Below are 288358 nucleotides of genomic sequence, written 5' to 3' on the forward strand. Positions count from 1 at the left end.
TAAAAGGCAGTGTCCTAGTTTACTAAGTATTTGCCACTTTCTGCCAGGCACAGTGGTGGCACATGCCTGTAATTCCAGAAATTCCAGAGGCTCAGGCAGGAGGTTTGCAAGTTCCAGACCAGCCTCTGTCAGCAAGACTCTGTCTTGAAATAAAAATAAAAATAAAAAAGGTCTGGAGATGAAGCCCAGGGGTAGAGCACCCTACTGCGTCCAATCCCTAATTGGGGGTTATGGGGGCAAACATAAGAGAAAGATTTAAAAATATACACAGAAATCTCTTAAAATTAGTTGCCTTTTACAGGGCACCCTTGCGAGAAAACTTACTCTACCACCACCCCCAGCTTTGATACAGGGATTAAACTCAGGAGCACTTTATCACTGAGCTACATCCCCAGCCCTGCCCACCCCGCTTTTCTTTTAAAATATTTTATTTTGAGACAGGGTCTTACTAAGTTACTTAGGGCCTTACCAAATTGCTGAGGCTGGTTTTGAACTTGCAATCTTCCTGGCTTCAACCTCTCAAGTCACTGGGATTATAGGCATGCACCACCATGCCACAACTTCCTAACTGATCTCTCTGCTTTAACCCTAATTTTCTCTCCACAGAAGAGAGTTTTAAAATTGTAATCGCACACCTGATGCTGATGACACAATTCCCTGCTTAAAACCTTCCAATGATTCTCCTTTTTTTTTTTTTCCTAATTTTGAGATAGGGTCTCAATAAATTGCCCAGGCTGTTCTCAAATTTTCCATCTTCCTGTCTCAGCCTCCTAAATTGTTGGGATTACAGGTGTGTACCACCATACCCAGCTCCTAATACTTAAAGCACAGTCTTGACTTCATGATATTAAATAATGTGGAGTTGGCAAAGCCTACTACTCCCTGTGGGCAGCGCAGATGGTCTTCAATTTATGATGGTTTGACCTATAAATCTTTCACTTTACTATGGTGCAAAACCATACCCATACACTCATTCTACTTTTCACTTTTATTAGAGCATTGGATAAGTTACATGAGATAGTCAACACTTTATTATAAAGTAGGCTTCGGGAAAATAAAATAGGCTTCAGTGTTAAATAATATTACCCAACTGTAGGTTAATGTATTCTGAGCATGCTTAGGGTAGGCTAGATTTAGCTATGATGTTGGTAGGTTATGTATTACGTGCATTTTCCACTTGTAATGTTTTCAATTTATGATGATTTATTGGGACATAAACCTACTACAAGTCAGGAAGCATCTTTATTCTTCAGCCAAACTCAGGAAGTTCTTTCCTATTGAACCCCGCCCCCGCGCCCCCCCTCCCCAGTTTGAGATGAAACTCAATTATCTGCTTCCAATGGCAGGTGGGATCTGTGTAAACTGCAGGCTTCTGCCACTGAGAAAGCCTATTTAGGAGCTAATCACAGCAGGGGATGCCTGCTACAGTCCCCTCTGAGTGTCCCAGCTAGCAAAGCCATATTCTTTTTTTTTTTTAATCAGTATTTCTTTTTAATACTTTTTAGTTGTCAGTGAACCTTTATTTTATTTATTTATATGCGGTGCTGAGAATCAAATCTAGTGCCTCACACATGCTAGGCAAGTGCTCCACCACTAAGCCACAATCCCAGCCCAAAGCCATTCTTTTCTACTACTAAGGAGCAGTGAAAGGCATGCGGCAGCTTTATTTATTTATTTTTTTTAAGTACCAAGGATTGAACCCAGGGGCACTGAACCACTGAGCCATATCTCCTGCCCTTTTTATATTTTATTTAGAGACAGGGTCTTCATGAGTTGCTTAGGGCCTTACTGACTTGCTGAGACTGGCTTTGAACTTGTGATCCTCTTGTCTCAGCCTCCTGAGCCACTGGGATTATAAGCATGTGCCATATGCCCAGTCATGCGCAGCTCTTGCCCTCTAGTATCACTGCAGACCCCAGAAGCTCACCACCAATTTCTTTTCCAGGTCTTATCTCATGAATTTGAAGAATTAAATTAACTGGGATCTTCTAGTTGGCTATGCCCTTAGTAAGACCCTGTCTCAAAATAAAATACATTGAAAGAAAAAGTTTAGGAACTTTCCAGTAACCTCCATTCAGGTCCACCCCAATTCCATCCCCCCACTCCCCCCCCCCCCTTCCACACACACACACACACACATGAAAGCTTGGCTAGAATGTTTGGAATGTTTGATTATTTTCCTGGAGTGGTCTTTACACTTGAAAAAAACCCAAAAAACAACAACAACAAAAAAACTTTAATCCGGGCCTATTTACTATCCTAACTTATTCTGCTTTTACTATCTGGTGTGGACACAATGTGGCTAGACCCTACTTATACAGTATCCAGTGCTCAGAGATGCCTTCCCAACTTAGAAAAGCAAGTTTTTCCAGACATTGTGGAACCTGTTTGTAATCCCAGGGACTCAGAAGGCTGAGGCAGGAAGATCAAAACTTTGAGGTCAGCCTCAGCAATTTAGGGAGGTAGCTAAGCAGCTTAGCAAGACCCTATCTCAAAATAAAAATAAAAAGGGCTAAAGATGTGACTTAGTGATTAAGCATCCCTGGGTTAAATCTCCAGTACAATAAAATAACAATTAAGGGGAGTTTTATTTTTCTTGGCCTTCTGATTTATTTATTTATTTACTCTACAGTGCTGAGAATCTAATTTAGGCCTGGAGCATGCTAGGCAAGTACTCTACCTGGAGCTATACTCCCAGATCTGCTTTCTATTTTAATTACTAATACATACTTGCACTGCCAGTTTACCTACCATTTGCAAAGAAAGTACAAGTAAATAAGAGAAATGAAACCTGTTTCTTTTTTTTCCCCTCTAAATTCAAGCAAAATGACGTGCTGCTTTTCTAAAGCCATACATAATTATCTATTGCTTTAAGCAACTGGAAATTATATATGCAAATTAAATTTCCAAAGAACCAAAATTTCGTATGACCTAGATTTTCCAGAATGATCTGAATATCATGAATTTTATTCTCCTTAATGCCAGATAATTGTTTAAAATAAATTTATGAGGGATTCTCATTCTCTACTGTAAAAATGTATGTGTGTGTGTGTGTGTATATATATATATATATATATATATATATATATATATATATATAATTTCACAAATTAGGGGGTAAAATTCCTCACAACAGATTTATAGTTTAGGGCCCAATTACTGGAGAAAACTGGTTTCATTTTTTAAAATTCCTTATTGGCTGAGCATACTAATGCTGGCCCTTTATGTCAGCAAAATACAGATAACTATGTGCCAACCTATGAAACTGGTTATATATCAGCAACTATAAAGAATGAAGTATTCGATATGTAATGGGATATTCTTCTAAACCATAATTTTATATTGTTATGAAATATTTTAAAAATATAGAAAAGTAAAGTGATGTTCTTCTAAACCATAATTTTATATTGTTATGAAATATTTTAAAAATATAGAAAAGTAAAGTGATGTAGTATCTATATTTGCCAAGCATATCCCCCTCCTGCCCCTCTTGGTATTAGGGACTAAATCCAGGGGTACTTAACCACTAAGCCACATTCCCAGCACTTCTTATTTTTTATTTTGACATAGGGTTTTGCTAAATTGCTTAGGGATTCACTAAATTATTGAGGCTGGCCTCAAATTCCTGCCTCAGTCTGCTAAATTGCTGGAATTACAGGTGTGCACCACCATGCTTGGCTAAATATTGTATATTCTTCAATTATTTTTTAAAGTAGCATTTCTCTTAAGCTCAAGCAAGAGGAGCCCCAACTCCGGGCGGGACACATAGTTTAGGGAGTTCCTCATGTCATAAACATTCAAAAATAGGTCGGTGTGGGGGTGGCTGTCACTTAGTATGAGTACCAGACAGGGCAACCCTGTAAACCTAGACAGTCACCCTTCTGCTTAGCAGTCTGAAAGCCCCAGGGAGACACACTTCCTCACATCTTTTGTCCTAGATCTACAAAACAAAAGGCACCCACGATGGAATGCTGGATTTTTCTAGGAGAGAGGCTGGGCTTTGGAGTGCAGAAAGGGTTTGAGTGGCAGAAGTGCTTAGGTAAGAGAAAAGACAAATTAATTAACTTGTCAAATCCTCCTTCTTAGCATGAATGCAAAGGATTCTTGCATAACAAAGTATTGTTTCCCAGAGTGCCAAGCAGCCATTTCTTGCTTCTCTTTGTGTTCCAATTCATGGTTCTGAAGATCCTCATAAATTAGCAGTGTTCAGTAATTTTTCAGAGTGTCTGAGGAACATTTTGTAATATGAATTCATTTTACCCTTAAATTTGTATGTATAGAGATCTAAACATTATACATGGATAGCACAACATGGATTCTTTCATTGGCAAATTTGGTAAAACTATTTAAGAAGACCCTTACATTCTCTAAAAAGCTAATAAGATGTTCAGTCGTTGTTTTGGGGTGTTTTTTTTTTTCTTTCTTTTTTTTTTTTTTTTTTTTTTTTTTTTTTGTACCAGGGATTGAACTCAGGGGCACTCAACCACTGAGCCACATTCCCAGCCCTATTTTATACTTTATTTAGAGACAGGGTCTCACTGAGTTGCTTAGTACCTTGCTTTTGCTGAGGCTGGCTTTGAACTCACAAACCTCCTGCCTCAGCCTCCTGAACTGCTGGGATTACAGGCTGAGGCAGGAGAATAAATTGAACCCAGGAGTTTGAGATGAGCCTGGGCAACATATTGAGACACCATCTCAATAGCAACAAAATAAAAAATAAAAAAAATAGGGCTGGGGTTGTGGCTCAAGCGGTAGCGCGCTCGCCTGGCATGCGTGCGGCCCAGGTTCGATCCTCAGCACCACATACAAACAAAGATGTTGTGTCCGCCGAGAACTAAGAATAAATATTAAAAAAAAAAATTCTCTCTCTCTCTCTCTCTCTCTCTCTCTCTCTCTCTCTCTCTCTCCCCTCTCTCACTCTCTCTTTAAAAAAAAAAAGAAAAAAGCAGAAAAAAAATAATTTTGAAAAAAAGAAAATCCTAAAAAAATCAAAATGAATAAAAAATAAATAATAGAAGTACTGGGATCGATGTGTGGCCATGGTGGGTATTCTGTAAATATTAAGGGTCCTCTTCTCCTTCCCCCAATGTTCTGTTTTAATTTGACATCAGATTAAATTCTATTTCCCCTCCTTCATTCCCCACCTTCCACCTTCCACATGCAAAACATACATGTCCTATTAGGGATGTGGTTGCTTTATGAAAACAGGTCTAAAATATGGAAGATATGAAAGCCAGCAAAGCTGAACGGAGATATTAATAGGTAAAGCCAGGTGTGGTGGTACACACCTGTTATTCCAGTTGTTTGGAAGCATGAGGCAGGAGGATTTAAGTTTGAGGCCAGCCTGGGCAGTGAAGTAAGACTGTTTCAAAATGAAATTTAAAAGGGCCGGGGATGTAGCTCAGTGCTTGTCTAGTTGTGAGAGACCTGCATTCTATCCCCAATACTGCAAAACAACAGCAACAACAACAAAACAAAAACAAATGAAAGCTTCAGGATTGTTAGCACTACGGGCTAACATTTATACATCTTCAAATACACCTGGCATATTTTCATAGCTGGAATCCATTTTCTGAGGTGCTTTGTGAGAAACTAAACTTTGCTATAGCACCCACCAATAAGAAAATAAAGGGGGTGGGAGAGGGAGCGCACACCTGTAATCCCAGCTGCTCAGAGGCCGAGACAGGAGGATTGAGAGTTCAAAGCCAGCAATTTATTGAGGCACTAAGCAACTCAGTGAGACCCTGTCTTTAAATAAAATACAAAATAGGGCTGAGGATGTGGCTCAGTGGTTGAGTGCTCCTGAGTTCAATTCCCAGTACAAGGAAGGAAGGAAGGAAGGAAGGAAGGAAGGAAGGAAGGAAGGAAGGAAGGAAGGAGAAAGAAAGATACAGGGCTGGGGTTGTGGCTCAGTGGTAGAGCACTTGCCTAGTATGTGTTAGGCACTGGGTTCGATTCTCAGCACTGCATATAAATAAATGAATAAAATAAAGGTCTATCAACAACTAAAGACATATTAAAAAAAGAAAGAAAGAAAAGAAAACAGAAAATACAAAGAGCTAACAGGCCAAATATGGTGGGACAGGACTGTGTTCCTGGCGACTTTGGAAGCAGGAGGATCATAAGTTTAAGGCCAATCTGGGCTATTTAATGAGACTCTGACTCAAAAAAAAAAAAAAAAGTACTAACAGTTTGTGTGCTACTTTTTTGCAAAATGAGGTATCAGTCTTTACCAGGACGGAAAAAAAAAAAAACTATTATTTTTATTTTAGAGATAAGTATGTTACAGTTCAGAGAAATAAGGAGCTTACACCATCTCTGCTGCTTTCAACACTTTAATTTTAGCCAATAACAATTGTGGTTATCATTTATTGAGAGCCAGGGTCTGAACATGGGTTGCAAATATTTTTATCTTCATAACAACCCTAGTTGGGAGCATTTAGGAACTCCATTTACAGATAAAGAAACTTTAGATCAGCACCTATAATTATATACATGTAAATAGAGAAAATAATAGTAATGGATGCAGTGTTTCTATTGCCCCTCCCGATATTTTGTGGGTTTTTTTTTTTTTTTTTTTTTTTTTTGCTATACTGGAGCTTGAACCCAGGGGCACTTTAACCACTGAGCTGCATTCCCAGCCCTTTTTACTTTTTACTTTGAGACAGGGTCATGATAAATTGTCCAGGCTGATCTTGAACTTGCAATCCTCCTGTCTCAGCTTCCACAATCACTGGGATTACAGGTGTGTACCCTCAGCTTTTAAAAATGTATTTTAATTTAATTTGTTTGTTTATTAATTGTGGTACTGGGGCTTGAAACCAGAAAGCCTCTACTACTGAGTCACATCCCTAGCTAGCTCTTTTTATTTTATTTTTTTATTCATCTGTTCATTTATTTTAGTATTGAGGATTGAATTTAAGGGCACTTTACCACTGAGCTACATCCCTAGCCCTGTATTTTTAATTTTGAGACAAGTCTCACTAAGTTGCTGAGGGTCTTGCTAAATTGCTGAGGCTGGCCTGAAACTTGTGATCCTCTTGCCTCAGCCTCTCAAATCACTGGGATTACAGGAGTGCACCACCACCCATGGAAAACTAAATATTTAAGTGCTCAAACGCATTTTAATTTACTTTTTAAAAAATCTATTTTACAAATATTTATGGAAATTTTACTGCAGGGCAGGCATATCTGTCTTAAGTCTCTGCATTGCCTCAGATTAAAATGGCAAGCGAGGCAAGCAGGAAAAACCGACATCAGTTCAATAATCACACAAATACACCATGAAAGACTCAAACAAAGACAGAGTCTCGGGAGTTATGGGAGCATTTGACAAAGGGTAGAGGATTTGCATTAGGAATCAGGAAAACTCATTTCTGTTGATGCCAAAGCTCAGTTCATGAGAAACGAAGAATGAGCTAGAATTTCCCGGTGCCAGCAGAGGGCAAAGCCTTTGAGGTGGAGGGATAGCATGGGCAGTCCTGAGCTGGGCAGAGTGTGCCCAAATTTGAGGAACTTTCCAGAAGGGGACAGTGGAGAGAGCTGAAGCTCAAGGATCAGGCTTTGACCAGGCCCTACAGGTCCTGGATGATCAATATCAAGACCTTTGTCCTGTACCTAAAAGCAGTGGATAGATCTTGAAAGGTTTTCTAAAGAATGACCTGATTGGAAAATAAACTCAAAAACAAAACAAAACAGAGAAACTTGGCCTTTTACAAGGGCCTCATTGTTCCCTGTTCCTTCCTTCCTTCCTTCCTCCCTCACCAGGCAGGCAGGTGACTCTCTCACACACAGAGCTGCAGCTGGCCTCAGAGACAGTCCCTCAGAACAGACTAGGAGTGCTTGGTCCTAGGCCCAGGGATGAATGGAGCTAAACTGTGTTCTCTGCTGTAATACTCTTGTGTGTTCTCTCTGTGTGTTTCTGCCATTAAGTAAATACTGGGGTATTTATAAGAACTGTCAGAAAACCACCCACACCCTTTTCTCTGCCATGGGCCCAGAAGCTCTCAAACAGTAACATTCTGTACTAGAGTCTTGGTGATGTCCAAAGAGACAAGCTCCTGAAGTAATACTAAATATAACTCTCTTCCACATAGGCTGGTGCCTGCAGCCTCAGCTTTTATAATCATACTTGTGGAACATCTAGGAAATTTGAATTTAACAGGTGGTTTCAAGCAGAACAAGGACAGCTTACTGAGGAGGTTGGTGTTCAACACTGGGGAGGTTGGTGTTCAATATTTTTTAGTCTGGCCACCATTTTTTTTTTTTTTAATATTTATTTATTTATTTATTATTTTTAGTTTTCGGCGGACACAACATCTTTGTTTTGTATGTGGTGCTGAGGATCGAACCCGGGCCACACGCGTGCCAGGCAAGCGCGCTACCACTTGAGCCACATCCCCAGCCCCCACCTTTTTTATATATATATATATACATACACACACACACACACACACACACACACACACACATATATGTATGGGTTTTTTTTTTTTTTTTTTGTGTGTGTGTGTGTGTTACTGGGGATACCCAGGGCCTTGTGCATGCAAGGCAAGCACTCTACTGACTGAACTATATCCCCAGCCTTTTAAAAATAAAAATAAAAATAAAAAATAGGGGGCAGGGGATGTGGCTCAAGCGGTAGCGCGCTCGCCTGGCATGCGTGAGACCCGGGTTCGATCCTCAGCACCACATACAAAGATGTTGTGTCCGCCAAAAACTAAAAAAATAAATATTAAAGATTCTCTCTCTCTCTCCTCTCTCACTGTCTAAAATAAATAAATAAATAAATAAATAAAATTATAAAAAAAATGGAGAGGCAGATACGGGAACGGCAAACATTAAGCCAAAACATTAAAAAAATAAAAAATAAAAAATATATATTTTTATAATAAATGTATATATATATATAAAATTTATAAAATATATAAAATTTATATATATATATAAATTGTAGTTGGACATAATACCTTTATTTTATTTATTTTTATGTGGTGCTGAGGATCAAACCCAGGGCTTCACATGTGCTAGGTGAGCATTCTGCCTCTGAGCCACAACCCCAGCCCCATCCCCAGCCCTTCTTATTTTTTTATTTTGAGACAGAATCTGACTAAGTTGCTAAAGTTGGCCTAAAACTTGCAATCCTTCTGCTTCAGCCCCCTGATCCACAGTTCTGTTACACTAAAAAATCAGCCACAGATTATACATATATGAATGGGTGTGATTGTTGTTCCAACAATTTTTTTTTTTTTTTTTTTTTAGTACCTGGGATTGAACTCAGGGACACTAGACCACTGAGCCACATCCCCAGCCCTACATTGTATTTTATTTAGAGACAGGGTCTCACGGGAGTTGCTTAGCACCTCCCTTTGCTGAGGTCGGCTTTGAACTCACAATCCTCCATCTCAGCCTCCCGAGCTGCTGGGATTACAAGTGTGTGCCAGCATGCCTGGGTCAAATAAATTTTTTTCCAATAAAATTTTATAACCAGGGGACTGGGGTTGTGGCTCAGTGGTAGAGCTCTTGCCTGGCATGTGCGAGGCCCTGGGTTTGATCCTTAGCACCACATAAAATAAATAAATAAAATAAAGATATTGTGTTCAACCACAACTAAAAATAAATTTTAAAAAATTTATAACCAGTCCTATCATAGGCTATCATAATTCTGATTTGTTCCCACTATTTAAAAATCTACAAATTGCTGGGCATGGCAGCACATGCTTTTAACCCCAGGTTCTTGGGTGATGGAGGCAGGAGGATCACAAGTTCAAGACTCACCTGGGCAACTTTTTTTTTTTTTAAAGAGAGAGTGAGAGAGGAGAGAGAGAGAGAGAGAGAGAGAGAGAGAGAGAATGAGAATTTTTAATATTTATTTTTTAGTTCTCGGCGGACACAACATCTTTGTTGGTATGTGGTGCCAAGGATCGAACCCGGGCCGCACGCATGCCAGGCGAGCGCGCTACCGCTTGAGCCACATCCCCAGCCCTCACCTGGGCAACTTAATGTTTCAAAATAAAAACAGCTGGGAATATTGTCAGTGGTAGCATACACCAGGGTTTAATCAGGAGTACTGCAAAATAAATAAATAAAAATTAAAATCTAAGAGTTATTCTTAGCTTGCAGGCTGTATAAAAATAAATGGTAGAAAATAAAAGCAAAAGAAAATAGGTAGTGGAATCCAGTGTGGTGGTGCAAAACTGTGATCCCAGCTACTTAGGAGGCTAAGGCAGGAGGATCCCAAGTTTGAGGGCAGCCCAGGACACTTAATAAGACTCCATCTCACAGTAAAATAAAAAATAAAACAAGGGATGGGACATACTGGCCCAGGGGCCATAATTTGCAGATCTTTGAGATAGGAGCATCTTCAATTTACAAGATGGGGCAATGTTTATGTTGTTTTCTGGTGGGACTGTACTAATTTCTTTTACCCCATCAGTAATGTGCTGCATAAGAATTCTCATGGCTTTCACATCTTCACCTACATTTGAATGGTTAGACTCAAGGTGCATTGTGCCAATGTGGTAGATGTGAAACAATATTTCATTATGACTTAAATCTGCATCTCCTGATTCTTATTGAGATAGAGTAATTTGTCATGTTTATTGATTAATCATTTACTCTTGTGAGGTTTCAAGTCTTCTGCCCTTTGGGAAGAAGGGAATTTTATTATTATTATTATTAATTTGTACAAAGTATTTATGACTTTACATATTCTGGATTCAAAAGCTTTGTTAATGATATGAATTGAAAACATCTTCTTGTGGATGACTTTCTTTTTTTTTCCTTTGGTGCTGCTAGGGATTGAACCCATGGCCTTGTGCATGTAAGGCAAGCAGTCTACCTACTGAGCTATATCCCTAGCTCCCTCCTTGTAAATGATTTTCTTTGGCCTCTTTTATGGTAACATTTATCCTTATTAAATCCAAGAACAGATGAATGTTTTTAAATCTTCTTGGTAGAGTTTTGTATTTTTTACATGCATTATTTTTTTCAAACTTTTTGTATATTTGTTTGTTTGTGGTGCTGGGGCTCAAATTCAGGGTTTTGCACATGCTAGGCAAGCACTTTACCACTGTGATATATCCCCAGCCCTTTAAATTATTTTCTATTGAGACAAGGTCTTACTAAATTGCTCAGGCTGGCCTCGAATTTGGATCCTCCTGCCTTAGCCTCCCCAGTAACTGGGATTATAGGCCTATGGAACCAGATCTGTCAGGTGTTTTGTTTGTTTGTTTTTAATGGTAATGGGGATTGAAACCAGAGCCTTGTGAATCCTAGGCAAGCACTCTACCAACTGAGCTATATCCCCAACCCCTCGTCAGGTGTTTTGATTGTCTGTTTGTTTTGAGAGAAGGATCTCCTATGGCTAGGTGGTCCTCCTGCCTCAGCCTCCCCAGTTGCTGGGATTACAGGTGTGCCCCAACAAGCCCGGCTTACTTTTTTTTTTTTAATTTGTTCTAATTATATACATGACAGCAGAATGCACTTTGATTCATTGTATACAAATGGAGCACCATTTTTCACTTTTCTAGTTGCACACCCTGTGTGCAATCATACATGTACCTAGGGTAATGACGTCTGTCTCGTTCCACCATCTTTCCTACTCCCATGCCCCTCCCCCCCCAATCCAAAATTCCTCCATTCATTCCATGCCCCACCTCCGGGCTTAATTTTCTTTCTTTTTTTTTTTTTTTTTAAAGTTTCTTTTTTTTTTTTAATATTTATTTTTCAGTTTTCGGCGGACACAACATCTTTGTTTGTATGTGGTGCTGAGTATCGAACCTGGGCCGCACGCATGCCAGGTGAGCGCGCTACCGCTTGAGCCACATCCCCAGCCCGGGCTTAATTTTCAATAAAATGAATAACACAAATAAAATAATCACTTAGTGGGTAGACAAAATTTACACGCAATAAATACAATTCTGAAAGAAAATAAGCTGTTGGGATTTCACATAGAGATAACCTACCCTGGTTCTTGGGAAGTATTTCAGGACTACTTGTTCTCTATTTTTGTCTTTGCAGGGAGAATTCATCATTGAGTGATAAGTTAACTTCTATAAGAGATTCTCATTCTACTCCAATCACCATCTGGCCGGGGAGCTGCATGTGGAGGTGAGATATGAGGACTGCAACTGGCCTTTGAGTCACCTGACCCACCCTAGGAGCTAAAGCCTTCATGTCTCAGCACCAGCATGAAGGAGAGGTCTCAAGTCCTTCCCATGCATACTGTGGCCTCGGGATGAAGCAGTTGCTAGAAATAAATATGCAGAAACTGAATATCTGGGGGACTCAAACCTCAGTGAATAAGAAGAGGTTTTTTTTTTGTTTTTTTTTTTGTTTTTTTTTTTTTTTAAGAGAGAGTGAGAGAGGAGAGAGAGAGAGAGAGAATTTTTTTAATATTTATTTTTTAGTTCTCGGCGGACACAACATCTTTGTTGGTATGTGGTGCTGAGGATCGAACCCGGGCCGCACGCATGCCAGGCGAGCTCGCTACCGCTTGAGCCACATCCCCAGCCCTAAGAAGAGTTTAAAACAGCCCAATGCCATATCCTATCAAACTGACCAAGATTTGTCTAATGACTACACATGGGCATGGATGGAGGGAACATTGAAGCCAAAAAGCTGGAGGACCTAGCAGAAGCCGAAAGAGGCAGAGCTTTGTCAAACATCACTTTTATACAAAAAGAAGAGGCCAGTAATGGGCCTTAGGGGATCACTTCCCATTGCTCTAAAGAGGGGAACCAGACTGGAGGTGGGCAGAGAAGTGGAAGGCAGCGTAGCAATCTGAGAAGGCTATTTCAGTGCCTGGGATGATGAGAATGGATGAGTAGAGGGATGTTACAGAGAGAGGTCTGACAGGTTTGGTGACTGTGTATATCCTGAGAGGAAGAATTGGGGGGGGGGCAGGGTGGGGGTGGTACCTGTATCAGCTAGGATTCCATCCGCACAGCAGAACTCTAGGGGTCATGGAATAAAGGATTTATTTTTAAAATCAGACCATATATGTTTGGTGGGGAAAACTGGGCTATTGAATATCTGGAAAGAATGCTTGGAGGATCAGAGAACTCCTTAATCCAGTCAGGCTGAAAAGCCAGGGGTGTCTAGCTTCTGCTAGGACCAGGAAGGAGTGGCTAACGGTGAAATCTAGAGGAAGAGTTTGCCTCTGTGGGTCCACAGGCAGTTGCTGGCTGATAGGCCTGGGGTGCTGTTGATTAGCAACGTCTGCAGTTTGGAGGAAAAGCCAGAGGCAGGGTAATGGGGAGCAGAGGACAAGCTGAAACCTTCCAGACACTACTGTATCTATGAGTAAACGCATAAGACGATGACAGCATTCAGATATGATGTCCCCAAAATCTCATATGGATTCTTTCCTTGAAGGATTCTAACCTGGAACCACAGAGAAAGAGGGATTCCTGGGAAACATAATTTCCAGCTAACACAGGTGATGATAGAAGGTTCTGGAGGAAGTGAGAGCATGGTAGCAAGCTCCTTTTTTTTTTAATTTTTTTTTTTATTTTTGTGGAGCTAGCGATTGAACACAGGGCCTTGTGCATGTGAGGTAAGCACTCTACCAACTGAGCTATATCCCTAGTCCTCCTTTTCTTTTTTCTTTCTTTCTTTCTTTCTTTATTTTGGTGTCAGGGATTAAACTCAATATAAACTAACCACTGAGCCACATCCCATCCTTTTTTGTTATATATATATATATATATATATATATATATATATATATATATATATATATATATATTTGATTTTGAGACAGGGTCTTGCTTAGTTGCTTAGAGCCTCACTAAGTTGCTGAGGCTGGCTTCCAGCTGGCAATGTTCCTGCCTCAGCCTCCCAAGTTGCTGGGATACAGTGTGCACCACTATGCCTAGCATGAGACAGTACATTTAATGAACGCTCCTTCCTTTAGAAGTTCCAAAGGCAAGTTTGTAAGTATAATTTGTGATCTATTGCTTCACCGTCCTTCTGAATCACAAAGTGAGCTGTGACTGAGGTTCCAGTGATGCAGTAAACATTCCACACTGGAAGCTCTAACATCAGATCAGGAAAGCCACCTCTATGGACGGTACCACCATCTTCACTACCTCTGCCTCAGGAATCGCCACCAATTTTATCTCCACCACCTCCATCACTATTCAAGTTGAAGAAACAGAGGCTCCACAAAGCGGGGAAAAATAAGGGCAAAGAGAGAACAATTCCACAGGCAAATAGAAATAAAAATGGATCTGGATATGGAAATTAATAGTGTGTTAAGGTATTTAATTTTTTTGTTGTTGGATAACAAATGTAGTTAATGAATAATTACATGCACAGTATTTTTTTTTCTTTCTTCTTCTTCTTTTTTTTTTTTTTTGGTACCAGGGATTGAACCTTGGGGCCCTTAACCACTGAGCCACATCCCCAGCCCTTTTGACTTTTTTTTTATTTTGAGACAGGGTCTTGTCAAATTGCCAAGCCTAGTCTCAAACTTGCAATCCTCCTGCCTCAGCCTCCTGAGTTACTAGGATTATAGATATGTGTTATTACACATAGCTCTACTCTGTGCTCTTAATCGGTCACCTTTTTATTTTATTTTATTTGTACTAGGGATTTAACCTAGAGGCACTTTGTCACTGACCTATATCCCCAGCCCTTTTTAAGACAGGGTCTCACTAGTCTCACTGAGATGTTTAGGGCCTCAGTGAGTAGCTGAGAGTAACTTCAAACTTGTGACCCTCATATCTGGCTTCCCAGTTGCTAGGATTACAGGTATGTGCCACTGCACCTGCATATTTATTTTAATATTTAAAAATATTCTTATTTTATTATTATTTTGAGAGAGAGAGAGAGAGAGAGAATTTTAATATTTATTTTTTAGTTTTTTCGGCGGACACAACATCTTTGTTTGTATGTGGTGCTGAGGATCGAACCGGGCTGAACGCATGCCAGGCGAGCGCGCTACCGCTTGAGCCACATCCCCAGCCCAAAATATTCTTATTTTAATTGACCAGCTATATTTATAATTAATTTATTACAGGTTGTGTATCCCTAAATCCAAAACTCTGAAATCTGAAATATTCCAAAATCCAAAGCTTTCTGAGCACCATGATGATACAGAAAATTCAACACCATGAAACTGTTTCATGCACAAAATTATTGTATATAAAATTACCTTTGGGCTACATGTATAAGGTGTGTATGAAACACAAATGAGTTTTTAATTTAGATTTGGGTCTCATCTCCAGGATATTTCATTATGTACAGAAAAACATACAAAATCTGAAAAAATTCAAAACCCAGAACATCCTCTGGTCTCAAATATTTCAGATAAGGGCCACTCAACCTGTGTCTTGAATGTCTGAGTGAATGAATGGACATGGAGTGACAAATTAGGTTCTATGAATGGCTTCACGTTTGTGAGGGCCATATCAAAGTTGTCCCCTACATATAGAAAAAGGAAGTTGGAGCCAAGTGTAGTGGCACACGCCTATAATCCCAGTGGCTCATGAGGCTGAGGCAGGAGGATGGCAAGTTCAAAGCCAGCCTCAGCAAAAAGGAGGCCCTTAGCAACTCAGTGAGACCCTGTCTCTAAATAAAATACAAAATAGGGCTGGGGATGTGACTCAGTGGTGGAGTGCCCCTGAGTTCAATCCCTGGTATCTTCCACCCGCCCCCACACCCAAAAAAAAAGTAAAGAAAAAGGAAGTTCTGACATCCAAGAGTAATTACCAAGCAAATCAATATTATGGTGCTTTGTGCATTGTCCCAAATGTCATTTATACCTTGTAAAAATGTCATTCTTTCCAGGAATTACCAAGAAATAGCAATCACAAAGCTGATATACATTTTGGTCAAAAAAGCTTAAAAGAAAGTGATAGAACTGTCCTCCCTACTTCTCTGTGTGCCTGCCCATTTCTTTTCCGGGTCTTCTTTCTCCTTTTGTCCGATAACTAGTAATTCCTTTAGATTTGCCTTGAACTCCTTGCTGATATCTCTTTCTTTCTTACTTTTTGGTACTGGGGATTGAACTGAGGGATGCTTCACCACTGAGATATAGCCCCAGCCTTTTTTTTTTTTTTGAGAGAGAATTTTTTAATATTTATTTTTTTTAGTTTTCGGAGGACACAACATCTTTATTTTATTTTTATGTGTACTGAGTATCGAACCCAGCGCCCCGCGCATGTCAGGTAAGCACGCTACTGTGTGAGCCACAGCCCCAGCCCCCCAGCCTTTTTTTATTTTGAGACTGGGTCTTCCTAATTGTTGAGACTGACCTCCTGCTTGGGTCTGGGAAGCTGCTGGGATCACAGTAGTTGCAACACCAAAGGGTGTCTCTCTCTCTTTCTCTCTCTCTTTTTTGAAAAGTCCTAAGTGCATCCTCAGTTTTTCTTAACTTTATAATCATATCTAGATTTGTAGGCCATTTTATTTCTTCAGCTAATTTTGAGAAAACAAAACGAAATACTCTGTAGTACTAATGCAATCTATAATCTAGCTGACTTCAAGTGTAATAAATATAGCTACCTTTAACACTTGGAAATTGAAATTGAGCATATGCACAAAATGACTGTGAGTACATTCTTTTTTCCTTCCTTTTTTTTTTTTTTTTTTTTAAGTGCCAAGATTGAACCCAGGGTTGCTTAACCACTGAGCTGTATTCTCCAGCCTCCCTTTTTTTAAAATATCTTTATTTATTTATTTTTATGTAGTGCTAAAGTGAGCGCTTTACCACAAAGCCACAATCCCAGCCCCTCATAGCTCTTTTTAAGACAGGGTCAGCCAGCATGGTGGCACATGCCTGGAATCCTAGCAGCTCTGGAGGCTGAGGCAGGAGGATGGCAAGTTCAAAGCCAGCCTCAGCAAAAAGAAAGGTGATAAGCAACTCAGTGAGACCCTGTTTCTAAATAAAATACAAAAAAAAAAAAAAAAAAAGGGCTGCAGATGTGACTCAGTTGTCAAGTGCTCTGAGTTCAATCCCCAGTACCCCCCCCAAAAAAAAAAAAAAAAAAAGACAGGGTCTCACTAAGTTGCTGGGGCTGACTTTGAACTCTCAATCTTTTTGCCTCAGCTTCCTGGAATTACTGGCATATGCCACTGCACTCAGTTTAACTGAATTATTTTAGGTCACTTTTTCAGGGTTTATAATGCTATTCCCAGGTAGAAGAGTCCGTGGTTGGGAGCAAAAATAGGGCTCTGACCTCCACTGCATATGACTTGTTTAAGACTCTTATTAATGACCTGGATTAGCACATGGAAGCACTGTGATCTTTTCCCCTAGTCTCAAAGGAAGGACGAACGCCTTATTCATTTGGGAATCTTAGCACCTTCCATAGTAGCTGATTGAAGTAATTGGATGCTAATCAAATTTGTTGATGAGACTGAAGTATGGATGACATTAGCTCAGCAAGGTTGCTCACACCTGTAATCCCAGCAGCTCAGGAGGCTGAGGCTGGAGGATTGCAAATCCAAAGCAACTTAGTGAGTCTCAAAATCAAAAATATAACAGTTTCTGGGGATGTGACTCAAAGCTTAAGTGTCCCTAGATTCGATTCCTAGTTAAAAAAAAAAAAAAACTATATATATAATATAGTATATGGATATATATATATGGCATTGATTTAAAAATTAATATGTAATATGATATGAACATTGGCTTTAAAATAGGGTGTGGGTGGTGGTATAGTGGTTAAGCGCCCCTGGGTTCAATCCCAGGTACACACACACCAAAAAAAATTCTGGGTATGTAGCTCAGAGACCAAATGTTCCTAGGATTAATTCCTCATATCACTAGATAAATAAGTAAAGTGGATGGTGACACAGATAAAACAAGAATAAAAAATTGTTGATAACAGTTAAAGCAGGTGATGGTCATAGAGGGATTTATTTTATTCTTCTCTCTACTCTTGGAGTTATTTATTTATTTATTTATTTGTACTGGAAATTGAACTAGGGATACTCTTATCAGTGAGCTGCATCCATAGCATTTATTTTGAGACAGAATCTCATTAAGTTGCCCAGGTTGGTTTCCAATTTGGGATCCTCTGCCTCAGACTCTGTAGTACCTATGATTATAGGCATGGGGACCACAATCAGCTACTTTTTGGGTAGTTGAAAAACATTTTCTCCAGGTTCAGTGGCACATGCAATTTAGCCAGACCCTATCTCAACAGGAATAAAAAGGACTGGAAATATAGCTCAGTGTTAACCTAGTGTCCCTAGGTTCAATCCCTAGTACCACAAAACAAAAATAAAAACTTCATTTCATTGAAATTCCCCAAAATTTGTTGTTGAAGCAAAGCTAAGAAGTCTTGCTAATTTGGAAGCATTGTAGAGACATTTATTTATTTATTCATTCTTTTGTTTTTGGTCTGATTCTGTGGATAAAACCCAAGACATGGTAGGCACGGAGCTTCATCCCCAACCCTTTTTTAATAATACCATTTTGAGAAAAGTTCTTGCTAAATTGCTTAGACTGGTCTCGAATCCTCCTTCCTTAGCCTTCTGAGTAGCTGGGATTATAGGTGTGCATCACCATACCTGGTTTACCTGGATGTTCTTAGAGGATCTAGGTATTAGTGTGGTAGACACCCCCAAATCCCATATAGAACACAAATGTTAAATATACCTGTAGCAAAGACACTTTACATATTAATTGAAGATGAACTAGTTTTCAAAAGTCACATTTCATAAACATTTAAAATCGTTGTTTATTTTTTTCAGAGTTTAAATTATTTCATAACCTAAACCTTTGTTATTGTTTTCAGGTTTTTTATTTTTTTATTTTCCACAGGTACTTGGAAAGATCTGAGGCCCTAGAAGTTGTCTATAAAATGAATAAAAATGGCCCATGTGCTGAGCACTGTTTTAGATATTCTGATAGGAAGGAGTATAAGGTGTTGCCGGTCATGGTGGTGCACACCTATAATCCCAGCAGCTCCGGAGGTTGAGGCAGGGAGATCATAGGTTCGAACCCAGCCTCAGCCATTTAGCGAGCCTGTAAGCAACCATCTGAGACCCTGTAAAAAATAAAAATGGTGGGAGATGTGGCTTAGCGGTTAAGCAACTTCTGGGTTCAGTCCTGAGTATATGTATGATCCAGCAGATCCACCTCTTTCCCTTTTTGGTACTAGAGAGGTGCTTTACTGCTGAACTATGTCCCCAGAACTTTTAATTTTTTTTTTCTTTGAGACAAGTTCTCACTAATTTGCTGAGAGTCTCACTCCTTTGCTGAAGCTGACTTCAAACTTGTGATCCTTTGCCTAAATTTTCCAAATCACCTGTTTTCTCTCCTGCTCTCAACTCATACCTCTTCACTGTAGTTTTTTTTTAAAAAAATCCATTTTTACTATCATTCCTTTTATTAGTCTACTTGATTTTGGTTAGGTTTTTGTTTTTGTTTTAGTTTTTCAGTACTGAGGATAGAACTCAGGAACTCTACATTCTTTTATTTCTCCTTTTTTTTTTTTTTTGTAAGAGAGTCTTACTACACTGTCCATACTGACCTGCATATTTCCATCTTCCTGCCTCAGCCTCCCCAGTAGCGGGGAGGACAGGCATGCTCCACTACAACTGGCTTGAAGAGTTTCAAGAATTTCATTGCATTTTCCTAGATTGTATATATGTTTCTTCTTGTTTGCAGAGTGTTTTGGAAAACAAGAAAATGGAATGAAAAAACATCGACATTTGAATCGGATAATGTTTCCATCCCACGCAGAAAAAAGCAATTTAAGAAGGCCAAACTTTTGAAATCTAAAAAACAGAGCGAAGAGCTTCAGGAAGCTAAACAAGAGATCACATTCCCCTGTTCCTTATGCAAGCAGGAAATTGTCACGACTGGCATTTTCTTCCACAAGAAGCAACATGCAGTTCTGGCTACATTGGATTTCCCATGGATGGGTGGTAGGAAACCCCCATTTTCAGTCCTGGATGCTCAGAGACAATTTATAATTTCCCAACTATTGTCATCTTTTGAGTTCAATGAAAAAATCCTACAGAACATTAATAATGCTTTTGAACTACTTGAGAAAAGAAAAATCCCATTATACTATAATATTATTGATTACATTGATGGGAGTTCCATGTCTTCTCAACATATACCTCACCTATTAATTAAAGGTGTAGCCATCTGCGGAGACAGAAATGCTGCATGGAAAGTAGACATGAATGATAAATTCACTGTCATGAATAATTTTGGCAATAAACCCAATGTGTGTTTTTTTGGTTTGTTTGACGGACACCACGGTGCCGCAGCAGCAGACTTGGCATCAGCAGAGCTCCCGATTTTACTTCTCCATCAACTTTCCAAATTTGATCCTTCCTACCAAATGACGACTGAACAGCAAGAAATCATCAATTCCTTCCACACTGTGTTTAGAGAAGAATACACGGCAATAGAAGACCTCTTCTCCTCCATATACAAAAAGCCAAGAGCATTGAAGTATGAGTACGAGGACACACACAAAGCATTTGCAAAAGCGTTTTGGAGAATGGATAGGCTTTTACGTCTTGGAAGGAATGAAGTTTCCAGGGTCCGATGGAGTGGCTGTTCTGCAGTTACTTGTATATTGGAAGGCAGCATTAAAAATCCTCATGTTAATAAGAATTGGAAAGGAACCAATAACTGGGATGGATTATCAAAGAACAACCCTTCCCAGATGATGCCACAAATAATTTCAGGAGTATTACACATTGCAAATGCTGGTATGTATATCTTATAGCAATAGATAAAACCTTAACATTTTTGATTCCCGGCAGTAAAATTCATGCTCCCAGAATATTAATATTATTATTTAGTTACTTATTATGCCTAGAATCACACTGATCATTTTAAGAAATAATAACCAAGCTGGGTGTGGTGGTAAATGCCTATAATCCTAGTGACTTGGAAGTCTGAGGGAGGAGGATCCCAACTTTGAGGCCAGCCTCAGAAACTTAGTGTAGCCCTAAGCAACCTGGTTAGATCCCATCTCAAATTTTTTAAATTGATTTTGTTATTTTTTTTTAAATACACGACAACAGTGGAATGCATTACAATCCCTATTACACATATAAAGCACAATTTTTCATATCTTTCTATATAAAGTATGTTCATATCAATTTATGCCATTATGCATGTACTTTTTTTGCATTACAATTCTTAATACACATATATACCACAATTTTTCATATCTCTGTTTGTATATAAGGTGTATTGACACCCAATTCAAGTCTTCATACATGTACTTTGTATAATGATGACCATCACATTCCACCATCCTTCCTAATCCCCTTCCCCCTTCCTTTCCCTCCCACCCCTCTTCCCTATCTAGAATTAATCTAATCCTCCCATGCTCTCCCTCCCTACCCCACTATGAGTCACCCCCCTTATATCAGAGAAAACATTTGGCATTTTTTTGGGGGGGGGAATTGGCTGACTTCACTTAGCATTATCTTCTCCAATGCCATCCATTTACCTGCAAATGCCATGATTTCCCATCTCAAATTCAAAAAATAAAAATAAAAAGTGCTAGGGATTCTGGGCACGGTGGTGCACACCTGTAATCCCAGCAGTCTGGGAGGCTGAGACAAGAGGATCTCGAGTTCAAAGCTAGCCTCAGCAACTTTGAGGTGTTAAGCAACTCAGTGAGACCCCTCTCTCTAAATAAAATACAAAATAGGGCTGGGGATATGGCTCAGAGGTTGAGTGCCCCTGAGTTCAATTCTCCATATCCAAAAAGAAAAAGTGCTGGAGATGTACTCAGTGGTAAAACACCCCTGTTCAATCCCCAATTAAAAATAAAAAATAAAAAAAATAAAAAAAGAATAACCCCAGAAAACTAGTTGTAAATATTTTTCCAAGAAAAAGCCCTCATAATCCAATAATTTCACTTCTAAACCTTGTTGTTGTTTTTTTTAAAGGTTCTAAACATTGTTGCATTGCCTGTGAGCTTCTGGGGGAAACTTCCAGATCCAAACCATAACAACTTAGATCCAAACAAACAAAAAAACACTGTACACATTTACTTTGTTCATAACAATAGAAAGTTGTTTAATTATTCTTAGTGTGGTTGCTCAAAATGGTCAATTATTCTGATAATTAATACAAAAATTAATAGACCCTCCTCATGCTCAGGGGCCAGGGAACACTAGTTTAATCTCAGAAAGATTAACAGTTCATACTGCAATTCTATATGTGTGCATGTGTGCATTCTCTCTCTCTCTTTTCCGATACTGGGGATTAAACTCAGCGGTGCTTTACTACTGAGATACATTTCCAAACCTTTTATGGTTTTTTTTTTTTTTTTTTTTTTTTTTGAGACAGAGTCTCCCTAAATTACTGAAGTTCTCAATAAGTTGCTGACTCTGGCCTTGAACTTGTCATGCTCCTGTCTTAGAAGTCCCAGGTGACTGGGATTATAGGCATGTACCTATATGTATCCAGCTTGCATTCTTTGATATTTATGTTTAGGAAGTAATTCTTCTGACCTTTAAAGTTTTTATTTATTTATTTATCGGTACTGGGGATTTGAACCCAGAGGAGTTTTGACGCTTTTTATCTTGAGACAGAATCTTTACTAAATGAGACTGACCTTGAATTGTGATCCTCCTGCTTTTAGCCTTCCATTACTGTTGAGATCACAGGTGTGTTCCCCTGTGCCCCTCTGACCTTTAGTTCTTAAAATCTTAGCTTAGGAGTTTGCCAAAATGGAAAATCCAGAGGTAAAGAGTCTTAGAAAAATTAACCTGAGTTTCATGAATTGCTTTGATAATAGTGTTCCATGGCCCTTTCCGTACAAAAAATTATAATTTGTGTTAGTGTCTGCTTACTGAATACTGGATACAGAGCAATTTTTTTTCTCATTTAGTCTTACAAAAATACAAATATCTAATTATATCTTGGTGTCACTAACTCAGTATTTCAGATGAGAAATGGAAACTCAGAAAGGTCAGATGATTTGTTCCAGGTTTCAGAGGTAATGAGGACTGGACCTGGAAATCCTTTCATGATGTCATGCTCTACCTCTCAAGGAGTTTGCCTCAGAGATCACTAGGCTGGGCCCCAGTGCATGGTTTTGGGGCAGACACAGCATTTCAAGGGCCACATAGTTACAAAATCCATTGCAAGGCCAAGGCCCGTGACAGTTAGCTATTTCTAATACAGCTCTACTTCACAGCCCCAATTTTGGAGGACTCCAGATTAACCAATATCAAGAAACCAAGTGCAATGCCAAGTGCCTCAGAGTCTTTGTCATTTTTGTGTCTACATTGAGGTTCCAAACAACTTTACAACAGGCCTACTTCAAGGATTGATGTTTTTCAGATTTCAGGCCAACCTAGGAACTGACCCCGTATTTTGTGAATTTTGACATTTATTAGAAAATATCATTTGACACAGGATTCTTATAAATTAAATGAGAAATGATGAAATATTCAATATCCAATAACTAGACATAATTTTAAATGTCTTGTATACCATGATTCATTATTTCTAGACTCTTTTCTATTTGGTCAGGTCAAATATTTGTTTGCATTTAATTTTCAGGTAATTCTGTTAAATTATTTCATTTAGACAGCCTGCTTTTTTTTTTTTTTTTTTTGGTACTAGGGATTAAACCCAGAGGTGCTTTGCCACTAAGCTTACTAAATTACATCCCCAGTCCGTTTTATTTTTTACTTTGAGACAGGGTCTCACTAAGTTGCCAAATCGGGTCTTGAACTTGCGATCCTGCCTCTGCCTCCACAGTGGATGGGAGTAATGGTGTGTGCCACCATGTCTGTTTTTATCTTCACAGAAATTTAGTTTTCAAAATGACTGAAAAGTATCTAGAATGCTTTCTTACAGGAGCACTTTTTGTGGCAAAAATCATGACTGTATTGCGAATGCATTTTTTTTTTTCACATTATGTCTGTCTATTAAAATGTAGCTGGGCATGGTGGTGTATGCCTGTAATCTCAGTGATGTGGGAGGCTGAGGCAAGAGGATCGCAACTTTGAGGCCAGCCCCAGAAACCTAGCAAGGCCCTAAGCAACTTTTTCATTTTTGCAGTGCTGGGGATTGAACCCAGAGCCTTGCACATGCTAGGCAAGTGCTCTACTTCTGAGTTATAAAACTGTGGTTATTCCCCACTGCCACTGGACCCAGAGGGAGGCACTTAACCACTGAGTAACATTCCCAGACATTTAATTTTTTTTTTTTTTTTTTTTTTACTTTGAGACAGGTCTGGCTAATTTGGTGAAGCGGGGGGGGGGGGGGGGGGGGGGGGGGGGGGGGCTCAAATTTGCAATCCTTCTGCTTCATCCGCCTGTGTTACTAGGCTCATAGGCATGTACCACCATATCCAGGTACATTTTGTATTTTGTAAAATAATTAGCCAGATGTAGAGGTGCACATTGTAATTCCAGTGACTCATGAGGCTGAGGTAAGGAAGGATCACAAAATTGAGGCCAGTCTCAGAAATACAGGAAGAACCTCTGTCAAAAAACAAAACAGAACAAAAAAGCCCAAAGAAAGAAACAAGAAACAGATATAATTAGAGCAAGAAAATTTATTCTCTTGTTTGAAATTCATAAAATATAAAATTCCTAAAAAAATTAGGTTTGTGTATAGCTCTAGAATTTAAAAAAATATATTTACCTTATAATAAAACATGAGTGTAGGGCTAGGGTTGTGGCTCAGTGGTAGAGCGCTCGCCTCGCACATGTGGGACCCCGGGTTTGATCCTCAGCACCACGTTAAAAAAAAATAAATAAGTAAAATAAAGGTATTGTGTCCAACCACAACTAAAAAATAAATATTAAAAAAATGTGAGTATAATGATGAAACCGTTGAATAAATGTTGAATTTGTGCATGTGTAAAAAATTCCAAAATAACATTCTTAATTTTTTTCTTATCATTCCCATTTTTATTGTATTTTATAATTTCTCTTGGGGCTGGGGATATGGCTCAAGCGGTAGCGCGCTCGCCTGGCATGCGTGCGGCCCGGGTTCGATCCTCAGCACCACATACCAACAAAGATGTTGTGTCTGCCGAGAACTAAAAAAATAAATATTAAAAATTCTCTCTCTCTCTCTCTCTCTCCTCTCTCACTCTCTCTTTAAAAAAAATAATAATTTCTCTTGATGATTTTTATTTCCTTTTAGTCCTCAAAGGATTAAAACACTAACCTAACTAAATATATATGTATATGTTTTTGTGTATGTATATCACAATTAAACTTTTTCCTAGCATCAAAAACTCCACGAATTTTACATCTCCCCCCATCTCCACCCCCAGTTCTGAGGATTGAGCCAAGTGCTTCACACATGCCAGGCAAGTATTCTAACACTGAACAACCTCCCCAGCCTTTTCAAGTTTTCTTTTAAGGCAGGGTCTGGATAAATTGCCCAGGCTGGCTTTGAATTTGAGATGTTCCAGTCTCAGTCTCCCCAATAACTGGGATTACAGTTGTCTGTCACTCTGATTTTAGATATCTTATTGGGCATAAGGTGACATCTCATTGTAATTTTGATTTCCATTTCCCTGATGATATTGGGTATCAAGTGCTTATTAGCCATTTGAATATCCACAAAAATGCTATTCAAATCTTTTTTTTTTTTTTGATGATGATATGGTGGATTAAACACTCAGGGCACTCTATCAGAACTACATCCTCCCTCCTTTTTCATTTTTTATTTTGAGATAGGATCTCTCTAAATTGTTGAGGCTGGCCTTGAATTTGAGATCTTCTTGTCTCAGCCTCCTGAGTAGCTGGGATGACAGGTGTGGGCCTTCTTGTCTTCATAGAATAAGTCCTGCTTAATCAAGGCCTATAATTTTTTACATATTGTTGGAGTGGTTTGCTACTATTTTGTGAAGGAGTTTTTCATCTATGTATCTAGGTTAAGGATTTTATCCATCCATCTATAGATATATAGATATCTAAATCTATATCTATATATTTTCTGGTTCTGGGGATTAAACCCAGGGCATGGTACACTCTAGGCAAGTGCTCTGTCACCCCAGTCCCTCTTTTTATTGATATTCTCTATTTGGTGGACCATCATGCTTTCCTTTTGTAGCCATACCTTCCTTTAGCTCTTTATCTGATAAAATCCAATGTTTGGGCTTCCTCCATTCTTATTATTTCATTTCCCTGCCTTTGAATGAGCTATACTTTTGTTTCTTTGTCTTATAATTTTTGTTTTTTTAAAATTGGATATTTTAAGAAACAGATTGTTCTCCCCTCCCGGGGTTTGTAGTTGCTGCTGCTCTTAAGTGACTTTCCTGAACTGTCAAATCTCCATGCTTGTGTGTAGCCATAATGGCGGTGCTTGGTCAGCTTAGGAGTCAGCTAATATTTAGGCTGAGATTCCCTTCAATGCCTCCCTTGAACCAATACATCTTGCAGTCATTGTTGGGACTGAGAGGGTCTGTGTTTTGTTGGGTCTATCTTTAATAAAATGGCAGGCACTTTAAGACTTTGTATTAGCTTTCACTTCCTCTTTGGGTGGGTGAAGCCTTAAGGTCAATCAGTCATGAGAATTCAGGTCCTGTGCATGTGTAAAGGCTGAATATGTGCATGTTCTATTTTCTCAGAAATGCACTGCGCTTTATAAAACCATGGCTTGCTCAGTTACTGAGGCTGGTCTTGAGCTTGTGATCCTCCTGACTCAGACTTCTGAGTAACTGGGGTTACAGAGGTGCACCATGAGCCCAGTAGTTCTGGCAATTTTTAAAGTAAGCCTCCTCTTAAGTCTAAATGCTTTCACTGCCAAATGCTTTCAGGCAGCTGTGATTTTAAATAATTGCTGCTGTTTGTTTTTGACAAACACCTTGGGAATAGAGTTGTTTGCACAGAGTAAATGCTGAGTCAGGTCAAATAATGACAAGATCTCACAATGGAGCTTTTTTTTTTTTTTTTTTTTTTTTCAGAGTTTCAAGTCAGTTCAAATAGTGACAATTCTTTGGGGATTTTGATTTAAAGGGAAGTCCAAAGCTATCCTATCTTCTGCAGAGAGCTAGGTTGTTCAGTTTCACAGCAACCATCATTATGAGGTTGCTGCTTTTTAATACCACTGCAGAATGAGGGCCGAGAGCCCTTTGAAGCAGGTCAAGTTTAAAGGCTAAAAATCCCATTGCTCTCACCACCTGTAGTTGTTTCTCTTGGAAAATGTATTTCAGATTTTTGCAAGATGTAGGTTAATTTCTAGAAAGTTGATTTCCACGATCTTTTCCAGCGTTCTTTCTCATTGCTTTTGCTGAAAAGGTTTTTACGTGTTTACCCTGCCTGATCCACTACGTTAATTTTTTTTCAAAAAGATTTGGGTGCCCTTTTCACCTTTTGTCACAGATGCAACCTTGACTCATCATATACCAGTATTGATCATTTTTTAATTTTTTTAAAATTTTGCAGTTCTGGGAATTGAGCCCATGGGTTCTCTCCCATTGAAATACATTCCCAGCTCTTTTCATTTTATTTTTTTTATTTTTTGAGACAGGGTCTTGCTACATTGCCCAGGCTGGCCTCAAACTTGGAAACCTTCTGCTTTAGCTTCCCTAGTTCCTGGAATTGCAGGTGTGCATCACTGTGCTGGCTAATGACCACTTTTACTTTATTTCAAGCCCTATAGTTACCCCAGAACACTTTAATTCTATTCACTCCCTCCTTACCTATATTTTGCTGTATATTTTAATTTCATAAGAAAATCCTTACAGCGTGGTAGAGATAAAGTTCAGTGGTAGAGTTCTTGTGTAGCATGTGCCAGGACCTAGATTTGATCTGATGCCGAGCACCAAAAACAAAACAAAATAAACAAACAAACAAACAAAAAAACACCACAAAAAAAAAAAAAAAAAAACAGCCTGACGCAGTGATGCACACGTGTAATCCCAGCAGCTTGGGAGGCTGAGGTGGGAGGATCAGGAATTCAAAGCCAGCTTCAGCAACTTAGCCAGGCACTAAGCAACTCATTGAGAGCCCGTCTCTAAATAAAACACAAAAAAGGACTGGGGGTGGCTCAGTAGTTAAGTGCCTTTGAGTTCAATCCCTGGTACTAAAGAAAACAACAAAACAAAACACAACAACCACAAGACATTATTATTGGCTTATGCATTTTTAAAATCTAATTATTTTTCCAAATTTTTAGTATTGTTCACAAACTTTCTTTTTTCATCTGTAATGTTTTCTCTTCTGTCTGAAGTATATCCACTAGAATTTCTATTAGGGTTCATTGGTGGCAAATATAGACTTTTGTTGTTGTTTTTCTACTTAGTTATACATGACAGCAGAATGCATTGTAATTCATTGTACACAAATAGAGCAAAACATTTCAATTCTCGGGTTGTACATGATATATAGTCACACCATTTGTGAAATCATATATGTACCTAGAGTAATAATGTCCGTCTCATTTCACCATCTTTCCTGCCCCATGCCCCCTCCCCCAAATACAGACTTTGTGTGATATTCTTTTTTTTTTTTTTAAGGTTTTTGTTATTCTTTTTTAAAAATATTTGTTTATTTATACATAGGCACAATATCTTTATTTTCTTTTTTTATTTTTATGTGGTACTGAGGATCGAACCCAGGGTCTCACACGTGCCAGGTGAACGCTCTACCACTGAGCCATAACCCCAGCCTGTTTCTTTTTCTTGAAAGATATTTTTGTTGAGTAAAAATTCTAGTTTGGCAGGTTGTTTTCTCTTAGCATTTCAAAGAAATTATTCCCCCCTTCTGTTTTCTATTGTTGCTGATAAAAAGCCGTCTGTTGAAGGTAATCTTTTTTTTTTTTTTTCCTGCTTTAAATATATTTTGGTCTTTGATGGGGCCTAATTTCACTAAGATTATTTATAAGTAGATTTTTTTTTTTAAAGAGAGAGTGAGAGAGGAGAGAGAGAGAGAGAGAGAGAGAGAGAGAGAGAGAGAGAATTTTTAATATTTATTTTTTAGTTCTCGGCGGACACAACATCTTTGTTGGTATGTGGTGCTGAGGATCGAACCCGGGCCGCACGCATGCCAGGCGAGCGCGCTACCGCTTGAGCCACATCCCCAGCACCAGATTTTTAAAAAATTGTAAATGTGGGATATTTTGGCTTCTTGTCTTTGTGAATTGACATCTAATGCTGTCTTTTCAAATTTTGCCTCTGTTCCATTTTTTCCATTCTGAAGCTATAATTAAGCTTATATTAGAATGTCTTTCTCTATCACTAATGTCATTTCTGAGACATTACTGAGCTCAACTAATTTTTCTGTTTTTGCGTGGTAGTTTGAACAATTTCTCTCTATTCGTAAATTCAAGCACTTCCATTTTCCTAATATTTTAGTTGATTTTTTTTACTGTTTTTTTTTTTTTTTTGTTTTGTTTTCGGTTCTTTTTTTCTTAAATAACCTTGGTTATTCTTATGATTACTCGTTTCTTTCATATGTATAAATTTTTTATTCTTCTTTCTGAAATAGGATTACTAAGTTGTCTAGACCTGAGCTCAAGTGATCCTTCTGTAGATTCCCAAGTAGCTGAGACTACAGGTGTGCCCCACACGCCCAGCCCCTCTCTCTTCATATATATATGTGTATGTGTGTATACGTATACAAATATACATATATATAAATACTTTTTTTTTTTTTGTAACAGGGATTGAACGCAGGGGCATTTATCCCTGAGCCACATCCTCAGTTCCTTTCAAAAATTATTTTATTTAGAGATAGGTTCTTCTTAAATTACTTAGGGCCTCATCAAGTTGTTGAGGCTGGCTTTTTGAAGTCACAATTCTCCTGGCTCAGCCTCCTGAGTTTCTGGGATTACAGGGTGAGCCACCACACTTCCAAAAAATTTAAAAAAAAAAAAATTAACATTTAATGTTTAGTTGTAGGTGGACACAATACCTTTATTTTTATGTGGTGCCAAGGATCAAACCCAGTGTCTCACGCATTCTAGGCAAGCGCTTTATCTCTGAGCCACAACCCTAACTCCTTCCATATATTTTTAAATTGGTCTTATTCTTAAACACATTCACTTAATATTTTCTGTCTGCTAATTCTAGTGTTCAGTATCTTTGTATCTGTTTCTGCTATGTGATTTCTGCTAGCTTTTTGTTCTGGTGTTTGATTTCACTTTTGTTGTTGTTGTTGGTATTATGGATTTAACCAAGAACTCAGGGGCAATTTACCACTGAGTACATCCCCAGGCTTTTTTATTTTTTGAGATAGGGCCTCTTTTTTAAGTTGATGAGGCTGGCTTTATACTTGATATCTTCCTGCCTCAGCCTCCCCAACTACTGGGATTACAGGTGTGAACCACCTTGCCTGGCCTGTTAGAAAATTCTATTTTCCTAAAAACTCATTTAATTACAATCATAGTCACAGAATATACATTATGATTTACATTTTTAATTTATTGAGACTTGTTTTATGACTCAGAGTATGGTCTATCTTGTTAAATGTTTTGTGTGTACCTCCTATGATTGAGTGATTTTTAAATATCAATTAGGCCAAGTCCTTGGCATTATTTTTCAAGTCCTCAGTGTTCTTACTGATTTTATTTTATGCATTGACTTCACAGTCTATCCGTTATTAAAAGAGTTCAACTGAAACTGACTATAATTGTTGATTTTGCTTTCAGAATTTTGAGGAACTATTAGATATATGTTTAGGAATGCTAATGTTTGCTTGTTCAATAGGTCTTTTTTTTTTTTTTTTTTGGTACTGGGGATTGAACTCAGGGGCACTCGACCACTAAGCCACATCCCCAGCCCTATTTTGTATTTTATTTAGAGACAGGGTCTCACTGAGATGCTTAGCGCCTCACTGTTGCTGAGGCTGTGTCTCTTCCTTTTAATTGGGTGTTTATTCTATTTATATTCAATATGATTGTTAGTATGGTAAAATATGTTCCATCTAGTCTTTAATCCTTTTTTTTTTTTTTTTTGGCTGAACTGGGGATGGAACCCAGGGTTCTGCACGTACTAGGCACAGTGTACCAATAATCTACATCCGCAGTCCTTTTTATCCTGTTCTTGAGACAGAGCTTCCTCAAATTGGCCAGGCTACCTTCTATTTTGCAATTATAGGTATGTGCCTCAGCACTTCGCTTACTGGCTTCTTTAGAATTAGTTTATTATTGTATTAAATCTCGACATATTATTAGCTGTATTTTTTTGTGTGTGTGTGCTGGGGTGCCCCACATCCCCAGTCTGACAGTCCTTCCATCTTGCAGTGGGGATTGGACAGGGTGGCGCCTTACCGCTGAGCTACATCCCAGTCCATTTTGTTTTTTTCTTTTGAGACAGGGTCTCACCTCATTGTCAAATTTGGTATTGAACTTGCGATCCTGTCTCCATCTCCATCTATAACCCACAGTCGATGGGGTTATAGGTGTGTGCCACCATATTCTTTATTTTAAGACAGGGTCTCACTAAATTGCTGAGATTACAGGCATGCGCCACTCTACAGCCAGCTATAACTCTGACACTTAATAGTTTTGCGTTTTATACATCTTCCAATATTGATTTTAACTTTTTTAAAGTTGTACATGGACACAATATCTTCATTTATTTTTATGTGGTGCTGAGGATCAAACCCAGTGCCTCATGTGTGCTAGGCAAGTGCTCTACCACTGAGTTACAACCCAGCCCTTGTATTATACATCTTCAATTTCTCCAATCTACATTTAAGTGATATTATAGCACTTTGTAGATAGAATAAAATTCTTATTATAGTACACTTTTGTTTATTCCCTCCTAGACTTATATATATATATATATATATATATATATGTGTAGTACATATTCTCTATCACTTTTCCTGTTAAACATTCAATTATCTTTTACATATTTTTCAATTAAAATGATACGTATACAAGTAATATGGGTTTTGGGATGATGAGACTTTATTTGTACCTCTGCTTTTAAAAGAAATATTCATTTGGTATATTGTTTTTAACTTTTTAAAAGTTGTACATGGACATAACTCCAGGTTGACAGATTTTTCCTTTCAGTATGTTAAAAATATTACTTCACTGTCTTCTTGCTTGCATTGCTGTCACCACTTTCTGTGTTCCTCTGTACATAATATGGTTTCCCCCTTGTGGCTGGTTTAAAGATTTTCTTTGATTTTAAGCAATTTATGATGTATGCCAATTATTTTCTCCTCATTTCTCTCCCTAAAGCACACAAATTTTGTACTTGAGGCTACTTGAAATTGTCCCTGGATCATTAATGCTCTTTGATTTTGAAACTTTTTTCTCTCTATGCTTTGTTTTGTAGTTTCTATTGCTATATTTTCAATTTCACTAACTTTTTCTTCAGTAACGTCTAATCTGCCATTAATCACATCTTGTGTGTTTTTCATTTTAGACATTGTTGTTTTCATCTCCAGAGCTCACCCTGGAGTATACTAGACTCCTTTTTTCCTTACAAAAGTTGGAGATAACCCAGTGATTTTAGAAAGCAGTTACATTATTGCCTTCTGCATAAGAAACACTCTGAAGCCCCCCATTGTGGCATATGCTTGTTATCCAATTGAGGCAGAGGTAGCAAGATTAAGTCTGGAACGAATATGGGCAAATTAGTAAGACTGTTTTAAAATAAAGAAATAAAAAGGGCTGAGGATATAGTTTAGTGGAAGAGTGCCCCTGGGTTCAATCCCCAGTACTGCCATCACCACTACAAAAACAAACAAACAAAAAAACATTTGACTATACATTTTACCTTAAAAAGACATCATCACAAAGCAGCTCTTTTCAATTTTTTTAGTTGTAGATGGACACAATATCTTGATTTTATTTATTTTTATGTGGTGCTAAGGATCAAAGGCAAGTGCTCCACCACCGAGCCACAACCCCAGCCCACAAAGCAGTTCTTTTTTTTTTTTTTTTGGTGCTGAGGATTGAACCCAGGACCTTGCACATGCAAGGAAAGCACCCTACCAACTGAGCTATATCCCCAGCCTCACAAAGCAGCTCTTTTTAACCCCAAATTATTGTCCCCAAATATGTTGTTGTTTTTCCAGTGATGGTTATATTTTTGTTCTGGCAACATATTCTGAAAAGCACAGTATCTCCAATTCTCAAAAGCTAGAAACTTTACATTAGGAATTTGAACTCTTTAGGTTCAGATTAAATTTTTTTGTGCAATGACTGAGTGAGGTGGCACAAGCCTGTACTCCTAAACTACTTGGGAGAATGTGGTAGGAGTTCAAGGCCACTCTGAGCAATAGTGAGACCTTATCTCAAAGTAAAACAGGTTGGGGATATAACAGTAGAGTGCTTGCCTTTTACGTGTGAGGTCCTGGGTTCAACCCTTACTGTTTCCTTCTCCACAAAAAAAATAGAACTTGTGAAATAGTTTTTAATCACACAGTTCACCACTTGGTTAGGCATTCATATTTTCCCTAAACAGATGGTACAGGAACATTTCTTCCTTTATTTTATTTTTTTTGTAGTAGGGATTGAACCCACAGGTGCTTTACCAATAAGCTGCACCTTCACTTTTTTTTTTTTTAGACAGGGTCTCACTAAATTGCTTAGGGTTTTGCTAAATTGCTGAGGCAGGCAAGCCTCAAACTCCTTCTGCCTCAGCTTCTCAAATCACTGGGATTACAGGCATGAATCACTGAGAGAGCAGACAGTGCATAAGGCTAAAATTTATCAAACTCTCAGAGACAAAACTAAAACCAAATTAGCTGTTTATCAGTTGGGGGTAGTGGCAGAAGGTTCGCCAAACTTGAGACCAGCATTGACAATTCAGTAAGACCCTGTCTCAAAAAATAAAAGGGCTGAGGATGTGGCTTATTGGTAAGTGTCCCTGGGTTCAATCAAAAGTTATTGACCATATTACCATTTTAAGTTCATATTCATACTAAAATTGTGTTGTTTTCATGGTGCTGGGGACTGAACCCAGGGGTGCTCTGCCTCTGAGCTACGTCCCCAATCCTTTTTGTTTCAAGACAGGGTCTTGCTAAATTGCCTAGACTGGTTTAAACTCGAAATTGTTGGCCAGGGAAGATTGCACACGCCTGTAATCCCAGCAGGCTGGGAAGGCTGAGGTAGGAGGATTGTGAGTTCAAAGTCAGCCTCAGCAAAAGCGAGGAGCTAGGCAACTCAGTGAGACCCTGTCTCTAAATAAATTATTTAAAAAAAAAAAATAGGGCTGGGGATGTGGCTCAGTGCCCCTAAGTTTAATCCCTGGTACCAAAAACAACAAAAAAGCTTGCAATCCTCCTGTCTCAGCCTCCTAGGAGCTGGGATTATTTATAGGCATCTGCCACTGCACATGGCTGTACTGAATTCTTTTTTTTTTTTTTTTTTGTTCTAAAAATTCTTTTTTTTTTTTTTAAAAGAGAGAGTGAGAGAGGAGAGAGAGAGAGAGAGAGAGAATTTTATTTTTAACATTTATTTTTTAGTTCTCGTCGGACACAACATCTTTGTTGGTATGTGGTGCTGAGGATCGAACCCGGCCGCACGCATGCCAGGCGAGCGCGCTACCGCTTGAGCCACATCCCCAGCCCTGTACTGAATTCTTTTCAAGTCAAGTCAAATGGCAGGGAAATGTGTTCTTTCTTTTTACTGAGTGAACTTTGGCTTGCCACATGCAAGTGAACACTTAGGAAGTGAATGGTCTTGACTATTTTGAACCAGATTCTGTCCCATTTTCATAGCACTATTCACATTAAACACACATTTTTTTTTCTAACATTAAAGAGGTACTGAATCATACATCCTAATGTTCTATTTAATCAGCCAGTATGTTGAGTACCATTTCCATGATGCTTTGCTGATTAACACTAATAATTTACAACTTACCAAAAGTCAAGAATTATTTTACCAATTTACCTTGTGCAAAACATAACTAGAATGATCAGCATTAAAGACAAATACAAAACGTTAATAACCAAACTATACAGAAATGAGAAGCCTATTTTTAGAACTATCATTTACATACCTCTCATGTTTCCAAAATATATTTCATATATATATATATATAATCATCTTTTTAAAAAATTCTCGGGCCGGGGATGTGGCTCAAGCGGTAGCGCGCTTGCCTGGCATGCGTGCAGCCCCGTTCGATCCTCAGCACCACATACCAACAAAGATGTTGTGTCCGCCGAGAACTAAAAAATAAATATTGAAAATTCTCTCTCTCCCCCCTCTCTCACTCTTTAAAAAAAAAAAAAAAATTCTCATTTTTTTGGTATCAGGGATTGAAACCAGGGGTGCTTAACCACTGAGCCACATCCCCAGCCCTTTGTTGTTTTATTTAGAGACAGAGTCTCACAGTGTTGCTTATGGCCTAGCGCTAAATTGCTGAGACTGGTTTGAAACACAATCTTCCTGCCTCAGCCTCCCAAGCAAGCTGCTGGGATTACAGGTGTGCATGCACAGCTACCTTTTGATCCCAATCCACACACACAGATATCAACATTTCACATTATGTAAATAGGCCAATGTTATTAATGTATACCCTACACTAATACTCCATCAAGTTACGCTTTCTGTCCCATCACTTGCATGAACCAGTTTTTTTCCTTTTTTTTTTTTTTCCTTCAGTACCCATGGCCTCACACATGCTAGGCAAAGCACTCTAACTGCATTTCCAGATCTTCTAAGCCTTAATTCTTTTACCTAAATAAAATGGATGGCTTAAGTCAAGCTCATGGTGCACTACTTTTATCCCAGCTATATAGGAGGCTGAAGCAGGAGGATTGAAAATCCAAGGTCAACCTGGGCAACTTAGTGAGTCCTAGCCTCAAAATAAAAATTTAAGAGGGCTGAATATGTTACTCAGTGCTAAAAAACTTGCCTAGCATGAGTTGAGGCCCTGGGTTTAATCAAGCACCACAGAAGAGTGTTTAGAAATGAACCTCTGTAAGCGACAAAATTCTGATCCTAGGTATAGCATTGTATTTAAAAATCAGAATATTCTATCTAAAGTAAATTTGGCATCCTAATCTAGGAAATTTGAATTCTAAGGATATAATATTCAAATATGACTAACCCCATCTCAGAACAATTTTTTATAAATCATGACTCTGTACCAAGAACAATTACATCCCTAAGAACTCAATATTTTTTTCTAAGAAACAAAACTGACTTTTAAAGAAACTACAGTTTTAGTAATATTATCATCCTTTAATCTGTTTAGAGCATGTTTAGACTTTAAGATTGCAATGAAGCACACACATGAATTCATTTGAAGTATGAACAAACTACCATCAAACTTTTTAACATTTCAGTTTTCAAATGAAGGGTTTAATTTCAATGTTGTGGGTGCCTGTTATCCATTTAATACATTAATGATACATATTTTTTGCACACATTGAAGGAACTTAGTAAGACTGAAATTAATAGTGGTATGAAAAAGTTAGAATGCCACTGTACGTTCAGATTTTAACTTCAACCAGTTACACAACTGTCAGACTCTATTCTTAAAAAAAAAAATCAAAGGTGTTTTTAATTAAAGAAGCATTTATTTAAACATTTAAAAAATAAAACCCGGTTGCATGAAACATATGTTGATTATTAAAAAGTTCAACTCGACTCTAAAATAAATATTTGGAAGCTGTTTCATAAAAAAAACTTTGATTTAGGAATTATTTTTAATTATCGGTGGTTTTAGTTATTTTAATACCAAATCCAGAATTTTAAAAAGTAAAACTTTTAAGTTTCTCAGTTTGAAACCTAACTTATCATAAATCATTCAGTATACATGTTTAAAAAAATATTTTTACATGGCCTGCTTTCTGTTTAGCATTGAAATCACAGAATTAGTAAAGCTAACAGTATACTTTGACACAACTGGTTATTAAATCTGTAGGACAAAATTTTTTGTATTTTTAAATTATCTTTTAGGTAATGTACAAGCAGTCTTATGCAGAAATGGGAAAGGTTTTTGCCTAACCAAAGAACATACTACTCGAAACATCAAAGAAAGAAGAAGAGTACTACAGACTGGAGCAGTAATCAGTTCAAATGAACCGTATGGGCTCCTAGAAGGGCAAATAAAAACCACAAGAGGACTTGGATTTCATGGAAATCTCAAACTGAAAAAATCCATTATCCCAGCACCTCAAACTATTTCTATTCCTATGGATGACTTATGTCAATTCCTTATCTTAGCTACTAATGGACTCTGGGAAGTTTTGGATAAAAAGGAAGTCACTGCAATGGTAATAACAATGTTTCATATGTATAAAGAAACATACACCTCAATCACACAGTTAGAAGCTCTACCATCTACAGGGCCTCCGCTTCTTCCAAACAGTGACAAAAGTAATAATGAATTTGAAAGTGATATCCACATATTGTTTCAGTGTGAATCTGAATCTGAAGAATATGTGCCAACCACAAATTCAAAAAACTCGTCTGACTATAGTTTAGATGACCCGAAAAATGAAGAATTATCTTCACCAACAACAACTAGTCATGAGAATGAAATTGAAAGTGTAGATGATGAGCAAACAAGTATAAAAAAATTAGGCACTAAAAATTTCTATGAAGGTGCAGCTGAGTATATTAGCCATAAACTTGTAAATGCTGCTTTAGAGGCTGGATCTAGAGACAACATTACAGTTATGGTAATATTTCTCAGTGGAAGTGAATATCACTTGCTGCCATAAAATATAAAGTTCTAATTATCCAGAGAACCAAAATATAATGCCACAAAGCAATTCGTTTATGAAGCAGATGTTAGGATGATACATCAATACCATGTAAATAATTTTAAGAAAGTAGTAAATATAAAAGTAGATTTTAGGTTACATAATATAATTTACATATGTTCACCATTTTATGCCAAAAAAGAGAAAAACCAGTACTTGCTTTTTATACCACTTTATTCCAACCTGAGCACCTCAATATAAAACTAAACACTGGTGAACTGTTTTCCTTACTAATTCTGAATTACTGTAAAATGTACAAGTTCTGCTAGCAGTTCAACACTTAAATAGATTAAATCATCTCTGACACATGGTAGATTTCATATAATGAAAAGACCTAAAATAATTAGTGCAATATACTGAACTGATCAAAATAAAATGGACTTTCAAAAACAAGGCTGCAAGATTGTTACTAACAATGCAATATTTATGTTACAAATTACAGGTACATTGTTTATTATGGTTCTAGTTATGAGGAACAACTGAAGCCCCTTCCTTTCAAAGGAGGAAGAAATAATTAGCGGTTTTAGTAACTGTACATTTTGTATACTTTAAGCAATTCTTAAATATTACAGAAAAATAATAAACATATGGAGACAATGCAGTACCCTATTTACAGTACAGATGGAAATCAAATTTAAAGTAATCAAGTTTGAATGTACATAATTGTTAGTGCACTGACTATATTTATGTCCAAAGGGAACAAAAGCCCCTTCCCTATCCCCAAACAAGACCTATATAATGGCCAGCAGTGATTAAATATAAATCACAGACACCTGGTTTGTTTCATTTTTGTTGAAGAGCTCACATGAAGAGAACACTATTTATTAAATTGCATTTATCTGTTTTTATACTCTTAAAACAAAATGGGGCTACATTTGCTTTTTTACCCCATTTAAAAAAATAACGGGACTGGCTATAATTTTGATGCCACTAATTTCCTTTTTCTTCCTAAAGATGTGGGACGGTATTCTTATGGTTAATTTATTATTAAAATGTGGAATGTACACTTTAGATAAAAGAAATTATCATTTGCCTGAATACTGCGGCTAAGCATAAACATCTGGAGAATCCTAAAAATGTTTTTTGAAAGTCCAAATTAATAATTTCTAAATCTTTTCCATAGATGACTACTGCTCCAGTTTGGAGAAACTGGATGGTTAGCTGTGGATCCAGTCATTTATCTTTATCTCTAATGATGACAAATGATTCCCTCGTAACCTTCCAATGAAACAAGTATACACATAGTTCCCGTCTTCCCTTTCTATTGCTGTACCATTAGTTAGAGGGATACATGCATGTTATTAAAAATTAAGTTCAAAACACATAAAATAATTCTGTATTAGAAACTCGACTCTATCGTAAGTCTCTTCTTTTTGGAAGTCATACTGGGCCGGTTAAATGCTCCAATCCCGCTGTTAACATTTAGGAAGCAGAATATTCCAGCTAGTTCAAACTGGAGGTTTAGTTACTACAACATTGACTCCTGGTTGGTTGTGTAGGTTCAGTAAGGTCTACTCCTCTTCCTCTAGTAGAATTTGCTCCTGGATTCTGTGGTTCATTCTTTGGCAACTTTTTAGCTGAGAGACAAATTATTAAAATAAATAAAATTAGAATATTCATATTAAAATTACTTTTATCTGCTTATTTATAATTTCTTTCTAGTTATGGTTATATGATGGTCATTCACTGCAAATATTTATTTGAATGAAATGAGTAACTCAATGCCAAAAAAAAAAAAAAAAACCCATTGATAGTTGTTCTAAGGGAGTATATGTTTGGGAAGGGGTAGATGACAACCAGTTGTAGAAACATAATCAAGACTTAAATTTGACCAGAGCTATATGTAATTCTTTATATATGCTTAATAATACCAACAATGTTTGTCCTCCCCAATGCAACCTAATTATCACCCAGAAATATGAAGATCACATCTCCTTTTTCTTTCTTGGCTTCTACAGTCTTCAACCATCTACCTTTTCTTCCCTTAGAAAACTGCCCTGCCCTTTCCCCAGTGAACAAGAGCCTTCAATATACTAGGCAAGTGCTCTACTACTAAGTTATACTCCCAGGTCCTTTTTTTCCCCTATGTGCTGATAAAGAATCCTCATCTGATTCACCAGTAGTTGTATCTAATTATAACTGATTCTAAAAGGTCTATCTCCAAAAACTAGATCCCAATTCTGCTTTAAGTTAAGATGAGTGTGGCTGATCAAATTTGGACAAAGCCCCTGAACCAACATTTATGGCTTTAATTTTGCTGAGTTGTGCCAGCTAATGGATATTTTCTAGAGTATGAAAAATGTTTAATTACTAAGGTCCTTGAAGTTGCTGGATTCACTTTTTGAGGGGAGAGGTTATTAACATTATATGTCTAGAGTTCTTATTGTAAGGGTGATGGACACTGATATTTATCAATCTTGGAGATGCAACACCATGGGAAGACTAATTTTACCATAGCCTTGATTCAGGTTACTCAGGAAGCTGGATATGTTCTACTTTAAAATCTGATTGCTTAGTTGCATTTTGGATCTTTTACACTTTCTTTAGAATCCTAGATGCTGGTTTGGGAAATGGATCCAGGAGATACAAAGGAGCACTGAAGTTTGGGTTCTAGGTACAGCTCTAGGAATGGCTCTACAAGATGATAGCATAAATGGTAATATAATGTTAAGTTTCTAGTTAAATTTATTTATAAACAATGCCTTGTAGGTGCTGAACACTAATACCCGAGGTAGAATAAGTTAGTATTATAAACTGTACTATAATTAACACCAAGTTAGGTTTTGGAATGAGTAAGCATTTCTCTCTTTAGCTTACTTGTTTCAAGGCTTTCAGAAATTACATCTGAATAAGATTAGGAGGTTGAAGGAAATAAACTGGAATGAGTTTTTAAGTCCTTGAACTGATTAAAATTGTTCAGTGCACTACTGTGTGATTTAAGGTACTAATCTTGTGATGAGAAGAGCACAATTCCATTTATATTTCGAATTTCTTTCAAGCAGTGAAACATTCTGCATTGCGGATGTAATTCAGTGGCAAAGTGCTTGCCTAGTATGCGTGAGGCCCTGGGTTTGATTACCAGAACCAAAAACAAAAAACAAAACAAAAAAACCCTAAAACAACAAACAAACATACATTCTCACTGGGGCGGGAGGGATGGAGGACACTAATCTGTAGGCTACTTTATAATGAAAAGTGACCTTATATAACATATCTGAATAAAAGGTACAAATTACAGCCCACCCTATGATCTTTCTTTTTCTGCAGTACGGGGACTGAACTCAGGGCCTCAGGAATGTTAAGACAACAAGTGCTCTACTACTGAGCTACAACTTCAACCCAGTGAAGTCTTAATACCATGGAAAACTTGAAAATCCAGGCTGATTTGAGCAACCTATTATCTCCTTGTTTCCTGTTATTAACTTTTTAAATGTGATTATGTGCATAACTTGTCCCATTTGTAAGAACAGCATGTTGTCATATATAATCTTTCAAATGGTACTAGTATTGCCTTAGCAAATTGCTTAAGTTTTTCAGGAAAACATCTTACACAACAAACAGGCAAGTTTTTTTCCCCCCTCATTTCAAATAATCCACCATTAAGCTTGATCACCTAGTGCAAATTATGAGTCCTTGGATGCTTTTACCGGGTTTTCTTTAGCCTTTGATGCAGTTATTAATTGGTTAATTTGTTAAGTTCAATATAAGAATGTTTCTTTTGGAGGGTCAGAATTGTGTACACCCTAGTTAAGAATCGCTGGGATGAGAATAATGCCAGGGTCAAGAAAACTGTGGAAGCAGTAAACTCTTGATAACTACCAAACTAGACCCCCTTCAGGCAGACTCTGCATACCTCAAAACCACTGGAAGTAGGTTAACAGAAATATCTTTTGTTTTTGTTATTATTATTATTATTTTTTAAAGGCTTGATACTGGGCTGGGGTTGTGGCTCAGTGGCAGAGCACTTATAAATAAATGATTAAAGGTCCATCAACAGTTAAAAAAAGGCTTGAATACTACTCAAACTTTATTACCTATCATCAAAAACTGAAATAGCAATTACCATGCTAAAAGCAAAGATATTGTTTTGCCTTCCTTCTTTACCCTTGTGCCTTCATGTCTGAAATCTTCTACAATGTTTACATTAAAATAATTTTGGGGGCTGGGAATGTAGTTCAGTGGCAGAATGCTCACCCAGCAAGCATGAGGCCCTGGATTCAATCCCCAGCACTACACCACCAACAACAAAACAAACAAAAACATCACCCCCCACCAAAAACCAAACCAAACCAAACCAAACCACCTAAAATAATCGATTAGTCAATCTTTATACTTATGTATCATGTACTTTTCTGAGTTATATTCATTAATACTTCAAAAAACTTGAAAAACAGAAGTAGTGCTCTATTCAGAGAAAAGGAGAAACCAAATTATTGATCAGCTAAAAAAGAAATATTATATCTAAATATTGCTCTGAGTTTTTGTCTTGTTTTAGGAGTCTATATGTATCTGTGGTTTCAGTTACCACAAATGAGTAAGGTCAGAAAATATTAAATGGAAAATCCCAGAAATAATTGACAAGTTTTAATCTGCATGCTGTTCTGATTCAAAGGATGAAATTTTGTACCATCCTGCTCTGTCCAACCTGGGACATGAATCATCTCTTTGTCTAGTATATCCACATGTATATGCTACTTGCCCATTATCACCCCCCCACTACTCCCCTCCCCCCTTCTACTACTAGCTATATTCCCAACCTTTTTTATTTTTTATTTTGAGACAGGGTCTTGCTAAGTTGCTTAGGGCCTCGATAAGTGGCCGAGGCTGATATTAAACTTGAGATTTTCCTTTCTCAGCTTTCCAAATCACCAGGATTACAGACATGTGCCACTGTACCCTGCTCCCAATACTTCTTAGTAGCCATCTCAGTTATCAGATTTACTGTTTCAGTATTGTAGTATTTTGTTCAAGTAACCCATATTTTGCTTAATAAAGGCTCTGAAATGCAAGATGATAGATGCTGGCAGTCTATAGTTGCCAAATAAAAACCATTAAGTGCTTTTTTCAAGTGAAAAGGTAAAAGTTATGGATTAAAAAAAAATCTGATACTAATGTTGCTAGGATCTGAATAAAAGCAAATACTTGGGGTTGAAGATGGAACTCAAGACTTTTGAGGCCCTAGGTTCAATCCCCAGCATCAATTAAAGAGAAAATAATCTGTGAAATTGTGATGGAAAGAGAAATCTGTGCTAGTTTTGTTGTTTCACCTCAAACTGCAAAAGTTATGCCCACAGTATGTGATACATAGTTAAAAGATGAAAAAAGGTCATTTGTTTCTGAGTCAAGGGGAAAAAAGATTGAAAAGGCATTAAAAATAAGAGTTCAATACTATCCAAGGTTTTAGGCATCTGCTGAAGGTCTTGGAATGTACTTCCCATAGATAAGGAGGAATTATTTGGTATAAAAAGGATACCATAATAGAAAAATATGTATTTACCCAAACTTTTCGGTGAAAGCTTTGGGAAAATCTGTTTAACTATCAATCCACTCCCAAGCATAACTCACCTGGAAGAAATTTGCCTAAATTGAAGCGTTACAACCTAATAGGTAGTGACTTTTCAAGTCTAACAGTATTATTAACAGTGTTGCTTAGCAGAAGGAACCTTGAAAAGTAGTATAATTTTTAAAAAGCAAAGAATGTTTAATTCAGATAAATCAAATACATTCCATACTTGTTTTGTCTATCATTTGAAAAAAAAAGTATTATTAACCTTACCTATTGCCATGAATATTTCATTTACATTCATTGATGTTTTAGCTGATGTCTCCATGAATAATAAACTGTTGTCATCTGCATAGGACTGTGCTTCCTGTTACAGAAAAAGAAATGAGATACATTCCTTGGACATATACTATAAATGCTTTATTTCTGTTGCAGAAAAAATGAGGCTTCTTATCCACACTCCAACTTGGTTATCTATAATCAATAACTATGTAATATGCTATAACAAAGATAGAAGCACTATCTGGGGATAATTTTACCATGTAATATACATATATATTTCACCTTAACTCCTTATACTATCTTCCCTTAATCATCTGGTCTAATATTAAATCTGCTTTTTAATAATGAGTTTGGGGCAGGTGTGGGGGTAGGGGATTATTATCCTATTCTAAATATAAAACTCTCTTTGATTTCAATGGTGATTTTTACTTATGCTTATATTAACTGTAATGAAGACTAAGAGAAATCAAATGTCTAAAACTGACTTCAATCACTGAATGACATCCTCATGTTTAATTTTTAATGACTTCTATAGTAACACAATTTTGAACATCTCATGAATCATTCCTTTCAAAATTACACTGCCGCCTCACATTTTTGTCATACTTTACAGTTTACACATATTATTGCTTTTTATCCTCAGAGCTGTTCTGAGTAACAACCAATTATCTGTCCCATTTGACAAACAACTGAGGTTCCTTTGAACTTTAATATGATAGGGCCACTTTTGACTATAATTTAGTGCTCTCTATATTATTCTATAATGGGGAAGTAACTGTCTAGGAAAGAATAATAGATGTTACTACACCTCACACAGTTGGTACAAGAACTGAATGAAAACTATGCATGTAATATGCTCAGCTTAATACCTAATGGTGCAAGAAATAGTTTGCTTTTGATCAGTGCATGCATTCCATCTATCACCATCGAAAAAGAAAGAAAACAGGGAAGAGAGTGGTTGGAGTGGGATCAGATAACAAATATACAGGGAAGATTAGTGGACTAGAAGGTGGAGAACAAGAGGGAGGGAGGGCAGAGGAGGAAATATTGAATTAATTTAACAAAATCATGATATATGCATATATATAAATACCAAAGGGAATTTCACCTTTATGTAATATGTAGAAAGTACTAATCAGACACAAATAAAGAGGAGCCGGGCATGTGGTGCATATCTGTAATCCCAGTGGTTTGGGAGGCTGAGGCAAGAAGAATCATGAGTTCAAAGCCAGCCTTGGCAAAAAGTGAGGTACTAAGCAACTCAGTAAGACCCTGTTCTCTATAAAATACAAAATAGGGCTGGGGATATGGCTCAGTGGTTGAGTGCCTCTGAGTACAATCCCCGACACCAGAAATAAATAAATAAATAGAAATGCTTGCCTTGCATTCAAAAAGCCCTGGGTTCAATCCCTAATACCACACACACAAAAAAGAATGAAGGAACCCAGGACCTTGTGCATGTGAGGCGAGCACTCCACCAACAGGAAGGAAGGAAGGAAAGGAGGAAGGAAGAGAGGGAGGGGTAAAAGGAATATCAGTAGAGTAGAGGAAAGACAATGGAGGAGGGGGGAATGGGAATTGAAATCAAATTCCTTGCATAAATGATTTGTCAAAAGGAACCAAACCACTATGTATAACTATAATGCTGTAATAAAAAAATGAACATTATTCCATCCCTGATATTTGACCACAACCAGACCTTTCTGGTAGACAAGCTAAGGAGCAAAAAAACCCCAATAATTTTAAAAGGGTTTAATTAGAGGATTTCAAATGATTAACACTTGCTCTGTAAAAAAAATTGTGTATGTGTGTGCGCCCGCATGTGCAATTCTGAGGACAAGATCCAGGGATTACGCACATGCTACGCAAATGCTCTACCACTGAGTTATACCTCCCATCCCCATCTAGAGTTATATATATATATATATATATATTTTTTTTTTTTTGAGAGAGAGAGAGAGAGAAAGAGAGAATTTTTAATATTTATTTTTTAGTTCTCGTCGGACACAACATCTTTGTTGGTATGTGGTGCTGAGGATCAAACCCGGGCTGCACGCATGCCAGGCGAGCGCGCTACTGCTTGAGCCACATCCCTAGCCCTAGAGTTATATTTTAATGAGCATTTTATACATCTGATTCATAAAACAGATTTTATAAATTTGTTATTTTCATGGTTTTAAAATCATTTGCCCCCCCCTTCAAAAAAGTGCCTTCAAGTTAAATTCAACCTACCTGGAAATCTACATAATAAAGCAAAAATTCATTTATAATTTTGAATTAGCTGTCAAAAATAATATACAAACTAGATCTTTTTTTTTTTTTTTAAAGAGAGAGTGATAGAGGTGGAGAGAGAGAGAGAGAGAATTTTTAATATTTATTTTTTAGTTCTCGGCGGATACAACATCTTTGTTTATATGTGGTGCTGAGGATCGAACCCCGGCCACACGCATGCCAGGTGAGCGCGCTACCGCTTGAGCCACATCCCCAGCCCCAAACTAGATCTTAAGTGTTTTTTCTTCTTTGGTACTAGGATTGAACCCAGGGATGCTCTATCACTAGGCTCTATCCCTAGACCTTATTTTTGAGACAGCGTCTCATTAAATTACTCAGATTGGCCTTGAACTTCCAATCCTCCCACCTTGGCCTCCCAAGTAGCTGCGATTACAGGGCTGTATTATTGTATCAGGCAAGCAATCACTTTTGCTTATGTATTTCTGCACTGTTCATGAGCAATTTTTTTTTTGGGGGGGTGGTACTCAAGGATTGAACTCAGGAGCACCCAGCCACTAAGCCACATCCCCAGCCCTGTTTTGTATTTTATTTAGAGACAGGGTCTCACTGAGTTGCTTAGTGCTCACTTTTGCTGAGACTGACACAGAACTTATGATCCTCCTGCCTCAGCCTCCTGAACCACTGGGATTACAGGCCATTGGACACCGTGCCAGGAGAAAAAAAAAACTCTGTGTTATGTGCACATGTGCAATTCTGGGGATAAGATCCAGGGATTATGCACATGTTAGGCAAATGTTCTACCACTAAGCTATATCCTTCAGCCCCATTTAGAGTTACATTTTAACATGCATAGCACATCTGTTTTATAAATCTTTTATTATTTGCATGATTTTAAAATAATTTGCCAAAAAAAAAGTGTCTTCAAGTGAAAGTTAAATTCAACATACCTGGAAATCTACAGCTCTTTTATTTGCTAGATCAGCCTTGTTTCCTGATAAAGCTATTACAATGTTGGGACTTGCTTGCCTCTGAAGTTCTTTAACCCAGTTTTTGGCTCTTGCAAAGGATTCCTGTTAAACAGAGGAACAGCTATTTGGCACAGCTCAAAAAATGGTAAGGAAGCATCTTGATGAGATAAGGCTTTAAAAGGTGACTCTACGGGAAGGAAATTTCTTTGGACTGTTTTATTATTTGAGACATTTTTTCTTTTTTAATCAAAAAGCTTTAGTAGAAAGGTTCTATTTGACTATCAAAGGATTTTCAAAATCTCATCAAAATTCTGAATACCCAAAACAGATATTCAATCTAGTTTCAATGTTTGAAGGCATTTGTACTTACCTCATTTGTGATATCATATACAACTATGGCTGCTTGTGCTCCTCTGTAGTACATTGGTGCTAAGCTGTGGTATCGTTCTTGACCAGCTGTATCCCATATTTCAAACTTTACCGTTGTGTCATCAAGACACACAGTTTGGGTCAGAAAAGCAGCTGAAAAAAAAATATATCACTAAGTTCATCATTTTCTTGCAAATGCCTTCATAATATAAAAAATACTTGGAAAATGTGATCATAGCATACCTGTAGTTAATACAAACTTAAAGTAGTTGCAAACTCTGTACTTCAAAACTAGATTTTATAGATGTCTACATGAGACCTCTGTAGTGAAATTACATACTGAAAAGGTTTAATAAAAATTTTATAAAAATTTTGTTGTGGGGTTGTAGGTGTAGCTCAGTGGGAGATCACCTGCTCAGCACACACCAGGCCTTAGGATTTATCTCCAGAACTGCAAAAATAAACATTTTGTTATAATTTTAAAAAGTTTTAAGAATGTGTTTCTAAATTGCAAAGCAATTTAAGTATATGTAAATTAATATTCTTGACCAACGTGGAGAAAAAACAGCTGTCCTCTGCATCTATGAATTCAACCAAGTGTGGATTGAAAATATTCACAAAAAAGCATCTCTCTGCTGGGTATGGTGGCACATGCCTATAATCCCAGTGGCTTGGGAGGCTGAGGCAGGAGGATCCCAAGTTTGAAGCCAGCTTCAGCAACTCAGTGAGGCCCTAAGCAACTTAGAGAGATCGTGTCTCAAAATAAAAAAAGGGATTGGGGATATGGCTCAGGGATTAAGTGTCCCTGGGTTCAATTCCTAGTACCCAAAACCCCCAAAACCTGAATACATACAGATTTTCTTTCTTGTCATTATTCCCTAAACATTACAGTATAGCAACTATACACACAATATTTACACTGTATTACATATTATAAGTAATCTAGATGATTTGAAGTATATGGGAGAACAGAGATAGGTTATATGTACTTTATAAAGAACCCGAGCAGAGCAGATTTTGGTACCTGTGGGGATGGTTTTGGTATGTATGATCTAGAAACAATGCCCCACAGATACCTACAAAGGACTGTATATTTATAAACAACATCTGCATTGGTAACAATATGCCTTGTTCCATTTTCCTGTTTTTTATTGGCACATTATAACACATCATTACTTCAGTGTAGATTTAATTTGTTACATATATTTAATATTCACTACTACCTCTTTTGTCCTTTGCTCTAAGAATTTTTGGATTTGTACTTTTTTGTCTGTGTTCTTCTGATTCCAACTTTACTAAGAAAGTACCATCATAAAATGATATTTTATTGTTTAATTAGAAGATCCACACATAAGGGCTGGGAATATAGTTAGGTGGCATGTCTGAAACCCATCAATCACCAGCAAAACTCCTCCCCCCATAAAACCACACACACATAGACTACTTCAGCAGCTTGCTGATTAATAGCCGTCATACCTTACAATTCCTCTCCTCCCCTAACTTTGATACTTAGATCCCTACCTCTGCCCGGTCACTCATTATAAATTGCTGTGTTCCTCCCTCCCTTTTAGTTTCAGCTCATCAAATCTCTTCCTAAATTTGAATTACAAAATTTTCTAAAACTGCTATATCATCCAAAAGAATGTGATGCATCTGTATTTTAACAATACATCTATTTTTCATAAGATTGGCTAATTAATATTAAATGTGACAAGTCTAATTAAATGCATTTCTTTAATATTAGATTGACTATTTGTTTCTCATGGTGTTTTTTAGTAGGTCAACTGGTTGCTGGTTTTAGTACCAGCAACTATAATCTTATGAATTTTGCAAACTTAATTACAAATGTCTGGTGAACTAGATTCTAATGCACTGTTTTATGAGTTCTCAAATAGTCTTATACATAAGTCTTTTCTCAAATCCTGTATTTGTTTCAAGGATACACAGACTGCCATGAAAACAACTCTTATAGAATAAAAAATATTTCTTAACAGCTGAAATCAAGAACAGTTTGATGCAAACTCAGCAGATTTTGTTTTCTCTTTTATACATACAATGACCACAAAGCACATTAGTAATAAAAATATTCATTTAAAATTCTGTAAATCAACCCTAGGCTCAGGGAAATAAAACTTTGCTGCTTCAAAGAAAATATAGTCTAATACTCAAACCAGTTAAAACTACCACAAAGATCACCAATCTTCTTTAAAACATGTACAAAAATGCCACATAAAATACAGGCAAAGAAATATACATTAAAAGAACAATGGCCCATGAGCAAACAGAGACCCTTTCAGAAATTCAAAGCTATTATACTAAGACTAAAAGAAAACTTAAAGTGTTTTTATTAAAAAAATTTTTTAAATTATTTAAAATTTTTTAACATTAATAAGGCATCTGTGTTGATATCCAGTCCAAATAACATACATAGGATTCTTCCTCAGAATTTAGCAAATGTCTTATCCTTCAAGCTAAAATCAGATTATATTTAACAGCTAAACTCTTAGGCATTCTCTCTAAATCATAAAACAAGGACACCCAATATCACCATAATTTAATATTATTTCATATATTCTTATAACAAAATAAATTATTAAAAAGATATATTCTTTGAGAGAAGCAGGATTGCCATGAAAACAGATGATTTCTTAAATTTGGCTGGAACAAACTGAAGTCAACACCATTACAATACACTGGCAATAACCAAGTGAAAACGTGAGAAAGGGAAAGGATCTCAGTTTAACAAAGAACATAAACAATCATTCCTTAAATCCACTTAGAAATGATTCTTCATCCCACCTTAGTTATTATCTCCTTTGTGCTCTTAGTTCCTTGCGTAATGACGTTTCACACTTTTTATAATTAGAGTTCCCTGAGAAATAACTATAGCTCCTCTCTAGCATTTAATATAAATCCTCATTCATAGAGTCATTGAAAACTTTGTTCAAAGAATAAAGTTCATGTCGCTGGGGTTGTGGCTCAGGGGTAGAGCGCCTGCCTGGCATGTGTGAGGCACTGGGTTTCAATCCTCAGCACCACATAAAAATAAATAAAATAAAGGTATTGTGTCCATCCACAACATCAAAACAACAACAAAAAGTAGTAGTTCAAAAACTGATATGTGGAACCATTTATGGGCTATTTTAGATAAGATCTAAATTAAAAGTTTCCAACTGAGAATAGATATTTCAAGTTATTATTATAAGGTTGAGTATCTCTAATCCCAAAATCTGAAATATTCCCAAAATTAAAAAACTGAGCACTGACATGATACCACAGTAGAAAATTCCACACTATAGAACTCTGCTTTGTTTAAAAATTATTTAAAATATTCTATCAAATTGTTTTATGCATAAAATTATTTAAAATATTCTATAAGATATGAATCTTGGGCTGCAGTTGTGGCTCAACAGTAGAGCACTCGCCTACTACAAACAAGGGGCTGGGTTCAATCCTCAGCACCACATAAAAATAAATAAAATAAAGGTACTGTGTCCAACTACAAGTGAAAAAAAAAATATATATATGAATGAATCTTATCTTATAGATAAGGTGATATCTATAAGACTACAGAGTCTTCCTATAATTGCCCAGGCTGGTCTCAAACTTTCGGTCCTCCTGACCCAGCCTCCTGAGTAGCAGGAATTACAGGTGTGTGTCACCATTCCTGGCTTGATCTGAAGCATTCTGGATAAGGAACACTTATAACCCATATAACTAAACATGATCTCAAACAAAAAACACCATCAAGATATTTTTAACTTGCTAACACTGTTCATATATGAAAACCATCATAATTTTGGGAAGGAGAAAAAGACTAATTAGAGGTCCAGGTAGTTATTACAATGTATCAAAAATAGTCAAGTGCTATGGCACGAACAGGACAGAAATATTACTGCAGCAGAATAGCCTAGAACACAAACTGTTGTACACACACACACACACACACACACACACACACACCAAGTCCTTAATGACACCCCAGAGTTCTCAAGTATTCAAATACAACTACAGTGTTCAGCTTCTCTAAAATTCAGTGCAGTATAACTAAAATTTAAGTGACATCTTCAAATCCTTATTGCTCCTAAAAAAAAAAGCTTTACTAGTCATTTATAATTATAAAAATAAATTCTGCCACTAGAAATATTGACTACTACATCAATACCGTAACAACATTAACCAACCACAAACTTACCTGAATCTGAAAAACCACTTTAATTTATCCAAAATGATTATTTTCTGGCTAAGAACCATCACTTTCTTAGACCTCTTCATTTTCTCTTGACTTCCATCACCAGCACTAGCAGTTGGTTTTCTTTTCAGGCCCATATTTCACAAAGAAACAGCTTTTATCACTTCGAGAGTTACTGTATACTCGATGACAAGTAGAGAAAAACAAAGCTGCGTTGAGATGCAGGTGCTGGCCTATCTAATAGACTCCCTCTTTGAGCTACATGATGAACTCCTATTAGCAAGTTTGGTAGGCAAGCCAAGTAACATTTCTTCCTCAGCAAAACTACAATTTACTATATCATAGTTGTTGGAGAATAGCTAAAACCATATATATAAATCTGCAAATACCAAAGGCCCATAGTATGTGACACCCTATATAATGAGCAAGGAAGAGACACTAAAATACTCTGGGCAAATTAAAAAATATTTGAATTACTATTGTTAACACAAAGATTGGTGAAACCTAAAGATAAGCTCCCCTACATCTAATATGATCCTATAAAAACTGAAAAACATACCATTCCCACCCCAGGTCACAATTATTATTTACAGTGCCAAGAATCAAACCCACGGCCTTATTCACACCAGGAAAGCACTCTACCACTGACCTACACCCCCAGCCCTCCAAGTTATTATGTATCAACTTTGATAGAAAAGAATTATTTTTTGGAATTGTGAAAAAATGTCAGATATGACAATCAGGTTTGATTATACAAAGATTTGAGACTTCAAGTTTGCAAAGGTGAGTCATACATCCAAAACACAGGGATTTAATATTTTAATATGTAGAAAGCTCTAATGAATCTTAAATGCCTCAACAATAATTGTGTAAAGACAATTCACAAAAAGAATACAGCAGAAAAGTAGTCAACATTACTAGTAATGAACAAAACTATCCATACAGCAAAATCAATTCTTATCTTCTGAACCAGCAACGTGAAACAAAGAGGATATGGCAAAACCCCATGTTTTATATTTGAGACAGGGTCTTGCTAAATTGCCCAGCCTGGCCTCAAACTTGTGATCCTCCTGCCTCAGCTTTCAGAGGAGCTAGGATTAAGGCAAATTCCATAGCACTTGGCTGTTTTTGAAATAATTCTTTTTGGGGAGGTTACTGGGAACTGAATTCAGGGACACTTGACCACTGAACTACATCCCCAGTCCTATTTTGTATTTTTTAGACAGGGTCTGAGTTGCTCAGTACCTTGCTTTTGCTTTGAACTCATGATCCTACTGCCTCAGCATCCTATCCTGAGCCATAGGGATTACAGGAGCCCAGCTTGGAAAGAATTATGCCATAAAATGCTAATATTTGTTAATCTAATAATTTCATGGAATCTATAAAAGATTATATAGGGATAAAAAGTAGAGAAATAAACCTTTATGCAGAAAGAATTTAATATTTAACAAAATCAACATAAATATATAAATGAAAATCACTAGTGATTGGTAAGTATTAAATAGCAATTACATTATGTTAAAACTAGTTTTAAGATGATCTATCTGAGGAAGAAATACACATTACACATGTGTATATATACATATATCTAAATTTCTGGCAGGAATAGGGAGGGTATACTTATAAAAATATGAACAGAAAAGCATTAAAAAAAAAAACTAAAACAGTAGTGTCCCCATAAGGTAGATCACAATGTTTTATCCTCTGTAGAACTTTTAGAAATTATATTTAGGGTTCTGTTAAAACTCTAGGATATATTAACTAAAAAGAGGGAAAGGGGGCTGGGGATGTGGCTCAAGCGGTAGCGCGCTCGCCTGGCATGCGTGCGGCCCGGGTTCGATCCTCAGCACCACATACCAACAAAGATGTTGTGTCCGCCGAGAACTAAAAAATAAATATTAAAAATTCTCTCTCTCTCCTCTCTCTCACTCTCTCTTTAAAAAAAAAAAAAAAAAAAAAAAAAAAAGAGGGAAAGGGCCCTGTTCAAGATCTCAGAAGTAGAAAGGAAGACTGTGATCATAAAATCGAATTTATTTTTTAAATGAAATTGATGTGTAAGGAAAGCAAAGGTTTTTAGAATCAACCAAAGAATTAAATAAATGAGTTCAGTGGATCTGGATCAAACATTTAGATGAACATCCAATAAGCGGGATGAATAATAAGAAGTAAACCAAGTTGCACCAAGACCCAGGTACCAAAATTGTAAAAACAAACTGATTTGCTGGGGAAATGAGTACTAATAGCAATACTTTAACAGAGTTTCTCAGACATAAGCACTTTCTTCAGAAGATTAAAACTATACACAGAGAAGAATACATGGATGGTCTAGAGAAGATTATAAGCAAAATAAAATTGAGATCATTTTTATTTCCTATAAAACTGCATGTGTGTAGAGAAAAGCACCTGGTAGGGGATGACAGGAGAGATGCTCATGTATAGCAGGGAAAAGTCACCTTTCAGCTAATATAGGGAAGAGAAGAAAGGGGTCAAAAATAGAGCAGGGCAGAAATAAAGCATACACACTGACTAAATTCAAACAGAAAATACTGTAGCCTGGCACAGATTACAGTGGTACACACCTGTAATCCCAGCTAATAGGAAGAATAAGGCAGGAGGATTGCCAAGTTTGAGGCCAGCCTCAACAACTTATCAAGACACTGTCTGAAAAGAAAAAGGACTGGGGATGTAGCTTAGTCATAAAGTACCCTGGATTTAATTCCTTGTTCCAAAAAGAAAAAAACAAAACAAAAAACTCCCAAACTTTCAGGGCTGACAGCCTGTGGTTATATCTACAAGAAGCCTTTGTTCACAGGACTGAACAATTTTTCAACAGGAACATAAACATAGTATAAGTTAATATAATATAAACGTATTTAATAGGAATATAAATCTAGACTGGACTATATTCCAAAATATGGAACTGGAAAGTAGAATAAATATATACATTACAAAGAGGAAAGTAAAAAACAAAAAAATTAAGAAGGGGAAAATATTACTACAATTTATTACAAGTATTAGGCAAAGGTTACCAAACAAATAGCACAGAAAAAGTTAATGACGTTAACTTAGTTTTAAAGAATATAGATAGCTATAAATAAAAATGTCTATGAAAGACACTTTATTGATAGAGAATAGACACTTCATCTATAAAGAATAGACACTTCATTAAATAGTTCAACAGTACTTTAAAATCCATTAAAAACTCCTTTAAGGTAGGAAGCCAGCATCCCGATATTTTGCAAAGGAGGATTCTTTCCCTCATTTCCTGGTCATCTTTCATGATGTTTCCTGCCTTCAAAGGAATCTTCCAGAACTTTAAAGACACGACTAGACTTCAAAGTGACTCGTTCATGCTTAGCAATAAATCTACCTGCAAAGTGAATTTAAAAGTTCTGATAGTTGAAAATTTTACAACATAGGAATAGAAAAGGTTCGTGGAGGGAGAGGAGAAAGGGGAAGATTTTAAACCTCAGATTAATAGTTACTGGGGGGTGTGGGGAAGAGAGGGAAACCAAACAGTTACAAGAAACCTGTAATCCCAGAACCTAATTATCTATGACAGGCAACTCTTCAAAGAAATTGGGAGTGCTCTAAGGGAAAAAAGTGATGAATAATGCTCAGTGGTAAAACACCCTTGGGTTCAATCCACAGTACAAAAGTAAGTTTCTGAGTTTTGGGGTCATTTGTTTCTCAATAATGAATAACAGTATTAAAGTAAAAAAAAATAAACTACATATATCTGATGTGTTTCAAAATTTGTAAAACAAGAACAACAATCTATGAGTAATATTAATCTTGAATGATATACTACAAAGTGACATCTCTGGTGAAAATAACTAAATGGGCAAGCAGATGAGGAAGACATCACAGTAAACCTATACAAAAAAAAATTATTTTTTTTTTTGTTATTGGGGATTGAACCCAGAGTAGTGTACATGCTAGGCAAATGCTCTCCTGCTGAGCTATATCCCCCAGTCCTTTATGTGGATGCATTATACGAAAACAGTGATATTAATTTAAGAACATGATAATATCCTAATATTCTTTATCTAAAGTTCTTTACTTTCATATTATTTTCCTTAAGTGACACATAAATAAAAAGGATCCCTGGAAAACAAACACACACACAAAAAGAAAATACACGGGCTGGGGATGTGACTCAAGCGGTAACGCGCTCTCCTGGCATGCGCGGGGCGCTGGGTTCGATCCTCAGCACCACATAAAAATAAAATAACGATGTTGTGTTCACCAAAAACTGAAAAAAATAAATAAATAAAAAAGGAAAATACTCACATATTCTCTCTCTCTCAGAATTACAGAACAATGGTTGCACTGAAGATCCATCTTGAATCTCATTTGTCAGTTGCAAAACATTAGGCAAACTACTTAAACTACTGCCTCAGTTTTCTTATCTATAAAATTAGTATTTACTTATAGCCATGGTAAACTACAGATGATAGTCGTGAAAATATTGTGAGTTTTACAAATGCATCTAGCCATTTTAAGTATACTATTTTATTTCCCGATATTTCTTTAAAGTCACATTTTTCTAAAACTTGCAAATAATTTATGAATGCAAGAGAGCAAGAAAAAGAATTCTATTCATGTTTGAATGGTAACATGAACTCATTCCTACAAAGGGGAACAAATTCTGGCTTTAGTTTTACACAGAGATAAAGACCTATTTTTTGACTGAGAAAAGTTGAAAAGTGTCAGTAATTATGCAGTAACTACAAATGAGATCACCCTCTTGAGTGGAGTTCAGAGAGTATCTGCTATCTTCAACTATCCAAACAGGTTAAAAATTCAAAGTGACTGATTCCTCATCCTGTTTCTTTTCACTTATGTTATCTTAAAAAGAAGGTAAATGCTATTGAGCAACACTTTGAATAATAGCCAGGTGAAGCACATATAATCTCAGCTATTTGGGAGGCTGAGGTAGAAGGATCACAAATTCGAGGCCAACTTAACTGGCAACTTAAACCCAGTCTGAAAAAATAAAGAGGGCTGGGGATATAGTTCAGTGGTAGAGCACACTTGCCTAGCTAATGCAAGGCCCTGATTCCAATCCCTAGGATAGCCACTCCACAAAACACCCAGTGCACATTGGGAGGCTGAGGCAGGAGGACTGCAAGTTCCAAGTCAGTCTTGTCAACCAAGCAAGGCCCTAAGCAACTTTGGCAAGACCCTGTCTCAAAATAAAGAATAAAAAGAGCTTGGGATGTGGCTCAAGGGGTAAATGTCCCTGGGGTTCAATCCCTGCCCTCATAAAAAAGATAAGTCAATGATTTAAAAAACTTACTCTTGATGCTTTTCTTTACCTTAGATACTTATGTTTTCTACAAAGAGGCCTTTTGACAAGGCTCTCAATGATGATCCCAAATGATGAAATTATTCTATTATAAAGTCACTCAGAATGCCTCATAAGTAAGGTACATGCAAAATCAGATTATTATGATACACCACCTAAAAGCGGGAAGATAACGCTTTTCAAAATTTCTCATGGTTTTATCAAGTCAGAATTTTGTCCCCCTTGTGGTGCTGGGGATGGAACCCAAGCCTTCCCATAGGTCAGACAAGTGCTCTCCCACTGAACTACACCTGCAGCCCAGAATTCTTATTTACTCCACTAAAAAGCAAATTTTTAAAAAGCTTCCCTCTCTACAGCATTCACCATTAATCCAAACCAACTGTCTTTTCTGTTTCTCTCACTGCATCTACAAGGTCATTCACCCAGAAACCATAAATACTCAGAACAGAGAACCACAAAGCTAGCAAAATTGGACTGAATATAGCCAGAATAGATAGGCCAAGTTCATGCACTAAAGGTTATGCAAATTTACGTTTCTTCAGAATGTAACTAACTGATAGTACACTTTCTTTTTAAGTATATCCTCTTTTGAATATATATGCACACATACATCTATCATAACATCAGTTGGAGATTTAGGCTTAATATAAAAAGTGATAACAAAATGTCACTTTTATATAGACTTGCTTTAATATATACACACATTCATATATAGTACTAATTAAAACATTTATTCAATAAGTCACTCGTATGAAACTAAAAGGTCATCTTTGATTTCTAATACTCAGTAAATTTGAATAAAATATATTTTAGACAACCTAATATTACTCTCCAGGATACAACAAAATAAAAACAGTAAATTGGTGAATCAATAGAGGCAGTTCACTAAGTTAGAGCTATTTGGTAAAAGCAGTCTACCAAATAGCTTTGAATAATTCAACTGCACTAGAAAGCACCAACAAAATTAACAAAGGGCAAAAACTGATGCTTGTAAATAATTCATGAGGGCTGGGTATGTGGCTCAAGTGGTAGCACGCTCGCATGGCACACTTGAGGCACTGGGTTCGATCCTCAGCACCACATAAAAATAAAATCAAGATATTGTGTCCACCTAAAACTAAAAAAAAATTTTTTTAAATTAAAATAAAAAATATTCCTGATTTCCATGAAATAAATTTTAAGAGGAAAAAAGGTTAAAATATATTGATGGTATTATTTAATATGGAGGAAAAATAACAATTTAGAAGAATATCTGTTCTACCCCTGAGCCACATTTCAAACCTTTTATTTTTGAAACAGTCTGGCCTTGAACTTGTAAGTGGTAGCGCTCTCACCTGGCATGCATGGGGCACTGGGTTCAATCCTCAGCACCACATAAAAAATAAAGTTGTGTCCACCGACAAACTAAAAAATAAATATTAAAAAATTCTCTTTTTAAAAAATTTTAAAAGGGGGCTGGGGATGTGGCTCAAGCAGTAGCGCGCTCGCCTGGCATGCGTGCGGCCCGGGTTCGATCCTCAGCACCACATACCAACAAAGATGTTGTGTCCGCCGAGAACTAAAAAATAAATATTAAAAAATTCTCTCTCTCCTCTCTCTCTCTCTCTTTAAAAAAAAAAAAATTTTTAAAAGGCTATTTTTAGGAGATTAAGTAGTACAAATTGATATGAAATACCAACTCTGCCAATTTCTCTAAGTAACACAATCTATCAAATCCCAGCTATACACTTTCTAGTAGAAAATATCATGCAATCAAGACACTATTCTTTTACTTGAGAACAAATGACTAACTTTCTTAAATTTTAACTCAGTGTATAAGGCACAGTACGTATTTCTAAAAACATTTTTCTCATGATCAAAAACCCATATGATGGCAATTGGTTTATGGGTCTTCTGTCCTTTCTCAAAATGTACCCCCTTTTTTTCCCTCCCTAGATCAAACACAGAACCTCACGATAGCAAGTACTTTACCACTGAGCCATATCCCAATCATTTTTAGTTTTAAGAAAGGGTCTTGCGGGGCTGCAGCTGGGGCTCAGCAGTATCGCACTTGCCTGGCATGTATAAGACCACAGGTTCGATTCTCAGTACCACGTTTGAATAAATAAAATAAAGGTCTATCAACAACTACAAAAATAATTAAAAAAAAAAAAAGGAAAAAGAAAAAGAAAGGGTCTTGTTAAGTTACTGAGGCTGGCTTCAAACTTGTGATCCTCTTGCTTTAGCCTCTCAAGAGCTGGCATTATAGGCGTGCACCACTGTGCCTAGCTTCAAAAATATTTAACAATGTGTAGATGCAAAAAGATACCATATACACATGAAGTCTTTCTGAATACTAACAAGGGAAGGCAACAGAAAGCTTTCTGTTATTGGAAAAAAAATGACTTACTAAAATTTAAATTTCTGGCTGGCTTTTATTTCTGTTTAGAAAGAAACTTTATTTTTCCTCCCAGCTTTATTAAGATATAATTGACAAAAACTATATTTACTTGACATATAATAGGATGTTTTGATATGTGCATATATTATGAAATGCTCAAATCAAGCTAATTACATTGCATTGTGTACCAGTTAAAAATAAATTTAATTAAGTGAATTAACATATTTACTGCCTCATATACTTACCATTTGGTGCTGGGGATTGAACCCAGGGCCTTGTGCATATGAGGCAAGTATTCTATCAACTGAGCTATATCCCCAGCTCAAGACCCCATTTCTTAATAAAATATTTTTAAAAAAGGGCTGGAAGCCGGGCACTGTGGTGCATGCCTGTAATCCTAGTGGCTAAGAAGGCTGAGGAAGAGGGATCTCGAGTTCAAAGCCAGCCTCAGCAAAAGTGAGATGATAAGCAACTCAGTGAGACCTTGTCTCTAAATAAAATATAAAATAGGGCTGGGGATGTGGCTTGGTGGTCGAGTGCCCCTGAGTTCAATCCCTAGTACCCCAACCCTCAAAAAAGAAGAGGACTAGGGCTGTTGATCAGTGGTTAAGCACCCTTGTGTTCAATCTCTGGTATCAATAATAAAAAAGAAAGAAAAATAACTCGGGGAAGTGCAGGAACACATGCTTGAAATCCCAGCTACTCAGAAGGCTAAGGCAGGAAGATGGCTAAATTCAAGGTCAGTCTGGGAACTTAGTAAGAAAGATCCTGTCGCAAAATAAAATAGAAAGGGTTGGGGATGTAGCTCATTGGAGAGTGCTAACCTATTATGCCAATACCTATGCCACAAAACACAAACACAAAACATGTCATGCTGACCTTAGGAAATTAGATGGATATTAAATGTAGAAATTGCAGCACTCTACCAGGGGTTTTAACTGTTGGTAAGTAGCTTAAAAAAGAAGGCACTTAACTCCTTTAATTTTGCATATAATCAGTCACTGAATCCTCATGGCAATAAAGAAAAAGCATCATTGGTACAGATTACTGAAAATAATGCAATTCCCTAAACAGAGCAAAAGAATATCCTGAATGGGACAAAGAATGGATGACTAGTGAAAATAGGTAAGAAGGAAGGAGTTTTCATAGAAAATGATATTGGATAATGGGATGTGAGCAGAATACAATACTTGTAATTTACAAAATAGAGTATTTGCATGAACAGAATTTTTAAAAATCGCAGTTTAACAGAAAGAGGGAAGGCAGAAGGCAGGCAGGAAGGCCAGTCAATTATTCCATTTGTGGAAGAACCAACTTTAGTATAAATGTAAAGCTGATTACTCAGAACACATAAAGCAAAATTTCTCAAACTTTAGCATGCATCACAATCATCTGGAGGACTTGTTAAAACCTGGATTGCTGACCCCCTTCAGTATTTGGGAATTTATACTCAGTAATTTCCTAGGTAATGCTGATGCTTGTGAAATAGGGAACATTAATGTTATTTACTAACCTCTGGGCTAGTTTTAGACAGACAGTAAGGACATATATATCATGCAGATTTTAAACTCTTATGAACTTCCTAAATTGTTATATATAGTACCTACCTACCTACCTAACCTTATCAAAAGTGTTACAAGATCAGGGGAATGTAGGGTATGGTGAGGCAACAAGAATTCAAGTTATTTTTAAGGAGAATCTTAAAATTTACAGAAGGATCTGGAAACCAGAAATTCAAGAGTGCAGCATAGAACACAACAGAGATAAAAATTTGAACACTTGAGAACTAACATTACTAGAGATAAGTAGTCAGTCAAGTAACAAAATAAATATATAAATAAAAACCAGTTAAATTCAAAACAGTTGACCAGGCTCTTTGTTAAGTATTTGTAAGTAATTTCCCCATACATTAGCCCAAACAAAAATATACACTACTTATAAGTCTGGGACCTTTGGGGTTGATTACAAAATAGTTCAAACCTTTGATTACTTAAATGCTTAGGATCTTCCACAATTCCTAAGGACAAAGAGTGTTAACAAAAGCATAAAAACTAGTGTCCATAGCTGTAATCATAGTGATACTATCTCAAATCCTGAAGAAATTAATATGTAATCAGCATACTGAAAAAGAATACAATAACCAATAATAGACATTTGGATGCAAATTCCTTTTGAGGTTGTTTTTAAATACCCAGACTTGATCCATATAGTAGAAAACATTAAGGAAACTTTATACATAGAAATTAAACTTTATGAAAAATTCATTAACAAAATATACACAATCTAATTGGTATTAAATGGAAATTTAATATAGATACATAAGACAATGCATATTAATGATGCACTGATATGGGGTTAAATTTTCCTTTTAAATAGTCTTCTTGAATCTTTCTCTATTAGAAAAAAAAAAAAACTTAGAAGATTATTTGATTAAAACAACAAAAAAACTCACCTTGGGCCCTTCAACTTCCCAGGTATTCAATTATATATTTCGGTATGTACATTAAAGTCTTTATTTTTTCATGTGCACTGTGAAAGGTGGGGAGAATAGTTTATAAAAAGTCCCAACCTTTCTGAAGCCAGGGTGTTTAACCCAGAACACCTATGTATTCTGGGAAACCACTGAACATCAAATGTTTTAGGCTGGGTGGACATGACCCAGTAGTCTTTAAATTTAAAAGTCTTTTATTAGATGGGTCAGGTTCCTCTGGCTATAGTTGTATCTGCTAAACCTTCACAAGAGATAATATTTCATTAAGACAGAGATACTGCAAAGGATATGTAATATATTATGCATCAAAATTCTTTAAAAGCCAAAGTTTTCAAACTCAAGATAAAAGCTTCCTGATAAGAATTACACTGCTGATGCTCAGTAATTATAAAAATAAAACATTACAACAACATATACAGATGCATATCACAGGATATACAGAAGTAAGAGGCTGACAATCACCATTATACTGAATCTCTTAAACCGGATATACAATTTACCTAATATGTTTCCTTTGTGTAATAAAGTTTTCGAGGTAAATTCAATAATTTATCTCACTACAAGGGTCTGATATTATGAATAAAATTCTCAAGTGTATTTGCTCATGAACATCCACTAAAAGTATATAAAGTTCTAAGAATTTACTTCATATCACTGGGCATATGTGTTTTGTGTATTTCTAAAAGACTTTCTTAAATGGGGTTAAACTATATTCACAAACAAGTTTAAAAAATACAGGATGGTAAAACATTTTGAATCTTATGGCCATATGATTTCCTCTGACATCATCCGATTCTAAAGCTTTGTTTCACAGATGAAACAGGTCTAAAAAAGGCTGTTTTATTTCACTGATACACAATTATGGGTTTGATTAACTTCCGTTCTCTATTGGTCTCCTTTTGGTCCTGCATCTTGCCTTTCCCTCATTTCCATCCTACCACAATCACTATGATTATTCTACCTTTTCCTCCTCTCCCATCTTTTTTTCCAGGTCCCATTTCCCTCTCATGTCCCTGTCCATTAATTACTCACCTTCTTCTATTCTCACTTTAAAGAGGATTCTTACATGCATATCCTAGCAGCTTTTAAACTTAATTAATTTTATAAATTAGTGTAAATAAAAAATACTTGTTACATAGAATTCAAGGTTAATTCTTTTACTATTCATTCTAAAAACAATGTAATTGAACATGCATTAGTACTAGTTTGAAAAACCTTCCAATCATTATAACTTGGGATTTGATTCTACTCATTTTCATACCTGTATTTTAGCTACAATACAACCATGTTGGTAATTAACCAGGAACCCAAAATATAAAAAGATGCCATCTTAGCAAAAATCAAGATTGGTTTTAAAGCATTGAGTCTGCTGGAACAGCTCTTTTCTTTCCTGAATAATCTATTTAGGTATTCATAATCACCCATTTGGAACACAAAATACTTTTTGTCAATGCAGGATTAAATTAAATGATGCAAGGAAAAAAGAGGCTCTCACCCCCAATAGTACTCTCTTGAAATTCATGAAACTGGCCTTTCACGAAACGAAGGACTAGACTTGATTTGCCAACAGCAGACTCTCCCAGAAGTACTAGTTTGAACTGGCATATTTTATTTCCAGTGTTTGGCCCATTTGGTCTTGCTGCTCCTCGATTAGCCATGTCCAAATTTGAAAGAAGTTTCTAATTTCAGACTTCCAAATGCACTTCCAGGATGCAAAGTGTCAATTTTTTTTTTCTTTCTGGAGGTCAAGAAACCTGTGAAGAAACAAATATAAATTAAATATATGAATCAGTGAAACAAAGCAAGCCTAGTACTCATGACTTTAATAAGTTTTACCCATAGCACATTGTTATATAATTACAACTTCAACTGGACATTCAATGCCATTTACTTTATTTTACTACTTTTTAAATAAATAATTTAAAGGCATAAGATTAAAGTACCTTGATCACTTTGTAATTTGTAAAATCACTTTGTAATTTTCAGTGCTTTATTTTTTCTAAAGTTAACTTTCCTAGAAGAACATATCCACTGAACAATATAAAGTATAATACCTATAAATGAGGAAACTAAGGTACAGAAAAGTTAAGTAACTTGGCTGAGGTCATACAGTAACTATGACAGAAGTGAGACAGAGCTGAGTTTCAAACCCAGGCAACCTGACAGGTAACTCAAGAGTTCAGTTTTTAAAGCTAGACTACATGGGTTAAAATTATAAATGGAAAACTTCTGCAATACAACTTAGAATTCAGTATTGGAAGGTCTCTGTTAAATATCTTAAGTTGATGATAATTTTAGGGCAACAAATATTTTAAAGCTCCCAAGTTTGTGTGCCTAGTTGATAAAACTAGCCTGAATAACAGATTCTATCTAATAATGCTAATTTTCAATCTCAAAGAAATCAGTGAATATTTGAAGTATTCTCTTTCAGTTTACCCACAAATCAATAGTTCACTCCCACCTTTAATGAAAATCTAAATATAGCCAGGCGTGTGGCACAAGCCCAGCAACTCTCAAGTTATTTGGGAGGCTAAAATAGGAGGATCCCAAGCTCACAGCCAGTCTCAGCACCTTAGCAAGACCCTGTCTCAAAATTAAAAAAAAAGGACTGGGGATTGTGGCTCAGGGATAAGCACCCCTGGGTTCAATCCCCAGTGTGTGTGTGTGTGTGTGTGTGCATAAATATATCTAATTATATTCTTACTAATAAAATACATTAAGTTAATGATTCCCTCCTAAAATCCTTGCTACATTTCATTTAGCCACCTAATAAATTTGCATTCCCCACAAAATATTTTATATAAGAAACACCCTTAATATGAATTCATCATTAAAATATCCATGAGATTTTGGTTCTTAAGACAGCAAAATCACCTTTACTCAAATGCTAGCGCTGAAGAATCCTTATCTTTTACCATACATGCTGACATATTTACAGTTGAAATGATATGATGCTTAAGTTGCTCCCAACCAATAGGATATTAATAAAACTACCAATTCACTTCACCCTCAAAAATATAAGATTTGGGAGTCTAATCTTGGCTATACCAATTTTTACTTCTTTAAATTTCCAAGGCTCTATTTCCATAATACCCAACTTGCAAAGCTGTTATGAGAACTGAAGGAGACAATATATGTAAATAACCTCTAATACACTGCCTACTATATAGCAGTTTATGAAATTGGCAATTAAAAGTAGCCCTTTGATAAAACAATGCCCATACATCAATATTGTCATGCAGAGCAAAAATGTACCCAACTCTCAAGACACACATATTATCAATTTAAACACTTGCAAATTTAATCTACAAAACAGTAAAAAACTTATCAAGGACAACATGCTCCAAATTTCTATGACACTTCCAAAATTCAGGGAAAATAGGAGATTCCCTGAGAAAAATCAAAAAAGATTCTCATTTAGCTTTGCTTTTTAAAATAAAATGCTATCGAATCACGAGTACTCCTAAGGATCTCAAGCAGAAAACAAACTATATTTAATTATATAGTTACTGTAACATTAAGGTTAAAAATTACATTCAAGGGGGCTGGGGATGTGGCTCAAGCGGTAGCGCGCCGGTCTGGCATGCAGCGCGGCCCGGGTTCGATCCTCAGCACCACATACAAACAAGGATGTTGTGTCCGCCGATAACTAAAAAATAAATATTAAAATTCTCTCTCTCCCCCCTCACTCTCTCTTTATATTAAAAAAAATTCTCTCTCTCTCTCTCTCCTCTCTCACTCTCTCTTTAAAAAAAAAAAAAAATTACATTCAAGGGCTGGGGTTGATAACTCCATGGAGTGCCTGCTTAGCACACAAGAGGCCCTGGCTTCAATCCCCAGCACCACACACACAAAATTATGTGCAATCAATCAAATCACTTGTACTCACTACTGAAACTTTTGTTCTTCAAAAGGAGGATTCTGCATAATATGTATTTCAAATTTTTAAAAACCAACGTGTATTCTGTACTTAAAAGTCCTTTTAGGTGTTCTTCAATCCAATACTTTGTGGGCATTTAATTTGTGCAGAGACTGTTCTATGTACTTCTCTTGCAATAATCCTGCCAGTTCAAATTATCTCTATTTTACGTTAAGAATAAAGATTCTGGACGGTCCTGAGTATTCCCAAATACTCGTATTAGGTAAAAGGCAAGCTGATTCCATTTCAGCGAGACAAAAACTAAGTATGTGAACTATGACGTTCAGAGTTTAAAAGGTCTGGAAGTTAGAGCAAGTTTCATGGTTTCTGCCCGTTGAGGGAGTTCAGAGGCCCAATTGTCTTGAATTTCTTTAAAGCCGCGGTTCACCACCTCCCCTAAGATACGAAAAAAGTCTCGCACCAGTTTATTTTGACCAGCCTCCCATCGCTTCCATTACCCGTCTTTGGAAATCGCAGGTAGGCGGAGCTCCCCAAATCCACACCTGCTGTAGGCCCCGGCTCCCGTCCGGAGACCACCTGAGTAGCTGAGAGCCAAGCCCGGCTGGCTGGCGCGAACGACACGCACCAGCCCCTTCGGTGGCCTTTCTATCCTCCCCTGACCTAGCTTTCACTGCGACCCTTCGGACTGCCAAGGCAGGGGCCCGGCGGAACCGCGGCCTCCAGGACTCTTTCCACGGCGCCATCTTGAGAAGGGAAGAGGGTGACACCCGTCGCTCCCTAAGCTAGTCTCCAAATCTCTGTCTTTGGAGCTCCTTGAGGGATGAGTCACCAGAACCGGCAGGACAAGGCGCCGGGTTCAATAGCTCTCTGGTCCAGAGGGATGATGCGCGAGAGGGAGGAGGGGCTGGAGGCTCAGAGCGCGCAGGGCCGCGGACAGGCTGGAGACCGCGGATAACCTGGGGTCCCGGGCCGCTCTGCGCAGGGGGAGGGGCGGCTTGGTTACCTGAGACCGCGCCACGCGGAGCCGCGGGGCCGCAGCTTCCTGGTGTTAAGGCCCAGGCGTGGCCCGAAGGACGAATGAGGCCGTGGCTGCGGCGGCGTCTCCTCCTCGCGCCGCTCCCCTCACACTGGACGGTGAGGAGCTGGAGCCGTGGTGCCGCCCCTGTCGGGCTCCGTCTCCGCCTCTCTCCGCTCCGCCTTCCTCCTTCCTTTCTCCTCCTCCTCCGCCACCGCTGCCGGCGCTCGAGTTCCGACTGATTCTTCCTCCTCCTCCCTCCTCCGCCTCCTCCCCTCAGGCCGGCCGGCGGCTCCTTCGCAAACCAAAACACAAACACTCAGGTCCCGGCGCTGGAGCCACTTCCGCCGCCCAGCACCGACCCCGCCGCCACGTCGCTGCACGCAGCGAGCTACGCCACTTCGTCACTTCCGCCGTCGCTCAGTTTCCCGCACCGCCGCCCTTTCCGATCCCTCTCCGCCAGGGCCTGGGGGCGGGGCAGGGCGGGGCAGGGCGGGGCGACTGTCACGTGAAGCCTCCGAGCCGCCCGGGAGGGATCGGCTGTCTGTTTCCGCCTCCGCCTCCGACACCCCGGCGCGCGTCCCCGCCCTCGCCAGCGCCATTGTTATCTAGGCAGGGATCGCTGGGTTTGGGTCCCGGCGGCAGGACGGAGTATCTCCCACGTTGTTCTGCTTTTGGAGAAGACCCAAAGCCTTTGTGTTTGTTGCGCTCAGCCTCTGTGGGGCGGCGAGATGAGCCCTGAATATTCGCTCACAGACCCCCCCCCCTCACCCCACCTCATAACATCTCTGTCCTGGCAACTCAGCAAAGGGGCTTTTTTGAGGATCTTATCTAGTAGGAGAGGTACCTCCCCTCAATACGTCCCAGGGGATCAGTGGATCTGGAAAGAGCAATGAATTGTGTTAACTATTCTGGGGAGAATAGGATCTCCCCATCCCAATAACTATATGTAGAGATGGTGAAATATGAGAATAATAACGAGCTTTTTTTTGGGGGGGGTATTTATTTTGGTAGAGAGTAGGAAGGGGCAAATCCTAAACCAATAGCTCGCTTTTATTGTTTCCCTTAGAGAGTTACTGTACCAAAAGCTCTACAAAAATTATCCCATTTGATTCTTAACACTGCGATTCTTTCATTCGGAAACCAGCTCCTCGCCTATCTCCCTGCATTTGGATGTTAACCTCAAAAGTCATCCTCACCGCTGTAAATCCATGTTTTTAACACAGTACCTGGCAGCAGGGAAACCTGGGTCATGGTTGTGGAATTAATGAATGAGGCGTGCCTGCTTTACAGGTAAAAGAATTTGAAGTAGAAGAGATTGAGTAACTTGTCCAAGATACCTGCCTATTTGTGATGAAGCTGGATTCCAACCTGGGGGCTAGCTCCAGAATGTGAGCTTAACAGGATTCTAGTGAAAGACAGCCCAAGGTGTTCATTACCTTCAACAGCAGACCTACTTAAGACAGGCTTTTTTGGGTTAATTTTTGCACCGTAGTCAGTCTCTAGTGGGGTGTTTGAAACACAAACAAACAAAAGCAATTTGATAGAAGAATGTTAAATTGATTTTTCCTCAGAATAAAGGTACTTTTCAGTTTGCAGTTCATAATTTGTAGCCCTCTTGTGAGGACATAAATATTATTGAAGTACACCTCGGCTATGGTATTCTGTGGGTGCTCATTCAACATTGTGCAATCAAGATGATTTGAACCTTTCAACAGTCTCAAAAATCAACTCTCCAATCACCAGAAGAACAGAATGCGTCATATGGAAATGGTATCTGTGGCACTCTATCCCCAAGGGGTTATTCCAATGTGATATACTAGTCATGGTAATAGCTTATGCTTAGTCCCAGGAAGAATCAGGAAATAGGTTATGTCACATCAGTTTTGTCATGTCAACAGCATGTCCCAAACCAAACCTATTCTGATTCACACCTGCTTCTGCTTAGTGACTAACATTAACTGCTTCCCAGTCATTCAGACTTGGAATTGCAGCATCATTTTCAACTCCTCCTTGTTACACTCATACATCATCATTCATTCTTATCACTAAAAATTCTCTAATCCCCGAATTTGAGGTCTAATCCCAATGTGTGGGCCATGAGAAGGATTCATATGAACTGAAATTAATGCATACTCCTGCTTCGTCAATCCTTTCTTTACACTTAAGCCTGTCACTTTCCTACTCAGAAATGTTCAATGTCATTTCCTTATTTGATAACTCTTCTATTTCTTTAGCTTCACTCTCCCCAAATTGTGGCATTGTCTTCTGACCACCAGTATGTATCCTGTGTCCCCTGAATATTGCTTATGTGTTCCCATCTTGGCATCTTTGGTCACTTTTTTCTCTACCTGAAACACCATTACTGTCCATAATGGCTAGACTTACTTTGGCCAGAATACCAGTTCCTCTAGACTTACTTTGGCCAGAATACCAGTTCCTCTAAACTCTAGATAGCATTTAAGTCTTCTTGTATTGGATTTAATTACCTTATTTCTGTAGTTTCACACTATGGAAGAGTTTTACTGCTTCCAATGAGTTTTAATGCTTCCAAAATTGGCCTTATTTTATATTTAGCTTTTTATTTCTTTAGGGTTATAAATTTTTAAGGATCAGGACCATCAGCTATTCATCATTTCCTCACGGAACTCTGGTTGATTTATTAGGGTCCTCTAAAGTATTTGTGAACTTAATTACATTTAGAATGATAAATATTGAACTTCAGAAAACCTCACAATGTCAGATACTGAAATTTATGAATTGCTAGAAACTCCCTATCTGAACATGCTAGAATATTGCTTCCGCATTCATTTCTGTCTACAGATTTTGTCTTTTAATTCACTTCTTCATAAATAGATTCCAAACCAGATATAGTGGCACACACCTGTAATTCCAGTGACTCAGGAGGCTAAGGCAAGAGGATCTCAATAGAAGCCAGCCTCAGCAACTCAGCAAGGCCCTAAGCAACTTAGCGAGACCTTTTTTCAAAATAAAAAATAAAAAGGGCTAGGGAAGTGGCTTAGTGGTTAGGCCCCTGGGTTCAATCCCTGGTACCAAAATAAATAAATAAATAAATACATTCTGCATTATTTTACAGTTTAATTATGTTTGGGTGGTGCTGACCCAGTGGCTAGCACCTCTAAAGATCTAGCAATAGTTTTGTTTTATTGATTGGTTGGTTATTCCCAAGCCTACTTACCATGTGCTGTATTTACTGGTAATTTTGGAGAAATTAAAATGCCACATAGTAAGAGGCTTGGTTATTATGGCTACTCACAATATGCCTGTGTATTTCTTTTTCCTAACCTGAGAAGATTGAAGAGGACTGATAATTGTATACATTTAATGTCAAATGTGAGCTCTTATAGATGATAGAATTTGTTAAGCAAGCTACAAAATGGATGGACCTAAATCAAGTCATATAAATTTGAACACTGCCTCTTTTCACCCTCAAATCTCCAAACACTAAATCACAAATTCCCAGTACCTGGCTTTTCTCACACTGCGTAGCACCACATAGCTTCTACCTTCTCTTCAGGAAATCTTTCTTCCCTTGTGTACCTGAAGAACAAATTTTTGTATAAATGGTAATAAATATTTATATTCATATTCCTTTTTTTTCTTTTTTTATTTGTAGTACTAGGGATGGAACTCATGGCTTCCTGCATGCTAGGCAGATGATCTACCACTGAGCTACATCCCCAACTCTTTTTATTTTTTAAGACAGGGTCAAGTTGAGTTTGAGGTCAGGTTGGCCTCAAATTTGCAATCCTCCTGCCTCAGCCTCCAGAGTAGCTGGGATTACAGGTGTGCCACTGAGCCTGGCTTTATATTTACTCTTTTTTTTTTTTTTTTGCAGGGCTGGGGACTGAACCCAGGGCTTCAGGAATGCTAGGCAGTTCCTTTACCACTGAATTACATTTACCCTTTACATTTACTTTTTTTTTTTTTTTTTTTTTTTTGCTACTGGGGATTGAGCTCAGGGTTCCCACTCCCCACACACGCTTTTTAAAATTTTGACATAGTCTCATTAGGCTTATGGCTTTTCTAAGTTGCTGAGACTGGCCTCAAACTTTCAGTCCTCCTGCCTCAGCCTCCCTAGTTCCTGGGATTACATACGTGCACCACTGCACTGGTCCTTTACATTTACATTAATTGAGACTATTTAATTTTTTTTTCTGGGGACAAACCAAATGGTAGTTCTAATATAAGTCATGATGTTAAGACATGGAGAAAAAGGCCATGGAAACCTGAACTGGTCATGTTTAAAATGCTTGTGTATGAGGTTTGAGGTGTAGTTTAGTGGTACAGCATGTGCTTACTTAGCGTGTGGCTCTGGGATCAATCACCAATATCAAAAGAATAAGTAAAAAGTCTGAGCCAGGAGCAGTGGGTCATGCCTCTAATCCCAACAGCTCAGAGGCTGAGGCAGGAGGATTTCGAGTTCAAAGCCAGCCTCAGCAAAATAGCGAGGCACCGAGTAACTCTGTGAGAGCCTGTCTCTAAAAAAATACAAAATAGGGCTGGGGATATGGCTTAGTGATCAACTGCCCCTCAGTTTAATCCTCCACATCCCCCCCCCCCCACCCCACACACACCAAAGAGTCTGATATGGGCTTGGTTTCAAACATTTATAAACTCAACTTGGGAGACTGATGCAGGAAAATCCTAGGTTCAAAGTTTGCCTGGACAACTTAGGAAGACCCTATCTCAAAATGAGAAAGGGGATGAGGATCTAAGTAGTACTTGCCAGGTATTCTTGAGGAACTAGGTTTATTTCCAAGTACTGGAAAAAAAGTCCATGTCTTTGGAGGACATTGTTCAGGCCCCAGCTCAAATTCTGAAGTGCTTTCCTCCATGTCAAAGCATCCTGTTTTCTTCATAACCCCTATCATTATCTGAAATAAAATGATTTTATTTATGCATTCACTTGATGGTTATCCATTTCTATGGCAATATAAATTCTATGAGACAGGGATTGGTTAATATTCCACTTTATTTCCGGTACTGACAAAATTGGGACTCAATACTTATTTGTAGAATGAATGAATTAGATAAGCCCTTGTACAAATATACATTGATTTACACACTATCAATTCATTTAAAGATCTCAGGGGCAGATGAACATTCATAGTAATGATCTAGAAAATGATAGCAGTTAAAAAAATATGAAATAGTATTCCCTATTCACTTTTTTTTTTAAATTTTGGATTTTACAAGTTTTTTATGCAGACTGGAATCCTACAAATTCTGCTCAAATTATATGTTAGGTGTTCTTTGGCCCCATATATGTAGAAAATGACAAATATTCACCAAATACACTTGCATTAAAACCTGACAAAAGGGCTGGGGTTATAGCTCAGTTGGTAGAGTGCTTACCTCGAATGCACAAGACTCTGGGTTCAATCCCCAGCCCCACAAAAACAAACAAAAAAATGTCAAAAATATAACCCCCAATTTAAAGAAAATTCTATATATACTTAAAAACAATGAAATTTGAGCTTGACATAGTATTTTAAAAATACAATCTGCTTTGTTATATAATATCTCAAACTCATTTATTTATTTTTTGGTTCTGGGGATCACACCCAGGGACTTGAACATGTTACTACTGAATTACACTCCCAGCCCCCTATCTCAAATTTTAATATATTCAGTTTAAATATGACTTAAAGCTTAGTTATTAAAGTTTAAGTGTACTTAAAGACCACAAATGTCAAATATAATAACATTCCAGAGTTTGAAATAGTTCCTTAAGTCTGGGGATGTAGCTCAGTGGCAGGGCTCTTGCCTAGCATGCAGTGAGGTCCCTGTGTGGAGGTACTTGGGCAAGGAAGGATCTCAAAAAAGTGGCCATCATTAGAAAGTTGTTTCCAGATCAGTAGGAAAATTAAAGGGTCAATGCCTAGGAAAAAGCCAATGGCTGAAACCATCTTATTAGGACCATGTTGCTTTGAAAACCAAAGGGAAGTTAGTGAACATTTGCTTTGTGCCTAAAGCCACAACACTCAAGTTTTCTTGCCTTCCAAATCGAATAAGGAAAGAAACAGGGCGAGAAAGAGGTGGGAGGGAGACCTGCAGAGGAGAATTGCGCGCTAAGCTCCGCCTAGTGCCGTCTGTTTCCCAGGTAACCGAGTAAACAGACTCCTTCTCTTTCCCCCCTCCCTGTGAACTCTGCTAAGTGTTTAGAACACCCCGAAGTGTTAAGAGGCAGGCAGGAAGCTGTGGGCAGGGAGTGAGGATGTGCTCTTTCGTGAGAGTGGGGTCCCCCAAGGTATTGGAAACTTCCCTCCATCCAGGTACAGCTTTCCCTTCTGAGCTGAGTGCTCCTAGTGGAATGAAGGTGTCTGAGAAGAAATTTCCCCTGAACCCAGAAGTCAGATTCACCCAAGAAAGAAAGCATGATTTACGAGACAGGAGGATGTTTACCGGAACAACACCTTCCATGGAGTTGGGGCTTCGAGTAGGATTAGGAAAAGAAGAGTCCCTGTGGAAGAAGAGCCCCTTGGATAATAAATATAAGGAAATGCTGGCATTCCCAGTGGGCAAGGGGCTTGAGATGGGATTAGGAAGTCGTATCATCTCTAGGACCCCCATGGAGAGAGGTACTTTAGGAGTCAACAGAGTCTCTGCTTCAATGGGAAAACCTGGTCCGTGTATGTTACCAGTAAGAGTGGGATTAGAAAAAGAGTGTTTTCCAGCAAGATGTTCTCATGGAAGGACAATGCAGCCTCCCCTGGGCATGGTGTGTCCAAGTTCACAGCCTGTAGGGAGCCAGAGAGGTCCTGCGGCTAGAGGCTCTGAAGGAATAGAGGCTCTAGTGGGAAAACAGCCCACTTTAGGTATCCAAGCCACACAGGAACAGGATGAAGAGTCTACCTGTGTTGTGATGAAACCCAGCACGGAGATGCAGCCGCCTGTGGAGGTGGACATTGGGTTACCACTAACAAAGGAGCCAGATGAAACTAAGAATATAGTGCCCCAGATGGGTTTGGTGATAGAACCTCACCAGGACCAGTTTATCCAACAACCTGAAGAGAAGAAGGAGACTAGAAACCTCGAACCAGGAGTGGAACCTCCAGATCACATCAGACCTATATATGCTGGGAAATTTTTTGATCGGATGCCTTGCTGGCCAAGTGTAAGTTTTTTTTTTCTTTACTAATACTTTCCCTAGGAACTGTGTATAACCATGCCTTTATTGAGATGCTAAAGTGGTGAGACTTGTTGGGAGTTTTGAAGACAAATCACAAAGATTTCTAATGTCCCATATCCCACTGGACTCCTTTCACATGTTACTTTGTCTAATTTCCTCTGATTATCTGCCTCCCTTCCTAGATGTCAGCTTTTTCTGTACACACTGTTGATCCTTCCTCTTTCCTAATTTGACCTTCATTTCATTCCCCACTCTTTATTTTCTCGACCCTCTCACATTTTGAGACTCATGTTGTGTCCTAATATTCGTATTATGAATGAAAAAAGAATGCTTTTCTTTTTCCACTCATTATTTATTTTCTGAGTTATTTATTCTTTCAGCAAAGAGTTGTAATGGTCATTGTGCTGGATACAAGGCAATATAAAAAGTATGGGCTCTCTGTCCTCTAGGTTTATGCTCACTCCAGTAATGGAGACAGATAACTAAATGAATATATTCGTGTCTAAATAAATAGACAACAATTATGATTCTTCCTCCATAGAAATGTATTCTTAAGCATGGAACTCAATAAGAAAATTTTAAAATTCTGTTTGCAGGAGATCTTAGAATTGAAGAAAGTTACTGTGATTTTTTTTTCTTAAGTGTGGTAGTACAGAGAAGGGAGTAAAGAATGCAGTTTAGAAATCTTTATTTAGTAAAATCAGTAAAGGAGTTTTGGTTACTTAGATTTATTTATTTATTTATTGGTACCAGAGACTGAACTCAGGGGTGCTACACCACTGAGCTACATCCCCAGTCCTTTTTATTTTGTGACACATGGTCTCATCAAGTTGCTGAGACTGGCCTGGGACCAGGGATCCTCCTACCTCAGCCTCTCAGGTGGCTGGGATTATAGGCATGCACTGCCACACCCGGTCACCAGGGGTGCTTAACCACTGAACTACATCTCCAGTCCTTTTTATTTTTTTAATTTTGAGACAGGGTCTCACAAAGTTACTTAGGGCCTAAGTTTCTGAGTTTGGCTTCAAACTTATGATCCCCTTGCCTCAGTCTCTTGAGTTACTAGGATTACAGGTATGCAGCATCCCACCTGGCAGGAAATTTATTTTTTGGTAAGTAAAAGGAGGGCTGGATGATTAAATGGGAGAGATAAAAGAGCAGAGGCAGGTCTGAAAGTATAGTATTGAGGAACATAAAGGAATCGAAGGTATTGAAGTGCCATTAAGAAAGCATCTTTGAGGCACTCTGGGAATGAAAGATTCCCACACTGAAATTTAAAGACTACAACTCGCTAAGGAGGTCATGTGGCTTCTGCAGAATTTTGTCTGGGTCTGCGGACTTTTGTTTCCCTTGGGACTCAGGGTGTTCTTTTGTCTTTGACCCACTTTGCTTTCTGGTTTCCTCACTGAATTTCCCTAGCCACACTGCCTTTTTACTCAACCATGCCTGCTTCCTGTTTCTGGACAGATTCTGTAGTTGGTGGCTTCTGCTCTGATTTTATGGACATACAGACTCCTGCTTCTGGTTTCCAACATGGGCAATTCTAAAAACCTCTGCTTCTTCCCACTTGTCACACCTTCCTTTCTAAATGTGGCAGGACAGGAAAGAGAGTGTCAAAGAGAAAGTGACTAGCAGTGTTAAAACATCTCCCATACAGCAAATAGAATTAAGATTAATTTTGGACATTAAGGAAATCAGCAGCATTATTAGAATGGTGTAATAGAGGGAAAATTCCAATTGCAATATACAGAACAGCAAATTCAGATCTTGGAATTGGAAAAAGAAAGCTATTGTGAGTTTTTTTTTCCTTAAAAAGTGTTATAGTAAAGAGAAGGGTGTAAAGAATGCAGTTTAGAAATCCCTTTTTATTTATTTAGTGAATCAGTAAAGGAGTTTTGAGATAAAGGAGAAAATGGATGGAACCAGATTCTAGATAAGTAGAGGGAATGAAATTAGAATCATAGCCAAGAGGATGCATTACCCTCAATTAGGGAAAAAACTTCTTTTAATAATATTTTTTTTGGGGGGTCCTAGGGATTGAGCCCAGGGCTTTGCACATGCTAACCATGCATTCTACCACTAAGTCACACTCTCAGACCCTAAATGATTTTTTAAATGTTAAAATATTTATTTCCAATATAAAACAAAAACAGGATCTGGGGATATAGATATAGTTCAGTGGAAAAGTAAATGCTTTGAATGTGTGAGGTCCCTCTAGGAAGATAACTGTTGGTATCAAACCAGTTCAGCAGAGAAAAGTTTCCAAGAAATAGTAACCTGAGGAAAGGTTTTTGAATTTTCAAGAACCAGAAAGCTTCTGGTGAAAAGAAGTCTTCTCAGCTAGGTGGGGTGTAGCTCACACCTGTTACCCCAGCTACTCAGGAGGCCATGGCAGGAGGATCAGAAGTTCAAAGTCAGACTGGGCAATTTTATTGAGACAGTATCTCAAAAATAATTTAAAATTATTAATTTAAAAATATAATTTAAAAGGAACTAAGGACGTAACTCATTGATGAAGTGCTTTCCTAGCATGTACAAGGTCCTGGGTTCAATGTCCAATGATAATGAAAACTCAGTTCTTTTCCCTGGTGCCAATCTAATAAAGAGGAAAAAGTTTTGAGAAAAGGAAAAAAAAAGTTGTATTGATTTGCTAGTAAATGAGAAAATTAGTGGACTAAGGTCTCAAAGGCTGCAATTCTAACTACTAGTGGGAACAGAGGGCTTTTAAAAGGGGAATATAAGGGATAGGCTCTGGGTGTGCTATGAGGAGACATAATTCACATCCAGATGGTAGCCTTGGGAGCCATTTCTTAGATATGCTGGTACCAGCTCCCAAGTTTGGATTTCTTCATTTCTGTGTTCAATGATCCAAAGGACACAATAAACCCAGCCTAGGGTAAGAAGAAGGTTAATCTTGCTTCCCCTGTGTTTATGGAGGGGAGAGAGAGAGAGAGAGAGAGAGAGAGAGAGAGAGAGAGAGAGAGAGAGAGAGAGAGAGGGAGAAAGAAGAAGAAGAAGAAGGAGGAGGAGGAGGAGGAGGAGGAGGAGGAGGAGGAGAGAGAAACATGACAGTTTTAAAATGAGCCACCAGTTGTTAAACAGCAAGGTTTATATTTAAAGCACGCAGTGAACCCCTATTATATAAAAGGGATTCTTCTTTCACCAGTTCTGAAAAAGGAAAGAAAAAGAAAAAAAAAAAGAGGAAGCATTTTCTGTTTGGAGCTCAGTAGCCCTTGAAAGGACACTTGGATGTTGGAATGTACTCTAGCAGATATCAAAATCTCTATGATGATAATTTCCCTATGACAGTCCCTTAATATCCAATAGTGCACTGATTATTGCAAACACCCTGAGTTATTAAAACAAAGCAAGTAAACTGTATGAAGTGCATTGACAATCATACTTGCCCTGGAGTAGAAAGAGGAAGAAGGAAATGTCCAAAGGAAGTTTTTTTTTTTTTTTTTTTTTTTTTTTAATGATAGTATTTTGTGAGTGTGGTGGCAAACACCTGTAATATTAGTGACTGAGGAAGAAGGATCTCAAGTTTGAGAGCATATTGTATACAAAGACATGAAAAAATGTGCTTTATATGTGTAATAAGAATTGTAATGCATTTCACTGCATGTATTTAAAAAAATAAAATCATTTAAATTAAAAAAATTATAAAATTTTCAAATGAAAAACAAAAACAAAAACAAAAACACAACCAAGAACCAGAAAGTTTCTGGTGAAAAAGAAGTCTTCTCAGCTAGGTGGGGTGTAGCTCACACCTGTAATCCCAGCTACTCAGGAGGCCATGGCAGGAAGATCACAAGTTCAAAGTCAGACTGGGCAATCTTATTGAGACAGTATCTGAAAAAGTAACTTAGTGAGACCCTGTCTCAAAATAAAAAATAAAAAAGGTCTGGGGATGTAGCTCAGTGGTAAAGTGCCCTGGGTTCAATCCCCAGCACTGCAAAAAAAAATAAAAAAAATCATTGTAATATCTATAATAATTGGACAGTCTTTTATCCAATGGGGCTACATAGATGGAAAATTGTACAGTACCTGCTTTCAAGTAACTTAGAATTTAGAGATTTGAGACCAGTAGGCAAATTATTTAATTTTTTTTCTAAAGAGAGAGAGAGAGAGAGAGAGAGAGAGAGAGAGAGAGAGAATATTTTAATATTTATTTATTTATTTTTAGTTTTTCGGTGGACACAGCATCTTTCTTTGTAAGTGGTGCTGAGGATAGAACCCGGGCCGCATGCATGCCAGGCAAGCACGCTACTGCTTGAGCCACATCCCCAGCCCCAAATTATTTAATTTTTGAAACCTTATTTTTTTTTTTTGCGTGTGTGTGGTTCTAGATATTGAACCCAGGGCCTTGCACATGCCGGGAAAGTGCTCTAATGCTGAGCTATACCCCCAGTCCTTTTTATTTTATTTTGAGACAGGGTCTCACTAACATTGTCTAGGCTGGCCTCAAATTTGCAATTCTCCTGCCTTAGTCTACTGAGTAGCTGGGGTTACAGGTGTGGGCTGCTGTACCTGGTTGAAAAGGCGTCTTTTTCTTCTTCTTCTTTCTTTCTTTCTTTTTTTTTTTTAAACCAGAATCTTTCTTCTTCTTGAAGGATACTCCAAAAATCTCTCCACTATGTGACAAATTATCTTATAATATGATAAATGTCATGCAAAGGGGTGCCTTATTTTTTTTCCCTGTTCTATACTAAGAGAACTTGGTAGCTGTTTTAAGAATGGGTAGAAATAAGTAAATCTAATAAATCAGTGGGAACTTTTTGGTCATGCAAGCCCTGAGTCTGAAGAAAAAGGTGCAAAGATTCTTTGTGTCTGAATTTGCAAATCCATTTTCTGCAGGATTTTGGGAAGTAAGTGGTTTCACTTGCATAATGTATGCTGTATTCTGAGCTGAAAGGAATTGAGATTATCACTCCTAACTCTCCCAGAAATATTCAGAATTGGGAATCCCTGATTAAAAAAGAGATAGGAATAAAAGAAGGAGAAGGGGACCGGTGAGGGGGAGGATGCATGACTTTTTTTTTTTTAAATATTTATTTTTTAGTTTTCGGTGGACACAGCATCTTTGTTTGTATGTGGTGCTGAGGATCGAACCCAGGCCGCACGCATGCCAGACAAGCGCTACCGCTTGAGCCACATCCCCAGCCCGAAGGGGAGGATGGGAGGGAAAAGGGAGTAACATGAATTGAGATCAATTTTCATGCATGTATGAGTTTGTTAGGATAACCCAAACTCTTAGGTATAACCATAAATATCAAAATAAAAAAAAATAAAAAGAGTAAAAACAACAACAACAACAACAAACAAACAAAGCCCCAGAGATTGGACAGTTATTCCTACTGAGTTTGTAGAGTGGAGAGTAGCATAATGATTGTGGGTCTGTTGTCTTCAGTAGCTGAAGGTAAGCTCGTGTCAACCTTTCTGGGTTGACCTGCATCTTGGGAACCAATTGTTTGAGAAATAAAAAGATATTTGGACATTAAAAACTGTAATAACACTGGGGCCTGAGCGAGAAACTTACCAAGCCAGGTAACACGGGATGTGGTTAGAGACTGAGAAAGCAGGTGGTTGGTATGGTTGGGAGTTTTGTTACAGAAAACCTGAGATGATAAGTAATATAGGATAGTAGGTGCAGTGTTTCTCACTGATGGAGAAAAGCATTATAAGCATGGAGAGGAGAAGAAGAGAAGGTATCTTATTTTGTTGGATTGTAATTGTCTATATAGGTAGAAACTCATGATATATCTATATCTGTATCCAAATCAGATATGTGTTTATGGACTCCATCTACTATCGTTTAACTAGATAGAATATTACAGAATTAATATAGATTCAATCATGTGGGAGTATGGGTACATACACACATTTCCTGATTCTATCCTCTTAGAAGACCTAGAAGCAATGTTTCTGTAGTGGCAATGAGTGTATAAAAAAAAATTATTTTTCCCCTACTTGCTTAGAACTTGTACACTAGCACAACCTACCTCAGCCTCCTAGGTAGTTGGGACTACAGGTGTGTGCTATCACACTTAGTCTTATCTTGTTTAAAAAAATTTTTGGAGTTGTAGATGGACAGCATGCCTTTATTTTATTTATTTTCATGTGGTGCTGAGGACCAAACCCAGTGCCTCACACAAGCACTCTGCCACTGAGCTACAGCAGTCCCTAATAAATGGGCAAATGAATGAGACAGACATTTCTCAAAAGAAAAAATACAAATTATCAACAAATATGTGAAAAAAAAATGTTCAACATCATTAGCAAAGGAAACACAAATCAAAACTACTCTGAGATTTTACCTCATAACAATCAGAACAGCAATCATTAAGAATACAAATCATAATAAATACTGGAGAGGATGTGAAGAAAAAGGAACTCTTTTACAGTATTGGTGGGATTGTAAATTAGTACAACCACAATGAAAATAGGCATGGAGGTTCCTCAAAGTACTAGGAATGGAACACTATGTGACCCAGCTATGCCACTCCTCAGTATTTATCCTGAAAAATTAAAGCTGTCATAGTATAGTGATACATGCATACACATGTTCATAGTAGTACAATTCACAGTAGCCAAACTATGGAGCCAGCCTAGGTGTCCATCAAGGGATGAACGGATAAAGAAAATGTCGTATTTATACATAATGTAGTTTTATTCGGCCATAATGAAAAATGAAATTATGTCATTTGCAGGAAAATGGATGGAACTTGAGAACATTATGTTAAGTGAAATCAGCCAGACTCAGAAGGTCAAGGCTCATATATTTTCTCTCATTTGTGGAAGCTAGAGAGGAAAAAGGAAAAGAAAGGTGTGGGTGTGGGGCAGCAGGGATCTCATGAAAATTCATGAGAAATCCTCAGACCAGAGGACAGGGATCAAGGGCAGGGAGAAGGGAAAGGAAAAGGGAAATACTGGGGAAATATTGGCCAAATTATATTATTATGTTATGTGCATGTACAAATGCATAACAATGAATCCCACATAGTGTACAACAATAAAAAATGTGGGGAAAAAATAATCTTCAGTAGAGGGTCCTGGGTGTAGCTCAGTGGTAGAAGACACACTCAGCATGCATAACTTGCTGGGTTCAGCCCCTAGTAAGTCCCCCCCCACACCCCACCTACCCAAAGAATCATCAGTAGATATTAAACCAGTAGGTGAAAGTTTGGTGAGGAACTGGATATTTACCCAGAATAATTGTTAATTATAAAGAAAAAAATAACTTTGTGATGGAGAAATCTAGCAGTCATTGTCTTAATTTAGAGATTAAAATGAACACTAACATTAATGGTACAAATTGAGAGTATATGCTCCCTGATAGAACATAAACTTTCTGTGATATCTCTTCCAAGAACATATAACTTGAATCTAATCATGAGGACATATCAGTCAAACCCAAGTTGAGGGACAGTTAATTTACAAAATAACTGGCCTCTACTCTTCCAAGAATGTCAAGGTCACAAAAGACAAGGAAAAATTTAAAACTTTTAGATTAAAGGGGAAAAAAAAAGCAACACAGGAAAAAATGCTGTGTATGAGGTGATGGTGGAGGTGCCTAGCTCAGATCTCCCTGTCCCAAAGCAAAAAATAAAAAGGGCTGGGGGTGTGGCTCCATGGGAAAGTGCCTCTGAGTTCAATCCTCAGTACAAAACAAAAACAAAAACAAAAAACAAAAAACAAACAAACAAAAACCCAGAAGATAGAAATATAAAAATCAAAGAGAGATCCATGATTTAGGTAGGGGTGGGGAGACTTGTCAAGCATATTAAGACACTGACAAGTGAAAATAGACACAAATGACTTTTTTGTGTCCCCAATCAAAAGGCACAAAAGCATAGAAACCTAATCACAATTTCTGATTTGCAATCAAACGACTTTTCAGGTGGACAACTCTATATTGGCTGATAGAATGCTTGCAATGGTGGAAATGTAGAATAAAAATAATAATAAAGTGTAGATAGAATGCTTGCAATGGTGGATATGTAGAATAATAATAATAGTAAGTGTAGTCAAACACTTCATAGGAAGCAGACCAGGGGTGAATAAAATGATCTATCAGGCCAAGGATTTGTCTATCCACTCATCAATCCAGGCTTTTTCTCTCTCTTATCAGATTATAGCTGTCTGGGTATCTTCATGTTCTTTAGCTTTATGATATTATGTTTTTATTGAACTGTTGGAGAGGAAAAGTTTTCCCTTTACCCTCTATAGTTGATTAACTTGGGGCTTTTGAATTAAACTAGCAAAAGACAGATCATCAGGAAAAAAGGCACACTATTTTTATTTGTATTTGCATGCACCTAGGTTCACAGAAAATAAGTGAATTTGAGTGAAGTGGTTAGGCTTAGGGTGTCTTACATACTCCTTTTACAAAAGAAAGAGAACTTGGGCTTCCTGGGGTGATAAATTGTGGAGAAATGATTAGGAAACACTAGGGTAACTAATAGAAGCTAAGAGCTATTTTAGTAAGATCTGTTTATGCAGAATCATCTTGGTTGACTATCCTTCCCAGGTGAGTGATAAAAGTTGCTTTTCCTAGGTTTTATGTAACTTTGTAGCAAAGACCAACTTCAAAATAATTTCCTTTCTTCAAAATATTCTCTTCCATGCTGACAAATGATCAATTTTTGTCTCCACATCACCCCACTTAGGCAGGGAAAGTTATTCCAATTGGATACAGAGTTGCAACCTCCTTGACTGAAAAACTTCCTAGGGTGAGTACTTTGAATATGTCTTTTTGTGTCTATTTTTACCTTGCAAATGAGTATTAATGTAACAAGGATTTAGAGGTGGCTTATACTTAGAACTTTTCACTTGGGCCTGCATATGTATAAAACCTTGGCATTTCTGCCTCCATCTTACATCTGTCTCCTTTGTTCTGAGTCAGTCATTCTGGATTCCAGGAACAGCAGGTCTGATTGAAAAATATCTGTGATGAGTCAAAGTCAACTCCCAGGTAACAGCAACTTTCTTATCATGGCTGACATGACCCTGCCTGACCATCTGAGATAATGACCAATCAGACCACAGTTTGACCAAGACTGCTTGCCTGTGCATACACATCTGACCCCCCCTTATCTATATAATCTGGGAGCTTTGGTCAGTACACGGAGGATAGTGCTGCAAACACTGGTCCTGCTTGTCTTCCCAGTATAGCTATACTGATTAAAGTTCCTTTCCTGCTTTTAATATTACTTTTCTTTTTTGAATAAATGGCCAGGACTGACTTGCTGGGATCCCCAGAGTTGGGCCTCTGGCCTAGGACTCTGGTAACATTAAAAATTAGACAATTCTCAACATTGCTTATGAAAGTTGTATAAATTTAATGTGGTCAATTTGAAAGTTTTACTATATTTTTGAGGCTTTCCTCTTGATTTTGCCCAATAAAGTAAAAATTGCAAGTTTATATTTTTTAGCTTTATAAAAACCAAAAGGGATTCAATTTATTTCATAGGAATAGTGGTATAATTTCTTATCTGGACAATTTCTGATGGTTTTCTAAACATAACTTTTAAAATATGCTATTTCCATACATAAGTAATAAATTTTAGGGGAAATTTTATTATTTGGACTGTAGTTTCCCATGTACTTATTCATGCAATTTAGAGTGTTTATTGATTGGTATAGATGAATTCAGTTAATATTTTTAAAATTGTGCTTAATAATTCTATTTTCTTGTGTTTTTTAGCCAATTACTCCACCTGAGACAAAAAAGTTTTTCAACTACAGATATCCACCCCCTGGAACAGAAAGAGTCTTTTATGGCAGAGCAAATGATCCCGCAATTGCACCTTATTTGACACATGGAATAAGATCTAAAACTTCAAGAACGGTAACTTTTTTTTTTTCCTTTTACTACCAGAATCAAACATTTGGGCTACCCACTGCTTGAAGTACTTGTATTCAGGAGTAAAGAGTTGATAGAAGAAATCAGGTTCATTCAAGGGTGGACCTGAAGAAAACAGAGGGGATAACTCCTCAAAGCCCTATTTTCCTGGGCTCAGGGGCAAAGGGTGTTTATGGGAAGGGGAGGAGGTAGTGGGTTATAAACTTGGTGGGTTCTTCTTCATTGGTGTGTGTCTTCTCCAAAGAGTCAAAATTGTTTGGCACCTCCTGAGGCCAGTTACTAAGGAAGGCCTTCTGTTTTCAGAAACGTATAGCAGTTAACATCAAGTTTGGGCTTCACTTCAGCCAAAGGATTAAGGAGGGGTGGAAGGGCCAAAGGGACAGGGAGAAGAAGGACAATTTCAAGAAAGACCCTGCTAAGCTTGTACATTATTAATTAGCCAAGATGAAAATGCACAAATGAGGATTTCAGTATTCTTTCTACCTGCATTTTTACGAGCTATTATTCTGTCTTCTAGATGCATTAATCTCAGGCAATGAAAAACATCAAGCAGCAGCCAAGAATGTGAAAAAATTAATGGTTCAGGCCACAATCTATTTATTCTCCCCTTGGATGATAAAAGGCAGATTGTACTCCATTTTCTCCCAGAAAAGAAAAATGCCACCAGGCTTTGTTAGAGAATGGAGAGGACAGCCTTGTTGACTCTTGCCTAGAGATGTTTACAGAGGGTTTATACAGATATTGAGGGGAGATGGTCAGAATGTTATCTGCTATTGATTGAATGGGTAGTCTAATTTCAGAAGACCTCCTCTACATACACCTTGAGAGAACTTGCGGAAATCACATGATTCTTGTGCTTATCTTCCCTATTTTTCTTGAATATATGAGTCAAGTAACTTTCGTGAGCCTTTTAGTACCATTAAAATCTTTTAACTCCTTTGAATCAGATTCATTGACACATCTCTATGTTGTATTATTTCTTTAGGCAAAATCATTGATAAACCCACAGCCTATGACCACATTTCAGCAGAAAATGAAAGATAAAAAAGAGTCTATATATTTTAGCAACCAACGAGCACCATTAGGAAAATCCCATGATCAAACACCAGGATTGCCTGAAGGACTGGATTTGATGAATAGAACATTTGGGACAGCAGTCATCAGAGGTAGTAGAAAATAAGGGGTGAAAGGGGGTGATAAAAAAATCTTGGAAATTGGATTAGCTATAAAACTGGTATTGTGTTGGAAGTAATATAAATGATTACTCAAGAATGGAAGATGATATCGTACTGAGGAAGTTATTCTCTAAACCCAAATCCTTATAGTTTATATGTGTGCCAAGGTGTTAAGAATTCAGGTTTTGGAGTGGAGATGTAGTGAGCATGGTATTTATGATACAATAATAGGAAAAAGGCTCAGAAAAGTTGGCATTCTATAGCACCAGGAAATTGTGTAACTCTATCCTGACTCCTCCACTAGTCCACCTCTAGCTATCGTCCCTCTACAAATGTTCATGTGCCAGATTAACAGGTTGCTGTCTCTCTCAGTAGAGAAGCCCCACGTTCTCTCTCGAATGTGTATTTTCTTGCTTTATCCCAAGAGCTTCTCACTATCAGGATGGCCCATAGTCTCCTTTGAATGCATATTTATTATTTTACCCCCAAAGAAGTTTTTCCCTTGAGATTGCCCACACAGTCCCCCCGCCCCTCCCCTTGAATGTGTACCTGCTTTCCTTAATGAATCTGTATCATGTAAGAAAAAAAAGAAAGAAAGAAAGAAAGGAAGAAAGAAAGAAAGAAAGAAAGAAAATTTAGCTCTGGGACTGCAATCTTCTCCCTGGACATCCATTTGTGTACTTTATTTCCACTAATGCCTTAATGTGTTTATGAATTTTAACAATCTATGAAGCAGTTTCATGAAACAAATAAGTTTGGTGAGTGCTGCATACTGTACTCGATTAGTGCAGATTCATGACTTATACCAGCATGTTAAGCAAACCTAGGGCAGAGTGTGTAGTCAACTTTCACTCTAATTTTGAGAGGAAGTAAAGCATATCTTTCAACAAATAACAATTTCTATTGGAATTGGTCACAGGCACTTCTTTCTAAAGAGCCCTGCTTCGTGCCATTTTATTGGGTGTCTTTTTTCTTAAATACCTTTCTCACATTTCTTTCCTACAATCCTTCTCTAATCTCTTGACTTCTCCTTCCTAATGTTGCTCATTGGTTGCTAAAATATATAGACTCAGGGGCTGGGGATGTGGCTCAAGCGGTAGCGCGCTCGCCTGGCATGTGTGCAGCCCGGGTTCGATCCTCAGCACCACATACCAACAAAGATGTTGTGTCCGCCGAGAACTAAAAAATAATAAATATTAAAAAATTCTCTCTCTCTTAAAAAAATATATATATAGACTCTTTTTTATTTATATATTTTACAACCAACAGGTCTGCCCAGAAAACCTCTTATTCTATCTTTATACTACAGAGAAATTCAGTTTCTCATTGTCTTTCTGTACCCATTTTGGCTCTGCTTCAGCAAACTTATCTTTGTTCACCAAAAGGCCAATTAGAGTATTTTTCTTATTAAGGCAGTGAAATCCACATTACAAATAAATTATGCTTTTGAATGCAATATTTGAAGTTGAAATTTATTGCATCAGATCTAAAGTTAAAAATCTATTAAAGTTTGAAACATGAAAAAAATGTATTTTAGAACAGATAAAATATCTTCTCTTTTTTTTAATAGGATTTAAAAATCCTACTTATATGAACAGTTAGTAGACATGGCATTGCAGTAATTATATAACAATTGCTATCTAAGAGTAGTTCATTTAATGTGGAAAGTTCTCCCTTGATGTACCTCATTTAACTATATAAAACAAGCAATGTTTCAAAAACACTGTGTGTGTATTAACTGGTGTAATGATTCACATATCAAAAAATTTGCTATTTTATAGAATTATTTTGAGTGGGATCACCTTACAGTATCCTTAACTTTATTAGTTATCAGAGCTTAATTTTTGGCAGAAAAGCCAAAAGAAAGGAAACATCTTGATTTATGTTGTTAGGTTGAAAGGGAACAATGAAATAATAAAAATGAAGTTACATTTAAAAATCATCACACAAAATAATGAAAACAGAATAATTCATGTCACACAAAACTGGGAATGACCAGTCATAAGAAAGCAGCTATTAAACATCTTATTTAGATTTGAGACCAGTAGGAAAGGAATTTCTATCTGATGTTAGTGATTTTCCTGACACCTCTGGATACATTGTGGATAGATTCAGACTAGAGCAGACTCAGGCAGGGTGTATGCTTCAGTCTACAGCTGTCAATATATGTGTCACAGCTATGTCACAACAGGTCATGAGGATTTCTAACTTGTAATTCAGATTTGCTGAGATCATTTTAAGAAGCCAGGAACAAACTGAAATCAAAGTTGTCTAGAGCATCTTAGAATCAGGAATTTAACTGAGCTTGGAATATGGCTCAGGACAACCTCAATGGTTAACTGATACAGGGTTCTAATATTCTTCAGAATTCTAGGGAATGAGCCAAGTCAAGTAGGTTCTCTAGCAAAGTGACACCTAGACAATGTTGTATCTTTATTGATCAGTCTTCATTTTATTTTGGCTTTGTAATCTCCTGGGATGTCTAAGTAGCTTATGCAAACAGCATGTACCTCAATTGTCACTTATTATAAATAGATGAAAAGATGCCTTTAAACTGATTTCATTGATTCTTCTTTCAGAATTCTGTGGTAGAGATGTAGTGAATCCACCAAAATCATTTGAAGAAGTATTTAAAGAAGGAGAAAAAGGACATGATTTGTACATTGTGTCTCACAATGATTACTATCCGGGTAAGTCTCCTCCAGTGCAAAATGGCCTGAGGATATGGGACCCTCAAGTTTGTGAAGAGGCATAAAGGAGATAATGTTTATAAAGTTAAATGTATGGCATATAACAGATATTCAATGAATGATACTTTTAAAAAATTGTTTTCTGCCTTGCTCCTGCTTTCTTATATCTTTTTTAAAAAATTTAATTAGTTAAAGATGGACACAAAACCTTAATTTTATTTATTTTTTTATGTGGTGCTGAGGATTGAACTCAGTGGCTCACACATGCTAGGTGAGTGCTTTACCACTGAGCATCAACCCTCGCCCCTTATTTCTTATTTATTTTACTTTCTTTCCTCCACCTCTCCCTAACACTATACTGCTTTACTGTGTTTTCTCTCAAAAGTTTTCTTCATAGCTGCCAGTCTCTTCTTTCATAGCTAATCTCTGTTGGTTCCCTGCATTCCCTGCACTCCTTAATGTGTTCTTAGTCCCAAGATAGTCTCCACCTCCCATTCAAATGGCCATTGTTCCTACCCACTTGGACACCATATTCCTTCTCATGTCCTGACTCCTCTCTATATCTCTACCCCTTCTGCTTCCTTGTCTGCTGGGTTTCTGTTCTCGTGACTAAAAGGCTCAGGGGTCACTCTAGTTAAACTGGGCTAACTGGGCTGCACGAAATAACCACACAAGAGACACAAATACCTTTTTCTTTGGGGTTGCTGTGATGGCTTCTCTGACCTTAGGGGTCCTCAGAGAGAGCAAGTGAGAGCACACGCTGACCCCTTTTATTGAGGAGAAGCTATTCAAATGAGGCAAGGGGTCAGGTTTCAGGGGGCTGAGTCTATCTTCATGATGTCCACTGTCAGCAGGTTGACTGACACCTGGGTAGGCCACACCCAAGGGCACAGTAAGAGGAGGGGACACACACAAGGCACTTCCATGGAAGATTCTATCCTAAACAGGGCAAGGGGTTATATTACAAAGGAACAGGTGAGCATAGCTTCACCCATGGGGCTGTAGCAAGACACACCCATTTCTGTGACTGAGCGCCTCAGCACCCAGCTGGGGAGTGTAACTCAGTGACCCGTAAGGTTGGCCTCCCACACTTGTCCCTCTTTACACCCTTCTTTCCTCCTTCTTTCCCTCCCTCCATCTCTTGTGAAAATGTTTGATTACTGTTTTGAAAAATCTTAGCATCTATTGTACAGTCTAATACAATGTCTTGTTTCAAAAAGAACTGTGTCAGTGAATAAGTGACATTAGTACATACACACATACATACATACACAATCTATAATGAGAAATCTATTTTTTTTTCTTCTTGCAGTATTGGGATTAAACCAAGGAGTGCTCTACCACTGAGCTATACATTCCCAGTTCTTATTTTGTATTATGAGGCAGGGTCTCAATCAATGGTTGAGGCTGTCCTTGAACTTGTATTCCTTCTGCTTCATACTCCTATAATGAGACATCTTATTAGCATTTAACAGTCTGAGGAAAATTACAGTAGGATTTTTATATTTAGAATAGCTCTAATGGACCATAACAGAACTGAAATGGGATAGAATGGACACAGGAGCACTTTGCCACTGAGCTATATTCTCAACCCTTTTTTATTTTGAGATGGTCTCATTTGCAAATTTGTCCAGACTGGCCCTGAACTTGTGATTCTCCTTCCTCAGCCTCCCGAGTTGCTGGTACTACAGGAATATGCTACCACACCTGGCTCAGTTGCTGATTTTTTTATGAAAGTTCTATTAGCCTCTTAAAAGTTAGAGTTTGATTTTTTTAAACACTGTCCTTATTTTTTCTCATATAGAAAGTGCATTTATTTTTATTATACAAATACACAATAATTGTAGAGAATTTAAATATTTAAAAGTGAAGAAAAAACAAATGTAATCTTGAATTCCCATTAGCCAGAGATAAATACAATTGATAATTGAATATTTTGTAACCCCATTCATTGAACGATCTATTTTTAGATATATGGGATAATACTCTGTACTTTTGAGGAATCTGCTATTTGCATTTTAATTTTTTTAACTTAAATTAAGTCAGGGACAGCATCAAATAGCAATATATATATATTGGTAACATCTTTAAAATAACACTTAATTTTAATGATTACGGAAGTGATAGATATTTCTTTTATAAAATACAAGCTATATAGAAATACATGATATATAAAGAACATCTCCCCCAATTTCCAACCTTCCACATGATTCTTTTGTAAATTTTTTTTGTATATTTATATATATGTATATGTCTATATTTTAATCTACAATACATATGCATTTTTCTCCCACACCCACTTTACAATTTGCTGCTTTCTTTTCTTTTCTAGAATGGGTGATTAAACCTAGGGGTGCTCTTCCACTGAGCTACATCCTCAGATCTTTTTTTATTTTTTATTTTGAGATAGTCTTACTATGTTGCCAAGACTGTCCTCAAACTTGCAATTCTCCTGCCTCATCCTCATGATTAGCTGGTGTAACAGATGTGTGTAACCCTATCTGGCTCCTTTGTTTTTCTTATCTATGAAATACTTTGGAATTTCTTTTCATGTTGTTTTCTTTACTATTATATAAATGTATTGTTCATATACCTTAGTGAATATGATATGCTGTTTCCTCAGATCATGTTCCTTGATATCTGGGCTTTTGAAGTTTCACTCTTCAGAGCCAACCATTCATCTTGAGTAACTGCTCAAGTTTGTCCTTACATACATGAGAATTTCCAAGCTGGGTGTGGTGGTGCATTCCTGTAATCCCAGCTGTTTGGGAAGCTGAGGCAGGAGGATTGCAAGTTCAAAGCTAGCCTGAGAAAATTAGCAAAGCCCTAAGCAACTCAGAAAGACTCCTTCTCTAAATAAAAAATAAAAAGGACTGGGGATATGGCTCTGTGGTTAAGGGCCCCAGGTTCAATCCTGAGTATCCCTCAACCCCCTCACCAAAAAAAAAATTTTCACTGCCCCAAAGTTTATTCTTGTTTAACTAGAGACAATTATGATTTCTTCTTACTGTTTTTATTTACATTATTTGGTTCACTAACACGGCGGAATATATTTTCTCTAACATTTCTTACCCTTTTTGTTGTTCTCTACTTCCAGTTCTACTTTCTTATTTACAAATAGAAAACTATCAAGACTTGAAAAGGAAAAAAGTACAGTGATAAATCTTTTTTTAAAAAAATTTATTTCTTATATACATGACAATAATGGAGTGCATTACATTCATAATTATCCATTCACAGCACAATTTTTCATAACTCTGAATATAGAGTATGTTCATGCCATTATACATGAGCTTTCTTATTTTTTTTGCATTACAATTCTTAATACACCTTTATACCACAATTTATCATATCTCTGTTTGTATGTAAGTCATGTTGACACCAAATTCACATCTTCATACATGTATTTTGTATAATGATGACCGTCTCCTTCCACTATCCTTGCTCTTCCCCTTCTCCCTCCCTTTCCCTTTCACCCCTATTCTCTCTCTAGAGGTAATTTTCCACCCATGCTCTCCCTCCCTACCCCACTTTGAGTCACCTCCCTTATATCAGAGAAAACATTCGGGGTGATAAATATTTTAAAAAAATCTTCCTATTGTGTTCTTAGGTTCAACCTATGAATGTTTCTAATGTAAGATAAATGATTACAATGAAATATGAGGGTTGCAGTGTTCTGATAATCTCACCAAATCTCAGTGAGAACAAATACAAAACACCAGCCTCCCAAATCAGCACGGGGAAAGTCTTGCTGATCCCCAAAACATTGTAGTACCTCCCCAGTTCAGGATTTGTGTAACAGTGGTGGGGCCTGTGTGTTTTAATCATTAAAACCTGTCTGTCTCACATCATTTCTCTACTCACTTCCCAAATATTAAGATCTGGTGCCTAATTTATTTTAGTCTTTTTTTAAAATTACATTTTGAAATGGGGTCTCCCTAAGTTGCTCAGGCTGGCCTCCAACTTTCTATCTCCTGCTTTAGCGTCTCAAGTAACTGGGATTATAAAATAAGCCCCCTCATGACCAGCCCCATTGCCTATTTTAAAATTAGGTTATGTTTTCTTGCTGTTGATTTGTATGAGTTATTTATAAATTTTGGATAGTAACTTCTTATATATGTTATTTGCAAATATTTTTCTTTTTTAAAAAAATGTTTATTTATTTCTGATATCAAAGAACAGAATTATGACAGTATAATTTAACAATCCTAATTGGCTTCATTTTTAATTTTAAAATCAGGTAACACTTCATTCCATAAAACAGAATCAGTTTTCCTATGAGCCAAGCACTCATCAAAAAAAAATTTGATGAATTAACATCAGATTATTTATTTTGTTTACACAAAATAAGGACAAGGGAACTTCACTATTTCCAGTTGAGAATGGCTGTTCTCCCTCCAATCCAGATTTCTATTGGAGGACCAGATGTGTCAGCTTGGTTTGATTGACTCCATGTTGTGTCCCCCCTCTCCCCCAATATTGTCTCTGTTGAAAAACTGGCTTCACAAAGAAGGTGGAAGCAGGAAAATTACAGAATCCAAAGCTTAAAAATAAGTCTTGGGCAGTGTGGGGTTATTTTCTGTCTCTGGGAGGGATCATCCAGTGTCTGAGGCCTGGGGACAGAGGCAAAGTCCTCAGCCACCCATCCAGGAGATGTCACTCTCAGTAGCATCTGGTGTCCTGACCTGTGCTTGCCCAGGATGACAATGGGTAAGGAGCAGCAGGTCACAGGGGCCCCATGACCCTCTGGGAGACAGAGCTCTCTCTGGGCAGACTCCAGGGCTGAGGGTCAACAGCCAGGGGAGAATCATGGCAACAACTCCCTGCCTGTGGTCCCTGAGGTCCTGGGGCAGGGATGCAGGAGGCAGCTAGTGTCATAAGATGTCCCCATCCCCAGCCAGGCTGGGCGCTTGGCTAAGTGAGGAGATAACTGTGTCCCTCTTCAGGGCCTGGCCCCTGTGCCTGGTCTCACTTCCTCCCTGGCACTGCCTGGAAGGGGAGAAGTGACACCCAGGGGAAGGCCGGGAAGTGAGGCCACCGTCACATTCAAGTTCAGGGTGCGACAGCTCAGTCTGCCCTCCAACAGGCCCCATATTCAGCTCCCCTTCATGGGCCACGACCCTTCTGAGAGTCACACCCTGCCCTTTATAGGCACAAGGACCCAGAAGTTCCATGAACACATCCATGGTTAGGCCCTCGGATTCGGAAGTGCCTCAAGTGTCCATATTTAGGCCCCCAGATCCGGAAGTTTCTCAGACATCCGTGTTTAGACCCCCGGATCCGGATCCAGAAGTTTCAAAGGTGCACGTCCATGTTTAGGCGCCCGGATCCAAAAGTTCCTCGGGTGCACATCCATGTTTAGGCCATAGCATCCAGAAGTTCCTCAGGTTTCCATGTTTAGGCCCACGGATCCGGAGGTTCTTCAACTCACATCCATGTTTAAGCCCCCGGGTCCGGAAGTCTGTAAATATTTTTCCCAACATGTAGGTTAGCTTTTTATTTTGTTGATTGTTTCCTTTGCTGTGCTTATGTTAGTTTTTTCCCCACCTTTAGTACTGGGGACTGAACCCTGAACCACATCCCCAACTGCCGCAGTCTGGCTGGGCACAAAATCACGAGCCACCACACACCTTGTAGATTCAAACAGCAATTCTTTATTCTCGAACTGTCACCGGCACCCTACAAGCACGTTCTGGGAAAATTCACACTTCCACTGGGCTCTGCATCCCAAAATACTCTCTGAATCCTGCGAGAACTCAACGGGAACTCAAGGAGTGGGCGGGGCGCCTGAGGCAGCAGGATACGCCCTATTCCCAGCAGGGTCCACCTTAAACCTGGAACCTAAACCCTAAACCCTGATCTGCCCTAAACCCGGATCTGCCCTGGTCCTTGAGCAAGGTCACCTTTCATGCAATGTCACTGCAAATGATTTGGGTCATGCCATGCGTCATTCTTACTTAGCTATGGCTCTCAGCACCCAACCCTTTTTTTTTTTTTTATTGGATGTTCACAACATTACAAAGCTCTTGACAAATCATATTTCATACATTAGAATCAAGTGGGTTATGAACTCCCATTTTTACCCCAAATACAGATTGCAGAATCACATCGGTTACACATCACATTTTTACATACTGCCATATTAGTGACTGTTGTATTCTGCTACCTTTCCTATCCTCTACTATCCCCCCTCCCCTCCCCTCCCATCTTCTCTCTCTACCCCATCTACTGTAATTCATTTCCCTCCATGTTTGTTATCCCATTCCCCTCATAACCTCTTATCCCTTTTTATAATTTGTTTGGAGACAGGGTCTCACTGAGTTGCTTAAGACTTCCCTAAGTTGCTGAGACTGGCTTTGAACTCACTATCCTCCTGCCTCAGCCTCCCAAGATGCTGGGATTACAGGCATGTGTTTAATAAGTTTTTAATTTGATGTTGTTCCATTTATTTATTTATTTATTTATTTATGTTTTTGTAGCCTGAATTTTTGATGTGATATCTAAAAAATCAAATACCAAGGCCAATGTAAAGGAGCTTTCACTGTTTGTTTTCTATTAGGAGTTTTATGGTTTCAGGTCTTAAGTTTAAGTCTTTTTTTCAATTTTGAATTGAGTTAATTTTTGGGTATGGTATAGGATAAGGGTTCAATTTAATTTTTTTTTTTTTTTTTTTTTTTTTGCAGTTGGAAATTTGGTTTTCCAGCACCATTTATTGTTGAGACTACCTTTACCCCATTTTATCTTTTTCTGGGTGGTGTTGTTAAAAATTAGTTGATTATATATGTTTGGATTTATTTCTGGATTCTCTATTCTGTGCCACTAGTTTACATGTCTGTTTTTATCCTGGTGCCATCCTTTTTTTTTTCTTTTTTGGTTTATTTTTTAGTTTTAGGTGGACACAATATCTTTATTTTATTTTTATGTGGTGCTGAGGATTGAACCCAGTGCCCCACGCATGCCAGGCGAGCGCACTACCACTCGAGCCACATTCCGAGCCCCATGCCATTCTTTTTTTCTATCACTATAGCTTTGTAATATAATTTTATTTTGTTTTATTTTTATTATTTTTGGGGGGCTGAGGATTGAGCCCAGAAGTTTGTGAGTGCTAAGCATATGCTCTACCATTGATCTATCTCTCCAGCCTTTGTGATACAATTTTAGATAAGAAAGTGTGATTCCCCTAAATTTTCTTTTTCAAGATTGCTTTGGCTGTTTGGGTTCTTTTGTGAATTTTCTATTTCTGTGAAACTTGCTCTTGGAATTTTGAAAGGAATTGAGTTGAATCTGTATATTACCTTGAGTAGTATGGACATTCTATCATTTATTTATTTATATATCTATCTATCTATTTATTTATTTATTTCTTAGGTTTCATTCACTTTATTTTTCTTATATAAAAACACTGCATTGTAGCCACAGCTGAAGCCTGGGTCCTCTGCACAGAGACTGTGGTGTGGGTTTTCACAAGATGGTTGGTGAATTCCTGATAGGGAACCTTGGTGAACACAATGTTTTTCTAGAAATTGAGGGTCAGGTAGCTGTATGTCTTGGAGATGGCATCAAAGGTGGCCTTGATGAAATTGCCCAAGGTGGCAGTGCAGCCCCTGGCAGAGTATAACAGTCATCAATACCAGCCTTCATGGAAGCTTCGTGGGCACTGATATGGTGGGGAACAAGACCATGGCAGTGCCTCTGGGGGCAAGGATGAGGCACACCAGCACAGAATCACAGTGTACTATCACCTTGCAAGGGATAGCGTGGGGCTTGCCAATCTTGTTCCCACTGTAGCCTTTCTGCACAGGCACAATGGAGAGCTTGGCCAGAATGATGGCTCCTCTAATAGCAGTGGCTACCTCCTTGGAGCCTTTAACTCTAAGACCCACCTAAGCATTGTAGTCCCTGATAGTAACAAATGCCTTGAGACAGTCTGCTGGCCAGGACCAACTTGGTCTGAGGTGTTTCTGGGCAGGCATGCTCTTCAAAATTTCATCCTTGAGTGATGCCCCCAGGTGAAAGTCAGTGTTCTCAGACTCCTTGGTGGGCAGGGCGAAGAAAGAGATATACTCCAGAGTCTTGGTTCTCAAGTCCTTGTCCACAGAGCCCAGCTTGGTGTTGGGGATCCATGCTTTGTCCTGAGCTTTGCCTCTGGGAGCCACATGGCCACAGCCCTGGTCCTGACTGTGGCCTCAGAGGCTGCTGTCCAGGCCTCTGTGGAAGCCACCACTGCCTTCCCTTTTGGGGGCCTTCAAGGCTTCCTGCTGTACCTATATCATCCACCATTTGGTTACCCAGAGAAGAAACAGTATGGACATGTTAGCCATATAAATTCTTCCAATCCATGAATATGAAATACCTTTTCATTTAGCTGTGCCCTCTTTCATCAGTGTTTTGTAGTTTTCACTATACAGATTTTTACTTTCTATATTAAATTTATTCCTTAGTGCCAGGCATGGTGGTGTGCACCCAGCAACTCAGAAGACTGAGGTAGGAGGATTGCTTGAGTCTAGCTGTTTGAGACCAGCCTGGTAAACACAGTGAGACCCTGTGTCAAAAACAAAACAATAGGGCTGGGGATGTGGCTCAAGCAGTAGTGCGCTCGCCTGGCATGTGCGAGGCGCTGGGTTCGATCCTCACCACCACATACAAATAAAGATGTTGTGTCCACCAAAAACTAAACAATAAATATTAAAAAATTAAAAAAAAACAATAACAACAAAAGAAACCACTAAAGTTTATTCCTAAGTATTTGATTGACCGATGCAGTTGTTATAAGACTGCTTTCTTGATTTGGCTTTTAGATAAGTAATTTCTTTCTTTTAGGAATTGAACCCAGGGGTGCTTTACTATGGAGCTATATTCTCAGCCCTTTTTTTAAAAAAATTTTTTTAGTTGTCCATGGACCTTTATATATTTATACGTGGTGCCAAGAATCAAACCCAGTGCCTCACCCATGCTGTGCAAGCACTCTACCACTGAGCCACAACCCCAGCTGACCCCAGTCCTTTTTTTAAAACAAAAAGTTTTATTTTGAGATAGGGTCTTGATGGTCTCCATCTTGCCATCCTCTAGCCTTAGCCTCCAAAGATTACAGGTGTGTGTTTAAACAGGTAGTTTATTTTTATTTTTGCAGTGCTGGGTATTAAACTTGGGGCTTTGTTTATTTTAGGCAAGTGATTTGCCACTGAGCTGCATCCCCAGCCTTAGATAATTTTATATAGAAATTCCATGGATTTTTTATGTTGATTTTTGTATCCTGCAACATTTCTGAATTTGTTAATTAGTTCTAACAGTTTTTTGGTGAAATCTTTGGAGTTTTCTACATACAGCTTTCCAAACACAAGAACTCTTGTATATAGCATTTCACCAGTCTCCCAAGTCATGTGGGGGAATGCTTCTATTGTCTATATCAAATCTGCATAATTCCCTGTACTGTTAACAGTTTCATTCTTTGTCCCACTCTCATTTTCAATGTTAATAAGAACATAATGTGCTTCTTGCAAGATAAGGTTATTATTTTTGTTGTTTAAGTCAGAAGTCTTCCTCCCACCCACTCACCCTTGTCCTCCTCCCCTCCAACAGGAGAAGTAAAGAACCGAAAGTATAACCCGAATTTCCATAGGTTTAATTTGTATGGAGTTCCAACACCACATTTTACTGATGGACGAAACATGGCAAAAAGTTTATATTGGCTCCATGAACTACAAATGTAAGTTTGATTGTGTCGTGTTCAGGAACAAATGTTAGATATTTGACATTTAGACTTAATTTTTATTTTTAATATTTTTTAAAAGAGAGAATACATTGACAAAATTCAAGCATAAAATTAGAAAAAATTATGCAGTGAAATAATTTTGGCACCCATTCTGCCCAGTTCATCCAGAGGCAAATATGATACTGTTTGTTGTTCATACCATTCATTTTTTTCCCCCCAGCCTTTGGGTATTAGGGGTTGAACCCAGAGATACTTTATCACTTTGAGTTACATCTCCAGCTTTTTTTTTTTTTTTTTTTTTTTTTTAGTTTTTATTGTGAGACAGGGTCTTGCTAAATTGCTGGCCTTGAACTTATAATCTCCTGCTTCAGCCTCTGGAGTAGCTGGGACTAAAGGTGTGCCTTGTTTGCATCATTCTAAAATTATTTCATGACTTCACAAGCAAATACAAATACATGTATGCATGTTATAAACTTAAAGGGTCAACTATATTTATGATTCTTAAAGATAATGAACTTTTACATCTCTTCCAGGCCAATTATGCCACATAGAGTTGATCTCATATTTATTATTCAACTTTTAAGTTATTTGGTTACCTGAACATCTATCTATCTATTAACTTTTGCAAATTTTGACCTTTTTATGTCTTCATTTATATATGACTACTTTCCTGGAATGCTAAAATACGGTACTTAGTTTTTCATTTCCTGTTGTATATTTTATATATGACCAACACATAAATGTTTTATGTTCTTAAAAATATAGATTTCCTGTTATGATTAAAAAATAATATTGGTATAGTGCGTTGAAGATTGTAAATACAGGTACCCCTCTTCCCAAATAAGATATGCTGTGTCCTAATTCCTAGAACTATGAATGTTACCTTATGTAGAAAAAGGATCTTTGTAGATGTAATTAACTTAAAAATCTGGATATGAAAGAGATTATTCTGTATTATCTGGGTGGGCCCTACCTCTAATGATAAGTATTCTTAGAAGGTCAGAGGGAGAGTTGAGGCAGAAGAGGAAAACAGAGAAGGTGATAGAAGAAAGAGGCAGAAATTGGAGTGATGTGGCTATAAACCAAGAACACCATCAATGCTGACAGCTATCAGATTTTGAGAGAAGTAAAAAATGTATTCTCCCCTTTGGAGGAAATGTGACCTTGATGACACTTTGATTTCAGACTTTGGGCCTCCAGAACTGTGAGAGAACATTACTGTTGTTTTAAGCCCGTTTGTGGTAATTTGTTATAGCAACCGCATAATAAAATGAAATATATCAGCTTTATTAAAAAAAAAAACTAAGGGCTGGGGATGTGGCTCAAGCGGTAGTGCGCTCGCCTGGCATGCGTGTGGCCCGGGTTCGATCCTCAGCACCACATACCAACAAAGATGTTGTGTCCGCCGAGAACTAAAAAATAATAAATATTAAAAAAAAAAACCTAATATAAGGGGTCTAGTTTTGTCAGGAATCCATTCCATTTCTGCCCTCTTTAAAGGAAACATTGGCCCTCTAGGTTTTCATGGGTCATACCTGCAAAGTTTACGTTTCCATAGATCTCAACTTCCTCACTTTTTAAAATCTTTGCCTGCTCTGATAACAACAGCTCTCAACTATAGAGTCAAAATTCTAAACACTTTATATATTTTTAGTTTCATCCTATCAATAACTCTATGTTGTAGGTATACTTTAGATTTATCCTTCCCATTTTATAGATGAATAACCCAAGGAACATAGGGGTCAAATAATTTGCCTAAGATCATGCAGTTAAGGAGTACTGGCAGTAGGATCCATACCTAGGAAGTGTGGGTCCAGTGACTGCCCTTACCACTACACCAGGTTTATAGGCACTTGATACTGTTATCACATGTTTATGATTTATATTCCTTTTTTACTCCTTTCTTATGTGAGTCTCTGATACTTGAATTATGAAAAAACAAGGAATATACCAGACATAAAATATAAATATAATTAAACAAAATATAAATATAAATAATAAAATATAAATTCTTCTAATATTAAACTTGTATTAGATATTTTTTCTTTAGGATATAGAAAAAGCACTCATGTAACATACCTATTACTTTATCATTATTAAAATGATTAAACCATGCAATAAAGGAAAGCATGAAGATATGATTTAGGTATTTAAGAACTTGATCAGGTGTCGTGGTGCATTCCACAATCCTAGCTGCACTGAAGGGTGAGGCAGGAGGATCACAAATTTGAGGCCAGCCTGGGCAGTTTAGCGAGACCCTATCTCAGAATAAAAAAATAAAAAGTAGTGGAGCTGTGTGTAGCTCAGTGTTATAGTGCCCCTATTTTTAATCCCAGGTACCAAGTTGCAGAAGAAGGACATAAGGAGTTATAATAAAATATAATGTAGAAATTGGTACTTGAAGGGAGATGACAAACATGGTTTATCATATACATATGTATATATATATGTGTGTGTGTGTGTATGTGTGTGTGTGTGTATATTTGTGTGTGTGTGTGTGTGTGTGTGTGTGTGTGTGTGTGTGTGTGTGTGATATAGAGCAGCAATAGCAATATGCAGGACATCCATCCTTCCAACTTATCTTCATTCCCAAGGGAACATGTTTTGCAAAACATCGTTTTATTAGATCATACTTTTTGTATTTTGAAACTGAATTGGAATATTATTGCTAAAGCTGTAGAGGAATTCCTAATTCCTTTGGCTTGTCAGATTTCAAGAAAAGCTCACTACTTCATTCTTCAGTGTTATTTAGGTTATAAACTTGAAGTCAAACATACTTGTTTACATTTTAAGGCATCTCATTTTAAATGCACTATTTTAGTGTGAAATTGGTTTACTCTCAACTTCTAAGGGGTATATTTACACTGTAAAATGATCTCTATATTCTTTTTATGACCTCTGTTTGATCATCAGATGGTAGGAGTGTGTGTGTGTGTGTGTGTGTGTGTGTGTGTGTGTGTGTGTAAGTTCACCGGCAGTGCACAAAAACTTTTTCTGAATTCATTAGTGAATACTGTGAGGTTGGGTAGTGATTTTGTAGTTCTTGATATTCTGACATGCCTGGCTACTCACAGACACTTCCTGATTCTCCCAGGAGCGTAATCCAGTCACCTTTAGCCTAGAAAGAGTAGGCTTTGTGCCTCACAATTCTTATTCTTATTGTCCCTGCATGTTCCTAATTAAGCCCCTTGGAACTGATTTTTAGATTGTCCAATCTATTTGTTCAAATTACGGCCCTTAAACTGTCATTGATTTATTCAGACTTTACTCATGTGCTTTCCCCCCCAACAAATGGGAAGGAAATGAAGAAATGAGATGAATTACTTTCCATTTCTTCTTTTGTTTCTCCACAGAGTGTCACTCTTCTCCAGAAATTTATTCAGCTCGGAATTTCAATAGTATAGAAAATATTTTTAAAAGCAAATGGAGTTTAAGAACTTAACATTCATTGTTTTTAGTCTTAGCACAACAATAGAGAATTTATTAATTTTAATGTCATTAAATAGTAGCATTGTAATTCTAGTTTTCAAAAGAAATTTTATTCATTTAATCACAACAGTGAAAGTAACAAAATTATATTACAGAGAATGGCAAAATAAAATCACCCATAATCTTGTCACTTTAATTCAACTATTATTATTTTAATGTGTGTATTTCTTTCTAGTGTGGCTTTTTACATAGATTTTTGCATAGTTTTCACCAGGATGTAATGTTGTTTTATATTCTGATTTTTCATTTAGCATAAAACAATTTTATATTGCTGTGTATGGTTCATAATCAGAGCTTAAAATTCATGCAGAGTGTATTCTTTTTTTTTAATTTTTTTGGTCATAGGTGGACACAATACCTTTTATTTATTTATTTATTTATTTATTTATTTTTATGTGGTGCTGAGGATCAAACCTAGCACTCACATGTGCTAGGTGAAAGCTCTAACCCCAGCCCCAGCCCCAGACTGTATATTTGTTCAATATTCTCTCCCTCCTTTTTTACTAGGTTAAAAAAGGTCATTTGTTATTTTTTATTTCACATTTATTTTATTACAAGAGGATTATAATTTTGCTCTGTTTACTTACTAGATGAGTTATCTGCTGCTTATATTTATTTGATAATTAATTTTCTTTTGGAAATTTAAAAGTTACACTTAGAAATAATTAATACTTTGTTGTAATTTGTTGAAAGTATTTTTAATTTTGCTTGTTTCATTTTTAATCAAGGGTTGGGGATATAGCTCAGTTGGTAGAGTGCTTGCTTCACATGCACAAGACCCTGGTTCAATCCCCAGCACCACAAAAAAAAAAAAAAAAAAAAGGAAAAAAAAGAAAAAAAGATGTTCATTTTTAATCAAAATGTATTTTTTAAATACAGTGTAACTTAATGATAGAAAAGTGAATACTTAAAGCTTCTTTTTAGGATAGAATTTATTTTGAAACTAAATCTGTTCATTGGTACATGGAATTCCTTACTACATATGTATCTGGCAGCCTAGAATCCTTAGGTAATTTCTATTACCTGAAATATCTGACAATATTTGACAAAATATCTGACAATTTTCCAATTTTGTAGGAAAAGAGGAGCTAAGGTTGTATCCAAGAGAGTGGATGATTTCAAAGAAAAGTTTCAACATAAACTTGGGAAAGTGTTAGATCCGTAAGTTAACAGTTAACTTTATATCATTAGTGTCTCTGCCTTAAATTTGAAAAGAACTTTTTGTAAAATGCTGGCTTGTGTTCCATTAGATTCTGTCTATTAAATAAGAAAATCATTACCTTGTTGTTTATCAAGGGAAATGTTAGTGTTTCTCCAAGGTGGAAGGACGGATAATATTTCATAAAGCTTCATTTCTGTGATATGTGATAACAGGAATTTAACATTGTTTGTATTCTTGTCTGTCTTCTCTCTCTCTCTCTCTCTCTCTATATATATATATATATATATATATATATATATATATATGAATAATTTTGCTTTGAATGTGTGTGTGTGTGTGTGTGTTTTAAGTTTGTGCTAGTCAAAGACAGTGAAAGCCTTCAGTCATTGTTAATGCAAATAGATGTTAAAAAAAGATCTTTTGGAGAACTTTTGTTTTATCTTCACAGTTTACCTAGAAGAGAAAATATAGGCTACTATGAACATATGATAAACATATTCAAAATTCCGGGCGTGCTGTATGGTGGGTACTTGAACTAAAGGATGTGTTTTCTTTGGTAGCATTGCAGAAACAATGAACGTTCCCCCAGGCTACACATTTGGAGCTTGTCTCCATCCTGAGGAATATGGTAAGTATACAAACTTTCTCTTTAACAAAAAAATGAAAAAAATATCTCAAAATCCCCATAAAGTTATTCAGCAAAGCTTAATGTCTTCTAAAAGCTTCTAGTTTTAGAGCCAGGTGAGGTGTTGCACACCAGTAATCCCAGTTATTTGGGAAGCTAAAGACGAAGGATGAAGAGTTCAAGTCCAGCCCTGGGAACATACCAAGACCCCATCTCAAAAAAATAAAACAAACAAAAAAAGCTTCTACTTGTAAAGGCTTAAAATTTTGCATTAAAATTAGAGAAAAAAATATGTAATATAAGAAAAAAAATGTTCATACTCTTTGAAATAGGAACAGTTTAAAGCCTTTGAAACAAATACCATAGGTGTAGTTAAGGCTTTGAAAAAAACTTTTTTTTTTTTTTTTTTTTTTTGGTAGTTGTAGATGAACATCTTGCCTTTATTTTATTTATTTTTGTATGCGGTGCTAAGGCCCGAACCCAGTGCCTCACACATGCTAGGCGAGTGCTCTGCACTGAGCCACAACCCTAGCCCCCTGTAGTTTTTTTTATTTCTTTTGGTTTTGTTTTTAGTATCAGGAATTGAACCTGGGGACACTTTACACATGAGCCATGTCCCCAGCCTTTTTATGTTTTAAATTTTGAGACAGGTTCTCACTAAGTTGCTTAGGACCTCATTATGTTGCTGACGCTGGCCTTGAACTTGTGATTCTCCTGCCTCAGCCTCCCCAGTTGCTGGGATTACCAGTTTGTGCCACTATGCCTGGCATTCCCAGGCCTTTTTAAAATTTTGTTTTGAGACAGGGTCTTGCTAAATTTCCTAGGCTGACCTTGAACATGTGATCCTGCTGCCTCAGTCTCCAGTGTCGCTGGGATTACAGGTGTGCCTCACCACAACCAGTTATATGCTTAAACTTAAAAACTGCTATTGAAAATATTTTATCGAAGGTTTGCTCACCGAGAATTAAAACAAGTAATTATTGAGTTTATTTAAAACAGTATTTTGGAGCATCATTAATTATCACATTAAGAAATTGTATTTTGGTTCTTTTTTTAGATGAACTCTTATGTGTTTAATGGATGCCTATCTGTGTTAGCTTTCTGTTGCTGTGGTGGAATACCTGGGATAAATCAACTTAACAGGAGGAAAGGTTTAATTTTGGCTCATTGTTTCAGAGATTTCAGTCTATAGTCACTTTTTCCTGTCACTCTGGGCCTAATGTGGGGCAGAACACAAGAGAGGGGAGCACATGACAGAAGGAGATCTATTCAGCTCATGGTGACCAGGAAGAAAAAAAAGAGAGTAAGGAGTAAGGGTCCCAATATCCCCTTCAAAGGTATGTCCCCAATGGGCTAACTTTCCATTAGGCTCTACCTCCTAAGGGTTCTACCACTTACAACAGTGCCACAGGCTGTCAAGGCAGACTTCACATGACATTTGGGGGACATTTCAGATCTAAACCATAAGACTGTCCATCTCAGAGATTCTTAATGTCTTTTGGAGTGCGTAAGGGAAAATTGAGAAATCCATCAATTAGCCTAAAAACAAGTAAATTTAATCATGGTAAATTCTGCCTATTTGAGAGCAAGTTTCATGTTGTTGGGTGGTTGGTCTTACTATCTGTTAGAACCATAGGGTCCAGACATGGGTACATCTTTGACCAATATTTATAGCATGAATTGATGTATTCAGTACACAGTTTACCATTTTACATCAACAATTTTTTTTTTTAAATTTTGGTGGTGGGGGGTATTGAACCCAGACCTCACTTATTTGTCTCACATATGCGAGACAAATACTCTACCGCTGAGCTACACTCACAGTCCAACAAATTTCTTGATTGATTAATGCTATTGTTACACATTTAATGATAAAATCTTTTAAAATGAAAAATTAATAACTTAAAAATGTGTAAGTATAAATACCAGCCATGGTGTTATATTGTATTACTTTGAAAGAGTACAAAAAATCCTTCTGAATTTTTTTTTTTAACTCACAAATGGATACAGATTACTCTAGCTCCAGCCTTTTGTAACTATTATTGGTGTTATCTAGTAACATCTCTTCTGTGGCAAGCTCCAGGGTTTGCCTGCTACCAGGGACATATTGGGACTGGCTTTACCCTTTATCTTTACTGAGGAAAATAAAGTCAATCTTATTTTAACAAAGAATGCTTCAGTCCCTAGGGTGAAGTTATTCTTCATGTTATTGGAGTTACTGTTTATATTAAGATGACTCTAGGAACCCAGCATGGTGGTGTACTCCTGTAATGTCTGGTACTTGGGAGGTTGAGGCAGGAGGATTGAAGTTTGAGGCCAGCCTGGGCAATTTAGCAAGACCCTGTCATAAAATAAAACAAATAAATAAAAAGGGCTGGGGATGTAGTTCAGTGGTAGAGTGCTTGCCTTGCATTGGAAAAAGAAAAGAAACAAAGCAACAATAACAAAAAACGATGACTTTAGGAAATGTGCAAGGTCTCCCTGGCTCCCAGAATGTACTAGGGCAGAGACAAGATGAAGGAGAATCAAGGCAGGTGGCAGTGGTGCATCATGGGAATTGGTTGTGGGCCAAGTAGTAAAGGAGCCAGTTTAGCTTTTCTGACCACATGGTGTGGTAGATAGGTCATGGGTCTCTCTCTTAGGGTCAGGTCTTGTATTTCTGGTTTCAGTTCTTTGGAAATGATTTGATGTCAGCTTCATAAATGTTATTTCAGGACCAGAACAAAAGAAGGTAATTGTATAGGTCTTACCCACCAGGCAGTTAAATCTAGTGAGTGTGGTGGGGAAACAACTAGAATTGAAAAATAACTATTTAAATTATTATCCTTGGGTGGTAATGGAGGCAAAGGCTTCTGAAGATAAAAAGTACTCAACTTGGAGCCATTTTATAGAAGGAAACCTTCATCACACAAATAGCCACTGAAAGGGTTTATATCTGAGGAAGGGGTGTGAAGGAGAGAAAGGTCAGACTATCTGAAAAATTAATAAGTTACTCTTTTCTTTCTGCTTCTTCTATCCCTTCTCTTCTTCCTCCCACTTATTTATTTATTTATTTTTTGTTTGTTTGTTTTTTGAGATGCTGTGTTGCCTAGACTGATCTCAAACTTTTGAGCTCAAGGGATTCTCCTGCCTCAGTCGCCTGAGTAGCTGGGGCTATAAGTGTGTACCACTGCACCTGGCTTTCCTAGAAGTCTTGAATTTCATTCCAAGAGCATTTCTTGTGTGTGTTTTTTCCCCCACTTTAGGATGATCTGATGGTAGCTGACCTGTGTCAGATGTCCTTGGTCTGAGGCATTTGCCCTTCTTGGAACCAACATTAGTTGTGGGATTTTTTTTTTTTTTTTTTTACCTATACTCAGGGCCTTTCCAGAGGGGGAAAAGTCTTTTAGAGAAGACTTTTACCAGAATGTGCATAATTAATTCCCAATTTGATAATAAATAAGTAATTTACAGGTGTTATGAGTACCTATTAAAAGTGACCCTGACAGAGCCTAGCATTATGACTTACATGGAGTAGGTGTAGATATTAATTACTCGTACGTAACTGCAACGAATGTTGTAATTTTAATTAATTCACTCAGGACATCACAATCAACTGCCAGCATGACTTGCTTCAAAAAAACTGTCTTGGGAGGAGTAGGGAAGATGGCGGCGAAGGGAGTGCATCACCCCCGTGTACCGCATCACTGTGCAGGAGAATGACGAGTTAGAACCGCTAAAAGCTATCTTGTTAGGAATTTCCAGCAAAATCAAGGTGCTCCAAAACCTAGAAGAAGGATTTTCATTGCACGAGGATGAGCTACGGGGGCTCAAACGCGAGTGATTTGTCAGTATGGAGGGTCACGCTGCTTATTCAGCAAATCGCCCTGCAGCTAGAGTCTGTGGTGTGCGCTGGGAAACGATGAGATAGCAATGCAAAGATACAGCGCTGTGGATTCTGTGGGCTCCTGCCAGCTGTGTAATCACTGTACTCAGTGCTGAATTCTGGGTTTGAGACGGGGGAAGGAAGTGGTCCAGTTCGGTTCTCCACACCGGTCAGACCACAGAGGAAGCCAGCGGCCACCATCTTGGAGAGCTGACGTCACCATCCCTGTTTTCGACTGATCGCAGCTCATTCAGCTATAGAACAGGTAATTTCAGGCTGCCATTCGCCTGCGTCTCCCAGACAAATTACTCAGGCTCAGTGCTAAAGAACCGGCGGAAACTGCTTCTTGGAGCCTGCTCCTATCAGAACATACACCGAGCCAGGAGTGGCCGAATTCCGGCTCCCGGAACTGCTCTGGCCTAGGGCTAAAGAACCCGCGGAAACTGCTTCTCGGTCCGGGTCCTGCTGAATACTGTGGAGGCCAGAGGGGCAGAGCAGAGCCGCCGCCTGCACCCGGAACAGGCCCAGTGACCCGCCGGCGTGGTATCACATCACCCCAACTGGAGTAGGGGCCGAGCAGAGCCGCTGCCCACGCCCGGAACAGGCCCAGCAACCCGCCGGCGTGGTAGTCACGACACCCCAATTGGAGTAGGGGCCGAGCAGAGCCACCGCCCGCGCCCAGATCAGGCCCAATGACCCGCTGGCGTGGTAGCCACATCACCCCAACTGGAGTAGGGGCCGAGCAGAGCCGCTGCCCGCGCCCGGAACAGGCCCAGCGGCCTGCCGGCGTGGTAGACACGTCACCCCAATTGGAGTAGGGGCGGAGCAGAGCTGCCGCCCGCGCCTGCAAGGTAGGCAGACCTGTGACCGACCGGCAGAACAGGCCCTGCGGTCCGTGGGCGTGGCAGTCACGTCACCCCATTTGGAGTAGGGGCCGAGCAGAGCCGCCGCCCGCATCTGGAACAGGCCCAACGACCCGCTGGCGTGGTAGCCACGTCACCCCAATTGGAGTAGGGGCAGAGCAGAGCTGCCGCCCGCGCCTGCAAGGTAGGCAGACCTGTGACCAACTGGTGGATTAGGCCCAGCGGCCTGCCGGTGTGGTAGACATGTCACCCCAATTGGAGTAGGGGCCGAGCAGAGCCGCCGCCCGTGCCTGGAACAGGCCCAGTGACCCGCCGGCGTGGTAGTCACGACACCCCAATTGGAATAGGGGCAGAGCAGAGCCGCCACTCGCGCCCGCAAGGTGGGCAGGCCTGCGACCGACCAGCGGATCAGGCCCAGCGGCCTGCTGGCGTGGTAGACACGTCACCCCAATTGGAGTAGGGGCGGAGCAGAGCCTTCGCCCGCGCCCGGAACAGGCCCAGCGGCCTGATGGCGTGGTAGTCACGTCACTCCAACTGGAGTAGGGGCCGAGCAGAGCTGCCGCCCGTGCCCAGATCAGGCCCAGCGACCCGCCGGCGTGACAGTCAAGTCACCCCATTTGGAGTAGGGGCTGAACAGAGCCGCCGCCCGCATCTGGAACAGGCCCAACGACCCGCTGGCGTGGTAGCCACGTCACCCCAATTGGAGTAGGGGCAGAGCAGAGCCACCGCCCGAGCCCGCAAGGTAGGCAGACCTGCGACCGACCGGCGGAACAGGCCCAGCAGCCTGCCGGCGTGGTAGATACGTCACCCCAATTGGAGTAGGGGCAGAGCAGAGCTGCAGCCCGTGCCCGGAACAGGCCCAGCGACCCGCCAGCGTGGTATCACGTCACCCCGACTGGAGTAGGGGCCGAGCAGAGCTGCCGCCCGCGCCCGGAACAGGCCCAGTGACCCACCGGCGTGGCAGTCATGTCACCCCATTTGGAGTAGGGGCCAAGCAGAGACGCTGCCCGCATCCGGAACAGGCCCAACAACCCGCTGGCGTGGTAGTCACGTCACCCCAATTGGAGTAGGGGCAGAGCAGAGCCGCTGCCCGCGCCTGCAAGGTAGGCAGACCTGTGACTGACCGACAGAACAGACCCAGCGGCCCGCCAGCGTGGTAGACAGATCTCCCCAATTGGAGGAGGAGCACAGCCGCCGCCCGCCCCTGCAAGGGAGACTTTTCAACTATACAAGAGCAATATAAATAAATAGGGGGAAAATTTCAAAAACACAACAGTTTCACCAAGCAGAAAGAAACGCGAGCAGTATGAAACGACAAGGAAAGAAAGGACCACAAGCAATGCAGGTCAACTCAACTTTAGAAGAGGTAATAGCTGCAGCAGATGGAATGTCAGATAAAGAATTCAGGATATGCATGCTTTAGATGATCTGGAGTCTCAAGGAAGACATGAGATAGCAAAATCAGACAATGAAAGATCACTTTGACAATGAATTACATAAACAAATCCAAGAAGCAAAAGATCAATTACACAGGGAGATAGAGGTTATAAAAAACAAACAGAAATCCTAGAAATACAGGAAGCAATAAACCAACTTAAAAACTCAATTGAGAATACTACCAACAGAGTAGAACACTTAGAAGATAGAACATCAGACAATGAAGACAAAGTATTTCAACTTGAAAAGAACATAGACAGCTCAGCAAGACTGTTAAGAAACCATGAGCAGAACATCCAAGAAATATGGGATAATATAAATAGACCAAACTTAAGAGTCATTGGGATACAGGAAGGCACAGAGCTCCAAACCAAAGGAATGAGCAATCTATTCAATGAAATAATAGGAGAAAACTTCCCAGACTTGAAGAATGAGACAGAATCCCAAATCCTAGAAGCCTACAGGACACCGAATGTGCAAAATCATAAGAGATCCACACCTAGACACATTATAATGAAGATGCCCAACATACAGAATAAGGAGAGAATTTTAAAAGCTACAAGAGAAAGGAAGCAGATTACATTTAGGGGTAAACCAATCAGGATAACAACTGATCTTTCAACACAGACTCTGAAAGCTAGAAGATCCTGGAATAACATATTTCAAACACTGAAAGAAAATGGGTTCCAACCAAGAATCGTGTATCCAGCGAAATTAAGCTTCAGGATGGAAGATGAAATTAAAACCTTCCACGATAAACAAAAGTTAAAAGAATTTGCAGCTAGAAAACCATCTCTTCAAAACATCCTCGGCAAAACATTACAGGAAGAGGAAATGGAAAATAACAATGAAAACCAACAGTGGGAGGTAGGACAGTAAAGGGGGGGGAAATAATCAAAGAGGAAAACAAACCATGTTTAGTAACATAAATAAACAAATATGGCTGGAAGAACAACCCATATCTCAATAATAACCATAAATGTTAATGGCTTAAACTCACCAATTAAGAGACACAGGCTAGTAGAATGGATCACAAAACAAGACCCAATAATATGCTGCCTACAGGAGACACATTTGATAGGAAAAGACATACATAGACTGAAGGTGAAAGGTTGGGAAAAATCATATCACTCATATGGACTTCGGAAACAAGCAGGAGTGTCCATACTCATATCAAATAAAATAGACTTCAAGCCAAAGTTAATCAAAAGGGATAAAGAAGGACACTACATACTGCTCAAGGGAGCCATACACCAACAAGACATAACAATCATAAATATATATGCCCCAAACAATGGTGCAGCTATGTTCATCAAGCAAACTCTTCTCAAGTTCAAGAGTCTAATAGACCACCATACAATAATCATGGGAGACTTCAACACACCTCTCTCACCACTGGACAGATCTTCCAAACAAAAGTTGAATAAGGAAACTATAGAACTCAATAACACAATTAATAACCTAGACTTAATGGACATATATAGAATATACCACCCAACATCAAGCAGTTACACTTTTTTCTCATCAGCACATGGATCCTTCTCAAAAATAGATCATATATTATGTCACAGGGCAACTCTTAGACAATATAAAGGAGTAGAGATAATACCATGCATCTTATCTGATCATAATGGAATGAAACTGAAAATCAATGATAAAAGAAGGAAGGAAAAATCATGCATCACTTGGAGAATGAACAATAGGTTACTGAATTATCAATGGGTTATAGAAGACATCAAGGAGGAAATTAAAAAATTCTTAGAGATAAATGAAAACACAGACACAACATATCGGACTCTATGGGACACATTGAAAGCAGTTCTAAGAGGAAAATTCATTTCTTGGAGTTCATTCCTTAAAAAAATAAAAAACCAACAAATAAATGATCTCATACTTCATCTCAAAATCTTAGAAAAAGAAGAGCAAAACAACAGCAAAAGAAGTAGAAGGCAAGAAATAATTAAAATCAGAGCTGAAATTAATGAAATCGAAACAAAAGAAACAATTAAAAAAATTGATAAAACTAAAAGTTGGTTCTTTAAAAAAATAAATAAAATCGACAGACCCTTAGCCATGCTAACAAAGAGAAGAAGAGAGAGAACTCAAATTACTAGCATACGGGATGAAAAAGGCAATATCACAACAGATGCTACAGAAATACAGAAGATAATCAGAAATTATTTTGAATCCTTATACTCCAATAAAATAGAAGATAGTGAAGGCATCGATAAATTTCTTAAGTCATATGATCTGCCCAGATTGAGTCAGGAGGATATAGACAACCTAAACAGACCAATATCAATTGAGGAAATAGAAGAAACCATCAAAAGACTACCAACTAAGAAAAGCCCAGGACCGGATGGGTATACAGCAGAGTTTTACAAAACCTTTAAAGAGGAACTAATACCAATACTTTTCAAGCTATTTCAGGAAATAGAAAAAGAGGGAGAACTTCCAAATTCATTCTATGAGGCCAACATCACCCTGATTCCTAAACCAGACAAAGACACTTCAAAGAAAGAAAACTACAGACCAATATCTCAATGAACATAGATGTAAAAATCCTCAATAAAATTCTGGCGAATCGGATTCAAAAACATATCAAAAAAATTGTGCACCATGATCAAGTAGGATTCATCTCTAGGATGCAAGGCTGGTTCAATATATGGAAATCAATAAATGTTATTCACCACATCAATAGACTTAAAGATAAGAACCATATGATCATCTCGATAGATGCGGAAAAAGCATTCGATAAAGTATAGCATCCCTTTATATTCAAAACTCTAGAAGAACTAGGGATAACAGGAACATACCTCAACATTGTAAAAGCAATTTATGCTAAGCCTCAGGCTAGCATCATTCTGAATGGAGAAAAATTGAAGGCATTCCCTCTAAAATCTGGAACAAGACAGGGATGCCCTCTCTCACCACTTCTGTTCAACATAGTCCTCGAAACACTGGCCAGAGCAATTAGACGAAAGAAATTAAAGGCATAAAAATAGGAAAAGAAGAACTTAAATTATCACTATTTGCAGATGACATGATTCTATACCTAGCAGACCCAAAAGGGTCTACAAAGAAACTATTAGAGCTAATAAATGAATTCAGCAAAGTGGCAGGATATAAAATCAACACGCATAAATCAAAGGCATTCCTGTATATCAGCGACAAATCCTCTGAAATGGAAATGAGGACAACCACTCCATTCACAATATCCTCAAAAATAATAAAATACTTGGGAATCAACCTAACAAAAGAGGTAAAAGATTTATACAATGAAAACTACAGAACCCTAAAGAGAGAAGTAGAAGAAGATCTTAGAAGATGGAAAAATATACCCTCTTCATGGATAAGCAGAACTAACATTATCAAAATGGCGATATTACCAAAAGTTCTCTATAGGTTTAATGCAATGCCAATCAAAATCCCAACGGCATTTCTTGTAGAAATAGAGAAAGCAATCATGAAATTCATATGGAAAAATAAAAGACCCAGAATAGCAAAAACAATGCTAAGCAGGAAGTGTGAATCAGGCGGTATAGCGATACCAGACTTCAAACTATACTACAGAGCAATAGTGACAAAAACAGCATGGTACTGGTACCAAAACAGGTGGGTGGACCAATGGTACAGAATAGAGGACATAGAAACCAATCCACAAAACTACAACTATCTTATATTTGATAAAGGGGCTTAAAGGATGCAATGGAGGAAGTATAGCATCTTCAACAAATGGTGCTGGGAAAACTGGAAATCCATATGCAACAAAATGAAACTGAATCCCTTTCTCTCACCATGCACAAAAGTTAACTCAAAATGGATCAAGGAGCTTGATATCAAATCAGAGACATGGTGTTTGATAGAAGAAAAAGTTGGCTTCGATCTACATACTGTGGGGTCGGGCTCCAAATTCCTCAATAGGACACCCATAGCACAAGAGTTAATAACTAGAATCAACAAATGGGACTTAATCAAACTAAAAAGTTTTTTTCTCAGCAAAAGAAACAATAAGATAGGTAAATAGGGAGCCTACATCCGGGGAACAAATTTTTACTCCTCACACTTCAGATAGAGCCCTAATATCCAGAGTATACAAAGAACTCAAAAAATTAGACAATAAGATAACAAATAACTCAATCAACAAATGGGCCAAGGACCTGAACAGACACTTCTCAGAGGAGGATATACAATCAATCAACAAGTACATGAAAAAATGCTCACCATCGCTAGCAGTCAGAGAAATGCAAATCAAAACCACCCTAAGATACCATCTCACTCCAGTAAGATTGGCAGCCATTATGAAGTCCAACAACAACAAGTGCTGGAGAGGATGTGGGGAAAAGGGTACACTTGTTCATTGTTGGTGGGACTGCAAATTGGTGCAGCCAATTTGGAAAGCAGTATGGAGATTTCTTGGAAAGCTGGGAATGGAACCACCATTTGACCCGGCTATTCCCCTTCTCAGTCTATTCCCTAAAGACCTAAAAAGAGCATGCTACAGGGACACTGCTACATTGATGTTCATAGCAGCACAATTCACAATAGCAAGACTGTGGAACCAACCTAGATGCCCTTCAATAGACGAATGGATAAAAAAAATGTGGCATTTATACACAATGGAGTATTACTCTGCATTAAGAAATGACAAAATCATAGAATTTGGAGGGAAATGGATGGCATTAGAGCAGATTATGCTAAGTGAAGCTAGCCAATCCCTAAAAAACAAATGCCAAATGCCTTCTTTGATATAAGGAGAGTAACTAAGAACAGAGTAGGGACGAAGAGCATGAGAAGAAGATTAATGTTAAACAGGGATGAGAGGTGGGAGGGAAACGGAGAGAGAAGGGAAATTGTATGGAAATGGAAGGAGACCCTCAGGGTTATACAAAATTACATACAAGAGGAAGTGAGGGGTAAGGGAAAAATAATACAAGGGGGAGAAATGAATTACAGCAGAGGAGGTAGAGAGAGAAGAGGAGAGGTGAGGGGAGGGGGATAGTAGAGGATAGGAAAGGCAGCAGAATACAACAGACACTAGTGTGGCAATATGTAAATCAATGGAAGTGTAACTGATGTGATTCTGCAATCTGTATACGGGGTAAAAATGGGAGTTCATAACCCACTTGAATCAAAGTGTGAAATATGATATGTCAAGAACTATGTAATGTTTTGAACAACCAACAATAAAAATTAAAAAAAATTATAAATGTAATACATTAAAGTAGTTATTTTACATTTGAAAAAAAAAACTGTCTTAGCAGGAATCAGAGAAACGTATAGGCCAGGCAGAAATTCTTTTCTGGTGACACTTACCAAGGTCAACTCTAGTTGATGTTGTGGGTCAGGATTTTTAGTTAATGGAGCTGTTACCATCTAGGGGTGCTAGGTTCACTGTCTTTTTCAGCAAAGAATTGAAGAACTGGACAGAGATAGTAACCAAGAAGGAGGTTTATTGCAAAAGCAACAGAGATAGACTTCTCCAGAGAGAAGGGGCTCCAAATCTGGGTATCTAGTGGAGGACTTTTGGCCTGTTCTTTTTATGGTCTCTGGGATTTCCTCCTTCTCTTCTGTCCACACTCTCCCCACTATTATTGATTGGTGCCCCCTCTGTCCAAGCGTCTCTTTTAGTTTTTCTATTGGGTCCCCTGCTTAGGAACATGAGTACAGAAGTTTCTGTCTGATTGGGTCCCCTGCTGGTGTCCATGAGGACTTTCCTCAAGCAGGAAGTTGACCTCTCCAGAAGACTGTCTCAATATCCTTTGTTTTGGCACTGCCCCCAACCTCCTCACTTGCCATCTGGCCCTGACTGTCAAAGTCTTTCTACATCTCTCTCAAACAATGGGTGGGGACAGGCCTCTAGTGACACTAGTGGTACAGGGGGAAGCAGAACTGAGAAATGGGAACATGGTATGCAGACCATACAGCACCTGGAAACTAGGAGGGAATAGTGATATTCTCTCTCTCTCTCTCTCTCTCTCTCTCTCTCTCTCTCTCTCTCTCCCTCCCTCCCTCCCTCCCACTGAAGACTTAACCCAGGCCCTTGTGCATAGTAGGCAAATGCTATACTGATAAAGTATATCTCTAGTCATTTAAGTTTTTTTTTTTTTTTTCCGAGGCAGGGACTCACTAAGCTGCCCAGGCTGGCCTTCAACTTGTGATTCTTCTCCCTCAGCCTCTTTAGTAGCTGGGATCATAGGCATGCACCACTGCATTTGGCTGGCAATAGGGAATTTGAGTTTAATTTTCATAAGGGTCCAAACCCAGATACACTAAGTGGCTCCTACTTAAAATCAATCCAAGTTTTCAGATCTTCAACATTGTAGACAAATGTTGCCCAAGAGGTAGTCAAGCAAGGGCTTCAATATCTTAGTGAAGGACTTGATAGCTGAATGGGGCTGATGATGCCCCCACAAACTTCATGTTTTTTTTGATTTTTTTTCTTGAAGAGAGAAGTGACATACAACAGAAATATTTATCAATTTATGTGCTTTTTTTCACACACAAGGATTTTCTGGCATGCTGCATTTAATAGCATCAGTGTTGAATATGAGTTTTTCATTCACAGAGGTTGCTAGATCTCTCTCTGTTTAAATATGAAAATAATATCCACAGGCTTTAAATTCACATAAAAGACATTTTTTTTCTTCAATAGGAGTTGGTGATCTGATCCATAATAGATCTCCAGGCGAATATCTTCGAGGGAAGGACAGAGTGCGAGCCCTGATTGCTGCAGTTCAACATCACTTGAAGAAATTTAATTACCAAAACTTTGACAGTTTGCTGGAAGCCTTCAGGCACTATGACAAGGCTAGTAGTAGAGCAGAGCTTTTGGTACACGCATGGGCGGACAAATCCCAGCGGGTTTGTGTAGATGGGAGTCAGCACACTTCGCCAATTCCACCCCTTGTTTTTGTAAAGAAAGTTTATTTGAAACACAGCTGTGTCTGTGTTATTGTAAGTATCATCAGTGGCTTATTTTGTCTTACATATGCAGAATTGAATACTAACAACAGAGATTAATATTTATTACTTGGCTTTTACAAAAAATGTTGCTGATCCCTGGTGTAATTATTTGGTGGTTAAAATGAGGTTCTTTACCACTATCAGCATTCTTGGGAACTTGTTGGAAATGCACATTCCAAGGCCTACCCCAGATCAACTGAATTAGGAACTCTGGGATGGAGCTCAGCAATGTTAACAAGCATTCCAGGTGATCCTGTTGCACATTCAAGTTTGAGAACCATTTTTTTTTTTTTTTTTTTTTTTTTTTTTTGTAGATAACTAAACTGCAGTGTGTTAGGATCAAGGAGGAGGGTACATCTCCGGATTCCTGGGGAAGATCTGACAGTCTACACCTTAATCTGAACATGTTCACATTGTGCCTTCATCTAGGTCCAACTCATGCTTAGAATGTCTTTCCCTAGAGGAGCAGGGTGTGCTTTCCGTTTTATTTAATTAATTTAATTTATTTATTTTGGATCCAGGAGTGCTCTACAACTGAGCTACACCCTCAGTCCTTTTATTTTTTATTGTGAGACAGGGTCTCACTAAGTTGCCCATGCTGGACTTGAACATGTGATCCTTCTGCCTCAGCCTCCCCAGTAGCTGAGATTACAGGTGTGTGTTGTTGTGCTCAGTAGAGGCCTTGTTTTTGATTCTCAGTACTGTCCTTTTCCCCACAAATTGTACTAATCATGTGGGAATAAACACCTACAAACAAGTACTCACCTATTTCCAAAATACTACTACAAAACTGTGTTCAAAGAAAACACAAGTATACAACTGGTTAGCTTTTTTTTTTTTTTTTAAGAATTTTTAATATTTATTTTTTAGTTCTCGGCGGACACAACATCTTTGTTGGTATGTGGTGCTGAGGATCGAACCCGGGCCGCACGCATGCCAGGCGAGCTCGCTACAGCTTGAGCCACATCCCCAGCCCAACTGGTTAGCTTTTGATAGAAACCAATTACTATTAATAGATAATTTCAAAAAATTTTAAAAAAGTAAGCTAAAATAAGCACCTTTCAACTTCTAATCTGTTATAACTTTCCCCCCTTTCTATGGTGCTGGAGATTAAGCCTAGGGCTCCCACATGTATTCCAAATATTGAGTTGTGGCTCAGCTCCTTTTCACTCAAATGTAGATATCTCATAAATATCATGGTAGAGGAAATTTACCTAGTAGTGACATGAATAAGAGAACCTGCATTCACACCTAGTACTTTGCTTTTAAAAATTCTTCATTTTCAATGCAATTATAGGAAATAACGATCTTCTTAATAGCTGTTGATTATCTGAGTAAACCACCAAGCATATTCCTTGTGATAAAATTAAATTAAGCAGGGAGGAAATTACTGAAAATTATTTAATGCTGGTATACCTTTTAAACAGTTAACTTTTAATATGCACAATATAGTGCTCAGTGTCCTTAAGGAGCTTTTTACTGAGAGGGTAATAAGCTGTTGTTCTGGTACAGCTGTAGGATAATTTTTGATTATTTGAATCTGATATTGTTGGATGCCCAGATTTAATTTAGTAGGAAAAAAAAGTAGAACAGTGCAAATAAACTATGATTTCCTAAGTGAATCTTCTTGGCGTATAAAATTAATTCTATTATTTATTGAACACCCATAATACATCAAGCTTTATTCTTTTTTTTAAAATTTATTTTATTTTTTTATTGGTTGTTCACAACATTACAAAGCTCTTGACATATCATATTTCATACATTAGATTGAAGTGGGTTATGAACCCCCAATTTTACCCCAAATGCAGATTGCAGAATCACGTTGGTTACACATCCACAATTTTACATAATGCCCTATTAGTAATTGTTGTATTCTGCTACCTTTCCTATCCCCTACTATCCCCCCTCCCCTCCCCTCCCATCTTCTCTCTCTACCCCATCTACTGTAATTCATTTCTCTCCTTGTTTATTTTCCCATTCCCCTCACAACCTCTTATATGTAATTTTGTATAGCAATGAGGGTCTCCCTTCATTTCCATGCAATTTCCCTTTTCTCTCCCTTTCCCTCCCATCTCATGTCTCTGTTTAATGTTAATCTTTTCTTCCTACTCTTCCTCCCTGCTCTGTTCATAGTTGCTCTCATTATATCAAAGAAGACATTTGGTATTTGTTTTTTAGGGATTGGCTAGCTTCACTAAGCATAATCTGCTCTAGTGCCATCCATTTCCCTGCAAATTCTATGATTTTGTCATTTTTTATTGCTGCATAGTACTCCATTGTGTATAGATGCCACATTTTTTTTATCCATTCATCTATTGAAGGGCATCTGGGTTGGTTCCACAGTCTAGCTATTGTGAATTGTGCTGCTGTGAACATCGATGTGGCACTATCCCTGTAGCATGCTCTTTTAAGGTCTTCAGGGAATAGTCCGAGAAGGGCAATAGCAGGGTCAAATGGTGGTTTCATTCCCAGCTTTCCCAGGAATCTCCAAACTGCTTTCCAAATTGGCCGCACCAATTTGCAGTCCCACCAGCAATGTACAAGTGTACCCTTTTTTCCACATCCTCGCCAGCACTTGTTGTTGTTTGACTTCATAGTGGCTCCAATCTTACTGGAGTGAGATGGTATCTTAGGGTGGTTTTGATTTGCATTTCTCTGACTGCTAGAGATGGTGAGCATTTTTTCATGTATTTGTTGATTGATTGTATATCCTCCTTTGAGAAGTGTCTGTTCAGGTCCTTGGCCCATTTGTTGATTGGGTTATTTGTTATCTTATTGTCTAATTTTTTGAGTTCTTTGTATACTCTGGATATTAGGGCTCTATCTGAAGTGTGAGGAGTAAAAATTTGTTCCCAGGATGTAGGCTCCCTGTTTACCTCTCTTATTGTTTCTCTTGCTGAGAAAAAACTTTTAAGTTTAATTAAGTCCCATTTGTTGATTCTTGTTATTAACTCTTGTGCTATGGGTGTCCTATTAAGGAATTTGGAGCCCGACCCCACAATCTGTAGATCGGAGCCAACTTTTTCTTCTATCAGATGCAGAGTCTCTGATTTGATATCAAGCTCCTTGATCCATTTTGAGTTAACTTTTGTGCATGGCGAGAGAAAGGGATTCAGTTTCATTTTGTTGCATATGGATTTCCAGTTTTCCCAACACCATTTGTTGAAGATGCTATCCTTCCTCCATTGCATGCTTTTAGCCCCTTTATCAAATATAAGATAGTTGTAACTTTGTGGATTAGTCTCTGTGTCCTCTATTCTATACCATTGGTCCACCCGCCTATTTTGGTACCAGTACCATGCTGTTTTTGTCACTATTGCTCTGTAATATAGTTTGAAAACTGGTATCGCTATACCGCCTGATTCACACTTCCTGCTTAGAATTGCTTTTGCTATTCTGGGTCTTTTATTTTTCCATATGAATTTCATGATTGCTTTATCTATTTCTACAAGAAATGCCGTTGGGATTTTGATTGGCATTGCATTAAACCTATAGAGAACTTTTGGTAATATCGCCATTTTGATAATGTTAGTTCTGCCTATCCATGAAGAGGGTATATTTTTCCATCTTCTAAGATCTTCTTCTACTTCTCTCTTTAGGGTTCTGTAGTTTTCATTGTATAAATCTTTCACCTCTTTTGTTAGGTTGATTCCCAAGTATTTTATTATTTTTGAGGATATTGTGAATGGAGTGTTTTTCCTCATTTCCATTTCAGAAGTTTTGTTGCTGATATACAGAAATGCCTTTGATTTATTCGTGTTGATTTTATAACCTGCCACTTTGCTGAATTCATTTATTAGTTCTAGTAGTTTCTTTGTAGTCTTCTAGGTATAGAATCATGTCATCTGCAAATAGTGATAATTTAAGTTCTTCTTTTCCAATTTTTATGCCTTTAGTCTGTCTAATTGCTCTGGCCAGTGTTTTGAGAACTATATTGAATAGAAGTGGTGATAGAGGGCATCCCTGTCTTGTTCCGGATTTTAGAGGGAATGCCTTTAACTTTTTTCCATTCAGAATGATGCTAGCCTGAGGCTTAGCATAGATAGCTTTTACAATGTCAAGGTAAGTTCCCGTTATCCCTAGTTTTTCTAATGTTTTGAACATAAAGGCATGCTGTACTTTGTTGAATGCTTTTTCTGCATCTATCGAGATAATCATATGGTTCTTATCTTTAAGTCTATTGATGTGGTGAATAACATTTATTGATTTCCGTATGTTGAACCATCCTTGCATCCCAGGGATGAATCCTACTTGATCATGGTGCACAATTTTTTTGATGTGTTTTTGTATTCGATTCGCCAGAATTTTATTGAGGATTTTTGCATCTAGGTTCATTAGAGATATTGGTCTGTAGTTTTCTTTCTTTGAAGTGTCTTTGTCTGGTTTTGGAATTAGGGTGTTGTTTGCCTCATAGAATGAATTTGGCAGAGCTCCCTCTTTTTCTATTTCCTGAAGTAACTTGAAAAGTATTGGTATTAATTCTTCTTTAAAGGTTTTGTAAAACTCTGCTGTATACCCATCCGGTCCTGGGCTTTTCTTGGTTGGTAGTCTTTTGATGGCTTCTTCAATTTCATCCATTGATATTGGTCTGTTCAAATTGTGTGTATCCTCCTGACTCTGTCTGGGCAAATCATATGACTTAAGGAATTTATCGATGTCTTCACTATCTTCTATTTTATTGGAATATAGGTTTTCAAAATAATTTCTAATTGTCTTCTGTATTTCTGTAGCATCTGTTGTGATATTGCCTTTTTCATCCCGTATGTTAGTAATTTGAGTTCTCTCTCTTCTTCTCTTCGTTAGCATTGCTAAAGGTCTGTCGATCTTTTTTATTTTTTCGAAGAACCAACTTTTAGTTTTGTTAATTTTTTCAATAGTTTCTTTTGTTTCAATTTCATTGATTTCCGCTCTGATTTTAATTATTTCTTGCCTTCTGCTACATTTGCTGTTGTTTTGCTCTTCCTTTTCTAGGGCTTTGAGATGAAGTGTGAGCTCATTTATTTGTTGTTTTTTTCTTTTTTTCAGGAATGACCACCAGGCGATGAATTTTCCTCTTAAAACTGCTTTCATTGTGTCCCATAGATTCCGATATGTTGTGTCTGTATTTTCATTTATCTCTAAGAATTTTTTGATTTCCTCCTTTATGTCTTCTGTAACCCATTGATCATTCAGTAACATATTGTTCATTTTCCATGTGATGTAGGATTTTTCCTTCCTTCTTTTATCATTGATTTCCAGTTTCATTCCATTATGATCAGATAAAATGCATGGTATTATGTCCACCCCTTTATATTTACTGAGGGTTGCCCTATGGCATAATATATGGTCTATTTTTGAGAAGGATCCATGTGCTGCTGAGAAAAAGTATATCCATTTGATGATGGTTGATATATTCTATATATGTCAGTTAAGTCTAGGTTATTGATTGTGATATTGAGTTCTATAGTTTCTTTATTCAACTTTTGTTTGGAGGATCTGTCCAATTGTGAGAGAGGTGTGTTGAAGTCACCCATAATTATTGTGTTGTGGTCTATTTGATTCTTGAACTTGAGGAGAATTTGTTTTATGAATGTCGCAGCACCATTATTTGGTGCATAAATATTGATAATTGTTATGTGTTGTTGGTGAATGGTTCCTTTTAACAGTATATAATGTCCTTCCTTATCCCTTTTGATTAACTTAGTCTTGAAGTCGATTTTATTCGATATGAGGATGGCCACTCCTGCTTGCTTATGAGGACCATGTGCGTGGTATATTTTTTCCCATCCTTTCACCTTCAGCCTGTGTATGTCTTTTCCAATCAGATGTGTCTCCTGGAGGCAGCATATTGTTGGATTTGTTTTTTTAATCCATGATACCAGCCTATGTCGCTTTATTGGAGAGTTTATGCCATTAACATTCAGAGTTACTATTGATATATGGTTTGTACTTCCATCCATGTTTGATTGTTTATCCTTTTTTAAAAAAAATTTAGTTTGTTTCTCCATGATTATCTTTCCCCTCACCTTCTGTCTTTACTGAGGCACTTCCCACTGATGGTTTTGGTTATTGTTTTTCATTTCTTCCTCGTGTAGTGTTTTGCTCAAAATGCTTTGCAATGCTGGTTTTCTGGCTGCAAATTCTTTTAACTTTTGTTTATCATGAAAGGTTTTTATTTTATTGTCATACCTGAAGCTTAATTTTGCTGGAAATAGAATTCTTGGTTGGCATCCATTGTCTTTCAGTGTTTGAAATACATTGTTCCATGACCTTCTTGCTTTCAGTGTCTGTGATGAAAAATCCATTGTTAACCTTATTGGTTTACCCCTGAATGTAATCTGTCTCCTTTCTCTTGTAGCTTTTAATATTTTCTCTTTGTTCTGTATATTGGATATCTTCATAACAATGTGTCTTGGCGTTGGTCTACTGTGATTTTGTGTGCTCGGTTTCGTGTATGCATCTTCAATTTGTATATCTGTTTCCTTTTTTATTTCTGGAAAGTTTTCTGTAATTATTTCATTCAGCAGGTTACTCATTCCCTTGGTTTGGATCTCTGTACCTTCTTCTATCCCGATGACTCGTAAGTTTGTTTTTTTTATGTTATCCCATAACTCTTGGATGTTTTTCTTGTGAATTTTTACCAGCCTTTCTGAGTTGGCTAGACTGTTTTCAAGATGATATATTTTGTCTTCATTCTCTGATGTTCTGGCTTCTACTTGCTCCACTCTGTTAGTGATACTCTCAATTGAGTTTTTAATTTGGTTTATCGTTTCCTTCATTTCTAGAATTATTGTTTGATTATTTTTTATAATCTCTATCTCCTGATAAAGATGCTTAACTTCTTCTTTTATCTGTTTATGTAATTCATTCTCAATGTGTTCTTTTGCTGCTTGAATTTGCTGTCTTGTATCCTCTTTAAGGTTCCATTCCATCTCTCTAAGGTGTTCCTTGAGTTCTTTATATGACCATTTTTCTGATGACTCTAGGTCCTCCTGAATATTTAGGCTGTCCTGCATTGTTTGTACTCCTTTTCTTCCTTGCTTTTTGAAGCTGCTCATGTTACTTCTTGTTCTGTTTGACTGCTGAGTTACTGTTTACTCCTATAAATTTATTTGATGCTGTAGCCGCATGTTTCAGTGAAGTTATCTCCTCCACTCAACTACTCAGTCACAAAGGGTAGGTCTCCACTTTTGTTTATAACAAAGCAGATGTGCTGTCTGCAGCCATATTCACCTGCATGAAAAGGCATTGACGCAGAACTGGACTCTGGATGGACCAATCAAGATGCAGGAGGAGCAGGTTTTAGGAAACCAGGATGATGTGTCCTCAGCCACTTGTTAAGGATGACTTCAATGTCCTTATTCTGAGAATAGTCTTGTAGAGCTTGATAAGTTGACGTTAAAATTCACATGAATTCCAGAGACCAGAAAGTCCAAGATAATGTCAAAGACAATTGAGGGTGAGGAATTTTCTCATTAAGTTACTGGGAAATGGATGAACATGCACAGGAGACTTATTCAAGAGCATTTCATCTCATAAAGTCAAAACCAGATAAAAAGATAATTCTAATTCTATGTGTCTTGGCCAGCAGATCAAGCTTTATTCTGGATAATGTATAGACTTTCCACTTAGGGAACTTCACATCTCGAGGAGTTAATCATAAATTAGAGTACCAGTGGAATGCTAGAGCTGGCTTTGAGAGAGCATATTGTTAAATTTTCAGGAAGTTTGCAAGCCATGTGACATCCCAACGGTAGTTAGAAATTAGCCCTGATGAAAGTATTTATACCACGGACAGCAGCAACTGCTACAAATCAAGGCTTCTTTTCACCACAGCCTCCAAACAGCCAGTTGTTAAACAAATAGAGCACAGCACTAGAGTAGAATTGGCGCCAAGCACTATGATAAATTCAAAATTACAAGTAGGGATATTGGCTCTTGGATATTACAGACAATGTAATTCATGATGGAAATCAGTTGACAATTTTTCTCTTCCAATTAATTGTCTAATTAAGCATGTGTAGAACTCAGTAATTTGTGCTTACTTAAGGAATACATTCTTTGCCAATATGTAAATATCATTAACTTAAAACTAAAATAATCTCCTAAAATAAATTTCGCTGGTAGGCCTTAGGGTTCTCAGCTAAATTCAATAATTGCATCCAGTTCTTGTTTCTGGAGGGGCTGCTTGTAGACCGTCTATTCAACTTCCTACTTGTCTGTGCCACCAGCCAATGGTATTTGCTAGTTGATGACATTGATTTACCTTGTGGAATGATGGTTTTCAGTCACTCCATGCAATGAAAGAAAATGGGGTTGAGAAAGATCTCCAAAGGTGTTCCATGAGGGGGGAACAGTCACTAAGGTTATTCTCTGTTGTTTCCAATAGAATTCTCAGTAGTAAGATTGAGGAGAATGGCATTCAAATTATGGATAGAAATTCTTGGCTGTCATTTAAACTTATGGTGCTTCTAACAGTTTGATAGAGCTACTCCACAGCATTTTTCTTCACATGAAGCCTCCCTGGGGTGGTCTGAAAGATTAAATAATGTCTTTCACTCCCCTGAACATTCCAGGTCTAAGGCGTTCTTTCTCTAAGGGCCCGATTGCTATTTTCCTTCCATCACCATGAGGTCCATGCGTCTCATTGCAGCAACTGTAAACTTCACATTTCTCCATTCATTCCCTATTTCCACCTAGACATTTGGTCTGGAAAGGTCAGTTATAAGAAGGATGAGGAGATTTTGGAAAAGTTCCAGACACCCATTTCATTCCCTGTTTTGGCTTCTATAGAAAGACTGGGTGAGCAATGCGCTCAGTCAAGGCATTATTACTCTTTTTGACTAGGACTATGTTAACCCAACAAAGTATCAGGTGGCTGAAATGCTGAGATGAAATTAAGTTTGTATCTCCAGAATATTTTTTGTGTGTGTGAGTGTGTGTATGTGTGTGTGTGTGTGTGGTGCTGAGGATTTAACCCAGACCCTTGTGCTTGCTAAGCATACTCTACCACTGAACTGTGTCTCCAACCATTAGAATCCTTTTTTATGCCTGGTTGCTACAAAGAGGAGGATCGACCAGATTGGCCTGAGGTTGCTAATGGGGGAAAAAAGATGTACAATGAACAGCAATGGTCAAGACAGAACCCTGCACTTTCAAAATAGGCCTTTATAACCCACACCCCTTTTATTGTGGAAGCAGTTGCGATAAGATGATTCCTTTCTGGGAACAGCTAAACTACTTTTTACTAAGGTAAAAGTTACCAAGAGCTGATAAAAAAGGTAAATAATTTTTGAGAATGCCATTCTAATGCTCAATAATACTAGATGGAAGTGGATGGTAAAGAGGAAGAAAGGTTTATTGAATACCTTAACAGCTTCATTGTTGTATTAAAAATGGTCCAGAAAAGCAAAAAAAAAAAAAAAAAAAAGCCTCAGATTAATTTCAATTGCTTCACTATTGTGACTGGAGTCAGCTGATTATACCATAACTTGAAAAAGTGTCAACTTTGGTAGACACACCACTGATATTCTGAGAGGAGGTCAAAGTTCAACATTGTCGGTTGTGAGCATGGGGGCCACATCTGTGTGTGGTGTGTCTTCTCTGACCATGAGACAGATGGGGCATTTTTTGGGCAGGAGTCATTTTTTTTTTTTTTTGCTTGTAGTGGAAGTTTCTGCATTCAAAATATACAGTCCTTTATCTTGTGTTCTATTGTAATAACATGTGTGATGTCAGGACTGGCACAACTATGGGCCCAGGCAGCAATGGTAGCAATCTGAATGGTTCAGGCTTGATTAACAATTTAATTCCAATCATTTCCTCAGAGAATAAATTCTTATTGTGAATATCAACTTGAATTATTCAGATGGTTCAGTTAGTTAGCAACTAAAAGAAGTGTGTCTTGAATCTGGGAGTATGTAGCTTTCAAGTAGCAAACTAAACAGGAGGACCTCTGGCAATGGCCCAACTCAGTAATGATGTAACATATTTTATTATGGCCCAAGCTATGAGAATGGCTTTTAGATCTTACTGCTGAGTTGTGCCTATATCCAGTTTTGGTCCTTTGTATGCTAACTTTGGTTTTGAAAGCCACAGAAGCCCAGTGAAGGCCACCAAGTTTCAGCTTAAGCAAATAATCAGAGAAGCTCAGGCATTCAGAGGAGCCTCTGTGAATTCAAGTCCTCCCCCCATTTTTTTTTTTGAGGGGAGACCAGGGATTGAACTCAGGGACACTCAATTACTGAGCCATATCCCCAGACCTATTTTGTATTTTATTTAGAGACAGGGTCTCACTAAGTTGCTTAGCACTTTGCTTTTGCTGAGGCTGGCTTTGAATTTGTGATCCTCCTGCCTCAGTCTCCCGAGCTGTGGGATTATAGACATGTGCCACTATGTCCAGCTCAGGCCCTTTTGAACCAGTGGCTTTTCTTTAGTGGCAGAATGGCAAATAAAAAATTTCCTAAAGATTACTATCCTTTTTCATATAAAGCTCATGTGTTATTGGGGCAAGGATGTCTGCATTTTTTTTCCTTTTTCTTTCTTTCTTTCTTTCTTTTTTTTTTTTTTTTTTTAGCTGGGCAGGGGATTGAATCAAGGGTCTCAACATGCTTCAGGCAAATGTTGTACCACTGAGTTCCATCCCCAGCTCCTATATCATTCTTGAACATGCCACTTCCACCTGACAAATGAGGCTTGTTGGATCCTTTCCACTTTGTACGTCATTGAGTCCAAGTTGACCCACTTCAAAATGATTACCAGGCTGGAGACTCACAAGGCTGCCAGGGGTCTAGTGTCAGTTCCAACAAGAGCCCAGTAATAGGCTTAGCTGCTTTTCAAAAAGTAGCAGGAGACAATGTGTCTTAAACCTTGAGGTGCACCTCTAAGTGAAGATTGTCTTTACTTTCCAGAGCTTCTAATTGGCAAAATGACCTGTAACAGAGACTTATAGCTTAAAGGGTCAGTAGAGTTATGGGGCTCTAAATGTACTGCAGTTTTCTACATGCAACTTTTCTTAATCAGGGCAATCTCTGGCACTTATGAGACATCACAATCCAGGCATGGAGAACATCAATACCAATTACATATTCATCAATAATAATTCACTGTTGGCTTAATTTGTGAGTGTGCGCGCTGGGGATTGAAAATCAGGGCGAGCACTCTATCACTGAACTACACCCTCAGCCCTGTAGTTGGCTTTTGTTCTTCTCTGTGAACCCTGTCCAATTGTACTAGCTAAATCCAGTATCACTTTCTCCCCACCCTGGAACAAAGTATTGAATTGAATACAGACTTTGGTGCCTACATTCAAAGGCATAAAAATTTGAGTCCTCACTACCCCTTCCCAACTTTGAAGTTCTACAGCATACTTGGACAGATGTGGCCTTTGACCTCTTGGTGACTGGAAGACCTTGGTCCCATTCCTCTAGTCACTTTTCTCCATAAAGGAGCTGTAGTTAGGGTACAGGAAAAGAGGGGATCAAGGCTGCACAGAGATAGACTGTCTCTGAACTAGGAAATAAGAAGTATTTATCTTGAGTTTTGAGTGGTATTGCGGTTGTTCACAGTTCAATGAAACAAAACCATCATTTTTTTTCAGTCTAGACAAATTCCTGTATTAGTCAGCAAAGCTATTATTATTAGCACATCTATTTTATTTTTGTGGACTTCTTGATTTAACAGCACTCCTTCCCCCATTACTTTTCAGTCACAGATATGGGGTTTATATTTTTGGTTAACTTGGGCTTGCAGTAGAAATTTTTATAAAGTAGTCTACATTAATCTAGGACATTTATAACTCCATTGTCAAGATAATGTGTTTTAAGTTCACATTTTGTTTCAACATAAGACTTAGGGATCTTTCCCAGGGCTGCAGGTCTGACTGCAATAATTATCTGGAATTTATTGGGTCTGTCTCATTGAGTCACTTCTTTTTCTTCAGGGGATCACCTCCATCAGCATGGTAAATCCAAGCCTGGGCAGTTTGAACCTGAATACTACTACTCAGTGATTCATTCATGATTTCCCTTGGGAGTTTTTCCCTTTCAGGGAAATCTCTCTGAAGGAGCCAAAACTCTCTTATAGCAGCCAAAATCCACTGCCAAACACACACACACACACCACAAAAATGAAGAGCTCAGATCTTTACCATCATCTCTGAATGGCTTTAAGATCAGCTTGATAGACTGCAGGAGGGGCCAAGTGGTAAGATGCCCTGGTTATTGTCATTCTTCCTTAACAGGCATTATATTCTCTGCTTCTTCTCCCAAGAAATCATCCAAAATTTTTGCTCAGAGCCCTCATAAAGCCCCCTCCCTTCATACTTATGCAAGTACTTTTGTCTTTAACTCTTATCTGAAAGGAAACATTCCTCCCTTTTCCCTGCCAGAATGAAATTGAATGGTCATTGTTACAATAGGGGCTTGATGGATGGGTAGCATCTCCTCTTGCCCATCAGAGTTTTAGCCAAGAAAACCTGGTCTTTGAATCGATCTCCCTGTTCTTTGTCTTGCAACTACCTTTTCAATTTCTCATTAATAAGCAATGCAACGAAGGATTATTTATTGCCCAATTGAAACATGGAAGGTGTTAAAAACCTTGTAAGCAAGGAAAATTGTCTAGATGTTGTACACAACATTGGTCAAATGAAATGTCAAGCATATATCATGGTTATTCCAGCTTAGTCCTAGTGTAAACAGCATGATTTAAAGAACATGATTAAAATAGAATGGGGACTGGGAGTGTATATAGCTTAGTGAAAGAGCATACTCTGAGCACTTGGGAGGCTCTGGCTTCAATCCCCAGCACCTAAAAATTAAACAAATGGAAAAAACCCCCCAAAAACAAAACAACAACAAAACAAACAAACAAACAACAACAACAAAAACACTAAGGTTCTGAGCCATACCCTGCTTGTTCCAACCAAGGTTTGAAGTTACTGTATGTGTATATGACATTGTCTCAATGAGGATCAATTTTGCTTAGTATATACCACCTCTTATGTTAAAATTAAGACTCTTGAATTTATGGAATAGAGCTATTTATTTTTTATTAAGCTAAATAATTGCTATTGTTTAGATACAAGTATCCCCCCAAAGCTCATGTGTGAGACAATGAGAGAAAGTTTGGAGGTGAAATGATGGGGTTATGAGAGCCTTAATGTAATCAGCTCATTAATTCTCTGATATGGATTAAGTGGGGTAACTGTAGGCAGGTAGGGTATGGCTGGAGGACGTGGATTGATGGGGGTGTGCCTTTAGGGTAGATTTTGTCTGTGTTGAGGGGACTTCTGTCTTTCTACTTTCTGGTGGCCATGCCCTGAGCCACTTCCCCGCCCTCCCCCCACTCCTCCACCATAATGTTCTGCTTCACTTTAGACCCAGAGCAACAGAGTCAGCCATCTATGGATTGAGATTTCTGAGAGCCAAATAAACTTTTGAGCCCCCAAATAAACTTTTCCTCCCCTAATTGTTCTTATCAGGTCATTCTGCTCTTGAAGACAGTGCTCATCTTGTTATTATTATTTTTTTCTTTTTGTCTAACAGAAGAGAGATGGGATGATAGATAAAGCAGAGCTTCAGGAAGCTTGTAACCAGGCCAACTTGCATTTAGATGAGAATCTCCTGGACCAACTGTTTGACTACTGTGATGTGGATAATGATGGCCTGATTAACTTCCTAGAATTTGCAAATTTTCTTAACTGGAAAGACACAATGGTTCTCAAAGATTATGAAGAGAGGGTCATCATTAAAGGTATTTAAGTTGTGAAGATTCGCTTAATTTTTAACTGGAATTTTACATTTTCATTTTTTAGGTGCTCAGACCTTACCGACTTGAATATTATATAAAAGGGAAAAAATACATACATATTTTTATTTATTTGCTTATTTACACATAGAATGTCTGTGGAAGAATAGGAAAGAATTTGAAAATATGTATTATTTCCAGGAAGAAGGAACTGGGTGGCTGATGGACAAGATAGCAATGTTATTTTTTTTATGTGATGCTGAGCTTTGAACCTGGACTTCAGTGCATATTATAGCAGTGTTCTACTGCTGAGCCATATATCCAACTTGAGACTCCACCCCCCATACTTTTTTTTTTTTTTGTATGAGGACTTGAACCCAGGGTGTTTTACCATTGAACTACATACTATATATGACTTTTATTTTGAGACAGGGACTTGCTAATTGCTGAGGCCAGCCTCTGAGTTACAATTCTCCTGCCTCAGCAGCTCCAGTTGCTGAAATTGTGCTATCATCTGAGACAAACTTTTAAAAAATGTATGTTTTTGTATGTTTTGAGTTTGGAACCAGGTATTATTCATCAAGAAAAATTAAAAGCAAAAAAAAAAAAAAGCTTTGTAGGAACTCAAAATTTGATAGTTCCTCACAAAGCTGTTTGAAAACCATTGTCTTAAGAGTAATTAGCTCTCCTTACCCAGGAAAACTCAGTAGTGATATAGAATTTCACGTAAGAAGATTAATTTTTAAAATTCTACACAAAAAGGAAAAAACATCATAATTATTACTTTTTGATTCAAATATTTTCAAGTTTACATGTTATCTTCTTATATCACTAACCATATACATAGATATGCATATATATTTTAAACATTTCTGTAATAACAATGAACATACCATTTTTATTTGACTTTTAAAATTTAGCTTTTAAATTTCTGTGTAATGAAGAGATACTTTTATGGTTTCTGCAAGCTCCATTTTCAGTTCCCTCATGCTTATGTGTTATGATTTACTAAACCATTTCTTCACTCTAATCTAAGTTGTTTCCAGATATTTTAAAAGCAATATGGGTAATGCTATGATTATCATCTCTGGAAAAGCTTTCTGTTTCTAATTATATCTAATTTCTTATGAATGTTATTATTGTCTGTCCCAGAAGTAACTTATCTTTATTTTCATTCTGCTTTTCTAAATGATTCTACCAATTTGCAATTTTATCAGCCAAGGCTGTGAGAAGGTTTTACTCCAACCTTCAAACATTATTATAATTTAGTTGGTATATATAATGATACCTCATTTGCTTTAATTTTTGTAACTTGATTATTAGTAGAGAGGACTAACTTTTTAAAAAGGTTGTTTACAATTTTATTTCCCCTTGGAATGTCTGTCTGTTCTCTAAAAAGTGACTATACCAGCATTTGGGGAAAAGAAACAAAAAGAACTAAGGTTCTGAGCCACACCCTGCTCTACCTTTATTCCTGGACCATACCTTTCTGCAAGGCCAAAACCAAATTTTGGTTTCTACTGAGGACATGAGTGAGCCCTTACGCAGTGTGTCTGGTGCAGCCTTTATTTCTATCTATTCAGAAAGCAGCAGAATCTTCTTTACCCAATTAAGTTTTTATTTTGTAGAAAACAACTCTACCCCAATCCTCTCAGAAATAAAGAGGTGGATGACATTTTTTTTTTCCTTCTTGGCACAACTCAGGAAGTAGTGGGGGAGAGCAAAAGCCTATTTTCAAACCAGATGGTTCTTCAAGTTGTTCCTGTTTTTGGATTCCAACTTCATTAGCTATTGTCAATGATGTTCTTGAGGATTTTATCTTCTAAAATTTTAGGGGGGAACCTGCAAGTTAGGGGCCAGTAGGCCCAGAAGGATCCCAGAAATGTTTTGCCAGAAATTTTCATATGTTAAATTCTGTCTTACTGCTGACTTTTCAAGGAAAGGGGTGGGTACCCTAAGGCAGTGTTCTGAGGAACAAATTTCGCACTGTCCAGATTTCTGCTTTTTGTTAGATATAGGAATGGGTTAGAGAATCTGGAACTCTGGACCTGAATGCTTTGGTGGCATGGATTAGGCACACTTTAAGGGGATGTGTTCTTTCTGTTTTTCCCGTTTCCACCTGACTTTGATAATGATGCACCACTCACCTCTGCTACTCTTGTGTGTCCCTGAACCTGTTGAGTCCTTGGGTGATTGAAACACCACAGTACCCTCTAGTGGTATGTGTGTGGAGTAACCGGATCTTTGGAAAGGATATCTCATAAATTTACTCCTTAAATTTGAGAATTGACTTACCAAAGCAAATCTGTAAAAGAGTATATTGTCTTACAACTTCAGTTCTACATCAGATTTGTTTTTTCCTTCGGTGCTGGGGATTTAACTCATGGCATTGCACATGCTAAGCCTACAGGCTATTACTAAATTACACACTCATCCCGGCTTTTCTTTTATACACTGATTTATAGAGGCTAGTTATATAATCAGTTCCTGAGCTCACAGTGGGTTCTCACCACCTCTCTGGATGTTGTAATACGTATTTCCTGATCCTTCAATCAAGTATTGAATATTTAACTCCAAATATGTCTTCTACCTCTCCCTAGGACACAGTTCTAGAAACAACTCCAGTAGACTAGAACAACCCAAGTTAATATGAGAACAAGTGCTTGCTTGTATGTTTTCTCTCTCTCTCATTTTCTTTCCCACCCTCTCTTTCTCTATTTTTTTTTCAGTGGTGGGGATCAAACTTAGGGCCTCTCCCCTCTAGGCAAATGCTCCGACACTGAGCTATGCCCCACTCCTAAGCTCTAATAACAAATAAATAAGAGAAAAATTACTTTTGATCTATCAGATTTGAAAGATTTATTCTAGAATAAAGTAAATGGAGTTGTGAGAGGAAACACTGAGCCATGTTCAGATTATCTGGTGTAGCACATTGGGTGTTGGCATCAGTACTGGGTTCATATCTGCTTACTTTCCATTACCAGGAAGAAACTGAACAAGAAACTCATCTTGTTGCAGAGCAGCAAGAACCAAGTAGTAACATATTCCTGTATTCCTGTACTTTTTCCCCCTTGTTTTTCTTAAAGGTAAAAAACCAGATTGTGCAAATCCTGCTGAGGCTAACTTGAAAGAATCTGAACCAACTCTCCTGATAAAACCTGAGGATATTGTCTTAAAAGAACCAGGGAGCTCAAAAAAGGTTGTTCGGACACTTCTGAGACCAAGTGATAAAGTTTCTAGCTACTATAAGACAACTTCTTCTGAGATCAATGCAGTTGTAGGAGCTGTCCCATCTATCTGTAAGTATGTCACATTATTTGGCAAGTTTCATGAGGATCAGAAGTATTCTTTTGTGTCTTTTCGTTGTCCCCAGACTCCCTCTGTATTAGACTATAAATTTCTTGAAGGCTTGGACCTTACATTTGACTCCATATTCTAAACCCTTAGGAACTCTCACATATAGATGTTGGCTGAATTGCTAATGATGACTCAAGTGAAAAGATTCTTTATATATTAATGAAATTGAAACCCTCGTAGATCAGAACATTGAATGTTATACATTGTAGTAATTCAGGCTTAACCATGTATTTTAACACTTTCAAACCATGTGATTCTTTGCCTTAAAATAGTTAAAAGTTTTTTCAAGACATTTCTCTACATATTAAAACCCTATGTATTAGTTTGCTAGGGCTGCTGTAACAAAACACCACAAACTGGGTGGCTTCAGCAGCAGATTTTTATTTTCTCACAGTTCCAGACGCTAGAAGTCTGAGATCAAGATATTGGCAAGTTTGGCTCCTTCTGCAGGAGAATCTGTCCCATGTCTCTTCTCTAGCTTCTGGTGGTTTGCTGGCAGTCTTAGGCATGTCTTGGCCTTTGCTACATCACCCTGATTTCTGCCTTCCTCTTCACATGGTGTTCTTCCTGTATGTATGTCTCTGTCCAAGCTTTTCCTATTGAATTAGAGACCTGTCATACTCCAGTACTAACTCAACTTAGCTACATCTGAAATGATTTTATTTCCAAATATGGTTATTATATTCTAAGGTTCTGGGGGTTGGAACTTTGACACATGAATTTGGGGAGAGAAAGATTCAAACCATGACACCCATATTTCAATTGAGCATGAATATTGATTTTTTAGAAAGTCTATTGGTCCAGATCACTTTCTTGAATGAAGGACAAGATGAAGGATTTATATATTTTTCTCATTTGTTTTTGTAGATGTGCTGTATATTTTAGTGTACAAAATCATGCCACATCCCTTAGAATAGTGCTTTCCAATAGAAATATAAGTGATACCTGTAATCCTAGTGGCTCTGGAGGCTGAGGCAGGAGGATTGCAAGTTCAAAGTTAGCTTCAGCAACTTGGTGAGACCCCTGTCTCAAAATAAAATTTTAAAAAATGGCTGGGGATGTGGCTCAGTGGTTGAGCACCCTGGGTTCAACCACTGGTACCAAAAAAAAAAAAAAAAAAAAGAAAGAAAAAAAAAGTAATTGGAGTCATGTATGCCTTTAAAATTTTCTAGTACATTAAAAAAAAAAGCCACATTAAGAAAGAAAATAGACAGGGGTGTGGTAGTAGACACTGGTAATCCTAGCTACTCAGGAGGATGAGTAGCAGGTCAAAAAGTTCAAGTCAAGCTTAGGTAGTATAGTGAGACCCTGTCACAGAATAAAATAAAATAAAGGACTGGGGAATGTAGTTCCATCATAGAGTGCTTTCCTAGTATGCATTAGGCTTTGGGTTCAATCTCCAGTACTCCTCCCAAATGAAAACCAACTCCCTAAATTATTAAATTAACCAAACTATTAAATATTTTGCATTTTTTCTTTTCTTTTTTGAGGCAGAGTCTTACTATGTTGCCCAGGCTGGTTTTGAATTCCTGGATTCAAGGTCCCCTTCCACCTCAGCTTCCTCGGTTCTGGGACTATAGGTGTGCACCACCACACCTGGCTGCCTTTTTTCTTTTTGTACTAGAGTGTTTGAATTTTATTTTTATAACACCCTGCAATTCAGAATAGTCACATTTCAAGTGCTCAGTAGCCACATACGGCTGTGCCTAATGCCCGTTTTCCTCCCTCATGGATTACCTAGGTTACCCCATCTTTGGTGTTCCAACTGTTCGATGTGATATTCCTGCCCCTCGAATTCGTCGTGTCAGTGATAGAACTAATTATGGAGAAGAGGGCAATGCTTATTCGTTACTATATCCTACCATCTTTTCCCAGAAAGGAGTGTTTGAGAGAGACTTCTTCAAGACCAGATCAAAAGAAGAGGTACAGCAATCCCTTTGAAAGAAATGACGATTTCATAGATAACAAATATGGAAATGTTTGCTTATCAGTGACTATTATTTTCAAAAGTATAGCTTTTATATCATAAAAGTCTAGAGTATCCCTGATTATAGGATTTTTGATGAATAATGTCCAATTTGGTTTTGACATTCTAGTACAATTCAGATACCGTTCAGTAGTTAAATACTGTTCTTAGTTGGGAAAAGGAAAGATCTGTCTCTTCTTGTGGAAGTATCCTTATGACCTTGGGCTTCTAACACCAAAAAGTAGGCACAAGAAGGGCCACTCTTCCACCCTTCCTGTCTACTGCTATCATATGTCCCAGATGATCTGAGGTAATCACTGATTTAAAATATTCTGTACTATTGCCACACCATATATCAGACCATGTATCTTTTTCCCCCGCCTCAGAAAATGTGGCCCCTGTAGCACCGGTGATCCTTTGCCTAGAGGAGTTATAAAGTGAGATCCACCAGCTGGATCACAATAGCCACTCAGGCACCAATGCCAGGCATGGACAGGGTGGAATCCAGGGAGTAACTGCCTCTTTTCATTATGTTCAGAGCTAGAATTGATAGGAAGAGACAGAGGATGTCTTTTTGAGATTTCAGATGAAGTGTTGACCTCTTAAAAATTTACAAACATACACACACACACACACACACATGCACACGCACATGCACACGCACACACACACACACACCCCTACACACACACACACACACACTTTTTTTCAGTACAAATATCCATAGTCTAAGATATTATAAAAGATTTTAAATACGAAATTTAAAACACATAAATCTTGGTGTGGTCTTAAAATACTTTTTTTTTCTAGATTGCAGAGATATTATGTAACATTGGTGTGAATCTTTCTGAAGAAGAATTTGAAAATGTATGGACTCTTGCATCAAAAAAACATCACAGAGGTGAAGTGTGCGTGGAGAACATCAGAAATGTTCTGGATGAGCTACAGCATGCAGACCGGAGCAAGTGTAAAATAACTCATGATAATTTTGGAGTTTATGAATTTAAACAAAAGAATAGTTAAATCTGAGTTCATCTAAAATGTTTGACTCATGCTGATTTTTGAGAGAATTCAGCAATCACTCTAATAGGACTCATATGCCTTCATGTGTCTTACTAATAAATGAGATTTGGGAATTTAAAATTTGTTGCTTTCTATAAAGCATCAAAGAACTTTACAACTTGACAAGTGCTTAAAGAGTTAACCTTCAGCTTCACCAAAGGCATAGTTCAGAATGATATTAGACATTACATAATATTTAGGAGGCCTAAAAATTCCATACATTAAATAAAGGTTGAAATTTGGTCTGGTTTTTGATACTATGTTCATAAAATTTTGCCTCCAACATTTCATTATTCTCATTAAGATTTATTATGAAAAGAATCTGAGCAGACTTTTAGTCTTATTAGCATCTGAGGAAAACAAACTTGTAAGGAGCAGAATTTAGATAGCACAAACTCAGGTTCCAAACAATTACATAATGGCTATTTGTTCTTGATATCTTTCTGTGAGGAGAGAAACATGTTGTCCTTGATGTATCTAAAGAGGGTATAGCTCACCAACCATTAGATATAGCTTTAGAGGGTTTTAGTAGCAAACTGTGCTGAACCATTCCCTCATGTCTAGGCTTTTGGTCATACAAATTTGATGCCCAAGCCAAGATGGAGTAGAGATGGTGATATTGTGATATCATGTCAAATAGGTACCAGTGTGGGTTGAATCCACAATTGAAGCTTTTTCAGTAATAACTTAATCGATCAACTGGTCAGTAATGTGTGTTCTATCAGTATTTTTTTTCCCAGAAAAACAGGATCTTGACTTTTTAACATTTCTTCTTTTTCATTAAAAAGTTATTTATCATTAAAATTTATTTATATAAAGGAATAAATGAGAATTATAGCTAATGGAACTCTTTTTTCCCCTCATTTTAGAAAATTATCCATTATAGTTGTACATAATGGTGGGATTTATTGTTACATATTTGTACATGCACACAATATAACAATGTAATTTGGCCGATGTCACTCTGCAGTAATTCCCCTTTCCCTTCCCTTCTTCCTCCCCCTGGTCCCTTTCTCTCTTCTACTGACCTCCCTTCAATTTTCATGAGCATCCCTCCCGTCTTTCTTTTCCTCTTAGTGGAGTTCTTTTTATATGTAAGAAAACATTAGGATTGGAGAGTAATCATTCTCTCACAAATGTTTTCCAAATTTATGTTCTCTTGACCCAACTAGGCTTACACAGTCAGTCTATAGCCAAGCAACCATGTGGTCTTGGCCTTTGAGGAAAGGGATAAGCCATCTTTCATGATGGTCCTAACCCACTTAAAAAAAAATCAACTCCCCCAGTCTCAATCTCTGTTCCTTTGTGTTTCCTCCTTGTATCACTGGTAGGCCATCTAGATTTTGTCCCTGGTTTGATGTAAGATGGGTCAGAACTCAACATTTTCAACTTGAAGGTAACTGCTTACAAGCCCGAAAATTGGGACTGGAGGGTGTAGTTTGGTGTTAGCCTGCTTGCCAGCATGTGTGAGGCCTCAAGTTCAATCCCCAGTAGCAGAATAAAAGAAAAACCCAAATAAATGAAAAATAATTAACTTTCTATTCTATTTCTCATCCTAAATTATGCCTATCACATTGTTCAACAGTGTATTAAGGACTCTGCAGTGAGAATAAGTGATAGCTTTAAGGATATTCTAGTAATAAAACATCAATATAGAGGTGCTCAAAATTTGAATAAACTTCTTGATATCAAATTAACAGGGAGATATTAATGCCCACATATTAAATCTTCTCGCCCATTTAGATCTGAAGATTGAACTCAAAGGAATTTGAAAATAAAATAAAATTCAATGCCCAGTGAGCTAGGACATTCAAAGAAACAATCTTCCCCTTTCTGCATCTCAAGTCTCTATCCAGGAGCTTTGAGGACCTGGGGAGAGGTGTGGTTTCTGTAGCAGCTGCATCCTGGCTGACTTCTTACTGGGATGACCTTTGTTCCATCCAACTTCCAAAGTCATATTCCCTTAACTCTAGGCCTCTGATGAACTTCCATTTTAGAAGGCCAAGGTGTAATATGACATAAAAGATTTCTCACCACCCACCATATTTAGGAGATAAGTCAGTCCTCAACTCTGAGAGCAGTTACCCAGTGAAAACTGTTTCTAGAACCCAGTGTATATGTCACCAAAGTCATAGGACAGACCCTTTATCTGAAGGAGGGAGATAGAGAAAATCACTCAGCCTCCCCATGATGCCCATCAGCATGACATATGGATTTAAATGAATGTGGAAAAAATGAGGTTAATCTTGGCATTATGCATTTACTATATATCTGGGCTAAAAATAAGTTTATGTAGACTGATTCCTTTTTGTTTTTTGGAGAATGGCCTTTGAGGCATTATTTCCTTCTTACAGTGTTTAGAAATTTGCAATAGCAATGTGGTCATAACTGTCTATTCTGAAATGCCTGTCTTTCCCACTCAGCCTATTCAATGTCTCTAAATTTTTATTTTCCTTTAAATTTCTGTTGAGTGCCTATCTATATAGAAGCCTGCTGTCAATATTCTCTTACGAGTTGGCACCTTCAATCCTGTGTCCAGGGGCTATTTTCATTGCTTCTTGCTTTGAAATTGCCTAGGATTCAGAAACCTACTTCTTCTGAAGCTTGCTTTCTCCTGTGAATTTCTAAAGTGGTATGAGTGATGGGGGACAATCCTTGAATCACATAAATTAAGCTAAATGACAGTTTGTTCCATGATCAGAATGCAGGATGACTTTGGGGTGACAGACTTCATGGGCAAGCCCTGTTTAAAAGTTTCAGCCTTGCTGTGTGCTCTGTAGCATCAGGTAGTTGAATTGTCATTTCAAAGTTTCACCTTCTAATATCTAGGTTTATGTACATGGAAATACTCTTTTTTCAAGAACTGGATTTTTGCCTCTGATGCTTCTTTTTAGATCTCTGCAACATGCAGTCACTGCCCTCATAGGGCACACCTAGTGTTTTAACAAAAAATTTACAGTTTATTTGCAGCAGGCAGAATCCAGAGGCCTTCTCTTCCTGTGGTAGGCTAGTAGCTAGTGTTAGCTGCCAAATGTCTGGCCCAGAATTTCACAAGGGCTGTCTTAGGACACAGAGGTTTTGCTTACTATCTAGTCAGCTGGAGCCTTTATAGTTTATTTATTTAAAAAAATATTTTTAGTTGTAGATAGACACAATACCTTTATTTATTTACTTATATGTGGTGGTGAGGATTGAACCCAGTGCTTCATACATGTGAGGCAAGTGCTCCACTACTAAACTACAACCCTAGCCCTATCTATAGTTTATTTTTTTAATTAAAAATATTTTTTTAGTACTGAGGATTGAACCCAGAGGTGCTATACCACTGAGCTACACCTTCAACCCTTTTTATTTCTTATTTTGAAGGAAGTTCTCCTAAATTGCCCATGCTGGCCTCAAACTTGCGATCCTCCTGCTTCAGCTTCCAGAGCAGCTGGAATTACAGCTATGCACCCCTTGTGCCCAGCTCTAGTTTACCTTTAGTTAACACCAGCATCTCTGTTGTTTGCTTGATGTCTTTTCTGTGCAATCTTTTCACTGAAGCAGTTTTTAACTTGTAAACCCAACTAGCATGAACTGCAGGCATCTTTGACCAGGTTTTAGCAAAAAACCAATGGCCCTACTATGAAACCAGCCCAATTTTATCTCATGGACTACTGGAATAAAGCAGTCATACATGGCTATACATGATGTTCTGGAGGCTGTAAGGTACCTAAGCTAGGAATTTTCTTTTCACACAGAATATGAACATCTTGTGACACTTTTCTTACCTTTGGCTATATTAATAAAGCATGATGAACTGTAATTTCAATCAAGCTTCATGCCTTCCATGTTTTCTAACTCATCATTTAGTTTTTTCTCTACTATTTGTTACAAAACCACCCCTTTCCCAAATTGTATCGCATCAGAAACCAAATTGCTGATTTCTTGATTTTCATTTGTTGCAAATCATAGTCCCCAGCATGACACCGTCTCCCAGCCTACTGCTCTATGCATCTGAACCACAAAGTGTTATTATACTTAGCAATCTTGGTTTACCAATCAGACTACTCCTGAGCAGCAAACTGGTAGTGATAGGTGTGAATAACAAATCTGTCATTCACTGGATTGATGACCTTGTGAAACATCTAAACTTATAAAGCTGTGGCTTCTTAATTTATAAGATGGAGATCACAATGGCTGCCTTCTCAATTTGTAAGCTAATTGTGTTGGTTATAGAGAGAAAGCCTATGTAAGCACCTAGCACAGTTTTAGCTCAATAAATATTAATCAAAAGGCCTAATTCAGATCTTAGCTCATCTCATTTGTAAGAACCATTGTGTTCTCTGTTTATTAACGTAACCAGTATATTTATATCTTCTAGGTTCTTCATCTCTGTGATTCTTATTTTATTAACTGGATGTCTGCTGTTGACTTGAATAAATTTGACCAGTTCCTACTGGTTTACTGCTCTTGGTAATTCAGAAATACTTATTATCTATTACTTGTTCTATGCTTTAAGCACAGATCCTCATTCCATTTTTTTTTTAAAACATGCATACACTCAATCAGCTTGGATTTTTACTGTGATTGCTTTAAATCTAAAGATACATTTGGGGGAGTTGAAATTTTTTGACTTCTGAACAATAAGTATGGCATAGCCATGTATTTATTTAGCTTTTATTTATCTTAGTAATGGATTTTGTTTTCCACGTTGAGATATTATACATCTTCCATTAATTTTTTTTCAAATATTTCTAGGTATTGTTTTTAGTGTTGTGGAAAATGGTATCAAAAGGATTCTTGAAGTAGCATCTATGTACAGTAAAATGCAGCCTTGTCAGTGTGTCTCTCTGCATGTTGACAAACACATACATTGTGTAACTACCCTTACAAACACAATACTCAACTATTCTGGCCCTCCTCAAAATTATCTTGTGTCTCTTTATAGTAAACGTCTTTCCTGTGCCATTCCTACCCTTCGTAGCCACTCATCTCTTTTCTGTCCCTACACTTTTCCCGTTTTCAAAATATCATATAACTGGAATCATGGAATAGGTAGCTTTTTGAGACTGGCTTCTTTCCCTTAGTACAATGTTTTTGAGATCCATCCATGTTATTGCATGGATGAGTACTACCTTCTTTTTATTGCTCAGTACTATGTTTATCTATTTACCGGGTAAAGACACTTGAGTTGTTTCTAGTTTTTAAAAAAATTCTGAATAAAGCTGCTATAAATGTTCATGTATGGGTTTTGTATGAACATATACTTTCATTTCTGTTGAGAAAATATCTATGGCTAGGATTTCTGGCTGTATATGTTTATGTATATGTATACGTAAATGTAAAGTTCACTTTGTAAGAAACCAAAAGTCTGTTTTCCAAAATGGCTGCATCATTTTACATTGTCACCAGCAATTCAGGAATCTTTGCTGGCATATTGTGTCATCAATTAAAAAAAATTTTGTTTTTAGCCATTCTAACCAGTGTGCAGTAACAGCACAGTGTGGTTATGATCTGCACTTCCGTAATGACTAATTTTGTTGAGCATTTTTACATGGAATGTGCCATGCATGCATGGGTCTTCTTCTGGGTAAATTTCAGTTCCAATATTTTGCCTTCTTTTATTTTTGGCTTATTGGTTTTCCTATTTTTAAGTTTTAAAAAAATACATTCCAGATACAATTCTTTTATTAGACATGTATTTTGCAAATATTTTTCTCCTATCTTTAACTCATCTTTTAATTCAACAGTGTCTTCTAAAAACAGAAGTCTTAAATTTTGATGAAGTCTAACATCAATATTTTCATTTATGGATTGTGCTTTTGGTGTATTTTTTGTGAAAGATTAGCCTAATTCACAGTTTCAAAGATTTTCTATGGATACTGAATTATTTCAGCATTATATTTAAAAAAGCTTATGTTGAAAGTGAATTAATTATTTTGGCACCTCAGCCACACCTCATGGCTTTATTTGAATATTTTTGTATTGGGTCTATCAATAGACTCTCTATTCTATTCTATTGACTTGGGTGTATATCCTTTCACCTGTACCAGACTTTTTAAATTAATGTAGCTTTATACTAAGTCTTAGAATCAGTGTGCATCCTACAACTTTGTTCTTAATTCAGAATTCATTGGACATTTCTAGTTATTTTGCTTTCCCCCCTCCATTTTAGAATCAGTTTATCAATTTCTACAAAAATTCTGCTTGGATTTTGGTTGGGATCGTATCAAATTTATCAGTCGGGCAACTGACATTCTATAATAAGCTTTGCTCTAACCCCAGCCTCAAACCACCAATTCTATGTTCCTTCCTTTATATGGTATATGTTCAACTTCTGGAATATCTAACAATACCTCTTCATTCACTGGCATTCTCCTTATAGGGTTTCAACTGTCCTTTTGATTATTATTCCAGCTTCTAGTCTTTTCTCCTTTTATTCTATTCTATACAACCTTCCATTAGTATACCTAAAGATTTTCATTAGTTTGTTCATTTTGTAGCTAGTGAAGTGTACATTATTAGCTTAGCATTTGAGGCCCTATATATTCTTCAACTACTGTTACTTTTTTTTTTTACCACATTTCATAACACTCCTTTTATTTTATTCTTTGCTTCTGAAAACAACTGAACTACATGAACTACATGGTGTTCCCATGACTGCTACCCACTGTGCTCTTAACTTTGATTTTTTTTTCCTGGAAATCCTCCATCCTCCCTACACCACTGTCTACTTTTATAGATGCTATATATCCCTTCAGGAGTAGTTCAAGATCTAATTCTACCACACCGTTTCCAGAATTATTTTCTAGTTGAAAATAATCTGGAGGCCAGGTGAGATGGCACATGCCCATAATTCCAGCTACTCAGGAGGCCAAGGCAGGAAGATCACAAGTTTGAAGTCAGCCTCAGCAACCTAGTGAGACTTTGTCCTAAAATAAAATAAGAAATAAGGCCAAAGTGACTAAAGAAGGTGAGGTAGAGAACAGGATTATTGAAAAAGAGGAATTCAAGAAGTGAAACATCTGGTGTTAAGAAGATGGATCACCTACACACACACACACAGAAGAAAGGTGTAGATCTCCGTTAATTATTCCTTTGAAATATGATGAAAACAACACACACTATCATTTTAGAAAATGTATATACATATATGCTTTTGATCATGTAGTATTCAACCTTTATTATCACCTCATGGATGGACCTCTAGACCCTTAAAGTAGCATTAGTTACAAAATTTAAATTTTTTTACAGGAAGTTTTGCTCTATATCCTTATCTCCTATCCATGCCTGCAGGCATCAATGTGACTAATCATCACTAATCTGTGTTTTGGTTAAATATCCTTTTTGAAAGAATCTTCTGTGAATGGAGAGACAAAGAAAGGTGTTTCCCCATTTTCAACGGTAGGGGGCACCCTAGCATTTCCAAACTTAATGATGGAACTTGGCTGTGCTGAATAGCTGCAGCCAGCTCAGTAATACTTTTTGATATAAAGAAAATACTAAACTGGAGGAACTGTACTTTGCAAAATCCAGGGCTATCCAGGTAGTTTCTACTTTTCTTACGTAGTGGCAGTAATTAGAAACATTTCAAATAGTAAGATAGAGGGGAAGTTTGGATCATGAAATGGCATCTCTTAGTAAAGCAAGTAAAGCAGTATGAAATAGTCTAGTGAGAGATAAATAAATATCCAAACATCGTCACCTAGATTATGTTTCTACAGTGTTCAGGAGAGCCTCTTAAACCGATAAAACTTTAAAAAATCAGTTTCCTAGCCCAGGCAAATAAATTTAATACATTTTATTCACAACATAGCTAACAAACCAAGAAACTTCTTGGAAATGTTATGTGAGCCAATAAAGGGTAATTTTATTTTATGTAATAACCACTTATGAAGACTCTCTGTGGCTTGACATGAAGAGCTGGGCTAGTTAGAGGTTAACACCCCAATCATAAACTAACAACGAGGATAGACTAGAAGGGCATTTCTTCTATAATGAAACATTTACAATAATAACCTTGTAAAAAATAATGGGATCTATTTAAAGCTCATTTATTGCCCAGCTAAGTGGCAATTTCCCATCATTCAAAATGCTAATACTTCCTCCTGAAACTCTAGGGATAATCCAATTCACGTGTGTTCATTAAAAAAACCTGGTTAAAATAAGCAGGTGATTCTGTTTTAATAATATCTGTCCTGCCAGCAATAAGACAGTCTCAGTTGCAAATAAATATATCAACAAACAGATTTTCTTTAAAGCACACAGGGTCTCATATCATTCCCAAATTAGCCAATTAGCATGATGCTATTGGAAGAGCTAATTAAAAAGTGCATTTAGACTAAGACATGTTTCCTGAGAGTAATCTGGAGCTTATAGCTCTTATTCCACCTGTAATTACTCTGCTTGATTTCCCCCTCCACAGACAGAGGTGAAGGCACTTCCACCTGGGCAGAGGAAAAGACTTTTCATTCTGTCTTGGTGGAACTCAAAGATTGTGTCAATACCTTGAACTCATCAACATACTTTTTTTTTTTTTTAAGGCATTCCCTATACTTATTCTCTAGGTTAGAGGATGTTTTAGATTAAGACCAAGAATGCCATCTTTGTGTAGAGACCTAGCCTACAGTTTTTCCTGTTGGAAATATTTTCATGATTAGAATTTTTGGCTGATGGTAAGCTCATAAGCTCTTGCAGTAAACATGTCTCTCAGAAAAACAGATGGATAGATAGAATTTTGCTGGGAGGAGGTAGGTGTTGGGGGGGGACAGTGATGAACAGGCATTTGATGTTGGATATCCTCCATGCTAGTGTCTTTTACATTTTCATGTTTTTTTTTTTCATCAGCTTTTTCGCTGCTGCAACTAAAAGACCTGACCAGAACAATAAGGGGGATGAAAGGTTTATTTAGGGGCTCACGGTTTTAGAAGTCTCAATCCAGAGACAGCAGGCTCCATTCCTTGGGGCTTAAGGTGAGGCAGGACATCATGGTGGAACAGTGTGGCAAAGGGAAACATCTCACATGGTGATCAGAAAGCAGAGACCGACTTAATTCTCCACATACAAATATATACCCAATAGGCACGCTCCCAATGAATCACTTCTTCCAGCCACACCCCACCTGCCTCCAGTTACCCCCAGTTAATCCCATCAGGGATCAATTCACTGATTAGGTTAAGGTCATGACTCAGCCGTTTCTCCTCCAAAACCTTCTTGCATTGTCTCACACGTAAGATTTTGGGGGACACCACATCTAAACCATGACACAAGTACCTATACATTATCTGTAGGTCTTGTTAACATGCAGATTCTGATCCAGTAGGTACAGTGTGGGGCCTGATTGTGCATTTCAAAAGCTTCCAGATGACATGCTACAGGTTAGCAATCTCACTTTGAACCACAAAGCTTTCTTTGTGCTTCATAAAGATCAGCTCACTGTTGTTCATGCTTCTAACATATATAGATGGTTTACTCATTTTTATTGTTATGCATGCATGTTCTTTAGGTAGTGTTTCTGTTTAAAAATAACCTTTTTAAGGGCCAGGGATGTATCTTAGTGGCAGAGTACTTGTCTAGCATGCACATGACCTAGGGTTTAATCCTGTGTGCCTCAAACAAAACAAAAACAACAACAACAAAAACCTTTTTATTCTAAAATGGTTTCAGATTTACAGAAAAATGATGAAGATAATCCTCTACACCCAGTTTCCCCTAAGTTGAGCTTATATGGTAGTCAGATTCACTGGTTACAATTAGTGAAACAAGGTTGATATATTATTAGCTGAAGTTCATATTTTATTCACATTTTCTTCCTTTTTACCTGGTGTCCTTTTTTCTGTTCCAAGTTCCTATCCATAACATATTTCCTATCCATAACAACAGTTTTGTTGTCCTCTTGGGCTTCTCTCAGATATGACAGACACTCAGGTTTTCCTTGTTTTTGATGACCTTGACAGTTTTGAAGAATACTGGTTAAGCATTTTGTAGAACTGCTCTCAACTGGGATTTGTCTCATGTCTTTCTTATGGTTGGATTTTTTCCCCATTTTATTTTATTTTATTTTTTATTTATTCCTTACCTACATGACAATAGTGGAGTGCATTACATTCATAATTATTCATTCACAGCCCAATTTTTTGTAACCCTGTATATAGAGTATGTTCACACCAAATTATGCCATTATACATGAGCTCTCCTATTTTTTTTGCATAAAATTCTTATACCTTATACCACCATTTATCATATCTATGCTTGTATATAAGGTATGTTGACACCAAATATTTTTTTGTGTGGGAAGACTATGAGATAAATTGCCATTTTCAACACATTCTATTAGAGACATGTTCCCTGACTAATAATGGTTTGCTTAAATCTTTTGACTTTACAATGGTGCCAAAGTGATACACATTCAGTAGAAACTGTGCTTTTGTTTTTGAATTTTGATCTTTCCCAGGCTAGTGATAGGTAGTAAGATATTATCTCATGAGATATTGGTCATTGGTAGCAAGCTGAAACTCTCAGTCAGCCTATGGTATGCTGCATTGCTAAGATATGATGTTCTATGCGTTGGTTGTATTAATTGCATTTTTTTTTTTTTTTGTGCTGGGGATTGAAACCAGGGCTTTGTGCATGCGAGGCAAGCACTCTATCAACTGAGCTATATCCCCAGCCCTTAACTGCATTTTTTAAAAAATATTTTTTTTAGTTGTTGATGGACCTTTATTTTATTCATTTATTTATATTCAGTACTGAGAATTGAACTAGTGCCTCACACATGCTAGGCAAGTGCTCTACCACTGAGCCACAACCCCAGAACCCTTAGCTGCATTTTTGACTTAAGACATTTTCAACGTATTATGGATCCCATTGTAGGTTAAGGAACATCTGTATCATAACCTAACTATTGCTGTTGACCTTGATTACCTGGCTGAGGTAGTGTTTGTCAGTTTTCTCCACTGTACAGCTATTTTTCAGCCTACACTTAAGAAGTAGTGCTATGGTTAAAAAGATTTGTTTTCCCCCATATGCACATGTTGAAATTCTAACCCCAAGGTTAGAATCAGGAGGTGGGGCTACTGGGGAGTTATTAGGTCATTCAGGTAGACCCCTCATGAGTGGGATTAGTGCTCCTATAAAAAAGACCCCAGACCTGCCTTGCCCTTTCATCGTGCAGGAATCAGCAGGAAGGCAGCATCTATGAAGGCCAGAAAACAGGCCTTCCCTAGACATCGGACTCATTGGTATCTTGGTCTTGAACTTCTCAGCTTCCAGAACTATGAGAATTGTTTTTGTTGTTTCTAAGCCACCCAGTTGATTGTATTTTGTTATCAGCCAGAATGGATTAAGGAGGACAAGCAGGAAGTCATGGTCCCTTTCCTTGAGGGTAGAATAACTACACACATTATCTGCAGTTCTTTTGCATAGAAGACTTGACTTTTCTACCCACTTCTCCATTTTAATTATATATCCATAACGGATATTTATTTTATATTTTGGATTATAATTTCATACGACTTAATTTTGTTGCTCAAAATTTTCCAGCTTTGGCCATCGGGTGCTTTTTAAGTTGGTTGTTGTGTGCCTTTCATATATCCAATCGTTGTGTGTCTGCCCCGCCAACTTCCTTTATTTTTGCCTCTATGAGATGCTTCAGACTGGGAAAGGTGGTACACGCCTGGGCAAGGTGGTGTACACTTGGGAAGCTGAGGCAGGAGGATTGTGAGTTCAAAGCCAGCCTCAGCAACTTATCAAGGCCAGAGCAACTCTAAATAAAATATAAAAAGGGCTGGGTTATTATCTGAAGCACATGTCTGAAGACATGAATTGCTGTGAATATACTTTTTATACAACCAGAGATATGAAGAATTGTGCTCTATGTGTGAATAAGAATTGTAATGCATTCCACTGTCATATATGAATAAAAAATTAATTAAAAAAATAAAAATAAAAAGACTTTAAAACAACAACAACAACAACAACAACAACAACAAAAGGGCTGGGGATGTGGCTCAATGGTTAAGTGTCCCTGGGTTCTGTCCCTGGTATATATAATATATACAGCTTCAGGTTCATTTTGCTTACCTCTCCCCATTAGTCATTTCCCCAAGGTAGCCCTTTTATTGGAGAATGATATAAAAAACCATTTTGTAGGCATTAAATTGTGTCAATTGCTCACTGTGATATCATTGGATCTAGGCCCACTCAGCTGACAGAGCAAGGAAATATATGTGTATATTAACTTGTATAAACACATATATCTACAAATTTCTATATGCCAACATACATATCTACATTAAGCAAAGCATGAATTTATATTGATGTCCCTGAATTTAATTTATTACCACATGGATCATTCTGACCTTCTCCCTTTGCTTATCTATAGACTCTTACTGAATAATGTGAATTCTGACTCCTTCTATCTGCCATCTATTTATTTAATTGTTTAATTCCAATATACAAGTATACTGGTATTGAACTGTTAGTGTAATCTCTGTTGAAAATAAATTTATCAACTACAGTGCAATGCTTATATATAGGGTTTTTTTTTTTGCCTTATATATTCCAATCATCTTTAAATTTCTTAGGTAGCACTTTTCCTACCACCCACTTCAATGAGCTTGTTTTATTGATTTGTAATTTGTTCAGATTCTCTATTATAGTTTGCATTTCTCCCTGAGTTACCCTGACATCCAAAAATGTTTTTTCTTTTAAATTTGCCTACATCAAAGTTTACTCTTAGTGTTGCAAAGTTCTATGAATTTTGAAAAAATGCATAGTATAACATATCTACTTCTATAGTATCATTAGAATAGGATTAGCATCCTAAAATTCCCCTGTGTTTCAACCATTTAATCCTTATCCTTCCAACCCCAAGCAACAACTGATATTTTATTGTTTATACTTTTGATTTTTCCATAATGGAATTATACAATGTATAGTTTAGTTATGTATCACTTAACCACTGGGGTATGTTTTGAGAAATGCACTGTGGTACTTTTGCCATTGTGTGAATATTCTAGAACAGACCTGCACAAACATAAGTAGTGTAACCTACTCTATACCTAGGCTATATGCCACAGCCTTTTGCTCCTAGGCCACAGACCTGAACAGCATGTTAATAAACTGATATTGTAGGCAACTGTAACACAGTGGTTAAGTATTTATGTATTTAAATCTGTGTGGAGATAGAAGTGTTACAGTAAAAATATGGTATAAAAGATTAAAAAAAAATGGTGCACCATGAACAGAGCTTGCGCGAGTGAACCAGTGAGTTAGCCGCAGGGGAATGTGGAGGCCTAAGGCACCACCGTACCCTGCTGCTTAGTTTTAAACATTGCACACTTGGATTACACTAAATTTATAAAAATATTTTTCTTTCTCCAATAATGAACTAACCTCATCTTATTGAAACACTTTTACCTTATAAACTTTTAAATTTTTTTTAGCTTTTTGACTTTTTTTTTGTAATAACACTTAGCTTAAAACATAAACACAATGCACAGCTATCCAGAAATATTTTCTTTATATCCTTATTCTATAAACTTTTTTTTTTTGCATTTTTAACACACACACACACACACACACACACACATATTTTAACTTCTAAAACTGTTTTGTTAAAACTCTGGCACAAAACCACATACATTGAAGCTGGACATGGTGACACAGACCCATAATCCAGTGACTTGGGAGGCTGAGGATCACAAGTTTCAGGTCAAGCTGGGCAACTTAGACTCTGCCTCAAAGAGGGGGTGGGGGGGAAGACAGGGAGCAGGGAGATGGGATGGTATTGGCATAAAAATAGAAATGAAGACAATGTAAAAGACTAGAAGATACAAACATATAAATACATTCAATACAGTCATTTGATCCATGACAAAGGTGCCAAAGATATATATTGGAGAAAAGCCAGCCTTTTAAACAAATGGTGCTGGGAAAACTGAATATCTATATGTGAATGAATGAAACTAAATCCCTGCCTCGAAACCTGCACAAAAATCAAGTCATAGTGGATCAAAGACCTAGAAGAAACAGTGAAAATACTAGAAGAAAACAAAGGCCACACTCTAATACATTGGCTCAGATACTGCATTCCTCAATAAGACCCCAACATCTCAGGAAATATAATCAAGAATTAATAAATGGGATGGCATTAAAAGCTGCACAACAAAAGAAACAAAAGCATTAAGAGGGAGCCTCCAGAATGGGAGAAAATCTTTGCCAGCGACTCTTCTGACATCAGAATAACCAGAATATATAAAAACTAAAAACTAAAAAAAACACAAAAAACAAAAACTAGCAGCAAAAGAATGAATAACCCCCTCAATAAATGGGTAAAAGATATAGTTATTTCTCAAAGGAAATACAAATGGCCAACAAAATGTGAAAAAATGTTCAACATTCTTTGCAAAATCGGGGAGTTGCAATCAAAACTACACTGTAATTTTATCTCATTCCAGTTAGATCATCTATCATTAAGAATACAAATAATGATACTTGCTTGTGAGAATGTGGGGAAAAAGAGACACTTATATATTGTTGGTGGGACTGTAAATTTGTACAACCACTTTGGAATCAGTATGGACATTCCTCAAAAGACTATAACACTCTCAGTATTTATCCTTAAGAAATAAATTCATCATGCTGTAGTAATACATGCATACTCATGTTCATAGTAGCACAATACACAATAGCCAAGTTATGGAACCAACCATGGTGCCCATCGATAAATAGATAGATAAAAGGAAATGTGGTACATATACACAATGGAGTTCTATTCAGCCATGATGACGAATAACATTGTCATTTGCTGATAAATGGATGGAACTGGAGAACATCATACTAAGTGAAATAAGCCAGAGTTAGACGATCAAGGTTTGTACAGAAGCTAAAGAGAAAAAGGCAATAAAAAAGATGAATCTGGTGAGAATATAAGGGCTATCAGTAGAATAGTACCAAGGGGGTGGGAGGAGGGGAGGGAAAAGTGAAGTACTAATGAAATACTAAGTGCATTTATGAACATACTGCTATGCATCCCAATTTTATATACAACTATCATGTATCAATTAAAAAAAAACAAATAAAAGGAAGACTAGTAAAGTGCAGCAAGGGGATCTGGAGGAGGAGAGAGAAGCGGGTAAACTGGGGATTGAAATGGAGAACACTATGTTGTATGCATTTATGAACATGTCAGAATGAATCCCACTATCATTTATAATGATAATGTACTAAAAAATAAGAAAAAGGAATGGGGATATAGTTCAGTGGTAAATAGCACCTGGGTTTAATTCCCAGAACTAGAAAACACACACACACACACACACACACACGCACACACACACACGCACACACACACACACACACACACACACTAGCTTAGGCCTACACAATGTCAAGATCATCAATATTGCTGTCCTCTACTTTCTACCATTGTTGTCCCACCAGAAATTTTTCAGGGGCAATAAAACACATGGAGCTGTGGTCTCCTATGATGACAATGTCTTCTGGAATATCTTCTGAAGAAACTGCCTGGGGCTTTTTATAGTTATTTTTTTTTCTGTAAGTAGAGGGAATTATATTCTGAAATAATAACATAATATACACATTAATTGTCATTATCAAGTATTTTGTACTATACATAATTGTTTGTGCTATACTTACATTGGCAGTGTAGTACTTTGTTTGCTACTACAAATAATACATGAGTAATATATTGCACTACAATATTAGGATGTCTATATCACTAGGGGATAGGCATTTTTCAGTTCCATTATAATTTTATGCAACTTTCCATCATTGATCCAAATATCATTATGAAGCCCATGACTGACTATAGTATTCTCAGACTGGCTTCTTCCATAGAATTATATGCATTTAAAATTCATCCATGACTTTTTCTGGCTATCAGCTAATTTCTTTTTATTGATGAATAATATTCCACTGTAGCTGGACATGGTGGCACACACCTGTAATCCCAGCAAGTTGAGAGGCTGAGGCAGGAAGATTGAAATTTCAAAGTCAGCCTCATCAACTTAGCGAAACTCTGTCTCAAAATAAAAAATGAAAAGGGATGGGGATGTGGCCCAGTGTTTGAATGCTCCTGGGTTCAATCTCCAGTACCCACTCCCCCCAAAAAAAAACAATTCCATTGTATGGATATACCACATTTGTTTATCCATTCATCTATTGAAGGCTATCTTAGTTACTTTCCATTTTTAGTGATTGTGAATAAAGCCGTTAAATCATTTATGTGTAGGTTTTTGTGGTTATGTTTTTGAATCAATTGAATAAAAGCCTAGGAATGTGATTACTGGGTTTTATGTTGACTATTTGAATGATGCACAGCTATGGGTCACCTCTGCAAATGTCAAGGCTTTTATGTACCATCATCCAACGGATTAGATAAAAATGTCAAGAGGATGTATCAGGGATGTGTTTTGACCATTTTTTTTTCAGTTTGCTCTTCAAACGACTTGAAAGTATTCCTCAATCAACAGATTTATGCTTCAGTTGTTTGCAATTTCTATGTCTGCCTCTACTTTCCATCTGGATTTGAATTTCTTCCCATTGAAGTACATCCTTTAGTAGTTCTTTCTGTAATGACTTATGATTCTTATGAATAACTCAATCTGTCTGCAGGTGTCTTGCATTTTCATTTTCAATCACATATTTTAGCTGGATATGAAATTTTAGTTGATTATTTTTGTTGCTCAGCAAGTTGATTATATCCATTGTATTTTAGTTTACATTATTATTTTTGAAATAACTGTTCTTGCTAATTTGTAGTTTCTCTGTAGGTCATATTTATTTTCTCTCCACTTGTTTTTAAGAATTTGCTTTTCATGCCCTGTAATTTCACTGCCGCATAGGTGTGAGTCTATTTTGCTCGACTACTGAACTCCTTATCTTCATTCATCTTTGGCAAGAGAACTTGAAATAAAAGCTAAAGTTTCATGTGCTTCATCCTTCCAAATTAAAATGATTTAAATTGTGCTGGAGATTTTACCCAATGGAGCTAAACTTTCAGAGATGAGAAACAGTGGAAATTCCAGCTTTGGACATGTGGAATGGATAATGCGTTTTCTCTTCCCACTACAACACATGGCCCTGATGGATAAAATACAAGAGCAGCAACACGACTAAAGCATATCTTTAAAAAAAAAGAGGTGAAAAAATTTTGGGTGCTTGAGACAAAGAGGACATTTAAAGTCAGAGAACTATGTTTACAGCATGATCTCATGAGAGCCTGGGCCTACGCACGCTGCACATTAGATCTGAATTCCTTCCTTCAGTGAGTCTTGGTTTGGAATACTACCAGATAAGTCTTTGCATTTGGGGGTTTGTCCACTTGGAAAGCTTCTTCCTGGAACCCAGCTACTATGCGGGGTGGAAGTACAGTATGCTCGGGGCAAAGAGAAAGGCCATGTAGAGAGTTTCTAGAGGATAAGGTATGGCTCAGAAAGAAAAGCTACATGGAGGAACTCCAGAGTACTTCAGCTGGGCACAGAGCTGAATAAAGCATGTGAGTGATCCAGCCAACACCAGATGGGCAGAAAAATTGACAAGTGGAGCTCAGTCAACTCACAGAAGCATCAGAAATAGTGAATTAGTTTCCCAAACTAAGTTTTGGGGAAATTTGTTAGGTAGCAAAAGGTAAACAAAATAGCCAAGGGTCAAAACACCCAGTCCAAATAGATCTTCAACAGTTTCCCAAGATTGAGTGTCAGTGATATTCATTGATTTATTCATTTATTCATTCACTGCAGCATTAAATGAATGCTGGTCAATAAAAAAAAAAATTCTCAAGGACCTAGGGGAAAAAGTGGCAGGAAAATGTGTGCTATTTAAATGTGAGCTATTGAAATGAGACTTCACTTTAGAATTGGTTGTTTATTTCTTTCAGAAGATTTAAAATGGTCTTGACTGTGAAGAAAATGACTTTTGACTAATCAAGAATGACAACTACATTTTCCAGCATTTAAATGGAGCTAGAAGTTATGTATGAAGGCTACATCCTTCCAGGGTCTAGCACAATTACCTATACTTAAAGACAAATATGCTATTTCAAAATCTGAATGTATTTTATTTACATTGCAATAAGAAACCAGTTATAATTTTCTGCTTTGAAATCTCTTCCTTCACTGCATGCATCTGACTACCTGAGTTCGAATTTAATATTCATCATGACTTTCAGGGCAATTATTAGCATTCCAGGTTATGATTTCCCCATTTGTTAAAGTGGATAATAGAAGCATCTACATTCTGTAATAAACTCTAAACTAATATCAACAAATGCTAGCCTAGATGGTTCCTGGATCACCAATTCTGCTTTAGAAATTTTTATTTTTTAGTATTTCAAATGAATTAGTGCTTATCTTTACTTCCTCAGAAGCAAAAACTAATCATCCTTCTGTTTTACTTCATGCTTTAGAAAATTAAAGATGTGAGGTTGGGGTTGTAGCTCAGTGGTAGAGCACTTGCTTGGTATGTGTGAGGCACTGGGTTTGATTCTCAGCACTACATAAAAATAAATAAAGGTCAATTGACAACTAAAAAATATTTAAAAAATAAAATTTAAATGTTAGCAATCTAACTTTAAGACACTGTATTATGTATTAAATAAGTTTTATACTTGTATTACCTTATTGCAAGACATCTGAAGGAGGTGGTGAAACATCTGCATGTGCTTAGTTGTACAGAGGAATGGGAAAGCAGCAAGAAAGAAACTGACTTTTGGTTTCCTTTTTGGAAGAATGTTAGAGATGTAGGAATTCATAAAAAGAGAATTTGGCTTTCAAGGGATTCCATTGTGTAGTGAGCTGTGAGATCTAGCCTAGGTGGGAAATTTTGGAGCTTCTAATTTGCATGAAGTAGAAAACTCCAATTAACAAGAACATGGAAATCATGGCTTCAATTTGGGTTTTGATTTTTTCCTCAGATTTGCTGACTCAATTTCCAATCTGGCCACTTCTTACTCTCATGTCTGGGTATCTGGTAGATATGCATTTTCCAGACAGGTCTGGAAAACCTTGGGCATTCAGTTTTTTTCTTCTTTATTGGAGATGGGGTCTTACTATGTTGCTCAGTGTGACCTCAAACTCCTGGCTGGGCTCATGGGATTCTCCTGCTTCAGCCTCCTGATAGCTGGGACTTGAGAAATGTGTCACCACACCCAGCTTACCTTGTGCATTCAAATTACACTCTTGCTCTTTAGAGAAATAATAATTGTGAAACTGCACAAGGTAGGTCAAAGGGAAAGTGGGCTGGAAAAATATTTAGGAGACTTTTAATATCTATGCAATTTTGAAAACTTGACATTGGCCAGGTGTTTAAAGGAGGGCTTAGGAGCTTCAGATCTGGGACCTTATCCTGAGTTCCTCACATATTCTCTGCTTTAAGGTACAGATGAGAGTAAAGCAAAGGAAATTTGTTGACATGATTGTTCTGTGAGCTATCCTATTGATATCCCTATAGCAATTCACGACGTTCTGTCCTCAGCAGAAACTAGACTTTTTGCCTTGGGAATGAGATTTGTGAATCTCATTAAGATGCTTCACCCATAATGCTTCCTGTCTCACTTCTCCTGAGATACGGCATTAAAGGTACTGGGACCTGAACCACTGCTGGGTAGTAGTTGTAACCAAGTGAACTATGGATTGTAAGAAGAGGAGGTGATATAGATGGCAACAATAGATGTCACCTCACCTATAGAGCCTGATAACCATGTAAGGTAGATTGAATCTCAGGGAAAGAGCTGCAGGAGTCTCCTCCTCTGACTCTCTCTTCTTTATCTTCCATATATTTACTTAGCACCTTCTCTGTTTCTGGAACTGCACTTAGGACTGGGGATATAAGGGGGTAGGTGAGGTGCTCTAGTAAGAAAGTTGCATGTTAAAATAAGCAATTCCAATAAAGTGTGATAACAACTATGACAGGGGAGGTAAAGGGATGCATCTCCTTCACGGGATTAGAAGATTTGTGACTTCTGCTGCACTGGCATCTGCCATGTTGTATTGGACACTTCCATCTCCCTCACTGGTTGTGGTTTATAAGAGGGGCCCATTGACCACTGTGTCCCTAGCATCTAGCTCAATACCTTGTGTGTGGAAATAACTTTTATTTCCAATAAGAATTTATTGAATGCTCATAAAAATTTGAACAGACACATTATGCATCTCTATTATCATAATACTGAACATAACACTGGTGCACAGTAAATATTAGTATATGAAATGAATGAAAAGCCATTGAACTGTGAGACACCATTGTCGTGGAGAAAGAAACATTGACTTAGGATGGAAGTGGGTGGTGGGGACCAAGACCTACTTCTGCCACATACTAGATGTAGTTATTGTACCCAAACAGAGACCCCCGGCTCAGGTTGTGATTCCTCATTTGTAAGGTCAATGTAATAGTGCCCATCCCTGTCTTCTTTGCAGATTTGTTGCTGGCCTCCAGTGGCATTGTAGATGGGGTACTCTGTCCAGCTCTCTATCCCTTTGGCAATTCAGCACCTGCTTGGAGAAGAGAGGGAAGGAGCTCTAGGGTGAACCAGGCACTCAGTATTTCTTTTCTTTGAGAAGCTCCTGGAGCTGAGTTATAAATCCTTTATCAGCTCCTGCTTTCCCAAATGTCCAAAGAAACATTGTCATCCTTTTGTTATTTTTTCCTTAACATTTAAAAAAATATCTTTAGTTGTAGATGGACACAATACCTTTATGTATTTAGTTTTATGTGGTGGTGGGGATGAAACCCAGGGCCTCACACATGCTTAGGCAAGTGCTGTACCGCTGAGCTACACCCCCAGCCCGTCCTTAACTTTTTTATTTTATTTTATTTTATTCTTTTTATTGGTTGTTCACAACATTACAAAGCTCTTGACATATCATATTTCATACATTAGATTGAAGTGGATTATGAACTCCCAATTTTACCCCAAATGCAGATTGCAGAATCACGTCGGTTACACATCCACATTTTTACATACTGCCATATTAGTGACTGTTGTATTCTGCTACCTTTCCTATCCCCTACTATCCCCCCTCCCCTTCCCTCACATCTTCTCTCTCTACCCCATCTACTGTAATTCATTTCTCTCCTTGTTAATTTTCCCATTCCCCTCAGAACCTCTTATATGTAATTTTGTATAGCAATGAGGGTCTCCCTTCATTTCCACGCAATTTCCCTTTTCTCTCCCTTTCCCTCCCATCTCATGTCTCTGTTTAAAGTTAATCTTTTCTTCCTGCTCTTCCTCCCTACTCTGTTCATAGTTGCTCTCATTATATCAAAGAAGACATTTGGTATTTGTTTTTTTTAGGGATTGGCTAGCTTCACTAAGCATAATCTGCTCTAGTGCCATCCATTTCTCTGCAAATTCTATGATTTTGTCATTTTTTATTGCTGCGTAGTACTTCATTGTGTATAGATGCCACATTTTTTTATCCATTCATCTATTGAAGGGCATCTGGGTTGGTTCCACAGTCTAGCTATTGTGAATTGTGCTGCTATGAACATCGATGTGGCAGTATCCCTGTAGCATGCTCCCGTCCTTAACTTTTTATATTGAAAAATATTCACCCTACAGTGAATTTTAAAACACATCATAATACACACACTTTATACCTTTTATTGAGATCACCAGTTCACCAGCAAAATTTTTGCCATATTTGTATGTTCTCACCTTTAATTTTACCTGTACGTCTTTCTGTGTTTCTTTCTGTCTCTATTTATATATGTATGTGGATACATGAGGGTAAGTTTCACACAGCATACTTTAGCCTATGTACTTCAGCAACCTACATAACAACAATACAAGGATCACACATGAGAAAGTAATTTATCAGAATTAATTAGATATTATTATTTAATATAGAGTCTATATTAAAATTTCTCCAATAATTACAATGTGCACATTACAACTTTTTTGGGGGGGAGGGGGGAAGATTGAGCCCAGGGCCTCATGCATGCTAATCAAGAGCTTTACCACTGAAATATAATTTCAATCCAATGGGTTTCAAACTTTTCTTTTTTTTCCCCCCAGTTCTTGGCATCAAACTCAGGGCCTCAGGCATGCTAGGAAACACTCTACCTCACAGCTACATCCCCAGCCCTTTTTATTTTGTATTTTGAGACAGTGTCTTGCTAAGTTGCCCAGGCTGGCCTCAAATTTGGGATCTTCCTGCTTCAGCCTCCCTATTTGCTCAGATTACAGGTGTGTGCCACCATACTTGGCACTTTCAAACTTTTTTTTTTTTTTGATACCAGGGATTGAACCCAGGTGCATTTAACCATTAAGCCACATACTTAGTGCTTTTTATTTTTCATTTTGAGACAGGGTCTTACTAAGTTGCTTAGGGCCTCTCTAAGTCGCTGAGACTGGTTTTGAACTCTTGATCCTTCCTCCTCAGCTACTCAAGCAGCTGGGATTACACATGTGTGCCACCTCATTTGGCTCAAAGTGTTTTGATAGCAAAGACCAAGAAAAAACACATTTGACATTGAGAGTCACTATGCATACATTTATCCAAATGAAAAGATTTCATGAAACAATACTCACCCACCTTTAGCATGTGGAACACATGGATATTTTCTACTTCAGTTTATTTTATTCCATTTCTTTTTTCTATTTATGTCAATTACTTCATATAGTCAAGATTCTACTTTGTTCCAGAAGGCTTCTATTAAAATGCAAGGGGGCTATATAGCTAAGTTGGTAGAGTACTTGCCTTGTATGCACAAGGCCCTGGGTTTAATCCCCAGTACCACCACCAAAAAAAAAAAAAAAAAAAAAAAAAAGGAAAATGATTTCAGGGACCATTGGCCGGCTGAATTTTTTTCTAGGGACATTTTAGAGTAGTGATTTTCAAATTCAGGACTGGGAAATTAATATAAGTTGAACAGAAATCTATATGCAAACTTGAATTTATTTAACATATATTTATTTTATGTTCCACATATATATGTGGATTTATATATGTATATACTCACTCATGCACACACACGCATGCACTTTTTTTTTTTTGTGATGCTGGGGATTGAACCCAGGGACTTGTGCATGCAAGACAAGCACTCTACCAACTGAGCTATATCCCCAGCCCCCCCTTTCTTTTTAATGTGAATCTCAGTCAAGAATTGAAAGCCACTAAGACTATAATTATAGAACTTTTCTAGTCATTTAGAAGCAAAAATAATAAAAATGTAGCTCTAAGTTTTCCTCACATCTCCAGCAGGCTGGCATTTTAGCCTGTACCCTCCAACCCTGTCATGACAGGGTTGTCCTTTACTCCTCCAGGTATTTTTTCTCTTTTCAACCACTATTCTCTCCCTCTCTCTTAGAAAGCCTCACCTGTAATACGTGACCCTGTTTCATTGCTGCCGAGGTGGTTGTGACGGTATTCCTCAATAGCTCTTAGATAATGAAAGCCACAGCAACTCTGGGTACCCTTTCCTGTCTAAGGAAAAGGTCTTGGGACCATCTAGGTTTAGGCAATCCTGTGCTTGTAACAGAAGGCAGGCTGAAAAGGGGCGTGTGGGCCATAGGTCTCAAAACCCCTGTTCAGTCCTCACAAAATACCAGTAAACCCAAGTCAACAGCACGTTACAGAGATCCTTCATAAAGCCAGACATGATGGGGCATGCCTGCAATCCCAGCTACTTGGAAGGCTGAGGTGGGAAGATCACAAGTTCAAGACCAGCCTGGGTAACTTAGCAAGAACCTGTCTCAAAATAAAAAGTAAAAGGGCTGTGGATGTAGCTCAGTGGTAGAGGTCTTGCCTAGCAAGTGCAAGGTCCCGAGTTCATTCCCTAGTACCATAAAACAACAAACAAGTAAAATAAACCATAAGCATTCACTATGATTAAGTGGGTTTCATCCCAGGATGCAAGGATGGTTCAGCACGTGGTAATCAATAAATGTGATATACCACATTAGGCATAGAAGGTATATGCCTCAATACAATAAAGACCATATTCAGCAAAGCCATAGCTAACATCATATTGAATGGGGAAATGCTGAAAACTTTTCCTTCTAAGATCCAGAAAGAGAAGAATGACCACTTTTACCACTTCTGTACTTGAATACAATACTGGAATTTCTAGCTAGACCCATCAGAGAAAAGAAAAACTAAATCCAAATTGGAAAGCGGGAAGTAAAATTATCCCTATTTGCAGTTGATATGATCTTACACATAAAAAGTCTAGCAATACTACCAAAATTCTGTTAGAACTAATAAAAGAATTCAGTAAAGTAGCAGGATACAAAATCAACATACAAAAAGATTCTGATAACTTGGTTGGGCAAAAAATAAAGGAATGAAAGAACCACAGGGGTATTTAAAAATATCTATCTAAATGTAAAGTAAATGTAAGCGTATATTTCAGCAGAGAGAAATGAGCCAAATGATGTTTCAGATACAGAGGTCAGTCTGCCAGGAGTAACACATTACAGAGAAGTGTGCTTAAGCCATGAAAGAAACTTCCTTCTGCTATAACTTGAAAGTGTTCCAGCTGCCTACAAGTCCCAAAGGCACCTGCTTCTTCCCTGGATCTATTTCCTAAAGGTAGAGGATGACTTTTTATTTTTTCTTTTTTTTGAGACAGGGTTTTGCTAAGTTTCCCAGGCTGGCCTCAAACTTGCAATTCTCCTGCTTCAGCCTCTGAAGTATCTGGGACTACTGGAAAGTGCCACTGTGCCCAGTTAAGGGATACCATATTCGCTGAAAAGGCTTCATTTGAGAGTGGCTTAATATAGAATAAGAAGACAATAAAGCAAGAATTTTATGACAGTCTTTTGGTACATAGGCCAATCTCTCTAACAGAACACTTTCTACCCAAGTAAAAACAAAAGAGAGAGAAAATTAAGGCTGCAAAGCTTCTTAGGAGAAAATCTGCGCTCATTGCTTTTTTTTTCTCATCATCCATCTTCTTGTAATCATGCTTTTAAGATAATATCATTACTGAAACTATTCTTCTGGAAGTTACTAAAACTTTGCAAATGACTAAATTTAATTTCTTATTTTTTATTATGGAAAACTTTAAATATATACAAAAATAGTGAGAATAGTACTAATAACTCTCCTATATCCATCAACAATTCCTACAATGATCAACATACTGACGGTCTTGTTTCATCCGTCTTCCTCACTCCTGTGAATTTTTTCTTAATTCACCCTCTTTATAATTTCTTTGAAATATTTGATCCAAACATTCCTTCTTTCTTGAAATGCCTTCTTAACTTCTGAATCTTTACAGTCCCAGAAGCTTTTCTTAAATTTTGAATGATTTCTTCTTAAGTGGAAAAAATAGAGAGGGAGAGAGATACTTCCTTTCTTTCATTCTTTGTTTTTTTTTTTAAATTTATTCTAATTTGTTATACATGATGGCAGAATGCAATTCATTTTGTATTACACATATAGAGTACAAGAGATACCTTCTCTTATGGACATGTACATAATTAAGAAGTGTGAGTGACCCATACTTCCCAGGCCAATTTCTGGACATAAAAGTTGGATCCCTCTGACCAGGTACAGCTGTTGGGAAAACAGAGGAGGTAGCATGTTAAGGAAGGAAGATATCAGTATGGATTGTTGGCATCTGGCCTGGAAGGAAAAGCGCCTTTTCCTTCTAAGTAAAGCATACTTTAAATTTTGTGAACTTTCCTAAAGAGTTTATTCCATTGGTCATATGTATTAAAACTAAACAAATGTTATACCACGACCTATTCATTCCAGTTCTATGTAACTATTTAGTCAGCTTTTGCATCACTGTGATTGGAATATCAGACAAGAGCAACTCAAAGGAGGGAAAGTTTATTTGGGGCTCACAGTTTCAGTGGTCTTGTTCAATAGATGGATGGCTCTATTGCTCTGGGCCTGAGGTGAGGCAGCATATCATGGGGCAAGACCCCAGTGGAGGGATGCCACTCAGCTCTTGGTGTGTTCAGGAAGCAGAGAGAAAGAGAAAAGGGAAGAGGACACAGGGAAGATGCACCTTTCCTAGGCATATCCCCAGTGGCCCACCTCTTCCAGCCATGCCCCACCTCCCCACAGTTACCATGCACTCAGTCCATTCAAACTAGGATGACTAATTAGGTGACTGGTCTCCTAATAATCTCACCTCTGAATATTCTTGAATTAACAGGAGCTTTGAGGGGACCTCATATCCAAACCATAAGAATAACAGACAAATTAGCACATATATCTACAAGAAGACATACACAAGAATGGCCATAGAAACTTTATTCAAAATTGCTACAAATGGTATCTGGACCCGGTGGTGCCGGCCTGTATTCCCAGTGGCTCGGGAGGCTGAGGCAGGAGGATCACGAGTTCAAAGCCAGTTTCAGCAAAAGTGAGGTACTAAGCATCTCAGTGAGACCCTGTCTCTAAATAAAATACAAACAGGACTGAGGTTGTGGCTCAGTTGTTGAGTGCCCCCAAGTTTAATCCCAAGTACTGCCTGCCCCCTCCCCCACAAATTGCTATAAATGTAAATATCCTAAATGTCTGTTAACAGGAGAATGTTGAAACAAAATGAAGTGAATTCATATACTGGAATTCTATACAACGTAAGAAATTACTAATATGTGCAACAACGTGGACAAATAATACATACAAAAGTCCATACTATATAATTCCATTTATATGAATTTTAATAATAGGCAAAAGTTATCTACAGTATTAGAATCATCATTACCTCTGGGAGAGACAGTATGAATTGGGAAGGGGAAGAAGATGTTGAGAAATGTTCCTTAACTTGATCTGAGTTATATGAGTGTATGAATTTGGCATATTTTCCCATATCATTTAAATGGAATCAAGCAATGTATATTCTTTGTCCATAGAAGTCAGAACTTGACCTGGTTCATGGTTATACAAATGGATATGTATGTAAAAATTATTAGATTGTACACTTAAAATCAGTACACTTTATATATCTATAATTTTATCTTTTGAAAGATATGTATCTCATAATTTAATTTTTTTGAAAGAGTCCATTGTCGGGGAAGATTTTGGTAGGTGATTAATGTTATAGTCGACTTCTAGGATAAGACCTCATAAAAAATACTGGTCATTGAGTTATAATCACAAAACTGGAAGAAGATGGTTAGTTCTTTTTTTTTTTTGGTGCAGGTAATCAAATCCGGGCCTTGTGCATGTTAGGTACATGCTCTATTACTCAACTAAATCCTTAGTCCCAGGATGAATTCTTAAAACAGAACCGAGTATCATATAATATGATTTTTAGTAATCACTCATTAAATATTAGGGAGTGAAGAGAAGAAACTGTGACCTTTGCAGCAGTTTTCAGTGAGGCTGGAGAGGCTGGGATTCACAGGATGTGTCCCAGGTGAGAAGAGGGCACTGGTGTTACAGAACTAGTTCTTTATTGGAAGTCCTGACATTGCTGTTCATTTGGAAAGTCTTTCTTGATGGCCTCTGTGATGACCTTTTTGAGACATCTCATCTAGACTTTAATCACCACCTTCACAAAAGCCGTAAGTACAGAGGCTCAGACAGAACAGCGCACAGATAGTCATTGCCCACTTAATGGCCTCCCAAAGGCAAACACTCTTTTACCACTGCAGGAAGCCAATTTCAGTGCTTGACCTTCTATCTTTATTCTGCTAATTTCACATTTAGTGGCATTACCATGAGAGGTTTCACTTATTTCCACTTACAAACTGGCATTTGAATGAAATGTACCCATCTCTTTGCACTGCAGAGCCTCATTTTGCCTTAAAGTGGTTGGTTTGTAAGTTGGCATCTTCTCACATACATATGACAAAAAGGCTGTTGCAGAAACATATTGTGAGTACTAGTCTGGGTGTTCTGTTCATCCAGCTTGTTATACTAGGTAAGATTTAAAAAAGCCATGTTTATGTAAGTATGAACTGGAATTCTTCCCTTAGAGGTCATGTTAATAAGCAATTGTCATTCCTTCTTCCTCTGCAGTGGCTCTGCACCTGCCTAGCTGCTTTACACGGAGTCATTAATGTTTATGGAGACATTTTTAATTTCCTTCAAGTTTTACAATTATCAATGTGTTTAAACAGGTGACCAGTAACCAAACCTAAAGAAATGGCGATCTAAGAATTGACAAAGAAGTTTAAATAACTTTTAAAAAGAAACTCAGTGGTTTACAAGTGCACACAGAGAGAAAACTCAATGAAATCAGGACAATAATGCAGGAAGGAATTGAGAAGTAGTGCTGGAGCTACCTCAATACACACCTAGCCCTGGTCACACTATGTGCATCTCCTACAAGGAGCTGGCACCTATCATCAAGAGTGCTCCTGTACACTGGTCTCAGCACTCACTGGTGCCACCATGTATGTTCACACAGGCTCACTGGACACAGGCTCACTGGACCATGGGTCCAGGCACCTGCCGAAGCTGATTATACATACCTAAAGGTTCAAACTCCTGCCACAGTTGGAACTGCTGCCCACTACACTGGACCCTTGTGCTTCTACCATATCATACTGTATACACCTGTAGGCCCCCTAGACCAGGCTCTTGTCATAACTATATTTGTGCTCATGAGCCCACTAGTTCCAACCTCTGTGTAACCCTGGAACTAGTGTTTCCTGACATAGATCAGAACCTGGAGCTGCCATGCACTGCCATGTGGCACCCTTATCCTCACCTACGGGAAGAGGACTTTCCCTTCTTAGGCCAGTCCTTTAAGTTAGGAAGGGGTGGTTCCTTCTTCAAATATGAAGGTAACAATATAAGATGTCTGTTAACAAGAATATGAAACACCAGGGAAATTAATATAATAACATGTGTAAGTGCTGTATTATGAGCTTATGGACCGGCCTAGGAAGAGAAAGGCCTCCTGCAATGGGTGGGGCTGAGAGTGCCATCTGGGTCCCACTAATCGATCATAATAACTTACCAGTAACCAATCCCAAAGAAATTAAGATCTATGAATTGCTAAAAAAAAAAAATAAATAAATAAAGAAAGAAAGAAAGAAAGAAAAAGAAAGAAAGAAAAAGAAAAAAAGCTCAGTAGGTGACAAGAGCACCCAGACAGAAAACTCAATGAAATCAGGACAATGATATATGAACAAAGTGAGAAGTTCAACATAAAGATAGAAATCATAAAAACAATGAAACAAGTTCTGAAGCTGAAGAATGCAAAGATTGAAATAAATAATGCAATGGAGAATTTCAACAGCCAACTTGGTCAAATGGAGGAAATAACAGAGCAAACTTAGAAAGATCATTTAAAATTGCCCAGATAGAAGAGAAAAGTGAAAGAGTGAGGAAAATCTGTGGGATTATGAGGCATTATAAAGTCTTAAAAAGGAAAAATATTCTGTCATTTGTAGCAACATGGCTTGAGAATATTATGCCAAGTAAAATAAGCCAGACACAGAAAAAAAATACTTTGTGATTTTCCTTATATGTAGAATCTAAAAAAGTTGAATTCATACAAGTAGAGAATATAATGGTGGTGACTAGGGCTGAGGGTGGGGTGTTGGGGAAACAGGGAGTTGTTGATGAAAGGGTACAAAGTTTCAGTTATGTAGGATGAAAAAGTTCTAAAGATCTAATGACTTATTGCTAATAATGCTGCATAATATATACTTAAAATTTGTGGAGATAGTACATCTTTAATGTTTCCTCTGCAAACAGTGGTCCCCCAAACAAAGCAACTATCTGAGGTGATGGATATGTTAATTAGTTTAACTGTAAAAAATAATTTCACACTGAATATTATGTGTGAATTGTGTATCAAAACATTATACATTTAAAACATATACACTTTTATTTTAAAAAATAGTTAAGCGAGTTCCTTCTGCCCTTCATCGAAGTTCTTCTAATGTTAACATGCTATATAACCATAGTGTCATGATTTAAATCAGGAAAACAACGTAGATACAAATCTAAGCTAATCTCCAGCCTTACTTGAAATTCCTACCAATGTCCTTTTCCTGGTTCAGGGTCCAGACCAGGATGCCACACTGCATTTGGTTTGTCTCCTTGGTCTCTCCAATCTGTAACAATTCCTCAGCCTCTTTTTGTCTTTTATGGCATTGACACTTTTGGGGATTCCTGGTGAGGTTATTTCACAGAAATGCCCCTCAATTGGTTTATGTCTTATGTTTTCTCATGATTTGATTGAAATTATACATTATTTTTGTATAATTGAATCACAAGTGAATCACAAAAGTGATGTTAAAATTTTTTTAGTATACTATATCAGGGAGTATCCGATATTATTGTTTTATATATATTTTTTTATATTTTATTTTTGTGGGACTGGAGATTAAAACCCAGAGGCACTCTACCACTGAGCTACATTATTAGCCATTTTTATTTTTTCTTTTGAGATGGGGATCTCACTAAGTTGTAGAGACTGGCCTGGAACTTGTGATCTTCCTGCCTCTACTTTTCCCAAGTAGCTGGGATTACAGATGTGTGCCATTGTACCTAGCTTGATGTTTTATTTTTGGGATGTTAACTTTGACCACTTGGTTAAAGTGATGCAAGTTATGTTTTTTTCTTGGGGGTGGAGAGTACTGGAGATTGAACTTAGGGACACTCAACCACTGAGCCACATTCCCAGCCATATTTTGTATTTTATTTAGAGACAGGGTCTCACTGAGTTGTTTAGTACCTCGTTTTTGCTGAGGCTGGCTTTGAACTCACAATCCACATGCCTCAGCCTTCCAAGCTGTTGGGATTACAGGCATGCGCTGCCGTGCATGGTTTGCAAGTTATGTTTCTACATTGAAAATTTGTACTTTTTTCTTTGTACTTAATAAATATCTTGTGAAGAGTCATATTGAGATGATGGGCTCAGTCAGCTCTCATTTTAGAATTATGGCTGCCTTCCAGCTTAAATCAAAATAGTCTTGCATGGTCTGTTGGCTAAGAACAGTCATTTGTTGTCCTTTGTGGATTTTGTCAGATACTTTGTTGGAGGGAAGTAGTTGGCATAAGACAGGATTTGAGTTTTTCTAAATCCCATGGTCTAACACTGTTTTCTTATCACTCCTTTCAATTCCCATGGGACCTTTAAGATTTTATCAAAATAATCAACGATTAGAAAGTCACCTTAATTTTGTGGACTTTATTTGCCCATTGGATAGGTAGAACAAAAACAAAACAAAACAAAAAGAAAAACAAAACCACTAAACTTTTGAATCCCTTTTCTTGACTCTGACTCATTTCTTTTGCCAGTGAGAAAGAATTCAGTGGAAGAATAAATGGAAAAAGCATATACAAGGAGAAATGAAATTCCCAGAAGAGAGGGCAGATGGAAAGGTCCCACTGAGCAATATAAATATGTATTTTAAGTCCATATATAGACATAGCAATTAAAATTAAGAATAGCAAAGATGGTGCAAAAATATTATGTGTCAAACAGTTTTTCTCACTGGGCAATGTGTAGTAAGGACTGTGTGTTCATTCAACAGACTTTTGAGTATTTCCTATGTACCAAGCATTGTGTCAGGTGGTTAGGGATTTAGAAGCCTATGAGAGATGCTTGCTGCAATCACCTTGGGCTTCTTTAGCAATATACCAAAGACAAGAGGAACTTATTTCTCATCGTTCTGGAGGCTAAGAAGTCCAAGATCAAGGTACTGGCAAGGTAGGTTTATTCTCTGGTCTCTTCTCTTGGTTTTTCTGTAGCTGCCATCTTGCTGTGGGTGCACATGCCCTCTTCTTTGTGCATTGGGGAGTGGGGAGAACAAGCTGAGTCTTACAAGGGTACTAAGTCCATGAGAGCATCTCACCCCCCACAACCTCATCTACCACATTGACCTCCCAAAGCCTCCATCTTCAATTATCATCACACTGCAGCTAGAGCTTCAATGCATGAATTATGGAGGGATACAATTTAGTCCATAGTAATGATCCATGTTTTCAAGAAACTGTCTGGGCAGAGCAATAGACATGACAGTGAATGGCTGCATCCACAGGCTAATGAATGGAATAACAGAGTATACACATAGTCAGTTGGGGCTGCAAGAGGAGGCAATCAGCTGGGTCAAGTGTTGTAACCCATTGAAGTGAGAAATCCAGAAGTGAAAAAGTAACATATGAAAAATTGTTTTTCTCTTTTCAGAATACAGTTTTAAAAATTTTCTTTTAAATAAGATGTAAACATGAAAGACTGGTAGTGGGGAAAACAGGTGTGAGGTGTGTTAGCTGAAGTCCGGCTACCGAGGTTAACAAGAGGTTGCTGGAGTGAGGCCCAAAGGACCACGTGATTTCTGGAATACTTTCAATTATAAGCAAGTCACAAAATCACAGACTAGAGAAATATTTCTAAATATCTCTGTATTTCACCTATATCTGCAAGAGAAGAAAAAAAAGAAGCACCAAAGAAAGTATGTAGATTTGAGGGAACATACTTTCTTTTCTTTCTTCCTTTCTTTTTTTCCCCCTTCCTTCTTATACTGGGGATTGAACTAGGTGAGTTAACTACTGAGCCACATTCCCAATCCTTTTCATTTCTCATTTTGAAACAGGGTCTTACTAAGTTCCTTAGGGCCTTGCTAAGTTGCCAAGGCCGGCTTTGAACTTGAGATTCTCCTGCCTCAGCCTCCCAAGTTGCTGGGATTATAGATGTGCACCACCAAGCACATGCTTTCTTCTCCTTCTTCTCCTTCTCCTTTTTTTTCTCCTTCACCTTCTCCTTCTCCTTCTCTTCTTACCAGGGATTGAACTCAGGGGCATTTGACCACTGAGCCACATCCCCAGCCCTGTTTTGCATTTTATTTAGAGACAAGGTCTCACTAAGTTGCTTAGCACCTCATTTTTGCTGAGGCTGGCTTTGAACTTGTGATCCTCCTGCCTCAGCCTCTTGAGCCACTGGGTTTACAGGCATGTGCCACTGCCTGCTCACATTCTTTCTTTTTTTTTTTTTAAGTATGATAAAACATGTATTTATATTAAATTCGGGTGAAAATAAGATACTTTAAATTTTTTAAATCTTATGTTGTTTTTGGTGGGATTCTTTTTTATTTGTTTGGTTTTTGTCTTTTTTGGAACTGGGGGTCGAACCCAGAGATACTTTAATTTTTTTTTAAATTTCAGATTCTTTTTATTTTTTTATTTTTATTGTTGGTTGTTCAAAACATTACATAGTTCTTGACATATCATATTTCACACATTTGATTCAAGTGGGTTATGAACTCCCATTTTTACGCCGTATACAGATTGCAGAATCACATTGGTTACACATCCACTGTTTTACGTATTGCCATACTAGTGTCTGTTGTATTCGGCTGCCTTTCCTATCCTCTACTATCCCCCCTCCCCTCCCCTCCCCTCCCATCTTCTCTCTCTACCCCATCTACTGTAATTCATTTCTCCCCCTCACATTATTTCTTAATAGAGTGGTTTGAGTTGTACTTATATAACCTTTATTTACAAAAGCAACAGGAATTAATTGGTTTGAATTGTTAATAAATGCAGCAAACTCTTTTGTGACTAAAATCTGTAAGGTGATATTTAGATAAAACCTTTTTAAAAATATTTATTTTTTAGTTATAGGTGGACACAATATCTTTATTTTATTTTTATGTGGTGCTGGGGATCAAAACCTGTGCCTCACACATGGTAGGTGATCACTCTACCTCTGAGCCAAAACACCAGCCCTAGATAAAAGCTTTTTTTTTGTTATTTAGCTTTTGATTTTTGAAGAAAGATATCACTAACACTAAAGATAATTTAAAGTTCCATAAAACAATGTAAGTGGAGGCAAATATCCTCAACCAACTCATACAAGGGGCATAATTGTATAAATAGCAGACCTCAGACGAAATTGAAATAACAAGAATATTCTACAACCTGTAGCTCATTGCATAGGTCCTAAAATACTGGTCTTATTTCCACTCATGATACTAAAGGGAACTAGACATATTAGATTTCACATTGTTAAAGTGGATTCCCATGATAGTCTGTAGTGACAAGTTGACACAGTGAAAATGAAGAGGAAAAATTCTCTGGTGAGGTATTGTGCCTTCACAGTCCAATCTAATTTCAGGAAAAAACTGCACAAATGTTTTTTAAATAGCATAAACAAAATCCTAACATCATATCATGTGGCACTTATGAATAAATGAGAGGACTATTTATTATCATCTTCTGTTAGGTTTTTTTGATTCTAAGGTCTACGTCTGTGGGTGGGTGTATACATGTATATATGTTCATGTACATACTTGATACCTTGCATGTCTCCTCTCTGGTGATCATACTGGGACATAATACTATTTTAGCTATTTTCACCTTATCAAGGATAAGGTGATCATGTTATCTAGCTTAAAAAACAGAGCTATTGTGCTTATAATGTTTGAACAACGGAAAGGTAAGATTTGTTTTTTTTTTCTTTTTTTTTTTTTGGTACTGGGAATTGAACCCAGCGATGCTTTACTACTGAGTTATATCCAGGGTCTTGTAAATTGAGTTACATTCAGGGTCTTGCTAAGTTGCTGAGGCTGGACTCAAAATTGCTATCCTCCTACTTCAGCCTCCTAGTCGTTGGGATTACAGGCATGTGTCACTATGAGGAACATGGACAAGATTTTTTTTTTTAGGAAACATAGTAAAGAAAAACTGCAAAATTTGCTTTTATCTCCTCTTTCTGAAGACACTTTCCTTTCCACAGTCATTATAGGCTGGAATGTCATGTTGTTTAATTATGATCAATTAATTTATGCAAATATATAACAATGTGCTTTACTTCCTAAAAGCTTGTGTATTTTTAACAATAATAATAACAATGATGATGAGCTAATTTAACACTAAGAGGCATTACTATCATTACCTTCAAGACTTTGGGGAAAGATTCTTGAACAGGAAATCTTTAGGAGATCCAGGGCAGGCCATATACAGTGACTTCAACTGGAATCCCTTCGTAGGCAGAAGTTCAAAGGACAGGGAAGCTGAGTGTCTTGGGAGAAGAGACTAATAGTAGCAATAATAATATTGAGAAGACAGACATGGCAGACTCTAAACATAAATGCAAATGGGGAAAAGGAAAAGTAGGGTGTTGGTGTTGGAAAAATAATTAATTTTTGTTATGGAGACTGGTAATGCTTATTTTCAGATCTTTGAAAGATAAGGTATTTTTTTCTTTCAGATTTTATGATGCATTGCTTAGATTCAAGCGTGTTCATTACAGACCCAGAGCACATCCCTGAGGCCTTCTGAGATGAGGCCAGACTAACTGGAACTTAGTCTTCGCTACTTAGCCCTTAGCTATGGTATTTTTCCAACCAACATATGTGTCCTTTGGATACTCTAACTATGAATATTTAAAAAAAATTATTGTATGAAACTTGAAAATACAGACAAGTAAAGAAAACTGTATAATGAAACTCTTGTACCAGCTTCACCCGGTTTCAACAATCATCAACATTTGTTGGTCCTCTTTCATTCACACATAATCCTCTCTTCACTCTCCTTAAACTAAAGTACTTTGAAGCAAATCCCAAATAGTATGTCATTTCTCTTTAAGTATCTCAGTTAAACAATGGCCATCTTAATAAACATAGGAATGAGTATAAAGTATGATATAGCTTATACTTACTGAATTCTGTATTCAGAACTCTATCTGAAGCACTTTGTATTGTGTTATTTCAGGGCACTCTTTTACCATCCCATGAGCTGGGCAGGATCCTGCTCACTCTTCTGATGAGGAAACTGGAAGCAGTAAACAGGGGCAGTAAATTGCCAAAGGTCACACAGCCAGGAAGCGATTCAAATGTTCTTTGCCTTTCCAGAGCTTGTGCCCTTAACCATTGTATAAAAATACTTCATCCACATTGTCTTCTGAAGGCAGACCCCCAAAGGAACACTCTTGCATGTATGGAAGAAATGTTTGGGAAAAAAGAAAGAAAGAAAGAAAGAAAGAAAGAAAGAAAGAAAGAAAGAAAGAAAGAAAGAAAGAAAGAAAGGTTTTACATAAAATAATTTATTCTATTGCTTAGTGGCTTTGGAGTCATATGGCTTTAGTTTGGGCATATTGTCCTATTTACAAAATTTACAAAACCCTGGATGTAACTCAGCACATTGTCCTTTCTGGTTAGAATTCCAGCTAGTTGCTCAAGCTCTGAATCTCAGTTTTCTCATCAATTACTGTCAAAATTAAATGACAAGCTTGAAAGTTAGAGAAGAGTTCACCTTCTGCAGACTTGAATGAAGTATATGTTGGTGTTCTCCCTTCCCGTCTTTGTCCCTTCTCCCTGTACATTTCACTGAGTATGCTTTTTGCTCCCCTCATACCCCATCCTCCATGCTCTATAGTGAAGACTGTGTTTATGTATATATCCCAAGTTTCCTCATTTAACACTCAAACTGGTTTTTTTAATTTTTTTTTTTTTTTTGCCAGTGGGGATTGAGTCACATCCACAGCCCATTTTAACTTTTTATTTTGAGAAAGAGTCTTTCTAAGTTGCTTAGGGCCTTGCTAAGTTTTGAGACTGGTCTCAAACTTGCAATCCTACTGCCTTAGCCTCCTGAGTTCCTGGAATTACATAGGCCTGTGCCACAGTGTCTGGCCAACTGGTTTAATTTCCACTTTTTTACCATGTCCCCTATACCTTTTGGAACAGCTGAGGCTGACTGATACCTGTGTTACTTTTGTGTACAAGGCTAACTATAGTTTTCTTGTAAGTTGCCTATAGTACTTTCTGGGAGTTGGCAGGGTATCAATAATCTATCTATTTAGTGACACATTCTCTACAGGATTATGAAGCAGTACGTGCTTCCTGAGCCATGGCACATTTTTTTGTCATCATTGTGTTGTCAATTTCAGTTAAGGCCAAGAACATCTGATGAATAGATGGAGATGGCCAGAGAAGGGTTGGGTCAGATAGGCGGATGGGCGTTTTGACAGCCTGGCATATTCTTCAAAGCAATTTGTAAGGCTGTTTTAATTACCTTGGCAGCTCTCCTTGAAAGCCTCTCCAAGTTCCTCACATTAAAAAGTCTTCCTATCAGCACAACCAAAATTATCAATGATTAAAATGTCATAAACCTCTCAGCTCTCTGCTGGTCTCATCATATGGATGGACTATAAGGTTTTTATAGTCTGGGATGTCAAGCTGATTCTCTGGTTGCCATTGGAAACAGTTTAGACCTCTTAAAAACACTGGTTAAGCTCTTCAGGTCAATGTAGTTTATTCATGTTGTGACTACTGAATGAATCAAATTGGATTAAAGAATCTTTTATACAGAATTAGAGGGGTTTCTTGTCAGAAATTGGCACATTATTAGTTGGGTACTGGTAAATTTACATAAAGAGATTAAATATCCACGTATGTTGTATAACTCAACCACATATAGAATTAAATGTAATTCTGACTTTGTCAAGACTTAATGGAAAAGGAAGAAAAATTACTACGCATTCATGAATACACATGCACACACACACACATGCACACACTTACAGATCTTCCTCACACTAAAGGATGGCCATGTGAAAACTGGTTTTCGGGTTTTCCGAGGAAAGATCTTCTGAAATTGGTTATGGCAACAGCCTCAGAATTACAAGGCAGAGGTATTGTTAAAATAATGCAGGAATGGAGAAATACCTAGAATTTCACCTGAGGCAAAACAGCAAGACTGGCTGGAGATATAACCACAAGAATGGCATCCTAATTAGAATAAGTTATACTCCATGTATGTATATGTCAAAATATACTCTACTGTCAGGTATATCTACCCTCCCATCCCCCCCCCCAAAAAAAAAAGAAAAAGACTGGCTGGGGAGATACCAGCAACAGGAATAAGCCTTGTAGCCCAATTTGTTTCTAGGGCAGGCTTTTCTGTATTATTTCCTAACCTGCTGAAAGATCCAGACAGCTGAGATCCAGGATATGGTTGAGAGATAGAGACAAGAAAGAATAGGTCAGTTATCTATTGCTGCATTATCAACCTGTCCCAAACCCAACACCTTAAAGCAATACTCACTGATTGCTCACAACTCTGTGGGTCAGGAAATTCTGGCAGGACTCAGCAGAGGCAGCTTATCTCTCTGCTCCATATGTTGTTGGCTGAGCTCACTCAAGTACCACTGTTGATCTGAAAGCTGGGGGAGGCTGTGTTGTCTAAGAAGACCTCATGCACATGCTGGGGGCCTGGAGCTTCCTGTCCTCTAGGTTGCTTCAGTTCTTCTCCATCTGGTCTTTCCTTCCATGTGTCTCTCTTTCCAACAGGACAGCCTAGAGTGCTTTATAGGGTGGCTCAAGGAAGTTAGAAAGCAGACGTAGAAGCGGGTAGGCTTCTTAAGGGCTGGGCCTGGACCTGACTCAATATCACTTTTGCTACCATCCCAATGGTCAGAACCAGTCATAGCACCAGTCCAGACTGAAGGGAAGGGTAATAGGAGGTGGACAGGGGAATACAAAAAAATTTGGGCGGTCATCTTTGTGGATCATTTCCAACAGATGGTCATCACATTTATACTACAACAAATTTCCCGGGTGCCTTTGTCTTCTGATAGGGAGCACTGACAAATCTCATAGGGCTGGGTGGATCCATTTTTTCCTTACCACTGAGAAGGTGGTACCAGAGGAAGGTCCTTACTTAGCTATTCATAATCTGTGCAGCCTTGGGCCCACTTCATAATCTGTGAACATTGCTTTCCTCAATTCTAGTTGGTAATAAATATGACCTACCTCCTGTGGTGGTGCTGAGATGTAACAGAAATTACTTACACAATGTCCAGCAACGTGTTCAGTGAAAACAAGCACTCAATAATATTGATCTCCTGGGAGATCTCTGGGAGAGGCATAACTGTGTACTCATAAGGAGGGCTGTCATGTAATTTATTGTCCACACTGGGACACTTATGAGTGTGGAAAGAGGTTTGTTAATAATTATGGCAGATAAGAGGTGTAAACAGGAGTATACCAGGCGAACTGGGTTACCCTGGTTATAAGGAACTTATGGATAGGGGCAAGAACAGGAAGGGCAGTGGCTGTTGCTTTCAATGTAAACTTTGCTGTGTTATTTATATTAAATATTTCCTAAATTAGAGGTATCATAAAGCATAAAAAAGCTTGCAAGAGAAAGTCAGAATTAGAATAACTGCAGGATAGAATTGCCTCCTACTAAACTGAATTTCTTTGTTGGTAATGATGGCAAATTTATCTTCTGTGTGAGGGTTTAAAAAAAGAAAGAACTTACAAGAGGATTCATCAAATCCACTTGAAAGTACCCCACCCCCGTTCTACTCCCCAACTGTTTTTGTCTCTAGATCTCTTTTCAATCTCTGCTAAGGCATAATTCCAGGAACGAATAATTGGGAGTAAAGCCGGGGAAATACATGCTATCAAGAGTCTGGTTCAGAGGCAATTACATCCTTGTGTATCCTGAATGGGAGTGAAGCAGCCATGACAAAAATTCCCACCTTGTACACAGTCAGTTCACATGTGGTTGATGAAAAAAATATCAGACCCATAATGTGAATTGAGAACTGTTTTGCTTATAGAGGTCTGTAGAAGTGATAGGATCTTATGAATCCATAATAGAGATGGAGACATGGCAGAGGAATAGAATAAGTTGAGACTGAATTAAAATGATCATGATTGCATGTTATCATAATTTCATGCCCAGATGGTTAAGGATGTTAAATATTAGGTCCATATCTCTCTTGACCATAATGTCTAGCAAGTGTTAATGTCATTTTGTGCTTATACAAAATATGTGTTCAATTTTGTGTTATTTTCTGCCATACTCTCTAAGTTTAAGAAAAACAGGAAAGATTTAATTTCTTGGCAATGCAGGCAACAAATGTATATCGAGGGCCTATTATATGTTAGCTACCTCCAATGTATCCTCTAGCATATTAAATTATATTTTTATTGCAAAGTGTAAAAATTAATTTCCTTATCCCTTTCCTTAACAATATAGATATTTTTTTGCATATTGAACATCTGTTCCACTTTCCTTCTTGAGTTTTTCCCATATTACTTTTAAATATAAATTATTTATGTTTTTTGTTATATCTCAAAACAATTTGTATTTAAGAATACAGTTTGTTGGTTTGGGGTTGTAGCTCAGTGGTGGAGCATTTGCCTTGCACATATGAAGTACTGGGTTTGATTTTCAGCACCACATAAAAATAAGTAAATAAAATAAAGATATTGTGTCTATCTAAAACTAAAAAATAAAAATATTTATAAAAGGATACAGTTTGCTAATTTCTTTACTCCTTATTTCTGGGTTAATTTTTCTTATGTGATTCCATATAGCTTTCAGTATTTATTTCTGCATGCATTTGTATATAAAAAATCTTTTTAGTTTCAGTTAGACTGGGGATGTTTTTATTTTTCCCCTGAGTCTGAAATGATGGTTTGATGTGGTATAAAATTCTAGGTTGAGAGCTAATTTCCATTAGTGTTCTAGAGGTTTTCATCATCTCTGGCATTTATTCAGTGATGTGATGGTAAATGTTTTCCAGAGACCAGGGAAAGAACTCTGATTGACAACATTTATCAGTTTTTATGGTATAAATGCTCCCACCATGAATGGTTTCAAGCTACTGACATTTGAATGACAGACTCACAAGACTCCTGGAAATTTAACAGTCAGCTCTGGTGAGTTGATGCAAAGCGTAGGTCCAGCATACCATGCCATTTACCATTGCAGATTAATCCCCATCAGCATGATTACCTTTTCATTTTAGGTGATTTTCTTTTTTGGTAGTTTTCTGGGCTTTCTTTAACTTGATTTTTTTAAATTCGATCTTTATAGTTATACACAGAAGTTGGGTTGATCCCAACAAACTTATACATGCATGGAAATTGATTTAACTTTTGATGTTCTTCAGTTTTAAAGTGACGACTAGGTGTGGATTTACTTTTATGTATACCATTTCCCACTCAGTGTGCTGTTTGCATCCCAGGACCCAAGTTTGTCTTCAGCTCTTCAAACATTTCAGCAAAATGGAACCACCATTGCTTCTTCCCCATTCTCTGGACTTCTGGTTTCATGTAATTTGGAGAACTCAAAATCTAGCCTCTGTGGTTTTTGTTTATGTTTTCTACATATTATTCTCTGTGTTTTATTTGTTTTTTTCCTTCAGCCATATGTATATATTATAATATATGTTATAGTTCCAAGAACGAATAATTGGGAGTAAAGCAGGAGGAATACATGTTGTTAAGAGTTTGGTTCAGAGGCATATACTTATATGTAGAATATATATATGTAATTTTAAGACAATGTCTTCCTAAGTTGTCCAGATTGGTCTCAAAATTGCAATCCTCCTGCCTCAGCTTCCTGAGTTGCTGGAAGTACAGGTATACACCACTGCTCCCACCTTCAGCTGCTTCTTTATTACTGATTTTTAGACTGATCTTATAGATATATTCTGAGTGATGTCAGTCCTTTGCAATTTGTTGAGACCTGCTTTATAAACTAGCCTAATATTTATTTAAATCCTTAGTCCATTTCACTAAAATATTTCTCTCATACAGATTTTATTCTAGTTATCTGTGGCTATATAATGAATCATCCCAAATCTTAGTGACTGAAAACACCATTATTTGTTTTGCACTCAAACCTGCAATTTGAACAGAATTCAGTAGGAATGGTTTGTCTCTTCCATCTGGTATCAGCTGGAAGGCTTAAATACTGGAGATTGCTTTGTGTCATTCAAGGAATTCATCCATTTCATCTAAGAAGCTAAATATATTGGCAAAGATGTATCCACATATTTCTACTGTTAATAGTAAGGTCGTGGTGATGTACCCTTATTTAATTCCTGATATTTGTCTTTGCATTTCCTCTGCTTCTTGATCAAACTGGCTAGATCTTTGTCAATATTTTTGGACCTTTCAAAGAGACTTATTTTTGTTTCATTGATTTTTCTCTACTGGTTTTATGTTTTCAACTTTGTTGATTTTGGTTTTCATCTTTTATCATTTCTTTCTTTTCTTCCTCAAACTTTAAGGTTGAAAATTTAGATTGTTTGGGTTGAGAACGTCCTTTTTTTTATATACAAAATTTTAATGCTATCAAGTTCTCTTTAAGCATTGATTTTGTTACAGTTCACAAATTTTGATATCCTGTGTTCTCAATTTTACTCAATTGTAAGCATGTGCTAATTTCTGTTAGTAAGTTAAAATCATGGGTTTATTAGGTGTGTTTTTTAATTTCCAATATTTCCAAACACTTTTAGTGATTTATTTCAATTTCATTGCGGTTAGAGATATTTTGTATAATTTTCTTTGCTATTGCCCAGTGTCTTAGTTGTAAAAGCTGGGTAGCTTATAAATCAACAGAAATTTATTTCTCACATTTCTGGAAGTTGGGAAATCCAGGATCAAGCCACCTGCAGATTCAGTGTCTGGTGAGTGCTGCTTTCTAGTTTCTAGGAAGACTTTTTGTGTGTGTGTGTGTGTGTGTGTGTGTGTGTGTATGTGTCCTCACATGGCAGAAAGAGCAAAGGGGCTCCCTTGGACATGGTTGATAAGGATACACTTCCTAAAGTCCTGACCTCCTAATACCATTCATTATATTAGGAATAAGGTTTCAATATGAAAATTTTGATGTGACCCATTCATTCTGTAATACCTAGAAAAACTTGTTCTGTGTGCACTTGAAAAGGAATAACATTTTGTTAACTTGGGTCTGCTCTGTAAACATCAATTATGTTAAACTGGTTAGTAGTGCTATTCAGGTTTTCCTAAAACCTTGCTGAATTTTCAGTCCACATGTTCTGTTAACTTCTAAGAGAGGGTAACATTGGTCCACTTTATGCTTTGAATTTAGCCCTTGCTGCTCTGCTGGGGCAACTTATTTGGATATGTTTCTTTCTCTTCCTCGCTCCCTGCTCCTCCCTAATCTCTCTTCCTCCCTAATCTTAGGGGAACATGATTACTTTTCTTCCCTATCTTTGGAAGATTTATCTGACCTTGAGTACACACTCACCATAGTAATGAAATAACCCAAACTTTGGGGATGTGTTATAGTTTGGATGTAAGGTATCCCCCAAAAGCTCATGTTTGAGACAATGCAAGAAGGTTCAGAGAAGAAATGATTGGGTTGTGACAGCCTTAACCCAATCAATGAATTAATTCCCTGATAGAGATTAACTGAATGGTAGTGAGAAACTGATGTTACTCCATTTTAAAAAATAAATAAATAACAGCAGCTTCTACCTCAAGGCCTGTCCTAAGGAAGGGGGAGTGACCCTTGTCCTTGGAAAAACCCACGGAGCACTCCTAAGCACATACCCACCCTGCTGAGTTGTTTGTCTGTAAATAACAGGAGAGGTCTGTGGCTCCAGGTGTCCCTGACTCAGTCAGGCTAGGTGAGGACCCATAGCAACCCCTCTAGCAACCTCCAATCAGCATGAGACAGGGAAAATACCTGGAATGCCAGATGACCCCCAAGTAGTTTATGGTGGTTGATAACATGTTGGGAAACCATGTAGTTTAGCACATACACCCCTATGGCCTAAACCAATCAGTTCAAAGGAATCCCCCTCTTAAACTAACCAATTACCCCTACCCAACTTGTTCCCGCCATTGAATGTGCTAATCAATGTTAAGGGTTGTTGTTTTGATTTTCCCAAGGTATGGAATGATTTGCTGTGTGATGTTGTGACGCATAGAGTATCCCCCCAAAACCTATAAAATCTCACGAACAAAGAACCGGGACTCACTCCCTGGGACCACTGCGTCGGAAACGGTTGTAAGTCCAGGCTCGAGCTTGCAATAAAGATTCTTGTGTGATTGCATCGGATTTGGCTCCTGGAGGTCTACTGGGGTCCCATGAATCTGGCATTACAGTAACTAAAGGCTGGAGGGTGTGGCTGGAGGAGGTGGGACACTGGGGACATGGTTTTGGGGTCTATATTTTGTATCTGGTGAGTGGAGTCTCTCTCTCTGCTTTCTAATCATCGTGTGAGCTGCTTCCCTCTGCCACACTCTTCCTCCATGATGTTCAGCCTCAACTCAAGACTTGAGAAATGGAGACTGCTGTCCATGGATTGAGATCTCTGAAACTGTGAGCCCTCAAATAAACTTATCTTCCTTTATAATTGTTCTGGTAGAATCCTTAAGTAACAGAAGTGAAAAATCTGACTAAAACCAGATGGCACCAGAAGATCTCAGAAATGACAGCCTCCAAAATTAACAAGTAAATTACCAAGAACATGTGGAATGTAGCCTTTGAATCACCTCTTTAAAAGTCTCCTGTTCCTGCTGATGGGCAGAATCACAGCCTTTGGGACCGGATTCCCCTGAGTTTCTCCTTTGCTAGCAAAACAATAAAACTTCTTTTTTCTTTTTCTCAAAACCATGTCCTCATTATTGGATTGGCATCAGGGTCAAGAACAGAGCTTTCAGTAACAAGAGTGGTGACAAAACCTTCAATATGTTGGTGGATTTGTCACCTGTTTTATATTTCTCTTCTTTTTCTTCTTTTGCCTAATCCAGTACCTATACAGTCGCCTTCTTTTCTATTCTCTCTCTCTCTCTTTCTTCTTTCCTTTTCCTTTTTGTGGTGCTGAGGATCCAACTCAGGGCTCATGCCTGTTAGGCAAGCACTCTAGCACTGAGCTACACCTTTAAGCCCTATGTGTCATTATTTTTTTGAACCTTATTTTTCTAACATTTCATTAGGTATCCTAGAAATTACAGTTTAGAGTCTCTATTTATTCAATTTAATATTATTTAATATGTTAGTAATTATTATTTATTTTATTAGTTAGTAATTATTATATTATTTAGTATGCTAGTAATTTTACAACTAAGCTGACAATGCTAGGTCTTAAAAACACTGCAACTCAACCCATCTCAAAAATAGACTTTATTTGACTCCTGATTCAAAACAAAAAGAATGTTACACATATGCACACATAATGATGTTAAGAATGTTAAATATGGGGCTGGGGTTGTGGCCCAGTGGTAGAGCGCTCGCCTTGCACGTGTGAGACCCTGGGTTGGATCCTCAGCACCACATAAAAATCAATAAACAAAATAAAGATATTGTGCCCATGTATAACTAAAAATATTTTAAAAATGTTAAATATATGTTTTTCATATATACATATTTCCTATATTTCCAAAGAATTTGAACCACACTAGATATTTGATCACATTAAGGAATTGCTATTTTTTAGGCATGATAATAACAGTGTGGCTTTTTTTAAATGAAAACTTCTTACCATTTAGAGACACACACTGAAATATGAAATTATAAGTTGATGTGGAATCATTTCAAGATAGTAAGAATGAGTGGGTGGAAATACAGAAAAAAAGAAGAGTAAGTACAAGTTGATAATTGTTAGAGCTAAATAGTGGAGAAATAGGGGCCATTATAATCTGTGAAATTTTGTAGTAGTTTGAAATTTTCCACAATAAAAACTTTAAATAAAAGCAACCAGAAAAAGTTGGGCTTGGTGGCGCATGTGAGTAATCCCAGCAACTCAGGAGGTTGAGGCAGGAGGACTGTGAGTTCAAAGCCAGCCTTAGCAGATTAGCAAGGCACTTAGCAACTCAGTGAGACTCTGTCTCTAAATAAAAAATAAAAAAGGGCTGGGGATGTGGCTCAGTGGTTAAGCGCTCTGGGTTCAATCCCTGGTACCAAAAAAAAAAAAAAAAAAAAAAAAGCAATCAGGAAAAAGCCATACTACCTTCTTTACTATAAATATGCTATTTATTACTTCTTGACCATTTGGATAAGGGCCAAGGTGATATAAAAATGCTGATGATAGTTTTTTTTTTGTTTCTAATGGTTAGAAATAATTTCGTTTTTGAAGGATATTTCACTAGGTTGAGAATTCTGTATTGACAGTTATATTCTTTAAGCACATTAAAGATTTTATGATTGTCTTCTGGCTTCTAGTGTTATTTGCTCCTTTGAAGAAATGGTGACTTAAAGTAGTGGCTTATTTAAAGCCACAAAATTCCTTTAGATGCAGCTCAACTCTACAGTCCTTTTTCTCTTTTATCAGTACATGTTGAGGGGAACTGTACAAGGATGCAATATGATGACCAAAGTTCTTGATTTTATAAATGGATGAGATGCCCTTTTGGCTTTTTAAAAATTTATACCAGAAATTTTTGAATTTTGAGCCCAGGGGCTCAACCATTGAGCCACATTCCCAACACACTTTATTTTCTGTTTTGAGCAATGTCTTGCTAAGTTGATTAAGGATTCACTAAGTTGCAGAGGTTGGCCTTGAACCTGTGATCTTCCCGCCTCAGCCTCATGAGTCGATAAGATTACAGGCATGTGCCCACACCTTGCTTGGCCTCTCTTAAGTACCTGGTTTCCTCTGCCATTGCCTGTCTCATTCTCTATGTAATAATTATTTTAGATGTCTGCCACCTACTCTGGACTATGACTTCCTTGAGGGTTGTGGTTGTGACAGAATAATATCTATTTTTGTATTTCTAGTGTTTAACATTGTGTATTATGTACTAAGTTAAGAAAATGAACAGCTAACGATTGCTAGATCCAATGTTTAAATGGAGATTTGACTTACAGCAAAACCTGTGCTGCTTTCCTTAATTAATGGGACTATGGAAAGAAGAAAATGTTCAAGGAGAACCTGCGTCATGAAATGTGCCAATGATATGGTCTTTGGTACATGAGCTGAGTATCACCAGGGATTGGATGAATCATATGTCACAGTGATTTTGGAAAGATTTGGCTTTGATGACTTATTAAAATAATTTCCCCTTATACCTCATATCTTTTATAGAATAATGGGAAATAGAAATGACTAATGGTGATGTAAATGACCATATTCTTCATTTTCTTTTAAATTGTTTTGCCTTGGAATATACTTCTCTTAATATTTAAAGCACAATGATTTAACAGAGATATAAATGGCCAACTTCTCCAATCTCCTTTAAATAGTTTTGTCCTTAAATATATCTCTTTTATTATTTAAAACATAGTAAATCATAACAGATGGTTGGAATAGTGTCTCTAGGAAGGTCTGAAATTGCTTTATCAGATTAATTTAATGAGACTCCATTTTCAACAACTTCTTCAAAGGCCTATGGTAGCAGTTCACATATGAACAAAGCAATTATGACATAGAGCCCCCAAATATTGTGGTTTAAGAAAACCCGTTGTTTATGTAAGTCTCATGCAGGAATTTTAAGGTGGTCCAGGCAAAGGCAGTCCAGCTCCATGCTGTCATTTAGGGATGCAGGTTTCTTGCATCTTATGGTCCCCCCAATCCTGGAGCTTTGTCTTTGTCTGTGTGGTCAGGCCGAGCCTCAGGCACAGCAGCATAGGAAGAAGTAGCACTTTCAGGTAATTTTCACTCATAAGAAGTGAAACGTTGAGTTGGGCAGTTTCCTTCTGTTCATGTTAAATTGTGCTAAATGGGTGATGGCAGTCTTATGGTTACACTCAGCTTCAGAAGGTGGTCAGGAAATACAGTATCAGCGGAGCAGATAGTGCTTGAATTCTCTTACTGTGGAAGAATAGAATAGTAGGCTTTCCTAAGAAAGTGGCACCCTCAACTGATAATGGTAGAACTGGAATTGACAGGACTGAAAGTGAGTTTTGGAGGTAGGTTCCAGAAAAATCTTTGTTGTTGGTTATTCATTAAAAAAAAAAATGACTATGTGGCTGAAGATATTTTCAGGAAACTGAACATTTTTTCATTTCAATTTTCTGAGAAAAATTTGTTATTCCTGAAAATCCATATCTATTCCAATTTGGGATAGCTGACACAGTGTAATCCCCATTTCTGTTTTTGCAGAATAATTACAGGTACATTCCTTGGCTATTGCCCATGACCATGTCTGGTTTGTTGGATGTGGACAGTTACAGGAGTTTTGCTGTGCTAACTGTTAAGTGATGAAGTCTGTGAATGGCTTTCTGAGACATTCAGGCTGGGGCTTATTTAACAGGAATTTATTAAGTGTTAATGATTAAGGATGAATTTTTTGACACAAGGTGCTTTCAAGTATTTTTACTTGGTCTTCTTACACTCTTCCAAGTTTTGCATTAAATCTTCTTTTTTTTTTTTTAAAGAGAGAGAGTGAGTTTTTTTTTTAATATTTATTTTTTAGTTTTCGGTGGAAAAAACATCTTTATTTTATTTTTATGTGGTGCTGAGGATCGAACCCAGTGTCCCGCACATGCTAGGCGAGCACTCTACAGCTACCGCTTGAGCCACATCCCCAGCCCTGCATTAAATCTTTTAACATATGAATTGATGAAACAGAGCCCTTTTGGATCCCCTGGTGCATCTAAAGTGGTATTTGTGTTATGTGCTAAATTGGTTAAATTATCTTTATCATCATGGAAAACACTAACTTGCAGGGGGTATATGGAAAATTTCTGTACCTTCTGCTTAATTTTGCTATGAACCTAAACTGCTCTAAACAAGGTCTAATAAGAATAAACAAACACTAGTTTTTATGTGAAAAAATATGAGAAATTGACTATTTAGCTAACCTGGTAAGTTAGCCTGAATAGAACATTTTATTCTTTTCGACCTCTTTTTTATTCTCTTTCTTTCTCAGACCCTACTTCTCCTTCACATAAACTTCAAAAGCAACTGAAGTTTCTAACCACTCCGAGTGTGTGGCATGATGTGGGTTAAGGTGTTTGGAACACATGGTGATACTGATTTGAGTAAGGCAGACTCAAGAATTTTATGATTAGTCCTGGGATATTTTGGTATAAATATGGGAATAAATCCGTTTTTGTTTATGAAACTCTTCTGGATCTATTAGAGCCTTGCTACTTGAAGTATGGCCTCTAGACAAGCAGCATTAGCATTACCTGAGAGTATGTTAGAAATGCAAATTGGAGGCCCTGTTCCAGATTCTGAATCAGAATCTGATTACTAACCATATCTTCAGGTGTTTCCTTACATTTAAGTTTAGGACACACTATTAGAAAATTGGACATACGAGGAAGACTGTTTATCTATCTACTTTAGGACTTTAATAAAATGCCTTCAGATTTTATTTTATTTTATTTTATTTATTTATTTTTTTAGAGAGTGAGAGACAGAGAGAGAGAGAGAAAGAGAGAGAGAGAGAGAGAGAGAATTTTTTAATCTTTATTTTTTAGTTTTCGGCGGGCACAACATCTTTGTTTGTATGTGGTGCTGAGGATCGAACCCGGGCCGCACGCATGCCAGGCGAGCGCGCTACCACTTGAGCCACATCCCCAGCCCCAACCTTCAGATTTTATTGCCCCATAGATAAAATACCTCAGTTGGCTGAGTCTCCTTGAGAATTTGGAAATATCATGGAGCCCAATGGGCCACCAGATAATTGCTGTATTTCCTTAACTGATCCAACCATCTGGGCTGACAAAAATGGAAATACAAATAGGAGACTTAGAGAAATGATTAACAACATAGGTATCTCTCAGAAGGATTCTATCCAGAACATATAATAAACTTTATAATGAACAACCAATAAAAAAAAAAAACTTTATAAGTCACTGAGAAGATAAATAGTCAAGTTAAAATGGGTAAAAAAGATGTTTGAGTGTCATTCACATGCAAAGATCCTAAACATCATTAATCAGCACAAAAATACAAATTAAATTCACAATAAAATTCCATTTGCATGCTTTCTAGAAGGGCTAAAATAAAAAGACTGTCAATACTAAGTGTTGGAAAGAAGGTGGAGCACACATACATTGCCATTATGAGTGTAAAAATGGTTCAAACTTCTTTGAAACTGTTTAATAGTTTCTTATACTGTTAAACACATGATTGAAAAATTCCACATTTGTAGGTGTTTAGCCAAGAGTAAAGAAAATATGCCCAAAGACTTGTACAAATGTGCATAGAAATTTTGTTCTTATTATCCCCAAACTGAATACAACCAAAATATCCATCAAGTAGTGAATGCATAAAGAAATTGTGCTATATCCATGTGTCAGTCAGCTTTGTATCTGTTGTGGCTCCTGTGTGAAACAGTGCTGGAAAGTTTAGATGTGAAATGATTGGGCCATGAGAGCATTCATTGCCTTATGGGGATTAACTGGGTGATAATCCCCAAATAGGGTGTGGGTGTGGGATGTGCGTCCTTGGGAGCATAGCTTTGGAGTTTATATTTTGTTCTGTTAAGCAGAGCTTTCTCTGCTTCTTTGTGGGGAGCCACTCCAAATACACACACCTTTAAGTCTTGGTGCATCACGGGGATCTGAAAGATTGCTGTGGTCTGGTGCGGTAGTTTTCCCTCACTGGGATAACTAAGTGTGGCTCTAGGAGTAGGCGGCACCCAGAGGGGGTTTGGCTACACTCCTTCCTTCCTTTGTAATCCTACCCCTTGCCTCATTTGAATGGCTTCTCCCCAGTAAAAGGGCTCAGTTCATGATCCTCTCTCTCTTTCCAAGGACCCTTAAGGTCAGAGAAGCTGTCACAGGACCCAAAGAAAAAGATATTTCTCTGTCTCTGTGTGATTATTTTGTGCCAGCCCAATTCACCTGGAGTGACCCTGATGTTTAGTGGTGGAATTGGACACTTCTTGGTGTCAATGTCCTGACCTGTTTTCCCTGCACCACACTCTTCTGCCATGTTGCTCTGTCTCATGGGTGATGGAATTTGGGGTTCCTCTGTGTGAAGCAGGCTGGCTATGAAATAAAGCTAAGAAAAGAATGCAGCAAAAAAACCCGCACAACACAGAAAGTAATTTTAGAAAGTGAGGGCAGGGGTTAATTTCCACACTGGAAAGTGACTGAGAGCCCGTGTTTGCTTTATTTATATGGGGGAACTTCAAAGGCTTTCTCCAGAATGTTCTTTGCCTAATAAGGTAGGAGGTGGGCTGTCCAGTTCCCAGTGGGTCATGGCCCAACTCTGGAGCTAGAGATCAGTCTTACTAGCCTAGTAAAGACAGAGGTCATGTGCATTGTGCAAACCATTATGTGGCAGGAGTCACAAAATAGCTTACAATGCCAAACCCAAATCTCCTTGGCTCAAGGCTGAGTGAAGACTTCTCAAATAGCTCAAGGGTGGCTCACAGTTCTGCCTCACTTTGGGCCCAGAATAATGGAGCCGGCCACCTATGGACTAAGACCCCTGAAACTGTGAGCCCCCAAATAAACTTTTCCTCCTCAAAATTGTTCTTGTCAAATCTTTTGGTCCCAGCAGTGAAAAAGTTGACCAAAACAGTGTTGTGAAAAATACCTGAGAAAAGCAATTTAAAAGAGGAAAAGTTTTATTTTGGGTCATGGTTTCAGACTCTGTTGGCTTGGGACTGAGGCCAAGAAGAACATCATGGCGGCGAGACAGTGTGGCAGAGGAGGCTGTTCACCTTTGGCAGCTGGAAAGCTGAGAAGGGGGCCCAGGGACAAGAATACCCTTCCTGTGAGACAGGTAAGGACAGGTGGTCAGAACAGATAGTAAAAGATCAGGGCAGAGATGCGGGCTAATGGGCTAATTATCAAAGAAAAGAAAATGGGTTGCTAACACCTCTGGGGACTCACTCTTCCCTACACAAGGGGTTGCTAATGATTATCATTTCATGCCCTTAGGCAGTAGGCAGTTGAGAAAGGAGAGGAAACCTGGAATTTATAAAAAGGTATGACACACCCACTCCCTCAAATACCCAGCTCTGGGGTCCCTTTCTCTCCAGAGAAGTCTATCTCTGTTCTCGTAAATAAAACTTGCTTTTATTCTTGCCTAGGCATTTCTTGGGAGTTTAATGTTTAACACCAGAGTAACAAGGACCAGATCCTGACTGGTATCTGCGGGAAAGTCCCCCAGTGACCTACTTCCTCCCACTAGGTCCCACAGCCTACAGTTTGCACCACTTACCAATAATGCCACCAGCTAAGAACTTAATCCATGGATGAGATCAGAGCTCTTATGATACAATCACTTCCCCAAAGCCCCATCTTTGAACATTGCTGTATTGGAGATCAAGCCTTCAACACATGAGCCTTTGGGAGACTCTTCATATCCAAATCATAACAACCCATATGGTGGAATACACTCAGCCATAAGAAAGAATGACCTGCTAATACACACAACACCACTGACCAGTCTCCAATGCGTTATGCAGAATGAAAGAAGTTACATCCCCAATAGTTACAGGCTGCAAGAGTCCTTTTATCTGCAGTGCTATAAAAGAGAAATTCATCTACAATGGCAGAAAGCAGGCAAAGAGTTATCTGAGGCCGGGGAGTCAGAAGGCTCAGTTGCAAATGGGTACAAAGGAACTTTTGGGGGTAGTGGAAATAGTCTATATCTTGATTATTGTAGTAGCTACAGATGTGTACATATGTATAATTTGTTACAATTCATTGAGCCATACTTTAAAAATAGATGGATTTATTGTGTACAAATTATTAATCAATAAATTTGATTTTAAAAAACCCAAATAAATCTAAGTTCCTAATTGCCAGGATCTATATCTGTCCTCCAGGGAAGTCTAACATTAGAGCAAGCCCTTACTACTTTAATATTTAGCTTTTTTTTTCTTTTGTGGTACCTGGGGATATCCCCCCTTTCCTCCTGTGAACTCTAAAAGGAAAAAAAGAAAGAAAGAAAGAAAAAAATGGAAGTAAAAAGAAAGAAATGGAAGTAAAAAGAAAAAAGAGAATGCTATTGGCCAAATTTTATCAATATATTGTGTGCACATATGAATATGTAACTATAATTCCATCAATACGTACAACTCTAATGCACCAATAAAAATAATAACAAAAAGAGAGGAACCTTAAAAATAAGATAAAAAGAAGAAGAAAAATAATAATCCGAAGATGGTCATGTTTTATATAGCATATCTAGGCATTTTTTTTTATTTTTAAATACCTTTATTCATATTCTTTTGGAACTTATTCTTACAGATAACAACATATACAACTGCAATGTCCAACTCTGATTAGGTGGCAAAAGTATTCAGTTTGTTGAATACTTTGTAATTTTAAGTTTAGTTCCTAAAATTATGAAAAGTCATGTTATTTAAATCTGAGTGAGATATATTAATATGTAAACATTTGTTCAATTTGTAATTTCTTTTTTTAAATAAGAAACTTGACTACATATAACTATTCCTAAAATGATAAAGGACTATCTCTTCTAAGTTCTAATATTTTCTATGAATGTACAAAATTTAAAGGGTAAATTTATCCCCAAATCTACAATCCTTGCACTAATTCCTAGTCAATGTAGACATTGCAGAAAACTGGGTCCTGCTAGATTTTTCCATCATTTTTTTTCTCTTAGCTCTAATCTGTCACAAAGCCATGTAAATTGAACTTTTTTCTTATCTTAAATTCATTCTGTTCTCTCATTTCTATTGTAGCTGCCTTAATTTAAGGCCTATCATTTCTCACCTTCAAAATTCATCCTTGTCTAGGCATTATTTTGACTAAAATATGTAGTTATTGTATCTGCAGATGCAGAACACACAGACATGGAGGACTGACTGGATTAAAAAACTAGAAAGTTGAATGTTGAAGTTTGAGTATTAGAAAATGGAATCTATGGGGAGAGAAAAAAGGGGTCTTGGATTGATAGATAAATGTAAGAAAGGGAAAAAAAAGAATGTTGACTTTCCATCATTGTTTTCACTAAAGAAAAAAAATCATTCCCATCAAATCTTTTTTTTTTTTTTTTTTTGGGGGGGGGGGTACCAGAGATTGAACTCAGGAGCACTCAACCACTGAGCCACATCTCCAGCCCTATTTTGTATTTTATTTGGAGACAAGGTCTCACTGAGTTGCTTAGTGCCTCACTGTTGCTGTGGCTGGCTTTGAACTTGCAATCCTCCAGCCTCAGCCACTGGGATTACAGGTGTGCACCACCGCATAGGCAAATCTTTTTTTAAATTTTTAGTTGTCAATAGATCTTTTATTTAATTAATTGATTTATTTATATGCGGTGCAGAAGATTGAACCCCCAGGGCCTCACACATGCCAGGCAAGTGCCCCACCACTGAGCCACAACTCCAGCCCCTCCCATCAAATCTTTATGCATTTTTAAAGAATTTCCTACATTTTGTGGGAGGGACAGAAAAAGGGATCAGAGGCATCATATGTTCTTGCCATCTTGCTTACAATACCCTTTTTCTTCTCTTTCTTCTTTCTCCCTGCCCGCTTCTGACTTAACCCCAAATCTTCTTCATGTCTCTTCCATAAACTCTCAGGTTCCCTGTGGTCTCAGTGTTTACCCAAGACTGGTGCATGGAGGAATTGTTTCCAAACAAAGATAGTGCTACTCCTGAAAAGGAATTCTAGTGGACACAAATTTTCCACTTTATTTTAATGGGAACACAATAGTTCTCCAGAGAGATTCAGCATAAGCTCAGTGCCTTCTCTGGGTGCAGATGGCTTTGCATTCCAATACTCCTGTGCTGGCTCAAGGATGGCTCATGCAGTCTGTTACACATGCACTCTATGTATTCTTTCAGACATCTGACTCTGGATGGTCTGTCAATTTTAATCCTCTTGCCTGGATCAGTGAAAGAGAGGATCAGAGGCTGTTCTTTCAATGCTTCACCTACTTAAGCCCATCATTATAGCAGTCTGATTTTTATTGTACAATGCTTAGCAATTCAGCTTTTAATCAAAATAGCAAGCTCAGAACTTCAGTGAGAATGACGAGTTCCGTGATCTGTTGTTATATGGAAAGATTGCCTAGTGAGTAGCTGGGATTATCAAAATCTATGGTGGTGTCAGAAATTATGGCTGGAATCCTGATTGAGAGTGATTAGAGGATGTTTATGAAGCTCTTCTGAAGGCTGCGTTTTGTTCTCCTGGCCGTGGTTTAGAAGACAGTTCTTGAGAGCATAACTACAGATAGTAAAATATGTGTATAAAACCTGTAACATTTTATTTCTTTCAACATATAGAAGGGGAAAATATCGTACATACATTTCCATGTTATCATACGATGATGGTCACCAAAGAGTTATAAATTCTGTTCTAATTATGTGAAATGAGATAAAATATAAAAGAAATAGATGGGCTCAAACATTCAAAAGGATATCTTTACAGGTTGAAAAATCAAAGGTTTGGCTGGGGTTCAAAAGTGTGGATTGGCTGAACTTTGGGTGAACAGGCATACAGGGACTGTAGGATGCCTACTGTTTAATGTCTCCTGCTCAGGAAATGAGACAGAAAGATGCCACTGTGACTCTGTGACTAGTAGGAATCTGTGAGCCCAGGGAATTGGAATTTTGTCTCAAGAATAGGGACTGAGCAAGCCTCCCACTGGATCAGCAAGTGAGCCGGTTTTGCTGTATTTCTACAGCATACTTTGGGCCAAGGACTTTGATTTATCAATATGAGACTGGATGTCTGGGTTCAGTCAAATAAGAGGAGTGAAGAGAGGGGGAGGGCAAAAAATGTCACTCAAAGTCTGAGACCAAGGGTGGTGATTGTCGTGATATACCTCTGGAATCCCAGCTACTAGGGAGGATAAGACAGGAGGATTGCCAAGTTCAAGCCCCATCTGGGAAACTTAGTGAGACCCTGTCTGAAAATAAAAATAAAAAGGGCTAGAGATTATTTGCCTAGCTTGTGTGGGACCCTGGGTTTAATCTCTGGTATACTCCTTGCACCCTGGTCACCTCCCGCCGAAGAGTCTGAGACTCAAAATTCTACAAAGGATGAAAAAGTATTTATATAAGAGTATTGGAATTTTATATAATTTGGGGAGGATTAAACTTGTTTTCATATACATATTTCAAATATTTAAAAACGTGTCCCTGTTTCATTTTCCCTACTCATTTTTTTCTCAGAATTTCTAAAATGCATTTCCAAACATATTTACAATATTAAGGTATTAAGCTTAATATTTGTCACACATATTTTCCCAAGATTTTTTCCTTGGCATTTTTGTCTATATGTTAATGTGTTAATGAAAATACTCTTCATGATAAAAGATATCAATTTTATTTTATCTCAAAAAAAGTCTTGGTATAATTAATCATCAAATTAAAAAAAATCAGTCTAGACTTAAAAAAAGGACAACAAATTCCTAAGTCATAAAGCAAGTTTACCATTTTGACTTTATAAAGAGAAAGGGAAATTTGTATTACAAAGGCCACTGCACTGATGGTGGCAGTTGGGTAGGATTTGACTGCTAAAGGAGACTGAGAGGATTCACAGTGACAGTGCTTTCAAATGTACAGTTTTGGCTGGAGGATGATCTAGTAGAGCAATGGCTTTAAAATAAGAATATGAATCACAGCTGAAGGTGGCTTGGTAGCAAGGGGTCTGAAATGGCCAGGTGCAAACCCCAACTGTCCCTTGTCTCATGAGTCATACTGGGATCTCTCTCAGATCAGGAACCACTGATGTGTATTAAAAAAAAAATCTCAACTTGGGAGTCCCCAATGTAGTCTTAGATGGGGTCACTTCCACTTTGTAACTTAGGCATGTACAATTTTTCTAAAAATAAATATCGAGAATGGGATAGACAGCAGAATACATCAGTCACTAGAAAGGCAATTTGTAAATCAATGGAAATGTAACTGATGTGACACAGCAATCTGTATACGGGGTAAAAATGGGAGTTCATAACCCACTTGAATCAATCTGTGAAATATGGTATGTTAAGAACTATGTAATGTTATGAACAACCAACAATAAAATAATTAAAAAAAAAAGAATATAAAATAGCACAATTTAAAGAAGTCAAAAGACATGAACAGACACTTTATACAAATGAAATCACTTGCATATATTAGATGATGTCCAACCTTATTCGTGGTCAGGAAAAGTAATATTGCAAGTTCACTAAAATGTTATTTCTTATCTATCATATTTATTTATTTATTTTATTTTAAATTTTTGGTACTGTGGGATTGAACCCAGGGGTGCTTAAAGGTGTGTCAGAAATTTGGATACACATTGTGTTGGTAAGGATAGCTACACTAACCACCACTAACCACACTGGACCATGGATCTCTTCTTGAAAATGGTGCCTGAGCATCACATTTAATTGCCTACTACATCGAGTGACTTTCCTTTCCTGTCCTATCCTTCTCTTTCTCCCTTCCCTTCCTCTCTCCTTCTTTCCCCTTCCTTTACTTTCCTTTCTTCCTTCCTTTTTTTGTGATGCTGAGGGATGAAACCCAGGGTCTTGCAAGTGATCTTCAAGTACTCTACCACTGAGCTATGTCTTCAGCCCAAGAATGATTTTCTTAGTAAATAAATGAGTTAATGTCCTCCTTTTGTACCTAGCCACTCATCCTAACATATCTACTCCTTGCATTGTAGGTATCATTCATTGCACATGCTAATCTCTTCTCTTGGAATACAAGAAATGAGATGCAAACAAAAACTGATGCAATAAGCTAGTGCATTTAAATTTTTTTATTTATATATGACAGTGGAATGTATTACAATTCTTATTACACATATAGAGCACAAAATTTTTCAATCTCTGGTTGTATGAATAGTATATTCATACCAATTTGTGTCTTCATACCTGTATTTTGGATAATAATCATCACATCCCACCATCATTAATAACCCCGATTTTTTTAGTTGTTTATTGGACTTTATTTATTTACTTATATGTGGTGCTAAGAATCGAACCCAGTGCCTCACACATGCTAGGCAAGCACTCTACCAACGGGGCCATGACCCCAGCTCAAGCTAGTGCATTTAATTGAACTACTGACTAATATAATCCTTTTATTTTTAAGAAGTTAAAAAAGATGACTATATATATGTGTGCATATATACGTGTGTGTGAATATATATATATTCTAGATGAAAGTTGCAAGATGAGTGGTTTTAGAGTTGTGTGTAGGTGTAAGAAATATTCTAAGTTCCTAGTACTGGTTGGGGTAATGATAGAAATCCAAATACCTGAAATTTTATTTAAATAATTCAGCAGTAAAAATCCTTAAAGAAGTATATGAGATTCATTCTTTCATTTCCTCTTCAAATATTTGTTGAGTGTTTTTTTCAATAAGTAGACCCATGAGGGAATATCAATGAAAATGAGATGACGATTCTTTCCTTGAGCAGCTTATACTGTTGTCTATAAGGAAAGTAAAATGAATATATAAATAATCTGGAACAGGTGTTGGAAAACTGTTTCTGTGAAGGGTCAAATATTACATGCTTTAGACTTTACCAGACATATGGGCTCTTTTGCACTATTCAACTCTGCTGTTACAGTGCAAAAACAGCCACAGGATAACAAATAAATGGTTGTGGCTGTGTTTACTAATAAAGTCTTATTTATTTATTTATTTATTTATTTATTTATTTAATTTTTCTTTTTTGGTACTGTGGAATTGAACCCAGAGGCGCTTAACCACTGAGCTACATCCCTGGCCCTTTTTATTTTTTATTTTTAGACAGGGTCATGTTAAGTTGCTTAGGGCCTCATTAAGTGATTGAGACTGGCTTTGAACTTGTGATCCTCCTGCCTCATTCTCTTGAGCTGCTGGGGTTACAGGTGTGCAGCACCACACTTGGCTATAAAGCTTTATAAACAGTTGATAGGCTGGATTTGACTCCTGGGGCCATAGTTTGTTTACACCTGAGGAAAGTTAGTCTGGTGTTCTGGGGGACTTGAAGCTTAAGCAATTGGTGGAGACTCTTTAAGAAAAAGAATATAATTTATGAATTTGACATTAGGTGCATGACTCTGGGAAGGGCACATGTAAGTGTCAGTCCCTGAAATCTAAGTTTCACTAACCTCCTAGAAAAGCCACTTTTGTGGGTGATATTATGTGGATGGCTACACAGCAGTCTCAGCAAGATGGAAATGTTGGGAATTGGGGAAAATGGACAGATCCCAGACTCTACAGAGGTAAAAATCTAGGGTTTGCAACTTATTGGATGTTGGTGGCAAACAAGAAGACGATAAAGATAGAATTGAGATTTACAGGCCAGAGATGACAAGGAATATGATGAGAACATAAAAAGAAATCAATAACACAAAAGGAGGGTCATGTTTTCAAAGGAAGAGGATATAATCAGTTTTGAACAGAAGGAGTTTGTCTAGGTAAAAATTCTCAGCAGGTCATTCAAAATGTGAAATTAGAGTCTGTGAACAAGAACTGAATTTGGGAGTTACTTGCATCAACCTGAGTGTTGATATAGAATGAAATTTTCAGGGAGATGGTATTGCAGGAAGGTCTGAAAAGTCTTTGGATGGAGTACCCTCCTTGCTAACGGTTAAAATAAAAAATTGCATTAATATACTATCTACCACCTACATGTTCTTAATTGTTTTCTTAATGTAAAAATTTTCTGTGAATATCCCTTAATGTTAGCAGATTAATTAAAATGAAACTACTTTTTTTTGCTACTTTATCATCCACTGAAAGTTATATGTATTTACCCCAAACCTAACATTTAAATAAATTATTTATATTCATTTTGATTTTAAGCACCTATTTCTTAAGATGACATTCACTATTCACTATGTTTTTTAAAAAAATCTCCTTTCATGAAGATACAAAAATGTATGAAGAGTATCCCCCATCCTCTGACAGATAACCTTTAAATCTGTCGTCCTTCCCTGATATTTACAATTACTCTCAGAAGGGGTCAAACCGCTAGAACTAGAAGGAAAGAAGAACTCTTGAGAGGCATGTAATTATAAGTAATAGTTATGCTCTTTTACTGTAATTACTGTTCCATTTTAGAGTTTTTGTCTGCCCCTTCATGATTCTTTCTGACACTAGCAGGGTCTAAGAAGTTTGGTACAAGTGTCTAGAAAAAAATAGATACACTTCTTGAAAGCATTTGTTTAACTATCTGGTCTGAAATGACTGGTACAAGAAATTAGCATATTCAAGATGTTGATATCTCTGCAATTAGTGAACTTTTCTTATCTAAAGTGCCTGGTCTTCATATACATCACATTTTTCCTTATTATGCTCTTCATCTTAATGATGTTTTTCATGTTCCCAATAATTATTTTTAATAAGAACTTTGAGAAGTAGATTCCCTTTCCCAACATTCTTGGGATTGATTGAAATATGGGAGAAGTATTTTTTACCAGAGATTTTTTTAGGGGAGACGGGTACCAGGGATTGAACTCAGGGGCACTAGACCACTGAGACATATCCCTAGCCTTATTTTGTATTTTTTTTTTTTTTATTAGAGATAGGGTCTCACTGAGTTGCTTAGTGCCTCACTAAATTGGTGAGGCTGGCTTTGAACTCATGATCCTTCTGTCTCCACCTCCTGAGCCGCTGGGATTACAGGCGCTGTGATTACACCGTTCCTGGCTTTACCAGAGATTTTATTAGAAGAAATACCATAAAACTGTGGTTTCTGGTTTGGTTCATTAGTAGAATTACCTGGGAGATACAAAACATACAGATTTAAATAGTATGCATCATATTATTCCTTTTCCTGGGTTGGCATGTAGTACTTTCCTCTTTCTTGCCCTACGTTTTCATTGGGATATTTCATCCATTCTCATGGCTCAAAATATCATCTACATTTAGATGACAACCACATTTATGTCTCTGGTCCCGTTCTTTTACATGAATCCAATTACGTGCTAGGCATTTCCACTTGGATGATTCTCTTATATCTAAAATGTAACACATCCTGAACTCTTTGTTCTCTATCCCTGCATCATAGTGATTAAGCACCCCAGGACCAAAATAAATAAATAAAAATAAAATAAAATAAATTTAAAAAATTAAAAAGGAGAGTAGTTACCAGAGCCTGGCAAAGGATATGCAGGAAGAAGCGGTGGAAAGAGAATGGTTAATGGGCACAGGGGTGCAGTTGGGTAGGAAAAATTGCTTCTAATGTTCTGTGGTATTATAGGATAAATATTATTGAAAAGAATTAATTAAATATTTAAAAATAGCTAGTAAGGAGGATTTTGAATATTCCCAATGCAAAGAAATAATGTACTCCTGAGGCAATAGATAATGCAAATTACTGTGATGTGATGATTTCACATTGTATACATATGAAGAAGGAAAGATCTTCTATATTCATGGGTAGGGAGAGTTAATATTATTAAAATAATCTACAGATTCATTGCAATCCCCATCTAAATATAAAAAATGCAATTCCAGAGGCATGACAATAGATGCTTTCAAAATAAAATTCAGAGCCCTGGTAACAAAAACAGCACGGTATTGGTGTAAAAGCAGAAATATCCCAATGGACTATAATAGGTGACTCAGAAATGAACTCATTTAGCTACAGTATACTGATTCTCAACAGAGGTGCCAAAAAAAAATGGAGAAGTTGAGAATGAAATCATGTCATTTTCAGAAAAATGGGTGGAATTTAGAGATAATCCTGTTAAGCAGAATACCCAGATACAGAAAGGCAAGTATCACATTTTTTCCCTCTAATTTGTGAAATCTAGGTTAAAAAAAAAAGGTTCCCTAAAAGTAGCAGAGAGAATAATAGGGAACTGGGAAAAGGAGTGTGAGGAGAGGGGAGGAGAGGGTAGAGGGAGGAAGGATAGTATCAAAACATGATGTGTACGAGTATGAAAAGGATCATAGTAAAACTCATTATTTTGTACAACTAACAAGTTATCAAAATTTAAAAAGAAAAAATAAAATACATTTAAAAATAGAGCATGGGAAATAAATGAGATTTGCACACATGCACACACACAAACGAGAGGAGACTTGAGATACAGGGTACTTTATATTATTTCATTTAATCTTCACATTAAAACATTAAATTATCTATTGCTATTTCATTTTGTTCCTGAGGAAAATGAACTGCAGGGAGATTAATGTGCTTACCTTTTATTATTTGGGTTAGGATACCATTTTAGATATAAGAAATATTACCTTGTGACAAAAATTAATTTCTGAGATACCTTTATCATATTAATTTTCTTCATCTAGTAATGTTTACTATGAATATGCACATCAGTGGGAAAAAAAGCCATGTCTTGAGAATATGAATAGTTATTTATTAACACTGGCGAACACACAGGACACATATTTTGTATAAAATGTTACTGGCATGGTGGTGGTTGCTGGAAGATTTACTAAATGATTTTACATTGCTGTTGGCATGCTTGATTAAAGTTGATTAAGATTAGGACAGTACTTCTCAAAATTTAATGTGAAAGGAATTACCTGGAATATTGTTTCATTGCAGCTTATGATTCAATAGAACTAGGATGAAATCTAGAAATTCTCCATTTCTAACAAGCTCCCAAGCAATGCCCGTATGTTCGTTCTGGGACCACTTGAAGCTAGAATATCAGTGATACAAGTTTTATTTATTGCACAAATATCCCTGTAGCCTTCTGAAAGATTATAGCCCAAATTGCAATCATATCCAGTAGGATGCCATACAAAATTCATCGACACACAAAAGAATTGGTGTCAATAGACCTACAATAGAATTGCTGTTCCTGTGAAACACAAGACACAAAAATCAGAAATAAATGACTCTTGCCATTCAAGTGTAAAACCATCTATGGTACATAGAAGCCTTAATACTTATGATTTAAAATGGTAAGTTCTTTTTTTCCCACTCTTATTTTAAAGAGAGGGAAAATTTTTATTTCCCTCCTTGTCTTACCTTTCAAGCTGGTTTCTTAGGAAAAACAAGTCATTTTATTAGTCTGTTAATAAAGTTACATGAGGGATGAGAAGAATTCAGATATCTGAACATTGAATACCCTGGAGTCCCTCTGCCAAAGATGTTATGAGAAAAAGAGCACTCAGTGCCAGTAGGTACATAGAAAAAATAATGAAGTTCGATGTTTCATGAAAATGTAATGAAATTGAAAAAATTTTAGAATAGTTTTACATTGTGAAATGTAAATATTGTGGTTTTTTGTTTTTGGAATGGAATCTCATTTCCATGTTGCCCAAGCTGTTCTCTCCTGGGCTTTTTTGGACTCCCCACCTCAGCCTCCTGAGTAGTTGGAATTGCAGGTATACACAATTGTGCCTGGCAAAATCAGTTACATTTTTTTTTTTGGTGGAGGGCAGTTGCATTGTTAGTATGAGGCTCCGGGGTTGGGGAGAAGAAAGCTGTGCAGTGTAATTGTTTCGTTGTCTCTTGTGAAATATGAAGAGAATTTCTTTCTTTCTTTTTTTTCACCATGAATAGGATTGAGGGCAATTTTGAAGATTGTTGCAGACATGTGAGCAAAAGGGATTAATTTAGATTGAGCTCAGAGAAGAAACTTGCTGGGCAGTCCTGCGTTATTTTCAATATTTCATAAAGCCTAAAAGAAATTCTTTGGTAATTAGACAATAGAGGCTTGTAATAACATCATGGCTCCTTAATTTTGGCTGGTATTACAGAATTTAAGGAGATAACTGGTTATCTGGAGCCAATTGCAAGTATTGATTGGGAGTTACATGCCTTTGTTTAAAAATGAGATAAATTATTAATTATAATCAGACGGGTTAAGTCTCTTAAAATATAGGAGTGATATGGGATTGGAGGGATAATGAAAGGCTTTTTTGAAAGCTGAAAAGTTTGGGGGCTGTGATTAAAATTAGGTACATTACTTCTCAGGGGCTACGTCTTGAATCAAGGAACTTATTTGTAGTCAGTCAACAAATATTTAATGAGCATCTTTCATGTGCTAGTCTCTGAACTGGGCATTTTTGAGATTCGGTAAAGAAAAAGTCATGGTCCGTGCCCTTGTGGAATTTGTAGAAGGAAAGGGAACATTCAAGAAATAGCTACCTACATACAGAGTTAACATAAATTATTCTAGAAGCTCTTGATGCTAAATAAAATGTTATTGCATTTTCTTTATTAATATATTTTTTTAAATTTAAGGTTAAAGATTCTGAAGAGAACCTGACAAAAAGTGTAGACTGACCATTGGTGCTCTCTGTCCCTTGGCTTGCTTGGTATCCTGCACATTGATCTCCTGTAGATTTTTCTTGACTTGTGCCTCTTTTAAGCAAACCTCATAAAAGAAATGATGTCTCACCTAATTGTTGAAATGAATAACATCTATCGAATCACCCTTTCTGGTGCTTACATTCTGATTTTTTTTTCCTGTGCTGGGGATTGAACTCAGGACTTTAGAGGATGCTAGGCAAGTGCTGTACCAGTCTTAACCTTTGAATTCTTGACTCAGATATTTTCAGTTTTATGGCTCAGTGTACAAGCTCATGCCCTTCTCCAGTGACCAGCTGTCGAGTATTTGCATTTGGTAACTTTGTTTTATGAATCCTACTTTGATTTGCTTTTATCATTTGTTTATCTTGGTTGTCATAGTCATAAATGATCTCTTAGTGTATTTACTCTGTATTCTTTTTCTTCTAGAGTTATTCTAATGACTTAGATATTTTATCTTTTCATATTCTAGAATATTGATTATATAATTAAAACTTTCAGAAACATAAATATTATTTAATTGAGTAAACTAGGGTCCAGAAATGGAAAATACTCAACACCTATTCAATTCTTCTTCTTTTAAAAAATTTTTAAAATTTTTTATTAATGTGGTGCTGTAATTGAAACCAGAGCCTCGTACCTGCTAGGCAACCACTCTACCACTAAGCTGCATCCCCAGTCCTACTCAGTTCTTTTATATGTAGTATTGTAATCTCAGACTTGGTGTTTTAGTCAGCTTTTTCACTGCTGTGACTAAAAGACCCAACCAGCACAATTGGAGAGGAGGAAAAGTTTACTTGAGGACTCACAAGTTTCAGAGGTCTCAGTCCTTAGCCAGCTCCATTTCTCAGGGCTCAGGTGAGGCTGAAAATCATGGCGGAAGAGTATGACAGAGGGAAGCAGCTCCTGTGATGATCGGAAAGGAGAGAGGTGGGGGGAGGGGTATGGAAGGATGGATATATAGAGAGATATCTCCACTTGCCAAATACAAATATATACCCCAAAGCTACTCCCCCAATGCCCACATCCTCCAGCCACACCCCACTTGCCTTCAATTAACACTCAATCTCATCAGGTGACTAATTCACTTATTGAATTAAGGTTCTCAAAAACCAATCATTTCTCCTCTAAACCTTCTTGCATTATCTCACAGGTGAGCTTTTGGGGGACACCTCATATCCAAACCATAATACTTGGTGACACATGTTCGATGTTTTGTTGTGTAGAACTTTGGAGGTTCATTGGAGGTGTCCTGTTTCTTAAACTACGAATTAATATTCCAGGGAGTTCTTCTATTGCTATTCTTTATGACTTACACATATTTTATTTATTTACCTTTTATGTAACCTTTTAAAAAGATTTATTTTATTATAGTAAGAACAATCAACATGACATTTTTCAGTGTTCAATATGGTATTGTTGATATAAATACAATACCGTATAGTGATTTTCTACAACTTATTCATTTTTACTGAAACTTATACCCATTGACTAACTCCTCATTTCTCCCCTCCCTCAAACCTTGGTAACCACCATTTTACTCTTCGATTCTGTGATTTTGACTATTTTACATATTTTGTAAGAGTAGAATCATTTAGTATTTTCTTTTTCTGTTCTTTCTTTTCTTTTTGTGACTGGCTTATTTTCACTTAGCATAATGTCTGTGTTGGTCTGCTTTCTGTTGCTGTGACAAAATACCAAGATAAACAACTTAAAAAGAGGAAAGATTTACCTTTGGTTCATGGTTTCAGAGATTTCAGTCCATGGTCATTTGACTCTATTGTTCTAAGCCTGTGGTGAAGCAGAATTTCATGACAGGGAGGGCTTGGTGAAAAAAAGTTGCTCACCTCATGGTGGCTGGGAAGCAGGAAAAAGAGAGAGAAAAGGGCCAGAGACAAAAATATACCCTTGGAAGCCATACCCCTACTGATCTACTTCTTGCAAATGGGCCCCACCACCTAATGTTTCTGCTACCTTCCAATAACCCATTCAGCTATGAATCCATTGATGGATTAATCCATTGATGGAGTCCTCATGATCCATTCAAAGGACCCACCTCTGAACAAGTTGCATTGAGGAGCAAGCTTTCAACACATGACCTTTTAGTGACATTCCACATCCAAACTACAAAAATATCCTCAAGGTTCATTTGTGTTGTCATATATTGCAAAATATTCATTTTTTAAAGGCTGAATAGAATGCCATTGTCTGTATATACTGTATGTTTTTAAACCCATTCTTCTGTCCATGAACATTGAGCTTGTTTTCATATCATGGCTACTGTGAACAATGCTATCATGAACATGGAAGTGCTAATATTTTCTCAAGATTCTGATTTTAATTATTTAGGATATATATCATGAAGGGGGACTGCTGAATTGCATGGTCATTCTGTTTTTAAGTTTTTGAAGGACCTCCATACTGTTGCATAGCAGCTGTTCCATTTTACATCCCCATCAACAGTGTGAAAGAATTCCAATTTCTTCCCATTTGCACCAACATTTGTTACTTTTTTTTTTTTAATGATGGCCACTGTACCAGCTGTGAGGTGTTATCTCATTGTGGTTTTGATTTGCGTTTCCCTAATGACAAGTGGCATTGAGGATTCTTCCTATACCTGTTGACCATTTGTATGCCTTCTTTCAGAGAAATGTGTATTCAGGTCAGTTCATATTTTGTTTGTGTTATTAGTTTTGTTTGTTTTGCTATTGAGTTGTAGAGGTGGTTCTTTATATATTTAGGAGATTAACCCCTGATCAGATATATAGTTTACAAATATTTTCTTCCATTCTGTAGACTGCCCTTTTCACTGTGCTATTTGTTTCTTTTGTTGTACAGAAGCTTATTAGTTTGACGTTTATTTAATAAAATAATAAATATTAAATCAAGATCAGGATCTTCTTTAGTTACACAGGAATCTGAGGAGAACTATGGACACTAGAGACTTTGAGAACTTACAGTCTACAGTTAGGTAGTACATTTTGTTTCCATTGACTGAAAACAACATCAACAACAACAAAAGTGAATATTTCCATACTGCTTACCATTATACTTGGATTAATTGAGCATTTATTTTTGTTGAATTTATGTCTGTTCCTAAAAGTGAAACCTAGATATTTCCTTTAAAGTTGAAAATAATAATTCTGGGACTGACTTGTAGGCCAAGGTTTGAATATTTGTTAAGGGAAAATGCATTTGCTAGAATGTGGCAGGAAAAATTTGTTTGTTCACATAAATTTTTAAGTTATGTTGGCCACAGCAGGTTGGTTTTTATGCATCAGCTTTGTGATAATTAGCTCATTGATCTTATTTAATAAACTTGAATGAGTTCAACTCTTTAAAGAGGCTCTGAGGATTTTTCTCTTCATCAGGAAAATATCAAAAGATCTCTGACTTTTAATACTTATTTCACAAGTATGTAAGTAATACTGTATTTTTTTAAATTGATTGTTCAAAACATTACAGAGCTCATGATATATCATCTTTCATAAATTAGACTCAATTGGGTTTTGAACTCCCATTTTTACCCCAAATACAGATTGCAGAATCACATCTCTTACATACTCACATTATTGCATAATGGCATATTAGTGACTGTTGTATTCTGCTACCTTTCCTATCCCCTACTATCCCCCCTCCCCTCCCCTCCCCTCCCATCTTCCCTCTCTACCTCCTCTGCTGTTGTTCAATTCTCTCCCCCTTTTCCCCCGTCCCCCTTGCCCCTCATAACCTCTTATAATTTTGTGTATCATTGAAGGTCTCCTACCATTTCCATATGCTTTCCCTTCTCTCTCCCTTTCTCTCCCCCCATTCGTCTTTGTTTACTGTTAGTCTTTTCCTCATGCTCTTCCTTCCTGTTCTGTTCTTAGTTGCTCTCTTTATATCAAAGAAGACATTTGGCATTTGTTTTTTAGGGCTTGGCTAGCTTCACTTAGCATAATCTGCTCTAATGCCATCCATTTCCCTGCAAATTCTATGATTTTGTCATTTCTTAGTGCTGCATAATACTCCATTGTGTATAGATGCCACATTTTTTTTATCCATTCATCTATTGAAGGGCATCTAGGTTGGTTCCACAGTCTAGCTATTGTGAATTGTGCCGCTATAATCATTGATGCGGCCGTATCCCTATAGTGCACTCTTTTAAGATCCTCAGGGAATAGTCCGAGAAGGGCAATAGCTGGGTCAAATGGTGGATCCATTCCCAGCTTTCCCAGGAATCTCCATACTGCTTTCCAAATTGGCCTCACCATTTTGCAGTCCCACCAGCAGTGTACAAGTGTACCCTTTTCCCCACATCCCCGCCAACACTTATTGTTGTTTGACTTCATAATGGCTGCCAATCTTACTGGAGTGAGATGGTATCTTAGGGTGGTTTTGATTTGCATTTCTCTGATTGCTAGAGATGGTGAGCATTTTTTCATGTACTTGTTGATTGATTGTATGTCCTCCTCTGAGAAGTGTCTGTTCATGTCCTTGGCCCATTTGTTGATTGGGTTATTTGTTATCTTATTGTTTAATTTTTTGAGTTCTTTGTACATTCTGGATATTAGGGCTCTATCTGAGGTGTGAGGGGTAAAAATTTGTTCCCAGGATGTAGGCTCTCTATTTACCTCTTTTATTGTTTCTCTTGCTGAGAAAAAACTTTTTAGTTTAAGTAAGTCCCATTTGTTTATTCTTGTTATTAACTCTTGGGCTATGGGCGTCCTATTAAGGAATTTGGAGCCCGACCCCACAATATGTAGATCGGAGCCAACTTTTTCTTCTATCAGACGCAGCGTCTCTGATTTGATATCTAGCTCCTTGATCCATTTTGAGTTAACTTTTGTGGATGGCGAGAGAAAGGGATTCAATTTCATTTTGTTACATATGGATTTCCAATTTTCCCAGCACCATTTGTTGAAGATGCTATCCTTCCTCCATTGCATGTTTTTAGCCCCTTTATCAAATATAAGATAGTTGTAACTTTGTGGATTAGTCTCTGTGTCCTCTATTCTGTACCATTGGTCCACCTGCCTGTTTTGGTACCAGTACCATGCTGTTTTTGTTACTATTGCTTTGTAGTACAGTTTGAACTCTGGTATCGCTATACCTCCAGATTCACACTTCCTGCTTAGAATTGCTTTTGCTATTCTGGGTCTTTTGTTTTTCCATATGAATTTCATGATTGCTTTATCTATTTCTACAAGAAATGCCGTTGGGATTTTGATTGGCATCGCATTAAACCTGTAGAGAACTTTTGGTAATATCGCCACTTTGATCATGTTAGTTCTGCCTATCCATCTTCTGAGATCTTCTTCTATCTCTCTCTTTAGGGTTCTGTAGTTTTCATTGTATAAATCTTTCACCTCTTTTGTTAGGTTGACTCCCAAGTATCTTATTTTCTTTGAGGATATTGTGAATGGAGTGGTTTTCCTTATTTCCATTTCAGAGGTTTTGTTGCTGATATACAGGAATGCCTTTGATTTATGCCTGTTGATTTTATAACCTGCCACTTTGCTGAATTCATTTATTAACTCTAGCAGCTTCTTTGTAGACCCTTTTGGGTCTGTTAAGTATATTATCATGTCATCCTCAAATAGCGATAATTTAAGTTCTTCTTTTCCTATTTTTATGCCTTTAATTTCTTTTGTCTGTCTAATGCTCTGGCTAGTACTTCAAGAATTAAATTGAATAGAAGTGGTGATAGAGGGCATCCCTGTCTTGTTCCAGATTTTAGAGGGAATGCCTTCAGTTTTTCTCCGTTTAGGATGATGCTAGCCTGAGGTTTAGCATATATAGCTTTTACAATGTTGAGGTAAGTTCCTGTTATCCCTAGTTTTTCTAGTGTTTTGAACATAAAGGGATGCTGTACTTTGTCAAATGCTTTTTCTGCATCTATCGAGATGATCATATGGTTCTTGTGTTTAAGTCTATTGATGTGGTGAATAGCATTTATTGATTTCCGTATATTGAACCAGCCTTGCATCCCAGGGATGAATCCTACTTGATCAGTAATACTGTATTTTAAAAACATATGTAGGATCTTGAAATTTCTGAGAAACTACCGACAGTAATAAATTAAAGTGGAGTTTTAATGTGATCACTGAGTGCTTGGAGCATCTTTGGCTATTTATAGACACATAAATATTATCCCTAGCTAGACTGGGGAAATATTGCTGGTAAATTTTTTTTTTTACATATTATCTATCTATACCCTGCCCACTACAAGTGTGACTGATGATTTTTTTTTATAGACAAAATTAAAATGTGTAAAAGATTGCACAACATGAGACATAATCTAGTTTCAGCACATAAAAATAAATTGTTTTGTTAGAAAGCAGGATGCTATGGCACTGAAACACAGTAAAAATTTAATTGGGAAAGAGGTTATTGAAGAGAGGCTGAGGCAGGAAGCCAGGATGGAGCGCCTGGGTTGTGAAAATGAGAAAGGATGGTGGGGAGCATTCTGAGGTTAAATTGGCTTCTCCACAACTAGACCCATGCTGTGGGCTCTACTTGGAACATTCTTCCTCCTGCGACTCCCATTCTTTTTGTGTGTGTGTGGCTGACTTTTTCTTATCCTTCAGGTCTTAAGTGGATTGTATTCTCATCAGAATTACTATCTTACTTTGTAGTCACCTGTCCCCACCAAGTACCTCCCAGGACCTCCTTTGTTTCTGTCATAGCACTTATCAGTTTTCCATCACTGAGGATGTTTTTTTTTTGCTTTCCCATGCCTATCTCCATTCCATTTCTAGTCTCTAGTTATGGAAGACTATTATTTGTCCCAGTGTCTGCTAGAAGTACCTGGTAGATACAATTGCTCAATGGAGATATGGTACTCCTTATTACTTTCAGGTAGCCATGTGGGTGAGTAATCTCTGATAAAAGTGAATAAAGAGGATTTTTAAAGAATTTCCATAAAGGAAGATCTATGTATCCTTTTGTTCTTTCTCTCCCCACAGAATGCTCCTTGTCCCATTTCAGACTTGCTCTCACTTTAACATAAGATATGTGTTTAGTGGGTAAGACATTTACTCATTAAAGAGATGTCAGGGGCTGGAAATGTGTCTCTATGGCAGAGTAATGTAATTTCAATCAGAATTACCTATCTCCCCCCTGTGATAATACAATGAGCAGAAGGCAAAAAGCTCCACATTTCTGTAGAATTTTATGAAAACATGGCATGCTTCCATTCTACCATTCTGGTGAGCCGTGTGTGGTCCGAGGCAGTCTGCTTTCAAGTGTCCTCTGAGGACTTATAATTCTATAATTAATTTCTAATTTATCATTAGGATGTGTGTTTATTCATTCAGAAAGCATTCACTGAGTGTAGATGAGTAAGGAGCTTTGTGCAGGGGTTCACTCTTGGGACATACAGATTGAAAATGAGCTCGTTTCTGTATTTGAGTTGATCAAAAACTAATTAGAAAGACCAGCCCTTTATAAGTAGACAATGAAAATCAATCACAAAATGTTCAGAAAAGCGAAAAGATAGGAACAATGCAGATATCTAATAATGGGTGAAGAGTTGAGTAAACTAATATATCTACATGATGAAATTTGACTTTAAATGATCTTAATGACATATAAATCATTATAATGTTAAGTGTAGAAGTAATCAGGATATAAAACAAAAGCAATTTAAATTATAGCCCCTTTTTCTTGCTGTATTTTTCTCTGTTGCCTGAATACCATCTAACCATGCTATGTAGTTTGCTTGTTTGTTTGTCTACCATGTTTGTTTCTTTCCATTATATAGAAGCAGAGATTTTTAAGTCACTTTCTGCAATTTTATTGCATCTATAATAGTGCCTGATACATGGTAGGCACTCAATGGATATTGAATGAGTATCATTAGACTATAGAAGAGAATAATGAAAGAACAGAAAAGATACATTATAAAGGATAGTTGTCTTTGGGAGTGAGATTATGGGGAATGATAATTTTCAATTTACATATGTAAATAAATATGTATTTTTTTTAAAGAAGACTCTTTACACACACGTACTTACATAAGTATATGTTGTATAATGGCTAGATAGAAATTGAACAGAAAAACTAGCTCTTTTTTATTTTATTTTATTTTATTTTTTTAAATTTTTTATTGGTTGTTCACAACATTACTAAGCTCTTGACATATCATATTTCATACATTAGAATCAAGTGGGTTATGAACTCCCATTTTTACCCAAATACAGATTGCAGAATCGCCTCGGTTACACATCCACATTTTTACATACTGCCATATTAGTGACTGTTGTATTCTGCTACCTTTCCTATCCCCTACTATCCCCCCTCCCCTCCCCTCCCATCTTCTCTCTCTACCCCATCTACTGTAGTTCATTTCCCTCCTTGTTTATTATCCCATTCCCCTCACAACCTCTTATATGTAATTTTGTATAACAAGGAGGGTCTCCCTCCATTTCCATGCAATTTCCCTTTTTTCTCCCTTTCCCTCCCACCTCATGTCTCTGTTTAATGTTAATCTTTTCTTCCTGCTCTTCCTCCCTGCTCTGTTCTTAGTTGCTCTCATTATATCAAAGAAGACATTTGGTATTTGTTTTTTAGGGATTGGCTGGCTTCACTAAGCATAATCTGCTCTAGTGCCATCCATTTCCCTGCAAATTCCATGATTTTGTCATTTTTTAGTGCTGCATAATACTCCATGGTGTATAAATGCCACATTTTTTTAATGCATTCATCTATTGAAGGGCATCTGGGTTGGTTCCACAGTCCAGCAATTGTGAATTGTGCTGCTATGAACATCGATGTGGCAGTATCCCTGTAGTGTGCGCTTTTAAGGTCTTCAGGGAATAGTCCGAGAAGGGCAATAGCTGGGTCAAATGGTGGTTCCATTCCCAGATTTCCCAGGAATCTCCATACTGCTTTCCAAATTGGCCGCACCTGTTTGCAGTCCCACCAGCAGTGTACAAGAGTACCCTTTTCCCCACATCCTCGCCAGCACTCGTTGTTGTTTGACTTCATAATGGCTGCCAATCTTACTGGAGTGAGATGGTATCTTAGGGTGGTTTTGATTTGCATTTCTCTGACTGCTAGAGATGGTGAGCATTTTTTCATGTATTTGTTGATTGATTGTATGTCCTCCTCTGAGAAGTGTCTGTTCAGGTCCTTGGCCCATTTGTTGATTGGGTTGTTTGTTTTCTTATTGTCTAATTTTTTGAGTTCTTTGTATACTCTGGATATTAGAGCTCTATCTGAAGTGTGAGGAGTAAAAATTTGTTCCCATGATGTAGGCTCCCTATTTACCTCTCTTATTGTTTCTTTTGCTGAGAAAAAACTTTTTAGTTGAAGAAAGTCCCATTAGTTGATTCTTGTTGTTAACTCTTGTGCTATGGGTGTCCTATTAAGGAATTTGGAGCCCGACCCCACTATATGTAGATCGGAGCCAACTTTTTCTTCTATCAGACGCAGAGTCTCTGGTTTGATATCAAGTTTCCTGATCCATTTTGAGTTAACTTTTGTGCATGGTGAGAGAAAGGGATTCAGTTTCATTTTGTTGCATATGGATTTCCAGTTTTCCCAACACCATTTGTTGAAGATGCTATCCTTCCTCCATTGCATGCTTTTAGCCCCTTTATCAAATATAAGATAGTTGTAACTTTGTGGATTAGTCTCTGTGTCCTCTATTCTATACCATTGGTCCACCCGCCTGTTTTGGTACCAGTACCATGCTGTTTTTGTCACTATTGCTCTGTAATATAGTTTGAAATCTGGTATCGCTATACCACCTGATTCACATTTCCTGTTTAGAATTGCTTTTGCTATTCTGGGTCTTTTATTTTTCCATATGAATTTCATGATTGCTTTGTCAATTTCTACAAGATATGTCGTTGGGATTTTGATTGGCATTGCATTAAACCTATAGAGAACTTTTGGTAATATCGCCATTTTGATTATGTTAGTTCTGCCTATCCATGAACAGGGTATGTTTTTTCATCTTCTAAGATCTTCATCAACTTCTCTCTTTAGGGTTCTGTAGTTTTCATTATATAAATCTTTCACCTCTTTTGTTAGGTTAATTCCCAAGTATTTTATTTTTTTTGAGGATATTGTGAATGGAGTGTTTTTCCTCATTTCCGTTTCAGAAGTTTTGTCGCTGATATACAGAAATGCCTTTGATTTATGTGTGTTGATTTTATATCCTGCCACTTTGCTGAATTCATTTATTAGTTCTAGTAGTTTTCTTGTAGACCCTTTTGGGTCTGTTAAGTATATTATCATGTCATCCGCAAATAGCGATAATTTAATTTTTTCTTTTCCTATTTTTATGCCTTTAATTTCTTTTGTCTGTCTAATTGCTCTGGCCAGTGTTTCAAGAACTATATTGAATAGAAGTGGTGATAGAGGGCATCCCTGTCTTGTTCCAGATTTTAGAGGGAATGCCTTCAATTTTTCTCCATTCAGAATGATGCTAGCCTGAGGCTTAGCATAGATAGCTTTTACAATGTCAAGGTAAGTTCCTGTTATCCCTAGTTTTTCTAATGTTTTGAACATAAAGGGATGCTGTACTTTGTCGAATGCTTTTTCTGCATCTATCGAGATGATCATATGGTTCTTATCTTTAAGTCTAATGATGTGGTGAATAACATATATTGATTTTCGTATATTGAACCATCCTTGCATCCCAGGGATGAATCCTACTTGATCATGGTGCACAATTTTTTTGATGTGCCTTTGTATCAGATTCGTCAGAATTTTATTGAGGATTTTTGCATCTAGGTTCATCAGAGATATTGGTCTGTAGTTTTCTTTCTTTGAGGTGTCTTTGTCTGGTTTCGGAATCAGGGTGATGTTGGCCTCATAGAATGAATTTGGCAGAGCTCCCTCTTTTTCTATTTCCTGAAATAACTTGAAAAGTATTAAAGGTTTTGTAAAACTTCACTGTGTACCCATCTGGTCCTGGGCTTTTCTTGGTTGGTAGTCTTTTGATTGCTTCTTCTATTTCATCCATTGATATTGGTCTGTTTAAATTGTGTATCCTCCTGACTCAGTCTGGGCAAATCATATGACCTAAGAAATTTATCAATGTCTTCACTATCTTCTATTTTATTGGAGTATAGGTTTTCAAAATAATTTCTAATTGTCTTCTGTATTTCTGTAGCATCTGTTGTGATATTGTCTTTTTCATCCCGTATGTTTGTAATTTGAGTTCTCTCTCTTCTTCTCTTCATTAGCATGGCTATGGGTCTGTCGATCTTATTTATTGTTTCGAAGAACCAACTTTTAGTTTTGTTAATTTTTTCAATAGTTTCTTTTGTTTCAATTTCATTGATTTCTGCTCTAATTTTAATTATTTCTTGCCTTCTGCTACATTTGCTGTTGTTTTGTTCTTCCTTTTCTAGGGCTTTGAGATGAAGTGTGAGCTCATTTATTTGTTGGTTTTTTCTTTTTTTGAGGAATGACCACCAGGCGATGAATTTTCCTCTTAGAACTGCTTTCATTGTGTCCCATAGATTCCGATATGTTGTGTCTGTATTTTCATTTATCTCTAAGAATTTTTTGATTTCCTCCTTTATGTCTTCTGTAATCCATTGATCATTCAGTAACATATTATTCATTTTCCATGTGATGTAGGATTTTTCCTTCCTTCTTTTATCATTGATTTCCAGTTTCATTCCATTATGATCAGATAAAATGCATGGTATTATCTCCACCCCTTTATATTTACTGAGGGTTGCCCTATGGCATAATATATGGTCTATTTTTGAGAAGGATCCATGTGCTGCTGAGAAAAAAGTATATCCACTTGATGATGGTTGATATATTCTATATATGTCAGTTAAGTCTAGGTTATTGATTGTGATATTGTGGTCAATAGTTTCTTTATCCAACTTTTGTTTGGAGGATCTGTCCAATGGTGAGAGAGGTGTGTTGAAGTCACCCATAATTATTCTGTTGTGGTCTATTTGATTCTTGAACTTGAGGAGAGTTTGTTTTATGAACGTCGCAGCACCATTATTTGGTGCATAAATATTGATAATTGTTATGTCTTGTTGGTGAATGGTTCCTTTTAACAGTATATAATATCCTTCCTTATCCCTTTTGATTAACTTAGTCTTGAAGTCGATTTTATTCGATATGAGGATGGCCACTCCTGCTTGCTTATGAGGACCGTGTGCGTGGTATATTTTTTCCCATCCTTTCACCTTGAGCCTGTGTATGTCTTTTCCAATCAGATGTGTCTCCTGGAGGCAGCATAGTGTTGGATTCATTTTTTTTAATCCATGTTACCAGCCTATGTCGCTTTATTGGAGAGTTTAAGCCATTAACATTTAGAGTTACTATTGATATATCGTTTGTACTTCCATCCATGTTTGATTATGTATCCTTTTTTTAAAAAATTTAGTTTGTTTCTCCATGATTATCTTTCCCCTCGCCCTCTGTCTTTACCGAGGCACTTCCTACTAATGGTTTTGGTTATTGTTTTTCATTTCTTCCTCGTGTAGTGTTTTGCTCAAAATGCTTTGCAATGCTGGTTTTCTGGCTGCAAATTCTTTTAACTTTTGTTTATCATGAAAGATTTTTATTTCGTTGTCATACCTGAAGCTTAATTTTGCTGGATACAGAATTCTTGGTTGCATGCATTGTCTTTCAGTGTTTGAAATACATTGTGCCATGACCTTCTTGCTTTCAGTGTCTGTGATGAAAAATCCGTTGTTAACCTTATTGGTTTCCCCCTGAATGTAATCTGTCTCCTTTCTCTTGTAGCTTTTAATATTTTCTCTTTGTTCTGTATATTGGATATCTTCATAACAATGTGTCTTGGCGTTGGTCTACTGTGATTTTGTGTGCTCGGTGTCCTGTATGCATCTTCAATTTGTAAATCTGTTTCCTTTTTTATTTCTGGAAAGTTTTCTGTAATTATTTCATTCATTAGGTTACTCATTCCCTTGGTTTGAATCTCTGTACCTTCTTCTATCCCGATGACTCATAAGTTTGGTTTTTTTTATGTTATCCCATAACTCTTGGATGTTTTTCTCGTTATTTTTTACCAGCGTTTCTGAGTTGGCTAGACTCTTTTCAAGATGATATATTTTGTCTTCATTATCTGACGTTCTGGCTTCTACTTGCTCCACTATGTTAGTGATACTCTCAATTGAGTTTTTAATTTGGTTTATCGTTTCCTTTATTTCTAGAATTATTGTTTGATTTTTTACTAATTTCTATCTCCTGATAAAGATGCTTAACTTCTTCTTTTATCTGTTTATGTAATTCATTTTCAATGTGATCTTTCGCTGTTTGGATTTGCTGTCTCGGATCCTCTTTAAGGTTTCTTTCCATCTGTCTAAGGTATTCCTTGAGTTCTTTATATGGCCATTTTTCTGATGACTCTAGGTCCTCCTGAATATTTAGGCTGTCCTTCATTGTTTGTACTCCTTTTCTTCCTTGCTTTTTTATGCTGCTCATGTTACTTCTTGTTCTGTTTGACTGCTGAGTTACTGTTTACTCTTATAAATTTATTTGATGCTTGGGAGGAAAGATATTAGAAGGGAAGGGAAGAAGTCACTAAAGAGAATGAGTGTAGGCACATAGAATTCAAGGAAGGGCGAATAAGAAAACTGAAAAGAAATGAAAAGACAAAAGAAAAAATTTGAAAATAAAGAAAGAAAGAAAAAAGAAAAAACAAAAATTAAAAAAAATTATAATGATAATAAAAAAATGGAAATTAAAGTTTAAAAATAATAGTAATAATAATAAAATAAGAAGAATTTTAAGAAATTGAAAACATTAATAAAAAAGTTAAAGAACAACAAAAAAAATGAAAAAAAAATAAAAAAAATAAATAATTAAAAAAATAATAATAAATGCAGTCATGGAGCTCGATTAACTTCTCTTCCAGTAGGTGGAGTTGTGCCCACCGGGCCAAGCTTCTCTTCTCGATAGGTGGGATCCAATCACTGTGCAGCAGCTCTTCCTCCCAGACTGTGCAGGTCTCCAATCCTGAGTGCCTAGGGCCTTTTCTTGTGTTTCCTCAAGCCAGGCCCCGCTCACCTGTGACACTCACCACAATACTGGCTACACGCCCGGTCTGCTGCTCCTGGGAGCCCTGTTTTCATGAAAGCCTGGGCACACTCTCCCTGTTTGCCTCCCTCAGACCCTAAGTTTGTAGAGCTTGGGCCTGAGAACCCCCAGCGAATTTGTTTGCCCTCCGGTAGCAACTCCCCTGGTAGCTGGTGCAAGGGACCTCCGTTATCAGCACAGGTGGGAGCGGTAGCCGGGAGTTCTGCGTCGCTAGTCCCGCGTCACTCCTGATTCCCTCGGTCTGGCTATCGTGCTCAGTTGGCTTTTACCTATGTAAGTTCAGGCGCACCGACTAGTTATTTCAGCGGGATTGTTAGTGCTGAGTCACGAGAAGCAGGCGAACCGGAGCTTGAGTGCAGCCGATCCGGGCTCGGCGTGTTCTGAGAAGCCCAGACTGTTCGCCCCGGATCCACGTCAGCTCAACATTGCCTAGTGGTCCTGAGCAAACAGCATTTTGACAGTTTACTTCTCCCTATGCCCGCGCAGCTGAAGGGGTTAGAGACTTGATCTCTCTGTGTCTGCCACCATGTTGGATCACTTAGATTTTAAATTGTCACTCATCTTATCAGCTGTTCCATTTTGCTCGGCGGGTCGGCGGCTCACTCGCGCGGTGAAGAGTCTGCTCTAACGTGCTCCACAGGAAGCGGCAGGGGCGGCAGCGGCCTAACTGCGGCCCTTGGGACACCCGGGGAGGGGGTGCAGGCTGGGGGAGGGGAGGCAGCGCCGCGGGGCCCACGCGGGCTGGGTGACTGGGCACTTGAGAGAGCGGGCAGGGTGGGGGGGAAAGAAATTGAGATCCAGATTCAGGGAGTGAGCGTGGAAGGAGAGACAGCGGGAGAGAAGCAAGGTGGAAAGGCGGAGAGGAGAGGGAAAAGGGGCTGAGAGAGCTGGGCAGCTCGGGGGCTGCAGCCTTACTGCTCACACTGGAGTCATGACGGACTCACTCCACCTAGGCCCCTTTCTTGACACGGTGCTTAGTCTTTGTTGCCAGATCTCCTTTAACGATCTTTACTTTTTCTTTTAAGACGCGGCAACACACGCTGCGGGCACGGCGGCGCGGGGCACGGAGCAGCTCACTCCCTTCCTGCCGCCATCTCAAAACTAGCTCTTTTTTGAATGAAAGGCTTTAAATCCTTAAACATTTTGTTTTATACATAAAATACAATTAGTTTTAAATTTTTTCAAAAAAAAGGGAAAATTATTTGTGATTATAAGAGTTTGAATCAGAATTTTGTCTGTTTATTCATTCATTTATTCTTTCATTCTGGGAATTAAACCAAAGTTGCTTTCCCACTGAGCTACATCACCAGTCCTTTTTATTTTGAGACAGGGTTTTACTAAGTTGCTTAGGGCCTCACTAAGTTGCTGAGGCTGGTCTTGAATGTGTTATCTTCCTGTCTCAGGCTTCCCAGTCACTGGAAGATATGCACCACCATGCCCAGCTAACTTTGTCAACTTATCTAGAGAACATAAAAAGAATATAGGCTCCCTGTCACATTCATGTAACTTACATTCAATGATGTAAACCCTCATCAAAAAAGCAGCTAACAATTATATGGGGCTTAAACTGTATACATATATTTTAGAGGTGATGTGTACATTGAAACTTTTATACTGAAGGGGTTTAAATAATTTAGACAGGACAAAAAGCAAAATATTTATTAGATTTCATTGAAATTCAAGAACTTGTGTTTTACTCTTTCTTTGACTTTTGGTACATACATCCTTTGAAAGACCAAATATCTTTAAAACGTTTGAAACAAATCCTTAAAAATTCAAGTTTTAACCCCAAACATCCTCTCTAGCAAGGAGTGATTTAAAAAAGTTCCTCTGAAAATAAAACAGGAAATCACAAAGAAAGGGGTGTCACAACATGATGCACAGAACCTTTTAATCAAGCTATCAATGTCCATTTTGAGATGCGTAATTAGTAGACCTTCTGTTTAAAATTTCATGGAGAATTTGTCCTCCATCAGGATCATTTCAAATCTGATGGAATTTAGCTATAGCTTTGCATACCAATTTAGGTTAAAAAACAAAGAAAGGGCATTGATTATAGTTAACCACTTGGCAGTTGTTCTAACAAGTGTATTCCCTGCAAAGTATAGAAACTTTAAGCTGTTTTGCTTGGGTAACTGGCAAATAGCATTTTATTTCTTGCCTCTTCAGGAATAATTGCTTTAGATCTCTTAGGTATGCTATAATATTTTGGTCAGGTTACTTTAGGAATCCATGAGCCAAGAAGAACTTTGCAGGGATATAGAAATTGCCTTTTGGGATATTCTTGTTATTGACAACCTGATGAAAAAAATCACAAAACATGTGCTGTGGGTGCTGGGATGTAATTCAGAATGGCTGTATAAGGAAGAGGATTTCATGTAGAGATAGCTACTGAGAAATTAGTCACTAAGTGGGCTCTTTCTATGGGTCACTTTCAAGAGCTAAATGTGAAAATACTAATTCTCTGTAAAAATCCACATCTACATATTTTTAATTTAGAATTTAAATTAACAATACCTATCTTTTTTTAAAGCGATTCAGCCTCAGAGAGAGGAATTTCCTAATCTATTAATCACAGTGCTTCTCCAACATTAGTTGGAGTATGTGATACCTTGGAATCTTGCTAATGCAGGTTCTTCGGACTTAAAATGACTTGCATAAAAAAATTACCACATTTGGCATTTGAGTTTAGAGAGAAACCATAACTTTATCAATTAGACTAGAATATTTAGCCTATTTTACTTGGAGCTGAATTTTACTCTGCTTTAAGAATTACGGCAGAACCAAGTTTTGCCCAGTGGTGAAAATCAAGCTGTATCAGTTTGATCTGTTGCATAACAATATTGCCACAAATTCCATAGCTTTAAACAGTACCCATTTGTTATCTCACAACTTCTATGGGTCAGAAGTCCAGTCATGGCCCAGCTGGTCCCCTGGAAGAATGTAACCACAGCACGGGGTTCTTGGCTGAATAATCAAACATCAAACTGCTGCTTAAGTGAGGAAGGATTCCCTTCTGAGCTCATGAGGTTTTGGGCTGAATTCAATTCCTGGAGACCACAGACTACAGGGTTCTAGTTGTTTGTTTGCTGTTGGATGGAGTCTGCTTTCAGTCCCCAGAGTCTGTCTTCAGTTTCTTGTTACCTGTGCCTCTTAACCTGGCCACTTGCTTTATCACAGCCAGGAAGGGGCTTCTTGCTAGATGGAGACCTCCCATGTAACATAACCATGTGACACCCTAGTGACTAAAAGCAACCCTCAGATCCTGCCCACATCCTGGGGGGAGGGGATTATGCGAGGATATGAACACCAGAAGACAGAGGTCATGCAGACAGCTGTAGAGTCTGTCAACCACATAAACATATGTTTGAAAGTAAAATCAACATGAACACCCCAGAAAAAAGAATACAAATATATTTCTTTAGATTTCTTTCAAGCATCCAGTACAGAAAGTATCTACATTCATAAAACACACTGACAGAAAATAGGAGGAAAAGTGCCCTTATAAATTCACTTGATTTGGTTTGATCATTCTGATTTTGTGAGTAATTTTACCAGAAATTTCCGCTTTGATGCTTTAGTTTATGATGTTCGCAGAGTATTGAAAACACAAGTGTCATCCACGCAGATACAAATTTGTCTATTAATAACTGATTTGGATATTGCAAAAAGGTAGAAAAAATTCATTTTGCAAGTAGTAAGTCAGAATAAAGAAGAGGCCTTGTCATCATAGTCTGATAGAGAGGTTTGGGGGAAATCCTGGGCTACCTTTCCCAGTTCCAGGCCAGAAACTCATTTGCATCAGTAGCCTTTGATGGCCCTTTCCCAAATCAACCAATAAGTGTATGCCTTAATGTTCAATTTAGCAAATTTCTAAAATGGTGGGTTCTTTAGTGCATTTCTCTCTCTGAATCTCAAAACCAAAGTACATAAATCAGAATGAGTTTTCAGCTTATAATTATTTCTATTTCTTAATAAAATTGCTCCCTTTCTTCTGAACTTCAAATCAGACATGTTATTAGATGAAAAATATCTGTTAAATGTGCTTATAATCTTGTCTCCAGAAGCAATCATAGCAGACAATTTCTAGTTTAGAATCCTTTCTTGCAGGGTTTTAGGAACAGCTGGAAACACTGTATGCTGAGTAGTAGTGAATGCACATCATATTTATATTCTGAAATTCTTAACCTAAAAAGTCCTGCTTTTGAGACAAATAGCATATGTAAATAAATGAATAAAAGGCAAAAAAGTACTTCATACAACATTCTTTCAGTTTCTCTTTCACAAGATTATTATTTACTTTATGTAACTATAAAAGTTTCTTTTTCCTCATTACAAAAGAAGAACAAAGTAATCATGTATCAAACTAGTACTGAGAGTTGATCAATAATATTTTGATCTATTTCTTTTTAGTTCTATCTTTATGTACAAGTGCATGCATATATATTTGTTATTGTGCAATGTAGTTTAACTTGTTATTATATTATTACATATAATATGTATATATTGTGTATGTGTTTAAGTGTATATATTTTCAAATCTGCTTTTATCTCTTGGCAATATATCAACATCTTTAATATAATTAAATGGTACTTTATAGCTTCATTTATGATCGCTTATTATAATTTATTGTAGGAACATATTATTTGTTTTAAAAATCATCTATTTGCTTTTGAGTATAAAAGCAATTTGCATTTTTAACTTTTTATCTAGGAAGTTCCACATACATATGAAAGTAGAACCATGTGCTCATTGCACGACTTCAACCACCATAAGGATGTGATCCTGTCTTATTGTTCTATCCTCTAGCCTCCCAGCCCTCCTTCCTACTATTTCTTCCCATTATTGGGAGGGAAATTCTGACATCATTTTATCTGCAAAAATTTAAGTATCTTTCTAAAATGAAGCACTCATAACCACAATATGGTCATCCCATGTAATACATAGTCAGTCTTCAGATTTTGTTAACTATATAAGAAACATTAATTTGAACTGGTATCCAAGAGGCAATGCATTTTTTTTATTACAAAAAAAAAACCAAGCACTATAGATGTTTTTGATGCAGAAAGTGAAACATTCCTTCCCTACCTGAATCTGCTCCCAGAGAGAGACCCATGGACATTTATCTGTGTCTTCTTCTAGATCCCAGACAATGCCTTTTCTGTATCAACCTAATGATTCCTAAGTGAAGGCTGTTCCATCTTGCCTTCAAATGATTGCATGCTTTAGTGTATAGTAATTCTAATTATATATATTTTCTTAACATGTTTTATTTTTTATTTCTTATTAAAATTTTATATATGACAGTGGAATGCATTACAATTCTTATTACATATATAGAACACAGTTTTTCATATCTAATATCACAGTATATTCACACCAATTCATGCTTTCATACCTGTACTTTGGATAATAATGATTATCACATTCCACCATCATTAATAACCCCATGCTCCCTCCCTTCCCCTCCAACTCCTCTGCCCTATCTAGAGTTCATCTATTCCTCCCATGCTCCCTAACCCTATCCCACTATGAATCAGCCTCCTTATATCAAAGAAAACTTTTAGCATTTGGTTTTTTGGGATTCACTAACTTCACTTAGCATTACCTTCTCTGACTCCATCCATTTACCTGCAAATGCCATGATTTTATTCTCTTTTATTTCTGAGTAGTATTCCATTGTGTATATATGCCACAATTTTTTTTATCCATTTATATATTGAAGGGCATCTAGGTTGGTTCCACAGTTTAGCTATCGTGAATTGTGCTGCTATAAACATTCATGTGGCTGTGTCCCCGTAGTATGCTGTTTTTAAGTCCTTTGGGTACAGACCAAGGAGAGGGATAGCTGGGTCAAATGGTGGTTCCACTCCCAACTTCCCAGGAAATCTCTGTACTGCTTTCTATATTGGCTGCACCAATTTTCAGACCCACCAGCAGTGTATGAGTGTGCCTTTTTCCCCACATCCTTACCAACACTTATTGTTGTTTGTCTTCATAATAGCTGCCAATCTGACTGGAGTGAGGATGAAATCTTAGAGTAGTTTTGATTTGCATTTCTATAATTGCTAGTGATGATGAACATTTTTTCATATATTTGTTGATTGATTGTATATCATCTTCTGAGAAATGTCTGTTCAGGTCCTTGGCCCATTTATTGACTGGGTTATTTGGTTTTTTTGGTATTTAACTTTTTGAGATCTTTATATACCCTAGAGATTAGTGCTCTATCTGATATGTGAGGGGCTCTGTATTCACCTCATAGATTGTTTCTTATGCTGAGAAGAAACTTTTTAGTTTGAGTCCATCCAATTTATTATTCTTGATTTTAATTCTTGTGCCACGGGAGTCTTATTAAGGAAGTTGAGGCCTAATTCCTCATGATGAAGATTAGGGCCTACTTTTTCTTCTATTAGACACAGGATCTCTGGTTGTATTCCTAAGTCCTTGATCCACTTTGAGTTGAGTTTTGTGCATGATGAGAGACAGGGATTTAATTTCATTTTGTTGCATATGGATTTCCAGTTTTCCCAGCACCATTTATTGAAGAGGCTGTCTTTTCTCCAATGCATGTTCTTGGCACCTTTGTCTAATATGAGATAATTATAGTTTTGTGGGTTAGTCTCTGGGTCCTCTATTCTGTACCATTGGTCTACCAATCTGTTTTGGTGCCAATACCAAGCTGTTTTTGTTAGTATTTCTCTGTAGTATAGTTTAAGTTCTGGTACAGTGATGCCACCTGCTTCACTCTTCCTGCTAAGGATTGCGTTAGCTATTCTGCATCTCTTATTTTTCCAGATGAATTTTATGATTGCTTTTTCTATTTCTATGAGGAATGTCATGGGATTTTGATGAGAATTGCATTAAATCTGTATAGTGCTTTTGGAAGTATGGTCATTTTGATAATATTAATTCTGCCAATTCAAGAGAAAAGTAGATCTTTCCATTTTCTAAGGTCTTCTCTGGCTTCTTTCTTTAGGGTTCTGTAATTTTCATTGTATAAATCTTTCACCTCTTTCATTAAGTTGACTCCCAAGTATTTTATTTATTTATTTATTTGAGGCTATTGTAAATGGGGTAGTTTTCCTCATTTCTCTTTCTGAGAATTTGTCACTGATATACAGAAATGCCTTTGATTTATGGGTGTTGATTTTCTATCCTGCTACTTTGCTGAATTCATTTACTAGTTCTAGAAGTTTTCTGGTGGAAATTTTAGGGTCTTTAGGTATAGAATCATATCATCAGCAAATAGGGTCAGTTTGAGTTCTTCTTTTCCTATGTGTATCCCTTTAATTTCTTTCATCTAATTGCTCTGGCCAGTGTTTCAAGAACTATGTTAAATAGAAGTGGTGAAAGATGGCATCCCTGTCTTGTTCCAGTTTTTACAGGGAATGCCTTCAATATTTCTCCATTTAGAATGATGTTGGCTTGGGGCTTAGCATAGATAGCCTTGATGATGTTGAGATATGTTCCTGTTATCTCTAAATTTTCTAGTGTTTGAACAATAAAGGGATGCTGTATTTTGTCAAATGCTTTTTCTGCGTTTATTGAGATGATCATTTAATTCTTATCTTCAAGTCTATTGATATAATGAATTACATTTATTGATTTCCGTATGTTGAACCAAACTTGCATCCCTGGGATGAATTCCACTTGATCATGGTGCACAATCTTTTTGATATGTTTTTGTATTTGATTTGCCAGAATTTTAGTGTCTATGTTCATAAGAGATATTGGTCTTAGCAGGTTTTAAAGACAAAGCCTTTTGTATCCTTAAATTAAAGGTGTAGGCTGGGTATTAGAAATACATGAAATAGAACACAATATTATCAATTGGTAAACAAGGGTATTTATAATGGTGTTGTCAAATTTTTTTTCTCTAGCATGTGTCTACCTAGTTCTTCCATAAACCTGCATCTGCTAATACTACACATTTTTAACTTTAAATGACCATAAAATATCTAATCAGATGCCATTGCAATAATTGATGGAACAGTTCTCTTTTTACTGCCACCCTCACAAAAGAGACTAGTGAGTTTGGTGAGGGATCAGAAAGGCACACAGCCTTACCACATCCCCTAGGTGAGGAGAGAAGGGTCACCTTCTGGGTTCCACAGTGCTTCCTTCACTTCTGACTAACTTTAGCCTAAATGCAATGTCTTTTGGGATGAGCCTATAATCAAGCTCTTGTTAATAACATGGCCGTGTCTGCTTGTCCTGGATGATTGTCCCTGAAATTGTCGGTTTCAGAAGGAAAGATATGAATCTTTCGTTGTCTTGATTTGTTTTAAAAAATCTCACCATAATTTTACTTATAGTGGTGACATAATATAAAAGTATATTTCTGTCATCTATGTATTACTCACATGCTTGCTTAAAATATTACTATTCTGGTTAACTATTTCTGTAAAATAAACTACTACAAACTTTTACAAATAAAAAGGACCATTTTTTCCCCTAGATTCTAAAGGGCCAGGAATTCAGATGGGGCTTCATGGACATTAATTGTTTCTAGAATGCCTGGAGGAAATTTTGATCCTGCCCTCTTTAGTATCTAAAAATTGGAGCCATATTTTAACATCGTCATAGCTATCACACATAAAATTCTTTTTTTCTTTTCTAAACATGGAAAGGTATACACTAGACAATCAAATCCTGTGTTCACAGTCTCTTCTCATGAATAGTGTTCATGATATTACATTAATTTATGTAGTAGATATTGATGAACCCTGCGTAATTCTATTTTAACATTGGGAGCCATCTCATCACAAAGTCATGAAAAGTGAATTTCTGTTTTACTATAAATTACTGTGATTCCTAAACTTGTTTGGAATTCCTGCCCATGACTTAAACTCACCCCATCCCTGGCTCCCCGCCCCCCCCGACCAGATAACAACCCTCTCTGAAACCTCAGTGGCACCTCATAAATTCTGATGTTGGGATCTGAATTTATTCCCTACCTTGAAATATCATGCCATGTTAACCTTCTATCTGCCTTTGTATTATGCTTGTCAAAATCCTGTTATCTCTAAGTTCTAAGACAGCCCCCTTTGCAATGTTTTGTGCTATAAAACCATATTCCTGGAAAGCTGGGGTGCTGATCTCTAGCCTGGGACTTCAAGTGAGATAGTCACTGGCCAGCCTTTGTGTACACAAATACAAGCTTGCTTTAATTTGATTTAAAATTGGAGCAGGTGGTCTTTTCTTTGTGTCAGGGATCAATAATATGACCTCCTTGACCTGTAGATGCTGAAAAGACTTAAAACATGAAGTTGTATAAACAGAACATATTTAATTTAATTCTAAAGTTCCACAAGATGGCTTAGGGTACTATAGGATCAAAATTAAGAACACCAAGTCTTTGGAAGCTGTGTTTAAGTGCCACTAAAGAACATTGGGCAATAAAATTTCAGTTTTATTTTAAATTGTCATTAAAATGAAGTCAAATGCAGAAGACAATTTCACATTCAAAGTGCACAGTTTAATAAACAAGAACCAAGAGTGTACAATGTGGTTTAAAATATTTTCCATTATACCTGCCCATGCCCTATAGCATTGTGTGTTTTTTTTTGACTTTATATTTATTGCATTTCCCTTGTTAGGAATGCTCTTTCCACCTGCCTCTCTGTATTCAAATCTCTCCCATTGAGCAAACTTTTGTTGGCATTCATGTCTTGGTTAACTTCATAAGGATTCTACTTTTCAAGAGTTGGAAAAAAAGCAATCAGGTAGTTGGGTGTGGAGGTGCACACCTCCAATCCCAGTGACTTGGGAGGCTAAGCAGCAGGATTTAAAGCCATCCTCTGCAACTTAGAGAGACTCTGCCTCAAAATAAAAAAGGGCTGGGGATGTGGCTCAGTGGTGGAGCATCCTGGGTTCCATTCCCAGTGCACCTCCCACCTCCACATCATTGAAGTGGATTTCCAAATTCAAATGCCCTGCCATGTTTCTCTAGAATTTATATGTCCTTTTCAGGTCTCTTCCTCTTTCTTTCCCTTCCTTTTAGATGATGCCCTCAGCTCATATTTCAATGAGGAATAGCAATCATTAAATAGAGAGCCCCCAAACAACTTCCCCCAGCTCTATAAATATACCTGCGTCCTGTCTATCACATCTATCTCTGCTTCTGTTTTACCCGAGGAAGGCTGAAGTTCTCAGGGACTTTATTCTTTCTTTCACCACTCTCTCTCTCTTTGGGATCATCATTCCTTCCTTTCTACTCAATCATTTTCATCTGCCAACACCTAAAAAAGCCTTTGGATTCTTTTTTTAAAAAAATATTTTATTTGTTCTTTTTAGATATACATGAAAGTAGAGTGTATTTTGACATATTACACATATATGGAGTATAACATTCTAATTAGGATCTCATTCTTGTGGTTGAACATATGTGGAGTTACACTAATCGTGTCTTCATATATGAACATAGGAAAGTTATGTTAGATTTATTCTACTGCGGATTCTTTCTCTTAACAAAACTTTTCACATATTCCCACAGTCTTCTCCACTTCCACAACCCATGCTCAATTCTTGTTTACAAACTTGTTAAAGAAGATTTGTGTCTCTGTCTTGACAAAAACCATAAAGGCCAGCATGACTCTTATTCTAGAAAACCCCAGTTTCCTCCCCACCCCAAAGCATAAAAATACAAATTTGTATGAAAATACTACAGAAACACCAAGTCACAAAATATGTGTAAGGGCTGCCTAAGAGTAGTGATGCTCGAAGAGAAACAATAGGGAAAGTGGGGCAAAGTTACCCACAGCCCAAGTACACACTTTGGAGAGCAGCAGATCACAATTTTCCAGGCTGAGAGGTCCCTGTTGAAGTTCAAAATACAAATCCCTTATTGCAATAAGACAAGCAGGGTGAAAAGAGAAGTAGCACAAACTTCCCTTAATGTGGTTTGAGTTTTAAAGTGTGGTTTCTGTGGAGCAAAGAATGTTACAGAGACCACCTGTATTTGTAGTGGGGACAGACTCTGCACTGTGAGTTTTCATGAAGCTGCTTAGCTCCACTTGCTGGAATGGGGTCAAGGCTCAAAAAAATTTGCACCATTGCAGGTCATAAAGAGAATTCCTCTAGCTGGCTGTGGTGGTGCACTCCTCCCGCTAACTGTGGAGGCTGAAGCGGGAGGATCATTAGTTCAAGACAGCCTCAGCAACTTAATAAGACCCTGTCTCAAAAAAAAAATTTAAAAAAAGAGGGTGGGGGAATGTGGTTTAATGGTAGAGTTCCCTGGGTTCAGTTCCAGTCCCCTCTCCCCCACCAAAAAAAATTCCTTTAGCTTGGACCATTGTCTTGCCCATTCTCCATGATCATTTTAATCAATAGTTTAAGGAAAAACATTTGAAATGAGTAAATTAATAAGGAATAAAAGTAGAAACTAAAGAAAAACAATATAAATATAAAAAAGGGGAAGTAGGGACAGAAAAAAAAATCACAAGAAAATGTGCCCTGGAGCAGATGAATTAAAAAAAAAAACCACAATGAAACCTTCACTTCTGTATCATAAGAACACAAAGTAGAAGAAGACAATTCAGGGAAGAGGAAACACAAGCTAGCAGGGTTCTATAAAGAAGTGGAGAAATGGAGGTGAACTTGGAAGTAACAATCGCAGGGCAGCAGCCCCCCTTGCTTTCCCCCTGGCCTCTTTGTTTTTTCTTACTCTCTGGCAGCAATGTCCTAACTCTCTGGGATTGGTTCTGGTACTGTCTTCCTCCCCCACGGGAGCTTATCTACTGTATCCTTCCAGTTTCATCTAGGCACAGGTAGTCTTGCTTTCACAGCACAAACTTGGTTTCCCCCTCGTAATTTCCATCTCATTAAATTTTGCTCCCTCTTTTGTTCCTTGAGCCAGAACCTGGGGAGTCATCCATCACTGCTTCTCAGACATGGCACTCTGCACACAACTCCACCCACATCCATTAATGAGTCCTCTTATTTCTACTTCCAAAATGTATCTCAGATTCATCACTCTCCCCATCTTCATGACCATGATGGATGGAGGTCCGGCCCACCCTTCTCAGAACTTTTGCAGGATTCCTCTCCCAATTCTTTCCAGTTCGGTTGGTATTACCTCACTCTCTAAACATCTATTTTCCATTTAGCAGACTTAGATTGGATCATGTCACATCTCTGTGCAATGGCACCTGCTGCATATGGCGTCATTCCTTAGCACAGCCGATGACCTATTGTATGAATCAGGTCTTCTGAGGCCTCAACCCCATGCTGTGTACTTTTCTCCCCATGTAATAATACTGTTCTACTTTACCTTCCTAAAATATGGTGATCTCTTTCCCATCCCAGCACCTTTGTACATACTGTTCTTCCGCTTGAGAAGCTCTCTCCTCAGCCTTCTTATGTTCGATTCTTTAACATATCCTAGCTCAGATCTCTCTTTCTCAGATGATCCTTTCCTGGCGAGTCTGTATAGAAATGGTCTTCCCCAGGCATTTGCTATCATAGCACAGATGATGCCCCATCTAAGCTTTCTGTTTTTGAGTCCTTTTGAGATTCTATGGTGTTTTCCAGAAGGTTAAAGGGGATGACTATTTCTAGAACTGATGAGAGGACAGAGAATAATGTGCATCTTGTTACCAGCAGAGGATGAGAGAGTATACATCATTTTCAAACTATATGTGCAGTAAAAGAGACAAGAACAAACTCAGGAAAGGACTGATGATTATTACCCCAGCCCAAGGGAATTGGCAGATGGGAGAATAATATCTTTGGAGAGAAACAGGCATCCATTTACCATCTTGCAATCCCCAAAGATACCTAATTACCTCCAGCAGCAGCATTCATTACCATTTAAATATGGCACATCACATTAGATTCTGAGCACAGTTAGTGCTGTAAGGTTGTTTGAGTGTATCCAGTGTATTGTTCCTTTTAAAAATAAGCGAATCAAGAACCGGAGAGGTTAAATGATATGTCCAAGGTCATCCTACTACTATATGGACTTGCTGAAACAAGGAGGGAAATGAATTACAGCAGATGGGGTAGAGAGAGAAGATGGGAGGGGAGGGGAGGGGGGAGAGTTGAGGATAGGAAAGGTAGCAGAATACAACAGTCACTAATATGGCAGTATGTAAAAATGTGGATGTGTAACCCATGTGATTCTGCAATCTGTATTTGGGGTAAAAATGGGAGTTCATAACCCACTTGAATCTAATGTAGGAAATATGATATGTCAAGAGCTTTGTAATTTTTTGAACAACTAATAAAAAAAAATCTCAATCCAAATTTCTCAAAAAAAAAAAAAAAATAGAATCCAGAGAGCCTCCTTCTGCTGCAGTGGGATTCCCATGAAACTCTATTAACGTCTCAGCTTTGAATTCCTACAGGCGAAGGAGGCCAAGAACTCTATGGACCCAATAAAGCTTCTAAAAAATTATTTTTCCTAACAATTTCTGAAATAGAAGCACCCAGACACCTTTGCTCAGTTTTCTTTTAACAGGCACGTTTTGAATTTTCTTTCTTAATGAAACAATCTTTAAAAATGTTAAGTAATGACATCATTAAAAAAATAGAAAATAGAGATGAGTAAAAGCCATAAAGATAAAAATCATCCACAGATTTATCCCCTGATCCTCTGGATAATAAAAAGTTAGTTTATATTTTGTCTTTGTAAGAATAGTTCAGAGCAAGGGAATTATCTTCTTTTATTCTTGAGTCTACACGCCTGCTCCCAAGAAGTGTCAAAGATGGGACATGGTGTTTCTTATCTCCACATGTTCCTCTGGAAGCTAAGAGGGGTATAATAATAAAGTAGGCACATGTTTGGGGCTTAAATAGTTTTTCATTTATTTCAAGACATCATCAATGGGACCTTAAATGCTTCCATTGAAACCAGCAAAGTAGGTGAAAAATCATTAAAAACAAAACAAAACAAAAAACCAACAACAAACCCTCTAGGTCTGTGAATATCTTAAGCTTGTTTTCATTTATTCACCTCATTTGATTTTAGCCCCATGAAACAGATGTGTGGGAGGGCTTTGGTGGTTTTTTTTTTTCCCTTTTGTTGATGCAGTTGTTATTTTTTCCCCAAGCACAAACACATTTTCTTTGCCCAGGATCCAAGGGGAGGGGCCCAGCTGAGATCTGATGGTGAAGTGTGTGTGGGTGCTGTCCCAGGTGGTTACCCACAAATGACAGGATGACAAAAAAACTAATTTCAAAGGTATTTCAGCAAGTTAAAGTCATCAACTTATTTTGTTATGTAGCCCCTGGGGAGAAAATTAAAATTATATTGTTTCTCTAATGTTCTTTGGAATCAATGAAAAAAAAAAAAAAGATGACTGAGGCCTTCGTGTGGGTGTTATTGGAAATACCAGAATTTCCTTCCTTATGTTATAACATCAGAATTTCAGATGTTGAATTTAAAATAAATGCTCTCCTCTCTTGTGGTCAAACAGAAAGCTTTTTTTTTTTAAAAAAATATATTTTTATAGTTTTAGATGGACACAATACCTTTGTTTATTTATTTATTTGTTTGTTTGTTTATGTGGTGCTGAAGATTGAACCCAGTGCTTCACACGTGCTAGGCAAGCACTCTACCACTGAGCCACAACCCCAGCCCAACAGAAAGCTTTCAGGTTCAGGGTCATTTCTGGAAAATATAAACTTGGTAACCAGACAGATTCAAATATGGGCTGTCTATTCTTGAGTAAGTTATTTATCTACCTGAGCTCTAGTTTCTTCTCATAGTGATATTACAAAAAAAAAAAAAAACACTGAGGCAAATAAGCAAATAGTTTTGTACAGTGTCTGTGATTCATCAAATATCTCCTACTTTAATTGTGGCAGGTGAGAGGTAGGACTGGAAGGAGGAGGTTTTGAAGGTGGATTATAAAGTTGGATTGGAGAGCTATTGGATCAGATCTGCTATTGGGAGAAGGTTTTAAAAATGCCTTAATTACATCAAACAATGTTTTTCCTTGTGACTTCATTCAGTTTTTATTGTTAAAATTTTAAAATTCAAAGCATAATGATTAAATATGTTGTTTGGGATGGTAGCAATGGTAAACAGGAGGTCTGAGAGTTTAAAAGAACAGCACATCCTTTTAAAACCTGGTCGACTTTCTATATCAGTCAAAATCATTCTGTGTAGTCAGGTCCTTGTCCTTTCAATGACCTTGGAGTCTGGTAGTGGCTTTTTCCACCTCCTCCTACACCCCCTGATGAGTCTTTTTGCTTAATCAGGAATGAAGCTGAACTTTTCTGCCACCCACGGCTCCTCGGCTCCTCTATGTATATGGATGGCTTTCTTTGAGTTGTGCCCAAAATAACATCTGATCTGAAAGCAACACTAGGAAATTCAATCACCTATGAAAAGAAGAGTGAAAAATAAAAGCAAAGTCAAGCCCCTTGAAAGTTCAGGTTCAACTCTGGAAAATGTAAAAAGGGGGATTAGGGTGAGTCTATTTCTGGAAACCCGATTGCTCCAATACAATGTGCTGAACAGTGGGGGGATCCTTTTGTGGCTAATGTATACTTGGAGAGCCTTGTTCCCTGTCTCAGCCTTTTAACCTGCTGGAAAGCAGGCAGCCTCAGCTTTCTGTCTTACACTGAGGTTAATTCATCACTTGAGAGCTTTCCCTAGTGTAATATAGTAGAGCACCACTCTGATTTTCTAGATCTGCTGGGTCTTGGCAGAGAGGCATACAGAATCCAAGAAAATACATCCAAACTGATTCTGGAGTGCATTTCTTATTGCTTGGTTTATTCCACCCCCCCCATTAGTAATTAATCTAATGAATGCACTTTTCCTTCAGGGATCTTTCCCTGAATTAGGGCATCCAGATGCATGCTTTCCTCACTCTAATGAAACTTTTTTTCTTAGGCCTACTGTGAGAGAAATAGGACGAGTCATGACAGAACAGCCTGCCAGTGCCTGCTAATGCAAACTAAGTAGAAATGTGGATAGGGGTTGCTGCTTCAGATGCAACCTCCTTTACAACCTCCTTCTCCTGCCCACGCCAACCCATGCACACTTTCCTTAACCCAGGGTTGGCAGCAAGGGGTGAAGTATTACTGAAAGTCTCACGTGGAAAAGTTTAATATATCCCCCTGGGGGGTTCTGAATTTGTGTGTACTTTTTTTTTTCATTTCTGGTTTTCCTACTTGGCCTTGGTTTCATCCCTCAGAGGTTGAGTTTCTATCGGTTTCTTCACAGGCCGACTCTAGCTCCTAAGGGGTCTGTGTGCACATTGACTGTGTGTGTGTGTGTGTGTGTGTGTGTGTGTTGCTGGGGCTTGAACCCAGGGCCTTTTGTACTTGAGGCAAGTACTCTACCAACTTAATCTATATTTGTTGCCCAAAAAGAGCACATTGAGAAAATAAAATCTAATAATTATCAGCTCAACTCAACAGAAAGCAATAACAAGCGCAAATGCTTTCACTTGGAATTGTCAAGATGGTTTCCAGGTGAAAGATTTCCCTTTTGCCTTGGACCATCCAAATAATAGCCTATTTTTTCACTTTGATTTGCTAGTGTCCTAGATGTTACTCTGAGCTTTGAATCCTTTGTCTGCTATCGTATGCCAGCTATTTATGCTTCAAATGTTTTGTCCCCCTTTCTCTATTACGTGTAACCAAGGAAATGGATATATACTAAAAGCCTTCTGGTAAATGCTCCTGTCATCGTGAACTTCATTGCTGGCTCTTTTGTTGCAAAATCTTTTCTTTGGATTTTATAGTAATACTCTTCAAAGGGGAAAACCACTAGTTCGGGTAAACCCAGGCGGAGAGTATGCAAATAGACTTTGATAGCTCATAAAGTTGCCCTGGAATTATGTGGCAGGGAAACACTCTGGTTTTGAGTCTGTTTTACACCTTGAGGTGGGTAGCTAGAGTGGAATAGGGGCAGGAAAATATTTTTGATATTTATTTTTTGTTGTAACTGGACACAATACCTTTATTTTTATTTACTCATTTTTATGTGGTGCTGAGGATCGAACCCAGGGCCTCACACATACTAGGCAAGCACTCTACCACTGAGCCACAACCCCAGCCCACAGGAAAAGAGTTTTAATATATCAGTTGAGCTTGGTTGACATCTCCGAGAATAATAGAAAAAAACCTAAGTCCCATGTGAGTGGACTGCCTAATGCAGTAGCCATGAACCACTTGTGGCTCTTTAAATTTGAGTGAATTGAAATTCAGTAAATTAAAAGTTCCTCAGCCACACTGGCCACATTTAAAGTGTGCAATAACCACGTGTGGCCTGGGGCTAACGCACTGGACAGCTCAGACAGAGAACGTTTTCCATTGTGACAGGAAGTTCTATGAGTTCTATCTTGTCATCACTTTGCTGAAGTTATTGCCCAGCAGGGGACGTCAGCTTCCCACTTCTCCATCTTTGCAGAAATCGCTAGTCCTGCTGGAGCTTGGCTCAATCCCACCCCCAAAATGCATTGCCAGACTTCTGCACGCGGGTTTCCAGTTTTTAAATGTCTTGCGCAGCATTGGCAGAGTTTAGAACATAACGACATGTACTCAGTATTCTTAATTTGATTATTTCATGTGTTAGTTTCACCATATTAAATTTTTCTTAATTACAAGAATTAGGATTTATAGTGTGATAGCCTCTCAGTGCCCCACATAACTCAAAGATCATATTATCACTACTATTTTTTTAAAAATGTTTTTTAGTTATTGGTGAATATCTATCTATCTATCTATCTATCTATCTTCCTATCTATCTATCTATCTGTCTATCTATCTATCTATCTATATCTATCTGCAGTACTGAGAATCGAACCCAGTGCCTCACACATACTAGGCAAGCTCTCTACCACTGAACCACAACCCCAGCCCCCTTATTATTATTATTTTTTAAAGCATGCTCTGGGACTAGGCTTAGGGATTTTGCACATGTCTTCTAGACACATTCTATTCTTATTCCTACCATTCTTTTTGAATAAGGTGACATTTCTATTTTTTAAAAATTTTCTATCCTCAGTGCCTGACATATAGTAGGGGTTTCATAAGTCTAATAAAAAGTAAAAATGATATCATTTGATTTTCACAACAGTATGAAATAGATGTTACCTTCATTTTTACACATGCAAAAGTTGAGTCACAATTTGATGAGTCCCAGAGCTGATAAGCTTTGGATTTTTTTTTTTTTTTGTCCTGGGGATTGAACTCAGGGGCCCTAAACCACTAAGCCACATCCTCAGCCCTATTTTGTATTTTATTTAGACACAGAGTCTCACTGAGTTGCTTAGCACCTTGCTTTTGCTGAAGCTGGCTTTGAACTCTTGATCCTCCTGCTGCTGGGATTATAGGCATGCGCCACTGTGCCTGGCAGATGTTTTGCACCTCAGTCCTGCTGCATGTAACCTTTCTTTCCACTTTGTGTCTCATCTTGCCATCCAGAAGGGTAATCTGGATTTCTTCCTTGGTGACTCAAGGCTCCTTGAAAGAGGAAGAAGTCTGAGACATTTCAGAAAGCCACTTCATGATCATTATTCTATTGGTCAAAGCATTTGCAAATCCAGCACATGGTGTAACTTTCACATGCATGCAGAATGGCATGTGCAAGCAGTGGGTAAGAGGATGTTGGGGACATCTTTGAAGACTGACTACCATGTGGAATCACTATCTCTATAGAACCTCAGTTTCCTGGAACTATGGTTTCTTTTTGTACCATGGTTTGAACCCAAAGGTGCTGAACCAATTCCCGGCCCTTTTTGTATTTTATTTACAGACAGGGTCTCACTAAGTTGCACAGGGTCTTGCTGAGTTTCTGAGGCTGGCTTTGAACTCCTGATCCTCCTTCTTCAGCCTCCTGAGCTGCTGGGATTACAGGCCTGCACCACTGCACCTGGCCTATGGTTTCTTTTGTAATAATTCTTCCACCCTTCTGTGAGGTCAATCAAAACTGTAAGCTGCTGGAACATTCCCATGAAAAGAAGTGACCTGAGTTTGATTTTTAATAATAAGCAGACCTCTGAAAAACCAAGAATGGAGGCAAATATGGTGGTGAGCAAGCTACACAAAGAACTGGTGCTTTTGTCTTGAGTTGGGGATGCTTTTGTTTCCCAACAAGGGGGCTTTTGAATTGGTGCTATTCTCCTGGGATACTGACAGCTAGGATTCTTGCCTGTAAGGTAAAGTCCCTCAAACTGTGAAGCTGAGACACTTGCAAGTTTAGGAAAGAAAAGGAAAGCATTCCCCCCAAAGGATTCTTTTGGCATCCTTCCCCAACTCACTCAGCAATTTCATGTTTATAATCAAATCATGTCTCTTTAGCACACAATCCTCTTTTTATTGTGAGCTGGGCTTTTATAGTTGTGTGAATTACTCACATTGGAAATAAGAAATAATGCTTTAAAGAAAATCTTCTGAATTTACTGTGGTAATATTCTAAGTAATTCCTTTGAAAGAGGGAAATGTATGAGGGAGGCCTGAGGATTTTTTTTTCCTTCCTTGTTGCAGTCAGAGAAGAAAGTTAGAGGGATACGGCTTTAGGGTCCAAGAAAGTTAGAGGGATACGGCTTTAGGGTCCCAAAAGGAGCAGTCAACATGAGAGAATGGAAGACAATAGGAAGCTTGAATTCAATTCAGCTCTGTCAGCGGAATTGCATTTTGGGGAGCAATTAATTATTCAACACAATGGGTGTTTTCAACAGCCTCCCGATCTCTCCTTTCTTCTGCTGTGTGTGTGTGTATGTGTTTCTCAAGTTTCCCTGGTAAAAAAGAAAATTGCAAAAGCCACTGAGCAAAGCATACTTTCAGGAAGCACAAAATGAAGTAGAAGTGACTGAGCTAGACTTCGTTTAAAGTCTGGCTGTGAATTCCTCAGGGATGCTGCGGTCACAGCTATCTTTTCTCCAAAGGAACAGGAAAGGGGTTTTGACCTTGACTGGAAAAAGAAGAGATCTCAAAAAAGACATAGCCACCAATAGGCAAGCCCCAAATCTGAATTATGCACCATTTTGAGAGCCAATGAGTCATCTCAACCTCAAACTAGTAGGCTGGGATTTAGATACTAGTGTTCTGCACAGCCTTGCTCTGATGTCCTTCACTTTGCAGCAGAACTTGGAAATAATTCTCTAGACTGCAATTACTGCAAGTCTCAGAATGATTTGCTTAAACCCTGGTTCTTTTTACTGTTGTCTTGAAGCAAATCACTTCAACAGTAGTGGAAAATAACAACACTTTTTGTATGCTCCCAAATTCTTTTGGTTGGAAATTCAATAAGGGCACAGTGATTTGCTCTGTAATGTCTGGGACTTCAGCAGTGAAACTCATGTTCTGGGAGCTGAAGACTCTATTTCCTAAGGCAGCATCTTCACGGCCTTGTCTGGATTTTGGCGCTGCTCTTGGCCAGAATCTTGGCTGGGGACATCAGCTAGAATCAGGGTGGTGTGCTTTCTTTCTGTGCCCTCGAAGCATGGAGGCCTTAGGGTGGTTGGATGTCTTATGGGGTGGCTCAGGGCTTTAAATGTATATTGTCTTGCTGAAGGAGGCAGCAGCTGTCTCATCTTTTATGAGTGAGACTCAGAAGTCACAGTGTTACTGCTACCACACTATTCATCAAAGCAATCATAGTTTGACCCAAATTCAGGGGAAGGGGCACAGGTGCCACCTCTTAATAAGTTCATGGTAAGGTTGCGACGTAGAAGAACATGAGTGATGAGAGATACGACTGCAGCTATTTTGGAAAACATCATGTTCTACATCCCTGTTCACTTAGCACAGGGCTTAGGAATGAGGGTAACAACTTGCCAGGAGAGTCATATCCTCTAGCCAGGTACTCAGATTCACAGGTTACACAAGATAGTGGATCAAAAAACTCACCTTTCATGGTCACAGAGAAGATTGTGTATCTTCTCTCCTTATAACAAAGACAAGAACATAAACCACCAGACTTGCAGTGGTTTCTTATGTGCTTATGACTGACTGATGCAGGATATAAATTCAATGTACACTATTAGTTTCCATGTATCCAGCAAATAACCAGTAGAATATATATGGCTTTTAGGTATAAATATTAACTCATATTACTTGTACAAATTTATAGGGTTCATTGTGACATTTCAATAGATGTTTATATGTTTTAACTGTATTAACCCTCCGTACTTTCCTGTATCTCCCCCTTCCCTCTTTCCCCTCCTCCTGTAGAATATATAATTTAAAATAAATTTTCTTAAGTATTTTGAAACATTCTTGTATGTGTGTATGTATGTATGGATATATATATATATATATATATATATATACACACAGAAGCCCAGAAATGAATCTAATAAAAGATATGCAGCACTTCATCAAGAAGAATATAAACCAACTGCTATGATACACAATTGTAATCCCAGAAATTCAGCAGGCTAAGGCAGGAGAATCCCAAGTTCAAAGCTAGCCTCAGCAACTTAATGAGGCCCTAAGTCATTTAGTGAGACCCTGTCTCAAAGTAAAAAATAAAAGGGCTGAGGATATAGCTCAGTGGGTAATTGCCTCTGGGTTCAGTCCCTGGTTTTTTTTTTTTAATTTTTTTGAAATGCATTATAGCAATCCTCAAATAAAGAGATAATATATTTTCATAGATAAGGAGGTTGTCAATATGGTTGGTGTGTTGGCTTTCCTCAAGTTGGCTCTGCATTTAGCATATTCCCATCAAACTCCCAATAGTCCTTTTAAAAAAAATCTATTTCTCCTTTGCTTTCTTTAGTCATTGAGTTTCTATCACTTGCTAAAAACCCCCAAGCTCACAAAATGGGTCAATTGTCCATTTTCTCTTTCCTTAGCTCCATCCTGTGGCTGGAGATGGCACACACAAAACACATAAGAAGTAAACAGATGTGACTTTCCACAAGGAATGATTGGGAGTTAAAAATCAAGGTTTCAAAGACTCCAGCTTAGTTTCATCAGTATCTTAAAGGCTGCTAACATTTAAAATCCTTCAAAATGACCTTTTTTTTCCAGTTCAAAATTATTTATTCCTCATTCAGTTTTCTTCCCCCCCCTCTTTTTGTGGTTCTAAGGAACTGAATCCAGGACCTCACACATGCCAGGCATAACTGTACCTCTGAGCTACATCTCTGGTCCTTTTTATTTTTATTTTATTTTGAGAAAAGGTCCTACTAAATTGCTCAGGCTAACCTTGAACTTGTGATACTCCTGCCTCAGCCTCCTGAATAGCTAAGATCATAGGTGTGTGATACCACATCTGGCTTTATCACTCTTTTATTCTTATTCTTCAATTGAGTGCCAGCTTTGAGAGAGATGTTATGCCAAGTGCTAGGGACAATTGGGAGAAAACCAACAACAAAGGCATAATTTCTGTCCCCATTGAATTAACTTTCTAGTTAGGGAATAGAAAAATTATTTTGCTTCTCAATGGGCAGGTAAAATTGGATATATTTATTTGTATAACACATTGTTTTAAAATATGTATTCAATGTAGAATTGTTAAGTTGAGGTAATTATTATATGCATTACTTCAAATACTTATTACTTTTTTTGTAGACGGGACACTTAAAATCTACTCTCAGCAATTTCCAAGAGCAATACATTATTATCAACTATAGTCACCATTTTATTCCATAAATCTCTCAAACTTATTCCTTTTGTATCATAACTGAAAATTTTGTATCATTTTACCAACATCTTCATAACCTTTCCATCTTATCAGAAATAAATCACTGGTCATAAAATAATTTTAGATGGTGTTAACTGCTATGAAAAAGAGAAAGTGAAGACTGTTTAATCTTATTGGATGCAACCACATGGGCAAGTTGCTTAAATTTTTCAAAGAAAACCTCAGCACAGTAGAGTTATTTTGCAAATATTTATCTTTCAACAGGATTCACATATTTGGAATCAGACTGCTTTATATTGGTTTCCGTTGCTGATATCACAATAAAACTTTGTCTTCATCCACTTGTTTTACAACAGAACAAATTTCTCCCATTGAATGATAATTGAGAAAGGAAATATGTGAACCTAAAATGCTGAGATGATAACTCAGCACTCTCTCTGATTCCTGACTACCAAGAGGTGGGCAGCTATCCTCCACCATGCCCTTCTGCCACAGAGCTTCACCTCATGGCATTGAAGTCAGAGAACCAAGGACTGAACCACTGAAACCCAAAGCAATAGACTTATTGCTGAGGACACCCCATGGTTGCTTCAGCTCCACAGGACCCTGTGCCATATTCTAGTTCCTGACTCCCGTACCCACTACCCAGAGGAAGTTTTGATTCTTTTCTAAAACACCAACAAAGAGATTTATGGAAAAGACTCTAACAAGTACTCTTAAATACAACTTCCTAAAATGGTAAAACTATTTTTTTTAAACAGCTAGGTTTTTCTATAGAAGTCTTTAACAAGATTGACATTACTGTAAAAAAAAATTATGTTTTTGTTTTAAATACATCATATAAGCTTAAAAAAAGATAACTCAATCTTTGAGAGTACATTAGATAGAGGAGAAATGATTCAGGAAATATGAATTTAATAATTTTAATGGAAAACAGAATGAAAGTTTAAAAGTCTCTACTGTGGACTTTATTTTGTAAAGGCATTTTGTAAATAAATGCCATTGTTAATGTGAATGAAAACTTAAGGTTTTTCTTCTACTCATTTTTAAAATTTTAATTTGGCTTCTAATTTTAGTTAATTTCTACTATAGCCCAGCCCTAGGTTTCCCACTTTGTCCTTTATCACTTTCTGTTGTGAACTTCAGACAGATTAAACTTCTGATTTCTTCTAGAATGCAAAAATAGTTTTGCCTTTGGCTCTAGCTCTTTCTTGAGTATCTCTCCTTCCATTGTCATTTAGGGATGGATCCTCATGGAAGTTGACTTAACCTGCCAGTAGTTTTTCAGAAACATGAGTTATCTACTTTGGTTTCTTGAACTAGACTGTGTGTATACTTACATAATTAAATTGTCTCCCAGGCTCTGCTGGATGGGATTATAGCAACATCCAGCAGGTTTGTAAAGGGAGGATTAGTTTGTATAACTCTGGGACCACATGTTCACCGGCTCCTAGGGGGCACTTGAGTATCTGAAGCAGCTCAAGTCCCACAGCTTGGGTCTTCTCTTCTTTCGGCGTCTCTGTACTTAACGCCTTCATCATCTATGTCTTACATCAAGGGTGGTGGGAACAAAGTGTCCCAGATTGGGTCCCCTATGTAGCAGACACTAAGAGAGAGATTAGTCTGCAGGAGGTACATTGGGAGTGCTTGTGAAATCAACACCTGTGGAAGAGGAGGGAGGGAGCTGGCCAGGTGGGAGGAGTGTTCAACTGTGACACAGTCTCATGTGGGATTTTCAGAGAAGAACTTCTCAGAGCTGCCCTGAACTGTGACAAGAAGAGGTGAGCCTTTATATATCTGGATAGGTGTTGGCCACCCCTGGCAGGAGGTACAACCTTGGGCAAGGTGTTTTTTTTCAGTGTTTAGCTTTCTATGATCCTCAAAGCTGCTGGCAGCAGAGGGCTCTCCACCATCAGCTGTCTCAGAAACTGCAGTATTCTCTAGGCAGCTCCTCAGAGCATTCAGCACATAGCAGCCAGATAAGTGTCTCAGAGAGGCAACAGGGGAGTAAATGTGGGTGACATGCAGAAGCTGGTTCCCTTTGCTGTGCAACTGCACACAAATCTGGCCCAGGTCCTGGAGAAGCTGAAGGAGGAGATCTGGTAGGGGCTGGAGGAGGTGCAGATCTGGGTGCTTCTCTGACCAGGTGGGTCAGAGGTCAGTGACAACATATGTGAGCTGCCACAGCTCCTGCTGCTCCACCCTGACTTTCAAAGCACAATGGCCACTGCTTCACTCTCAGTTTACCAATCTTGTGTGACATTCTTGAGTGGCCAATACTAACCAGAACCATATTCAGAAGGTATTTCTGTAAACATAATTCTAGCTCCACTGAGTTGACACTGCAAAAACCATCACACACCATGTTCTAAGTGAGCTTCGGGCAATTGGGCAATCTACCAAATGCTGTGCACCTGTGTCTCTACATAGATATACATATAATAGCTTAATAATTAACTCTATATACACAAATATACATGTAACTACTTCCTTACTTACATACATACAGGAAAAAAAAGAGAAAGAGACTTGCTTATCTAAGAAGTAAAACTATTTGGTTGGTCTAATTCTCAACCTATACTCTTATCTGCTATGCTAAATAGCTTTCTCTGCCACATACTATAGGAAGTACTGTAAAAAGACAGAAAAGAATGACTTCAGGATTTTTGCCAGTAAATGGATGGATCTGGAGTCTATCGTGCTAAGTGAAATAAGCCAATCCCCAAAAACCAAAGGCTGAATGTTCTCTCTGATATGTGGATGCCAACAAAGAGCAAGGGGTGGGGGTAGGGGGCAGAAGGAAGGATAGAAGTTCATTGGATGAGACCAAGTGGAATGAAAGGAAAGGGGGATGGGAATAGGAATGACAGTAGAATGAATGGAACATAACTTTCTTTTGTTCATATATGAATAAACAACCAGTGTCACTCCACATCATGTTCCACCACAAGAATGGGATTCTAATTAGAATAAGTTATATTCCATGTATGTATACTATGTCAAAATATACTCTACTGTCAGGTAGATCTAAAAGGAACAAAGAAAAAAAGAAAATGAAATAAAAAATAAAAAAGTAGATTGTATATATGTGTGCGCACACACACGCGCCTGCCAACACAGAGTATTTTGATAATGTAGCCCTAAAATGAAAGACAATGATGAACTCTGATGCTTTCCAATGACCCTTGATGCTTGATACTGGGCTCTCTCTGGTGCTGACTGTCATCTGGCAGCTCATTCATTATTGCTGTCACAGAAGGACTGTGACTTAACTGGCTCCCTGATTTTCTGAGGCTTGTAGAGTAGTCCAAACCATGGATGTCCAGATTTGGGACATACGTATCTATTATCATCAGCCATACCCCTGAAATCCTCTAACAGCTGCATCCTGAAGTGGGAAGTCTCTCCTCTGCTTTTCGAGCTGTTAACACCTTAATACCACTGAGAGAGGTCTTTTGTGTGATGGGTGGAAATAAAGCCTGGTACCTCTGTACCCAGAGACCCCCATCCTAGGGTTTTATCACTTCAGTGTGGATCTGTCACTGCCAGTCTCTGCCTTTGTCATTTATCTAAGCCAGAAACACATGGCAGGCCTGAAGGAGGAGGGAAATAACTCTCCCAGGAGCAGCCCTCAGCCAGTGCCTGGTGAGAGGTGGTGTATAAATGCTCCAGCTCCCTCACCCTCAGCTGTGATAAGTCTGAGATATGCGACTTTATGTTTTCACATGATTTTCCAGAATTTAATTTTATTTCTTAAATGAAATTAGTGTTTATTTTGTTTTTGGCATTGTTCTAAGGATTTTTTTGGCCATTAATTTTTAAAATTAATTAATTAATTTTAATTAGGTATATATGGCAGCAGAATACATTTTGATTCATTGTACACAACTGCAGCACAACTTTTCATTTCTCTGGTTGTACACAATGTAGCATTGCACCATAGGTGCAGTCATACATGTGTCTATGATAAAATGTCCATCGCATTCCACCATCTTTCCTGCCCCCATGCCCTCTCCCCTCTCCTTCCTCTCCTTTGATCAAAGTTTCTCCATTTTCCCCATGGGCTCCCCCACCACCACCCCGCCGCCAATTATGGATTAGCTTCCGCTTATCAGAGAAAACATTTGGCCTTTGGATTTGGGGGATTGGCTTACTTTGCTTAGCATTATATTCCTAGCATATATTCCATCCATTTACCTGCAAATGCCAAAATTTTGTTCTCTTTAATGCTGAGTAATATTCCATTGTGTTTATGTGCCACAGTTTCTTTATCCACTCATTTATTGAAGGGCATCTAGGTTGCTTCCACTGTTTAGCTATTGTGAATGGAGATGCTATACACATTGACATGGCTGCATTCCTATAGTATCCTGATTTTAAGTCCTTTGGGTATAGACCAAGGAGTGGGATAGCTGGGTCAAATTGTGGTTTCATTCCAAATTTTCTAAAGGAATCTCCATACTACTTTCCAGATTGATTGCACCAATTTGCAGTCCCACCAGCAGTGTACGAGTGTGCCTTTTCCCCCAAATCCTTGACAACATTTATTGTTGCCTGTATTCTTTATTATTATTATTATTAGTTGTTCAAAACATTACATAGCTTTTGACATATCATATTTCATACATTTGATTAAAGTGGGTTATGAACTCCCATTTTTACCCCATACACAGATTGCAGAATCACATCGGTTACACATCCATGTTTTACATACTGCCATACTAGTGTCTGTTGTATTCTGTTGCCTTTCCTATCCTCTACTATCCCCCCTCCCCTTCCCTCCCATCTTCTCTCTCTACTCCATCTACTGTAATTCATTTCTCCCTTGTTTTTTTCCCTTTCCCCTCACTTCCTCTTATATGTAATTTTGTATAACAATGAGGGTCTCCTTCCATTTCCATGCAATTTCCCTTCTCTCTCCCTTTCCCTCCCACCTCTCATCCCTGTTTAATGTTAATATTCTTCTCATGCTCTTTCTCCCTGCTCTGTTCTTAGTTACTCTCCTTATATCATAGAAGACATTTGGCATTTGTTTTTTAGGGATTGTTGCCTGTATTCTTGATAACTGCCATTCTGACTAGCATGAGGATGAAATCTTAGAGTAGTTTTGATTTGCATTTCTCTAATTACTAGAGATGTTGAAATTTTTTTCATATATTTGTTGATTGAATGTATATCTTCTTCTGAGAAGTGTCTCTTCAGCTCCTTTTTGGTGTTAAGTTTTTTGAGTTCTTTATATATCCTGGAGATTAGTGCTCTATCTGACATGCATGTGGCAAAAATTTGCTCTCAAAATGTATGCTCTCTCTTCACCTCACTGATTGTCTCTTTTGCTGAGAAGTTTTTAGTTTGAGTCCATCTCATTTATTAATTCTTAATTTTATTTCTTTCGCTTTAGGAGTGTTGTTAAGGAAGTCAGGGCCTAATCCCATGTGATGAAGATTTAGGCCTACTTTTTTTTCTCTATGAGGTGCAGCGTCTCTGGCCTAATTCCTAGGTCCTATACTACCCAAAATACTATACAGATTCAATGTGATTCCAATTAAAATCCCAACGTCATTCCTTATAGAAATAAAAAAAGCAGTCATGAAATTCGTCTGGAAAAATAAGAGACCCAGAATAATCAAAACAATCCTTAGCAAGAAGAATGAAGCAGGAGGCATCACAATACCAGAACTTAAACTATACTACAGAGCTATAGTGACAAAACCGGCATGGGATTGGCACCAAAATAGACATGTACACCAATGCTACAGAATAGAAGGCACAGAGACAAAACCACATAAATACAGTTATCTCATATTAGACTAAGAAGCCACAAACATACGTTGGAGAAAAGATAGCCTCTTCAACAAATGGTGCTGGAAGAATTGAAAATCCATATGCAGCAAAATGAAACTAAACTCCTATCTCTCACCATGCACAAAACTCAACTCAGTGGATTTTCCAGAATTTTCTCATGGGATTAAGCCAAGTCACTCAAAGTGTTGACTATATACACTTTATATGGCTTTCCCACCTCTGAGCTCCTTCCATGCTCCTCTAAAGCTGTTTGGATTAAAATTCTTTGACTCAAACCCTCTTCTTGGGGATCCAAAGTCAGATAAGAGAGGACATGGAAGCACAGGGTAATCAACAGAAGGAAAGAATTTAAAGAAACTCCTGGGATTTTGAGGGACAAGGAGAAGGGTGTTATCTCACTTGAAAATAAAACTGCTAGGCAAGCACCTTAGGTAAGCCTGCACATGAATCACTTCTGTGCCTCAATGATACCACCACTGTATGGCTCAGGATGGAAAAGTACCCTTAGTTAGAACCACTGAAGGTCTCCAGTCCATTTTTGAAGCCAAACCCCAACAGTACAAGGGAGCTCTGATGACAAAAGCCTAATTTCACGAATGTTATCACTTACATGTTCCTCCCAGGTTTGATGGTTTCTTCTCCCCCATTTTCACTTGCACATCCAGAGATAGGCAGGGATTTTTCCTCACTTTCTGACCCATCTTTTCTCTTTTGGATTTCAAAAATGTTAAAACAAGAGCCACAGTTGTGATAGTACTTGTAATATGATTTGGCATTTTTCAAAGTGAAATAAAAACTCAGGCCCAATGCACTGATAGCCAATTTTGAATTGAAATTTTTATTGAGTGGTTCAGGGAATAGTTACTAAACATCTGCAGTGTGAATTAGGGAGTGAATAAACCTTTAGTTTCATATAATAGTTCTCCCCACTGCTACAGAACTCCCCTGGAGATGTATCTGGTTTCCATTTCGCTTCCATTTCTCTGACAATGGACCCCTAATGATCCCCTCACCTAGCACGCTTTTCTTCTGGTGTGTTTGTTCTCTCATTTCCTTACTGGGTTGGAGTTGCCCCCTGTAGAAGAATTGTGTTATTATATTCACAATGGGTGGATATGTTAAAGAGAAGCCACCTACCTGGAACATCTCAGAAGCCAATTCATGTCACCAATGCCCATAGATGTAGCCTTCCTGGGAGATACTGCTGCCATCTATCTAGTGATTACATGTCAGAAAACCTATCTAGGTATTCTTTCCTTTGTCTATTTTTAGAAAACTGTGCAATTAAAAACATAGCTATTATGTGGATAATAATAGAAGTGGGAAGAATGGCAGGCTTTAGAAATAGTCCTTTCAGGGGCTTGGGATATAGCTCAGTTGGTAGAGTGCCTGCCTAATCCAAGACCTGGGTTCAATCCCAGCACCACCAAAAAAAAAAAAAAAAAAAAATAGTCCTTTCACCCAAATGAACCATATAACCACCTATCTGCAGATTCCTGTTGTTTACAATCACGGATTAATGAAAGGAATAATAACCTAACGATTCATGAAATAAAATATAAACTAAGATTAATCACCAGTCTCCCTTCCAGAACACTACTAGCATTTTCTTAGTTAATGCATACTTTTAAATAGGTATGGTACAACCTACTTAAAAGTCAGATTAATAAGTAGGCAGTCACTAGAGACTGAGATAAAGCTTTGGTCCAGTTCTTAGGCTCATTGTCTTTACCTGGTTGCATCAGTAGCTTCTGTACTTATCGCAGCTAAAATTTTAAGCATCATATTCTCTAGTACTGTTTCCACTTTTATGAGTTTTATACTCTCTGTACTTATATTCACTTAATATTTTTAATAAAATTACCTTTATAAAGGTGATATTTGTTTAAAAAGAAAATAGAGATCACTATCCTGAGTGGAAAGTTTCATTTTCTCATTCATGTTAAAATAAATGCATAAATATTAAAAACTGCTTTAGTCTCTGATTCACACCTAAATTCATCTCATAAATCATTCTGTGGGAATATTGTTATAGGAAAATGTTGTCAGTGATCATATTTTAAAGCTATAAATGGAGCTTGTGGAATTCGTCAGCTTGGTGACATTGCACTGATTATCAACGCACAACATTCTCTAACAGATTTTTCTTCATGTAAGTATATTTTTTTTCTTTTTAATTATTTTTATTGGTTGTTCACAACATTACAAAGCTCTTGACATATCATATTTCATACATTAGATTGAAGTGGGTTATGAACCCCCAATTTTACTCCAAATGCAAATTGCAGAATCACGTTGGTTACACATCCACTATTTTACATAATGCCCTATTCGTAATTGTTGTATTCTGCTACCTTTCCTATCCCCTACTATCCCCCCTCCCCTCCCCTCCCATCTTCTCTCTCTACCCCATCTACTGTAATTCATTTCTCTCCTTGTTTATTTTCCCATTCCCCTCACAACCTCTTATATGTAATTTTGTATAGCAATGAGGGTCTCCCTTCATTTCCATGCAATTTCCCTTTTCTCTCCTTTTCCCTCCCATCTCATGTCTCTGTTGAATGTTAATCTTTTCTTCCTGCTCTTCCTCCCTGCTCTGTTCATAGTTGCTCTCATTATATCAAAGAAGACATTTGGTATTTGTTTTTTAGGGATTGGCTAGCTTCACTAAGCATAATCTGCTCTAGTGCCATCCATTTCCCTGCAAATTCTATGATTTTGTCATTTTTTATTGCTGCATAGTACTCCATTGTGTATAGATGCCACATTTTTTTTATCCATTCATCTATTGAAGGGCATCTGGGTTGGTTCCACAGTCTAGCTATTGTGAATTGTGCTGCTATGAACATCGATGTGGCAGTATCCCTGTAGCATGCTCTTTTAAGGTCTTCAGGGAATAGTCTGAGAAGGGCAATAGCAGGGTCAAATGGTGGTTCCATTCCCAGCTTTCCCAGGAATCTCCAAACTGCTTTCCAAATTGGCTGCACCAATTTGCAGTCCCACCAGCAATGTACAAGTGTACCCTTTTCTCCACATCCTCGCCAGCACTTGTTGTTGTTTGACTTCATAGTGGCTCCAATCTTACTGGAGTGAGATGGTATCTTATTGTGGTTTTGATTTGCATTTCTCTAACTGCTAGAGATGGTGAGCATTTTTTCATGTACTTGTTGATTGATTGTATATCCTCCTCTGAGAAGTGTCTGTTCAGGTCCTTGGTCCATTTGTTGATTGGGTTGTTTGTTTTCTTATTGTATAATTTTTTTTGAGTTCTTTGTATACTCTGGATATAAGGGCTCTATCTGAAGTGTGAGGAGTAAAAATTTGTTCCCAGGATGAAGGCTCCCTATTTACCTCTCTTATTGTTTCTCTTGCTGAGAAAAAACTTTTTAGTTTAAGTAAGTCCCATTAGTTGATTCTTGTTATTAACTCTTGTGCTATGGGTGTCCTATTAAGGAATTTGGAGCCTGACCCCACAATATGTAGATCGGAGCCAACTTTTTCTTCTATCAGACGCAGAGTCTCTGATTTGATATCAAGCTCCTTGATCCATTTTGAGTTAACTTTTGTGCATGGCGAGAGAAAGGGATTCAGTTTCATTTTGTTGCATATGGATTTCCAGTTTTCCCAACACCATTTGTTGAAGATGCTATCCTTCCTCCATTGCATGCTTTTAGCCCCTTTATCAAATATAAGATAGTTGTAACTTTGTGGATTAGTCTCTGTGTCCTCTATTCTATACCATTGGTCCACCCGCCTGTTTTGGTACCAGTACCATGCTGTTTTTGTTACTATTGCTTTGTAGTACAGTTTGAAATCTGGTATCGCTATACCGCCTGATTCACACTTCCTGTTTAGAATTGCTTTTGCTATTCTGGGTCTTTTATTTTTCCATATGAATTTCATGATTGCTTTATCTATTTCTACAAGAAATGCCATTGGGATTTTGATTGGCATTGCATTAAACCTATAGAGAACTTTTGGTAATATCGCCATTTTGATGATGTTAGTTCTGCCTATCCATGAACAGGGAATATTTTTCCATCTTCTAAGATCTTCTTCTACTTCTCTCTTTAGAGTTCTGTAGTTTTCATTGTATAAATCTTTCACCTCTTTTGCTAGGTTGATTCCCAAGTATTTTATTTTTTTTGAGGATATTGTGAATGGAGTGTTTTTCCTCATTTCCGTTTCAGAAGTTTTGTCGCTGATATACAGGAATGCCTTTGATTTATGTGTGTTGATTTTATATCCTGCCACTTTGCTGAATTCATTTATTAGTTCTAGTAGTTTCTTTGTAGACCCTTTTGGGTCTTCTAGGTATAGAATCATGTCATCTGCAAATAGTGATAATTTAAGTTCTTCTTTTCCTATTTTTATGCCTTTAATTTCTTTCGTCTGTCTAATTGCTCTGGCCAGTGTTTCGAGAACTATATTGAATAGAAATGGTGATAGAGGGCATCCCTGTCTTGTTCCAGATTTTAGAGGGAATGCCTTTAACTTTTGTCCATTCAGAATGATGCTAGCCTGAGGCTTAGCATAGATAGCTTTTACAATGTCAAGGTAAGTTCCTGTTATCCCTAGTTTTTCTAGTGTTTTGAACATAAAGGGATGCTGTACTTTGTCGAATGCTTTCTCTGTGTCTATCGAGATGATCATATGGTTCTTATCTTTAAGTCTATTGATGTGGTGAATAACATTTATTGATTTCCATATATTGAACCATCCTTGCATCCCAGGGATGAATCCTACTTGATCATGGTGTACAATTTTTTTGATGTGTTTTTGTATTCGATTCGCCAGAATTTTATTGAGGATTTTTGCATCTAGGTTCATTAGAGATATTGGTCTGTAGTTTTCTTTCTTTGAGGTGTCTTTGTCTGGTTTCGGAATCAGGGTGATGTTGGCCTCATAGAATGAATTTGGCAGAGCTCCCTCTTTTTCTATTTCCTGAAATAACTTGAAAAGTATTGGTATTAATTCTTCTTTAAAGGTTTTGTAAAACTCCGCTGTATACCCATCCGGTCCTGGGCTTTTCTTGGTTGGTAGTCTTTTGATGGCTTCTTCAATTTCATCCATTGATATTGGTCTGTTTAAATTGTGTGTATCCTCCTGACTCAGTCTGGGCAAATCATATGACTTAAGAAATTTATTGATGTCTTCACTATCTTCTATTTTATTGGAGTATAGGTTTTCAAAATAATTTCTAATTGTCTTCTGTATTTCTGTGGCATCTGTTGTGATATTGCCTTTTTCATCCTGTATGTTAGTAATTTGAGTTTTCTCTCTTCTTCTCTTCATTAGCATGGCTAAAGGTCTGTCGATCTTATTTATTTTTTCGAAGAACCAACTTTTAGTTTTGTTAATTTTTTCAATAGTTTCTTTTGTTTCAATTTCATTGATTTCCGCTCTGATTTTAATTATTTCTTGCCTTCTGCTACATTTGCTGTTGTTTTGTTCTTCCTTTTCTAGGGCTTTGAGATGAAGTGTGAGCTCATTTATTTGTTGGTTTTTTCTTTTTTTGAGGAATGACCACCAGGCGATGAATTTTCCTCTCAAAACTGCTTTCATTGTGTCCCATAGATTCTGATATGTTGTGTCTGTATTTTCATTTATCTCTAAGAATTTTTTGATTTCCTCCTTTATGTCTTCTGTAACCCATTGATCATTCAGTAACATATTGTTCATTTTCCATGTGATGTAGGATTTTTCCTTCCTTCTTTTATCATTGATTTCCAGTTTCATTCCATTATGATCAGATAAAATGCAAGGTATTATCTCCACCCCTTTATATTTACTGAGGGTTGCCCTATGGCATAATGTATGGTCTATTTTTGAGAAGGATCCATGTGCTGCTGAGGAAAAAGTATATCCATTTGATGATGGTTGATATATTCTATATATGTCAGTTAAGTCTAGGTTATTGATTGTGATATTGAGTTCTATAGTTTCTTTATTCAACTTTTGTTTGGAGGATCTGTCCAATGGTGAGAGAGGTGTGTTGAAGTCACCCATAATTATTGTGTTGTGGTCTATTTGATTCTTGAACTTGAGGAGAATTTGTTTTATGAATGTCGCAGCACCATTATTTGGTGCATAAATATTGATAATTGTTATGTCTTGTTGGTGAATGGTTCCTTTGAACAGTATATAATGTCCTTCTTTATCCCTTTTGAATAACTTAGTCTTGAACTCGATTTTATTCGATATGAGGATGGCCACCCCTGCTTGCTTACGAGGACTGTGTGCATGGTATATTTTTTCCCATCCTTTCACCTTCAGCCTGTGTATGTCTTTTCCAATCAGATGTGTCTCCTGGAGGCAGCATATTGTTGGATTTGTTTTTTTAATCCATGATACCAGCCTATGTCGCTTTATTGGAGAGTTTAAGCCATTAACATTCAGAGTTACTATTGATATATGGTTTGTACTTCCATCCATGTTTGATTATTTATCCTTTTTTCAAAAAATTTAGTTTGTTTCTCCATGATTATCTTTCCCCTCGCCCTCTGTCTTTACCGAGGCACTTCCTACTGATGGTTTTGGTTATTGTTTTTTATTTCTTCCTCGTGTAGTGTTTTGCTCAAAATGCTTTGCAATGCTGGTTTTCTGGCTGCAAATTCTTTTAACTTTTGTTTATCATGAAAGATTTTATTTCATTGTCATACCTGAAGCTTAATTTTGCTGAATACAGAATTCTTGGTTGCATGCATTGTCTTTCAGTGTTTGAAATACATTGTGCCATGACCTTCTTGCTTTCAGTGTCTGTGATGAAAATTCCGTTGTTAACCTTATTGGTTGTCCCCTGAATGTAATCTGTCTCCTTTCTCTTGTAGCTTTTAATATTTTCTCTTCGTTCTGTATATTGGATATCTTCATAACAATGTGTCTTGGCGTTGGTCTACTGTGATTTTGTGTGCTCGGTGTCCTGTATGCATCTTCAATTTGTAAATCTGTTTCCTTTTTTATTTCTGGAAAGTTTTCTGTAATTATTTCATTCAGCAGGTTACTCATTCCCTTGGTTTGAATCTCTGTACCTTCTTCTATCCCGATGACTCATAAGTTTGGTTTTTTTTTATGTTATCCCATAACTCTTGGATGTTTTTCTTGTGATTTTTTACCAGCCTTTCTGAGTTGGCTAGACTCTTTTCAAGATGGTATATTTTGTCTTCATTATCTGACGATCTGGCTTCTACTTGCTCCACTCTGTTAGTGATACTCTGAATTGAGTTTTTAATTTGGTTTATCATTTCCTTCATTTCTAGAATTATTGTTTGATTATTTTTTATAATTTCTATCTCCTGAAAAAGATGCTTAACTTCTTCTTTTAGCTGTTTATGTAATTCATTCTCAATGGGTTCTTTCGCTGCTTGAATTTGCTGTCTTGTATCCTCTTTAAGGTTCCATTCCATCTGTCTAAGGTGTTCCTTGAGTTCTTTATATGACCATTTTTCTGATGACTCTAGGTCCTCCTGAATATTTAGGCTGTCCTGCATTGTTTTTGCTCCTTTTCTTCCTTGCTTTTTGAAGCTGCTCATGTTACTTCTTGGTCTGTTTGACTGATGAGTTACTGTTTACTCCTATAAATTTATTAGATGCTTGGGAGGAAAGGTATTAGAAGGGAAGGGAAGAAGTCACTAAAGAGAATGAGAGTAAGCAGGTAGAATTCAAGGAAGGGGGGATAAGATAATTGAAAAGAAATGAAAAGACAAAAGTAGAAAAAAAAATAGGAAATAAAAAAAGAAAAAAAATTTAAATAAATAATGAAAAAAATTAAAATTAAAATTAGAAGGAAAAAAAATTAAAAAAATTGTAAAAAAAGAATTTAAGAAAACAACAAGAAAGAAAAATGAAAATGAAAGAAAAACCCAAATCAAAAAAAAGAGAGAAAAGAAAAAAAGAAAAAAAACTAATAAATGCAGTCTTAGAGTTTGATTAACCTCTATTCCAGTAGGTGGCGCTGTGCCCACCTGGCCAAGTTTCTCCTGTCAATACGCGGGAACTAATCACTGTGCAGCAGCTCCGCCCAGACTGGGCGAGTCTCCAATCCTGAGTGCCTAGGGCCTCCTCTTGTGTCTAGTCACTTCCCACTTTTCCTCTGGCCAGGCCCCTCTCACGGGTGCCGCTCACCACAATACTGGCTATACGCCAGGTCTGCTGCTCCCGGGAGCCCTGTTTTCATGAACGACTGGGCACACTCTTCCAGTTTGCCATTCCCTCAGACCCTAAGTTTGTAGAGCTTGGGGCTGAGAATCCTCAGCGAATTTTACTTGCCCTCCGGTAGCCATGCCCCGGTAGCTGGTGCAAGAGACCTCAGCTGTCAGCACTGGTGGGAGCGGTAGTTCCGCGCCGCGGGTCCCGCGCCACCTCTGATTCCCTGGGTCTGGCTATCGTGCTCACGGGAGAGCTGGGAGGGGCCCTTAAGGTTTCCCCGATGTGTGGAGAGGGAAGACTAGGGAATTACAAACCTGTAGCCGCAGGTTTCAATGAAGTTATCTCCTCCGGCACAGTCTGATGACGTCAGTTCTCTGCCATGGTGGTATTTCTTGCAAATGGTGACAGTTTGTTTCCCTTTGCCGGGCGACCAATGCAACGGGTGGGTCCTTACTGTCTCTCCCAAGCCCCGTTTCAAACCTGTGGCCACTACCTATGAAGGCTCGGTAGGCATTTACCTCCGTAGGATGAGAAGGGCTGACCAGTTGTTTCAGCCGGATGGATTAGTGCTGAGTCACAGCTGTTTGTCTGTGGGAAGCAGGCGAACGGGAGCTTGAATTCAGCCGATCCGGGCTCACAGTGTGTTCTGAGAGGCCCAGACTGTTCGCCCCAGATCCACATCAGCTCAGCATTGCCTAGTGATCCTGAGCAAACAGATGTAGGTTGTTTACGACTCCCTATGCCTGCACAGCTGAAGAGGTCAGAGACTTGATCTCTCTGCACCTGCCACCATGTTGGAATCTGTAAGTATCTTTTCTGACCATAGTGGAACAAAAATGGAAATCAGTAACAGAAGGAAAACTGAAAAATTCACAAATATACAGAGAAAAACGAAATGCGTCAGAGAATACACTAAATGGGAAATCAGAAAATATCTTGAGACAAATGAAAATAAAAATGCAATACACCATAACTCCTGGGATGCAGTAAAAGCAAACTATCAGGGAAGTTCAGAACAAAACAATGTATACATTTAAAAGCAATCTCCTATGAACAACCAACTTCATTCTTCAAGAAACTGGAAAAAGAAGAACAAACTAAGCCCAAAGTGAGCAGCAGGAAGATACACATAAGGATTAGAGGAGAGGGCTGGGAATGTGGCTCAGGCGGTAGTGCGCTCGTCTGGCAATCCTCAGCACCACATACCAACAAAGATGTTGTGTCTGCCGAGAACTAAAAAATAAATATTAAAAATTCTCTCTCTCTCTCTCTCCCCTCTCTCACTCTCTCTTTAAAAAAAGATTAGTGAAATATGACATATCAAGAACTATGTAATGTTTTGAACGACCAACAATAAAAAATAAATAAATAAAAAATAAAAAAAAGATTAGAGGAGAAACTCATGAAATAGAGAATAGGAAAATGATAGAAAAATCAATGGGACTCAGAGTATTTTGGAGAGGCAAAATGAACACAATCATTAGCTAGACTAGGGAAAAAAGAAGGCTTGAGTAAAACCAGAAATGAAAGGAAATACTACCAATGATGCCACAGAAATAAGAATGCTCTTAAGAGCGATGATACAGCAGCAAACTGATCACTTAGAAGAAATGGATAAGTTCCTAGAAACACACTGTATTATTCGGGGTTCTTCAGAAAGACAGAAGCAGTAGAATCTCCCCCGCCCCCAACTACACACCCTTACATGATAGGGGATAAAGGGAATTGTCCCACAAGGTTACAGAGGCTGGGAAGTCTTACTCATGTGCATATTAGAGACCCTGGAATCTCAGTAGTGTGGCTTAGTCCAAGTATGACTTCAAAACCAGGGAAGTGAACAGTGTAAATTTTAGAGGCCAAGGACCTGACAACTTGAGTGCTGCTGGAGTGAGTCCCAGGATCCAAAGGCCAGGGATCTTTGAGTTCTGATGTGCAAAGCCAGGAGAAACATTTGTGCTATTTGGGTCCCCAGCTGCTTAGATGGTTAGATAATGGCCAGCCGGTACCATCTGACTGCAGATCTTCCCTACTCAGTCCACCAGCTCACACTGCAATTTCCCCTGGAAACACCTTCACAGATACACCTAGAAATAATGCTTTATGAGTTTTCTAGGTATTTCTTACTGGAGTCAAGTCGACACCTAAAATAAACCAACACATGTACATGCTCCCAAGATTAAACCATGAAGAAATAGCATGTCTGAACAGATCTATAACTAGAAAGGACTTTGAATCAGTAATTAGAAAGCTTACCACAAAGAAAAGCTCAGGAACAGATGGCTTCGCTGGTGAATTCTAGCAAACATTTAAGAAGAATTAACACCAATCGTGCTTAAATTATTCCAAAAACTTGTAGAAAAGGGAACACTTCCAAATTCACTTTATGACGCCAGCCTTACCCTGATAACCAAATAAAAAAAGATATTGCAAGAAAATAAAGCTACAGGCCGTATTCTTAATGAAAATTGATGTCAAAATCCTTAAAAAGAAATACTAGCAAACTAAATTAAACAGCACATTAAAAGGATCTTAGATCACATCCAAGTGAGATTTATTCATGGAATACAAGAATGTTTCAAGATATGAAAATCTATCAATGTAGTAAACCAGTAAAGCACATTCATAGAATGTAAGCCTTTGCAGCTGGCTTCTTTGATGTAGTATAATGTTTCAAGGTTCATACACATCATAGCATGTAATAATAGTACTTCATTTCTTTTTATTGCCTAATCACATTATCCATTATATGGATGTGCCATATTTTATTTATCTATCCATTAGTTAATGGACATTTGGGTTGTTTTCATTTTTAACCACTATGAATAATGCTGCTATGAAATTCTTGGACAAGTTTCTGTGTATACATTTTCATTTGTAGGGGCAAAAGGTGTGAAACATTTCCTCATTTAATACAAGGGTCATGTCTGATGCTCCTACAAGAGAAAAGGGCAACGAATTTATTTAATTAAAACTTTATGTGACATAAAAGCCTTCAGAGATGAAGGCCCCGAAATCCAAGAAAACGGTCTATTTTTATACTTACTTTTTTTGGGTTCTTTTTAGATATACATGATGTAGGATGTATTTTGATATATATATATATATATATATATATATATATATATATATATATATATATGCTTATGTTTGATGAAGAATGGATACATTGTGAAAATGTGACTGGACAAAAGGGTAAAAGATTGGGGTGGGGTAGGGGTGTGTGTGTGGGAATCCAGCAACGCCCTGTCTGTTCAGATTCTTCTTGGCCTCTCTGTGTGGTATTCTTTTCCCCCAGGTATGTGGCAAGGACCCTCTGCAGTGACAGTCTTCAAGGAAGAAGGGAGAGAGAAAACTTTCTAGGTTTTATGATTTGCTTTGAGGAAGAGGGTTATAGTTCCTATGACCTGTCTTGGGGAGGAGAGACCTTGAATCAAGGTCAGAGCGACCTTGAATCTGAGGTCTTTCCAATCTCTTTTTGTTCAAAGTCCTAAGTATAACAAGGTGCCATACTTTGTGCTCTGAGTCCCAACACATTTCTGTAGGAGTGAAATAGTTGGGTAATTTGGCAATGGTATTTAATATTTTTTAAAAAATATATGCATATATATATAGATATATAGATATGTAGATAGATAGATAGATATAGATGAACATAATACCTTTATTTTATTTATTTATTTTGATGTGGTCCTGAGGAATGAACCCAGTGCATCACATGTGCTAGGCAAGCGCTCTACAAATGAGCCACAACACAACCTCATGTTTAATCTTTTTTTTTAAATGTGTTTATTTTTTTTATTAGCTCTAATCAGTTATACATGACAGCAGAAAGCTTTGTGACTTATTGTACACAAATGGGGCAGACATTTTCACTCCTCTGGTTGCACATGAAGTAGAGTCACACCATTTGTGCAACCATACATGTACCTAGGGTAATGATGTCCATTGCATTCCACCATAGTTCCTACCCCATGCTCTCCCCTTCCCTTTGCCCCATCCAAAGTTCCTTCACTCATCTCATGCCTTCCCATGCCATTATGAATTAGCATCCACTTATCAGAGAAAACATATGGCTCCTAGTTTTTTGGAATTGGCTTATTTCACTTAGCATGATATTCTCCAGTTCCATCCATTTACCTGCAAATGCTGTAATTTTATTCTCTTTTAATGCTGAGTAATTTTCCATTGTGTATATATATCACAGTTTCTTTATCCATTCATCTAAAGGGCATCTATGTTGCTTCCACAGTTTAGCTACTGTGAATTGTGTAGCTATAAATATTGAAGTGGTTACGTCACTGTAGTATGCTGTTCTTTGGGTATAGACCAAGAAGTGGAATAGCTTGGTCAAATGGTGGTTCCATTCCAAGTTTTCTAAGGAATCTCCATACTGCTTCCAGATTGGTTGCACCAATTTGCAGGCCCACCAGCAATGTATAAGTGTGCCTTTTCCCCCACATTTCATATATTTGTTGATTGAATGTATATCTTCTTCTGAGAAGTATCTGTTCAGCTCCTTAGCCCATTTATTGATTGGGTTGTTTGTTCTTTTTGGTGTTAAGTTTTTTGAGTTCTTTATATATTCTGGAGATTAGTGCTCTATCTGACACGTATGTTTGATCTTTTAAGGAACTACCAGACTGTTTTTCCACAGTGGCAACAACCTTGTCCCTCCCACCAGTGGGATGTTAGCACTTTCGTTGTATTTTCTCCCTGTGAAAGCATCAGCCAGGCCCCATCTCTTTCACATAGAAGCACTTACCAAGTACTTAGTGTGTTGAAAACCACTTCCCATTCTCACTGCCGCTCATCCTTTTACAAAATTCACAATAATAATAGCCATGTTTGGTCTTCCTGTGTCTGATCTTTCCCATCTTCTTTGCACCCTCTGTTATTACTCTGGAGTGATTTTTCTATAATGAAAAACTTTTTGTATTTTTTTCATCTCTTTAAAAATCAAGGGATGAGTTAACCTCTTAACTCAATTATTAGTTCTATTCACCATGTTTATTGCTAAGAAAGTAAATTTCCAATGTTTTCATTATAAAACTTGTTCAATACTTGAAGTGTTGGATATGTTCATTAGCTCAATTTAATCAATCTACACGGTATTAGAAATCATAATAAAACCTTGGTACCATATAAATGTACGGGATTAACATTTGTCAATTTTAAATAAAAAGAAAAACAGTCTCTAATGTTCATCCTGCCTCCCTCAGTTCCCTAACTAATACATATCAATTCTGGCCCCAGATTGCCTCTCCAAGGGCACTTCCTGTGGCCCTGTCTCTGGCATGCTTTGCTGAAGCTATAACAAAGCCCTGCTGTTTCTTGGACCACTTGCTGCTTTAGGCCTCCAGCCCTTTGCCCAACTGCATTCTTTCCAACTTCTGTTTATCCCTGGAGACCTCAGCTCAAAAGATATTTATTCCTTTAAACTTTGAAGATGTTTTTCTCCCAATACTTTCAGGGAGAGATAGCACCTAGTTACCCTCAAGGGTCATTCTTGCATGCATCACATTGTGTAAAAATTGGTTTGGCCATGTTTCACTCTCTCTCCTTTGACTGTGAGATCAAGAGACCTTAATGATCATCTGGTTGACCTTTCTCTTTTGAAAGATGGGACGGCGAAGGCTGAGAAGTGACTTGTTCAAGGTCATCAGATGAATCTTTGCTCCATACCACAATTTTCTTTGAACCGAACTCACAGAAACTTTACAAAGGTTTTGTTTGCCTTTTTTTCCTGGTAAAAGAAAAAAAATCATTCGCTTAAAGGTGTTCACGGGTCCAGAGCAATGGATGAGAATGAAGATCTATTATTTAACCTCCTGTTTAGCTTAAGTGGCTTCTTAGAAATATATTGAACCACAGAAGTTCAGAGTTCTACAACTTATCTTACAGTAGCTTTTCAGCAGATTTTTAGTTTGATGGGTCTGGCTAAAAGCTTACTCAAAAATATGCCTTTCCCATCAAATCATAATGATATAACTGCCCATGGTTATGAAGATAACCCACAAAAAATTCCTGCAAAAAATCAACTTTCAAAGTAGATATCAATCAAATAACAATATTGAAAAATTACTCTTGGGTTTCTTTTACATTACTGGATATTTTCCTCTAGTTTTGCTTGCATTAAATGTGATAAGGAAATAATGTGGTAGTTCTAGAAGGACATGCAAGCTGTATCTCTCTTGATGTGCATTAAAAATTCTTTGGAAACCTCTCCAGGCTGTTTTGTAAAGCCATGAAAAGATTTTATAAGCAGTTGTTGTAAATGGGATGGGTTTGTAAGCTCCTCAAATATAGGCTGCATTCTGGGGCTTTTTTCTTAAGGTAACTGATGAAAGCTGTAGGATCTCAAGAGCTATTAGAGTAACCAGTTCCTTCTAAGCAGTCCAGGCGTGAGCCAACACTTCTAGTCCCTTCTCACGTCTTTGTGTGTACATGATGGAGTGAGTTTTCATTATTAGTTCCAGGATATGGATGTGGACATTAGTGCTTTTTGCTAGATCTATCTCTTTTACCTGTTGGTCTGATTCGGGCCTGGCATTCATCTGCTTTGGGAATAACATCCTGTATTTGGTCTCTGTCTTGTGCAAGACAGCCTCCCATCTGACATCAGGGGGCTTCTGCACAGTTCTGATGATCTCTCTCCTTTTCACTCATGCCTTTATCAACCACTGAATAGGCCCTGGCACAGAGGGTTAAGCTGGCCCCTGTGCAATCTCCTCATGAGGATAGATGTTGCACAAACTGTTATACAATGGATAAGAGTGGTACAAGGAATATTGGTGGGAGAAGGGAACGAAGAACTTTCTAAGAAGAGGAAACTGCATGTGTGAAGATGCTGACTTCAGGAGAAACTAGAGTGTGGCAACCAAAGGGGAAAGCGATATACAATTAAAATGAAGATGAGGATGGCCCAACTTGTGTTGGGTTTTGAAAACCATCTTAAAGAGTTGGAATTTTGTTCTATGTGTGATGAAGAAGCAACCAAAAATTTCATCCAGAGAAACAATGGGCTCAGGTTGACTTTTTTTTTTTTTTTTAAAAGCAATGTCTGCCTCTGTATGGAAAAGGAACTCCAGAGAGGTATGAGCAGAAATGAAGAGCCAGCTGGGAGGATATTTTACTTAGCTGGTTGAGACAAAATATTGACTCGGGCTGGAGCTGATTCAGTTAGGATGAGAGAAACAGGAAGTTTTCAAAGATTTCTAGGAGTTTGATTCTAGAGAATGGTCTAGTTAGATGCACAAGATAAGGGAGGAATAAAAAGTAAGAATGTAGCACAAGTATGGGGTTTAAAGAATTGGGTGGATGATGGTGGAATTAATTGATGTAAGGAATAATCAGGACAGAAGATGTGGCAGTGAGGGACTTTCTTTTTTATTTTCTAGAAACCCAAATCAAGAAAAGCCCAGGGAACATACAGATATGGTCTAGGACTGATAGCAACTCCAGATTCTCATTGTGCTTTACACAATTTCCTTCAGATGTGGAAGAAAGACAATATTGTATATTCTCCCTAGATAATTCTGTCCTCTGCACTTTGAAGATAGACAGTTTACAATACTGGTTCAGAAAGGAGTCAAAATGCTTGAATTTTAATCCAGGCCTTCCCATTTCCTATTCATGGGGCATTGAACAAGCTATTTACCTCTCTGAATATGTTTCCTTATCGGCAATATAAGGGAAATACTAGTACCAACCCTATGGAGTTGTGATGGGGATGAAAGAAAATGGTGCATTTAAAAGGTTGGGATATAAAATTATTTGACATTTGTAAACATTGGGATTGCTGGGTGGGGCCCTAGCAAACTACAATTTTTATTTGCAATTATCCATTTCCATTTAACAATATCTTTCCATAATGCCAGGTACTTCTCTAGGCATACTGGGTATAGTGATGAACACAAGAAGTTTCTTTCCTCAAGCTACTCTTAGTTTTGTGATTGGAGTGAAAACTGGTACAATAAATTTTAATTCAATGTAATTCATGTTCAAAGCTATGAACCAAGAGTATAGGACACTGTATTACATTCTTTTTCACCAAATGTCTGAAGGAAATGTGTACAGTTGGAATCTGCTCCCTCTGAAAACAATCTTTTTAGAACAGAGATCTAATTGAGTTAAAAAATGCCCTCTTCATAGTGTGCTTGAAGTCACAGTCTCCTCATCAAAGTATGTCCTGTGCCTTTCAGGTTTGGAGTTATATATGCATTTCTCTCGAACATGACGCAGAAAGAAATCTATAAGAGGCTTTAATATATGGGTTGAATGGCTTATTTTTATTTTTAAATTTTTTCCTTATTTGTTTAGTGCATTATAATTATATGTAATGGTGGGATTTGTTATTACGTATTTGTACATGCACACAATATAACAATATAATTTGGCCAATACAATTACCTAGTATGTACCTCTTCTCCTCCCTCCCTCTGGTCCCTTTCCTCTACTAGTCTCTCTTTGATTTTCATTAGATTCCCTCCCCAACCCCACCTTTCTTTTCCTTTTTCTTCTCTAGCTTCCACATATAAGAGAAAACATAAGATCCTCAACTTTCTATGTTTGGCTTATTTCACTTAACATAATGTTCTCAAGTTTCATCCATTTTCCTGCAAATGACATAATTTCATTCTTTTTTATGGCTAAATAAATTTTATTTTATTTTATTTTATTTTGTGTGTGTATGTGTATGTAAATACACTACCTTTTATTTATCTATTCATCCACTTATGGACACCTAGGCAGGTTCCATAGTTTGGCTATTGTGAATTGTGCTGCTATAAACATGTATATGCATTGTAGTAGGATGACTTCAGTTGTTTAACATAAATACCAAGGAATGGTGTAGCTGGGTCATATGATGGTTTCATTCCTAGTCTTTTGAGAAGACTCTATATTGATTTCCATTGTATTTGTATTAATTTACAAACCCACCAACCATTTAAAAGTGTTCCTTTTTCTCTATATCCCCTCTAGCACTTATTATCGATTATATTCTTGATGACTGTCATTCTAACTGGGTAAGATGAAATCTGTGTAGTTTTGATTTGTATATCTCTAATTGCTAATGATGTTGAATATTTTTTCATATATTTGTCAGTCCTTTGTGCATCTTCTTTTGTGTCTGTTTAGTTCACATGTCCATTTATTAATTAAGTTATTTGTTTATTGATTGATTTTTTTAAAGCAAAGATTCTCTTCCATTCTGTAGGTTCTCTCTTCACATTCTTTTTTTTTTAAAGAGAGAGAGAGAGAGAATTTTTTTAATATTTATTTTTTAGTTCTCGGCGGACACAACGTCTTTGTTGGTATGTGGTGCTGAGGATCGAACCCGGGCCACAAGCATGCCAGGCGAGTGCGCTACCACTTGAGCCACATCCCCAGCTCTCTCTTCACATTCTTAATTGTTTCCTTTGCTGTGCAAAAGATTTTTAAATTTAATGCCATCCCATTTGTTAATTCTTGGTATAATTTCCTGAACTTTGGGAATTATTTTGAGGAAACTGTTGCTTGTGCCCATATGATGGAATGTTGACCCTATATTTTCTTTTTGAAGTTGTATAGCTTTTGGTCTGATTCCTAGGTCTTTGATCCATTTTGAGTTGACTTTTGTGCATGGTAAGGGATAAGAATCTAGTCTCATTCTTCCATTTTTGGATAACTAGTTTTCCCAGCACCATTTGTTAAAAAGGTTGTCTTTAATGTATATTTTTGGCATCTTTTTCAGGGGGATATGATGATTGTGTCTGTGTGGATTTATCTCTGTGGCTTCTATTCTGTTCTTTTGGTCAATGTGTGTATTTTCAATGCCAGTACCTTGCAGTTTTTGTTACTATAGCTCTGTGGTATAATTTGTCAGGATTGTGATGTCTTCAGCATTGCTTTTTTTCTTAGAATTGCTTTTGTTCTTCTTGCCTGGCTCCAATGTATTCTTTCTTGTTCTTCCTTCAAGGAACCTGAGTTTATGAGTATTCAAGAGACTGACTGTCCGATATTGAATTTCAGTGAATTCCCTCTTTCATCCACCTCTCTGAGAAGCAATACTCCTACTGCTTGGATTCTAAGCTGTGGAGCAATCAGAAATGTAGTCTTCCTTTAATCAACCATGTTTTAAACTTTGGCACTAAAGATTGAATCCAGGGGTGTCTTATCACTTTGCTATATCCCCACTAGTACTTTTTTATTTTGAGACAGGGTCTCGCTAAGTTGCTGAGGGTCTTGCTAATTTGCTGAGGCTGACCTTGAATTTGAAATCTTCCTGCTTCAACCTCCTAAGTCTCTGAGATCAGTTGCATGCACCACCATGCTCTACTCTAACCCGCCATCTTGAATTCCCGAGTGGCTCATTTTTAAACCTAAAAGCCTGAGTAGGTAATTGGACTGGTGTGTATGTGCGCTTTTGCTTGTGTGTACTTGAGGTCTAAGCTAAAAGAGGATGGAGGCATAGTAGTGGATTTGTTGATTTATTTTATTTATAAATAAATTATTTTCTGCTTAGAAATAGAATATTTTAGACCAAAAATTTCTTTACATGGTATCAATAAATCACAACAACATTTCTTGTCTTTACAAGTTTTTTCTTTTTTCTTTTTCATTTCAAAGGGAAAGAAGGGTCATGGAGTGGATTCAAAACCATTCAGAAAAAAAAGAGAGATAATTTATTGAATGAATATTATAATAAATATATAAAAATGAAATAATAATGGCAATTATACAAATGAAGAAGACTCTTTAACAATTGATCTTCCTTTTTCATAGTGTCTATCCATCTTTGCCCATACAGAGCAAGTGCTATTTGCATAGTTTTATTTTTTTTATTTTTAATTTATTTTTAATTTTTTAATTTTTATTTTTTTTATTGGTTGTTCAAAACATTACATAGTTCTTGATATACCATATTTCACACTTTGATTCAAGTGGGTTATGAACTCCCATTTTTACCCCATATACAGATTGCAGAATCACATCAGTTACACTTCCACTGATTTACATATTGACATACTCATGTCTGTTGTATTCTGCCGCCTTTCCTATCCTCTACTATCCCCCCTCCCCTCCCCTCCCCTCCCCTCTTCTCTCTCTACCCCCTCTACTGTAATTCATTTCTCCCCCTGTATTATTTTTCCCTTTCCCCTCACTTCCTCTTGTATGTAATTTTGTATAACCCTGAGGGTCTCCTTCCATTTCCAAGCAATTTCCCTTCTCTCTCCCTTGCCCTCCCACCTCTCATCCCTGTTTAATGTTAGTCATCTTCTCATGCTCTTCTTCCCTACTCTGTTCTTAGTTACTCTCCTTATATCAAAGAAGACATTTGGCATTTGTTTTTTAGGGATTGGCTAGCTTCACTTAGCATAATCTGCTCTAATGCCATCCATTTCCCTCCAAATTCTATAATTTTGTCATTTTTTAATGCAGAGTAATACTCCATTGTGTATAAATGCCACATTTTTTTTATCCATTCGTCTATTGAAGGGCATCTAGGTTGCTTCCACAGTCTTGCTATTGTGAATTGTGCTGCTATGAACATCAATGTAGCAGTATCCCTGTAGCATGCTGTTTTTAGGTCTTTAGGGAATAGACCCAGAAGGGGAATAGCTGGGTCAAATGGTGGTTCCATTCCCAGCTTTCCAAGAAATCTCCATACTGCTTTCCAAATTGGCTGCACCAATTTGCAGTCCCACCAACAATGTACAAGTGTACCCTTTTCCCCACATCCTCGCCAGCACTTGTTGTTGTTTGACTTCATAATGGCTGCCAATCTTACTGGAGTGAGATGATATCTTAGGGTGGTTTTGATTTGCATTTCTATGACTGCTAGAGACGGTGAGCATTTTTTCATGTACTTGTTGATTGATTGTATGTCCTCCTCTGAGAAGTGTCTGTTTAGGTCCTTGGCCCATTTGTTGATTGGGTTATTTGTTATCTTATTGTCTAATTTTTTGAGTTCTTTATATACTCTGGATATTAGGGCTCTATCTGAAGTGTGAGGAGTAAAAATTTGTTCCCAGGATGTAGGCTCCCTATTTACCTCTCTTATTGTTTCTTTTGCTGAGAAAAAACTTTTTAGTTTGAGCAAGTCCCATTTGTGGATTCTAGATATTAACTCTTGTGCTATGGATGTCCTATTGAGGAATTTGGAGCCTGACCCCACAGTATGTAGGTCGTAGCCAACTTTTTCTTCTATCAGATGCCTTGTCTCTGATTTGATATCAAGCTCCTTGATCCATTTTGAGTTAACTTTTGTGCATGGCGAGAGAAAGGGATTCAGTTTCATTTTGTTGCATATGGATTTCCAGTTTTCCCAGCACCATTTGTTGAAGATGCTATCCTTCCTCCATTGCATGCTTTTAGCCCCTTTATCAAATATAAGAAAGTTGTAGTTTTGTGGGTTGGTTTCTGCGTCCTCTATTCTGTACCATTGGTCCACCCGCCTGTTTTGGTACCAATACCATGCTGTTTTTGTTACTATTGCTCTGTAGTATAGTTTGAAGTCTGGTATCGCTATACCACCTGATTCACACTTCATGCTTAGCATTGTTTTTGCTATTCTGGGTCTTTTATTTTTCCATATGAATTTCATGATTGCTTTATCTATTTCTATAAGAAATGCCATTGGGATTTTGATTGGCATTGCATTAAACCTATAGAGAACTTTTGGTAATATTGCCATTTTGATGATGTTAGTTTTGCCTATCCACGAACAGGGTATATTTTTCCATCTTCTAAGATCTTCTTCAATTTCTCTCTTTAGGGTTCTGTAGTTTTCATTGTATAAGTCTTTTACCTCTTTTGTTAGGTTGATTCCCAAGTATTTTATTATTTTTGAGGATATTGTGAATGGAGTGGTTGTCCTCATTTCCATTTCAGAGGATTTGTCGCTGTTATACAGGAATGCCTTTGATTTATGCGTGTTGATTTTATATCCTGCCACTTTGCTGAATTCATTTATTAGCTCTAATAGTTTCTTTGTAGACCCTTTTGGGTCTGCTAGGTATAGAATCATGTCATCTGCAAATAGTGATAATTTAAGTTCTTCTTTTCCTATTTTTATGCCTTTAATTTCTTTTGTCTGTCTAATTGCTCTGGCCAGTGTTTCGAGAACTATGTTGAACAGAAGTGGTGAGAGAGGGCATCCCTGTCTTGTTCCAGATTTTAGAGGGAACGCCTTCAAGTTTTCTCCATTCAGAATGATGCTAGCCTGAGGCTTAGCATAGATTGCTTTTACAGTGTTGAGGTATGTTCCTGTTATCCCTATTTTTTCAAGAGTTTTGAACATAAAGGGATGCTGTACTTTGTCGAATGCTTTTTCCGCATCTATCGAGATGATCATATGGTTCTTATTTTTAAGTCTATTGATGTGGTGAATAACATTTATTGATTTCCGTATATTGAACCAGCCTTGCATCCCAGGCATGAATCTTACTTGATCATGGTGTACAATTTTTTTGATATGATTTTGTATCCGATTTGCCAGAATTTTATTGAGGATTTTTGCGTCTAGGTTCATTAGAGATATAGGTCTGTAGTTTTCTTTCTTTGAAGTGTCTTTGTCTGGTTTAGGAATCAGGGTGATGTTGGCCTCGTAGAATGAATTTGGAAGTTCTCCCTCTTTTTCTATTTCCTGAAATAGCTTGAAAAGTATTGGTATTAGTTCCTCTTTAAAGGTTTTGTAAAACTCTGCTGTATACCCATCCGGTCCTGGGCTTTTCTTAGTTGGTAATCTTTTGATGGTTTCTTCTATTTCCTCAATTGATATTGGTCTGTTTAGGTTGTCTAAATCCTCCTGTCTCAATCTGGGCAGATCATATGACTTAAGAAATTTATCGATGCCTTCACTATCTTCTATTTTATTGGAGTATAAGGATTCAAAATAATTTCTGATTATCTTCTGTATTTCTGAATTGTCTCTTGTGATATTGCCTTTTTCATCCCGTATGTTTGTAATTTGAGTTCACTCTCTTCTTCTCTTTGTTAGCATGGCTAAGGGTCTGTCGATCTTATTTATTTTTTCAAAGAACCAACTTTTAGTTTTATGAATTTTTTCAATTGTTTCTTTTGTTTTGATTTCATTAATTTCAGCTCTGATTTTAATTATTTCTTGCCTTCTACTTCTTTTGCTGTTGTTTTGCTCTTCTTTTTCTAGGATTTTGAGATGAAGTATGAGATCATTTATTTGTTGGTTTTTTCTTTTTTTAAGGAATGAACTCCATGCAATGAATTTTCCTCTTAGAACTGCTTTCAATGTGTCTCATAGATTCTGATATGTTGTGTCTGTGTTTTCATTTATCTCTAAGAATTTTTTTTTAAAGAGAGAGTAAGAGAGGAGAGAGAGAGAGAGAGAGAGAGAGAGAGAGAGAGAGAGAGAGAGAGGAGAGAGAATTTTTAATATTTATTTTTTAGTTCTCGGCGGACACAACATCTTTGTTGGTATGTGGTGCTGAGGATCGAACCCGGGCCGCACGCATGCCAGGCGAGCGCGCTACCGCTTGAGCCACATCCCCAGCCCTCTAAGAATTTTTTAATTTCCTCCTTGATGTCTTCTATAACTCATTGATCATTCAGTAACCTATTGTTCATTCTCCAAGTGATGCATGATTTTTCCTTCCTTCTTTTATCGTTGATTTTCAGTTTCATTCCATTATGGTCAGATAAGATGCATGGTATTATCTCTACTCCTTTATATTGTCTAAGAGTTGCCCTGTGACATAATATATGATCTATTTTTGAGAAGGATCCATGTGCTGCTGAGAAAAAAGTGTAACTGCTTGATGTTGGGTGGTATATTCTATATATGTCAATTAAGTCTAGGTTGTTAATTGTGTTATTGAGTTCTATAGTTTCCTTATTCAACTTTTGTTTGGAAGATCTGTCCAGTGGTGAGAGAGGTGTGTTGAAGTCTCCCATGATTATTGTATGGTGGTCTATTAGACTCTTGAACTTGAGAAGAGTTTGTTTGATGAACATAGCTGCACCATTGTTTGGGGCATATATATTTATGATTGTTATGTCTTGTTGGTGTATGGTTCCCTTGAGCAGTATGTAGTGTCCCTCTTTATCCCTTTTGATTAACTTTGGCTTGAAATCTATTTTATTTGATATGAGTATGGACAATCCTGCTTGTTTCCGAAGTCCATGTGAGTGATATGATTTTTCCCAACCTTTCACCTTCAGTCTATGTATGTCTTTTCCTATCAAATGCGTCTCCTGTAGGCAGCATATTGTTGGGTCATGTTTTGTGATCCATTCTACTAGCCTGTGTCTCTTAATTGGTGAGTTTAAGACATTAACATTTAGGGTTATTATTGAGATATGGGTTATCCTTCCAGCCATATTTGTTTATTTATGTTACTGAATATGGTTTGTTTTCCTCTTTGATTATTTTCCCCCCTTTACTGTCCTACCTCCCACTGTTGGTTTTCATTGTTATTTTCCATTTCCTCTTCCTATAATGTTTTGCCAAGGATTTTTTGGAGAGATGCTTTTCTAGCTGCAAATTCTTTTAACTTTTGTTTATCGTGGAAGGTTTTAATTTCATCTTCCATCTTGAAGCTTAATTTTGCTGGATACACAATTCTTGGTTGGAACCCATTTTCTTTCAGTGTTTCAAATATGTTATTCCAGGATCTTCTAGCTTTCAAAGTCTGTGTTGAGAGATCAGCTGTTATCCTGATTGGTTTACCCCTAAATGTAATCTGCTTCCTTTCTCTTGTAGCTTTTAAAATTCTCTCCTTATTCTGTATGTTGGGCATCTTCATTATAATGTGTCTAGGTGTGGATCTCTTATGATTTTGCACATTCGGCGTCCTGTAGGCTTCTAGGATTTGGGATTCTGTCTCGTTCTTCAAGTTTGGGAATTTTTCTCGTATTATTTCATTGAATAGATTGCTCATTCCTTTGGTTCGGACCTCTATACCTTCCTGTATCCCAATGACTCTTAAGTTTGGTCTCTTTATGTTATCCCATATTTCTTGGATGTTCTGCTCATGGTTTCTTAACAGTCTTGCTGAGCTGTCTATGTTCTTTTCAAGTTGAAATATTTTGTCTTCATTGTCTGATGTTCTATCTTCTAAGTGTTCTACTCTGCTGGTAGTATTCTCAATTGAGTTTTTAAGTTGATTTATTGCTTCCTGCATTTCTTTTTTTTTAAATTTTTTTTATTGATTATTTATCGCATTACATAGTTCATGATATATCATCTTTCATACATTAGACTCAAATTGTGCTTTGAACTCCCATTTTCACCCCAAATACAGATTGCAGAATCACATCTGTTACATATTCACATTTTTACATAATGCCATATTAGTGACTGTTGTATTCTGCTACCTTTCCTATCCCCTACTATCCCCCCTCCCCTCCCCTCCCCTCCCATCTTCCCTCTCTACCTCCCCTGCTGTTGTTCAATTCTCTCCCTTTTTTTTCCCTCCCCCTTGCCCCTCATAACCTCTTATAATTTTATGTATCCTTGAAGGTCTCCTACCATTTCCATATGCTTTCCCTTCTCTCTCCGTTTCTCTCCCCCCATTCGTCTTTGTTTACTGTAGTCTTTTCCTCATGCTCTTTCTTCCTGTTCTGTTCTTAGTTGTTCTCTTTATATCAAAGCAGACATTTGGCATTTGTTTTTTAGGGCTTGGCTATCTTCGCTTAGCATAATCTGCTCTAATGCCATCCATTTCCCTGCAAATTCTATGATTTTGTCATTTCTTAGTGCTGCATAATACTCCATTGTGTATAGATGCCACATTTTTTTTATCCATTCATCAATTGAAGGGCATCTAGGTTGGTTCCACAGTCTAGCTATTGTGAATTGTGCTGCTATAATCATTGATGCAGCCGTATCCCTATAGTGCGCTCTTTTAAGGTCCTCAGGGAATAGTCCGAGAAGTGCGATAGCTGGGTCAAATGGTGGTTCCATTCCCAGCTTTCCCAGGAATCTCCATACTGCTTTCCAAATTGGCCTCACCATTTTGCAGTCCCACCAGCAGTGTACAAGTGTACCCTTTTCCCCACATCCCCGCCGACACTTGTTGTTGTTTGACTTCATAATGGCTGCCAATCTTACTGGAGTGAGATGCATTTCTAGGATTTCTGTTTGTTTGTTTTTTATAACCTCTATCTCCCTGTATAGTTTATCTTTTGCTTCCTGGATTTGTTTATGTAATTCATTGTTGAAGAGATCTTTCATTGTCTGATTTTGCTGTCTAATGTCTTCCTTGAGACTCCAGATCATCTGAAGCATGTATCTCCTGAATTCTTTATCTGACATTCCATCTGCTGCAGATATTACCTCTTCTAACGTTGAGTTTACCTGCATTGCTTGTGGTCCTTTCTTTCCTTGTCTCTTTATACTGTTCACGTTTCTTTCTGCTTACTGAGACTGTTGTGTTTTTGAATTTTCCCCCTATATATTTGTATTACTCTTGTATATTTGCAAAGTCTCCCGCGCAGGTGCGGGCAGGGGCTCTGCTCCTCCTCCAATTGGGGCAATGTGCCTACCACATCGGCAGGCCGCTGGGCCTGTTCTGCTGATTGGTAGCAGGTGTGCCTACCTTGCAGTCGCAGGCAGCGGCTCTGCCCCTCTGAAGGACACTGGGCCTGTTCTGCCGGTGGGTCGCAGGTCCACCTACCTTGCAGGCGCGGGCGGCGGCTCTGCCCCTCTGCGGGTCGCTAGGCCTGTTCTGTCAGTGGTCACAGTTCTGTCTACCTTGCAGGCACGGGGGGGGCAGCTCTGCCCCTCCGCACGCCGCTGGGCCTGTTCTGCTGGTGGGTCACAGGTCCGCCTACCTTGCAGGCGCGGGAGGCGGCTCTGCCCTTCTGCAGGCCACTGGGACTGTTCTGTTGTTGGGTCGCAGGTCCGCCTACCTTGTAGGCAAGTGGGGTGGCTCTGCACCTCTGCGGGTTCCTGGGCCTATTCTGCCGGTGGGTCGCAGGTCCGCCTACCTTGCAGGCGTGGTTGGCAGCTCTGCCCCTCCGTGGGCCACTGGGCCTGTTCTGTTGATGGTCACAGTTCTGCTTACCTTGCTGGCGCGGGGGGAGGGGGCAGCTCTGCCCCTCAGCAGGCCGCTGGGCCTGCTCTGCTGGTGGGTCGCAGGTCCTCCTACCTTGCAGGCACGGGTGGAGGGCGCGGCTCTGCCCCTCAGCGGCCACTGGGCCTGATCTGCTGGTGGGTCGCAGGTCCGCCTACCTTGCAGGTGCGTGGGGCTACTCTGCCCCTCCGCGGGTTGCTGGGCCTATTCTGCTGGTGGGTCGCAGGTCTGCCTACTTTACAGGCGTGGTTGGCAGCTCTGCCCCTCCGTAGGCCACTGAGTCTGTTCTGTTGGTGGTCACAGTTCCGCCCACCTTGCTGGCGCGGGGGGAGGGGGCAGCTCTGCCCCTCCGCAGGCCGCTGGGCCTGGTCTGCTGGTGGGTCGCAGGTCCGCCTACCTTGCAGGCACGTGGGGCGGCTCTGCCACTCCCAGGTTGCTGGGCCTGACCTGCTGGTGGGTTGCAGGTCCGCCTACCTTGCAGGCACGGGGGGAGGGCACACACCTATTTGCATTTAGACAGTTACGCGAAATGGAGGACATAATGCTTGGGATGAAACTTGGGGGGAAGGGGAAGGTAGGTGCTCTTGAAAAGAAAGAAGGAGAGGGAGATAGATAGCATAGAGGAGAATGGAAAGAGCAGTAAAACTTGGAAAGGGAGAGAGAGAGGGAAAAGGGAGAGAAAAAAATAAAATGAAATAGGAAATAAAATTAGGTCTTAGAGATCCATTTTCTTCTCTTCCCGTAGGCAAAGCTGTGCCCTCCGGGCTGAGTTTTGCCCTCAATGTGTCAATAGCAATCCCTGTAAGGCGGTTCCTGGGAGTCTCTCAATCCTGTTGATCCAGAGCCGTTTCACTTCTACGGCCCCTCCTCCCCTTCCTCCTGCCAGCCAGCCAGGTCCTGCTCACCGGAGGCAGTTCCCCAAGGATTTGGTTACCCTTTCAGCCCCACCGAGTGCTCTATTTCCCTAACTACTGAGCACTCTCTCTGTCATTCATCTAAGCCCCAGTGCTGTGGAGCTGTGGTCTGGGAGTCAATTGTTTAATTTTTCTGGACCCCTTTGGTGGGCACACCTTCGGAACCTGGCAGCTAAGACCATTGGTGTCGCTGCTGGTGGTATTAGGAGTTGGGGGTCGAGGATCCCCTCTACTTCCCTCAGCCCCTACAGTCAAAACCACTCTGCTGGCGGTAGGAGGAGTTGGGGGTCTGGAGTGTCCTCTGTTTCCCTCTGCCCCTATCGTCACACCCTCTCAGTTCGCGGTTGGGGGAGTTGGGGGTGGGGAGTCTTCTCTGTTTCCCTCTGCCCCTACAGTCACGCCCACGTCACTGGCAGTAGGGGGATTTGGGGGTCGAGGGTCCTTTGGCCCTTACGGTCATGCCCACGGAGAGATTTTAAAGTTTCCTGGTTGTTTGTATCTGATGTGGGTGGGAGTCACACACCTGCTAAAGTAGATTCCGCTGGGAAGGAATCTCTTTGGCCGAACTTTGGTGACTTCCCCTCTCTGCTATGGCGGGCCCCTGGCTCCTTGCCAGAGTGTCCGAAGGGAGGGGTGGAACTGGCTTGTCTCTGGTCTGACACAATCTCTGGTTTTAGTTCCCAGTTCGTTATTTCGTAAAGGGTTGGTTAGATTCCCTTCATGCTGTCTCAGGGGGAGGAGCCGTTCGCCGAGTGGGCGGGGCTGTTAGTAGAGCCAGGAGGGCACGGGCTGTCTGCTGGGCCAGGCGGGGACACTTCTCACTGTGCCGGGCCGCCGGGGGCTGCCTGTAAAGCCGGGCAGCTGCGGCCGCGTGGCTAAGATCTGGGCCGGCAGGCGGGGTGGCCCTTCGCTGAGTGAGAGCGGGGCCTCCCGGGAGGGCCGGGATGGCCAGGATGGCGGGTGCCGTCTGCCGGTTCCAGCGGCCGCGGCGGCTGCCGGCCGCTTGCAGAAGCTACTGGTGGCTGCAGGACTAGACCTCTGCGCCCGTGTGGCCGGCCAAGATCCACATGTCTGGGACAAACTGACACTTCTAATAAACCTACCAATTCCCGGCAGGTCCCCTCTTAACGGAATTTTGCTAGAAGTTCCTCAGTAGGTAGACTGCAGCTGTTCCAATGGGTCTTTCTGATCCCGTTAATGTGGAGACATTGGAATCGCTGCTTCCTCGCCAGCGGCCATGTTGGATCCCCCTGCATAGTTTTAATTATAGCATAGGATACAATTTCATTTCTCTCTAATACTTCATAAAATCTAATATCATGTAGATAAAATTTATGAATCTGTTAAAACTTTTTAAAGACCTAACCATATCTATAAAGAGTAAAATTGAACTAAGTTTGGTAGAGAAAGTCTTGTTCAATTTGTTATTGACTTCAAGAAGTATAGCCTCTCCAAAGCATCAGCAGCTTCATTGATATTTACTAGATGTTGACTTCTACTTATCAAGTCTTGTTTGAAATTCACATCAATCAGACAAAGAAGTGGTAGATAAGCTGTCATTCACTTAAATGATAGACAAAAAGAAATGTTGCTAGCTTGAGCCTTGGAGCTAAGCCCCCACTTTTTGAGAAGGGCTTTGGGTGAAGCAAAGGTGTAAAAAAATCCTACTGCATTTATTACATTGGCTAGATGATGTATCTACTGCTGGATAGAAGACTCCTGGAGTTCAAAAGATCAGGGAAGGTGCATGAACTTTGGGCAAATTCAATAAGCCTGCAGACCCCGTTTTTGTGAATATGAGCCATTTTTAGTAACATTCTTTTTTTTTCCCTAAAGACTGAAAAATTTCATTTGGCACTCTTACAATCTGGTATAAAGGTTCAGATTTTGGGTTCCAGAGTCAAGAGAGTGCCTCAATTGCTGTGTGAATTTGCAGATTACTTCCATTCTATCCACCTCAATTTCTGTATCAGCGAAAATGACAGTAATACTGATATATATTTCATTTATCCTAATGAGGATTAAGTCAAATAATTCATATAAAATATTTTAGAATAATGTTAAGTGAAATAATAAGTACTTTTCTGATTAAGGACAAAAAGTCTGCACAGTGTCAAGAACACGAACAATTCAGAAATGCAACAAGAAGTAAATAAAAATCCCTTGAACTTCCTCAGCCCATAAATAAACAGTAAAAATTTCATGCATTTTCCCCAATTTTTAAAAACTCATGCATACATGAACACTCATACAGGCTCATATAAACAATTCCCTTCTCCTGAGACTCTCTTCACTGAAAATCTCCTCAGCCCTCAGAATCAGGTTATTTGAAACCTCTTTCATGAAAGCTTCTCTGATTTTTCATGTTAGATATTTTTTCAAGACACAACATAATTTGCCTTGTGTTTATAGGCACTTATTTTCCCATTTAGGCTATGAATTTCTAAACTTGAGAACAGAATCCATATGTGATCCATTTTTTAAATCTCAGATGATGTGACAAGTATTGACTAATATTTGATAATTGAAGAAACACACAGTTTAGCCCATATTTATTTTTTCCATATGATTATCATTTTACTATACACTGTATCCTTTCATAATTATTTGATGTGTATATCTCATTTTATCAGTTAGATTGTAAAATTTCCAAAGGCAAGCACCTTTGCTTTTATTTCTTTGCACTCCCCACAGCAATTATCCTACCCTGAAAATAGAGCAGTTATCTATCAAATCTCTGTTGAATCTTTCCATTGATAGAGTGTAGTCATCAAATGCTCCATATTCCTATCTCCCCCCCCCCCAAATACCCCTGAAACAGAACAAAAGCAAATCAAGTCTAAGTGAAGAGTGTGATTGGAATCCATATCTGTGATATTCCACAGCAATTAAAAGTGGGCTTATCCATGCACATCTGAAAATGGTTATAGCTTGCTGTTGGCAATTAGTCATCCTCACTGAGAAAAAGGACCAAATATGTTGTAGACAACTGATAACTTGAGAGAAGTCAGCTTTTGAGTGAATGAGGTTTCTACTGTTTGAGGTCAGAACTTTGCAAAATGAAACAATGGCTTTTTGATTTCATAAGATCAAAATTCACTTATCTGAGAGAAGATACTTAACATTCAAAATTTGAAGGACACTGTTATCAGTGATTCTGACTTTATTCAAAATGAGATATATATAGGGAGATAAATTCTACAGTGTTACCTCTGTTCCACTGAAGTATATGAGCATTTTTGGGGACATCACTGTGAAAGTTTTGAGTGAGCCCAGGATCTAATCACAGCTTGTCTGTTTTGTTTATGTGTAACCTTAGATAAGTCTCTTATCTCTTTATGCTTTGGTTTTCTTCTCCATCCAGGGGATAATAATGTTACCTACTATTAGAGTCTGAAGATGCTGACTAAATTCATTCCCATCGTGGTGATGTCAGAGGGGGACCCTTTAGAGAAGTGTTTAGGTCATGAGGACAGTGGAGCCCTCATGAATGAACTAATGCTACTAGAAGGAGCTGTGCAATGGGTTCACCCTCCTGGGCCTTCTACCTTGTGAGGACACAATGTTCTCTTGCTCTACCACTTTCCACCATGTCATGATGCAATGAAAAAGCCCTCATAAGATGCCAGCACCTTGAACTTGGACTTCCCGGCCTCCAGAACTGTGACAGAATGAATTTCTGTCCTTTATAAGTCACCCAGTTTGCCTTCTTCTGTTTTAGCATCACGAAGTAGACTAAGGCACCTGCTTACAAGATGGTTAAAAAGGAAGACTTGGCCTGGGGCTGGGGCTCAGCGGTAGCACATTTGCCTGGCATGAGTGAGGCACTAGGTTCAGTTCTCAGCACAGCATATAAATAAATAAATAAATAAATATCAATAACTAAAAATTATTTTTTATTATTAGTTGTTCAAAACATTACAAAGCTCTTGACATATCATATTTCATACATTTGATTCAAGTGGATTATGAACTCCCATTTTTACCCCATATACAAATTGCAGATTCACATCGGTTACACATCCACTTTTTTACATACTGCCATACTAGTGTCTGTTGTATTCTGCTGCCCTTCCTATCCTCTACTATCCCCCCTCCCCTTCCCTCACCTCCCCTCCCATCTTCTCTCTCTACCCCATCTACTGTAATTCATTTCTCTCTCTTGTTTTTTTCCCTTTCCCCTCACTTCCTCTTACATGTAATTTTGTATAACACTGAGGGTCTCCTTCCATTTCCATGCAATTTCCCTTCTCTCTCCCTTTCCCTCCCTGCCACAGTCTGGCTGGGCACAAAATCACGAGCCACCACACACCTTGTAGATTCAAACAGCAACTCTTTATTCTCGAACTGTCACCGGCACTCTACACACGTTCTGGGGAAATTCACATTCTGGGCCAAATTCACGCTTCCACTAGGCTCTGAATTCCAAAATACTTGTTTTTGAATCCCACAAGAACTCAACGGGAACTCAAGGAGCGGCCGCCTGAGGCAGCAGGATACTCCCTATTCCCAGCAGGATACACCCTAAACCTGGATCCGCCCTAATCCAGTAGGATCCTCCCTAAACCCGGATCCACCCTTGAGCAGGGTCACCTTTCTCAAACATACATGCAATGTCACTGCAAATGTCCAAGGCAAGTCCATTTCCACGAGTCCTTCCTCTAAGCAACATGGGGTACGCTGGCAAGGAAATTGTCATACCTACCTGGCTAATGGCTCTCAGCACCTCCCCCCCTCGTCCCTGTTTAATGGTGATCTTCTTCTCATGCTCTTCCTCCCTGCTCTGTTCTTAGTTGCTCTCCTTATATCAAAGATGACATTTGACATTTGTTTTTTAGGGATTGGCTGGCTTCACTTAGCATAATCTGCTCTAATGCCATCAATTTCCCTTCAAATGCCATGATTTTGTCATTTTTTTAGTGCTGAGTAATACTACATCGTGTATAAATGCCACATTTTTTTAATCCATTCATCTATTGACGGGCATTTAGGTTGGTTCCACAGTCTAGCTATTGTGAATTGGGCTGCTATGAACATGGATGTAGCTGTATCCCTATAATACGTTCTTTTAAGGTCTTTGGGGAATAGACCAAGAAGGGGGATAGCTGGGTCAAATGCTGGTTCCATTCCCAGCTTTCCGAGGTATCTCCATACTGCTTTCCAAATTGGCAACACCAATTTGCAGTCCCACCAGCAATGTACAAGTGTACCCTTTTCCCCACATCCTCGCCAGCACTTGTTATTGTTTGACAATCATAATGGCTGCCAATCTTACTGGAGTGAGATGGTATCTTAGGGTGGTTTTAATTTGCATTTCTCTGACTGCTAGAGATGGTGAGCATTTTTTCATGTACTTGTTGATTGATTGTATGTCCTCCTCTGAGAAGTGTCTGTTCAGGTCCTTGGTCCATTTGTTGATTGGGTTGTTTGTTTTCTTATTGTATAATTTTTTTGAGTTCTTTGTATACTCTGGATATAAGGGCTCTATCTGAAGTGTGAGGAGTAAAAATTTGTTCCCAGGATGTAGGCTCCCTATTTACCTCTCTTATTGTTTCTCTTGCTGAGAAAAAACTTTTTAGTTTAAGTAAGTCCCATTTGCTGATTCTTGTTTTTAACTCTTGTGCTATGGGTGTCCTATTAAGGAATTTGGAGCCCAACCCCACAATATGTAGATTAGAGCCAACTTTTTCTTCTATCAGACGTAGAGTCTCTGTTTTGATATCAAGCTCCTTGATCCATTTTGAGTTAACTTTTGTGCATGGCGAAAGAAAGGGATTCAGTTTCATTTTGTTGCATATGGATTTCCAGTTTTCCCAGCACCATTTGTTGAAGATGCTATCTTTTCTCCATTGCATGCTTTTAGCACCTTTGTCAAATATAAGATAGTTGTAATTTTGTGGATTGGTCTCTGTGTCCTCTATTCTGTACCATTGGTCCACCATCCTGTTTTGGTACCAGTACCATGCTGTTTTTGTTACTATTGCTCTGTAGTATAGTTTGAAATCTGGTATCGATATACCGCCTGATTCACTCTTCCTGCTTAGAATTGCTTTTGCTATTCTGGATAAAATTTTTTTTTTAAAGGAAGACTAAGGTAACTCATGTAAAAGACACAGTAAAATGCCAATTTGTCACCATCGTTCAATAAATACTATCATTTATTACTTACATTACTTTTATTTCCCTAACTCTTAAAAAATAAAAAAATTGGCATTCATTAATATTCAGTTCAGTGTTTTTTCTTAATAGACTCAGGATACATTTCTTTTTCTTTTCACTGTTTCTCTGTTTATGCCTTTGCAGTAGCACAGTAGCTACAGCCACTTTCTCTGGGGTTCGCAGAGTTGAAGAGGCTGCTGTCCCTCTTTGAAGACACTCTCTTTAAGTACCAAATAAACTAATAACTGCCATTAGAAATAAAATGTCTGTGAAATAAATAAAAGTGCATATTCGGGAAGTCAGCAAGACTGAGTTCTTTCTTTTGAGAAAATATGAGCAAGTGACAGTCTTCGCTGAATCATGAATCATTTGAATATGGACAGGCTCACAGGTCCTGTGCCTGTGGCTATTTGTCTTAAAAGGGGCAAAGCAGCTTGATTCAATGGTGCCGTGTACATGTATGTGAAAGGTAAGTTTCATTAATAGTGAGTATGAATAATAAGAACAACTCAACCTCAAATTCATTTTCTATGAGAAAAGAGAACAAACTGTATAAAAATAAACTAATTTTTAGGTCTGCATGCACTTCCATTAAGTTAATAACAGTAAGGAGACAAGCTAATAAGTGAAGTATTATAAAGACAAGAGAATGCATACTGACTTTGATAAGAGAAAATGCTCAATTTAATACTAATGAATGCCAACTTTTCTTTTTCTGACAGTCTGAGAAACCTTTGTCTCTATGCTGCAACAAAGCACATTGATTCTCTCTTCAGAGGTTTTGGAAAAAATGTAAAAGTCTTTTCCCTTATAAAGAAGACAATGCAGATGACTATCGGGGCTTTATTTATTTATTTATTTATTTAACACCCCCTTGATTCAATTTCTTTTTAAAAGAAGTACATGATAGCTCCTGCTTCCCACATCCTTAACAAATAATTGGCTGACCCTATTTTTCTTCTCTTTAATCTGCTTACTTCTGCAGAACATTCCAGAATTTGTTCTGATGGGGACAATTCTTTCACCCAGGGGATTTAATTAGAGAAAGAACAATACTCACAGGCAGCAGTGGAGGAATAAGGGATATGCAGTGTAGCCTCAGTGTGAATAATACATCTCAGGAGCCCTCATCGTAGGACTTCTCACTGCTGTCTTCTCTGTGCAGAAGTAGATAAGTAAGGTTGGTGATCAAGTATTAGGCCTACACAGGGAGCTCAATAGGCAACTCTATCTCCTAATGTGTTTCCCAGGAAACAAGTCATGTGCCCAGGTAGATACACTTCACTCAGTTCTTCAAATGAAGAGCCACTTTTTAATCATTTGTTTTGTAGAACCTTCTATCTTCATTCTTGCACGTTCTCTGGCAATGGCAGTTCCATGGCTCATAAAGGGGAGAGAGAGAGAGAGAGAGAGAGAGAGAGAGAGAGAGAGAATACTTTTCCCATCTCAAGTTTAGGTGACCTTGAGTATTTGCCAAAACTCGCTACTGCTTTTCTAAAGGCATGGTGCTCAAACTTCCAGCAGATTCTCATGGTGAGCTTTCTCAAAAGACACATGGTGGGGATCCTTTCCACTCCTACTGAGTCACAAGTTGCAACCAATCATATGGTTTATGGATAAAAACTTTCCAGGTGACTCCTAGGAGTACCAACAATGAAAATCTCCCTTTGTAAATCTTGACTAATATTGATGCACAAAGTCAGGAGTTTTCAGCTGTAGCTACACACTGGAACCACCTGGAGAATTAAAAAAAAAAAAAGCTCATGGTGACTCTCACCCCTAGAAATTCTTATTTAATTGGGAATGGGGTTTTGAGAGTTTTAAAAGCTTCCCAAGTGATGCTGGTATTCAGTCAAGGTAGTGGACTTCTATTCTATCTAAATATCCAGCCCAGGGGAAAAGTATTCCAAGCATTCAAACTGCCATGTTTATCTAAACATGTACAAGCACCAACTGCTTCCAACTTTTCCCTTGAAAGAACTGCCATACTGGGAATGCTACATGTAAGCACTATATAAAAAGTACAAACTATAGTCATTTGTTCATTCATTCACTGAAACCATTCATTAAATATTGAGCCCGCCATGTGCTATGTCTTGTTCTAGTGTATGGAGCAATAGGTAAGAAATATATGGTTCTTGCCTTGGTGGTGAGTGATAAAGCCCAGTGTTTAAACTTCTCTTTATCAACTGGCTTCAGGTCTGTTTATATACTCCACTTTTTTAAAATTGATTTTTTTAAAAAAAATTTTATTGTTTTTTAGCTGTAGTTGGACCCAATACCTTTTATTTTATTCATTTATTTTTATGTGGTTCTGAGGATAGAACTCAGGGCCCAAAACATGCTAGGGGAGCTCTACTGATGAGCCACAATTCCAACCCCATAATTGATTTTTTAATACAATAAATGACAGTGGAATGCATTACAATTCTTATCACACATATACAGCACGATTTTTCATATCTTTGGTTGTGTATAAAGTATGTTGACACCAATTCGTGTCTTCATACGTGTATTTTGGATGATGATGTCCATCACATTCCACCATCCTTGGTAATACCCTGCCCCCTTCCTTTCCCTACCTCCCCTCTTCCCTATCTAGTATTACTCCACTTTTGATGTTCTCTCACATGTCCCAGATGCTCCATTTTTACAGAACACAGACTTCCCTGAAGGAACCACATTTTGTCACCCTCTGTGTCTTGTTCTATTGTTATATCTCCATGTGGATGTTCCTTCCTCTTCCTCTCTAGCTAGCATCTTCCTATCTTTCTACATTCATCTTGGTTATCTTCTCTTTGGGGAATCTTCCTGAACCGGGGTGGATGCTTCTCCTTTATTCCCCATAATTCCTCACATTGATTAGAATGGATACAAAAAGAAATCCATCATGCAAGAGGAAGAAAATGTATTTTATGTCAAATAGAATATGTTATGCCTTGGTGGTCATTTGAGGAAACCAAGATAATCAGGGTAAGTATGGCGTACTTACATTTTTGTGATCAGGTGCTTCAGATGAACCAAGGGCAGTACTGAGTTCAACCTAAGGAAGCAGAGATTCTAAAGGAGTCTGAAATGTGTATGTTTCTCTCCTACTTGTTCTGGCCCTTTCTCATTGTTTAAGAAAAGCCAAACGCAAACAACTCTAAGAAGAGGCTGAGAAAGCACTGCTCTAACTCTATGCAATTAGGGGAAGTAGTTTTGGAGGGTTTTGTGCAGCATACCAAGGATGAGTCAGAGAGGGATGTTCTTAGGTGTTAAGTAAATGGCTAAAGGAAGCATGTGAACTGAGAAATTTTAGGATTATTGAAGAGCTCTGGTGTTTTCTGCCAATATTATTATAACCAGAGTAAATAAATTAAATGCTTGTGAATTTGTGTTGCTTTTGATGTTCTAGCTGGTGCCATTACTGGATGGAGAAAGCCCAAGAATAGGGAATGAATGGAGTCCATTGTCTGATCACATTCAGTACCTACTGCCGCTGCTAAGGGGGATTGGGCCCCTCTCAAAGGAATAGGATAGGAAAAAAGGGGTCACGACTACTTTTTGTTTTTCAAAAGTATTTTCATCCTCTATTACAATTGTTGGTTTATTTTTTTTCTCTCTTCTACCCTACATATACATTCCTTGAGAGCCATGAACTTAACCTTGCTCACCTGCTATGAGAACTGACATACAGGAGGCACTCAGAAATGTACATTGGCTGGTATGTGCCAACTTTTACTGTGCTCATTAAAAGTTTTGCCATTTTGAAATATCTTGAGCAAGGTAAGGAGAACATGAGAATTTAAAAACCTTAGCTTAGTTCCTTTATCACTACTTCTTAAAATCTTATTTTTAACCTCTGGAGACTAACCTCTAGAGGTCTTTATGATTTATACCTGGCTATTACTCAGGGACTTTCTGATTTTTTTTTTTAGGAAGACTATTCTTAGGTTGCTGTTCAGTGCCTGAGGGAGGTCCCTCAGGTTTTTCAAAAGACAAGTATAGGTGAATTTCTACCCTGGAGAGGAAGTAGATGGTGGTGTGATTGGAAAGCTGACATTTCCTTCTTTGAACATATTTATTCATTGGTAAGGGGGTAAGGGAATCATAGCAGTGAGGTACCTCTCAAATGACTTAGGAATAAGGGAATAATATGTAGAACTGGGAGTGAAATAATGACTTGAGATTGTAGTATAGTTGATCCTTTCTGTAATCTGTGGAATCAATTTACTAGAATTGAATGGTCCCTGGGCTAGGGAGCCTTGACTGAAAGTATGCACATATTTTGGAAGAGAAGATAACAAAGAGAAGTGGTTGAACACCTTCGTTAATGTGGGAAGAGAAGATCAGAGAAATAGTGCTCTACCCATAAAAAACAATCTCCAGGGTAAACAACAACAACAACAACAACAAAACTCCTCATCTTGGCAACAAACATAAGCACTTGACAACAAAAGCATGTACATTCCAATTGTGTGAAATGGGTATTTGGGGCTATCATGAGTTACCATGGTAATAGTCAACTCAAAAATCACACAATTAATTTTTCTACTATGGTTCTGTGGTTACTAAACAATTGTCCTTATTTATTTATTTACACACTGGAGATTTAATGTAGGGGTGCTTTACCACTGAGCTACATCCTCCAGTCTTTTAATATTTTATTTTGAGACATGGTGTCTGTAAGTTTCTGAGGCTGGCCTCAAACTTTTGATCCTCCTGCCTCAGCTTCCCAAGTTGCTGGGATTCCGGGAAATGCCACTATACTTGGCTTACATTTGTCCACATTTAACTTACCCTCCCACAGAACTCTGCATATTGGAAAAGAATGTGCTATCACAATAGGATGGATGAATGAAAATAACATACCTTGATGTAAATCTACACTTGGTTTCCTGGTTGACTATCGCTTTCCTTGGCTAATGCAAGTGAGACTCCTTGGCTAATGCAGTGGTCTCTCTACTTAGGTATTTACTTTACATTCTAGTTTCTATACCAGGTACCAATCATTTAACATGCTTATTCATAAAAAAATAAAATAAAAACTAATATGATGCCATATAGTGGCACAAATCTTTACAGTTGATCATTCTGTTCCTTTCAAGATCCCTTTTATGGATCTCCACATCTCAAAAAAATTTTTAAAGGGCTTAAAAATCTGTCTTCTGGTGTTACAATTTGGATTTGGAATATTCCCCACAGTCTCTTGTTGAAAACATGGTCCCCAATGCAGCAATGTTGAGAGGTGGGACTTCTAGGCACTTATTGGATCATGAAGGTCTGACTGCATTGATGGATTAATCCACTGATAGATGGATGGACTACTTGGAGGTAAAAACTAGATGGAGGATATAAGTCACTGGTGGGGGTGGGGGGTGCCCTGGGATGGTTTATCTTTTTCTGGCCTCTTTTTCTCTCTTTCTGCTTCTTGGCTGCCAAGAACTGAGCAGCTTCCCTCTGCTACACCTTTCTGCCTTGATAATCTGCCTCACTTCCGGCCCAAAGGAATGCAGTTGGTCAGTCACGACTGAAACTTCCCAAACCACCAGCCAAAATAAATCTTTCCTCTTGCACTTTGTTCTTGCCAATATTTTTGTCACAAGCAACAAAAAGCTGACAAACACACCTAGTTTATAAAACTCTTACATGTTTATTCTTTCATCTGTTCTTCCTAAGAACCTATTAATGTAGCTGAAACTGATTTCTATTTTAACAGGAGATTCTGAGATTTTTTGGGGGGCAGGGGATAGTACCAGGGATTGAAGTCAGGGGCACTTGACCAATGAGCCACATCCCTAGCCCTATTTTGTATTTTATTTAGAGACAGTGTCTCACTGAGTTGCCTTGTGCCCTGCTTTTGCTGAGGCTGACTTTGAACTCCTGATCTTTCTGCCTCAGCCTCCTGAGCCACTGGGATTACAGGTGTTTGCTACTGGGTCCGGCTCTGAGATGTTTTCTGTTCAAGATTGTATGACTACGTACTGATATATGTGGAAATTGAAAGCAAATTTATCAAAGACAAATAAAATGGTCATGTATTGATTGACTTATCAAATTAGGGAAAAGGATAAATATTTCTCCATATTGGTCTCAATGAAGGATCTCACTTTACTTTTAACATTTGAAGAATCATTCCTTCATTACAATATACTCTATTCTTGAATTTTTTTGGTTTACTTACCACGTTCTTTTTCATATACTTGCCTAACAAGAAGATATCACTAGTTAAAATCAGAAATTTTGGGGGAATGAAGATCCTGGTAAGAGAAACCTGAAATTTCTATTGTGTGAGGTGTGGTGTGTGTGTGTGTGTGTGTGTGTGTGTGTGTATTGTCAAGTGGATATGCTGGTCATTTGTTATGTTTAACACAGGATCAATTTGGGGTTCAACCAGCATAAAGTAGACCAGGCACTAAATATAGAAATTACAGCCAGAGGGAATTGAAATGCACTAAATAAATAGTGAGAAAAGTCGTTGAATTTTAGGAATATTTCAAGAGGGCATGAGGGAAGAGAGAGGTTAAGTTGGTTAGTCTGGGTAATGAACAGGAGGACTGTAGAGGGTGGACAAATTGTTTTGGCAGTCAGCAAAATACATGAGGAAGATTTCTCAGAATCATTGCTTCCCTCCACCCCCTCTGATTAATGCTTAAATACTTCCTTTCCTGCTCCTCTCTGCAGCCTTCAGTAAAGTCAGTTCTATACAAAAATGCTACTGGTGAGGACTTAGTAGAAATCAAGAGGCCAAATTTCTAGATTGATTCAACACAATGTTAGAAGACGGTGACAAAAATGGGTGGCATTATTTATAAATTGAGTCACTCTTGAGAAGGTGACAACTAGAGACCTCAGTGACCATGAGGACCTAGGCTTCCAGATCATATGCAGAAATCTTGAAGAGAGAGTTTTGGAGTTACCACTGCCATGACATGAGGTTTTACCAAATCTTACCTTGATTTAAGGGGCAGGGTAACCCTAGTTGGCTTCTGGATTATTTTCAAAAACTTCTCATGATTAGCTTATTTCCCCCATAACCTTATGTGATTCACATTATATTACCTTCAGGCTGAAGGCTTGGAAAACATGTTTATAACAAAATATATATTATGTATACAGACTGTACCTTAACCTTTTATTTTTAAAATATGTGAAATTAATTTGCATAGGGTTATAGCCCATTATGTAGCAATGAGGGGAGAGTGATTGACTGACTAAACAAAGCTGAGGGACTTTATAACAAGCATCTCATGCTAGCTTAAAAAGTCATCATCAATATAGTAAGTAACTTTAGATTTCTTTTAAAGATGGAAAACATCAGTTAAATTATGTCCTTGAAAACTGCGGCTAATACCTTTTAATATTGACTATCACTCTTCCTACTTAAAAGGGAAAAATAGAAATATATGAAAACAAAGAAGAAAAACAGTTGGTACTACATATACTACATATAACTATTACAATGGAACATTTTCTATGTGATAGCGACAGGGTCAAAAATTTTAACATGTATCTTATTTGAGTCTCAAAACTCTACAGAGAAAAGCATTATCGCTGATTGTGAAATGAGAAAGCAAAGGGTTAGAGAGGTTAATAACTTGCCTAAGTTCACACAGGTAGTGTTAGAGTTTAGACTTGAATTTAGGACTATCTCATTCTAAAATCTGTGTATACTCTCTGGTGAATCCATGGTCAAAATGGTTTCAACAGAACCATATCTGTTGGTATCTATCAAGAGATTATTGCAGGCTGCCAACTTCCAACATTTAAAGTATAAATCTATTCAGGAAATAGAATCACCACCATCAACTTCTCCTTAAGGAAATTGTTTATCTTGTAAAAAAATGGATTTCCTCCTTTCATCTCTCATATTCCATACCACTTAAGTTGTATACCACTCTTCCTAGGGGATATTTCTTCACCTTTGATCAGATTAGATAATCCTCTGCCCTCCTTACCTCCTAAACCAACTCTAGTCTTTCTCCCACAATGTTTGGCTTCTTATTCTCTAAACTTTTATCAGTCAACCAATAGATATTGAAAGCTGACTACAGGCAAGGCACTGGAGGTGATAATAAAAGAGAACTAATGTTTTTTGAAGGGAATTCAGAAGTTTGAATGGAGTAAGAACAAAAAAAAGAAGATAGGAAAGGAGAGGATAGGATGGGAAATATTTCAACAGTGGTGTCAAACTAAATGGATAAATGAATAAGTGAATAATCACATAATGGATGGATGGATGGAAAAAAATGGATTTGACAAAGATGGCTTTGGAAAAGATGTTTATAACAGAATCACGTGTTTTTTATACAGACTGGGTCCTTTCTTGGAGAATCTGCAAGAGCTTTTCCATGCTTCCAGTCATCTTAAAAGGACACAAAATGACAGACACTGATTCATGGTTCTCCCACTTGTCTGGGTTTAAACAAGTCAAAAGACACCTGGGGCCTGGATGTTAGAATAAACACATGGTTCAGTGTTGCTCCCTGGCAGGAAGGATCACGGATGTAAGCGAATGAGACAAGTTTCCAATGTGATATAGAAAAACTGGGTTTTTAACTAAATCCTATCACCACGTATACTCAGATATGAAGAAAAATAGTGCTGATTAGAAAGAAGAAAGACGTTTGCACAAAAGCACTGTGACACCATATGAGAGAATGGAGAGAGAGAGAGAGAGAGAGAGAGATAAACAGCTTAATAAGACACAAGCTTAGGGCTTTGGAACCAAAAAGCAGAACCAGCTGTGTCTTGCTTCTGCAGCACCGGCATTTCCCATCTCCATCAGGAGGAAGAGATCATCCCTGAGGGCATTCTGCCCATCTCCAGGCCCAGATCAGAATTTTGCTTCTTTTTTTGTTTCAAAAATGTTACCATTCTGTTTCAGAAAGAACATTGCTTATAGCAAGACCTATGCAGATTTTTGGAGCATGGTTGTTTTATATGTCACTGTCCTACCTCTGACAACCATTGCTAATTTTAATATTGATAAAATACCCTGTGGTTCAGGGGGAAGAGATTTTCTTGACCTTGGGTAGGTTTATTAAGCCTCAGTTTCCTCATCTGTTATATGAAGATTATGATACAAAACTCATAATGCTGGTTTATTTCTTTTTTTTTTCTTTTTCTTTTGGTACCAGGGATTGAACTCAGGGGCACTCAACCACTGAGCCACATCCCCAGCCTTATTTTGTGTTTTATTTGGAGACAGGGTCTTACTGAGTTGCTTATTTTGTGTTTTATTTGGAGACAGGGTCTTACTGAGTTGCTTAGCACCTTGCTGTTTCTGAGGCTGGCTTTGAACTCGTGATCCTCCTGCCTCAGCCTCCTGAGCTGTTGGGATTACAGGCATGAACAACCATGTCCATCTTATAATGCTGTTTTAAGAATTAAATCAAATAACCTTTGTGAAACAACTAATATTCTAGATTTACCCCTTATATGGTGTTCTGTAATCCTATAAGATTGTGCCCATGCTAAACCTGTGTCTTGAGGCTGGGATTATAGAATTGCCATAGGTGAAGATAGCAAGTCACTGAACACAATTTTTAAAAAATTTTAATTTATTTTACATTTTATTATGTAAGGATACTAACCTGAGATCTACCCTCAACAGATTTTTAAGTGTCATACAGCAAATCTTAAGAGCTTATTCATCTTTCTTGACTGAAACTTCATGCCCATTGATTAGTGACTCCAAATTGGACCCTCTCCCTGGCTCTGCAATCACCATTCCAGTCTTTGAGTCTGTGAACTTCACTTTTTTACATATCTCATGTAAGAGAAATTATACAATACTTTTCTTTCTGTGACTGACTTATTTCATTTAGTGGAATGTCCTGAAGATTCATTCATGTTGTCACATACTGCATAGTTTTTTTATTTTTCAAAACTGAATAGTATTCCATAAGTGTATTTACCATATTTTCTTTATCCATTCATATGCCAATAGACATTTAGCTTGTTCCCATAGCTTTACTATTATGAATAGTGTTGCTAATTCCTCTTTGAGATCCTGATTTCACATCTTTTGGAGAAATACTAAGAGGTAGAATTGGAGGATCAAATAATAGTTCTATTTTTACGTTTAGGGGAAAACTCCATACTGTTTTTTATAGCAGCTACACCATTTTTGCATTTCCACTACCCAACTCCAACACTTGCTGTCTTTTTTTTTTTTTTGCCTTGAATTTATGATCCTCTTGCCTCCATTTCCCGACTTGCTGGGATTACAGGCATGTGTCACCACACCTGGCTTGTTTTTTGATAATAGTCGTCATGACAGATATGAAGTAACATCTCATTGTGGCTTTGATTGGCATATCTCTGACTACTTAGTGATGTTGAACATTTTTCATTTACCTGTTGTTAATATACTTATGTTCTTTGGAGAATTGTTTACTCAAGTCCTTAGCCCATTTTAAAAGTGGGCTATTGGTTGTTTTACCCTGAAGATATGAGCTTCTTATGCGGAGATAAATACAGCTGAGAACTGGATTGCACACCCCCCCCCCCCCCCCCCGCTACAATCCCCTTATGTCTGCTTGCTTTGTGCTAAGCAAAGGGAAGGATCAGTGGCAAGACTGTTCCAGACTCATCAGAGCTCAAAGACTGGCAAGATGGAAGCCAGTCCTTCAGGAGCTTCCCTGGAAAAGCTGAGGTACTGGATGCACCCACCACTCCTCCCCAGTGAGGCTGTGGGCCAGAGCACCTCTTCCTGATCATATGGCAGCTCCCTGACAGCAGCATCTCTGGCGAGAGGATATCCCAAATTCCCCTACTGACTTTGAGCAGTTTGACTTCAATTCTCCTAGGGTACAGGAACCTTTCAATTAGTTTCTGATTTATCACAAAGAAAATTTGTGCATGAATTGGAGTGTCTGTAGGAAGTGGAAGTGTCCCAGGTTTTCTACTCCAGCATCTTGCTCAAATGGGTCCCCCAGAAAATCTTTGTGGCGAATAGGTAGTGTTTACTCTTAGATGTGTAACTGAAGGAGCTTCAGCTCCACCTGGTAACAGATCAAAGGCCAGAGGAGGGCACAAGTGCTAGGGTCATGGGAACTCTGTGAGCAAAGTTCAAGGCAAAGAGCATTTCTTTCAAGAGAACTTATCTAATGGATTGAGAAGATATTTATTGAACCCCTTTGCAGGAGCAAAATATACAGTAAGACAAGGGAGTCTGTAACTATGACCCAGTTTTAGTGCTGAGTTTGAGAGCTTGGGATTGGCATATGGTCAGCTGTCACACTGAACTTAGAATTTGGCTCAGAGCTTAGGACAGATGATCCTTTCTCATGGCAGGAGACATGAGCATGACAGCCAGAATGCGCCTGTCCTTCCATGGTCTGCTGAAGTTTTAGGGTGGGACAAACATTAAAAATAAGCAAAATGATTTCTGATAGTATGGCATGTGAATCCCAAATACTTTCCCTGGATATTAAAAAAATTTAACTTTCCTAAAAAAAAAAATCAAGTGAATCGGATCAAGACTCTAGATCTGTATTAGGAATATATAGCTAATATATCTAAACATAATATATTATGTAATATATTATAGATATTTATTTCTACACATAATATTATAGATATATAGATATCATATCTACATATTATATATAATATCTGTATATCTATGTATTATATCTATCTATAGGTATACAGATATAGATATATCTGTAGATTGATATAATATTATGAATATCCATATCTATATCTTGATATATAGATATCTATATGTTATGTATATCTATATATTATGTATGCCTGTATATCTATATCTATACATAATATATTGATACCTATTTCTATATTAATACCCATTTCTATGTTAATATATCTGTATTATATTAATTTCTATATTAATAATATATTATATTATATTAATATCTATATTAATATTAGAGTAGGTGGAGATGAGGAGGGAGAAAGAAAGAGGAAGCTGAATGATGGTGAGATATTTAATAAAATTAAGAAATTAAGATTAATTTTTCTCAATTTCACCTTAGAATTGTGCTTTTTAAAAGGAGTCCTTGTCATTCCATCCATAAATGTTTTAACTTAACAATGATGTCCCCCAGGAAAAGATCATTAATGACTTTCTATCATGTTCCAAAGACTATTTAAGGGATTGATATATCACTATAATATGTTAATTGGAAAGAATGTAATATTCTTTTAGCATAATCATAAATTTGTCACATTTTTATGTAAAAATACTGGCTGCAAATACATCAAAATTGGTGAGTTTATTTAATATTTTAACTTTCTGTAATTAAAATACATTAACTTTTAATCAGGACAGAAAACAATGCTAGGAATGGAATCCTGAAGATACAATAAGGTTACAAGCATGAAAACTTAAAGAGCCAATATACCATGTAATTGTCTGTAAGTGCTGTTTTACTTAGCAAATTGCTAAAGATTACAGAAGGTTAATCCAGGGGGAGATAAAATAGGTAATATTGCTCTGTTGTAGTCTTTCTAACTATATTAAATCCTGCAACTACCTATTGAACATTTTTTTTTATGCCTAAGACATGAGGCTAGGACCAATAAATGCAATTCAAATGAGGGAAAGTAAATTGAAAGAATGAATCTGTCTTTCAGGTAGGTTATTTGATCTGAATTAAAAAGAGATTTATTGGAAGGTATACTTTGATAAGAAAACCCCACGTGTGGAATATTAGCCCCAGAAGGAGATTTGGAGAGTGTCTAATCTAGCACCCACAATTAACATAAAGGAATGTAAAGACAGTAGTATATTACCACTTCTTGCCTAAACACATACAGATTATATCAGAGTTAGGACTAAAATAAGGTTTAAAAGGCAAGATTGGATTCAGTGACATTTTTACAAAAACCAACAAGCACTTAAGAGTAAGGGATATAATTAAACCAAGTTTTTGTTTCTGAAAATTATTTTAAAAATCCCAAGACAGAAGGTTTAGGACTGGAAGTGGGGCTCTCTGATGCCACCAAGCACCTTCCCCTCCAGTTCCATGCTTAATTTAGAGAAGAAGGAGGCGCAGCAGAGGCAGCAACTTCTGCTTACATCTACTGGGCCCAGGTGGAGTCAATATGGCCCCCTCACCATAAGAGACCACCATGATGAACTTTTAACCTCCCATCACGTGCAGTTGAGAATGGAATCTGAAATAGGGGTTGGATAGATGTTGAGTGAGCTGCCTAAAGTACCAGCTTATTTGGTTCTGAATCCAGGAAATCATTTAAATTTGGAATAAATCTATGAGCTACACACTATTATTCTCTCCCGTTGACAGATGAGGAAATTGAAGCACAAGAAGATTAAGTGACTTGCTGTAGTTATACAGCTAAATGATGGATAGAATCCAGGAATTTTGATGCCCCCAACTTGCTCTTCTGACCTCTGTACTGTTCATGAGTGGGTGAATTTCACTTCCTGTTGCCTTCCCTGCCACCAATTTAGTCCACGTCACTAATATCTCTTGCCTGTGCATTGCAGTCACCTCCTAATAAATCTTTCTCACTCCAAATCAATCCTCTTCATTCTATTCTCAAGTCAGCAGTCAGAGGGACACTGATAAAGTTTAAATCAGATCATGTTGATCCTGGGCTTGAAAACCACCCAATCGCTTGTTATTTCTCACAAGAAAAGTCAAAGTCTTTACAGTGGTCAATAAAGGCCTTCCCAATCACCTCTCCTTCACACCAACTATAGCTCTAATTCCTCT

At 37.8% G+C, this 288358-nt stretch overlaps 3 protein-coding genes and 1 pseudogene across 4 annotated transcripts; 2 read left to right on the forward strand and 2 right to left on the reverse strand.

The window, feature by feature from the left end:
- Positions 1-11570: 11570 nt before the first annotated feature.
- On the forward strand, positions 11571-38537 carry PP2D1 (protein phosphatase 2C like domain containing 1; the record flags this gene model as incomplete). The annotated part of the gene is made up of 4 exons (XM_081283229.1): positions 11571-11575; positions 12022-12111; positions 19628-20688; positions 36791-38537. The coding sequence occupies 4 exons, from the start codon at positions 11571-11573 to the stop codon at positions 37555-37557; spliced, it is 1923 nt and encodes a 640-aa protein (XP_081139355.1). The 3' UTR covers positions 37558-38537.
- A 138-nt stretch (positions 38538-38675) lies between these two features.
- Positions 38676-66580, reverse strand: RAB5A (RAB5A, member RAS oncogene family). Its single transcript, XM_081285898.1, has 6 exons — positions 66211-66580; positions 62823-63081; positions 46955-47106; positions 46564-46686; positions 43376-43469; positions 38676-39176 (listed from the first exon to the last, which is right to left on the reverse strand). Exons 2-6 carry the CDS (start codon positions 62983-62985, stop codon positions 39061-39063), a joined length of 648 nt encoding a protein of 215 aa, XP_081142024.1. The 5' UTR covers positions 62986-63081; positions 66211-66580; the 3' UTR covers positions 38676-39060.
- A 5883-nt stretch (positions 66581-72463) lies between these two features.
- EFHB (EF-hand domain family member B) lies at positions 72464-135301 on the forward strand (the record flags this gene model as incomplete). Its single annotated transcript, XM_081283230.1, has 13 exons — positions 72464-73363; positions 82048-82110; positions 83085-83228; positions 84229-84409; positions 86998-87108; positions 96688-96814; positions 101387-101470; positions 102032-102099; positions 114917-115071; positions 128754-128961; positions 132042-132254; positions 134054-134235; positions 135089-135301. The coding sequence occupies 13 exons, from the start codon at positions 72464-72466 to the stop codon at positions 135299-135301; spliced, it is 2649 nt and encodes an 882-aa protein (XP_081139356.1).
- Positions 94484-95388, reverse strand: LOC308645182 (small ribosomal subunit protein uS5-like; annotated as a pseudogene). Its single transcript has 2 exons — positions 95373-95388; positions 94484-95251 (listed from the first exon to the last, which is right to left on the reverse strand). The product of its transcript is annotated as a small ribosomal subunit protein uS5-like (transcript).
- Positions 135302-288358: the final 153057 nt, after the last annotated feature.

This window comes from Spermophilus citellus (assembly GCF_964194105.1).
Source record: "Spermophilus citellus genome assembly, chromosome: 3".
In the NCBI taxonomy this organism is placed as follows: domain Eukaryota; kingdom Metazoa; phylum Chordata; class Mammalia; order Rodentia; family Sciuridae; genus Spermophilus; species Spermophilus citellus.

Coding starts and splice junctions, on each gene's coding strand:
- RAB5A (XM_081285898.1), bottom strand. CDS start 62,985: ATGGCTAATCGAGGAGCAGCAAGACCAAATGGGCCAAACACTGGAAAT. Junction 47,107..62,822: donor TCAAGAGAGTACTATTGGGG/GTGAGAGCCTCT, acceptor TTTTTTTTTCAG/CTGCTTTTCTGACCCAAACT. Junction 43,470..46,563: donor AAAGAGCTGTAGATTTCCAG/GTATGTTGAATT, acceptor TTTCTGTAACAG/GAAGCACAGTCCTATGCAGA.